Source organism: Botrytis deweyae (genome assembly GCF_014898535.1).
Source record: "Botrytis deweyae strain B1 chromosome Unknown BDEW_008, whole genome shotgun sequence".
NCBI lineage: Eukaryota > Fungi > Ascomycota > Leotiomycetes > Helotiales > Sclerotiniaceae > Botrytis > Botrytis deweyae.
Genome location: NW_024066215.1, coordinates 1,304,233 through 1,512,251, shown reverse-complemented (window position 1 = coordinate 1,512,251; position 208,019 = coordinate 1,304,233). Strand labels below are relative to the sequence as shown.

Here is a 208,019-nt window from a genome sequence, read left to right as displayed (position 1 = left end):
TTTTTAATGAAAATTTAGAGTAATTTCAAATAATTTATCTCACATCAAAGTGTTTATAAGTTATTACTACTGACTTTATAGCTATCAAATAATAAATTAGCATGTAGAATATTTCGAATAAATTTAAATAAACGCAATGTAATTTAATTTTTAAATACGTTTTTATTATTATTATTTATTATTATTGAAAATAGATAGTATATAAATGTAGATTTAAATTAAAAACTTATATAGTCTAATCTAAGTAAAAGCTAAGGCTAGTTCTTTAAATAGTTTTTATATAAAAGCTACTTCATTTATACTTATAGTAACCGTATACAGATAGTAGTTAAAACGCATAAATTATATTATTCTATATATATTTCTCTTAATATTAATAATTTAATTTATCAATGATATTATCAATATATGTTCTATTAAAATCAATTGATAATAATAATATTCCTCAAAAACATTTCAATTTAAATAATAGAAATAAAATATCAGAAATAGTCTTAGCAGATACTATTTCTATAAAGATTACAAACACTCTAGGAATTACTTATACAATAATATTATATACTACTAAAATAAATAAATTATATAATAATGAAAAAGATCTATCTAAAAAGTATAGGAGAAGGCTTTATATAAATAAAAAGGAATACAAAATAATATAATATATATGTTTATAATCTAAATTAATCTATTAAACGATAATTATAGTTTATAGATTTAAAATCAAAAGAGATATTATTAAAAGAATTTTTAAAATATATAGAATTATTAATTGGAAAATTAGAAAAAGGTTTGAATTTATAAAAGAATATATTATTAAAAGACTAACTTGATATTTAAATTATAAAGAATGAATAGTAAAGAAATAAGAACTAGTTTTCTAATTGAATAAATACTTTGTAGAATAGAGAAGAAAGATGAAATAGGAATAAATATTCTATTTCTTAAATTAGAAATAGAATTAGAATATAATTCAAACCTATAATATATATAAAAATATAAAGATCATAATATAAAAAGACTTTTATAATATTAAAAGAAGCAAGTTATATATTATAAATAGGGATTTCGAGAATAAAAAGTTTAAATATAATATTAATTCTTATTTTAAAAATTTTAATAGAGAAGTAATTCTTTTTTAAAAAGAATTAAATAAAAAATATCAATTTATATAGGATAATATTTTTATATATCAAGCTTGTAAAATACTAGCTTAGTTTTAGGAAAAAGATATTTTTTTAATTGATTTCTAGCCTTTTTATAATTCAGATTTTAATTTTATAAAGTATATATAATAATATTTAAAGACACATATTTTTGAAATATTTCCAAATATTACAATAAATAAAAATTGATCAGAACACATTAAATAAAAGTTAAAGAATATTTTATAAATGGTTTGAAATATATTAAATAACAATTTATTTATAAAATTGAAAATTAATATAAAAAGTAGAATAAAGATTTGTATCAAAATAGAAAATTAATATACTAAACATTAGAAAATATAATACAATTATAATTATAGAATTTTATATTATTAGAATATATATATATAAATCAAGAGATTATCAAAAAATAAATATAAAATATTGATTAATTAATTTAATAATAAGGATTAAATAAATTATAATTGAAATCAAATTCTGGGGAAATTCTTGGCAACAATTGTCTATACCCTAATACTATAGCTAGTTTATTAAATAAAATACATATTGATAATTAAAGTCTATATAATTTATTTATTTATATTCTTCTCATATTAATAGATAATAATTATAATACATAGTCTCTATGAAGAAGTCTATTTATAATTATATTATATAATGATATTAATTATTAAATAATAAGCTTCAATTATAGAATATATATTTGAATAAATAATAATTATTAATATTATAAGACTGTTTTTGTTTATTTTTATTAAGAGTTTACATCTATTACAAAAGCTATTTTTAGAATTATATAAGAATATTTAATAATCTCTTAAAACAATTTAAACTAAACTTCAAATAGGAATTCAAGTAATATTATAATTATAATAATAATCTAATAATTTTTTAAATATAAAGCTTAATATTATAATAAAAACCTATCATTTATATAAATCTTTATTTCTAAAATCAATCAATGAATTGATTAACTTAATAAATTTATTGATTTCCAATTGTATAATATTTATTCTATAATTTTGATAAATTTATTTTTTTATTTAATTTATATTTATTAATTAATTAATACTTACTGATTAATTTACTATTACTAGTTGTTTTATCTTTATTATAAAATAAATATTAATATAAGATAAATATTATTATTATAAAAGTCATTTTTAGAATCATATAAAAGTATTTAAAAATCTTTTAAAAAACTTTAAACTAAACTTCAAATAATAATTTAACATAAGTATAATTAATCATAATTATAATATAAAAGTAATAATTATTTTAAATAGTTTAATATTATAGTTAATTAATATAGTTTATATAGATTTATAGAAATAATAATTGATTTTTATATATATCATACATTTCAGTTATTTCGTCGAGTAATAATAATAATAATATTAATAATAATGATAATAGTAATGATAATAGTAATAATAGTAATAATAGTAATAATAGTAATAATAGTAATAATAGTAATAATAGTAATAATAGTAATAATAGTAATAATAGTAATAATAGTAATAATAGTAATAATAGTAATAATAGTAATAATAGTAATAATAGTAATAATAGTAATAATAGTAATAATAGTAATAATAGTAATAATAGTAATAATAGTAATAATAGTAATAATAGTAATAATAATAGTAATAATAATAGTAATAATTTACTTCTAATTATTAAGTAAGCTCGATGAAGAATATATTAAAGTATTTTAAGTCTATTTAAAAAAAAAATGGAAAACTACTTTCTATATTCTAACAATATAATAGTTTGATGATTTGATGGGATTTATTAAATTCATTAAAGATATAAGCTATTTAAGTTAGAGAAATAATATCGAGAAAGCCTCCCCCCGAATGTGCAAATATATTCAGGTAATAGAATAAAGCTTAAGACGAACTAAAATGTAAACCCTAAAAATAAAAAAAAACCCTCTACGACTAAAAATATCAACCTCTGAAATATCTGCACCAAGCTCATCAACCACTCAGATCTCTCTATCAGACATTTCAACCTCCGAAATATCTCCCTTAGGCTCATCAGCATCTGAAATGTCTTCATCAGACATTTCAACCTCCGAAATATCTCCCTTAGGCTCATCAGCATCTGAAATGTCTTCATCAGACATTTCAACCTCCGAAATATCTCCCTTAGGCTCATCAGCATCTGAAATGTCTCCCTCCTCCAAAGATTCTTCACTTGATGTGTCACCCGAGGCTCCAGAAGACTGACTTGGCTCAGGCTGGACCTTAGTGACCCCAGCACCACACTTGCAAGCTTTTCGAATGATCCGGATTTGAGATCTCAGATCCTTGACCTCGCGAACTTTTGCCTCCTCAAGCTGACGGATTCGACGCTTCAATGCTGAGATTTCGCGGTTAGCTTCGTTGATTTGGCTAGCACCTACACTGCGGAATTTTTCTTCAGCCTGGAGCATTCTGAGTTTATGATTCTCCGCTTCGACTTTTGCGACTAGAAGATCATCTACATGCTGTTTCAGCTGCTTCTTGCCAAACGACTCAGCGGTCACAGACTTAACATCGAATTTAGCTTCATTTGAAAGCCCGGAATTTACTAATATAGCGGATCTTGAAAGAGATGATAGTTCCTTGACAGTTCTCGGTCCTTTATGGGTGAATCGTCCGGTAGATAGGCTATGGGCATCGAGGAAACTCTTGGAGATGCTAAGCGCGATTTTGCCTTGTGCGTTGATGGAATCCGGATATTGAGTGTGAAGAATGTAACCAGGCTTCAAGGACCCAGCAGCTACTCGCTTGATATCCTCATCGCTTATGACCCGGACTCCTTTCTTATCTACCATCTTAGTGAAGGGCCAAAATTCACGGTATAACTGTCCCCGGTAGGAGTAAGCATAACAGGCTGCATAATGGCGACAGATCGCTGCGGTCTTTCCGTTACCCTCACCCCGGGAGATTTTAGCAATGGCGATAATATCTTTCATTGACTTCCATTCGACACACGGAATAGAAATTCTGGATTTCGCAGGCCATATTCCCTGCATTTCCGATGCTAATAAGGGCGGCAAGTGAGGATTCTTTAAATTTGAACCTCGTTTTGCCTGCTGTGCCACCCTTCTGCGTTTTCCAATAGTCTCCCGGTTGATGATATCTGGAACTGCCAAATCTTCATCCGAATGCACATGCTTTGCCGGTCCCTTGACAATAACCCACTTGCCATTTCGAGATCCTTTCTTCTCTCTCCATTCTGTATATATTTTTTCCCCATCTGAGTCTAGGCCTTCCCAGTACTTTCCCATATACAAATACTGTCCACTCTGACTCTCGTCATCGAACATTTCCTCGTCCTCGTCATCGGGTATTTCCTTATCCTTGTCCTTAATGTCGGGCATTTCCTCGTCCTTATTGGAATGTTCACCCTCGTCCGTTGAGAGGTTGCCGCTCTGATTGCGAATTTCATTTGATTCACCGGTTACATCGTCTTTTGGCTTTCTCGAAATCTTTCGAATCTCACGGTGTGACCAGCGAGCTCTTCCAAAGATCACATCAGCATCTGATGGATCATATGGGACCAAAATAGCATGAAGATTGTCCAATGCAGTATATATAACCCTCGCCAACATCAATATATTCAAACGCTTATCTCTTCTTTCGTTCTCTATTTCGTCATCAGACTCATAAAAAAGCCCAGCATCAGTATCTGTAGCGAGAAAACTTTTCCAATAAGTTTTCTTTTCCTCGAGACTTTGAATAATGTCCTCTTGGAACTTTTTGGACTTTTTGAAGAAGGTCAGATTGCCAACTAATCCAGTGTAATTGCTAAGCATTTCGTCAATCCAGCGAATGGTCGGTATCTTTTCACGAGGTTTTGTGAGATCTAAAGCTTCGATATCATTCGATTCCGCGGGTGGTTCAGGATCTCCTTGTTCTTCGGCATTTGGGGTTTCGTCTTTGGGGGTGCCCACCGTGACTGGAGCTGGGCTTCCTGCTGTACCCAAAAATTGTCAGTTTCCATCAGCTACTTTGAAAGAGTGATTGATTACCTATGGAAAAGTTTTGTAAATCTCCAGGAATATCATCTTTCTCTATCTCTGGTGCAAGTTCCTGCTTCAAAGCAACTTCTCTCGCGACGGAAGCAGCGGGAGAAACTGTACGAGATTGTACTGGTGTAACAAAGAGCGTGGAAGGCTCTCTAACAGCCTCATCTTCGATATCAGGTTTCTGCTCGGTGTTTCCAAGTTCTCTTCTCATTATAAAAGCTGTGCGGGGAGATAGAGAAGGCAAAAAGGGCGACTGAATCTCTCCAGTCGTTTCATCTTCAATATCAGGTTGCTCGATAGATGATAGAGCTTGTTCCATTGAAAATAATAATAGAAAGATGAAGGGTTGACAATGGATAAAACGAAAAGAAAAGTTATGATGGAATATAATAATAACTGATAATCAAAGGTAGCTAAGCAAGACAGTTGTTGAGGGTTTGAGGTGAACGTTGCTATAGATCGAAGAGTAAAAGGATAGTTGTAATGGAGAAGAGAAGTATGTTGTTAAAGGAAGAAAGAAAACCAGTAACTATTCCCAGATTTTAGCGTAATGGAACAACCATTGATCCGTTTCAAATTCACTCGAAGGTGAAGTTTTCTTGATACGAAGATTTGCTGGAGTACTTACCGTAGCTTTGATGTTTGATTTTCTCAAACGAGTCTGCTTCAAACTTCCATTATGATTCACTAAATCTCCGAATTGATTCATTACACTCTTAGCCAACTATGGTAAGTACTCCCAGATAGATATTTGGTTTAATATAATGATGATAGCATAAATGTGAGTATCAAAACACATATCATAACAGTATGAATACTAGACAATGTATTTGCCAGATCTTGATTGCTTTGCTATTTGTAAAATGACTCTGAGATCTGCTATATAAAAAGTGTTGATCCATCTAGGTCTTCGGCGGACTCATTCTGTTCCGAAATCTCCTGTTCTCTTTGACTAGTAACCAGGCCTTTATTTCTCTTGTTCTTTCTTCTAATCACAGGACCATCTTCTTCCTCTTCTTCCTCTTCTTCTTCTTCCTCTTCTTCTTCTTCGACCTCTTCTTCCTCTTCTTCCTCTATCCTTGCCCTCTTTTGGTTCTTCTTTCTAACCACCTTGCTTGAACTTCCAACCGCGGTTTCACTCTCCTTCATTTCCTTGGGCTTATAATAAAGCTTTCCGATTGACATATATGCTTCACTTATCTGCTTCTCGTCCCATGTACGTAGCATCTTGACAATATCCTTCTCGCTATCTCCATCTTCTTCGTTGTATTCGTCGTCTACATCTCCTCCTAGAATCCTCATCAAGTAATCTGCCCAACGCTTGCTCAATTCGATGAGATTCTTTCCGCGTACTTTCAAGAACATCCCACGTTCCTTTTCCAACCAACCAATTGAACGAGACAACAAAAACTCTGTTTTACCTTCTAACAAAGATAAATCTACACCAGCTTTCTTGTACTTCGGGAGTCCAGCTCGAGGTGTTGAGGACTGAGATTTCTTGGCACCAGGTGGTTTTCCCTCAAGTAAACTACACCATATTCATATTAGAACTTCACTCGTATTATATATTCTATAGAATAGGATCCACTCACTTTTCCAAAAGCTCTATACATCGATCCTGCTTTGCAGCCATCAACTCGAACGCTTCAGCCAATATTTCTTGTCTACTCTGTAGAGCATCTGCCATCGGACCAAACTGTCCGTAAGGTAAGGAATACCATCGAGGGCTGGACCGGATCTGCGTAGGATTGAGACTTGGCGTCGGAGGTTCAACCATAGCTTAAAATAATAGTCTATAATAATTGGCAAGGAACACAAATAAATCTAGAACCACAATATGTGATAGATATTAATTTGGTATATAACAAGTATAGAGAAGATATCTTCTGTTAACTATAACATTTACTGAAACATAAATGAGATGTATTTGAGAGAAAGAAAGAATGGTAAGGAATGGTTTTCAAGTATTTGGATAGTGCCCCATATTAATTTTTGTATAGAAAGCTTCAAGAAGGGAAGGAGCCTCTTTCCAATTTAGATACAAAGTCAAGTATATAAGATTCTATGAGGATAAGTTAGAGTGATTATCAAATGATACCCGGCTGACTATAGCCTCATTGTATTTTAGAATAACTCTTGTGATGCCACCTCATACTTACCAATTCGGATTCTTACTGCTTGTTGCATATCTCATAAATGAATCAGATCTCATTTCCTTATATTGGATACTTTGAAAGAAGCATAGTGGAAATTATAATTCGTTCGAGGAACCTCGACAAAACTCCACACAATTAGTACTAGGAAGTGTCGCTGAATCTCTGATATCCAGAAGTTAAGGCTACCCCCTTAGGATCTTGATTTTACTAATAAATCCTCGTTCTACGGTAAGCACCCCAGCTAAGAAATTTTCGTTTCCCAGAGATACATTAAGCATTCAAGGGTTCAAATGAATGATAACTAGGTAATAAACATGTGCTGCAACAAACGATTTTCCACGGATTGAGATTGTATTTTGGGGAAATTGTTATGGAATATCAATTGTAGAGTTTATGATGAACATTTGCAGGTACAACATCCAGATTCAGAGCTGGAACCCCACAATAATCCATCCCATACTACGTGTATAGCTCCTCCAGAGCTACCCCGGAATCCCCTCATTGGTACTAATATTACCCCGCACACATGCTTTTCCTCTCGATTACCCCCCCTTTTTGATATAGAGATGAAACCCAAGGTTTCAATAACTTTGATGGAACTCTTTATCATTACTTAATGATAATAAATAGTATTCTCCACCAAAGGTTCCTCAATGAATAATTTGTATTCTTAGGGAAAGCTCATATCTCCTTAGAAAAGGCTTGGATCGCTTATATTCGATGAGTAAATGGATGCGAATGAGATTCAATGAAAGACGATTAAAGTGAAACCCTGGTGACCAAAATTATCAGCCTGTAAAACTACAAGATCATGAAACAGGCTGGGGATCACAAGTAATAAGATAAGCTAGAGAGATAGGGAAATACATAATAGAGATCTACTCACGAATCTTTGGATGGGAAGTGAGTTGCAGTTTTGTTTATAACATGATGCGATCTGTATCGAGTACCTGCCGTAGCCCGAATGATTTAATAATTGAATAATCCATATAGATAGTTGATGGAAAATTATATGTATAGAATTTGGCTTGCACCATAATAGTATATCGCAACTATAAGCTATGGCTGGTATTCCAACACGATTTGCCAGCAAGTATTTGAATTATATTTCTTATTAACATCTAGATCTTTGCTATGCATCTACTTGGATATAGATAAGATGTTTATTTTCAAGATGATATTACATATCATCTACGGTAAGTACTCACAGTATTATAAAATTTATGGATCTCAAGACAAATGTCATTCAAATATACAGAATGCGAAAGTGTATTAAGGAAAATGTTAAGCATGAATAAGGAGTGGAATGAAATGTAGAAGTAGCATCCTATCTTTACTATTCAGTCACAACTGAATCGATTCAGAGTAAATCTAACTGCACTTTATCATACTGATGGATTACCTACCGAAATATATATAATATAGGTACATATCCACACTGATGGAAATCAATCACATGATTGACTTGGGTGATAACAGTTTTTATAATGCCAAATTCATACAATGTATGTTTAGGTTTTCACAAAGCCAGGGCACTTACCGTAGACCTCAGTCAAAGTATCCAATACTGGACTGGGTACTTCGTAGGAAACTTCTTAATCTTCCCCCTTTCCCCCTTTTCCTGTTCCAACCAAGTTGACCCAAACCCCATGCAAGCAGGGTCATGTAATTCGACAACAACTTATCATCGTTTGGAAAGAGAAAATGATTCCCGGAAAGATGTGAATTTATAAAAGCGATATATTGTATATGCAGCTTCTATTACTATAGAATACCTACCACAGACTAAGCAAGTTTTGTTTTTTAAAGGACAATTTATCTCAAATCAAGACTATACTTTTGATTAGTTGTTCATTGATATAAAAGCATAAAAAGCTGCAATGGAGTACTCACCGTGAAGTAGATATTGGATCAGGGTAAAGAAAAGATATCTTCAAAAATATTGGATGTTGGGATTCAAGCTCATCACAATTGATATGATATCTATCAATGAATTAGTATTCATATCATTCTGTGGTAAGTACTCTATAAGAGCTAGAAAGATGTAGTAGGATAATAACTGTTGAATTCAATCGAGATATGAATGTTGTGAGAATGAGAAATCAATTGTAAGATAAAGGGTTAAGGTGATGAGGATGTTTTATCTTTTAAGGAATCAAAGAAAATCATCTTAAATTTCGATGAAATTCAAAAAAGAAGAGAGATAGATGATTGAAGGATAAAGATAATAGGGATCATGAGAATACTCTTCGGTAAGAATTCCAAATAAATAAAGTATTCTAATCTTGTGATGTTTGAAAAAAAGTTATTTGGATTATTATGTAAAATGTAAAGATAATAGAAATCATGAGAATACTCTTCGGTAAGTATCCCAAATAAATAAAGTATTCTAATCTCGTGATGTTTAAAAAATAGTTATTTGGATTATTATGTAAAATATAAAGATAATAGAAATCATGAGAATACCCTTCGGTAAGTATTCCAAATAAATAAAGTATTCTAATCTCGTGATATTTAAAAAAAAGTTATTTAGATTATTATATAAAATGTAATGAATAATTAAAGAATAATAAAGATAATAGGATTATAAGAATACTTTTCGGTAAGTACTCCAAATAAATAAAATATTCTAATCTCGAGATATTTAAAAGAAAATTATAATATTTGAATTATTATATAAAATATAATAAATAATTAAAGAACAATAAAAATGATAAGATTATAAAAATACCTTTCAATAAATATTCCAAATAAATAAAATGTTCTAATCTTAAGATATCTAAAAGAAAAGTATAAGTCGGTTACCCTACTTTCGGGCCACCCCTGTTTTGGGCCACCCTTTCACACCAAAAATCACTTTTTAGGCCTATTAATATCTCTATCAATATTCAATATAATTTAATGAAAATTTATACATATATAATTTAAATCGATTTAAGCTTATTCTGAAATTTTTAGAGTTTTAGGATTTTTCTGTATTGAGAACTAGAACTTCAAAATATCGATTTTCAAATTTGTATGGGAATCACATATAAATTTAAAACTTTTATAAAATCTTTAATAACTTTTAAACAACAATTATTAAAAGAAAACCATATATGTTTTTGAGATATTTAAACTTGAATCTATTTAGAAATTCAAAAAAAAATTCGAAAAAATTAACAGATATAGAAATATAGTATACGGTGAATTTAGAGTAATATAAATAATCCCTGTCATTTTGAGGGTACCCCTATAAATATTTATTTATAAGGAATTTTCTATTTTTTCTGAATCTCTTATATTAAATATACTATAAATTTATAATAAAACTTTATAGTTTATTTTTAGCAATTTTTATTAAAAAGTTATTAATGATTTTATAAAAAAATTAAATTTGTGTGTGATTCCTATATAAATTTAAAAATCGATATTTTGAAGCTCTAGTTCTCAATACAGAAAAATCCTAAAAATCTAAAAATTTCAGAATAAGCTTAAATCGATTTAAATTATATATGTATAAATTTTCATTAAATTCTATCTATAAATAAGAAAGTTATAAATTCCATTTTTGGTGTATTTTTGGTATAAAAAGTGGCCCAAAAGGGGGGTGGCCCGAAAGTGGGGTACCCGACTTAATACTTAAATCATTATATAAAATATAATGAATAATTAAAGAATAATAAAGATAATAGGATTATAAGAATATTTTTTAATAAATATTCCAAATAAATAAAATATTCTAACTTTGAGATATTTAAAAGAAAAGTATAATATTTGAATTATTATATAAAATATAATAAATAATTAAAGAACAATAAAAATGATAAGATTATAAAAATACCTTTCAATAAATATTCCAAATAAATAAAATATTCTAACTTTGAGATATTTAAAAGAAAATTATAATATTTGAATTATTATATAAAATATAATAAATAATTAAAGAACAGGAGACCTCTTACACTTTAGATTGGACAACCCAAAGCAAGAATTCTACCACTGAACTATCAGGCCTGGTGATATATTGGAGAGGCGGTAGACATCTATATGTTCGATAGAACAAGTTGGAGCGCCCTATCAGAGATGGGATCCACCCTAGGGCCCTGTGGCAACATGTTCAAATGCTTGGGAACACTTCAGCGCACAGTATGCTTGAAACATATTGATCTAGCATTCCGCTAGCTGTTGATAAGGAGCTAATAACTACCCTTTTCCAGCTGAGCAATTTCTGGATTCGAATTAAACCCAGTCTCTTTCTTGTATGATGAAATTCAATCTTCTGGTTATACTACTACTCATATCTTACTGTCTGCTGTTATTCTTTACAATTGCTTCGAAACATGTCAAAAGTATAGGGAAAAGGTAAAAGATGTAAGATTAGAATTTAGAAACGAAATATTGTATGTGCTAGTCTGATGTTTAAAGAAGCTTCCGATCGTTGTAATCAGTCTGAGTATCTGTCTACATACACGATTTCATCTATACTGAGTTGTTTATTAAGATTGATTTGAATACAAAAGCGAGATCTCTGGTTCATTGAAATACGTATGGTGAGTCGTTCTAGAATTCCAAGGGGGTGGAAACACGCAGTATATATTTACATAAGCACCACACCCACATAAAAACAGGTGTTGTGGTTTAGTGGTATAATTCTTGCTTAGGGATCTATCAGTCCTCATCGATTGATTCTCCATGTAAGAGGTCCCCGGTTCAATCCCGGGCAACGCCCATTACTTTTTGATGGTGCCCATTACTTTTTCATGGTGACAAGCTCCATCTGCGATTGTAATGTTCTTTGGGATGCGAGGGATAGTTGGGGAAGTCGTGTTTCGTGACATGTGGTGCACCACCTGAACAGCGATCAGGATTACCTCGAGATTGTTAGCTCTCGGTGGAGGTAGACTTCACTGACATAATATTGCTGACACCTTGCCCCCTCAAACTCCATCCTCGCTGTATCAGCTCCTCGTATGTCATTGCTAACCCTCAAGCTCAAGCTCCTTTTGTTCTCGTATACAAAGGCTGCAGGAGCCGTGGTCCAAGTGCAAGAGCAAATGCTCCTCATCTTTAATGCTGTCCACTCTTCGATGGGAATCCAGCTTGAACAACGGTATGTCGCTCTTTCCCGCAAGAATACCCAACAACACTCACTTCTATTATAGAATACATATACCTAATAAACAAAGGGCGTGGAATAGCTTGTATCGAGATCGAACATGTAGAGATGTTCGCTCGAGCTTTCCCAGGCAGACGACCTGGGAGGACGCATGGAAAATCTGGGGATCGTGAGCGACTAGAATGTCCTGGCGAACCTGGAGTTAACTTTGACAGAGACTGTGGATGGGATACAAAGTATGGATGACAACAACGATGAACCAGACTTTTCGAGATACTACTTCCACAATCTACTGGGAGACCCGACCTCTTATGAATCTGGTTTATATAGATGGGATGTCAGCGGGGAAGACTACGATGGGAACTCTTGATATACAAGATTATGTTCTGTGTAATATGATGGACGGCGATGATGGCCAAAGACGTTTGTGATTTTGAAGCGAAATGGGAAATTGAGGGGTTTGTGAGAATGGAAATGGGGTTTGAAATCATTTTCTGTGAGTTTAGTGATGGGTTGGTTCTCGAAAGTGCCCATGAGAGACCAAGTAGCAAGAACCAAAGCTTCAAAGGATGCCCTAGCTCGAGGTGCTAAGGGAGAGTCGATGAGGTATCCAGGCATAAGTTCAGCTTGATGACAGGATCTTATAATACCTTCCTCGCATTTTTTGCTCTTACAAACCTTATCACACTCGCTTCCACGAACAACTTCACGGGACTGCCAAACTATGCTTCTAGCATGGTGTTCGAGCTTTTTTTCGAGTCCGACTCGAGTTCTAGAGCGTTCCCTGCCGCTGAGAATCTCAATGTCAGATTCTTATTCCGAAATGGCACCGATTCTAATAATGGACCACCGAGTTCAGGACAATGATGGAGGGGCGTGCTGTCATGAGTCCAAAGGCCTGGTGCTCTGCTTGTGGACAGACCAATGGATTCTGTTCTCAGAAGGAGTTTGCTCCTGGAGACGCGGAAGTAGTAACTGGAAGTTCCGGTAGCAGCGGTTCTGGCATGAGTCTCGCGGTAGCGGGTGTGATTGGAGCTTTTGTAGCCGAGGTGTTGTCGCTATTATTGGAGCCGTGCTATATCTTGTGATGAGAAGGAAGAAGTTGACCACGGCTGCACCAGTGATTGCTAGGAAGTCGAGCAAGGATGGAGCAAGTTCGACGGATACCCCTGTTTGATTTATGCAAAGTAGACTTTCGATAGTGATAGGACTTCCATCCAGAAGCACAAAGGGGTGGTTCGGGTAAAAGGTGGCTGATGTGTAGTTGAAGTTGCTCCTCCGTGGACCAATATATATACAGATTTTGCGCACTTTATTTAAGCATTCATTCTCTTTGGGCGACAATATTATGTGGACGATCCGGGCTTGGTTCCCTAGTATAGTTTTCACTTCCCCCATTCAAACATTAGAAGATTGAGGCTTTCAATCTCCCCACCCTGTATTAGCTACGGTCGAATAAGGCCAGCTACCCCCCATGTATCATTGTTAGAAGTCTACAAAGCTCCTAGCCGTCTTAGATAGTCATAGACTCAGTGTAGACGTTAATTTAATCAATCAAGGACGAAGCGATACCATTCTCCCGCATTTCATTCCCCAAATAGATGCCTAGACGTAAGAAAAATATGTTTGATTTGATGGAAGGCGAGAAAGGAAACACAAAAAAAACTAAAAAAAGAGTAAGTCGCATTGAAAGTATACAAGAGTAAGGAGGTAGGAGATTAAAGACACAGAATTGCCATTCACACTATATTTCTTGCTCGCCTAGACATATTGCTGTCAGTTTCCAAGTCATCCCGTTTTCGAGAACCTGGCCCGCTGGTATCTCCACTAATGTTTCTTTTCGACTTGCCAAATTCAGTCCATACCCGAACAACACAAACACTTCTCTGACGAATGTACTCGGCTTTGTCATTTCCAGGGTGCAGGGCGAAATTGCGAGCAACGCTACCTAACTTTACGAAATCGTTTATCAAGAGCGAGTTGATCTCGGCGCCATAGTGAAATGTGTTAGCCCATTTAATCAGCTTGGCAATATCTGAAATGAGCCATCGGTTTCTCTCCTCCCATAACCCGATAGTGTTGTCGGAATCGAACGGGTCATAGAGCAATATGGCAGAACACCAAGATCTAGTAGCATCAAATACTCGAGTACAGTGTAGGCAATAGTATTTCCCGTAATCCGTATACGGGTTAGTTTAATGGTGCGTATCAATTCTTTTCGAAATACATCCATATATAATATAGAATTCAATACTACTGAAAATATTCAATATCATTTATTTATTCAATATTGCTAGCAATATACTGAAATACTGGAATTCATTATAAAATATTCATTCCTATCTAAACTAGGCTAGAAAAAAGGGATTCCTATTCATATTAGGTAATAAAATTCCATTCCTTATTTCAAATTGAATGGGAATCCATTATTTCTAGCCTAATTAGGATAGGAATGTATATATTTTGTATTGGATTCCAGTATTTCAATATATTGCTAGTATTCTTTAGGCATATGAATATGTACGAGAGTAGTATAACCTCCTTTGTATACATACTAGCTGCAATATCAATATGCTAATACGCGCCACAGTTTCACTGTAGTATACTATTGCCTACACTGCTCGAGTATTGGATGTACGAACACAATCCCCAAGAATTGATAATTTAGTTATTAAGCGTTTATGGTCGTTAACCTCTGGGTTTATTATTATTGCTTCGGTTATCCAATCCACAAACTTCGATTCAAGCATCTTTGAAACTGCCTCATCTTTGAGTTGCTGACTTGGTTTTCGGGAATTCAAGTTGGCAAGAAGTGCTTCATCCGAGCCTACGTCAAGGGCCACGTCGATGCATCTCGAGTCCCCCTCGACATCCCTCAAGTCCACGCTCGACGGCTCTCCAGCGCCAGGAGAGATAATGCCATGCAATACCGGTGCAGGGTTTGAGTTAACTGGAGTTTGATTCGATGTCTCTGCAACTACTATTTCGACAGTGTTGTATGGTAACTTTTCCATTTCGAGTGTGATCGGTGGTGACCGAGGAACCTGCACTTTCGGTACTGGTCGAGCAGGATTATCGGTATATGGTGGCGGTTGTACGTCTTGTCGATCATGATATTTAACTTTATCCCATTCCGCCAATATAGACCCTTATTGAAGGTACATTTCCTTCATATCAGTTTTGTGTGTGGCGGCACCAGTGTTGCTTAAGCGCTTGCAAAGTTCTTTCAAACCCTCCCGCGCATAATCACTCGGTCTGATGCATACGTTGAAGATGGACGTGTTAGATAGAGATTCGAGGCTACGAATCAATTGGGTTGTGCTGCCGCTGCAGGGCCTAATAATCGGAGGAGTCTTATCCATAATGACGAATCCTTTCGTAGTGAGATTGAATGGTACGAGAATGACATGTCCTGATTCGCTTATGCCGGCTTCGTGAAGTACAAAGGCGTTAGGCAGAGGTAAGTCATCGGGGAGTGGTAGGTCGTTGGCGTTCAGTTTTGTAAGAGGTATGGGGGCGTTTGCGAAGTTGGCGTTTGGAGGAACAACCAACAACATCTCCAGTGGTTGTTTCTTGCCACCAAACTTTATAGTCACTGTAAGAAAAAAGTGAATATGAATATGTCCTTCCATATCATAGCCTGCTTCCATGATAAATTCAGGATTATTCTTGTTACGATGCGAGCAAGAACCTAGCGTTAAAGGTTCGCCTGCTGAATTCGCCCATGTTACAAACACTCTCTCGCGGAGCAGAGTTTGTAGTTGGAGTTTCTCAACTTGAAAAGGCATGATCTAATTCCTACAATCATAGTTAGCGATAAATTTGACAAGAGAAGAACAATGCTGGTCCTCACACAGTACGTAGGATTGCTAATGACCTAGACTATAAATAGCCTTGATGCTTATGATGAAACTAGATTGAGGAATGATCAATAAATGTTATTAGGTGAAGTGGTGGGCGAATCACATTAATATACATGTCAAAGAACGTAACCACATCACTATACAGATCGTGCCAGGACTATTCCAATAACATATGTATAATCGGCCAAGCATGCTCATATTAACTATTGATAAAAGTCACCCCATCCTTGAATAATGTGGCATCAGGACTTTCAAGGTTATAAATGTGTAGTATTATAGGTGAGTATAATCATAGATCCTCTTTACATGCCCGGCACGCCAGACATTGCAATGAGGATCAAGCGAAGCATAAGGCTAAGCTATCATCTCCCGCACAAGCTATAATAGCAAGCGCTTCTGTGTTACAGAAAAAAGTCCTGATAATGACAACAACAGCTAGTCCTATTAAGGATATAACCATCATCACATATCATACCGGTGTTGTTCTAAACCACTAACGCTGAATGACAACCGCTACATTGAATGTAAAAGGGGTTGTTCTAAACAACTAAAGCTGAATGACAACCGCTACACTGAATGTAAAAGGGGTTGTTCTAAACAACTAAAGCTGAATGACAACCGCTACACTGAATGTAAAGGGGGTTGTTCTAAACAGTAAATGGCGAAGTACAAAACCATTATTATCCAGATCGCATCAGAGTCGATTGCCGGAGCGACGACGTTACCACCACCACATATTGCGTTTTGGCAGCGAATGAAGAAGAATCTAGATGGCGATGGAAAATCGAAATGTTGATGGAAAATCGAATTGGCAATGGAAAATTAGAATGGCTATAGAAAGACTGCCTTCATATTGTTGTGATGGATAATGTTCGGTGGAGAAGGACTCGTGTAGGATATATATACATGATTCGCGAAACCCAATGCGGGGACCACTTAAGCCCAGCCCGTCTGAAATACACCACCAAGGTACTCGTACCTTTCCATCCTATTAAACCCTAGACTATTTCAAAAGCGGTAACCTAATTAGATTAGATCATCTATTTGTCTAGGTTCGGTTGGTAGGTAAACTGGTGACTAGGCAGAGTATTCCACAAATGATGATGTGTTATTACTCGTGCGGCCAGAAAGTATGCAACTCCGGCGCTATGAAAACCAGGTTAGTCCTCTTGTAGTTTACCATCTTGTGGTATGTGCATCTTGCGTTGGAGTTGCATACTTTCTGGCAGCACGAGTAGTGATATAAAGCTAGCCTTAATAATATGGCTATTTTCTTTCGTACATGAAACGCTAATTCAGAACAAATGAAAGCCTTTACTGATAGTTTTGATAAGACTACTTACTATTACTAATAAATGCTCTAGATTCATATTGGAACTTGCAACAATGCGAGACTCATTAGATGGACGTAACTAACGTCTCGACTTTGTTACTATAGTAAATTATTCATTCACCAGTTAAGAATTATCGTCTGATCAAAGAAGAAATATAGCAAACTACAAACACAGATTGAAAATTGGTGGGGTCGGGCTTCGGCTATTCAATTTCATTGGTCGCGTCCCACGTCGGCCAGAATCAAAAATTCAACAACTTCAAAAAAGCACCAAAAATCAACGCAACGAGATATCTAAAAGAAAGTTGCAAAAGATGAAGCTCCCTCGGGTGGGCTCGAACCACCAACCTCTCGATCACGTGACTTATTACAGATAACAGTCGAACGCGCTAGCCAATTGCGCCACGAGGGATGTTTGATGGTGGAGGTGCTCGAGATTCAAAAATATATACCCATTCAAAAGATTATCCCGCTCCGAAGAGTATGGTGGGGGACAATATACTGAGGCCGATAACGCGCATTTGGCATAAACCCCAAAAATAGATTTCTGCCTAATGAAAAAAGAAATTTTAGAATCTGTATGGTGTGTTTATAGAAATCTAATAAAGAAAGATAGAATTCAATCTTATTGAAGACTTTTTGTGAAACAAATTATATCATTGAATAGCCCTTAGGGTTAGCTTTATTAATCTGTTTTTAGAATTCATTTCGAAATTTTCTATAGGAAGTGTACTAATATTTAAAATCTATCTTCAAATAGTTTTCCTTATAATGCATAGACCACTTTAGGATAAGCGAAATAAGCGAACAAGCTTAGTAAGAATTCCTTATCTCAAGCTTAGTAAGAATTCCTTATCGAGCTTATCTCAGCTTATCTCGTCTCGAGCTCGTTTAATTTGTATGACTAATATAGCTTTAGTTAGGTTTTATAATATTAAATAAGAGAATTCAATTCAGTACACAACTTTAAAGAAATTAATAAAATAAAAGAAAAAGAGGCTTGATTATTAATTAGAATTAAAGGAATCGATTGGTGTATTTCTTTTTGAATTATCTCAAAAATTAAAATTTATATTCAATTCTAACTACTTTCATTATACTTAGGAATCTGTTTTATCTTGATACCTTAATTATTACGCTCAATGACTAATCAAACCTTGAATAATATTATCAATATTAAACAGAATATTTTAATTCAGTACACAACCCTAAAAGAATTGATAAAATGGAAAGGAAAGAGATGTTATTATTAATTAGAACTCAAGGAATTGATTGATGTAATTACTTTTAAATTATCTCAAAAAATGAAATTTGTATTCAATTTAATAATACTTAAAGAATAAAAGACCGAATATCAAAATTAGATCTTTTTCAATTTTATTAGGAATATTTTTATATTAAATTTAAATTTCAATTTTTGAGATAATTTAAAAGTAATTATATCAATCGATTCCTTGAATTCTAATTAATAATAATATCTCTTTCCTTTCCATTTTATCAATTCTTTTAGGGTTGTGTACTGAATTAAAACTTATTCTTAAATACACACCACTAAATTCTAAATTAGATTTTAGCTTAGGCAGAAATCTATTTTTGGGGTTTATGCCAAATGCGCGTTATCGGCCTCAGTAAATAAGAAACGTGATCAGACATTCGTTGATCCTTCCCCCACCACATGCATGAAAAATTGATGTGTGGAGCTAGACGACCCTCAACCCCATCCCGGCTCGGCTAACCCCTTCATTCACCCACTATCAATCCACCAGCCGTGGTACCTTGAAAAAAAAGAAGACTATTCAACTATTTGATTGAATGGATAAACTTCAATTGAATAAAATCCTCTATTCTAAATTTCTAATACTATGGTTTATCTCACCCAGGCACGGATAGTCACTATATCCAGCGAATTAGTTGATGAGAAGTAACCCAGCAAAAACAAATCTGACTAAATTATCTCCAAGACTCAGATCAGACCCAGAAGTCCCGCACGCTCTCCCCCCACCAAAAGCCAAAACGTTCCCACCTCTTCACAGTTCACACGCGCTCTGTGTTCTTCATCTCCTTCCCTTCAAGTCTCCAACTGTGAACTCTTGCGGTTTCCCTCAAGCCGACAAAAGCAAAAACGTCAGCGATCACAGGAGGTATTGAACCACACCCGATTTGAACGGATAACCTTTCGATCTGGAGTCGAACGCGCTACCGTTGCGCCAGCGGTCCTTAATCACATGATTGTATACCCATAGAGCTTGATTCTTTGCTCATAATCCCATCTTTTAACCCCTCATTCCATCTCCACCCATTTTCATTTCCATTTCAACATGAGTTTCGACGCTCCACTCCGCATCCCCACCCCGCCAAGTATGTTTAGTTCACCCTTTCGTGCTTGGTATATAATAATGAAAGAACTCATCTTGGAGCATCATAAGAATCGCTTCCTTAGCTCAGTGGTAGAGCGGACGATTGCAGTAGTACATCGCTATTATCGTCAGGTCAGTCGTTCGAACCGGCTAGGGAGCTTCAATTGCTCCGAGATTCTCGTTTTGCCCCTGCCAAAGTCATCATTCTTGAGATTTTGTCTCTTTTTGTATCTTTTGTAAGCATTTATTGAATATTTGTGAACATATAGGTAGATGGTCATTACGAACTTGGATAACACATCAATAATGTCATTGTGGGCATGTGTTGTGTTTTTGTTATGCTAGCATCAGATCGTCATATTACTAGCAGTAAAATGGATTCTCAGTTTACTCTTGTTCGAATGAACACCCCAAGTGTGTTCTAAACGGATATCGAAGACCATTCTCAATCTCAGTTGCACTTCAATTCTATTCGTCGAATGGGAGAATGTTCTCTTTCTATGCAGGCTAGGAAATCATAAACGCAGCCAGCTAGACAGATAGCTCCTCATCGATGACAAATTATACACATGTAGACACTTTCCTAGGTACACTTTCCTAGGTAAGAAGAGAGGTCTCACCTACCCTCTCAATATTTATACTCTTTGTCTCATAAAAGAGGATTTTATAAATGAATAGTCAGGAAGACATTACATGGATGCCTTCCAATATCCCACCATAAAACAGACATTCGAAGCTTACCTCAAGACAAACCATAATATGATTCAATAACTCCATTATTTTATTGAAACCCCTCCTCAAATCATGCTTAACACGCGATTCCCAATCGAACGATCAATACACACCTATTCACCCCTTTAATCAATAATACACGAACAAGAAGCAGTGATGATGCACATAATTCCATCCACCTATCTATCTAGAGCATTTCAGCAAACCACAAAAGAAATAGACATATTTCATGTCATCTATTCCAGTATCCATCCATCCATCCCAATCTATTCCCAACACCTTGCAAAAAAGACAACAACAAACTTCGAGCTACCTCAAACAAGTACTCTTCACCCAAAACGCCATGCAATGCTACCCACAAATTTGAATATCAATCCCCATCCAAATGAATCCCGCTATTATCTTACAATTACAGGCTCGTGAATACTACCAACTCTCCTACTGCAAATCTCTCAACTTTTTAGTTGCATAAGCAGCCCCAAGAGTACTGATTGCACCAATGAACAAACAAATACTAATAGCATTTGGACCGTCTGTCCCATGATGTTCCCCTTCCTTTGCATTTTGAGCCAACTCTGGACTTTTACCTGGCTCCAATATACTGAAAACAATCATACTGATAAAAGTTCCAATAAATTGTGGGATGGTAGTGTAGATGTTAAGGATACCGAAGTAGATTCCAGAAAGTTCACCAGTAGACGCAACGTCTTCCTTTTCTCCAACTGGGCCATGTTCGAGGCGTAGTAGGGAGGGTGATGGAGGACCAGTGGGTGACTCAAGCTCAATATCACGGTCGGCGGTGGAAAGGCGGCTATAAGATGGGAGACCGCTCATCTTGTTTACCTCGACACCAAGGAATGCATACGGTGCCCAAGATGCGACAGACCATGGCCTAGAAGGTGTTAGTTAATGGTAAGGTAATGAAATTATGTTTTTGAAAACTTACAATCCACAGAATGCAATCAGCGAAGTTGCAAATCGAAATGAAGATGCAAATGGTGCTAAAAACATAGCCGATGAAAACATCAAATGACCAACAAACCAAGCTCCAAGAAGATCTGGCTTGTATTTGTTGTATGCTTGAACAAATCGAGCAATACTTGCTGGAGGTCGCTGAGTGAATTTGTCCTCATCGGGTGACTTGATCAATAGAGGTAAAAGGAATGATCCAAAAGACGACACGAATGAGAACACAACGAGTGACATGCTTCCGATTCGTCCAATGTCTCCAAGTGCATCTTTAGACTCTTTGATCTCGTGCGGAGCATCATACCTGAAGTAGGTTTCTCCAACAAATGTAGTACCATAGAATAGGAATGGAAACCATCCAATCCAGCTCCAAAATTGACACCATAGAATGGCTTGAATCTTTGGAGGAACTGTCATTGTTGTTCTATATATTTGTCGTGTAATCTTGAGCAATCCAGATTGGGAGTCAGAGTCTTTGCTAGATATCAAAACACGTTCCGTTACGGCCCACGAAGTGACACACACACAAAATATGAGCGCAAACGCCGCAATTAGAATAAGCTTCTTGAACTGTGTGTCACCCATTGAGGGACCAAACCAAGCGACAAGATCAACGGTACCAATAGCATAACCGACCAAGTGCCCCATAGCGGCCATTCTGCTAGCTGGAAGATGTCAATGATTTTTCGATTAAGAGTGAGTGAAGCAAACTCACCCCATGCTGATCCTGATTGTTGCTTTTGTATAGGAAGAGTATCCACGATCAGACTTCGACAACTCCATTGAACTATATTTGTTAATATCCTCATCAAATACCCAGGCTGGAATTTCAAACTTACCAGCATTGATAGCGAAATCCACCGCATAAATTGCCAACACTGCCAAAAATATTGTACAGCTCTTATTAAAATCCCCTTCTTCCACAAAATGAGATACGATTTCCTTTGTCCATCCCAGTACTAACAAGCATAATGCGACAAGTATAGAAGCCCCCACCATATATGGCCTTCTTCTACCCCATTTTGAACGCGAACGATCTGCCATTGCCCCCACAAGCGGTGCCATAATCAACCCAGATAAAGGTCCCGCAATCCATACTAAAGAGGTTTTCGATTTCGTGAGACCGAGCGAAAGTAAATATGGTGTACAATCTATTCCGGCCAATCAGTCAGTATTTCCCATGAACTCGAGCGATGTTCAACTTACAGGTCATTTCAATACCCCAAGTAAACCTGCACACCAAATCAGTCAATGTGATCGATTGCGATCATTTTCTTTCAGATTAAACCTACTGCAATCCAACCAAAGAAAAAGTCAACAATGCCATTCGCATCTGCTCCGTACTCCCCTTTATAGCCGGTTGCCCACTCCATGAAGCCATATCTGCTTTACTTTCGAAGTATCCCTCAAAATCAAGATCCCCTCCTCTAAGAACCCCTTCACTACTCTCGCCCAGACCTTCTACCACACGACTACGAACCCTGTTTCTCGAGCGTCCTTGTCTTTCGTCGAATTCAAATTCTTCAGCTTGTTGTTGTCGCTCGTCAAAATTGATAGTCGTATCCCCTCTGTTGAAGTAATTGCGCTTCTGCCTCTCTCCTAATTCTCTCTTGTCGAAGGTCGAATTCGAATCTGCCGCGTCATCATCAATATTTATTGCCATAGTCATTTCGATTATATGCACATGCGCATGCGGATTTGAATGTGAAATAAGAAAGTCGTGTCGTATACCATTTGACAAAGTACAAACATGAGTACGTATTTCCTACGGATATGTATGTGGAATTGCTTTTGATGAGGAAAGGGATGAGGAATTTCAATGAACTTACTGAGCAATTTGGAATTGGAAAGGTCTCACATACTACTTCCCTATTTGCTTTCCTTCTGAGGTACTTCAATTGTAACACTCAATGAACATTGAACGAGTGAAAGTGTGTAAATGTAACAAAAAGGGAAAGTGCAAAGGGGGTAATGAGCTTAATATGACAGATAACGCCAAATTATATCTTACACATAAGGCTCCACGTACTCAGCCTTCTACAAAGACAATTTTCTAAATACGGTACAAAACAATAATAGCTTGGAATATCGTCCGTTACCTGCTGTATAAGGAGAACGAGTTTCATCGAGAGTGGATTTCAATGTTTCAATCTTCTCTATGGAGTACCTACCTATACGAGCTATACCAAGAAAGACGAGGCTAGATCCGGGGTATATGGAGGTGGGAATCGGTTCATACTTTTGATTGGGTATCTTAAACACCTAGCTTATGCTTAGGTTGACGGGAGCTATCAATTACAAGGCTGACACTTCTAACTATAATTTTGACATCTTATCTTCAAGATCTTTGACCCAGCCTTCTACAACTTTCATATTCCCTCCAATGACCGTTTCTCCTTGTTTGATTGCTTCCTCAACTTTCTCCAATCCTTCTTGCCATTTCTTGATATCATTTGACATTTCGACTTGTCTTTGCTCGACTCTATCCAAGTTCTCACTAGCTGTAGCAGCATCTCCGTGAATAGCTCGTAATGATCGTAGCCTGTCCAGTAAAGATGGCAAAAGAGGTGCGAGATTCTCGATAGTAGGCAAAGTTCCATAAAGTGCATTGATCTTTGAAATCTGTTCAGAGTCTTCTCCATCCTCAGGGACAGTCTCTCCTCCAGCTGATCTTAAAGCATCTTTTGCAGCTCTGGCCGATTTTCGAGACTCCTCTAGTTTTTCAGCTTCTTGTGTCAATGTTCGAACTCTTCGGCTTATACTGTCAAGGGATGATGGCGTAGACTCGGTAAGGATTGAGACTTGTCTTTCGAGAATATCAAGAGTCGGTAAAACGGCTGTTGAGCTACTACTAGAGTCCATTGTCGAATTAAGTCCAAGAACCTTTTCTAGAAGTGCCAATCGTCCATCGAAATCCGCTGCTTTCGCCAAAGCATGACTTTGTTGGTATGTAGGTGCATATGTAACAGTGTATGTAGCAGGCTCTCCGGTTCCTTGAGAAATTTGTGATGGCCCGTTTGCTTTGATTCCAGTTCCTAAATCCCTCGCCAATCTTGCTCCAGCACTTGTGACTTGATCTCCTTGACTGACAGATATCCCATCCAATAATTTACTCAAGGAGGCAACATCATCTCCATCGTTGGACTCTTCTTCTTCACCCATATCCTTCTTCTCTTGGTTTCTCTTTCCATATTCTTCTTTAACTTCCTCGATTTCACGTCGCAATCTTGCGAGTTTTCGTTCCAAGCTTTCCCCATCATCGTCATCACTGAAGTCGCCAAATTCTTCTGTGCCGTCTTGCCTCTTCCTATGTCGCCTGGAAGAAGCTTTGTATGATTTCCTTTTTGCCGTGACTCTATCGGAGAAGTCTACATCGCGTGCATCTACTTGTGCTGGAGAGAAATGTGAACGGGCCTCATCGGGCTGTAATCGCGCACGGGAAATACCTCCCACTTCGTCGTCGTCTTCATCGAAATCTTGATAAGAAGAAGATGTTGATTGGGAACGAGGTCTGCCAGTCTGAAGGGCGTTAGAAGGGTTGGAGGGAAGGATGATGTTGAGATAACCTACAGGCGCAGTTGAATTATCCTCTGTTAACTCAGGGGTTTCATAAATATCTGGTGCTGAATCCTAGAGGATGTTTGTCAAATGTTGAAGCTTTTATATATCCACTGAAGACATACCAAATCTGGCAATGCCGCATATTTTCTGTTGAGAGCGGCCATGATCGATATTCTGGAGCGAATGCCTCTGGTGAAGGACCAGGTACTGTTCAGAACATTTGGATGTGATATGATGATACCTGGTAGATATCGTGCCGTAGTACGTACACGGAATCGCGGGCCTTATTGGTGAATCCCGCATGAACAAGGATGGTGAAGCTTGGACCATTTATACATTGAAGCTCTCATCTCTCGTGATACCGTATCTCGAGCGTATCAATTCAGCTGTACATGTGAAGAAAGGTAAAGACTTGTCACCGTACAAACCTTCAAAGATTTCTTATAAATGTACAATTTATTATATATTCAGAGAGCAATGAAGTTACAATTCTTACTCTCTCATTTTGCATCTGGATAGGTAGTGAATGTTTCCACTCAATCCACGCGCCTATCTCATTTCACCACTCTTTCCTTGCCTTACTTTACTTATCATACCTACCGCGACGCGATCTTCAAGATGGATCAAACAAAATTAGATCTTAACGATAGAGGGAAAGCACAACCACGACGTGCTGGATTGACCAAGGATTATCCTCATAATCTCTTACAATCACTCAATCGACCAAAGAAGGAAGGACAACCTGCAATGCCCACAAAAGCCGCAACGACAACCCGTCCCAATGATGCAATTAAGGTTCGAAATTCTGGCGACGTTGGCGGCGCTCAAAATGCAGCATCATGCAAGCGAAGAAACAAGGGATCAAATAAGGAGAATGAACCAGGGGCATCGAAGTCCTCTATCATGAAGTCAATTGAAGTTGTGAATGAGGATGTTGATCGACCTCCAGATGATTCTGATGATGATGGAAAATATATCATCGACTCTTCTGAAGACGAATCGCCCTCCAGAATTAGCGCAGATATGACGAAGACCGTTTTTGGATCAAAAAATCAAAAGTCGAGTCAAACACCTACCACGTCTTCTTTTCCCATTCCAAAGGACTCAAGACAGCGGTCATCTGAACTAAAGTCAACTCATGGCAACAAAAGAAAGAATGAGAACGAGTCGGAACATGATCCAGTTGTGAACATTTTCGGAAACATGCAGACCAGTAATAAGAAGCTTAAATCATACACAAAAGAGCATCCGGATCAGACCAGAATTTCAAGACGTACGTTCAACAAGACATTGATTTGCATTCACTAATATATGAAATAGCTGGTGGCAATAAACTGTCGTTGTTCAAGGATACCAAACCAAAGAACAAATCAAATAAGCCCTCCATGTATGGGAAGAAGAAGAATCCAGCGCCCGTCAACCAGTTCAGGAACTACAAAAGTAGATCTTCAAGTCTGGTCAGCGACAAGGGAAAGCAAAAGCTTCAAGACTATACAGTCGATAGTCCAACGAAAAACAAAAGTCCAGTCAGAGGCTTTGTGCGCCCGGATTTCAGTGATGACGATTTTTCAGATTTAGATTTGTTCGGCAAATTGAAGAATTCGAAATCCGCGACGACATCAACGCAACCCAGACCATTTCAACGATACGATGATGATGATATATTGGATGGAGCGGAGGAACTGGCTAAGAAGCTAAATCCGGATGCTATTATCGGCATGGAAGATCACGAGAGGGAAGATAGTTCGGATATCGACGATTACACTGGATCTCGTTGTCCAATGTGTAACGAACCTGTAGCTGCTGAAGATTTGAAGGCTCTCGGAAAGATGAATACTAGGAAGCAGGAGAAATTTTGTTTATCTCATCAACGAAAAAGTGCTCGATCAAATTGGAAGTCTAAAGGATACCCTGATATCGATTGGGAAACTTTGGATTCCAGAATTTCCAATCATCATGCATTCATCAAGAAGATAATTGGAGGCGCAACTTGTCACTATCGAGAAGTGTTTGATGAAAAGGTCAAATCGGGAAAAGACCGAAATTTGATGAAGAGTTCTACGAATCTTATACCTGGCTATTATGGTTCTCGAGGTCTACGTTTGATTTCCGAAAACATCATGCACGAGTTTACGCCATTGCTAAAGTACAGAGCACCCCTCGACCGTCTCATCGCAGCAAGAAGCACAGCTGCATTTGTTGATTCAGTTGTCGTTCCTGAAGTTACAGTTTTGTTGATTAAGGAAGATATGAATGTCTCCGACGAGGAAGCCAGGACAATATTGACAGATAGCTCTGAGATGGGAGATTTGGTCAATGAGGAAATCAAGGATGTTGTAACGCTGAGACCGGAGGACAAGGAGGCCATCAGCAACAGTAATGATGAAGATGATGGTAATAATTTCAACTTTTAGCTGCTACAACGTAGCTCGGATTTTGGTTACAACTTCACTTGTAGAGCTTCCAGGATTGTATAAAATCTCAAGCTGAGTATGTATGTGTATCCCTGGTGTCTCATGATGGGTCAATCACATTGCTTTGGAGGGTTGGAGATAAATCGGGCTAGCAATTTGGCTATTGTGCATGGGTTGGAGTTATTGACGGGATGAGACAAGATGAATAGAGGAAGATGAAGAAAAGAGCATACTATAGCATTCAGCTTGCGTACACTGTACATTATAAAGATACATAGATACCCATTCAGCGTTTTTTCAAACCTCACATGTCTTCCATTTCCATGCATGTATGCAGTCTATCTTTCACCATCATTGATATCAAGAATATAAGAACCTTCTTCAATCCATACTTCTCTGATCATTTCTGAATACCTAGCCATTATAATTGCCGGTCAACTCGGCTCGGTCGGCTCAGCCCAATCAACCAAGTAACGTAACCTTGCATTCCACGCACGGCTCCACCAACTTATTAGCCTCTACGTATTGTACACCAACCAAGATCCTTCACTGAGTACCCACCAATCACTCACAACCTCAAGAACCCCACCACAAAAAAAACTCTTACCCGCTTAACCTTACCCCTCCTTCATTATCCACCACTCAAGCCTTGTATTTTCGGCTTTGAATATAAATCAATCTAACGTGCACTCCTTCAACAATAAAACAAAGCCTGCCCGGCTAGCTCAATCGGTAGAGCGTGTGACTCTTATGATTTCAAAGATCTTCTGGTCCATCACAAGGTTGCGGGTTCGACCCCCGCGTTGGGCTCAATTCCCTTCATTGACTTTTTGAATTTTTGAATTTTATAGCTCTTCTACGATAGGACTGTTTGACATCTTTTTGTTGAAGGGATTTATTTGAATGAGAGAGATAGATAGAAAGAACTAAAGATAAAGAAGGGTTTATTTTATTCTTTTATTATAGAAGATAAAGTATTTATTACTATGAATTAATATAATATTAGTTAGGTCTTATCTTTTAGTATCCTCTAGAGTACTAACCACGGCCGGGTTCGCTATAATGCCTTATCAGCTAATCAAAGTATTGTAATCTGAGAGTTCTTGAAATCGTAAATTGTATTTATTTCGATAATGAAATATAATAGAATTTAAAAACTCTACTAAATTTTTTTTTAAAATAAAATAAATAAATTAATAATTCAACTTCTAATTATTATTACATTAATAAATTTTATTCTTAAATTCTAATTGAATAGTTTTTATATTTGATATAATTTGTAAGGTTATTAATATTCTTACTTGTATACGGACTATAGAACCCGGCCGTAGTTAGTACTCTAGGGGATAAGACTAAGAGAAAAAAATTAATTTTTTTGATTTCACTATACGGAGGATAACGATATATGATTTCTCTTATATAAATCTTTCTATTTTGAGAAGATATAAATAAAGTCTTATTAATTTTTCTTCTCTCTCTCTCTCTCTCTCCCCCCCCCTCTCTCGATCCTCTACTATCTCCTCGTAAATCTATATAACCAACACTGACTCACTGACTCACTCACTCACTCACTCACTCACACCCTCCCCTCCCCTCCCCTCCCAAAAGTACAAACCCGCCCTTAAAAATCACAAAAGACAACCTCCATAACCACCCCCCCTTCCCCAAGTTCACAATCTTCTAGCTTTACCTAGATAGATACCTACCCATCACCAACACCAACACCAAATCCGAATCCACTCGATCGAAACAATGTGATACTCACCAGGATTCCCATTTCCATTGCCGTTTTCCGGAACAGTAATTTTACATTTCACTGTATATTACTCCTCGCCATCACGGCAAAGTAATCTCCACTACTACCCCCACCAACCCCCATTGACACCCACACTTCAGTAGTAACGACTCCCTCTCCCTCTCCCTCTCCCTCTCCTCTTCCCTCCCCCACAAACCGTCACCCCTTCCCCCTTCCCTCTTCCCCCTACCCCCAACCCTCTCAACCCCATGCATCACCCCATTCTAACCTTCACTCCGCAAACAAATTACCTAGTAGCTACTATTTCTTCTTCCAGATATATCAATGGACCCCAGTCGACAAGCAAAGAATCCAACACTCTTCGTACACTCCCTAGATCTCTCAGGAAAACACGCAAGATCTACTAAGATCCCGCAGCCAACAGGCGCCAATTGCAGTTATCCGAGTCCACCTTAGATAGCATACTATTGATTTTTCCCACTCCCCCCTCCAACATTAGATTAAATTATCACATCTCCAATCTCATGCCCAAAGAGAGAATCACTGCCAAAATCTGCACTGACAAGGAAGTCAACATGAGTGGCGCATTCCTAGAAAGAGATCTGAGAGATTTGAATGCCGAGCCCATCTGGTGTGTACATAATGGCTTCAAACAACTTCACTCACATCAAAACATGTACTCTCCATACAAAATTGGATTCACAATCGAAATTCCATTCGCCATCTGCATAAATAGGTAGAGGTAGCTAGGTACTCGTACTCAAGACAAAGTCCATCCGACTAACCCTACAATAATCCATCCATCCATGCCTTTCAACCAACCCAATCATCCCATATCAGGAATTTAAAAACCATTCGCGCACAAAGAAGAAGTAGAATCATCGATAACCTGTAGCCCATACCCGATATTCACAATGTTATCCATCAAAAGGTACTATTGATATTACCCCAGGCCAAGCTCGGAAGAATCCCCATACAACCCGGGCAACACAATTTTGTCGCCCATCTCATCCAACAATCGCCATGAGAAACGTAGATGCCAATAGAACTTAATTTATTGAGTTGACGACTTCTTCTTCGCCGCTTCAGTTGCCTGTCTCTCAATTTGAGCTGCCGCCTCTTCTGCCTTAACTTCTCTAACCTTCGCCAATACCACTTCCCTAAAAATGGCCCCCTTGGCTATTTTACTCAAACTCCTCTTTTCTCCAGGAGATGTAGATCCTGAAGCTGAAGATGAACCAGTATTTCTTCTCTCTGGGCTACCAGGAATAGCATCGCTAGCGGCGGCTGCAGCATTGCCGGGAACGTCTGATTCTTCGTTGTCGTCTTCTTGCATTTTGAGCATTTCGATGCGATTGGTGAGCTTGACCATTTCGATACCACGACGAAGACGGGCTTTGGCCATGTAAGCCTTGATTTCTGGAAGCAAATTGTGATCGGTGGCATTCTCTCCGCTCAACCATGGATGCGCGAGTGCTTCCTATGAAATTTTTAGTGACTCTAAATTTGACAAATCTTAGTTTCTGCAAAACATACCTTGCTTGTAGATCTATCATCTGCACGTGGTTGTAAAAGATGACCTATGAAATCCTTTGCATCATCACTAACATCCTTCCAGTATCTTTCATGGAAAATGACTCTAGCATTGCTGCACTCTTCGATAAGATCTTGAAGATTCTCGCTTCGGAAAGGAGAGTAACCACAGAGGAGTGTGTAGGTAATGACACCCATAGACCACATATCTACAGGCTTTCCATGGCCCTTCTTCAACATAACTTCAGGAGCGGCATAACCAAATGATCCAGCCATTGTTGTAAGAACTTCATCTTTGGTGTCGAGCATTTTGGCGATACCGAAATCTGCGAGTACGAGGTCGGAGTGAGGATCTTGAGTGAGATAGAGTAAGTTCTCGGGTTTGAGATCTGATTGTTGTTAGCTAGAAGTCAAAACTCATGTTGAAATTCCTACCTCTGTGAACAACGTTATTGTCATGAAGGTAGTCTACAGCCTCGAGAACTTGACGGATAGTTTGCGAAGCATCTTTTTCCGTAAATCTTCCTTGTTCGCAAATTCGATCAAACAACTCTCCACCAATAGCCAACTGTGTAACGATATAATATTTGTCCTGCGACGCATTAGTCGTTTCCCTCTAACCAGTAGCGATCTCTTGCTTACTCTAGACTCGAACCAATCCACAAACTTGACGATATGCTTATGCTTCATTTTTTGCAACATTTGAAGTTCATCATAGACCATTTGTTCATTTCCCTTGACGTTCTTCTTGAGGATGATCTTCACTGCGACCTTTCCTGTTGGGCCATCTGCCTCTCTGACGATTCCATAGGTACCAGCACCGAGGGTTCGACCGAACTTGTATTTGGCTCTAGGATTATAATGAGCAAGAGTGTTTTCGCAGATGCATATTCGTGGACTTACTTTTTATCATAACTTTCTGGCTGACCATGCAGCTTGTTGAGCATACCAGAGACTGGAGATTCCGAACGACGATAGTTAGTGCGTGTCATTTTTAACAACTGATAATAGGAGGATAGAGCGAAGAATAATGAGAAGATTTTAAGAGGGAGAATAGTATCAAGGAAGTTTTTGAGGTACATAGAAAATACTTATTTTCATCTGCTAATACAGATGTTCATTGTTGTTGGATATATTCCCCTCCTTATCAAGCTCGCAGGGAAAGTAAAGGGCAAATCAAACTCACAACTCATCGTGCCTGCTTTCTTGAGATAGCTATTGCGACCTCAATGATTTGAAGCTTCCTTGAATGGCGCCGTGAATGATTTTCGATATGTAATCACTGTATACGCAAAGCTTAAAAGATGACGACTTGGAGAGAAAGTTGGAGAGAAACTCTTCTCGAGTAAGAAGTTCAGATGTTCAGAAGTTCAGATGTTATTGCGGAGATGTCTTAGTGGGGTTCGAACAGGCTGGCAAGAGATGTAAAGGGTTCAAAGAAAAGATGAATGAGTTGAAACGGGGTTTAAATGGTAAATGGTAAATGGTAATTTATTGAATGGAATAGAATGTAATATGAATGTCTTACTTTATATCGTATGCGTGATTGATTGATATCAAGTACTAAGAAGTAAGAAATACTTCTATTTTACCTATGGAAAGGTAAAGGACGACAAAGATAATGATGAAAGGAAATATGGTATACATGAAATATCGTATATAAATACAGTTTCTCTTTTTTCCCTCTTTAACCAGGTACCTCTACTTTTCTTCAGCCGCAGTTCATCTATCCAATATCCATATTCAATATACGATTCATCCCATGGCTCCATGGCTATACCACACTCTACATACATCCTAGGGACATCCACCACTCATCTCGTCCATTACGCAGCACCAGAATAATGAACGGCGGGGCAGTGATCAGTGGCAGTGGCAGTGGTCAGCCCAAGGGTTCATTCCGAGTTTAGTCTTTCCAAGGTTGGGTTTAGTGAGGCTCAGATATATTCAGGATGGATGGACCCAATTCTTTTTCCATCTGTACTTTCTATTGTATCAGAGGGAGGTATCGTATTGCGTATTGGATTGCCAGGAATGAAAGTTCTGGTGGAAGGGTACAAAGGTAGGTAGGATGAGAGATCTAGAGGGGGAAATCATTCTCAGTTTATCGATATCAGATAGGTAATAGATTAGAGGTATGTATATATATATATATATACTAGGTATATATATGTAGTATATGAAGCATATATAAGAGTAGGGTGAGTAGGTAGGTGAGTAGGCAAGCGGGTAAAATAGAGTATGAATGAACTGACTTATTATGAGTTGCTTCGTATTTATATTTACTAGGTATAGATATAGATATTGATATTAAATATAGGTAGGTATATTCATATTCATATTCATTCTTCATTAAGATAATAAATATACTTCACCTTACTATATACCTATTACCTATCTAGGTATCTACCTACCTACCTATCTACATATATCTACATAACGAGTAGCTTACCATACCACACTCGCATAGGGATAATGTAATGGATAATAAATGGATAATCCATCATCCATCATCCACAGCCAACCAGTTTGTTTCTCATCAGCCCCTCCACCACTCCCAAGCTGGCTCGGCTGCTCACCTACCTCTACCTTTTAGCTGCCTTACCTACCTGCCTACCTACCTACCTTATCATATGCAGGTTCCCATTTTGAACATCATATCAAATCACATCACCACGAACCTTCTCAACCATTTTTTGACTCGAGTATACTCTACTCACGAGGTACTCTCGGTAGTCTACTCAGAGAGAGTAACAAGATCAACAATTCTCGACAAATCATTCACTCATTCCCTCATTCACTCATTCATTCACATTTCGTCCTCTATTTTTGAACCCCAGCGCCTGAGCTCTTCGCAAAGATACCCGTGGACCCTCTTGTTGACTAGGTCTTGCAAATACATTTCGATTCGATTTCGACTTTACACGGCGCACAAGAACGAGGCGTATACATACAAATATACATACATACCATCCATCGATAGCTATACCTACCTACCTAGGTATATAACTTCACAACATGACAACCACAGGAATAGCAAGTAAACGTCTGGGAAAAGAACTCAACAAGGTATATACAAACCCCTCCTTATGTCATATCTCAACATCTCAATATCTCAAATCCTAACTCTACCCAAAGATCCACCAAAGTCTCCCTCCAGGAATAACTTTGGTATCCGCCGAAGATTTCAAAGAATGGCTTGTCGACATCTGCGTTTTAGATTCGAATCCTCTTTACCAAGGAGAAACCTACCGAATAAAATTAGTTTTCACACCTAATTATCCTATCGGTATGTCTCTCTCTCCCCCTCCCCTCTCTCCATTCCTTCATCCCATCTCTCTCCCAAACCCTCAGCTAACCCCTCCCCAGAACCCCCCGAAGTAACCTTCCTCGCACTCTCCACCCCACCACGCCCCATCCCCATGCACCCACACATCTATTCCAACGGCATAATCTGTCTCGATCTGCTCGGCACCCAAGGCTGGTCGCCCGTCCAAAACGTCGAGTCCATCTGCATGTCCCTACAATCCATGCTGACCGGAAACACAAAGAATGAGCGTCCCGAGGGTGATTATGACTTTGTGAAGTACAATCGCAAGAGACCGAGGGATATCGATTTTTATTATCATGATGATGGGGTTTGAAAGGTTTCAAGGGGAGAGGAAGAAGCCGCGGAGCGCATGGGGGAATTGGAAAAAGGGGAGTGAGGCAGAAGGGAATGGGCCACGGAAGAGCGCTTCTCGAGTGCAAGGCAAGGCAAGGCAAGGGAAACAAATGCGTGGACGAATTTCTAGGACATGAAAAATGAAGCAATACATAAATGGATCAAGAGTGCATAACTGCAAAGGTTGGGAAAGGATTACTTTGGTCTCTGGCATTACAGCAAGGCGTTTGAGTGGATGGGATTTTTTTTTGGCACGCCATTCCGTATTTATTACAGGTTCATGAGTTTCATGAATAGAATTTCCGAAAGTGGTTATATTATCATGATTTTTCTTTCTTCTCATTACTCATACAATCATACGCCCATCCATCATGTGCATACGTATAGACGCCATGTTTCAACCCTCGAACCACGTTCATTAATCACTCTCCTCTGTGACACTATAACAATCCTACAAGATCTTTCTCCCCGTTCCTGCAGCCTGACTCATCAAGAACTTCTTCAGCGGTCCCATCGCATCCACAGCCCTCAAACCCAACGTCCTCCCCCAGACCACCGGTCCACTCTCCACACTATACAACTTGTGCAATTTATCCACCACCCCCAGTAACACATGATTCTGCATATACCTCTCGGAATTATACGATTCCAGACTCATGCGTACCCCGATATCCATCCCATGATCCACCGCATACCCGATCCCCTTGACCAAACTCTCGACATCTCCTTGTCCTTGATTGAGTCCCTGGCCCGCTAACGGATGAATAGTATGTGCCGCATCTCCGACCAATGCGATGCGTTCCCCAATATATGTATCCGCGTGGCGCATTTTGAGAGGAAAGGAAGCGATGCTGTTTTCCTGGACACCGGTGACGGGAGCAGGGACAGTGCCGGAAACAGGTGTGTGTTGGAGACGCCATGAAACTTCTTCAGCTTGGCCCGACGACTGAGTGTGCATGTATTTCAAATCCACCGTGCTTAATCTGAACGCTGCATTCACCATAGCGATGAAATCTTTCGCGCTCAATCCTTTCAGAACAGCTGCGTTTTCCGGAGTGGTGCTCCAAACTAACGTTGCGTGGTTTCCTGGGAGAGGCAACATGGCGACTGGTCCTGTAGGTAGGAATCTTTGATATGCAATCTTACCCACGTCATGCTGAGCTTCCAATTCCAAAGTCGCTACTACACCCACACGACCATAATCCCATCCTCGACTGTCTATGCCTGCGAATTTCCTCACGGGAGAGTTTTGTCCATCTGCGCCGACTAGTAATCTCGCCGCGAGACTTTTCTCCTGTCCTTCAACCTTCACAATTGGCCAGCCAGAGAAATCCCCCTCTTCTGTCTCCTGTCCCAACTCAATATCCGCAACTTTCCCCTCCAAGATATCTACCCCTCCTAACCCCTCTATCCTCCTCAATAACCCCCTCACCAAATTCGCATTCTCATTCATATACGCCACCACCTTTCCCTCTCCCTCCACGACCTCCTCCCCCCTCCCCCCTCCCTCAACATCAAACCCAATTCTCCCCCCACTAACCCCATCCCAAACCTGCATTCCCCCATACCCCTGTACCCTTCTCCCCTCCACCTCCTCCCACACCCCTATATCCTTGAGAAACCTCACACTCTTCGGCGTCAAACTACTACACCGATTCGAATACTCCCCATCCCTCGGTTTCCAATTGAGCGATTTAGATAAAGATTGCGGTTCGATGAGCGCGAGCCGCAGATTACGAGTGAGGGGGTTTGCGCCTGTAATTTCCCATTAATCCTCAACATCCCCGAAATCACATACTCACTCAGCCCCAGAAAATAAAACAGAAGAAACCAAACCTACGCAAAGCAGCAACCAGACTCAATCCCGCCGGTCCCCCTCCCACACACACAACATCATAAACATCCGGACGTGAATTCGGAATCGAAGTCGAAGTCGCACCCGGAGGAGAAGCCGTCGTGGCAAAACTTCTTATGCGCCTCGTGCACGCTTTGCACACGTAAGGATTGAGTCTTCTGAGCGAGAAATTCGAAGGCTTCATCCTGAATGCTCAGTATCGAGTTTTTAAGCAAAGGGAAGAAAAATCAGAATAATGTGAAATCAGAAGCTACCAGCTACCCTTGTACTCCTCCCTCTAGTATGTTATGTATTTCAGAGCTTAATCGAGAGTCACGTGTAGATATCAATTGATTGTGTCGGACAGTACAGTTCAATTTCTCTTCTTGTCTCGATCCAACAAGCTTAGAATAGAAATATATCATGTTATTCTCTCCTTTTGTTTTCTTGCGTCACTTTAACTACCTCGAATTAATTTCTCTAAATAAAAGCAACATTGTTATCAATAAGACAAATCAACAAGCTCGAAATCTCTCTCGAGTCAAACCTACATTCAAAAACGCTAAAGAATACACACTTCAGCGATGTCGCTCACCATGTAGCCCCCCCCCCCAACGAATTGTGAGTTATATCCAAAAAATTTCAATCGAGGGAGGCTGAAAGTTGAAACTCTTGTTATGCGAGGTGGTGGACACAGGAGCATTGAGTTGCAGGTTGTTTAGAGCTCTGTCTAGGTAACCCCTAATTGAAGTACTAATATTAGCGAAAGCAATTCACTCAAGTCACATTGCCTATCAACGATGCCAGAGTGTCAGAGTAAAATTTATAAAGATTTATTTTGCTTGTCCCGCTCTACGTTATCGCCGGGTATGTAAAACTATGTACAATTGCAGATGGCAGTGAGCCCAAATGTTTTTAACTGCGTGCGCTTTCGCTATTACGTGCCATGGCGGAAAGGCGTTGGCGTGGAACCCAGTGAATGCTGGATAAGCAGCAGCAGTTCAAACTGCGAGAGGAAACAAACCCTCTATGGTTGATTCTGGAAGATCCTATTCTTCTCATTCCCTAGGGTTTCCCACTTCCCCTAAGCCAGCCTATAGGTATGCAAGAAATTTCAACCATGCAATGCCACGATGTATAAATGCAATAATGAATAACTGTTCTATTGAAACACAAGCAATAAGAAGGTTCGAAATTCGAAATCGTCATGAAGAAACTGTATTAGAAGTTTGTACAACGTCCAGAGTTTAGAACTCCCAGTCGTCCTCATCCTTAATAGAATCAATGGCCCAGGCGAACTTCTCACGGAGAGTCTTGGAGAAGAACTTCTCGATCGGTACATCAAACTTCTGGGAGAAGACGACGGTGAGACGTGGGTCGATATAATTCTGAAATTTCGTTAGCCATACATTCCATACCAATTTATCAATTTGAACTCACAATTTTACTGGTACCGAGCGCAACCTCCTTGTTACCCTCTCGGTCTTCCCGCTTGAGAAGCATGTTGGCGATTCTTTCGTCTATCTTTGTAATATTGGCCTCGAACTTCTCGACGCTAGGTCCTTTGCCTTCAGCTTCGACCTTCTTCGACTTGTTCTCTTTCTTGAACTTCTTCTCTAGATCTGTAGCAGCTTGGAGACGTTCGTTGAGTTCTTTGGCCTTCATTTCTTTTTGACCCTCGGATACTAGCTTCTCGTTCTCCTTTGCAAACTTCTTTTCGATCTTGATACGCTCTTGAGCAACGAGGAAGGCTTGGTGCTCTTGAATCCAAGATTCGTCAAGCTCTTCATCCAAAGCGAACCAATCAGCACCCTTCTTCTTCTTTTGTTTTGGATCGATGTCGAGAATCATTTGCTTTAGGCGCCATTTCTGATATTTGAGACCCTTTACTGCATCGTCCATTTTCTCGATTGCAGCTTCATGACTAGCACCGACTGTCCGTTTGTGATTACAAAGAATGGCGACCTTACGATTGCAATCGTTATATAGCTTGATCTTCTCTTGCATAGAAATGTCACTGTTCTTGAGTTTCTTGAGGAGGTCCGACATGGTCCAAGAGGCGTTGTAAGTACGGAAGACCTTGGCACTCAGACCTGGCATATAGTTCGTCAAGTGCTTGTTCAATTGTGTAGTCTGCAGTGGTCAGTAGTAGTCCAAATGAAGCATGATATTGTACTTACATTGAGACGATCAAAAATATCATCGCCATTCTTCTTTGGGGCCTTCTTGAAAATCTTCAAATTTTTGAAGACTTGAGGGTCAACTGTTACCTCATCGTAAAAACGAATACTATCCTTTCCCAAGAAATCAAAAATGACGGTATTTGGGGGCTTCAAAGTGACGTGCTCATATTTCAAGGAACAACATCCAACAGTTTCGGCTTCATTCTCCGCATCCTTTTCATTACCAGCACGCAAGGCAAATTTATCAATGAGATAAACTGCAGTGGCTCGTTGTCGATCGGCCATGAGTTCAGCCTTGAGATCCTGGGTATAATCTTTTCGGATTCGATCAATATGCTCCTTCAATTCACGAGCCTTTTCAAACTTTTTAAAATCGCTCTGGCCCTTGATACTGCTCTTTGCTGCAAGCATAACATACTTGTAAGCACCGTTAATATTTTCCTGCCACATGGCAAGCCAGGTAGCCTTGTTGTCATGTTGGATAGCTTTCCACTTATGACCCTCAGGAGGAGAAGGAACAGTAGCGTCTTTGCCGATGTTGATAGTAATTTGCTCGGGAGTAACTCGGAGCTTGACTTTACCAGTCTTTGGATGCTCACCGCGACCACGGAATAGTCCAGGAGGTTCGACACGGAAATTTCCCACATCTTCCTTGCGTCCGTCCCAGATACAAGTCTTATATGGTGCTTCGGCCTCATCTTTAAGCGCTTTCTCGGCCTTCTTCTCGGCTGCAGATCGAGCCTTTCTTTCGGTACTCTTGCCATCATAATACTCGAAAATTGGTTTGAAATCGAGTTTACTAAAGTCCTTGATAGCAACTTTGTTTCCGTCCTTATCCTTGGCACCTCCAGTTTTCTTAACAGAATCGGTGAAATCCTTGAAAAAGTTCTTCTGGAAAGTTGGATTTTCAACGTTGTGGGTCGAATTCAACATAGCACCAAAGAAGCCTGCAATTTCTTCCGATTCTAGAGACAAAGTAAGTGGGATCCCATCATACCTCAATTTGACGTTCTTTGGGAGTGGCTCGTATTCTGGAGGGAAGACAACTCCATTGTGTTGCAATGTCTCCCATTTGATACTATCATCCTCCTTCTTGGGTGCATCCCACCAGCGATAAACCTCATCTGCCTCTTCGCTTTCCTCCTTCTTGGCCTTGTTCTTCTTTGTATCTGGTTCCGCCTTTACTTTGCCGTTTACTTTCTTCGGGGCAGCCTTCTTTGCAAGAGGCGCATCGGAATCAGATTCCTCTTTCTTTACGCCATTGGCCTTTTTCGTGGCCGCACCATTGGACTTCCGCCTTTTGGGTGCAACATCGTCGTCGCTATCGGATTCTTCCTTCTTGATGGCCTTTTTGGGTGCTGCCTTCTTTGCTCGCAAGGCTTTTGCTTCCTTCTCGGCGTGCTTTTCGATGGAAGCTTTCTCTTTAGAAAGTTTGACGGTAAGTGGCTCATCATCTGAAGATGACTCTCCAATGGCAGCGGCGGAAACTTTGGGAGGTAGTTTAGAATTGCGCCTGCCAGCCAAAGGCATATCATCATCTGAATCGGAATCCGCGACTTTCTTCTTGTTGGATGTTCTTTGTCGTTTCGCCTAATACATCAATCAGTATACCACCATTGCCAGAATTGTACATCATGAGGGATATCATATGCTTGAGTGTTTCAACTAAAAGTCGACATACCAATGGCACCTCTTCACTTTCACTGCCGCTACCATCCACCTTGTAGTTTACAGCTTTTCCGTTACCAATGCTTGATCGTGATTTCCGCTTTGAAGCGCCATTCGTAGCAGGCCCATCCACATCCATAGGATCGTCCATAACGGGTCCGTTGCGAATGGAGATTCCAACGGGGGCAGCCTTCGCATTTGCACTGGCCTTGTCCATGGCTCTATCGACACTTTTCGGTATATGGCCTTGCGAAACTGTGAACATGATTAGTATTTGCCCTGAAGTCGAGATGAAATTCAACAATGTTGCAAAGCTGAAGGGTTGAGAGGTTGAACAGGAAATGGCAGTTTAGGCTGTAGCGGAAGGAAAGAAAAGGTGTTTGTGTGCTTACCATTGCCATTGGTTCCGTTTGTTCTTGCCAAAGGCATATCATCATCGGAAGAAGACATTTTGAAAGGAAAAGAGTGTGGTCGAAAAGGATGTGAAGTTGAGGAAATTGCGATTCGAGAGTAAGAGCTGAATATCGTCAATAAGCTGCGCTTTTAAGCGTATTGGCGATCCAAAACCGCGATTGAAAGTGTATCGAATTTAAGATTCAGCCAAAGAAAAGTACCTCTGAGCGCGTAGTGATGTCCGATCGGCTATGTGTATTGTTTTGACGAATGGAAAATCTATTATCCTAAAGATAGGTTGAAGAATGAGGCGCTTTGCGATCATGAAAGTAAGTGAAATATAAAGTACCTGGTTCGAAAAGAAGGCGCTCGGAATTTTTGAGATTCTTTTGGAAGGACTTGGGGAAGGAAGGTGCATACAAAATGGAGAAATCACGTGTTTTCCGATGTTTCTTTCGATGGCACTCGAGGCACTCCGGCTGTTTTTATTTAGTGTTGTTATACTAGGCAGGTATGATACAAGGTAGGTAGGAGGGTAGCAAAAGGAAAGAGCCGATTATCGAGGTAAATTCACTTTGCAGGAGAGTTTGGAGCGCTTATTGGTCGCCACTGTCCCAACTTTTCCAACAGAGAGAAGCAAGGGTCAGAAAGGTACATGAGCTTTTTGCATACGAGGTGGGAGTCACGTGGCACTGCAGTTCGTCGCAACAAGACCGTACAGTAATGAAATAGAAAACACAATGAAATATAAAACTCATTACTAATAATACGGTACAGTACAGTACAGTTAATATAAAACTTAGCTATCCATTGGCAGGAGTGTACTTGGACCTCAATTAACAAATACTTTTATATACAATCCAAACTCTATGTATTCGAGTAGATGGTACCCAGGCGAGCCAGGCACCTGAATATCGGTCGATTGATCCATCGCGCCATTAAAACAATGGCTGGCTCGAGGCTGGCTGGTCATAACCCGATCAGCCGGTCCGCATGGGCCATTGTTGTCTCCAGTCAAGGTTTCCCAAAGCTTCATTCACTGGGAACTATTTACTTCTTCTTGACGATATATTATATATTGTACTGGGCGGGTATTATTTAAAGGCTTGCTGCAGAGAACTGGTTCCCAATTTTGACACCTGTTTCAAGAGGCTTCAATAATCATAAACTAGATACCTATCATTCAAAGGAACTTGTACGATATCCAGAGTTTGAACATGTGAACGATTCTATTAAGCACTCTTCTAAAAAGTTGCAAGAAGGTTTGACGCGGCATCAACATCTGGTATTTCCACTCCATCTTAACATGCTCATATTGGTATCCTCACAGTATTGTGCTCCAAGTCACAAAGTAACAGCACGCCAGAATCGTCTCACCACGTCTTAATGATTGAAGAGTCGATGCAGGTCCAATATCAACAGGGTGAGGATCTATAGGGCTACATCAAGTCTCTAGCTGATAGTACCTCAAACAACATAGATCAGTCTTGGTATCGTGAAGTCTTCGTTTTTGAAGCAATGTCAGTATTTCCTCCACAATAACTTGGACCCGAGTACCGGCCATGCTAATAAGTCCTTTCCTTCGCCCTACAACTGATCGATCATTCAAACATAGTATCGCAAGATGCATCGGCGATGCAGCTCTTTCGGTTGTTCAGTACTGGATGAATAACTCGAATTATTCCACTCTGAAAGTCGACCAAAAACACCAATCGGATCACTTGCATGATGAGGCTGGCTATTGGAGGTTGAACACCACTCCGGGTATCCGAACACTCTTTGTGGTCCACTCTATGGCTTCGTATATGCTCTATTGAATAGTTGAGGATTGTCGAAGGGAAAACACCTGGAGAAGGACAAAAATAATGAGCTGTATTTCTGTCATTCCTGTCGTAGTATTACACCATGCGCGTCCTTACCACCACAAATTACCATTGACAGCCAGCTCTGTGCAATAATCCGAGGATGACAGGACAAAAGAATCAATGCCAGAGTTGTGATCTTGATCCCGCACTCATTTCTCGTGAAGACAGCATTTGTGGTGTCAACATCAGCATTTGTGGACTTGCAACAGGACCAGCTAGACTTCTGCCGCCTTCTTATGCTCTGATTCAATCGTTCTCTAAATTTTCCAAATCACCTATGCAATATTCAATTTGCAATGGCTTCATGTTGTCGATATATAAAATTGAACAAAATAAATTCCGACTTTGCCCGAGCAAAATAACACAATCACACTGCCCACTTACAGACACGTGACTGACTAGCGCATTCTGAAGCTTTTCCCGTTGAACGACGAAATCCAGCCGAAATACCGATTTCGAATTGCAACAGTCAATTGATTCCTAACTTAATCGTGGTCAATTAAGCCTCGATATTGAATTAGTTGGTACCGTTCTTTTAGTTTTCAAGATGCTTTCGAGAACTGCCAGACCCGCTCTGCGAGCAGCCGTCGCGGCTTCCGCCAGGTAAGACTTCTTCCTGATGAAGTGATAGAGATGGGACTACTATAGCGGGGTCTGGGATATGAGGAAAATAGTGCAGGATATGGAGGCTGATGATATTGGGCCTCTAGACCAGTTGCCCCTCAAGCTGCCGGATATGCGACCCTCCGTGAAATCGAGGACAGATTAAAGTCCATTCGCAATATCGAGAAAATTACAAACACCATGAAGATCGTTGCATCCACCAAGCTCACCCGAGCACAAAAGGCTATGCGAGAGTCCCGATCCTACGGAGAGAGCTCCAACAGCGTTTTCGAGCACGCCGAGACCAAGGCCTTGGAGAGTGACAAGAAGAGATTGATTGTTGTCGCCAGTTCAGACAAGGGTCTTTGCGGTGGTATCCATTCCGGTTTGTCCAAGCAAGTCCGCAGAATGTTGGCCGCAGACTCAAATGCCGATATTGTTGTTTTGGGTGAGAAGTGCAAGGCTCAACTCAGTCGTTCCAGCGGAAAGAACATTGTCATGAGTTTTGCGGGTGTTGGAAAGGATGTCCCTACATTCGCAGATGCTCAAGCTATTGCGGATCAAATCGTTCTCTTGCCAACCGACTACTCCTCCGTTCAAATCGTTTACAACAAGTTCATTAACGCTACAAGTTACGAGGCCACCCCAATCGAGGCTTTCTCCGAAGAGGCTATTGCCAACTCCCGTAAGTTTTACTTATATTTGGACTAATATGTGGGATAGTGCTGACATATTCAAATAGCCAACTTCTCTGCTTTCGAGATCGAAGATGAGACCCTTGGTAACCTCCGTGAATATGCTCTCGCCAACTCCCTCTTCTGGGCTCTTGCTGAGGGACATGCCTGTGAACAATCTGCCCGTCGTAACGCTATGGACGTAAGTTTCTCCAACTCCACATAGTCATAAAAATTGCTAAACAATATCAGAATGCTTCCAAGAACGCCGGTGACATGATCACCAAGTACCAAATTCTCTTCAACAGAACCCGTCAAGCCGTCATTACTGGTGAATTGGTTGAAATTATTACTGGTGCTGCTGCTTCAGAAGAATAGAGGGTTTGTGAATATGTAGACTAGTCGAACGACTCGAGACTCTTTTGGGAGCCGAGTTAAATGAGATTCCCTTTTGTGCCAATGCATTAATACCAATGCATTAAAAGTTGGAAATTGGATTCTTGATGTCTCGTGCGTTTGAATGTTGTGCTTGGGGATGTAACTATGGGATGTTGATGTTATAACTGTGTTGCTGTTCTTTTCAGCCTGCTTCCATGCTATCCTCGGCTGTCTTCCTAGAAGTTACCCTAAGAAGTCTAATGAACTCGATCGTCCTTCGAGTGGAGGAGCTCGGCTATTCGTGCGTTATTTGCATGCAATCTCGCCTCGCCTCTCCTTTCGCCAGAAAACAATGTATAGAGACTATCTCGCCCCCTTGTGGGTACCATAGATTAATTACTGTTGGTTCCTACATCTTCTCGCACTAGGAACTTTACAAACTCTGGTTCTCCTTGGGCTTCTTCAAGAGAAGAAACATAAAGCTCATGGGTAGACGTAGAGACTCGGCTGTAAATTGGCTGAAATTTAAGAGGTGTATGACGATGACAATATGTGTGTAAAATCGTTGTGTAGATGATAGTGATAGGAGAAGAACATTGGCAAATATAGATATAGTATCGCCATCACTGTCACTACGAATAATGATCCCTATATATATATTTTCTGCTCTTCTCCGCATCGTTATTCCAGCTGTCGACTTTCATCTTCCCAGGCATGCCATCTCCACGGAAGAACCTATGGGGGTTCAATATAGCCACACGGATCTTCAGATCAAGTTTAGCTGCTCATGGCTGATAGCTCCGTGTGATACTTGTAATTGTTGGGCAATACATACTGCAGCGGAGTTGTGTGTGTTTGTTTTACAGTTTACATGAATATAAAATGAGTGAGTGTTGGACGATTTGTGGATCAATAACTTCTCTGCCATATTGGAATGGGGACAAGGGATTTGGTAATAGCTCCAAAAATGTCACTGTGGCTTTCAGAATTGGTAGATCTTATTATCAGATTTATTGCAATGCTGTGAGGCAACGAATACATCGAACTCCCCCTCACCACGACGCGGGAAAGACGTAACTTAGATGCTGCTATTATGCAGTTCTTTGCATCGCCGTTTAGTTGTTGATCCTAGCGATTGAAGTCGCAGCGTAACTGGATCTTGGAAATATGATGTCACAGACTGGGGTATTATGGCCACTGATCTAACATAATACTTTCTTGATTATCTATCTGATTCATTGACATGTTGTTCTTTAAGTTTGAATCAAAAAGCTTGATATGGGCACTAGGCAAGTATGGCTGACGTTTTTTAAGCGTGCACTTGTTCCAAAGAAGATACTTCCTGGATTGAATCAGGTCGATCGTCATTAATGGGCCTTCCCCTAACATCATCATCATTATCATCATCACCCCCCTTCTGGTCTCAAGACACTCTCTGATCACAACTTGGTGAGAAAGCACAAATTGATACCAGGGTAGGCTCTGAACTGTTGAGCATTTTCGAAACCAGGCTAAGGCAAAATTTATGAGGCTTCTTTCTGGACAAGAAGCATCCTTCATACATGTATAGATCAAGATCCTAGGTGTAACGTGATATGTTTCTATATCAGTGGGCTGCAATGTTGGAATACTGGCATGAGCCTCGCAGTAGTTTGTGATAGTGACGACGATGGTGGATCTACGACAAAAAGACAACGTGAAATTGACAGTGGAAATGTGATGATAGCAACGAGCCACCGCATATCGCTTTTCCGTCACTCTGTAGTACTCACTTGACGGTATTTCCCACACTCGAAAAGACAAAGTAGATTTTGAGTGGTTGATGTACTCGAATTCGCCAGCCTGATCGGCAGCTATCATCTACTTTGCTTTCCACAAATAGAGACTCAAAGCCGAAGATTTGCTTTATTTTATAGTTAATTTAATCTGTTTTCACTTCCAGATAGACTGTTGGTACTGTGCCTCATGAAAAAACCTGCATGTCTTTTTCAAACTAGAAACCTGTTTCTCTCTCAGAGCTGGACAAATCCAACAACTTCTACTGCACTATATGAATAATTAACCCCCATAGCTTTCAAACCCACAAATGTTATGTAGTCTATTACGATGACATGAAATATGGGGCTCGAAACCTTGGAGCTGATTGAAAGGTAGAACGATTTGTCTTGAAGACATGGAAGATTGCCATAGGCTTTTCGAGGTTAGATCTTGCTTTGGATGGTGCTGTGTAGATCGATGTTAATAAGATACAGTGATGCTCTATGAGAAGTAATAACTGTGACTGAGAGAATTGAATGACAATCAATAGAAACCCTTGGCACCGACCTTTTTTTCTCATCTTATAATTCACAATCATCTGTTACCTATTATTCTAACCTCATATTGCAAGTGCAAAGAAGTAGAGAACATAACCTTTAGGGCAATAGGAGATTCGGGGAATGAAAGATCAGAATTAGCAGCCATATCATGTTTCTCGCACGGTCTATTCAGCAAAAACACGTTGTCGAGAATAGAGTTCATTCTTATTTATAAGCGCCTCTTCTTTATTTTTTCTGTATCCTACCGCGATTCACTTTCTTCCTTCCCGCCACAGACGCAGACAAGCTATACACGAGCCTATAAAATACCACTCCTGTAGTTTAGCCACCTCTCAAGCACGCATGCAAAGATGAGTTAAGAAAAAGACTAGGCCTGGTATCTGGTCTGGCTTTAAGCGCCCGGTGGTCAGTGGGTTGTATAGTAGACAATACAATTGTGGCATTCTGCGTGGGATTATCATCGAGAGAGGTGGCCGAGATACAAGAAGTGAAGATTTGTATATGTGTAACTTTGGTAGCGAGTAAAACGACTTGGATGTTGGTAGTGAAAATTATATCGATGCTCAGGTATTAACACTAGTATGTTAAAAATTCTATGAACACGAGAATAAGAATGAACCACAACAAAGTCCTTCCTTCGTCGTCTTAAGTTTACCATCATTTCCCCTGGAATACGGAAATGCGAAATCACAACCAAGAGCATTTCAGCCCTGGAACTGACAAGGTTGAATTGTATCCATATGAGACTATCGATGCAGTCGTCGATTACATAAATACAGAGAAAAGAAGAGGAGAGGAGGAGAGGAGGGTTTTATAACTGGAGATTTCTTTTGGCATTATGTGCTCAGTGTAGGAAGGATGTCGTTTTAGTCTTGTTGTTTACTCCTCGATAATGTTTTATGGAAAACAAATCTCTTATGAGGGAGTATATACGAGGGCGTGTCTTTGATGATTGCTGGGCCTGTGTACAACCTAAAACCATGTGGTATCGAGAATATGTTTTTAGCTTTTAAATCTTTTAAATTTAATTAAAATTTAATTATTTTATATAAATTATTAAATTATATTTTATAAAGATTAACAAAGTAAAGGGGTATATCTGTAAATATTCAAAACTAATCAAAAAGAGGTGTTTGATAGAGTTAGATAGGTAATTGTATGTATAATTAGAATTATTATTATTTAAGAGGAAGTAGTATATTAGGATTACAAATATTCGGAAAGAATTATAAAATATATATAATAATATATGTAAGATTGAGATAAATTAAATAATATATATAGCAAAGCTAGATATTTTTTATTGATTAATATATTGAATATTGAAAATATATGTATTTAAGGATAGCGATTTCTTTTAGGATTATATAAATAATAATTATTAGTTTTTATAGTTAAAGTAATTCGAAATAATAGAATGCTATTTGTAGATCAATATATTTCGAATTAAAATAAAATATATAAGAAAAAGATTTATATTTCAACTTTTTGAAGGATTATATATACAAATTGTTTTTTTATATTATATTTATAAAAAAGCTATAATTGAATATAGAATATTGGAAAAAAAGGATTATAGGAGTTATAGATTTACAAAAAATATTAAGGAAAATCTTTGAAAAAAATATATTTATTGATATAGCTATAATATAAAGCTTTGAGGAAGATATTTATTGAATATAATGTATTCCAAAAGAATATAAATATAAAAATATCAAACAGATCTTTATTTTGAATCAACAATATAGATATAGATAATTCTTTAGAGAAATATATTTAAAGGAATATTCTGAATTATATATTAAATATTCAATTAAATCTCTAAAGGAGAAAAAAAAGGTTATTAAGGATTTAAAATATTTAAATGAAAGATATAATTGATTTTATAATTTAGCTTTTAAAAATTCTAAACAATATAAAGAGAGAGTTTATAATTTAAAGAGTTCTAAAAAGCCTAATCCTATTTCTAATAAAAAGATTTATAAATAAAATGTTATATATAAGAGAGGGAATCGAAATAAAGGGAGAATAGATTAATATCACTTTTTTAAAGGTTTTTTTAGAATCTTTACTTGAATTATAATTACAAAAACTTAAAAAGAATAATCAATCTAATATTTACTTAATATTAAATAATACATCAACATATAAGACTTTCTATATTAAAAAATTCCTAAAAAAAAAAAAAAGATTAGATATACAAATTAATTATTCCAATCTCTCGATATAAATATTATAAAACATATATAGAAATATATAAGATAGAAAATTAGAAAAAGAAAAATTTTAAGTACTTATTCATCAACTATAAAAGAAATATATATAGCTTGAAAAAAGAAATAATTTAAAATCCCTCAAAAGATTATTGATAATGCTATTACTCATATTATAAAAATATATAATCTTATTATAAAAAACAATAAAAATAACAACTTTTACAATTAATTAATAATCTAAAAATAATATTATTATTTATATTATAAAATTTTAATAATAAATATACTTTAATAAATAATATATTACTATATGAATTTATATAAAAAGTTGTTATTAAATAAAGATGGTGTATAGGTCCGGTAATTATCAAAGATATGCTCTCGTAGAGGGAAGTCTGGGTCTTCTTTCAGTTCATGGGCTTGATAACTGACGCCGAGAAAGCTTTCATATGTCTTCAAACCCACACCGTGATACGACCGTAGATCCCACCTTTCCATTGGGAAATTGTTTCACGTGGGTGAGTGGGATGTAGTTTAGTTTAAAAATCTTTCATTGTAGAAATTTTGTTGCACTGACAGTGAAAGCGGACGAGGTGAAATTGGCAACGATATAATAATGGATAGGAAGCTGCTAGCGAGACTGACAAAGCGACGAAAAGTGAAAAGCGCTATTCCAGTAATCACTTATGAGCATTCTCACAGATGCTGAGCACAAGTTCCGTGCTATGGAACCCTATCGATTCAGTCTCAAGACAAGGTCAACCTACATACAGGATAGGAAGGAAAGCCAATGTATATCTTTTATAGCTGGAGATATATTCGGTCAGCACAGTATACATTCTGCTCCCTCCCGTTATCTTATCCTCACCACTCAAACTAGTAATTGCTCGTATGTTTTTGCACATGGTATATCCAAACTTTGAAAGGCCTTATAAAAACCGTCTAGCCCCCTTCCGTCCAATCCTCACGCTTTTAACACTCCGTCAGAATTTGTAGACAAGCGCCTACTTCATATATCAAGAATGGTAAATAGGTAAAATCCTCAATGCATTAGATTGGACTATACCAAAACGAACTCTGAAATCCCCGTTTGTTTTGAAGTAAAAATCTCTAATTTGACAAAAATAGAAAAACAACCTATTTGATAACAAGCATAGATTATGATGATAGTAGAAAGGTATCTCGATAAGAGTCTAGAGCCGTTGCAGCCCCAATACTCCTCTAAATGAAGAGGAAGCAAAACTTATACGACCCCAATAGCAACGCAAACGAGTACACACTTGACAATGATCAAAACTTTATACGGGTAGGAGATATGGCGGTTAGGAGAGTCATACTGAACTTAAAGTAGTGACAATAATGAAAACGCATGTTTGTCAACAATCGATAAAAATTGTACGTCCCTTTGGCAAGCGAGTCGTGAGTTTGATTGTTCAGAACATCTCGGAGAACAGGTCATTTTCCCACACCACTTTTTCCATTTTGACGAGCTAAGAAAGCGTTGCATAGCAAGTAATAGAGGTAGAAGAGGACAGACAGAATTGATTCTTTTATACTGGCTCCAGAACATAACATTCCTTAATCCAAGTAGAAGGCGTTCTCATTATGAACTACCAGCTGGAAGAAATCACAGAAACCATATGTACCATGCGTTTCCATTCCAGAAGATCCCTCGATCTTATTCCTATAAGTACAATGATGTAGATTCCAAACCACATCACGCCAATTTTCACTCCGCCGTCATCCCCACCCCTTCACCATCTTCCTTCTCACTCTCCCTAAGCCTCTCCTTTTCCCTCTGCTCCTCCTGCTCCTCCTTCCAATTCTTTTCATCTCCTATTCTCCTCAGAATTCTAATCCTCCCTTCCATCCTGGGACCTATCCACCACCCACCAGTTACTAATCTCCCTGCATCCCTGAGCAAATTATATGTCCCAAATTTGTTCATTTCTTCAAACATCAATTTCGTCTTGAGATCAAGAAACCCGTTCCCTTCTCTGCCTCCTTTAACATTTTGCGTCCCATCTTGCTCTATACTCTTAACATCCTCAGCACTAGGGGCTTCTCCTTCTTTCCTAACAGTGATATTATTCGCCCTATAAACCCCTTCTAGCCTCTCCGAGAAACTACTTCCATCCCCTGGCCTTAGAATCTCAATACCTGCATACGCAAACACCGTATCCAGAACGTCCCATTTGCCGATCGCCAAACCAGGTTCTTCCATCAACGCATAATCAAACTTCATCCAGAAAGCTGCTTCTCCCAATTCCGGAGAATCTTCTGTTTTATCGTAGTTCAGTGTGATGTTTTGATTTTGTGGAAAACGTAGAGGAAGAGATGGGTATTGTTGGAAACGGGTAATTCCTGTCATGCAAGACAGAACATCCATGTGGATTGAAATATTTCGCTCTTGCGTGCGTTGTGTACGAGGAGATCTTGAGAGATCCTTGAGGATATGGGTATGAAGCTGGGAAAGGGCGTCTCCGCCTGGATAATTGAGGGAAGATATCATGAGGATAGCCGAGGAAGCCACAAAACTCAATGCAACGGATCCAAGCAAAGCCAAAGACCCAAAGGTATAAAGCCAGCTTTTCGAACGACGAGTCCAGATATATGAAGCCGAGAGAGAAGCTGCAGCAGTAAGAGGTGGAACAACATAGATGATGAACCTGGACTCTTTATGAGGTTGTAGACTATAGATTGCAACGAATAAAAGCGAAGGAACAATTAAATCTTTCGAGGTGTGCTTCGTGGCTGGAAGAGTCAAAGCCAGAGGATGTAATAGCAATATAATCAAAGGATTCATCAGCAAACGCGGCAACAACGAGGTAAAATAATGTACAAAGGGAGAAGTACCCCACTCAGAAGACTTCCCCTGAATAGCGTTGAAATAAAATCCGGCTAATTCTGGCCACAATGGCTTTTGCCAAAAGTATGAATCGATGGGTACTGATACAGCAAGAGCTAAAATAGCACTCTGTATGCCAGCCGGAATGATTGTCTTTAACGATATCCTCGATAACACAAGTAGATACGCCAATTGCGTGAAGAGTAACAGAGCAATTTCAGACCTGAATACTACACCCGCAAAGACGAAGAGCAATATTCCAACTCTGGGTCTACTTCCTCCTGTCGCTGGAAGAAACTCCGTGAATGCCAAAGTTGCTATGTATAAATCAGTATTTTAAAAGATCCATCGTCAAGACCCGAAAGATGCAGAACTCACTAAGACCAAAAGCAAACATATTCGGCAAAGTCCTCGACGCATAATAAAGCACATGGAACTGTGTAACTTGCAGTGCCATATACCATCTCCCAACATCCACTCCGAAAGCCCCGGTCAACCCATTTCGATATCTAATCAAACATGCCGCATTGAATAACCCCAACACACCTCTAACAATAACCTGTGCATACTTTCCTTGCGTAAGCAGTATGACGGGTTTAGAGATTGCAGCCAGAGAAAGTGCTCCGAAGAAGGTCCTCGGTACAGCCCCAGAAAAGGTGGTATGGTCGTAGGTATCTAGAGTAGAAGAAATATTTGAGATAGGAAGGCCATAGTTTAGAATATCGTGAGTGGCTTGGATGTTGAAAGATTCTTCGACTTTGGTGTAGGGAGCTACGAGGAGGTGGACGAGGATTAGGGTAGGGAGGGAGAGGGTTAGAAGGATATCTAATGGAAGTTGGTTAGTAAATTAGATTTAGAACAGAAAGAGAAGCACGATGAGCGTACCTATTCCCTTCATTTCAAATATCTTTCAAAGAATATGTGCAAGTGAAGAACGAGGCTGTAACTTAAGTGCTACGAGAGCTCCAAAAGAGGAGCAAGCTTCACCCACTCAACTTTCTTCTACAAGATATATCTTTTGAGAACTTGTCCAGCGAAAGTCAATATTTACAAATTCAGGAAACCCATAATAGTAAGATACCTCAACTCTTAATGAATCATGTCAATTCGAAAATCACCAGAAAGAAACAAGATATCAACAAATAATCCCCCAACATCACAAAAACTACAATTCAAGAGCCACGCAGCCTCAGCCTCGCCTGGCCTGTGCACGATTCCGAGCTTGTGTGGACAACTTCACCTCTTCATTTGCACAGCCTTGTCTGCATCTAACCACCTCCTCGACTTATAACAGCTCAAACAACACAATCGCACCTCAGCACAAATCACAAAATCCCTCACAATGTTTTTCATATTCGGAAATCTGATCTATAGTATGTGTTCCGATTGCCCCCCATCAATCCCCGACGCGCGCGCATATACATATATACAGAGCCGTACTCTTTGTCTAGACACATGCGCATGCGATGCGTAATATACTTCGAAGCATTGCGTATTATACACAATCACATACTGATGTATTTTCCTCCTCTTTAGTCATTGTTCTTCTCACCAATGCCGTCGCAATCTTATCCGAAGATCGTTTCCTCGCACGCAGTTAGTTTTCCCCTTCCCTCCACCTTATTCCCAAATCCAATCCCATCATTCTGAAACTTCCATCTCATCTACCCTAAGACCCTCGGCCACTGTTCCCTCCACTAACTAAATAAATAGTCGGATGGTCCAACTCCGTTGCCGAACCAGCCTTTGGCGGAAACAGCGCAGACACGAGTATCAAATCAAAACTTGTGAATTTGATGACGAGTGTTAGGACGCTCATGAGGAGTATGTTTTATTTTTCTTTCCCTCTCAATCTCGTTGTTGTGACACTGCGCTCTTGTGAATTCGGGGAGGGCCAGAGTGTGGCAGGATTTGGAGGGGGCGCAGAGGGAAGGGCAGGAAGTTGCGTGGAGAGTACGCGGAGGAGAGAGATCGATACAAGGGGGGTAGGACTTGAAGGGCCAAGACAACGAAGAAAAGAGAAGAGAGACACACAAATCACCAAGTAAACAAAACTAACATACCCACACAGTCCCCCTAATAGGCATCAATTCCGTAATCATCATCTACGAATTAGCCCTAGGATGATTCAATTCGAGTTCGAATTCACAAATCCAGAATTCTATTCTAGACAAGCCGCCACAACCCAATGCGCGTGCTAAAGACATGGATATGAAGGACGGACATCAAGGGAAACACAGTGCAATAAAAAGTAAATGATTGCGCATCGAGGATGGAGTACTGGACATCAAGTGTAATAATAAAAGGTACTTCTTGAGAATCTCAGACGAAAAAGTGATCCCTTTACCGACCAAGATAGGGGCAGTCAAAGAAAAAAGAGAGAAAGGATTCAAAAGCGCGTATACCACAGAACAGCACTGAACAGAATATGATTGGCGTTTTATGTAATTATGAATTTAGTCAGGCTAGAGGAGAAACGGGGGAGTTCGAGGATCAGAAGGAAAGGGATATTTTAAGAGATATCACAGTTTCATCAAGCACCCTCTATAATTTCCATTTCATGATATTCAATATCTCATTTTAAATCCTCGACCACCTGCTATTGACAAACCGTACATGGACTAGCCACATATCCAACCCACGCCTCTCCAAAAACTTTATAGTATATGTATAACAGATAGGTATGGTATATGAGGTATATGAGGATCAAAAGAATATACAAGTATCATAGGCAACAAATCCACACATTCTTTTTCCCACCCATTCCATTTCCTATTTCACCCAAAACCCCCTTTCCCATGCTCGCCATCCTATCCATAGCATGCGTGCACAAATACGTGCAGACACGCAAGCAAGCATATAAAAGTGTAAATAAGACAAAGTTCAATATCAACCATGCGTCCATGCGAATATGTTCCCGCACTTAATATCCATACCAATTCCCAATCGCAATTCTCACATGGGACTCAAATATTTCTTTCTCGACATTTCTCAATCGACATCAAGAAAAGCAACCTAGCCCCGACCCCGACCCCTTGCGCCTCTCCCTCATCTCCTTGATCTCTCTCTTCTCATCATCCCCTGCAAAAATGTCAGATAGATACATCCTAATTATCCACAGTCGGACTCCACATATTACTCTTCTTCCGTCCCAATCCAAACGAAAATCGTGCATTTTTAACCTTCTCATGTCTCTCCGGTGTTTGCGGGCCCGCCGTTCCTTCAACCGCCGTATTGTTGCTCGATTCGGGTATACTGTTACTTTCTTCACTCTTTTCCCCATTCTTCTCCTTTTCCTTCTCTCCATTCTTACTTAAAAACCCAAAACTCTTTCTACTCATACTCTTACTTCCCTTATGACTTCTATTCAGATTTAAACTACCAAATCCCTTAACATCACTCTTCTCGCTGCCATTCCCATTATTTTCCTTTTGGATGCCAGCTTCCGATTGTCGTCTTTTTATTTCCTGAATTTCCGTTTGTTTGCTGAGAGCAATAGCCTTTTTCGTTTCCGCTTCTTGTGCTACTTTATTGGCTTTCTCGGCTTCTTTGGTTGCCTTTTCAGCTTCCTTTCTCTCTTTAGCAGCAGCCTTTTCAGCGGCTTTTTCAGCAGCCTTTCGAGACTTTTCCGCTTTCTCAGCTTCTTTCTCAGCCTTCTTTTCTCGCCCCTTTTCTTCTTTAGATTTTGACTTGAAGGTATCGAGAGGTGAAGAAGGAACTCGAGTTGGAACCGGATTGCCCGAAATAGGGGAAGTTACCAGAGGCGCCGTTAATGCATGGTCGAGGGATCCAAACCCATTAGTGTCGCCATCGATTGGCGTGCTAGGTGTTGCTAAAACCTGTTTCGAGTTGGAAGATAGAGAAGTGCCGTTTTGTTGAACCTGCCCCGATGAGATATCTGCCACTTCAGAAGCGGTAGCAATTAGATCGAGACCTTCAGCTTCTTGATCTCTTCGCATTGCCTCCACTGTAGTTTCTCGGTAAAATAACACATAGGCGCAGGCTTGTCCTGGTTTATCCCCAAAGAATTGTCGCACAAAACTTTTATCTACCGGTTCTACCATCTCGTCGTCAAAAAGTAACCAACCTCTATCCTCAGTCTTGATTACCGCGACATAATGTCCGTGAAAGGCGTTTGTGCCAATATGTACAACCACGGCGTAAAGTTCATACAGTCGATCAGGATCCTCCGCATCATCAGTTGTGTTGAACATGCGTAAATGATATGGATAGTTGACAGTGTAGAATAACTTTTGTAATCGGGTCAAATCATCAGTCCACTTGAATCTCTTCAGGTGAAGCACTAAAACTTTTGGTAAAGTTTTGATCTTCATACGTTTTTCCGCTTCCTGTAAACCACCGCAGGTATCGCAATGGAATTTATTCTTCTCGCATAGCATTTCCTCCGCCGAAAACTTTTGCAAACAAGATGTAACAGAAGAATTCTTCTCCAAATCAATTGAAAGGTCCAGGAATGTCTCATCGCGCTGTGATGTAGTTTCGCATGTCAAGCACTTCGTTTCCGAGACCATCTTTCCCTCAAATATATCATGAACCCATTTCGTTCCTGGAGATTGCGCTCCACTTGCCAAGCCCATGGAATCCGCAACTGATCGTACAGCAGCTGTCATTGAATCATTAAGTCCTCCCTTTTCTTGAAGTAGCGATTCCTTCAGGCGTCGAGCATTGTCTTCGACGTTATTGATAACTGCGTTAAGCATCAATCCATAAAATTCGTGAGCATCTTGGTGCATCGATGTCCGAAACATCTCATTATCTCTTCTGAAAACTTCCAAGAATCTTTGGGGGCTTACAACACCTGTCCGAGAAGGATGTGATATCATAGCCGTAAATATATCCTTCAAGGCTGTAAAAGTCGTTTCCTCCATGCCATATGAACTCGCATGTTCCGTGGTAATTTCTAATATCGGGCCTGCCATCATCGCATGCTTCTTCTTGTATTCAGGCGAATCTGGCTTGTCTTCTGGTCGAGTACCCGGTGCGCCAGGTCCGGGCTGGCCAGAGTTCACAACTTGTCTTCTTTTGAGGGCTTCGGCAGCCGACATGCCTTTTGGTTTGGCCGTCGACAATGGCACTCCATTTGGTGGCGGAGCTCTCGTTGGAACGATTAATTTTGGTAAATGTCCATTGGGGGTATCAGAAGGGGAATGCGGTGGGTATTTAACAACATTTTCTCTAAACGGGACTGAATAGTATAGCGCCTGTAAAATCGAATTGGCATAACTGAGATGCGTTAGTATGATTGGGATAGGATCAATTTCAAAAAACGAACCATGTATTTCCGAACTGATTTTAAGAAGTTAGTATGAAGCAATTGGGAATAGATTTGAGGAAGAGCATACATTTTCTAAACCAAAGAATTTATCACTTCCGTCCGGCCGTATGGGACCTGCATTCTGTAACATCTTCACCAGTGGAGTAATTTCGGGCTCCGGCTCTACATCTTGACCCTTTCGACCTGTATTTCCATTTCTGTCCGTCTATACAAAAAGCCAATTGTCAGTAAATGATACCATTCAGAAACTCCTCGACCCTGACTGCGCCGGAACTTCTCCGTAATGATCTCAGACCCGCATCATTCCGCCACACCGTCAGGACGAAAGGAAAGAATTGACTAACAGCAGGCGAAAGCATTCGAATTATAGACGTCATGTTTCTGGTATTCCGACCTCGTCGGTGATTCTCGAGCTTGTCCTTTACCGTTCACGGTTCGCGCGGCGCGACAGAGAAACCCACAAGTATGAAGTGGTTATTTTGAGTTGTACTCATGCGCAAATGGTTTATTCGAATTCGAATAATTTGTGGCAGAATTGATCTTCATCTGCAGAAAGCAAAGCAAGCTTAAAAAGGAGGGTGATGAGATGGTTCGCTGATTCTAGTGAGTATTTGCACCAATGCTGCACATCAGAGGCGTAAAACGTGGGGTGGAAGCCTTGTCTCTTCAGGAGGTCAGATTTGTGGTAATTGATTGGAATAATTTACCAATAATGGATATTATATGTGAATGTGATCAAAAGATCCCAAGATCAAAGGATAGAAAAGAGTATATGTGAATTGAGATGTGTGTATTGTAGATCTTCTGAACCTGAACCTGAATCTGAATCCGAAGAAAGATTGACAAATAAATCTAGTGGAGACAATGTAATACCTAAGTTGAATGGGGTAAAGAGAAAGGCGTACCTGTCGGATGGACGTATGGATGGATGTATGGACGGAGTATGAAGAAGTTCCTAGGTCTGGTTTGATCGAGCCTTGGTCATGGCTTGGACTTGGATGCTTCGATGCTTGAAGGATGGGGAGGGAGGGAGGGCGCGCGCGCGAGAGAGAGAGAGACCATTGAATGACCTAAGCTTCTTTGGCTTCTACTCTACTCATCCGAGTCATCTTCCAAGTGAATTATAGATTATAAATTGATTCTGCTAATAATTAATATTGTAGGAAGAAATGAAAGGAGAGGCTAATAAGAGAGGAGATATATTGGGAATTATCAGATTGATCATCTACCATAGGTAGTAGGTAATTGTTCACAATCCAGTAGAATATCTAACTACGGAGTACCAAGGTAATCTTACAATGTCAATACATCAGCTAAAACTACTTACTCACTAGCATCGTAAAACCCCAAACTCTAACTCAAAGGTGGTAACGCTTACTGGTCGTTATAATAAGGGCTATTCTGATAGAATCTCTTCTTTAATACTGGCTTGATACGTGGGTGAAGACTACTAGGAAGATGCTATTTACATCGTGGTTGAGTAGACGCTTCTACCGAGTATTTGGTATACATACATAGGTATCGATCGTTTAGCAATTTAGATTGTGATTACAATGAATCCGATATCTTTCTTGATACATTCTAACCCGTCACACTCCTCTCAATTGACCGTTTCTTTTCCATGCTATTGTACCTGCACATTTAAATTAAAAGGGGAGGATGCTGAGGTGTCAATTTACCTTCCTCTAAGCTGTACCACAAGCCAAGCTTCCTTTGACGAGGAAGGAGTGAGAACGAAGGTCGAAGGAAGCTGCAACTTTGCAACACTCCCCGATGCAAGTCAAAAGCCACAGTCTACAATGAGCATCCGTCTACGGGTTCGTCCCACCAGAGAATATTATGAATATGCATCTCATCCCTTCAACACCCAATCAATTATATTCCTTCTGCATCTCTTGCTTCTGCAGGATCCAAACCGATACGATACGCCTTCGCATGCTCGCATAAAGGTACCTAGCACCTACAGTATTTACACTGACCTACTTGGCTTCCTTCTCAAAGCTTCTTTTCTCGTTTTCCCCCAATGGCCCAGATATCTATCTTCCGCAAGCAAGCCATCCAGCAAATTCCAAATCCCCATCTTTCCTCGTTTAAAACTCATCAATTCTCTCTCAACGGAGTACACTCCGCACCACATCTACACTGTATACTCCGTCCATAACTTGCCTCCAAACCAGACCTCGTGAAGAGTCAAGGATCAGGGTCATGCACCCGCTCACATCCCCTCCCACCACGTTATTTCGAGGTTCTGGTGGTTCCATTTGGGATCAGACTGTGGGGTCAATGACTAGCCATTCGAGCCAGTGAAAGACTTGGAGGGAAAATCTGGAGTCCAAAATTTCTCATTGGCTGCATCTTGAGCGTAGACTTGCACCAAGAAAGTTTTATGTATGAGAAGATGTGTGTGCACTCGGGAAAAAACCAATGTTACTCAATGGTTTGGAAGCCGGGGTTTCATTTAGATGGGGGTTATTTTTATACATTTGGGTATGTTGAAGTTTCGAATAATGGTGAGAATCAGCGATACAACTGAGAAGGTATTCACAATTCTCCAAGACACACTTGCGTACTTATTCAATGAAACATTGAATTATTCCTAGCAAGCAAGTATCCGCAATGACGAAGCCTCCCATGCAAGAACGGAGCTCGACAAAAACAACATCCAATCGCCTTTACCCCATCTAATTCTCCACGGCCCGGATATTTACAGTGGCATATGATCAAGAATTAGGATTGGGATAGAAACGACGATAATCCAACTGTTGGAGGACTTTCTCGAGCTGATTTTGATGCAGTACAATTTGATTTCTTACTTGTCGCATTCTTTGACTACCTACTTTTGATATTGCACATTCAAAGTATGGAATAGACGATCATCTTTCTCTGCTCGGCAAAAGGTTCCTTCAATAGAAATTCGGGAAACTCGCTAGAAGATTTCTAGAAAAGTGTTATGCAGCGACTATCAGCTATCAAACGGTTCCCTACCGCTGCATATCAAATCGACCGTCACATTCATCATACATATCTATCTAACTCCATACATCCAAGATCAGCAACGTCAAGTCAAATTTCGAAAACCTTTCATCATTCATTCCGACATTGTTCTTCTTCCGTCTTGAAAATAATCCGACTATCAACAAGTTCTAAAGTCGGACGCTACCCGCTTCCCCATTAACAACCCCCTAGTTCCTCGGGTATTCTACTCGTACTCCTTCATGTAAAACATTCCATCTTCTCACCGATTTTGTTCAACAAATCACACGAGTACATACAGAGTATGACTCGAAGTACTTATCCACAATTCTCCTCGCACCACTCACTACATTGCACAACCAAATACTCTTCAAGAAACCACAATTGCTTGGCACAAAACACCATCATACAACACCCACTCACACCCCAAGAAACAAGCATGAAAAACACCCAACAAAGCAGCTCGATTCAATCATTATTCACTCACTCACCCTCGCTCACTCACTCACTCACACATACATCAGTATCCTCGGTACCAAAAAACCCACCCCCTTCCCCCCTTCCACTCACTCATCCACCCATCCACTCACTCATCCACCCATCCATTTACCCATCCAAACCCTCCAAACCAACCACCGCAATACCACACCCATCGGCTCTCCTTCCTATTCCCACCTAGCCCCCACCACCACACATGCACCCACCTCAAAATTCACACTTCCACCCATCCAATCCAATATCCAATATCCATTTATCCCGCCAAAACAACAAGCAGTCATTCATTCGTAAACAAATAGTCTGCGATTGACAGTCCCGATACTTTGGTTCCTAGGTTGTTATACGAAGTACAACACACGCACATGTATAAAGTTTATGTAGGTAGGTAGTTAGTAGGCAGGTAGATGTGTGAGTACTGTAGTTCTGAAGAAATGCTATCTTGCTCCATAGCCGATAGATAGTGGATGGATGATGGTTATCTGTTTCTGAGAAGGGAAGGAAGGAATGTTGTGCACTAGATATCTAGATATCTAGGAATCTAGGTAGATAGGTATGAGGTACTTACTCATTTACTTTTCCATCATAACAAACATCAATTTTTGTAGCCTCACATTGTATTCTGTTCTGTATTGAGCCACAAACACACCATGGAAATCGAAATCGAAATCGAAATGGAATCCCCAGAAAAATATATCATAAGATAGTGAGGTGGGTAGGTAGTATTAATATATACATATTAATACATATCTACCTACTATCTACCAATATCCCAGATCTTTTATCCTCGTACATCTAGGTAGGTACATACAACTTTATACCCATATATCTATCTATCGAGGTATTTTGTAATCACCTCAGCTAGATCACAACAGGTATTTAAATAATACTCGACGTTTATATACAATATCCTGCCTAACCATATTCGAAATCTTCATCCCCTACAAGCAGCTGCAATAATCGAACAATCAAAAGAAAGGGGTTTATCTAAATTAACCATTTTCTTCTCGACTTGAGTTTTCAGAGGGCGAATTGATATTTTAACCAGTATAATACACACATACCTACAACCTCTCTTTTTGCGTTCACAATCTACGCCATTACAAGATAACAATATCAAACCAACGTTAATATTAACGTTATCTGACTGCCCACTACTGCTAGTGAAGTCTTGCATACATACATACAAGCATGAATGCATCATCTATTTCACATTCATACCTGTCCTATCCCCCTCCCCCCTTCTCATATTCTCCCAAAAAACATCGCTTAAGCCTCCCTTTCCCTATCATTTCCATCCATTCACCTATCGTATTTATCATGTTTCTCTCTCCGCCTCCCCATTTTATATCCCCATCCTGTACACACAAACCACTCTCTCCCATTTTGTTTTCCATCCCAAACCCGCTTCTTCATCCACCCTCTTCACCTCCGCCCCTATAGTAAAGACAAGTGCATGAACCAACGAAGAAGAGCAAAAGGCTCGCATTAAAACCACTAATCCCCATCCAATGCACCGCCATCCCGCTCCGAGAGAAAATCTGGAAAGATCCTCGGAAAAGCAAAAAAAAAAGTCGGCCCCCGACTAAACGCCATGCCACCCAGCTTCATCAATAAAGTTTTCTTTTTACAGCTTGCGTTGCCCTCCGCGCTCCAACTTCTCCGCTTCTTATCCGCCTCCGCCCCCAAATTATAAAAGGAAAGAGGGGAGGTCTAACGCCATGCAAAGTGAATGTCGCCTCCAGCCTGCCACCACCCCTCATATAATGTTGTATTGTAACAAGATGAAAAAGAAATATAAAAAAGGCATATTCGTATCTTCCCATAACGTAATTATCTCTCATTCGAGTTCGTGCGCCTATGCATGCATGCTTGAAAACCATTTATATCATTGCCCCATCTCATTTGTCCTAAGCAAAATTTACTAATCGATTTCTACCACTTCTCTTTTAACCGCCCTAGGGTTCATGGCTTGACCGGAAGATTTTCTCTTCAACATGTTCTGATTCATATTTAGATTCATGTTCATATTAGGAGTTGGCATCCGTTGTTGTCCTTGGCTACTTCCTTGACTTTGTGGATGATTCTGAGAGTTTGCTGGCGTGGGCAATTGTAATTGTCTTTGCTGCTGGAGGTGCGAAGGTGGTTGTCCTTGTGGCCCTACAGCTTGTAATTGCGTGTTCGTTTGCGACTGTTGCGATGGTTGAACTGCAAGGTCTTCTGGAGAGAGATCTCGCATCACTGCATCAATTTTTTCGAGACAGGTTTCAATGCCACGATTACGGCCAACTGCGCTAGTACGCATGCCCTTCCAGTCATCATCTCCTCGGGAATCCCACACTGACTTCAAACGGAGATCAATTTCATCATCCGGAACTGCGTCCCCTCTTACCCCCTTATCAGTCTTTTCTGTACGACGGACAAGCCACCATGGTTTTTGCTTGCGATGGCACATTTTGATTTCAAATGAGACTGTTCGTGGAGGCATATCGGGAGCGCTTGGCTTGAGAACATAACGTAGTCTGAACCACTCAAAAGCCCTGACGAACACGAATACTTCGCCTTTGTCATGAAGAGGGCCCCAGGCATTTTCTATTGTTTCAAAAGCCCGCAAAGAATATAGAGTTTGTGGAAGAAGAGTCGCAACAGCATCGAATCCACTCTTTGCAATATTCAAGACTTTGTCCAAAGAATCCAAAACACGTATGTGAGGGTTACCCATCTCCAACGTAAGTTTCATTTTGCCTTCAACTAATCCTAAGCTGACCACTGCTTTATATGAAAGAGGCGTTGTCCTGTCTGCGCTAGTGACCAATTCTGTTTGAGCTACTGGTGGCATCCCATACGAAAATGCAATTTCTTGTAGTGAAATCCTATCGCATTTAATAACATTTTCATGCTTACGAAGCACAGCAGTACAAGAGATAAGACGTTCAATCTGGAATAACCGCTCTGTCAGGGCGGGAATTATCGACTCGCCAACTTGAGACCGCAATCTAAAAGCAATCTCTCCTGTTTTAGGTTGAAAGGCAATATCTTTATCTATCTTTTCGTTCAAGACCGCAAGAGCTGGAATAGGTACTGCCATGCGTACAACCGTGACCAGTACTGTCTTCTGCTCAGGCTTAGGGACAATAGCCTGCGAATCATCAATCGGTGACTGAGATGGAAGATTTGAAATTGGCTCCAGCCCCTGAAAATTAAGCTTGAGGAAATCTGTAGCCCACGTTTTATGCGCTGTTGGTTTTGCCCTGGCTTGGAATAGTCCAGGAATATGTATCCAAATTGAAGGAAGTTTGACGGGTGAAGGTAGACCAGACTGTCGGACAGTATGACGAATGCGCCTATCATGCAGAGCTTTGAGATTAGTATATTGTGATATGAGACCTCCTGCAAAAATGTGTAGCGTAGACATAAATACGTAAGAGGGCGTTGGTGAGACGGCTTTAATGGGTATGTGGATAGAGGTTAAGACTTTAACGCCCGTCGATTGTTTGGATCTATCCTTATTAGTATGAAAATTATAGGCCCTTGAAGATACATACATTTGAAACAACCACCAACTTTCTCCACTCATACCCAGCGTAACAGCAACAAGCCAATCCTCTTGCCATCCAGGTCTCCTAAACCAGGTGATTTGCTTTGTGTCTTTCGGAATTTTGCGTTTCAGGTCTTCTCTAGATATCCCGGGATTTTCAGCCCTTCTCCATCCAACACTAGTGCCAAGGATAGTGAGCTCTTCCGAAATGGCTAAACATCGAAGATTCTCGATGTTGAAATGCGCGTCCATTGCAGGATCGCGATCCAGGCTGTTGAGCTTATTCTGTGACGAGGTTATTATTCGAGAGGCTGGACTGAAGATAAAGATTCCCGTGACCGGTTCTATAGTGATTGATACATGCTGTTTCTCCGTCAATTGCACACCGAGTACAGACTCCTTTGGCTCAGTCTTAGATGTGTGTAGTGACAAGGATGCCTCGCGATTCGCAAAGATAGGTTCGGCGGCCAATTTGCTGTGTGTTGAACCCAAGATGTGATTGACGTGCATTGCAATAACAGTCTTCAAGAGTTGTTCAGCCGAGATGTTGACCGTGTCGAATGGAATGTCCACATCTTTGACTTCTTTTGAATCTCGAAACCATCTTATAGAGAGTCGGCTTGTCGTTTTAGGATCATGGTACCCATCCTTCCTCCGTCCACTGTGAACTCCCAGAATAATCCAACTTCGTGGTCCATTTTTCTTGTATCTATCCAACCAATATTGGATGCATAAGGCGCGATGAAGTGGCTCAACTTTAACCCCATCAACCCAAGTACTTCTAGAAAGTTCAATTGCTTGTCTCCTAAATTCGCTGATCTTATGAGTTAACACCATTTCATGTAGATAACTATAACAGCCAGACAAGCCATCTTTTTCTAGTGCTGCATTGACTTTACTCTCTATGTGATATTGATGCCGGGGTGGTAATTCGCTAAGAGAGGGGGAAAATAAAAATCGAAAGTCAATGAACCAGAACTGCAACTCCTGGTTCTCATCTGCAACTGTCAAGTCGATTTCAAACTCGCCGGCTACTTTGAAGGTCACGCGACCAGACTTTATCGTATAGTTCTTAAATTGTAAGGGGATTTTGTCGTACTCGTGCAGATTCAAACGGATGGATAGTAAAGTATTGAGCTTTTCCAGGGATTTGAGTATCTCTTTGGGAGTCATTGGAGGTGGCGCAATGTATCCAAGCTAGTAAATGTTAGGAACAATCCCAAAACCTGAGCAAGAGACTTACGTCTGGCATCCAATTGGCTTTCCCAGTTGACAAAACTTCTACTGCAGTTTTTAAATCGGGCCTAGGTGAATCAACGTCGCATAGCTTCCTTTTGACTTCACTCATATGGTGTAGGATATACTGGTATAATCCTCGTTTCTGGCATAAATGGATGTTCAAGTCGATGATTTTGCTCACTTCTTCGGCGTTTCGACTCCAATTTAGTAGAACCAGTTGCTTGACCCAACGACTATGTTGAGTTTGGGCAAAATTGAGCAAGCTTACCTTCTTGTTCACATTATCGTTGGAGGTATCATCTTCTTTGGTGATATGGGGCGAGCTCGTATTGATCGCTGACTGGGGTATTGGCATATTCGCCAACTTCATGATCTCCTGCCTCAAGTCGTTATGCGTAGATTGTGCTAATCGATTCAGCAGTTCTGTTAGAGGTAAGAAGTTCGATGTGATATGTTCGACTTCAGGTGGAAGGTCGTGTATACGATCGAGAATGTCCTTTGGAATTGGTTCCCCTCCGGAGTTCTGTTGGTGCGCTGGGCCATCCGTAGAGTTGCCATTTATCCCATTACGAACCGCTGGACTGATCGGCGTCATACTCTGTTGAGGCTCAGATCGTGCCTGACTTTTATCTCGTCCCTTCTCGGAAGCCTTTGCTTCACCATTGGAACCGTTGAACTGTCGATCTCTGTCGTGGTTGGTATGCGACCCGTTCCTACTCGCACTGTCCATGATGACGCCGGGCATATTATCTCGCCCTTGCTGACCTACCAGACCTCCTCCTCCTTGCGGTACGCCGACAGCAGCCCCCTCTTCGACCTTTATACGATTTATCGGCTCTATCTTGGCTGTCGACACAGGATTTGAATATTCGGGACTTTGGAGAGGGGCCGTAGGAGCAAAGTCGCATGCGCTACCTCGGGGAATCTAGGAACATGTGCGCAATAAGCCTTACGAGCTCTTCCTAGCCGTCGAAGCTCGAATTCAGTATCTTAGATGTGGTGACAATTATCGATAGCTCTTTGTAGGGTTGGAAACGCACAGCGCGACCTTGCATGAAAGGATGGCTGGGTCTCTTTTATGGGTACGACTCGAGTTTTGTTGGAATCTTAGTAATTTGGAAGGGTCGAATGGATGATGTTTTGATATGCGACTGATTTTGAAGAAGGATTCTGAGGAGGATTATTTGTGGTTGAATAAGAAGTCTTTAATTTTCTTTAAAATCAATCGTCCCCTTCAATCCACTGTATGAAATCAAAGAAACAATCAAACAATCCGGCTGGCTTGCCTGGAATTGCGGACGGGATCGACTAGACCAAGTTGGGCACTCGTGAATTAAACTGGAAAGCCGATATCCAAGTCATGTGATCATCGATTAGGTACTGTTCTGATCGGTAGATTACCGGTGTTCTGGGTGAGAGGGAAGGGAAGGGCAATGATTGGTCGAGAGGAGGGAAGGGAAGGGAAGAAAGAAAAGCTTTGAGGGAAGGGAAGGGGAGGGAAGGGCAGAGAGGGCGAGAAAAGATAAACGATAAGAAAGCCTTGGAAGCTGGAGGTGGAAGTCTTTCTGGTGCAGTGGGTGTGGTGTCAGGAGAGAGTCCTGGGTACCGTACCTGGTCGTAATTACGGATGTGCTGCTTTGCTTCTCTTCGGTTTGCTGTTGCTGTTGCTGTTGCTGTTGCTGTTGCTGTTGCTGTTGCTGTTACTTTTACTCCATATAAATATATAAATATATACAAATCCAAAAAATCATTCGTTGTCTTGAACCTTCTTTACCCTTCTTGTCTTGTTTGCATGTCACAAATGACAACAGCTATTCATGATGAATGAGAAGACAATCTTTAAGATACGGTTGTGTATTCAACTGGTCAAGCAAATATGGTAGGTACCTAGGTATCCCAGAGGTCTTTAGATAGATGGGTGGGCAGTCGTCATTCCTTATTCTTATACTCTTATACTCTCATATTCTCATATTCTCATATTCTCATATTCTCATACTCTCATACTCTCATACTCTCTCTCTCTATTTTCCTTCCATCCTCCTCTCTTTTTCCTCTTCCTCTTCCTCTCCCTTTTCTCTCCCTCTTCTCTCCCTCTCCCACCTACAACTTTACACCTCTCTTTCCTTTCCTTGTCCTCCCCTCCCTCTTCTCCTTCGCCGCTCCATTCATATGAGCTCACTTGATTCAAAAGATGTTGAAAAGTGGTGCTCTGCTCAAATGCCGAATGCCCCTGTTTTATTTCCACCCAGGTTAAAGCGTCTATCTCGTCACTTGTGCTGGTCTCGAGAGATGTGCGGTACGGGTATCATCTTATTATGAATAGCTAACCTTTTCCTTTATTTTACCTTCACCTCCATTTTCATTAATGCATCATATATGTATGTATATATGTGTATGTATGTATGTAAGTAGGTAAGAAGATTCTTGGAATAAAAATCTTTCTTCTGTTCTTCTCATGCTTTTTTTCTCTCTCTCTCTCTCTCTCTCTCTTGTTCATACATTACATTATTTGCTAACTTTTATTCATTTCATCATTTCCAGTACCTAGTTTTCCTTTAAACAAAGGAAGATGTTCAAAATCATCTCAAACATTTCAGATATTAGTCCGGTTAGCATGATGTTCTAAACGCCTATCGCTATTAACTGGTCCCCCAAATTACCTTATCCAGCGCGCAATGGTCCCTCGCATCAGCGAACCCCAGCTTCGCCCCGAACCAGAACGCGCTCCTTCAAATAGTACAAAAATATCCTACAGATCTTATTCTTCATCTTTTGAAGCAGATGACGAGAGATCGAGTTCCGCTGATCACGATAGTATGGGCCCCGATATTGGTTCTGCACATAGAGATGTTCCTGCCCAGTATGCGGGTGAGGATACACGATTGACGAGTCGGAAAGAGTTGTCGGGATGGTACGCCTACGGATTTGCTGCAGAGGTTTTCGTCATTTGTGGTATTGGTACGTCTGAGGTATTTTCTTTGATCTTGCACCTGGGTTTTTGAAGCAAAATGGCCAAGTTGTTTGCAATTCGATGAGACCTATCCATCGAGGTTAAGGGGGCAGCATTGTCAGCCTTGCCTTTTGAACTCATCAATGACGGCATTGTACCTTCAAATATTCGAATTTCATTACAAAAGTTTAGGTTTTAAGCTTATTATAAACCGGATTTCCCGAGGCTAACAGATATGTTTCAGGATCCTTCATCCCGATTACTTTGGAACAATTGGCAAGAGAGAATGGAGTCCTACTTTCAGATCCAACACAACCATGCGGTTCGAGCTCTACACATCTACCACCCGGTTTACATCCAGGAAATGCAAAAGATTCACAATGTGTGATTTATCTTGGCGGACTACAGATAAATACTGCTAGTTTTGCTATGTATAGCTTCTCTCTCAGTGTTCTCTTCCAGGCGATATTGGTAGTTTCGATTAGCTGTGCTGCAGATCATGGGAATTATCGTAAACGACTGCTGTTATTGTTTGCATTCGCCGGATCTATAACGACTATGTTGTTTCTAACAGTTGTCCCGAAAGTTTACTTGTTAGGGGCTCTCTGGGCAATTATATCAAATACCTGCTTTGGGGCAAGTTTTGTGCTGTTAAATTCATTCCTCCCCCTACTTGTTCGACATCATCCGAAGACTCAATATGGCACGCCGGACTTTTCACCAGAGTTGCATCCTAGTTTTGTCGATGAATATCCTCCAGAACACTCCCTGAGTGAGCCTGAGCCTGAGGTATATGATGAAAGAAGTGCACTCCTATCACACAATAGGGCCCCTTCGGAAGCTCCTGACGTAACGGAACCTTTACCGCCATCTACGAATTACACTTCGATTGAGCTTCAATTGTCTACCCAAATTTCTTCGACTGGTATAGGAATCGGCTATAGTGCCGGTCTCTTTCTCCAATGCGTATCCATTATCATTATATGGTTGCTCAAAGGTACAACTTTCTCCCTGCGACTCGTATTATTTTTCATAGGATTATGGTGGTTCCTGTTCACGATTCCTGCCGCATTATGGCTTCGACCTAGACCAGGACCACCATTGCCACCCACGGGTAATGGGAATTCAAAGGGTTCAAGAAGTTGGTGGGCTTATACTATCTACGCTTGGTCATCTCTCTTCCGCACCGTAAAACTCGCCCGACGATTGAAAGATATAACACTTTTCTTGGCAGCGTGGTTCCTCCTCTCCGATGCCATTGCAACTGTTTCAGGGACAGCAGTTCTCTATGCTAAAACCCAACTTCGCATGGCACCCGAAGCACTTGGTCTCATTAATGTCATCGCGACTACAGCAGGCGTCCTAGGTGCATTCTCCTGGGCGGCTATTTCCCGCGCTCTCAAACTGAAACCCCATCAAACGATCCTCGCATGCATATGCATATTCGAGTTGATCCCCTTGTACGGTCTCTTGGGGTTTCTCCCCATTGTCAAACGATGGAACGTCATCGGTCTCCAACAACCTTGGGAAATGTATCCTCTCGGATTCATTTACGGGTTTGTCCTCGGTGGCTTGAGTAGTTATTGTCGCTCCCTCTTTGGTGAACTCATTCCCCCGGGATCCGAAGCAGCATTCTATGCTCTGTACGCTATTACAGATAAAGGATCTAGTGTGTTTGGTCCCGCAATTGTTGGAGCAATTGTCGATGGAACGGGGGAAATTAGACCTGCCTTTTGGTTTTTAGCGGTTCTAGTTGGATTGCCCGCTCCATTGATCTATTTTGTTAATGTAGAAAGGGGCAAGGAAGAAGGTGCAAGGCTGGCGGAAATTATTGAGGGCTTTAGAATTAAGGATGCCGAGATTGCGAGTGGAGAGCATAGTTCATCAGAGAGTATCGGTGAAGATGAGAGAGGAAGGGACAATAGAGAAATTAGTCCTTATGATGAGGAGAGAGAAGGAAGACGGAGAAATGATACATGACATGATTTTAGCGATGGCTTAGCGATTCAAGTTTGAGTTTTTGGGTAGCGGGAGAAATTTCTAGGTATATTGCGAGGGATTTTAAGGGTGATATGCGTGTCGTTAACACCGTTAACACCATCTTTCCTATTTGTAGGTTGTTGGATGGGATGCGTAATTTTAAATTTGGATTTGGATTTGGATTTGGATTTGAATTTGGATTTGGATTAAGAAGATGGAGATGGAAGATGAAGATATGGCATGATACAAGTGGCGTTTTTAACAGAATGAATGAACGAATGAATGAATGAGAATTTGACTAGAAATCTGATTGGACTGGTAGTGATTTATAGTCGAGTGCAGTGATTTATAGTCGAGTGCCTGACCATTTTGAAGGGAAATGAAATGAAACGATGATGCATTTTAATGAGTTTAGTTTGATACTGTGCATATGCACGGTGAGATGAAGTCGTAGGTATTCGAGAGCTTGAAGACGCATAGGTATTAAAACGAAAGAATAAGAGTGCAAAGTGTGGATTCAAGTGGAACTTTCAGGAGCGAGGAACTAGAAGGGGGAGGAGAAGGGATAAGTAAACCTTTGAATGACTGACGGATACCATAAATAGAGAAAGGAAGTCGTATACCAAGGAGACAGCCGACGCCGCATTGGCAATCTGCATGTTTATCTAATTGCGTGTATTTATTTCTCGTATGATGTTTTTTGATGCTCGAAGAGTATGTATGCAGGTAGGAGGTATGTCATGCATATCTCTCCTTGTCTTTTCTCTCCTCGTCTCTTCCTATCTCATCCCATCCTCTTATTCTTCTCCACGATATATCCATCCGATTTACTTTTTCGTCTATTAAGTTAAACCCTACACTTCCAATTAATACACAATCCCCTTATATTCTCCTTTCATTCCCATCGCTCATCTTCGGATGCTTTTGCGCCCGTGGACTTTATTGGGGCTATGATATTTGATACTTTAACCCAACGTTACAAAACGAGAGAGAGATAGAGATGGAGATAAGATAAAGATAGCAGACAGGATTTAGAAAGACAGACAACCAGTCAAGAAGGAAATGTGCAAGAAATCAGTGAATGAATTTGCGCATTCACTTCCTTTGGACTTCCTGCATTACATCAGCGCGAATCGAATCGGAAAACGTGAGTGAGTGAATGAATTGTGATGAATTGTAATGTACTGTGTATGATGTGTTCGGTCATGCGAAGAGACGAGTATCAGAAGAGAAGCGAAGGGGGAAAAATAAGTAGGCCGAGGAAAAACAAACAAGTTCATGCAAAGAGTAGATAGGATACCTCCTTCATATTCGCTAAGAAGGGTTTTGATAGTCGAATGCACAAGATTCTGTGCTAAAAGAGCTGTCTGTAAAATATTTTGGTATACATATACATGAATGAATAATAAGTACGTACAGATACAGGTGATCTTTCTCCTCTGTCCTACTTTCTAGAATTGAATAGATTTGAAAAAATCAAGTAAATGAATCGAGATGAAAGAAAAAATGAAATGAATCAAAGTGAAGCTAAGAAGAAAGACAACGCAAGGAAAATGCAAAGATGGTATCAATGTCGAATAACCTTTTTCCATTCGCCATCAAATGAAGGCAAAGGGAGACAACAAGGCAGGCGGGCGCAGGAAACAAGAGAGCAGGAATACATAGAACAATGGGTATGAAGCAATCTGTTAACTTTGACTTTTCGTGGGTATGTTTTCGCATGCGTCCGTTGCTCGTTTATCGTTACTTCGTTTCAAGGATTTGGGTGATAGAGGAGTGCTGTTTAAGTAGCAGAGGTGTTCCGGGATAGGGTTCGTATTTGACAATGATGTGGGTGTTGTATGTCTAACCCTTTTTCTTTCCCCTGTCTTATTTTCCTGTGAAAAATGGAATGGGAAGGATGAAAAGATGGAAAAATGAGGGCGAGGAGAAGGAGAAGGTAGAGTGTCTATTTTGCAACAGGCCACCAGCCTATTCGGATATAACTATCGATCATACCCTGCAACAATTCCTTTGTAATTTTTGGGTGTTCATACTTGAACCCGACTACCTTCTCAATCCTGCTCCCGTCCATGCTCAAATCGGTATCCTTCAACAATTCCTTCTCCATGAATGGTGTAAGAGGGCCCGGTCGTGTGATGCCCGCTTCCTCGAGAAGATCAGCCCAGGGACCAAGTACCTCTTCGTTGATATCATCCACAACACTATCCAAATTCATCTTTGCGAAAGTGCTAACGAGTTGTCCTTGGAACCCAGTTTTGATGCCAAAAATCTGACCAATAAGTTCGGCCATGGTTTTTTGTGATGTTTCCCCCTTGTCCACAACATTAAAAGTAGGAATGTTGCCCATAGATTTGACGTCCCAGTTTGGCTTTTCAGAGACGGCATACCATTCTGCGACCGCCCAAAGCGCTCTGCAAGTATCATTTATGTTTACTGTATTCACGCGCAAATCCTTCGTCCACAGAAATTTCATTTCTTCGTCAAGATGTTGATAGATGCGTGCCATTGTGAGGGCAGTAGAAACGAATTGTGAAGCATAGTCGCCGTATACGTGTGCCAAACGAACAATAATGAGGTTTAATCTAAATGAAGATGGTCGTTTAGTTATGAAAGGAAGCAAGGAGAATATAAGGCCTCTCTGGGCACCCCTCATGTGTCCCTTTCAGCCATGCAGAGTCGCAGATAAGAAATTTAAACTTACCCCTCAATCTTAGCCAGTGCCTCTTCGGCCTGCAGTTTAAAAGTCGCGATCTTACTCCAAGGCTTCAATTTGTCGCCTTCTTTACTTGGTGTCGAATCTGATTTATATACCATTCCTGTACTCAGTTCTACGAAAGCTTTGACGCCCCTCTTCGCAGCTTCTTTTCCAACCGCAATACTCAGCGCCAGCGAGCGAACCTTGTAGACCTCATCTTCTTGTGAATATCTTGTCTCTCCTCCACAGTTGAAGACGTAATCCCATTGTTTCCCATCCGCGCGATCGAAGATTCTCGGTAGCGATTCTAGAGAGGACGTGAAATGTTAGACCAATGGACAGACGGGATAGAAGGATTACAGAAGTATGAACATACGCTCTTTACTGGCATCCGCTTGCATGAATTTATCATTCGAACAAGCATCCGCAAACTCTGGTGCCAGCCATGCTAGCTGCGGGAGCACTTTATCCACAATCCGAACTTCAGATGCTAGATTGTTTTTATGAATGTGTAATGCGAGGAATCGTCCTATGTATCCGAGACCTCCGATGATGAGAACCGCTGGCTTCTCCGCCATGTTTGTGTATATCTCGCCTGGTGTTGGTGTTTGACTTTTGACGGTTTTCGGGAGAGGATCTTGGGACAACGAAAAAAGGGTTGTTGCGCAGAAAGGATGAGGTGTGGATTTGTGGATGAAGGTTTGAAGATATTATTGAAGAACGAGGTATTATGGTCTTCTTGTGGTCTGTGGTTATCCTTCAGAAGTATTTAATATGGAGATGTGATAGAATGATGGACACCAAGAGGATGGATTTCCCGTGTTCTTAAATTAAAGAAATATCAAAGTTTGTCTTGTCTGTAGATGGAGCATTCCAAGAAGATTTCAAGAAATATAATTTATTTAGAAAGTCGGTATGCGGTAGGGCTTTGGGTAAGGTCAATCTAATCTGTATGTGTGCGGCGAGGGGGGGGGGAGTGGAGGGAATCTTTCCCTTGTCTCGTTTTGATGGTGTGTGTGGTCTAGGTGGTCCTCGTTTTGTGTACGGAGTATATACCATATCCTACGTATGTACTATGTATATGCAGAAAACTGGAGATGAGAATTAGATACTACCTACGTACATAGTACGAAGAGATGCATTCTTTTTCTTTACACGTTAGGGACAAGTATCTTTATCAAAAGTAGGTCCTCGTTCTCGTTAATAGTATACGGAGTAGTATACCCATCTAGTCGTGAGGTCAACATCTGAGGTCCCTTGGACCCTTTTTTTGTCTTTTTGGTGAAGAAATACGCGGGTGTCTAATTACAATATGTCTATGATAGGGGGTTGCTCTACTCTCTCAACTTCTCTCATCACGCTCATTCCTCTTACTCCTCTCATTTCGTCCATATCCTCCCTTTTGCTTCTCCGTCTCTTCCTAGATAGCTATCTAGACACCTTGATATTACCCATGCATACTTTAGATCAATAACATAGTAGTGAATAAAGGAATAAGGTAATAAAATTCTAGGGCACCTTGGATTATGAACCACAACACACGAAGCCGGAGTATTTCTATCTCATTTTCTGAAGGATCGTCAGCTACGAAATGGATATGTATGCAGGCAGAGCGGCAGAGCAGAAACCAAGTGAAAATCTACGAATCAGGAAGGAGGAATTCATGAGTAGTGTAAAACCGTACATACTACCTAGTAATATAATCTAAGACAACATGTACGCCACAAGAAAAGGAAGTTATAGAAAATAGATGAATCAAGTATTGCGATCTGAAGATATACACGACATATTGAGATGCAGAACAGATTACCACAGATCTGGCAAGTTTAAGAGCGTTCTTTTGGGGCTGGGGAAGGGAGTCTATCCCTTCTTGTCAACGATCAAGTGGCATATATTGATCGATTTGCATCTGTAGTAGAATATAAGGTAAAACCAATGTGGGTAGTATGTACTTACTATGAGATGCAAGAAGCCTTGATCTCGGAAGTTCATGAAAACGTATATGGAAGTCAGTGTGTAAGTATATGTGTGTGTGTGTGTGTGTGTTTCGATGCAATGGCTAAAGGATGGGTAGTCCCGCAATTGGGATTTAACTTGGGCACTCTAATACACCCTGGGTCTCCAAGGTCTCCTTCTGCAGGAGCTACTCGATGTGATGTGATGAAATGATGAATTTTTTTTGAATGATGGGATGGAATGGATCATAGATGGAAGAGATGGCGAATAACCGAACGTTTACGTGCTTGCATGTTAGAAGATGGAGATGGAGTTAGATACGAGTACTCTTTACAGGAACATACCTCTATGATCTTCCTTATTTGTGGAACATGTCAAAATTATTAAAAGCTTAAAGGTGGATTTCTTCAAAGATTAATTGGCTACAACTGGATGATCCTCATTTGTATCCCCGTATATGTACTTTATATCAGGCAAGAGAGTTCTCGGAAGATGGCTTGAGGATGGTTAGAACTTAGAAGAGAGTCAAAAGGACTGAACTCATTTTGATTGTTATATCTTGATACTTCAGGGTTTCTTCACTCACAACGCGCCACGCATTGCGTATCATATGTTTCTGGTTCAGCTACCTAGGTAGTTTGATGTTTCTGAATCTTGGAATCTTTGATACTCTACTCTACTCTACTTGACTCTACTTGACTCTTATTAGTTCACACATATGCAAGTAGACTGCAATTAGACGATGTGATTACATATCTGTATACACTGCACTGCACAACGGTCTAGGATCTCAGCTCGACATGCCTCCAGAGTTCCATTGCAGGTTCTTCTAGAAGATTTAGACGATTGGAAGATTAGAGGATTTCCTATTAGAGATCATGTAGGTTAATGGGGTCCCAAAATTCCTGTCTAATCTTCCTTGTTAGTGAGCACACTATACGGATTTCAGAGTAGTTCAACTGTTTTACCCTTTCCAGCCCTTGCTCTTGTTCTTGTGCCTGTCAATTTCAATTTTTAGTTGCCGCTTCCTGCGGATGTTACCACTTTTAGTCTACCAAACTATTAAGACCCTGCTTGACCGACACCGACACCGACCCCTACTCTATACTCTTTACTGCACCCAAAAATCACTCCATTGATTTGATTTCAACCACCTGACTGATTAGATGGGTGGATCTCATTAGGAACAGTTGTCTTCCGAAAATATCATCAATTTGTTTGTTGCCACTTTTAAAATGGTAAAACACGATGGCAAGATGCTTGGAGAGAGATGCATCGAGAGGAAAGAAGATCGAGGGCGAACGTACCAATCTCCCCTCGACCGCCTCGATACAGTTATGGTTACATTGAGCTGCCGAGTAAAAGATAAAAACAGCAATAACAAGATTTCATCATGTCGAACCAACTTCGGTACTTTGCCAGTTTTCCTATAATCTATCCTTGCATCCTCGGGGCTCTTATTCCTACCCTCCAGTTCCGATGAAAAGCCTACAGTATGGGTAGAAGGGTTTTCGCTTTAATCTCCTATGCCGAGTAGGTCAGCAGTGGCCAGGGTTCGAGTACAGATAGGGGGGCCGAGGGGGGCATCCTCCGCGGCAAACATCATGGTGAAAGCCAAATCCGTACACAATCTAATTAGCACAGGCCTCATTCCCCCATACAACATGGCCACCTATCACGCACGCACAGGCAATGAGGTCCCAATTGTGAGATTCGATAGATCGAGAGGGGCAGTTCCTATAGTACTTTTCTTGTTCAGATCCACGATTCAAGATGGGCAATACAATAGAGTTCATATCCGCAATGCCGAACGCAACTCCGGGGTACTTGGCAAAGCGATCAGAAAAAAACACTTCAAGCGCCGACAATAACCTTTTTGTTATTCAAGCACCGCATCGAGCCTCTATAACTTGGCAAGATTCATAAGGCAAGAGGTTCAGATATTGTTATCATGTTCATTGGATATAGTTCCACCCGGTGGCCGGGCTCATGCAGGAACAATCGAGAAGAGAAAAGTTCTCGAAACTCATTCACCTGCATACATACAAGTAGTATGCAAGTCATCTTCAGTTCATTTAAACCACCTGGCACCTTCCTCAACCTTCCATCTCCTGCATAGAAATATCTGAAACGGAAATTGCAAAGGGGTTCGTCATCTCATCTCTCGTTGTGTTTGATTATTCCGACCACCTGCATATCACTGTTCCATCAAATCAAATGCGAATTTCTTCTTACAATTACATTTTTGAGTGCAACTACTTTTGCTCAGCGTCACATGCATATTAAAGTCGTGGCGCCTAAGTACCGACTTTTCTAGAAGGATTCGAGAATTTCCGAAAAAATATTTTGAATGCAGAAGATATGCACGGTAAATGAGGGCATGAACTGGGATGAATTTCTTCTTTGGAATACAAACACCAACACCTCATTTACGATGAGATTATATTTGAGACTCATGCATGAACAAATTTGCAACACGAGGTTTGATATCGTTTTTGGGGGCGGTGGTGACATTTGGAATTCCAAATCGTAGCACAAGCAGGGTTTCCCAATAGTTCGGATTGCAGTCCGGCAATGAAAAGCTTTAGGATTCGGCATCCAATCGGAACATTCGAATGTCTTGATGTGTTGATTCCATTTCGAATGTTGAATTGCGTTTGCGTTTAAATACTGAAAGCTTCCATCTAGTCTGCCAACCCGGACTAACGGATACCTTGACCACAAGTGGTGTGAATGTTTGACTAGACTCCCGAGTCTCATAGGGTATCATTGGCATCTTTTGATTTTTAATTGCTTTCACATTTGTCCTTGCATGAAGATAGGGGAGGAATCGTCGATTGAAATTCTTTCGCGAGCTATTTCTTTAATAGCATAGATTGAAAACGACATTGGCACTCTGCGGATGAAGATTCCGGACCTCAGTATCATTGTGCTTGACTTCAAAGAACAAGTTTGTTCGCTGTAACGTCAAAGAGTTGCCTAATCCAATATGTTACCATTCCGTCCCTTCCGTCTCATTCTAAACCTTGAGGTAAAGCCCTCTCTCCCAGCTACTTCGGTATAACCGTCCCATCAATTCACACATGTAGTCTCCTCGCCATGGTTTTCCCCAATTCTTTAACACTATGATATATCTATCTTGTGTATCCCACAAACACAAATAGCCATTCTCCTTAACCTCATCCTCCCCAATACCACGGCCCCGTATTCCTCAGCAGATACATATTATACGTGTATCCCATATTCGAATACAATGGATAAGAATACGCACTTGCAAATCCATACCCATCATATGATTACCAATATGGAGAATGAGTATTCCCATCCGGACATGAAGCTCCGGGTGAAAAATAATGAGAGGGGTAAAATCTTGCTTGGGGCTGAAATCGGCATTGAGTTTGAGCCTGAGCGTGAACTTACGATTGTGTACAATATCTTAAATCACATCTCTGCGGATCCATTATGTGAGCCCGTGAAATCTGAGCAACTTGTGCTACCTGCCTGGTCCACAGGGTATCCAATATTCCGAACTGCCGTCCAACAACATAGGGGTTTGAATGTCTGAAAGTCATTAGAAGTTTGAAAAGAGTTCAATAATTCAACATCTCAGATGATTTGAATGTTCTAATTGGTTTGGGAAATTATTAACTTTTTTGTTGGACTGCAGTCCGGACTGTTGGACACCCTGCTTGTGCCCTGCGCAGTATGTACCGGTAGATATACAATAAGAGCCCAGATATCCATATTCATATACACTAGTGTTGGTGGTAAATCTACCTATACTGATAAAATGCATACAGATATACTAAATCCAGATTTGAGATACCGATTCGATTGCGATTATCTCGGAGGGTAGGATTTGGAGGATATAGAATTTGTTTGGACGCGTGGGCTATGCGTTGGTAGGGAGGAAGGGGTAGGGATGGCGAGGGAGGAAGGTAAAGAGATGAGTAAGAGGATGGGAGGAAATTTTTGCTGAGAGGTGCGTGTAAGAGGTGCGTGTATGTATGGAGGTATTTGTTTAGATTTGATGTGATCTGTATGATGTGATCTAATTGCTTGAGAAGCCCTGTGTATATCTTTTTGAATCTGGGGGTTGAAAAAAGTAGATGCCCAAATGCTTCTGGATATTCTGTATCGTATTTTGTATGGTGAATATCATGAAACGACTTGAAGCCAGAAACTTGAAGGCATTTGATTTCAGTGTGACTGACGTTGAACTACGAATGTGAGGCTAAATTAACTTCCATACCGGCTATCCCTCCCCCCTCTCTTGATGATGATTCAGTGTCGGCTATAGATCGTCTCTGAATGTACCAGTTTGACTGGTGGATTGTAAAATCATATGGTATATCGTAGAAGGCGTTAAATAGTGAAAACAAATATTCACTTTTACTTTTCGACGATTATTCACAGATCATGCTCAAAGTTGACATATTCACCAACAGATGATATGACCTTCAATAGAACGAAAAAATTAGGACGTCGAAAATATGCACTCTTTCCAATATGCGAAATCAAATAAGACAATTAATATCGCGAATTCAAAATTTAAGGAGTATTCATTTTTGGCAAAAATCAAGTTAATGCAGGTAGGTATCATGATATAATATCCTCAAAGTATTATTCTAGTTAAGTGTAGGTATTGGATTTTCCGTACTCATAGAGATAACCGGATCAGCCTCGAATACAATTTAACCGATGTACAGAGTATCCATGGATCTCCACGACATCAATTCTGTCATTCAACTAATTTTGCACATTCACTGACTACTTACATACTGCTCTAAAATGAACTACGACTTTAGAGAGAATCTAATATAAGTGAGAGTCTAAAGGTCTCCTTGATCCTGTCAATAGACACGTCAAAAAGCTTCCATACTTTTCTTTCCTACAAGACCTGGTGTTGACCTTCTAAAACCTTTTCCATTGAATAGACTCACAATATCTATTCACCAAATCCTTCCGATGATTCTATACAAAAAGTCTGCAGCTAGAACAATACCGCTATCTCATTCCCTTCTGCTGAAACGAGATACCCAAAAGACAGCTAATCGGTAACATGCTTCCTTTCTCCCCACACGGTAAACACCACCACTATTTAATTCCATCAATTCATTTTCGAATCTTCATTGAGTCCTCCTTAGATTCTCCAGGCTTGAAATATTTGACCCCCAGGATATATGAACATGAATAGCATACTCCCTCTCAACCTCCCTTCGCTAGAAAGGCAGAAGTGCAAACGATGATTTCCTTTCCTTTTCCTCTCCAATCATCACTATTCCATATCAAAAGCATTCCATTCACAAGTCTAATCCATTCCACAACTCCACTTTAAACCCGCGATCCCGTTCCACCCACCCCCATCCTTCTCATCACCAAAAACTTCAAACTCCCACAACTTCCTCAAATCTCAACTAATTTACACATTTTCAACTGCAAAACGTTCCTCCTAGACCTCCAGACTCGCAAAAACAGAATGAGCTCCGCAGGGATCGAACCTGCAATCTTTTGATGGAGAGGACTGTTATTTCTAACAGAAGTCGAAGTCAAACGCGTTGCCATTGCGCCAGAAGCCCGAGCCGATTTGATTGGTAGGGGCGCTTATTTTTTGTGTATATTGTGTGCAATGAGAAAAACGGAAAGACGAAGATCAAATAGGTATAGTGGCATTTAGTGTAAGTGGAGATACGAGGTTGAGGTGTCGGAGTGGGAGAGGACAATACTGTTTTAGCACCGGCAAGAAAATAAGCGTGCCGAAGTTTTCTGTATATGAGGCACTTTCATGCTGTAAGAGATTGTAATAGATTAGATTGTACGATATAGTTGTATCCTAATGAATGGTCTTGTATGTCAAATTCGGGTTGTATAAAGATTTTGAAGTTCTTTAACATTGTGGAAGGGGATTTGGACAGAGGGGGTTAGCAGCTCACCCCCTTCCCTTAGCGATGTAAAGAAAATAGTGAGAGAAGGTGAAAAGATGATTAAAATTCTGGGGTAGATTTTCAAAACTATGTATGCCATGCATACAAGAAGTTTGGAAATCGAAAAGAGACATTTTGATATCGATGTAATGGGGATGTGTTTGGGGTTGACCCTTCGAATTCACGGGATGAACGAGCTGCACACCAAACAAAGCTTATGGACAATGGATGTTCTAAATGCTTTCAATGTTCCAATTCGAACATAACAATCGAATACTTATTGTTTACATTCGGGTTAGATAGTCAAATGCATTCAATGTTTCATGGCAGCACAATCATTCAAATATATATTCGAAAATTGTTTTTACGTGATTTATTTTGTTCATAGATCTCCCCCCCAGATGAATGTGTTTGTGAGAGCTCAAGTATTGTAACCAGCAGATAGACCTCGAGTAGAAATAATAGTATACAGAATAGGTGATTTAACGGAACTCAATTATACGGCTTTCAATAGCAAAGAATAAAATGCTCCTGTATTTTCATATCTCATGCAAACATAACACATGTCCCACTCCATTCATCTAAGCTTGCCCCATTCCAAAACGCTCTATATACCACACTTATCTACCTATCTGCCCCTTGTCTATCTATCTACCTCTTCATAGCATCCAACATTTCACCCCTAACCTTTCTTTCTTTGGCCCCCTCACTCAAGCTTCCCAAACTTCTCAAATCACCAACTACATCCTTTGCCTTTCCAAAATAAACCTCTTGTAACAGGTTTCTCATCTTCAACTCCATATCCTCGACAAGTCTTCCAATATTAGCTATATGTTCCGCATCATCTTGAATTGGTAAATCTGCTTCAATTTGTCGTGTCATGTTTCCGCTAAGATCCATTTCGCCGAGCTCATTGCCATTGGTAGAGAGGGAAAGAATTACGGTAGATGTGAGCTTGTAATGGGCGGTACGAGCACGGTCAACAGCTTCGAATACGTGAATGCTGTCCCAAGAACCGGCGGAGTTGGACGATGAAGGTGCAACTATGAATATCGAATTAGCTTCCATAATAAATGACCACCTCTCAATATACCAGATATGACGACTCAAAAAGTATCAAAAGAAATAATTCTCACCTTTCTTCAATAAAACCACACCCGCAAATCCATCATCCAAGTTCCAGAAATAAACACTACTAACACCACCCTCATAATATAACTCCCTGTAAACATCAAAAGCCTCATTTGCTCTAATCTCCATTTTTCTGACCCGTTCACTAGGAACAGCACCTTCTCCAGCTCCATCATTGTTTCCCTGATCATCAATACCACCAGGTGTTGTACCACCTACAGGTGTCTCGAATTCACCACTCCATGGGGAACGATAGCTATCGCCATCACGGTTATAATCGCAGAGAAGGTAATCGCGACCAGTTTTGCGACAGCGAGAAATAGTAAGAGGTTGATCGACAGAGCTCAGGAGATCTTCTGTCAAGGAGGGAACGAGGTCAATAAGAGAGTTTAAATGGGTGGTGGTATGTTTTGGGTTGAGACGGCGGAGGAGATCCCTGTAGAGGTTGATCAGTTGGTACGTTCCGTAAATGAGTTTTCATTCGCAGATTTCGAATCTTGGGCTAAGAAAAAGGAAGCAACAACTTACAGCGCGCTATCAAATTGATCGACTTCTGCCATTTTGAAGGTGGTTGTATGAAGTATGGAGCTTGCGTTGTCAATGTTGAAGATGGAGGGGTTGACGTTAGAGGTACGTTTTAGCGAAAGCAAGGGTCTGATTAACGATAACGACTATTTGATGTTCGCAGATTCTGAGGAAACTTTAGGTATGGATATTCATTAAAAAATGGTAAGTCGGGATATTTGCAAGCAACATTATTTATTGCATTGAGAAATTATGTATATGCTATTTTAGGCGTACATACATACAACATTGAGTCAAAAAGACCCAAGCAAGAAAAATCAGCTATATGCAACCCATCCATTCACCGTCCTCCTGTTTGGACCAAGTTCCCTCCATCAGAGTTTCACCCATACGCCAGAGTTTAACCACCACCCCTTTGAAAGTTTCCCGGACCAATGTAATAACTCCATTGTAATGAATCATGACCCATACTTATCGTACAATGCGAATGCAATGCAAACCCAGGAATCCATTTTACAAATCCAGTTCCGATTCAGAATCTTCAGCATAACCACTCGTTCTCTTAGCTCTTCTATCGCGTCTCCAAGGACTACCAATATCTTCGTCTGGACCCGGCAAGCTTGGGTGATCCTTTTCATATTGTACTCGAAAATCCCAAGCATCTTTATCCCATTTCGCCGACTTTACATTATATTCCGTAACAGCATCTTGATAAATCTGCTTTCGTTCGAGAGCCTTGTCAACATAAGGTTTCTTTACATCCTCTGGAGCTTCATTCCACATTTTCGTGATCATTTTCTTAACTTCGTTGGTGATCGGTTTACCTTTCCCTGGTCGTCGTCCTTCCTCGCATTTCCTTTTGGCTTCCTCCCATGTATCTTTACTATACATCTGATAGGAATTAGAGTGGTTCTTTGAAGGTTTCCAAGGTCGATCACCAAGCTTGGCATATATCGCATTCCATATTTCGATTTCATACGCTTCGAGACGAGCTTGCTTCGGATCCTTGGGCACTTCAATGGCCTCGGCCTTTCTCTTTGACGCCGACTCTTTGGGTGGAACAAGACGTTCTGGTATTTCTATTGGTCCAATGATAGACTCTAATACCTCAGAGGCTGCCCTGAGACCCGATATGTAAGCTCCATGAACAGTGGCTGGATGTGTACCACAAGTATGCTCTCCACCAAAGAAGAGATTGCCAACAGGCTTTGCCATAACCCCATAATCATCACTTTGAAAATTTGGTCCTGTGTAAGAGTAACTGCCGCGAGAGAATTGGTCTTGACCCCAACGAGTAACAATTGACTCTACAGGCATAGGAATATGATCACCGAAAACTCCTCGTAGAACGGTTGTAGCCTCAGTTACCAATTCTTCGTTTGAGGTCTTCTCTGTGTAAAATGCTGCATCGCCAGCCATGAGAGCTAACAGAGTTGGCACGCCGGAAGTGTTGGTGCAATTGAACCACTGAAAAAATCTTCCTCTGTGTGTGAAGTATTCTCCTTGTTCCAAACTGGACTTGTTGGGTGGATTACGAAGGGTCCCAAAGATATCTCGGCTTTGATCCCAGAAAGGCTCTTTGAAGACCAATATGACTTTATTGAGGATTCCATATCCAATTCGCTGAATTGCTCCGGTTTTCCATGAAGGTAATTTGGGTTCGAATTCGATCTTATTCTGCTTCAAAACACCCAGTGGGATAGTGGACACGATATAATTCGCCTCGATTGATTCGCCATTTTCACAGTCAATCCTACTTGAGGAAATAGTACCATGAGGATTATAACAAATGCGTTTTACTGCACTCTTCTTCTTCACATCCAGTAACCGGGGAAAATTCAATAGGCCTCGGGGGACTTGTTGGTAGCCCCCTGTGACCATTGTATGCTTGCCTTCCCATTCATTACCAGCATCTAGATCCCAGCCCCCCAGACTTAATTTATTGCAAGTAATCGCATTGCTATATTCAAGATTTGCAACATGCCAATTGATAAGTCTGAGATCGAGGGGTGTGAAATCAATCATTCTCATATATTGTCGAATCGCGTCATCGAATACCGACCCAAGTGTAGCATTCTCCTTACTCGTCGAGCGTTCAAGGTCGAGGTCAGATTCAATACCGATGCCATCCCTAAGCTGCCATCCAATCTCGCGAGCTTTGTAAGCAGCAGTATGCACGGCTGGAATTCCTGGCTCCAAATGAGCTCTGCCAGTGAGCCTATCCGATGCCACAGGCACCATTTCTTCGGCAGCAGATGACTTTTCACTTGCTGCAGACTGCGGGGTAATACTGGCTCTGTTCTCAACCTCGCTGATGGTTCTCGACCCATCCCCATTACCATCGCGTCCTGCTTCTAAATGGTCTCTATCACCATCTATAAGAGGCGGTAGTGGGATCTTAAATTTATACTCGCCAACACGATCGAGAATGTAATTGAAAAGCTTCTCGGCTTGTTGGTCGCGTTGGAGGTCAACTGGGTGGCCATCATCATATATCGTGGTATCCGGCTTCAACGGATGATAAGGTAGCGCCAGTTGTCCTCTTACGATGATATTCAAAGGATTGCCACGATCAAATCCAGTAATAATCATGCCACCCATTTCTGCGGTGTATCGACTACCAGGAAACAGAGTTGGATATTCTGGTCGTGATTCGAATTGACGGGAGTAAACTCTTCCACCAACTCGGTCTCTGCCTTCAACTATGACTACACGAGGTAATGCCTCACCCATTTCATGGAAACGATGTTCGAATTGGGCAAAGAGACTTTCTAATTGCCTAGCGCAACCTAAGCCAGACATACCAGCTCCAATGACAGCGACGGTGCGCCTAGGTCCAGTTCCTTGCATCTCGCTTTTATCTATCTTGGACTCTGGATTCTCGAGACAACCGTAGTTGATGTAACCACGCCTAGATAACCATTCGTGACAAACCCGAGCAGTTTCAAACCAACGGGCGTCTCTTGCACACCCAATAGCTTCATCTCTCATTACATGTATCGAGGGATTACGTGTCCAGAGCCGGAGTATTCCATTTCTGATATTGAGATACGTCGTGACCTGTTGATGGCTTATATGCCCACGTAACATATGATACTCCTCTGGATGTAGAGTGTATGGACTGAGTCGTGACGATTCTGCTGCAGCAATACATTGTCTGGCATATTCTGCTGGATGAACATCCGTAGGTATCGATTCTTTCGGACGTACATTATATGTCGGTCTATTTCCACTCAAGGATGACGCCTTTGTAACAACCCCGGAATTTTTATCGACTGTTGGAGAATTAGGATGGCTTGACAATGAGGACAGTGAAGAGGAACCATCATCATGATCTGTAGTCATTGAAGAGGCTAAAGAGTCTTGAGCGCTTTCGGGCTGTAGGTGTATGTTGCCATCCGACGCGTGTTTTAATTGGCGCGCAGCTCTACTAATAAAAGCCAATTAACATTGACAGCTCAATTGAGAACTTCAAAAGACAAGAGGAGATGATTCATCAATACATACTTCTTATCGCCGTTAGTACTAGGTTTAGGATCTTTGTTGACCCTTGCACGGGATTTGATATCAGACTGGAAATGATCAGTCGAGGTATCAACGATAATGGTATGCTCAAAGTTCTCAAAAGTAGGTTGCGTTTCAATGGTGTCGATTGTTGCATCGAAGCCAGGAGTAGATATAGTACCCGGGGTAGATGAATCTCTTCGGTTCTCCGTAGACTCAAATATGGCAAGATGGGAATCTAATTCTTGAAATCCCATCAATGTATCGTGACCCAAGTCATCTTGTTGACTTATCTGGGCATCCATCGTGGTTGCCATGCTGGGAGGTCCAAACCCGGTGACTTCTTCCTTGGAATGCTTTGATATAAAAGTATGTTCGGAGGCTCAGAGTTGCGAGACGACGAATTGCCCATGAACAGCCTCAAGCCACGAGCCGAAATAACCCCTTATTATTGTCCAATTCGATATAATGTACTCTCAAATATCTGTTCTGGTGGTGTTAGAACCTTCATATAACTAATATATAGAGATGTACGTCTTACACGTGGATTGGCCTCACCTCTATCATTCAACATATTGCGATGTATGTCGTACACCGCACCGAGTCTCATGTGTGTAATTCTCCCTATGTCATCAGGAGTCGCAGGCGAAAGTTATGAAAGTTTTTTTAGGACTCGAGGAGATTTGTTGATCGTTGTGTCGTACGATATGAATATATCATGTCTTATGAGATCTCGGGCGGGCAAAAGATGCGGATAGCGATCACGTGTGGTGTTTATTTAGTTTGGAACGAAGTTGACAAGGAACCCTAAAATTGCAAGAACTCCGATCTTATTGTAGCATTGCATTCCAGACCCCTAGAAGAGGAAGGTCAAGAGGATATGTTGCACATAGTTTCATTGTTGGCAAATATTTTGATTTAAGATTACTATTATTGAAGTAAGTTGGGACTTCTGCCCCTTTTTATCTTTTGTTCATGATATTTCTCATTGTTCATCATAATGTTACGTCGGGCAAACTACTCCTGCCCAACGAGTCCTTCTCTATAGCTACATCCATCATCCGATTCCCATTTATGATCGAGGTTGTGCATATAATGATTTGCTTCCGTGCTGTATGTCTCTTAGTAAATGATGTTGAAGTGTTTAGAGAATGATAACGGAATGCATACCTTCTTCTTGCTTCGCGATAAATCTCAAAGCTGCAATCTCTGTAAATGTTATTCCCCCTAGGAAAACAACAAAAACAGTCTTTTTCTCACCACTGCCCGTGAGAAGGGCTCTCGCTTTGACAGCTTTATCTTCCCCTTTTTGTACTTCGTCGAAGGTCTGGCCTCGCACATGCTTCAATGGTTCATCAAATCCTCGCCAGCCTTGAGAAGAGCCGCCAGTAGCCACACTCGCAGTATTATTCGCATTTCCTCCTCTGGTCATCGAAGTGATATATTGTTTTTGTAATATGCATTGAACAAGGCGTATCGAAAGTGGCGCGTAACCACTGTAGACATAAGCGATGTCATTTGGATCGTGCTCGTTAACTTCATCAACAATTAGGCGAAGTTGTTTTCGCAGATAAGTATAATTGGTATTGGCACCAGCTTGAACTCCAGCTCCGGTCAAAGGGATCATTGATGCCATTGGAGATGTCCTTGAGAGTAGTAATTGCAATTTCTCCAGAGCATCCAAGGTGAGCATGTGCTGGTACCCATACGCTTGTAGGATCATTTTCTTGAACATATCCAATTCGCGAGGTTTGATACCGCCAGAGATGCATGATTCCAGGCACAAGAGTCTTAAGACTTCAGGGAGGGGGGCATCTCGAGAAATGAGCTCTTCGATGGCGTCGTGCTGCGAAGAAGGATCGGCACCGGCGACCAGATTTTGTTGAACTTCTAGCAATTTGCTGAATTGTTCTGTACGAGTGTGTTTCATTATCTCTTCTGCTAAACCAGTATGTATTTTCAAGCTTTGCTGCTCGGCTTGATAACCTGGAAGCTTGTTCACAAAGTCCCTCAATTCTGCAGTACTCTTTGTTCCATGTCTACTTTCATAATCATCTTTCAGGCGTCGTGCGACCTTGTTAAGGAGCGGTCCAACAATAGCAAAATTGGTATCTCTCAGTTGAGAGTAAAGTTTATCGGACGAGTCCAGTATTATTTTCCGCTTTTTGGCTTGTACAGGTGCTGCTCCGACTGTTTTCGAGGACCCTTGAGGGGCTTGAGGAGCGGACCCCACAATAGATGAATCCACATCGGCTTGATTGTGTTGAATACCTACCGCTTCGTCAATCAACCCCTCGTATGTCAATTGCGTCAGTAAAGGGGTCGCGTAATCAATTTCGCGATCGATAATAATGAGGCTTTCGACCGTGTTACTTGGGGAGAGTCCAAGTTTATTGCTTTCATTGGAATCTTCGCCGGCGATCAATTCTTGTCGCATTCGTAAAAGGAGATCGGCAAGTCTTTTCGCATTATCACCCTGCCCAGTCATTCTAGGGAATAGGCCATGTTTTTGTTGTATGAGCATCAAAGCACGTGCGAGGAGAAATGTCGGCGTTGGGTCTTTTCGTAGATATAAATCTTCGAATGATTCGTCCAATTCCAAAGACAAGAGGTCCTTTTCCAGCGGAAGAAAATAGAGAGGAAATTCGGCAATACTGGTATCACCCAGTACGCCAGCTTCTTCAAGAATCTTTTCTGATACTAATGTTCTTCGTGGGACCCAAAATATGGAAAATTCATGTCCTGTCTGGCTCTCTCGCTGCATGCGCTTGATATGATCTGAGACTGTCAGCACGTTCTGATAGCATTAAACACAAATTGAAATCGGAGATATGCTTATGATCGTGTTGTTCAAATATATGAGAATTATTCATGTAGGGATCAAGACTGACCGAATAGAGTTGGAGAAATACAGCTATAAGGTCTACTTTTGAGATCCCATCAAAGGTACAAGAAAAGAAGAAGCATGAAGAGTGACAGGAAAGACCAAGTACTTACCAGCTATTGATTGAGCATGTTTCGCACTCTCTCCCCTAGCAATGAACACGACATTCTGCTGGCTAACATCTGCATTGCCATTCTCTAAGAAGAAGACCTTATCGACACCGTAATCTTGAAGAGTCGAGAACTTGACAATTACGCCAAGTGGACCAGCCAAACTCTGTTCAAGTACGAGATTCTTCTTTCCGCGAACCTGCGAGGGTTAATATGTCAGCTGCAACCTCGAGCAGCATGGGAGACGGTGAGGCCTTACTTACACCCTCTAATAAGTATAATAAATCCTTCCTCGCTTTATCTTTAATCTGATCTGTATCAAACCCAGCATGAGGAGCCATGATTAGCTCTACATGCGGGCTGAATGATCACGTATATGATGCAAATGACGAGGAAAGGAAAGTGCAGGATAAGCAAGCTGTAGCTGTATCGGTTTCCCAAGGTTCCCGTACGTACAGACCGTACTTGAAAGCTTCCAAGGTTCCATCATTTATTAGCTCCAAGCTTCATCGGAGCTTTTTGCCAGATTTCACCGATCGAATGAGGCAACGCAACTCCCCGCACCAGCAAACTGCAAGCGAATTCTATGCCACTACAGTTACCGTACTCAGCCTCGCCATGGTGCATAAAACAAAAAATTCGAGGCACCCCAGATGACTCAGAATCAAAGAAATTGACCCTCTCAACCTTATCAAAACTCCATATAGATATGAGAAAGTGAATGAAGGTCTTTCAAACTCAATTACTTAGATCTGCGAGATCGTCACGACTTTCACGACTTCCACAACTTCCTCAACTTTTAAGAATTCCCAATTCGCGTTCGGCTTGGGCCCCAGCAACCCCCGCTCTCTCAAAAGCAGAAAGAAAACAATACTACGAAGAATTAAACATGGCGAAAGGACCAAAGTTTGAGTTAAAGACTCCCAAGGGGACGAAGGATTGTAGGTAACCCCATATATCTCCGTCACATTGCTATACACAATTGCGTCCCTATCTCTAATCATCACCGACATGTGACATGATACTTATTTCAATAGGGCAAGGGAAGGATATGGTCATTAGGGACAAAATCTTTTCGACCATCACAGAAGCCTTCAAGCGCCATGGAGCGGTCACCATCGATACCCCGGTTTTCGAGTTAAAGGATATTCTCGCAGGAAAATATGGCGAAGACAGCAAACTCATCTACGACTTGGCTGACCAAGGTGGTGAGATCTGCTCACTCAGATATGATCTGACAGTACCATTCGCAAGATGGTTGGCCATGAATGGAAGCGTTCAAAGTATCAAGAGATATCACATTGCAAAAGTCTACAGACGAGATCAGCCAGCAATGACTAAAGGCCGTATGAGAGAATTCTACCAATGCGATTTTGATATCGCTGGTGTCTATGATCCTATGTTGCCTGATGCTGAGATCATCAGGGTTGCAACTGAAGTATTTGAGGGTCTTGGCTGGAAGGGACGATATACCATCAAACTCAACCACAGAAAAATATTAGACGGAATTTTCGAAGTTTGTGGAGTTCCAGAGGACAAGATTCGCACAATCTCCTCAGCAGTTGATAAGCTCGATAAACTACCTTGGGAAGATGTGCGCAAGGAGATGACAGAAGAAAAGGGTTTGGCAGAAGATGTTGCAGACAGAATTGGAGAGTATGTCGTACAGAAAGGCCAGAAAGACCTCCTCAGCAAATTACAAGCTGATGAGAAGTTGATGGCCAATGCTTCTATGAAGGCTGGCTTGGAAGATATGGATCTCCTGTTCGGTTATCTCGAGGCATTCAAATGTTTAGAGAATGTTTCATTTGATTTGAGTTTAGCAAGAGGACTTGATTATTACACAGGAATCATTTATGAGGTTGTTACAGAAGGGTCTGCTCCTCTTGTGAGCACGTCTGCTGCCACTGCTGCCCCGGCAAAATCTTCCAAGAAACCTAAGAAAGTGGCCGATGCTGATGAGGATCGCTCATCAGATCCTAGCGTCGGTGTTGGAAGTGTCGCAGCTGGTGGACGTTACGACAACCTTGTTGGTATGTTTGCTGGAAAAGGAAAGCAGATTCCTTGCGTCGGTATTTCGTTCGGTGTAGATAGAATTTTCTCTATAACTAAAGCTAGAATGGAGGAAGAGAAAACAGCAGAGCAAGTGCGTAACAACGACGTAGACTGCTTTGTCATGGCATTTGGAGGAAAGGGTTTCACAGGGCTACTGAAAGAACGAATGTCAATTTGCTCCACTCTTTGGGAGGCTGGTATCAAGGTAAGTCAAAACTTCTTTTAAGTTCCTGAGGAGCCTTGTGTGTACTAACAAGTTCCCTAGGCGGAGTTCTTATACAAAGTCAAACCAAAGTTGCCAAATCAGTTTAAGGCTGCCGAAGTTAATGGTGTACCTTTCAGCGTCATCCTCGGCGAGGATGAAATTGCTCAAGGCAAAGTTAAGATTAAGGAGAACGGTCTCAGGGATGGCCATCCAGAGAAGGACGGTGTTATGGTCAATCTTGATGCACTAGTTTCCGAAGTCAAGCAACGATTGAAGAGAAAGGCTGACATCGATAACATGACACGAAAAGCTGATGGTCTGAGGGTTGTTGGAGGCATTAAAGATGATAAAGCTAAGATTGAGGCAATCCCTGCAGAAGCGTCTACCTCTGAGGCATCGGCAAAGAATCCTACAGAGCCTGCACCATCAGCAGAGAGTGTCGAGCCTGCCTCAGAGACTGAGAAGCCTGCAGAAGAAAGTCCGTTATCTCAAGAAGCTATAAGTGCTGTTCCTGCTTCTTAAAGAAAAAAATCAAAATTCCTTGAAACAATTTACATGTACATATTTGCAGCGCAAAAGCATAGGGTGTGTGAGACACAATGCACTAATGACTTATTCATGAGATCATGATTTCATCTAATATATCCATTCTTTAATATCCACTGGGATGATTCAAGCATCGATGACCATGATCTCTCAAGATCCGTAGGATTCAACGGCAGTTTTCTAGTGACATGAGATATTAGATGGTTGTTCGGATATTTTGCGAAACGACGTCGGTGTTTGAAATTCCAGGAGCGGAGGGTCTAGAGGTGAATAGAATGGCTAGTAGATTGAGATCGGGCTAGAACAAAAAGTATTAGATGAAAGTATATCAGATCGCACCTTTCTATGATTTACGACCAGCCTTGTAATCAAAAGTAAAGGAAAATGGCGCAGCCTAGTCTGATGACTTTTCGTAAGTAGAGTCTGTGCTATTCAGGGGTGAAGCACAAGGGCCACAACATCTTGTAAATATATCAGTGCGTTTGGTTTCGAAACGAATTTTTGACCACACCTCACTCACTCACAGACGTCCAATGTGGTGGATCACTCCTAAAATATTTTTGGACGAACCTATCATTCCTCTAAATCATCTTATCACGCGTGGGGACAGCCTCTCAGATCTACACTAGAGTATGATGATACTTGATGGTCGAACAAGTGAAGGCTGTGAGTAGTGATGGTGATAGTGAGTAGTGAGTAGTGAGTACTGGTGTACTTAGTAGTAAGTAGTCGGTAGTGAGGTGAAGAAATAGTTACCCGCAAGGTCTTGGGTACAAAGGTTACTTACTTCTATCCTCTAATGTCATATTAATAAGACTAGAGACTACCTAGGTATCTAAAGTTCTATTTCATTCTTTGCTTCCTTCGCATCTCATTTGTCCTATGATACCATTTTGTTCTGTGTTGTGTTGATGTCTCGCGTCTAATGTATTAATTTTCATCCAATATTTCTGATATAAACAAACCACGCCGAATACCTGGGTGTCAATAAATTACCCAGGATAGAAACCACATCAATTTAGAATCTTCTAAATACTCTGTCTGCTCATATCATTGCCCACCCAAATATCTGGGTTGATACTGAGCGTACCGATCTGCAATATCCCAGTGACTACCGACGTTCTGGGTTATGATACGGGAGCTTGCATGACGGGTACCAAGTGTTTACCGTCCGAAATCAATATCGTCTCTGCAAACGGAGGCAAGACATTGGAAAGATATATTGTTGTAGTAACAACTACGGCATAGGCATCTCCACTCAAGTATTTCTGAAAAGCATGGGAGAGATGATCCATCTCAAATTACAGCCAGTGGAAGGGAATTCCACAACCTCAACTCGTTCCATAACATCAACATCTTCATCAATAAAATCTACAACCAAGAAGCAAAGGCCGAAATCGATAAGATCAATTTGGAGCAGACTGGTGTTCCCTTATACCTTGGATGATTGGAAGGTCATTATGGATGAAGTCAAGAAGCTATACTTGACAAGACAATACGAACAGTGTGCTGCGCAATGTACAAAGGTTCTCAATAGCATCACAGACCCAGTATGTCAAGCCATTAATGCGCCATGTAATCGTGATGCTAACATAGATTCACAGTATCGTGTTCATCCTCTTCATTCACTCTTCTTATCCTTTTATTGTGCCACCTGTTTGGAAATAACAGCATCAGAGCTTACCAACAACTCTCCCGAAAAGCTTCTACTTCTCCGAGATTCTTTGTCGTACTTCCAGAAAGCAGAAGAATACATCACATACGCAGATATTCCTATCCAAAACAATGACTTGTCGCCAAGCAATCGGTCATCTTCGACATCATCCACATCCAGTGCTCGTTCTTCTGTGGACTCCGTATTTTCTTCAACATCATTCCCTTCTACCATAGACAGACTCTCACCTGCTTTCTCGTCTTACTCTTTTGAGAGTTGTGACGATGACAAGACTCCCAGACACAGCCGTACATTTTCCGAATCATCGATGGCATCGACACAATCTACGCAATCAACAGACACTACTACTACTCCAAATAGGCCCGCACCACTTCGCATAAAAAAGAAAGTTTCTTTCTCTCCAGCATTGCCCACACTTATATCTGACCAAAGCCTTGACAACGACTCAAGCACTTTCGAAACTATCCCCCGTCCCATTCCATCTCCAATCACTCCCTCTCGACCTATAATCTCCTCCAAATACCAATCGCCATCCCCGGACTACCCCTCTCACAACACACATCTCACAAGCTATAATCTCAACCTCTCATCAATAACGACACAACTTACCTATCACATAACACACATCAGCAATCTCATCGATAATATACAAAACATACGCAAATCTCGACGCAGTAATCAACCCTCATTTGCCCCTTCATTATTCAATTCTCCAGATGGTCTTAGTAATGAGGATAGAGCGGAAATGGAACGACAAGACATCCGAGCAAGAATCGAGAAAATGAGGAGTGGAGGTTGGGAAAAAAAGAGGTGGGATGGAAGTAGATATGCGGCTTTGAGGCAGGAAGTCGATAATGAATTGAATGGTTGGATATGATATTATGTTTTTATTCTTTGGCTTGGTTTGGCTTCTCTATAATGTGTTATTTGACTTGATGATGTGAGTGGTATTTAAAATGATATGGCTGGTGCTATATTGTTACACTATACCATACCCTCTGTATGTGATGATTTTGGGATCTTTTGGGGCCTTTTTGCTTGAGAAGGCCGGGATATTGGTGATGGGTTATGTATGTATTTATAGTAAATGTTAATACCCAATGAAACTTTTATCTTCTAGCCAGTATGATTTCATCGTTCAAATCAAATCTGCTATGCATCATGGATGGTTCCTTCACCTAATGGCTTCTAGTGATGTGGAGGCTGGGGGCTTCAAGTCTGCAGAACGATATGTTTGGTGTGCCAATGAATCATCAAGTCATTGACTACCTAGGTATGTTTTGGAATCCACGTTGCAACGGCATATGATTTATATCATTGCTATTAGTGAATTATTAGATAGGAGTTCTCTGTGTAGGTACTTAGAGGTTTGAACTCATTCGCCGAAGCATCTGGTTGTGGTCTAGGATCGGATCATGCACTGGAAGATTAATGGACGGCAGTATGTATCAATGCGAATAATATATGCACCCCTTAACCTGCCTTCTTTCCTTTTGATTGTAGATCTCTTCATTCCCGGCTCGCTCACTGCTCATCGCGTTACTGTGAAGATGCTGCTCTCTTTCCCTCTTTTTAGACAATTGTCTAGCATATGGCAAAATGTACTAGGTCATCACCCCCTCGGTTGGCTCAAGTGATCCGCAGAGTTGGGGAAGCATCTCATATGATCAATACACAGTCTGCAGCCCTTGGTAGACATTCAATTCTTCTGTGCAAGGTATTATATCCTGATGTGCCCGAGAAATAGACGTTTTTCTATTCTCCTCCCAGGAACAGGATTTCTTAGCCTGATTTCCCCACAGCTGTGAATGATGATACGCAATTAGTAGTTATAATAACTCCGTATCTGCATATTCTCTGGCTGAAACTCTCCTTAGAATCCCGTTTCACGAGAAATTTGGTATATACAACTCCTCCTGAAAGAGTCTGTAACCTCCTGAGCTCGCGCCAACAGGAGTTAGAGTATTATCTTCCAGGCAGCGTTGAGCTTCTACTCACCCTCCAAGACGATATTCCATCTAGTCACACATTTATACTCCGTTCTCATAGAAGTGTTCCTTATTCCTGCAGGCCAATTCTAGTTTTGAAGAGTCCAGTAAACCTTACCATATCCCACATGCTTTCATTATCCTTTCACCTCCTGCTTCGTCATTGCCAACCAACTCCTAGTCAAATAACACACATGTCTCGCCGCCAGTGCCCTAGCATCATCATTACTTCAGAAAATCGTAACTCTGAAGCCTTCATGATGCAATACTCAAAGTCTTGTACGAGTGATAGGGATTCTGCATAGGATTCAGACTATAAAAAGCCATCTCAAATAATCACCCTAATGTTTTGGAAATGATCGACGTTTGTCATGGAATCTCTATACGCGACCTACTTTCTTCCGGAGCCCGATGTAGAGGGGCAAGGTCAATTCGGCAATCTGATGATACTTCACACCTCATCGCGCGCGCGGTGCGACGACTCTCCCTATTGGTGATAGCAGGAATATAGTGGATAGCATCATGTCGAATTGTAGAGTGGCGTAACCTCATTGGAGAATTGTTGTTACGATTCACAGACAGAGCCTCGAGAGCTTGGAGTTGGGGTCTCTTCTGGACCTGCCCATTTAGCCACCATGTGGTGACGATCAATTGCAGACAACAAATCCTTCGATGCATGCAGTAGTCCTCACAACATAAGCTTACTTCATCACAGCCTTACCATTCTGACAAATCTAGTGGGTCATGTTTTTGAAATCTGAGTGCGGCGCGGCAAGTCTAAAATCTTACATAAACAACACAGGACAGGCCAATTGATCGCGGTGTGGTAGCGATGGAGTTGTGATAGAAGCTTTGGCCAGGCCGTTCATATCAAGCAAAATCCAACGACGATTCAACGGTACTGTTGGCCAAAGGGCTTGGCGACAATGAGAATCACCGCCACTTTCATTCGCTGCACCTGTATCTGTGCACGTTTCATGACCCAAGAAGGACGTAGATTGTTGACTCTCACAATAAGAATCTTATCAAGCCGAGCAAGCCTAGTCGAGGACCCGGAAGTCCCCCACAGCTTATGCATGTGAGTTACTAGCCATGATGGTTGTTGTTGAGAATGAATACATTCAATAATCTGACCGTTGGGATAAGCGGCTCTTGCATGAGGCGCCATGGATTGGAACCTGCAATCTGCATGATATAACGTCAATCACACGGTGATGTTGAGCAACGTGCATTCGTTGTCATACGAGCTTGTTGTAAACCAAGACCGAGCCGCTCCTATATAGCTCGGAAGGTCCTCAGTGGGAATCGTACTATTGCCAGTCACACCTTTGTTCACTTTCTCTTTTTTTGCTTTTACACGACGTCAACGTACTGAAAATACCGTTTCTCAATCTACATTTCCTCTTCTCCTAAATATGGCTGAAACAATCAAGCCACTCTTGCTGGTATGCAGCAATCCCGTGTCTGGACATTTCGCACCATGCAAGATCATAGCCAAAGTTCTCATAGACAGAGGTTACGAAGTAACCATTCTAACCGGTTCAAAATTCGGTCCAGGGATTGAAGCAATCGGCGCCACATTTGTTCCTCTTGAAGGCTATTCAAATTTCGACGATTCTCCCAGCGGGATAGCGGAGAAATGGCCGATTCGAGAAACACTTCAGGGACCAGCACAAATGCTTTTCGATATGGAACATTTTTTTCTTAATGCCATGCCCTCACAATTCCAATCCGTCCAAAAAGCTCTGAAGCTCATGACGGATAAAGATCCAGGAAGACCAATTTTTATCATCCAGGACATTATCTTCACCGGTGTCTTCCCACTATTAATGGGAGCCCCAGGTATTAAGCCCACAGCAGTCATCTCCTTGGGAATCGCACCCATAGTACTATCAAGTCCAGATGTACCACCCATAGGATCGGGGCTTTCCCAAGATAGTTCGCCCGAAGGACGCGAGCGTAATCAAGCCATGCATGAGCATATGCAAAACGGACCATTCCTCCACATCACCCAGCTTTTCCACCACCAGTTCGAGGTTTGCGGCGCCAAAAATCCAGGTTTATTTTTCCTGGATGCGCCATATCTTCTTCCTGATAGAGTCATTCAACTCTGTACGCGTAGTGTAGAATACCCTCGGACTGATCTGCCCAAGACGTTGGTTTTCTCTGGTGGTTTACCAAAAGGCCATAGAGATGTGGTTAATACCACGCATACTAGCTGGTGGGATGAAGTCACTACGAATGCATCTAAAAAACGAATTGTGTTCGTTAGTCAAGGAACCGTGGCACTCAATTACGGAGATCTGGTTATACCCACCATCAAAGCATTTGCAGATCACGACAACACTATCGTTATTGCCGCACTAGGTGTCAAAGGAGCTTCATTACCAGACTCGGTAACAATACCCAAAAATGCTTATATAGAGGATTTCATTCCCTTCGATGATATTCTTCCCTACTGTGATGTATTTATTACGAATGGAGGATATGGAGGGTTCCAACATGGTTTGAGTAATGGAGTTCCGATGGTGATGGGTGGTGATACGGAGGATAAACCGGAAAATTGCGCGAGATGTGAATGGATTGGTGTTGGTGTGAATTTGAAGACTGCGAGACCCGATGCAGATTTTTTGAGAGGGGAGGTGGAGAAAGTGCTTGCGGATGAAAATTACAAGAAGAAAGTTGAAGAAATTAAGAAGGAGATGGAGAGTATGGATCCAATTGGCATCATTGAGACGCAAATTAAGGAATTGGTTAAAGAGAAGAGTGCGTAGATAATTTGAATTAATGGGGTATTTTTATGGGATAGAATGGATAGATACGCCGTTGCCCAACTCTCGATAGATAGCCAGGTATCAATATAAAGCACGAAGAAGAAATAATACATTACCCAATTAATCATAATAACTCCTTTCATCTGTGATCCTTACTCTCTCTTTCAAATCATCTCATCTCACCACCTTCACTTCATATCATCCTCTCCATATTCACTCTTCCAGACTACATCTTCCCCATGAATCTACCAACCGAAGTAGCAGTAGCGAATGCCCCACACCTCAACCATTTTGTTGCACATCTGTATAAGTATACATGCACCATTTATCTACACCATGTAAAAATTTTTACATGGTGTATACACGGCCTTTACACCATGTAAATTTTTTACATGGTGTAAATACGTTTACATGGTGTATACATTATTTACACATCATATATCGGTTACGCATATCACCACTAAGGCATCTGAAAAATACATAGCTACCACTATATCACTAGCAGCTTACTAGCGCCAAGTCATATCAAACACCACTAGGACTTCCTAAATAATCACTAGCAGACATTCCCACACTATCAACAACTGACTCGCATCAGATAGGTATGCAACAAAATTTTCCAAAACCTCGAGCGAATCACTACTCCGTGCTACACTATCTACCGAGAAACTTTTATTGGACGAGGAAGTGAATATCCGACATCTTGATCTTTTTGTTGCATATCTGAAGAAAAAATAGACGGCGGTATGTTGCTAGCTCATTGCTAGCTCACTGTCAGTTTGCACATGATTGCTAGCTCGGATCTCGAACAAAGCATAACATTATATCTACATCTACACCAAACCTTTTGAAAATCCGAGTGAATCCTTATTTACCTGATAATCAAAAGTACCGATAAAACATCATCAGACCAAAGCGGTGAATAATCAATCCCCAATACTTTTGTTGCACATCTGAAGAAAAAATAGACGGTGGTATGTTGCTAGCTCATTGCTAGCTGGCTATCAATATATGTTATGATTTACAAGCTTGAATTCCTAGCAAGAGCAAGAAAGCAGAATATCAGATATGCAATAATTCCCTCTCTCGAGAATCCGAGTGAATTGCTATTCAGCTAGTGATCCAAAGTATTGACAGAACATCTATTGGACGAAGGAGTGAATATCCAGCCCCAAATACTTTTGTTGCATATCTGTAGAATATATAGATACTAATTTATTGCTAGCTTTCTGCTAGCTTCCTACTAGCTTCCACACAACACACCTATCAACCACCCATCTTGCTAGCCTCAACCCTCTAGCGAAAGCAATACGCGTCAGACATGCAACAGAACTGTGTATACACTGATACGATAAATACGCGTGATATGATGCACAGTGAGATATCATCTGAACCTCTTAAGATAGGATGGAATGTATCATATTGGATCGATAGATCCCTGGGTAGTATACTTTTAGACTTCTAGACTGCTGGATAGAAATTCATACATATCGCAGCGCAGCGAACCGCATAGGATAAAATAGAATATGCAATCGAATCGACGGGATCTAGAGAAACCACAAGTGAAGTAATTTCTAATGCGAAGAAAGATAGGTAGGTATCTCACAAGTAAGTAATCACGCATATGTAGATTCTATGAGGTTGTAAGATTGAAGGCATAGAATAACAGAAAGCACACAACACACAGAAAACGACATGTTCACGAGGCGAACAGAAAGACAGATAGTAACGAATTGTGAAAGTGGATATCTAGATAGTTTCCCCAAGTTATGCTCCCAAATCCCTACACCATCCTATAAGAATTCTTTTACTCCTCCCTCTTCTCCCAATAGAAATCAAAATCAAATATCAACAATGAAAATACCCCCTACCCCCCAAACCCAAGCCCAAGCAGAAGTAGAAGCAGTAGAAGTAGCATCAAGCTCTGTCCATCTTCTCCACGCCCTAAAACTCCATCCTCATAATCCCCATTCCAAAACTCCATTCCTATTCCCACCTCTAAAAAAAAGACCCATCAAACCCCGTTCCCCTTTCCATCTCCCCACCCCTCCCTACCCATCCCTCCCCCACACCCCTAAAAACAACAACAACAACAATTCAAACACTCATAAACACACAACCCCGCACAAATCCCCACACACAAATCACAAATCGTCCCTCCGCCTCTCATACGCAGATTTTTATTCCCCTCGTTCTCCTCCTCCTCCTCCCCATCCTCCTCCTCTTCCATCGGACCATTCAAGAACCCTTTCTCTCCCCCCTTCCTATCCTCTCTCTTCCCACTCATAATAAGATCCACACGCGATTGCAACGACAACTGCGTGATTGGAGGCGATGCCGGTGCAGGATATTGCATAGCCATACCCGAAGAGAGTGGACGCTGTATATCTTATTAGTTCTTCCTTCCCTCTCAAAGCTACACGAAGATAAAATATAAAATAAAACTAACAGGTTGTTCCCACACGCTCTCCTCAAATCTCGGAGTCGCTTTAATGACCCTCCCAGGTGTGTAACACTGCCCTGGTAACTGAGGAAAGAGATTCGAATCCATATCTGCCTCTTTATATCTCTCACTTAAATCTTAATGCTTAAAGATATCCTCGTAGAACAAATCTCCCAAAAATTCTTCCCTCTGTTTTCCCGTTCCACAAAACAACAATAAAGTAGCCAAAAGCGAATGAGCACAAACAAAAAACCTAACTTCCTCCAAAAAAGTTCCAAACCCCTCCTTCATATATAGATTTATACACCACACACCCCCATATAAATATAGATATAAATCCAGGCCCTCCACATTAACGCCAGGAAGTCGACCCTGGCCCCTAACCGCCCGACCAACTTCTCAGCCACTCCCGCAAAGTTGGGGTAAGTGCTGTCTACCTACCTGAAGATGTCAAAACTTGCAGAATCCAGAATTATCTCTCCACGATGAATATTAATAGTATCAAACTTGCAATGAAGAGCGTTTGTAGATCCTGTCGAAAAAAGTGGTCGTGTATTAGTAACCACCCAAATGTTAGGGAGGCCTCGTTTAATTTTTGATTTCCCTCGACTTAATTAATGGTAAGATCTTATACCGATTTTTTTTTCTCGAGTGTATTGAAACATGATATCTCAATCTTTATATAAATTTCCCATCAAATGTAAAGTCGTTCATTTCTTTATTCAAAGTCAAAATTTCGAGAAGTGGCGGGTATCCAACCTGCTGTTTGCAGATCCAAAATGTTTGCGTACATACCAACTCTGGAACGCCTTCATGTACTCGTAGAAATGACAATTGCCAGCAAAGTAAATTTCTCAATGCGTATCACCAGCACTTGCTAGAACATATATACATCACATCACATCAAAAGTAATCAGATTCATAGCCATTTTATACAAAAGGAAGATATTGCAATTACAAATATTGAAACCCTTTAAATAGTGGAAAAATTGTTTTTATTCACAGCCCTATGCTGGACTAAACCTAGCCAAATTCACAAATCGATTGTATGTCATGCCGTGAAGACGCCAATTCATCCATACCAAAAACCTTCCGACCAATATGATGTGTGTCTATGTGTGACCGACGACAGAAATCCCATGTGCTAAACTCCACAAACACCTTGCATAATGTACTCTGCTCAAGTATGTACTCAAAAGTCATATACCAATCCCTCGTATGAACAGTTGCATCCATTTCCTCAACCCAAAATGGCGGGGTAACTTATTTCTTCGTAGTGCTATCACTATCATCCCCTGGTCTCGAACTTGTGCTTCCTACTACCGTTGGACTACTCTCGCCATCGTATAGAGGATCATAGTCTTTGTTTCCCGACCGCAAACCTGCACGTTTATTTCTTGGTGTTTCTGGTCTAGTGTTTTTATGAGCTTTTGCCAAAACCTCATCATCTTCCTCCCCTTCAGACTGAATTCCATCACTGCTTCCGCTCGGATCAGCATAACGACCGTCTCTTCCCTCAAGATCACTATCGTTGTCCTCATCTGGTATAAGCTCATGATCAGGCTTTTGATTCTTGATAAATGAGTCGATGATGTAATACTGAGTTGCATTCATGATGACTGGGAAGATCAACATGACGAATATCACTTGTAATGCTTCATCACCCTCTGTCCATCTCAGTGCCCAGTCTCCAATTCGTGAAATCCAAGGAAGGACAAGGAAGATGATGAGCACGCATATTTTCATACCCATCAAACCGATGAAATAGATTATAGATTGTTTGAACCACCAGAATGCTTTTGGTGGGTGGCCATAATTGCCTGATTCGATCGACTCGGGAGGATTACCAAATGGTGTCATAACAAAAAGCGAGGTAAGTATTCGAAGGAGAAATATGAGGATCGGAATGCCGATGGTTGTCTATAGTCAAATATTAGCATATATTGACGTATCGTATCATAGACGAATATACTTACATCAATAGCCAAGTTCAGTAAATAGAAGCTGCAAGGATTTGGCTTATACTGCCCCGAATCATCCACCATTCTTTTCGCGACATTGCTGGCATCCAATTTGATACTGAATTGTCCACTCGATAACATGCTCATCAACAAATTTGCGATATGAACCAACACACTCCCAACCACTTGTTTCGAAACATCAAAGAACCAAATTTTCATAGGTCTTTGGGGTCTCTCTCTCCATCTTTTGTATACTAATGCCATCACAGCCAATAGACCTAGCGAACCCTGAACCAATATGGCAAAATTCCCAAGAAGTTGGCATTCTCCATTGTCTGAATCTGGGGAATCTTCATCTTTTGCGGTGGCGAGCATTGTCGCTGTTGTAGATGTGGGATTTACGAGATCGAGTAACAACGCCGAAGAAGTTGCTATCGCAGAGGAAATAATGGAAGTGGGAGAGACATCGTTGAGGAGAGTTGAAGTTGATGTGGGCTCCAAGCCCGGTGGCGGTAGCATTAGCTGTCTTGTACGACGACAGTCGATATTCTTGAACGAGGATGGGATATGAACGGTTTGCGGTGATATGTAAAATTAACAAGTGATCGTCTGCGGAACCCTGGTCGTATTCTCGAATTGAAAATGGAATCAATATCGACAGTTGAATGTCGTGATGTTTGTAATGCCCGCAAACAGGGACTCTCTTAAGGTTATCTTTAGAGATGTTAATAAGTGCGCAATGACCTCACTAGGCGAAGTGGATTATATGGGAATGGCAATTTATTATTGATTGATGAATAATAGAAACAATCAACAATAACATACAACAAAGACTGATGCGATATATGTGAAAAGTATAAGACAATATGAAAGCCAAAATGTATGCAACAACACAAGACAAGACCACACAACTCGACACAACACAACACAATAATAAAGATCTGAAATCAAGGTTCTTCTTTTCCAGCTGATGATCAAGTGGCGGCTATGTTGAAGAGGATGTGAGGCGATGTGAGGCTTGGATATTCTAGGCTAGTACGAGTAGAGCATTCCAGATTTTCATCCTGTGACTCTGACTCTGAGCACAATTTATTCTGCTTATCCCGGTTGGATATCAAATCAAGCCTTTTGCTACGCTCGTAACCATAAAATTAGAGTTTCATATGTCTCAAATATAGTATTTCTTCTCCACACGAATGGCTAAACTTTGCACTTTATTCAATACTTTATTATCGCTTGTTGTAACTTGTCTGTGGTCTATGTCTATGAGATGAGATGATGAGAGGGGAAATGGCATTGGATTTCCAAATTTCAAAATACCCCTTTTACCTCGATGTTCCTACATTGGATCCAACCATGGAGTACAATGGATGAGGAGCCGGCTTATATTGAAATGATGTGAAACATAAGATGCATGGTTCCTTGTCTCAAATACCAGGAGGTTCTTCTCAGCAAGGAGTCAAACGGTCGAATAGCCGCATTGGTGAAACTGTTTGATCCGATTTTGAAAGGTTGTCGGTTAAACGGAAACAAAACTTGTGACTTGGGAGATGTCAGATTGGAGATGGGGTTCTCATATCACCAACGAATGAATAGAGTTACGAGAATGGATTTGGCATTTGAAGATGGGATTGCCATATCAGCAATGAATGAATGAATGGAAAGCGAGATATCCAATCTGCACAACATCTACTACATACCGTATACAGAACACAACAAAATCTCAATAGTATTGAACTTCACACATCACAGAGCACAAGGAGCTGTCACTCACAACACACAAGTTCCCATTTCAATAAAGTACGAACCTCTCATAACCCATCCCTCACCCATCAAATCATCAAAGCATCATCAAATCTCCATTCTAGACCGACCATCCATTGGTCCCTCCCTCCGTACACCTCCATACACCATACAACCATGACGAGCAGGTCTCCCATTGCCCATCGCGAAAACCCATTGCATGCATATCCAAACGCTCAAACAACCCATCCCATCACCGTCCTAAAGAGACCCATCCCGCGAACTCATCATCCACATCGCGATATACCGAACCCTCCTATCGCTCCTCCCCATATACAAATCGATTTACTTAGCACTTGGGCATTTCTGAGATACAAAGATTGATTAGCCTTCTATTCACATTCATCCATCCATCCATCTCCTCTCCCCTCCCCCTCCCCCTCCTCAATTCCTTACCTTTCCACAGCTGCAAACATAAGTATCCTTATCCGCGCCCTCTGGATACGCAACACCGCAGCTACACGCCAAACCGCCCTGGTTAACGAAGATTTGAAGACCTTGCATATTGTTCTTGACTTTCGACTTTGTGTGTGTGTGTGTGTGTGTGTGTGTTTCTTAAAAGGCAGGCAGGTAGATATTCGTAGAGTACAAAAGTTTTCGATATCAAGACCAGATGTGCAGCGCAGAAGAAAGACAGATAGATAGATATATAGATTTCTTCACAACAGAAGGATATGGTACGTAATACACAAATAAACACACTTCTCCGCGAAGAAGAAAACGCAACCACCAATAGCAACAAGAACAAGAAAGAGGGGCAAGCAATCATGCATCCAACCCTCCCTCCCCCTCCTAAACACATTCACCGAATCTCTCTCATCCAATCTCACCCCCCTCCCTCCCTCGAGCATCCCCACGTAACATAAACATAAATAACACATCCCTTTCTCCCCCATCTATACCCTATCTATCTACCCAGCAGACATCCCTCAGCCAATCACCACACCCCTCTTACCAAACCTCAGATTCTCAACTATGCCCCGCAAACCAACGGCAAGGAAGTCACCGTCTCCGTCGGGAGGCATATCATAATCTTGTGATAAGAATCTCAGATACGCACTACGAGGCCAACCAATCCCAACATCACACATTTTCCCTCATTTCATCCATCCACGCAATTTATGCTTATTCGTGCCTCGTGACCAAAGTTTTTAATGAATGCTCTTTATGCAAGTCAATCACTCATCCGACCGCCCGATATCCGATAGAAGCACGCACGAGCCGTTTAGCATTTGGTCTAGGCGGAATTTATTGCAACACAAAGCAATGTTGCATGAAAATGAGATTTCCACAGAGGAGTCTACGGAGCTCAGAGAGAGCCTTACTAGGCATTATTTCCCACATCTGTGTTGTAATCGAACTGAATGTTGTACAAACAAGGTAGAAGGACTAGGCAGACACCGTTGCAAGGCTATATGGAATGATTTTGAGGCAGTGAGTGTGTAAAATACGAATCAATAAGGCCCTAATGTAGCAATTTGGTATTCGAAGCAGATGGTAACATGTGCAACAATCATCCAAGAAAAAGGAGAATCAGCCTCGCGAGTTAAATGCCGCCCTGAATAGAAGAAAATTCACAATCTCAGCAGCAGAAGCTCTCCCGTCCTCATTGCATATCGAAATAGTTGCTCTCTTTCCACAGAAGTGTAGGAGAGGAGAATAGTAAGTTAAGCTGTAAAGGGAAAAAATCCATGTAAAAAGCGAGGGTTTTCCTGTCCCTTCAATAAATCAACAACACCCTCTAACGCCTGAAAACCAATCCCCGCACAAGAGCGAGGAAAGAGGTATTACGCCTTCCACCTGCCATCGCTGCACCCTTGATTCCACGATGATGTTCCAAATGTTCATAATTTCCCCCCTTTCCATGCATAGCAGTTGTAGTAGGAGATTTCTTCGTTGTAATTGGTGCAGATTGTGTTCGTCGTGTTTTCTTATTCCTAACATCCTTCGATGGCGAAACATTTCCAACCCTGGATGACGGGCCCATATACGCTGTAGACTCCATATTAGATACAGTGTTTGGGCGAGTTAGGGGCCCGTCAGATTGTTATTCGATGTTGTTCGCGGTTTTGAGCTGTTCTAAACTCGCTTTGCGAGCAGCGTATGAATCCGATTGATTTGAGTTGGCACGCATCTTTTCCATTTTCTCGGGTTGATGGTATAGAACTGTTTACCCAAGTGTTAGTACAGGAAGATTCGATTGGAATAGAGACGCGGAGGGCAGACGTACCGACTAGGTATCGATTTTGGAAATTGAACCCATTCAATTTATCGCAAGCAGTCTTGGAATCCGTTACGTCTTCGTAGACAACAAATGCCGTACCTTTCGTGTTGGTAGCAATGCCTTGACGAATTTGTCTGGCGCATTGTCAGTAAGTTCTCAATGATCGGGCAGGTTCATCTCAATAGAGATTCTTGATGTGAGTCTCGCCTGAGATTGCTGCCTCTCTTCCAATATACATACCGGATCGCACCGAATTTGCCAAACAGATCAAAAAGTTCTTCTGGCGTTACGTTGTAGCTATCATTCCAAATATCATCAGCCCTATGCACCTCAATCTGATTTCCATGTACACCAAATCCACAACCCCATCTCCAAGTCTCCACATCTGCTCTTTCTTGCATCAATCCACATACCTTAGATTCTTGACGAACAAAGCTCTACAATCAGCACATATGTTAGCTATGGATTCTCGATTCTAGCATTGAAGAGCCGGCTCACGCGACCAAATACAGGTACAATGAACAATAATCCTAGAGAGACATACCGATTAACTTCAGGAGCAAGTTTACCACCTCGATTCATAGCTTGGCTACAAATTCTCTTCTCTCAAACGTTACTTCCGCTTGTCAATATCTAGTATTATCTTGATTATTGGAGTTAGGTTGATGCGAAAAAAAAGGTCGTAGTATGGTGTATGTAACCGGAGGGGCGCACAGGTGGAAGCAAGCCTTCTTTTGTTCGTTGAAGGCTCAGGATTCGCGCTAGATTATATCGAGACTAGCGGCACTACTGCCTTAGAAATTTTTGGAGTCGGTGAGATCTTGATAAGATTAGATCTTGTTAATACCTGCTCGGTAGGTTGGTAGGTACGATTTAGAAATTGATAAGGATTAAAAGCTTTGAACTTCACAAAGCTGGAATTGTTCTACGTATTTATTGAAGAAATGAAAGAGAAGGATCAGATCAGTTCCTCTTTTCGTTGGCTATCTCTATGGCCTTCGAATAACCTTTCGTATAGCTATTGGTTAGGCCATCCGCCACATTGCTTGACTTGCTCTGAAAGGGTATTGACTTTGCACCGACATCATTCACATTCACAGCCTTGAAGTTAGGTAGTAACAATTTATTTGTTTGCATCTACTTAGGTAGTACTGACGATCCTCATGTTCTATGTGTTACACCTGCAACACATATCTTCATCTCTGCGTGTATGTTGCCGATAGACTTCGAATATACAGTGAAGTGTTATCAATGTCGCCTCTCTCGACAATCGAGTATAAGTTTGCCCCTTAAGTTGTCGCCCCTTACCAAGGATAGCCCTTTTATTCACATGGTCTGTGACGGCATCAATTGCCTTCAGATGTGGAGATTTCACTCAGCCTGAGCTTTATACTCAAATTCTCATATCGTGAATACAAGGAACGTAGCACCGCATGTACCCACGCAAAGAACCTGCCCGGTGTGCCATGGGCCATTTCAAGCCAATATTTGATGTCACAAAACACGTTATGGTATGATCTAGAAGAAGATCAATTTTGGTACTACCTATGTATGCATTTACCATGTTATATATATTTCCTTGAAATCACCCTTCCCTTCTAAAGATCCATTCTTTTGATATCCACTTATGTGCAGTGATTTACCTTTATCAACTGTAACTTTAGTTCCCGTGATAGTGAATCGTCTCTCTCCAGGAACCCATCCATTCTCATCAGCCCATTCTTCTTCTACATCTCTCGTAAACGCAGTTACTCGTGAACAGGCATCTGAATCCCAAATGCCTTCTCGGTAACCCTTAGCTTCCCTGAGAGTATCAATCGCTTGACCTCTTAACTCTCTATTTCGGCAATGTGTTCCAACCATAAACATTGGAAGTATAACGCCAAAGTCAAAGTGATACTTCCCTCCTTGAATGATACGCGGCCGAAGTTTGGCTACATATTCCATTATTATACCAAACTCTTGAAAATATGCGTCCCATTCAATTGCGTTGACAATGAACACACTTGCTACTTGTATCATCATCATAGCCGCCTGTATTTTAGCAAGGCATGCAGCTAGAAATTCTCGAGAATCTTCGCTAGCACAAAGTCCTTTGTTTACTAATGGTGCTGCGATACTTTCCCATCGCAGAATTTCATCAAGATAGGTGGTACAATCCCGTCTAAGAGTCGGGTTAGTACTAGGTATGACCGCAACAGAGGTCCATGAACAGTTCTCATCTTTGAGATCTAGCCCTTCATCGTCGGCTGCATACACGATGGGTTCTTCGTCATTCTTCGGTCGTTCTTCGAGGATAGTTTTTCTCGCTGTCGCTATCCAATGAAAGTTTCTCCGCATTATAATCTGCCACCAGTCATGGCATTCTTTGATACTTGAGAATGAAGAAGGCATTGATAGCAACAAATGATTCAAATAACGAGTTCGTCGCTCGTGAAGCTTTGAAGATCGACGATCAATTACGCATAGTGCTTGAAGATCAAGATCTGAGAAGGCTCTGCATAGATCATCGTCAATTGTAGAATCTTGCTGACAGCTGAAGGGCGGTAGGCTTTTGGATTTCTTGTCGAGCATAATCTCATGGAGAAGATTTTCTCCACTGGCAGCATGAGAAGCCGCTGTTGCAAGATGTCCCTGTATACTTTCGATTGAATACACGAGTAGGCAAGCAATGAGTGCTTTGCGGGCATTGTAAGAGCCTGGGTTCAGAGCTTGTCTCATTCCGACGAGAGCTTTACCATACTGGTCGAGGCCATATTGACGGTGTAGAAATGCCTCTATACCACTCGCCGTGCGACCTTTACTTAACGCCCCGAGGGCAACCAGGGCTTGGCTAACGAAAGGTTCCGATTCGCTTGCCTGGGGAATCAGCCGCTCCCAGACTGATCGATTAAACAATCGCGCGATATCACCAGCCGATGTTTCACGGAAATATTGAAAATATTGAGAATCTTGTTCGTTTTCTAGGATAGGACCGATGTGTATATTGACAATGGGTGATCGTAATCGTGGGGGAGAGTCTACCATGAACATTCGATTCGTATGCTCCCGCGATGATCGTTTGACAGCATGTGATGGATACCCCTCGCATTGAATTCCAGTCTTCTTACATCTTTTGCAAGAAGGTTTCGTTTCCTGTTATTCGTTAACACGTATCTTGTGATAGAGTTGTGGAATTGCCCCTATACTTCCTGGGCAATCAATCGACAAAGTATTACATACATCGCATTTGACTCGGCGCACTCTAGAAATTGGGTATCAGCTCATGCTAGTATGGCATATAATTGTTTAATCTTGTAACATTGAGATAAGACTTGCATACTTGCATGTATAGCATCCCGTCTTGACCTTTTGGTGCTTCACCCGGGACCTCCTCGAAGCCTCACTTTCATAAGGAGCATTGTCTGCCTCCACGGTCGTAAGAAGTTTTGTATCATCCAATGGTGGAATTGTCATAAACTTTGAAAGTCGAAAAGGTTTCATGATTGCTGTTCTTGCATTGCAACATCATCATCATCATCATGGGCAACATATATCATTGTGTCCAGTGTAAGATCTCATACGAAGTATTTTAAGTGGTGTGCTTGTCGTTAAACAGCCTGAAATTCCTGGTGGGTCTTTTCTCAAATGGTGCTACTCGAACGGGCAGGTCAACAGGGTGGTAAGGACGAGTACGGGATCAATCGTTGTTTGTATCAATTGATGTATAAACAAGCAAGTCAATAAATCAATACAATGTGTTGAACTTGACTCGATTCATGGGATTCATGGAGAGTACTGGTACAATGCCGGAGAATGGAAGTGGAATGTGTCGTCTCTTGCCAAGGCCATTAAAATGCCTTGGTGTTTTCTAACGAACGCCGCCAAGATTTAGTAACTAGTACATACCAGGAGGTGCTCTTCATTCTATCATACTACAACATCAAACTCGTTGGCTAATTATAAGGATTTCCTCTCGCCATAGGATCAGCATCACATACAGTCTTGAGAACATGGTCCTCAGGTTCAAACTCTCTAGTTGTCTTCTCTTCATCAGTACCAATTCAGCGTTCTGATGATTTTCAGTCACAAAAACACCCTCAATTCGAGACTGTATGCTTCGCCAATAACATCTATCACTGCTGTTATGAGTGAGGTACAGAGTACAACCACAAGTCAGTGGAGTAATGTGCTTACAATCTCCTCATGTACCTAGTAAAGTAAGCAAAATCTGCTTCTTTTCTGTGATTAGTCACGAAACAAGATAGCACATTCCACAAATCTTGCTACTCAAATCACAACGGCTATCTGTGTCGAGGAAGAGATGGCCATATACAATTACACTTGTGACGTTGTATCTCTCACTCTTTTTGCATCTCTTTGGTTTCTTGAGAATCCAAAAAGACAAGAAACATGTGAAAGGGAGGCATACCGAGAGATCAATCTCCGAATTGCTTGCAGGAAGTTCCTTTGGCCCCTTTTCCCCAACATCACCCCTTTGGACAGATGGATAGACCTACTCTGTCTATATCACGACTACACCTGGAATATGAACCATGGTGTCTTTTTTAGCTACCGATTGCTTCACTTGAAAAATGAGATTCCTTGTGTGTTCGCTTTTGAGGTAGGTACAGAATTCATTTTTATATACCAACGAGTTACCTATAGTAAGTAGATAACAATGAATTGGATCTTTCAATAACTTGATGCCTACCATTACCATCAAGCTACTCCTCAAATTACATCTCATTGAAAATGGAGTTCCTCTCAGAGGGTGGCAATCCATTTCTTTCCTTGACCTCTCGTTATTGTTTTTGGACGGTTCCTTCTTATCAACCATTTGCCAATAAGATAACTATCGAATCAACCACCGAAGAAAAACTTGTTTATCGCGGAATGGAAAATACCGGCTGTCGCACTCACAACAATCTGGACAACAACAACACGATATCAAGGGTATTACGGACAATCAAACGTTGGATTTTTTCTAGAGAGAATATTGTACCTGCTCATGTGCGCAGATTGAAAGGTGTGCAAGAAGCCTGGCTCGAAACCACCGAAGTTTCTTTCGCACGATTTTCAGACATACCACCTGAGTTGCGGATTCTTGTATGGACGCTCTGCTGTTACATGCATGGACGAATTATCTTTTGTGAGAGGGGAATTAGTATTCGTAGTGTTTTATCTCAAAAATGCTCGCCCGAATCCTGGTATCATTACTGCTTGTGTGAAGTCAAGAGCCGCTATCTTGGAGTGCTACTACGCTTGGAAGCGGAACAAACCACCGTATATTTCAATCCAAGAGGCAATGACATTATGTACGAGCAAGTGAGATTTTGTCAGACCTCTATTGACACGTCTAGCGATAAACTGTCACAGTATTCCCATTTACAAAGGTTCCCGGAACAGTATAACTCGGGTCAGTAAGGAAAGTTATCGAAAGCTTTTCCAATCCCGTGGTGCCACATATCCGAGAGAAATACTCGTAGTCATTGAGCCGTCTCCTTGGAAGTCGCTAAATTTGGTAGGATTTAAAGGCACAAAAGATTCATACTTGGAAGGGTCATGTGGCCATGGCATTATAGATTATTGCAAGTTTTTCCGATCCATCAGTTTCAATTCTATGTATGAAGCGACTGATAATGTTCGACGGTCTACGAGAGCGCACGAGAACGGTTGCCTACATTGTCTACATTGCATGAAGCCAGATGATTACTATTTTCCTCCCTACGACTTCCACGAATTCGAAGGATGCCGCAAACGCTACATAAAAGCAGATCGCGACTTCGAACAACAAGAAAGCTTCCCAAACGTACGATTTGTCCAAGAAATTTTTACTCCGGGCCTTCTGGTCTTCAGAAATAGTGAATTCAATCAATATCTGGTATGTTTACACTATTCTTCATTGTTTTCTCTTGCCTCCATCATTTAACTTATATATATATTAGTATCTGAATCCCAATCCTACCCAAGTAACTCATCTATTACACCAGAAGTAGCCTGGCAACATCACGTTTACGCAATTGGGCAGGCGTAACGAATCACGCACAAATACATTCCTAAGGATTCAAGCAAACGAGCTTGTTTGGCAATAGTCGTATGAAGTGGGAGCTGGAGGGGAATCTGGTCGTGAATAGGGTGCAACTTTCAGTTTCATCCCAAGGGCCTTAATTTGCTTCTAATTTTGCACAAACTGATGAGAAACTGCGAAAATCGACTCGGCGATATCTCTTGAAGTACTAGGTATTGTTCTAAGCACTTTGAGATTTGATGCAATGATTCATTACAGATTGAACGGTGAAAACCAGGGTCCTGATAACAAACAATAGAAGAATGGATTAGTTATAGATTCTGAATGTTAAACAGGTTCCCATCATTCCATGTATTCACCAGTGCATCATCTATTCACACCATCGCCAGTTAAACGTACTGCTTTCCACAGCTTCATGCATCATATCTAAATCCAGATACTACACTTCTCTTCCTTGTATCATGAGAAACTCTGCTATTCGATCTTGAAACTTGAGTAATCAGTACATCGTCTATTCGCTTCTGGAAGTCTCGTAGCGACATCAACGTGAAATGCAAAATCTATTTCTATCTCATCACTATTCTTTCTACAACCCACATCTCCATTTCCAGAACTCTCAAACCATCATCCTATATCATTAATCATCAATCATTACACAATAAACAAACTCCACAACCTCCCTCACAATCCCCCGCCCCAAACAAAAATTAACATCTCTCCAACCCCAACCCCGACCAACCCAGACCGTGAGAAATCTCTTCAACAACCAACTTCACCGGCCTATATCCCGACCTCAGGTGGCGATTCAACATTCAGGATATATGGATGTAGACTCATATCTCTATTCCCATTCTTCATCCCCTTTTTACTAATTTTTTCGCCCCCAAAACGAAACGTTTGAAGATTAAGAAGAATGCCGCGTAGTATCGCATCTAGCCTTTCGTCGTCATCTTCAACGTCGTCGCGGAGTAGGAGAGGTAAAGCTGCGAGCTCAGTGGGTTCGAGTAGGAGACAGAGAGGGTATAGAGGGGGCCATCAAAGTAGAGTACGTTTCAATTTTGTTTGTGTTGCATTGTGGATATTGTGTTAATGATGTTGTTAGAGCGCGAGACCAGCCCCTGTGGAAGAAAGTGAAGAGAATGTATATGAGGAGGATAGCGAAGATGAAGATGTGAATGAAGGGGGAGAGAATGAGGAAGATGAAGAAGGAGAAGAGAGTGAGGACGAGGAAGAAGAAGAAACGAAACCTTCCCCGGAAAAACATCCTGTAAGTATTTCTACCTCCTTTAAAATTGGGTCTTATTACTGGAATGTAAATCCTAATGATAAATGAAAGCCCCAACGTGCTAGTCCAAGAAGAAGAAGGAAAGGTACTTCCAGTGGCTCATCTGGACATTCAGCAGAATCCTCTCGAGGATCCCACGGCTCGTCGAGAAAGCACAAGAAGGGAAAGAGAAGGAAGCAAAGTAAGAAGAATGAAAACAGAAGCAAAAATAAAAGTAAAAATAGAGAAGGATCGGGGTTTTTGGGAAAGCTGAGGAGTGCATGGGCGAGAGTGACAGGGTCGCCTCGTAGAAAACGAACTGTTTGATGCATTGGAGATGATTGGAGGAATGAATGGAGGGTTGAAATTTGTCTTGTAAAATATTAGGTTAACAACTATACGACAGGGAGTTTGTGTGATGAGAGGGGATTAAGCGTTTGTATCTCAACATCCGGATATCCTCTATATCCGGTGACTTTATAAAATCCTCACTGCTACAAAAGAACAAACACCCACAGCCATGTCTATAAAGTATCCATCCTTCTTTGTCATGACCCGAGCTAAACAACCATTTGTCCATTCATCTGAGAGCAATCATGTCATCTCCAAAACACCTTCGCATTGGCGTATTCATTCCAGCTGGATGCCAGCTTCTTGATATGTCAGGTATCGACATTTTTTCCATGCTTTCACCAGAATACCTTTCAGCATGTGGGTTACCAGCCCCATTGGTCGCACTTGGGATTAGTTGTACGATATGCTATATATCTCTTCCGTCCACTGGGCCCGAAGTTGAATTGACAGCTAACGCTTTCCTTCGAATATCGAAAACTACAACTGACAATGAAGTGCAGCCAGGTATGTTGGATATCATGATGGTTCCGGGACCAGATCCTAGAATAGTATCGGATCAAGACACACGAACATTTTTGAAATCACACGCCGAGTGGAGGGGAGAGAATGGAGAGAAGGTTGATATCTTAAGCATCTGTACGGGAATTTTCTTAGTGGCACAGTGTGGAATTTTGAAAGGATTGAGTGCTAGTGGACCAAGAGCTCTTATTCCGCGATTGAAGAAGGAGTTTTCGGACACAAAATGGGTTGATGACAGGAGGTGGGTTGTGGATGGTAATATTTGGAGTAGTGGTAAGTTTATGATCGCACAGTATGTACGCGCAACTAACACGCAGATAGGTGGCATTACCAATGGGCTAGAGATGATTGCTGCATACATAAGGCAAAAGTTTCCTAGTCCAGCAGCAGAGGCAGTAATAGCAATGGCAGATGTTGGAGAGAAAGGTGTCTTTTATACAAATGGAAATACGAACGAAACGCTTTGGTGGTTATGGCAGATCTTGAAAGCAGTTGGTCTTGGTATTGGAAAGGGCAAAAAATCTCGATAGGGAAGACAGGAGTAGCATCATATTGTTTGTTGCTTGAGTGAAGCGTGTGACAAAACTCGAAGAGTTCCATGGTGTTGTACTATTTTGTCGAAACGACTTATCTGCAGCCAGATTCTCAGGTTGTCAGATTGTGTAAGAAGCATATAAAGATTGATTTTCCAGAGAATGTAACGGAGGAAGCCTTTTCTTCTTGTGGTTGATGTGGTTGATGTGCTTGATATGATTTTAACATACTCGTGACATATATAGAGTAGATGCAATATAGTATATACTCGAGTATCGAGGAGTGTCGAGGAGTATCGAGACTTCTCGAGACTTCTGTATTGGACCTTTAAAAATCTTACAGTGGAGAGCTATGAGAAAATAAACCTGGTGAACGTCAATTAACCGATCATCAACCAATCAAATTAAATCGACACACCAAGAGCTAACCCTCAAGGGGTAGTAGTTGTCACACAGTGGATCTCAAATCTCACTAGCGTAGACGGATAAGCTATCTTAGTGTGTTAGTGTGCCGCAGAATGAGAAAAAAAAAGTTGTCGGGTATCTTTTCTTCAAGAACTACCTTTTATCAAGACACCGCTCACCAATCTCTTCTTCTAAAATCTCTTCAACTCATCTCAAGATTCTTATTTACTGTTTGCTTTTTGAAACAGTTCTTTTTCATTCATATTAACATCAATTGAATCATCAATTCATAATTCCTTACAAGATGCCTCTCCTTCCAGGTAAGTCAACAGAAATCATCTCGTCTGCCTTGTTTTGGTCTTGCGAAAATATTCATCTAACTTTGCGCTACAGTCGCCATGTACGGCCTTGAGGTCCCAGCAGGAGATATTCTCATTCCTGCTGTTCCAGATTTCCCAGCTACCGTAAGTGTCACACTGTTTTCTACTACATTGATGTTGCTGTTGCTGTTGCTATTTCGGTCACACCTAGCAGGCTCCAATGGAAATTACAAACGTTAACAATTTCAATCTCTAGTTCCGCATTACCATGGCAGCAATCGACCCAACTGAACCTGCCGATGATGCTGAAGGTGTCAAGCCTAGATCAACCTTGAAGGTCATTCGTCAATCGAGTGCTGAGGATGAAGAAGATGACAGTGAAGATGATGATGAAGGTTCGGATGATTTATTACGTGCTTTGTTGGCAGATAATGACTCTGGATCAGATGAGGACAGCGACGACGACGAAGAAGCCAATGGAGGACCAAGCGACCCCTCCAAGTCCAAGAAGGCCCAAAAGCAAGCTGCTCTCAAGGAACTTCTTGCTTCCATCAGTAAAGACGATTCCGACGAAGAAATGGAGGACGCTTCCGACAAGAAGGTCGCCAAGAAAGGAAAGGCCAAGGCCACCGCCGAGGTCGAGGAGGAGAGCGAGGATGAGAGCGAGGATGGTGAAGGTATTGAGGTTGAGGAATATGTTCTCTGCACTCTTGACCCAGAAAATGTATGTGTCAAAGACCCCGCTTGTAATGAAATCACGCTGACCGTAATGTAGCACTATCAACAACCTCTCGACATCACCATTGGCGAGGACGAGACCGTTTTCTTCAAGGTCACTGGTACCCACACAATCTTCCTTACTGGTAACTACGTGATCCCAGATGACAACGGACACAACCATCACCACGAGGTTTATGACTCTGATGAGGAAGATGATGAGGACTATGACCTCTCTCCAGATGAGGATGAACTCGAACTCGAGATGGACTCGGATGAGAGCGATGAACTCGATGGTGCCCGCATTACCGAGGTCGAGTCCGAAGACGAGGAGGCCCCAAAACTTGTCAAGGCCGACAAGAAGGGCAAGAACAAGCGCTCTGCTGATGAAATCGAGGAGGCCGCATCCCTCGATGCCATTATCGCCAAGGCTGCTGACTCTGAGGAGCCAAAGCTTAGCAAGAAGCAACAAAAAAAGTTGAAGAAGAACAACGGCGAGGCTGTCCCAGCCAAGGCAGAGGAGGTCAAGAAGGATGCCGCTAAGGACGAGAAGAAGGTTCAATTCGCTAAGAATCTCGAGCAAGGACCAACTGGATCTGCCGCAGCTAAGGTAGACCCCAAGAAACCTGCATTGGGCGTCAAGACTGTCGACGGAGTAAAGATCGATGACAAGAAGCTTGGTTCCGGACCAGTCGCCAAGAAGGGTAACAGAGTTGGCATGCGCTACATCGGAAAGTTCACTGATGGCAAAGTCTTTGATTGTAAGTTGATACCCTTCAAATTTTCTTAGAACTCTCTAATATTTGAAATTTAGCAAACAAGAAGGGCAAGCCTTTCTCCTTCAAGCTCGGTGCCGGCGAGGTCATTAAGGGCTGGGACATCGGTGTCGCTGGTATGTCAGTCGGTGGAGAGCGAAGATTGACAATTCCAGCACACCTTGCATACGGCAGCAAGGGTGTCCCTGGTATCCCAGGTAACTCCACCTTGACTTTCGACGTCAAGCTCCTTGAGATCAAGTAAACGCCATCGTCATTTGTGTAAGGAAGTCTCAGTCGTTTCAGAAGTGTGTTTTTCAATGATTCGAGGCTGATGGTCAATTTCATATCTATTGTACAATTTTCTCTTTACTTTCATGTATCTCCTTGCTGTCTGCGATTTCATGATATTTTCATGATATGTCAATCAGCAATGTAAAGTTTTTGCATAAGTCTCCGACCTGAGCAGTTCTCTGTTTAGACAGGAAGCAGACTACGCAAAATGGGATGATGAGGTTTGCATAGCACTACAGGCGTATTTTCAAAAAGTTCGAATAGGTTTCAAACACAGGGGATTGTGCTTTAATCGGTTATCTCATAATAAACAAAAACTACTATACCAATGCAATATCGCCCTTTCCCAATGATATCTGATGGTGGTGCCTTCCCTTGTTGAGCAAAGAATCTACCCATGGGTAGGAGCCCTCAAAGCAAATGATAGATAAAAGTATTACTTCTCGTTCTTCTCATTCTTGTAACCTTCATCAGTATCAACATTCTTTGTCAATCATTTGTATGCTGTTTAGCAGTTCCATTCTTACATTTTAGCATCGATAATCATTATCTAACCCTTGAGAGGATCCTCGACAATGAAAAGAACTCGTACCGGTCCTGCACTCGATCTCAATGTAGTAGACCAAACTTGCCCGCCTCCTCAATTGGAGAAGCCTCTTTTTCTCGAATCCGTTACTCAATTGGACTCAGTATCTCCGCCAAATTCTCCCACGCATCATATTCATAGACCTTCGAAGTTTCGACGTCAAGGATCAAAGATTCTCTCGGTTTTACGTTCGTTGACTAACAACAGTAAGTGATTTCTTCTCTGTTTATCTTCCGTTTCTACCTTACCTATTCTAACCGTTGGTTGTGCAATGTCAGGCTCAAGTATAGCTCTAGAAGATGATTATGCACCGTTGTCACCTCCTCCCGAATCTGTCGCTCTAGGCAAGAAAATCTCCATGGCTTTACTTAAAGCTCCACCCACAATCGTTCATCGTACACAGTTCAAAAGCAGACCCAGTTTGATCTCTCTCGATAAAGGTGTTTTGGAATTCATGCCTGATGCTCCTACTCCTCCATCGAGTGCAGAATCTGCAAGCAATAGTGGAAAATCATCTGGCCCTGATGCTAAACAATCGACTCAAAAAACTTCTCTCGAATCAAAGTTCTCGCAAAAATCTGTGGGTGTTTCGCATCACTCTTCAGAGAACAAAAAGGTCATGTCGAAGAATATGAATCAAGCAGAGGTTAGTTCTGCTGAGGGAGTTCTGGCATCGATCACTGAAGGTGATAATGTTGAATGTCCACAGCCAGTTCCAAGTATGTTTCCCCTCTTGCTCTATAATATAGTTACGACTGACAATTCACAGCTGTGATCACCGTCGAAAAGGCAGCTTCTGCAAAAGTTTTCTTCGAAACTTATTACAATGAGGTTACTGCCAAAGCAATAACACCTCGATCTCTCCGTCGCTTGAATCTAGAGAATGAGCTACTCAACGATATGATCTCTACCCCAACAGATAAAGCCGAGAGACTCCAAGCATTAGCTACAGCAGAGACGAATCATCTCAGACAGACGAGAAATATGAAGGTGCGAAGTACCAATGCTTTGCAGGGTAGAGATCATAAACCTTCAAACTATGAGGTAATTAAGGTTCTTGGAAAGGGTAGTTTTGGTGTTGTAAGATTAGTAAGAGAGAAATGGGCACCAGGTGCTAGCGAGTAAGTTTCATTGTTTTGGTTTATTGTTTGATGGAGCTGATTGACTGATAATGGGTAGATCGGAACCAAGTAAGCGTATCTACGCCATGAAAGTGATCAAAAAATCGGATATGCTCCGAAACAGTCAAGAAGGTCATTTGAGAGCTGAGCGTGACTTTCTCGTTGCTGCTGAGGGATCTAGATGGTGAGTTAAGGTAATGATATCTCTATTGAAGATACTAACCAACGTGAATAGGGTCGTTCCTTTGATTGCCAGTTTCCAAGATCTTAACAACTTGTATCTCGTCATGGATTACATGCCGGGAGGAGACTTCCTCGGCCTCCTCATCCGTGACAATGTTCTCTCTGAATCCGTCACAAAATGGTATATTGCCGAAATGATCCTCTGCATCGAAGAAGCCCATGCTCTTCGCTGGATTCATCGTGATGTCAAACCAGATAACTTCTTAATATCTGCATCTGGTCATCTAAAGATCTCTGACTTCGGATTAGCATTCGATGGACATTGGTCTCATGATCAAGCTTACTTTCATAATCACAGATATTCGCTTCTGAATAAACTTGGAATCACTGTTGAGGGAGATTCTCTTGATAAAAAGGAAGGAAGAAGTGTCGCTGCAGCTATGAAAATGGCTCATGTGATGATGGGTGGAAAAGAACGTCATGAGAAGAATTCGGATAATGCGTCGGAGTCAGAGAGTATTCTTAATTGGCGTAATCGTTTTGGTAATAGGACCCTTGCTAGATCAGTGGTAGGTACGAGCCAGTATATGGCGCCGGAAGTAGTGAGGGGCGAGTTATATGATGCTAGATGTGATTGGTGGAGTGTTGCTGTTATTCTTTATGAGGTGAGCTACTAGTCCCTATACCTTATACGAACAAAGTGATGCTGATATGATCACAGTGTCTTTACGGTCATACACCTTTCCTTGCAGAGGAAGGCGGGAGACAACAAACCAAGATGAACATCTTGAATCACAAAACCACATTCCAATTTCCCTCGCGTCCATCCGTCAGCAGAAGATGCCAAGATCTCATCCGTAGCATCATCCAAGAAAAAGACCATCGCCTCTGCAGTCGCCGCTACAAATCTCGAGACACAGCACCCGGCTCCGTCTCTTCTCGTCGAAACCTCGATTACGCCGGTCGTTACGTCTACCCCAACGATGGCGAAGATATCAAAGCGCATAAATGGTTCCGCGATATTCAATGGGATCGTATTCATTTAATGCCTCCCCCTTTTATTCCCAATATCAAGTCGATGGATGATACGCATTATTTTGATGAGGAAGAACCGATTTCTGATTTCTCGGAAAGTGTGGCGAGTGTGCAACCGACGGTTCAACAGATTACTGATGCGCTTAAACCGTTCAATCGCGAGATTCAAATCCTTGCGACGGGGTTTATAGAGAGACCGCATGATACGGTTAGGTTGAAGAGGGTGGAGAAGGAAATCGATCAGTTTGCGATGAGGGATGAGGAGAAGGAATATTTGAAGAGGTTTGTGAGAACATTTGGGAAGAAGGAGAGGAAGCGACCGAGAGATAGGTTGTTGAGGGATAAGGAAATTGCGCCGAAGATTCTGGAGTTGAGGAAAAAAGGGGCGTTCTTGGGGTATACGTATAGGAGGATTGATATGGGGATGGGAGCGAGAGGGGGTGGAGATGGGAGTGGGAGTGGAAGGGGAGTGGTAGCAGCGGGAAGCTGGAGGCCGAATGTTTGGCATCGGGCTAGATTGAGTGTTCATTGATTAGATTGTTTTGAATTGCGTGGAGATTATGAGGTGGGTGGTTAGGCTCGATGAGAAAATATGGGAATATGTGAGGACTGGGTTAATGATGCGGAAATGGATGAATGTTTGACTGGTGGCTGGCTTAGCCTGGCTGGGCTGGGCCGGATTGAGCTGTAACCGAAAGGATTGACTTTTGAATTGGTTTTATAGATACTGTACACATTCGTTTATTGAATTTTTCTTTTACTACTAATTCGACTTGATTCTCTCTTTTCTGTATGACTTGAATTTGCTCTTGATTGTGTTACTAAGACGTTTGCATTCCTACACGATGGAGGAAAATGAGGCGAGTGAAGCACAAAGAAGCTACCTAGGTAGTGAAGGAATAACCGAGGGGCTTGAAAATAGGAGGTGTAAGTAATGTATCAATGGCCTTTGTCCCTTTTGTTTGCTTGTAATCTCAAATTAAGTAGTATAAAAGATAAGTATACTTGAATATATGCCCCGCTTACACAGAAGAGACGTGATATATATATATATGTAAATGAATAGGAAAGGGTTGGACGAGCCGAGTTTTATTTTTGTAGACGAATAAAGTGGGTGAGCAAGGGGATGACATATCGGATTGCTTGTCTTTAGAATAGAGAAGGGAGAGGGGTATAAAAAGTGTTTGTGGGAAGAAAGTACAATTTGATTAGATTTAAAGATAGTATGGGGTATATAGTATATAATATGAGGAAACATCGCACATTCCGTCGTCATTAAGCCGAACTCCAAAGGCAATGTTTAGGGGGAAAAAAGATATTTCAAAGAAATTAAAATATGGTGGTACTCAAAGGCGATCCTCAATTTCGTGAACAGATATCTTCATGTCTTTATTGTTATCGTCATCGATGGGATAAAAGTCAGTGATGTCGACGGGTTTTTCACTGGGGTTATGGGGGTATGGAGAGCTAGAACGATTCGAGTTTTCAGAGAGCTCGCAGACGTAGTGGTTTAGGAGGAGACGATGTTTGAGGAGAGATTGGAAGTCTGCTCCGCGAGCGGCGTTGGCGATGTTATGCGCTTGAATGAGGATTAGAAGGAGAAATCCTTCGATGATCTAGGAGTTGTGTCAGTATGGAGGTTATGATGAGTGCATTATGCTGGTCAAGGCGGACTATGGAACGGGAAAGGTTAGACGTACCATAGTTGGGGTATTGCACAGAAGTTGACCGGTTTCGGACCATTTCATTATAGACGCTGTGGCAAGTAATGCAAATACAACACCGACAGATGCGACGCACACACCCGATAATGCGCAAAACTCTCCTGCTGCGGCAGATGCTCTTGTGCTAAAGTTTCTTGGCTTGGTAGGGGTTTGGTACGGGGATGGGATATTAAGTAAATCTAATAATCGATCATCACTTTCGGCAATTTTCTCGAATTGTACCTCCGTAACTTTCTCGTCTCGATAATAAACATTCCGAAGTACAAAACCGTCGATAAAACCCACGAGGCCGGTAAAAGTACCAATGATTAACCACCAGTTATCGTTAAACTCGAGAATAGGACCGACAGCTATCCAGACAATCGTTACGATCAAAGTGATCAATAGCCCAACGCCCGAGCCCATAACATCAGCAAAGATATCGATAGATCTATCAATCCGGCTGATGGTTGGGGCAGGTATCTCAAATATTGGGTTAGGTTGGTAATCGTTTGTAATTTCCCTCAATCGCCACTCAATCTCGGAATCGACTCTTAAAGCATACTCAAGACACTGCTCAAGATTATCCTCTTGCTGCTGTTGTATATTTTGCAAGAAGATGGAAGTAAATGTCAAGGCAACTGCAGTAGCTGTATTAACATATAATTGCCAAGTGTCGCTGAATTGAAATAGAGGACCAATGCCAACCCAAAAGAATATACCAATCCAGTAGAGGATATATGCCCAGATGGAACCAAGGCCTTTAGCAATGATTTTGCAAGTGCTGTTCCAAATATAGCGTGCTTTTGATATATCTCCACCACCACTTGTGAGTAGGATATCATCGGCGTTGGATTCAACAGGTTTATCATCTTTGAGCAATTTCTGAGCAGGGTTCTTGTGGGTTTCCATCCACTGGCAGCTAGGTAATTGTCGGAGAAGGCGCTCAGAAGTTTGATTGCGGGACTGGAGTTCGGCGAGAGTGGTTAGAAGAGAGTTTGAGGCGTTGGAAGCTTGTCTGAGGAGCAGAATGTCTGTTAAGTAGACTTGAATTGAAGAGGCATTTTGCATGACGATTTGCCAGGTATCAGTCGTGCCATTAATGAAACCAAATATGACCCAAACAAGCATGATAGCCATCATTGCTACAAATACCCAATTTGAACCAGCAGCTTTCGTGACAATGTCCAAAATATTCCTTTTCGGTTTAGAAGTGACATCTTTAGTTGTGATTAAGATTGGCTCTCTCTTGCCATTCGATGAAGGTTGTCCAGGGGCCTTTTTTGGTGTAGGATGGGAAGTTTGAGAAATAGCTGCGGCTCGAATTGGTTGCTTCGTCGGTGAAATGAAGTCCTTGAACTTATGCCAAGTTGACGGAAAAGTCATTTCCACTATAGTATATCTTCTAGAGCAACAACAAGTTTCATAAAATATACTATAATTAACAAGTAAGGTGACAAAAAAAGAGGTTGAAGCCAGCTTGGAAAAGGACAAGAAATCATAATCGGCCAAGATTCACAAGACTTATATCAGATATTGTGCACCAGGATAGGGCATACTTGATGTCTGGAGTCACTAAGCTCCATCTAATACTACCTGCATCTCCTCCACAAATCAGGGGATAGCGATGAAAAGAGTCGGTGTACTGCCCAAACCCCTTGCAATACATGTCAGTTTTGCTTCTGATATTCGACATTCAAAACACTAGTGTTGTGAGAATCATTTGCAGAATCAATTGCTAGTTGCATATGATGCGATGAGGGGGTCTGAATGGTGTCAAAATTTGACAGCAAAAGGAACAGAAACGCCAGTATTTCGAATGCCCAGATTTGAAGCAGCTTATGAGTCGGGGTTGAGTGATGAAACAAAATGAAAAGATGGGCCCCACTTCAGAGAGGAAAAACATGTGGCCATGACTTGGGGGGAAACAAGCAAATGCGGCAACAAAACGCCAAGAATTAGCTTGAATGATCCCGTCTCAGACCTAAAGTCCAATCAACAGCCATGAATATTACACAGGGCTGAAGTTGTATGAACTACATTGTAAGCGCCACTGCTGCGGGTGGCTTGGCATTCCCGGCCTTTCAACGTCTGCGCATCGACTGCCGCATAAATGTTGTATGGATGGATATATTCGGGTTACTGCGCTGTTGAAAATGATCCACAATAGTTTTATATTGCATTATTAGAACCAGCGAGTCTAAGGAAACTGAATGCATAATCAATTACTAACTTCGAAGGAAGATCTATTTCGCAAGAATATAGGATCGACACGCACTGTAAATGATCATCCAGAATACAATAACCCGCCTGTTCAGGGACATGGGCTTTTGAATGCTTGAACTATTCTGGGGATGTCAACAAAGTGCCATTGCAGTGATACATTAACATGACAGCAGCAGCTTCAGTTACTAAAAAGATCTGTCAATATAAAACAGTATTCAATGAGAACACTTGTTGCGACTCCAAATTTCTAAACTGTGGCCTTTTCGCAAAAGATGGGTACATCTGGTGTCAAGGTTAAGGGGCTAACTCAATTGCAATGCCACACTTGCCACACTTGCCGCACATATTGAACGTGCAGCCATGACTTTGTGCATCTCACAAGTTGTGTTAAAGTAGTTAATTGATTTTTGTATGTTGATTCACGGATCGACATTGAAAGAAAACATGCTCAAAGCAAATGATGTGATAGCATGGCAAACGCCATCTTGGACCTTGAGTACCCAGCAATCTTCGTCACTAGCTTTGCGACACAAACATTCAAAAAAATCGTTCGAATGCCGTGAGAAAACAAATGATTGCCGATACTGGTTGTATATATGCGATGCCAGTATGTTCCAAGAAGCAAAAACCACGGATCATGAGATGAGTCTGCCAATATATTGAGGGTGACAGTGCAAGCTGAATACGATTATTAGATGAGCAATTCGACAATTCACTTAAATCTTAGAGATTCCATCATCTCTAGAGCAGAGCCTCGAGTCAAATATGTAGCCAAGGACATTCTGGTTATGCTTTGAACCTCACTCGAAACAAAGGTATGCTGTTGGATGCCGCGGGACCTGTTGCGGAGCGGCACTTGCTAAACACAAACATCGGTAGAGACAGCATTGGGTTTTGTCAAGTTTAGTCACGCTCCACCAAGATTTCTCCGGTGTCCTGCAGTCCTACCGGCATTTTTGTACGCTCAGACCTGGGCATCGCATCAGTTGGGTTTAGCATGACGATGGTAGTATTTCGAAACACGAACTAACAATGATGATATAGAAGATCGGATGGAGACACAAAGTATCTAGCTGTATGCCGCAAACATTTCCGGAATGAGAACAGTATTGGTGCAACTCTTGCCGAACGCATTTGGGAAGAAACCTTGTCTTGATGAGAAAGCACTTGAAGTCGGATTTGTACAGCCGTGCTTACATAAGTACAGTGCTAGCCTTCTATGGTATGGTACGATGCGAGCAAATAATCCGCTCATAAGCAAAATCCAATGCCGAATGAAAACCTAAGAGCAGCATCGACATGCAGGATTTCCAAGTACTGGAGTCTTGCCGTTGTACAGCAATCATTTTCCTGATTCTCAACGTCTTCAATCACGGTATCACAATGTTTTCGGATATTGAGATTCTTAGGGGTTTCAAGAGATTTCCCGATAGATATTCATCCTCCTGCCGATGTATCGGGGAAACGAGTTCCTTGGGTCATCCAGCATAATAGACATTTCGATACATGAGGCTCCGAGATCAAGGTAGACAAATTTCAATACTTCACTTGATATCACGACTTTCGATTGGTGGTAAATTGATTTTACCCATTCCTGGCGAATTAGCATCTCTCGTGCGTCTTCTTCCCTACAAACAAGTGTCTGTAGGTCGCACAAACCTTGATATTTGCTCACCTTACATGCATGCAGTCTTATGGCTTACAAGACCGCATCGCAATCTCAGCTTCTGATCTCTTTCCTGAATTGTCTCATACATTGAGCCAAAAGGTGATTAAAGAAGATTTTCTCATCTACAATATCCCGAATCATGAGGGAAATTATTGTCCATCCCAGTCCTGAAATCTTGACTGAGATCACTGAAGTAGAAATTCCACAGCCTGGGCCCGACGATGTAGTGATCAAAGTTATCGTTGCGGGGAGTAATTTCAAAGGTAAGCACACTTTTTCAACGTGCGCTCGAAAAGTAGTAGCTCAGACAGATATCTACTTTCTAGATTGGCTCCATCTCAAGGCATTGGAGAAATCACTCAACAGTGGAGATGAAATCGCTGGCGTTCTTCATTCCATTGGTACGAATGTGCAAACAAAGAACGACCATTATCTCGGAGACCGTGTTGCTGCCTTTCATCCGATGATGGAACCACATGGAGCTTACGCCGAATATGCTGTTGCGCCGATTTATACTGTAATGAAACTTCCAGACGCAATAACCTTTGAAGGTCGGTACCGAGTCGGCGACTGATGTCAGTTTCTGATTGTTTCTTAGAAGCTGCGACCATTCCGCTAGTTGCTACCACGGCGGCACTTTCTCTATTTCGCCGTCAGCATCTGCCGCCTCCATGGTCACCAAGGGCTGATAGTGTGCCTCTTCAGCTCATCATCTATGGTGCATCTTCTTCTCTTGGTACATTTGCAATCAAATTAGCTCGTGCCTCAAACATCCACCCAATTATTGCTATCGCAGGAAGCAGCTCTTGGCATTTGCATTCCCTTCTTGATCCATCTTCTGGTGACAAGCTAATCGATTATCGCTTGGGCACTGAACAAATGATCAAAGCCACTAAAGTGGCCTTAGGAAGTGTGGAGTATCACCATGCTCTTGATGCCATCAGCTCAAATGGCACATGGATCCCGATCTCCCATATGTTAACTCCGTCATTTTCCTCGCAGTCGCCATCTTACTTATCAGTCGTCACAGGCTCTAATAAGTACGATGAAGAATCGATTCAGTCGGGAATTGAAGTAGTATACACCATGGTAGGCACAGCACATACGGGCGTCTATAAACCAGACATGGTTAAACAACCATCCGATAAAGAATTTGTGAAGGGTGATCCAGAGTAGGTGGCTGTGTTCTTTAAATACATGACTCAGATGTTGGCAGATGGTAGATTTACTGGAATCCCCTTTGATGTTATTGGTGGAGGTTTGACAGGAGCTGGAGAGGGCCTGGGACGTTTCGGAGAGGATAGGCTAAGGGAGTCAAATATGTCTACAAGATCGGAGAATTTGAGTGGGAACATTTTGGGGTACCATTCTGACTGGTCAGGGACCGATTGTGCTCACGATCCAGCAGAAACAATTTAGTTACTATCTTATCAGAACGCATACTTGGTTTTGAATTGGAAATCTGAAAGGCCTAAGTCTTGAGAAACAGGTATAAATTTCAGAGGATGCAAGGTATATTTTTCACTCTAACTATCAGTCTAGACCCGTTACTTACCGAGTTTGCAGCTTTTAATTCGGCATTTAAAAACTTGTATCAATCTCTGATGCTGATCGATCAATTATCGCCATCTGAGAATCAACCCACTTCATTATCGACAAATTCATCATTTGCATTTTTCCATTCTTTACTCATTTGATTTGCTAGCCTATCAGCCAATTGTACTCAAACAAATTCCGATCAAACCCCATCGTTTTCGGACATACCGGTAGGTCTCGGCATTGTCTCCATTTAAATTTCTTTATTTGGTTCATTATCATATCAAAGTCATGACGTCGCAAAAATTCCCACCCTATGGCTCCTCCAGTTCTATTTGTGATGTAACCAAGTGACATTCATCCTAGTATTTTGATTACAATGCATAGTTCGTGCATAATCTTCTGGTTGCACATTGGCCTGGGCGAAGAGGGGTAAATACTTTATTATCCGTACTTTCTTATCACCTCCCTCCCTAAATTCTTGTCCACGTTTTCAAAGTAAAATATTGAGTGCAAGATATTCAATTGATTTTTGAGAACGTTTGAACGCAATGACAGAATCTGAATCGAACATCCATCATGCAAATAGCATGAATGGTCCAACCGGTAGAAGTGATGCTAGACATCCAAGTATACTGCACCCAGATCTCGAGATACGTTCCAGTGATGAATTGCCAGATCCAAGTGAATTGGAATTGGAGGAAGAGTTAGATGGTTGGCACGGATATATCGAATGGGAAAAATATCCTGAGCGAAAGCAGAAAGTAAAAGAATTCATGAAGAAATATAAGTTTCCCTCGGTATGGAAGCAGTCCAAGTTTTAAACGAGACTCAAATGCTGATCGATTTGTGGTTCAGGCACCCGAATTTCAATTAGTTCCCTTACCCAAAACTAATCCAGTACTAGAAGGTGTGAGATGGAAACAGTATCATTATGCATTGGGCAAAAAAACGAAAGATATGCCAGCAGAGAGCTGGCTGTTTGTTGAGAAGGAAAAGTCTCCAGACATGATTCATGTCTTACAATTCCCATACAACGGAGAACCCCCTCGAGTATTTCCATCCACTTCTTTGAGTCTGGGATAGCAAGAATAACAAATTCGAACAGAATCGACTCGTTGAATCGGCCATAACTTCTAATGAGGATCATTTTGTTCGAAATCATGGTGGAATTCCTGAGATCGACGAAGACTCTTACTTCTTCGATGTTGCTGGTTTGGTCAACAATCCGAAACGTATTACTTTGAAGGATTTGAAGGATGAAACCATCTTCCCAAGACAGAGTAACGTGGTCACAATTCAATGTTCAGGGACCAGGAGAATTGAGCAAATTAATCAGTACCCTGGTGACGGAGATGAACTCATCAATGCACCCGTACGTAACAACGCTCTCTCTTGTATAACGGCAAACTGACATAAGTAAAGTGGGGAGAAGGAGCTATTGGAACCGCACGATGGACCGGTGTATCCCTCAAGAAAGTTATCAAATACTGCGGTGGCCTCAAAGACCCATCAGGAACTTATCATCTTGAATTTCTCGGCGCAGACACCTACTTCAAAAAGGGAGAAGTATACAACTACGCTGTATCCGTTCCCTGGCGCAAGGTGAAAATTAATGAGGTACTGCTGGCCTGGGAAATGAATGGGGAGCCACTCCCTAAGATCCATGGCTTTCCATTACGTGCTGTGGTATTTGGCTATATCGGCGCTCGCTCATGTAAATGGCTTACCAGGATTAACGTTCTACCCCATGAATCTCTTGGTCCGGTGCAGAAGAAAGAATACTTGTATTACAATTCTCAAGTTGGAAAACATAATGCAGCTTACAGTTCTGGATTTAGTATTCAAGATATGCCAGTAAGTTCAGCGATCATGAGCCCAGTGGATATGGATCAGATAATACATGAGGGGACAATAAAAATGAGGGGATGGGCATACAGTGGGGGAGGACATTGGCCGGTGAGAGTAGAGGTTAGTGGGGATGGAGGGAATATTTGGTACGAGGTACCTTATGAGAACTTGAGCGAAAAGTATTATCATGCTTGGAGATTATGGGAGATCGATCTTCCAGTCGATGCGGAAGGATGGTTAGAGTTGGTGGTTAGGTGTTGGGATAATTCAATGAATACGCAACCTACATTTGTGAGATCTACTTGGTAAGCTTCCTCTCTTTCTCCCACTTGTCAAATTAGCTAATATCTGTCAGGAATTGGGATCTCCATGTCACTTCTTCCTGTCACCGAATCAAAGTCTTTAGTATCAACAAGACGAGACCAAAGACAGCAGCAAGACTGCAAATGTATGAGAAAATGGGAGTACCGTTCCTGCCAATCACTCAGCCTGGACCTTTTGAATTGGAGGAAGATGACACGTATGATGCAGAGATGGAAGCTAGAGGTGGTCGGGATCCTTTAGAGTAACGGAGAAGAAATCTCATGTGGAGTTCAGTTGGTTATTATTTTCAGTGGTGCTACGGAGTTGAGTTGAGCGTTGTTGTAAGCAATATGTGGTTACTTGATAGTTGTCTTTAATAGCTTAATCTGAAATTCTATTGATGTCTAGTATACCCCCAGGTACTTCTGGCCCATTCATTCCCGGTGAGTCGACGGTATAATTTCACATATTTTCATGAGCTTAGCTAAAGGCCTATCAGGTAGGCTCTGAAGCCTATAAATTATAGGGCTACACTTTCAGCCCCACCACTGTCCATCCAACGACGTCATAGCACATACAGACTACCCCACACATTTATATCCTGCTTAAACTCTATCATCAAGTTGACTTTCGTCACTTATTTTACTTTCAAATAACACTAAAACAATACTATCTAAGGGCCGGTCCGCTTTTTATAACTTACTATATAGTCCAACAAGACTAACGTACACTTGGAAAAAAAGATATGTTTCAAGCACTCAAATCCAGCATGACGGACAAAGTACAATCTCCTCCTAAAGATGCTGATGGGAATCCCAGCACTCAAGAGAAAGTTCTTTCCCAAATCAACGAAAAGATAAAGGCAGCTCAAGAAGCCACCGAAAAAGCATCTGCAAATCGCGAAGAAGCATCCTCGCTTCCTGATTCCGAAGATGCCCAAGAAGCAAAGGCAAAACTTCTAGAAGAAGCTCAGAAATTGGAGAAGAGAGCGAATTCGGAGTTGAAGATTGCTCAGAGGTTGCAGAGTGGAGTGTGGCAGGGAGGGGCTGGAGGTGCGGGGATAGGGGCGGGTGTGGGAATGGGGTTGGGGACGGTGGTGGGATCGGTGGTGGGAGGTGTGGTGAGTGTGCCGACTACGGGGTTGGGATTGTTGGCGGGTGTTGGGGCAGGGGCGGCTCATGGACCTTGGTTTAAGTTACCGAAGATTGGGGGAGAGGAAGGAGAAGCAGGGGAAGCAGATGAGAAAGCGGCGGAGGGAGATGTGAAGAAGGAAGAGGGAGAGATGAAGAAAGTGGAGGCGGAGATGGAAGAGGAGAAATAGTCGTCGTGAGATGTGGATGATTGCTTTCGATACGAATCTACGAATTTCACGGCCGATATGCGAATTTCGAATCCAGAAGCGATGTTTTATATTATACCAATTGTTTGAAGATGGGACGAGATTGAGTCTTTGTGGAAGAACGCTGGAGCAACACCATCAAACACGAAGGTGTTGATATATGTATTTTATATGGGCACATTTGGAGTTGGAATCTCGAACACATTTTTTGTTATTTTGATCTTATATGATGGTTTGATACTTTTATCATGCTATTTTTGTATGTTCTTTGTTTGTATACTATCTCACCTTCATGGAACGAAAATCGGGACAATTTAAACATTGTGTTCTCGTGAAGGCTAGACGACCACAAATAATGCTTGAACCAAATAATTTGAACTGTAAATACTCTCATCGAGACCATCTCAGACCACAGATTACAATATTTGATTTTTGCCCACAAGTTTGGCTCATTGTCATCTCATTGCCAGATTAATGCAATTTATTTGATCCGCAAATCAAATGCACAGTATTTGAATCATCTTTACCATGCCATTCTTCAATCTGCATAAGCTTATCATCTTATTTACTTCTACTACCCTCTACAAAAACAATATCTCCAGCGCTACATACAAAGATCCAAATCCTATCCACTCTCTTCCCAGCTTGCAACTCATCACACACCATCTCGATCATCGCTTTCCTGTAAGACCGAGCGAGAATGTCAATCCCCCGATTTAGATTCAGTCATCGTAGATGGTAATGATCATATTCTCTCTCTTACTCACAGGAAAAAACTCGTTCACTGAAGAAGTCAAACAGCGAGATATGGACCCATTGCAGGTGAATTTTCATTTCTTCAATTTCTATCTAAATGCCCAAGCTAAGATCGGATACAAACTGACACTGTAAATTCCTCATTTCACCACCATAAGTTTTCCTAGACCCCAATTCCATATTTCCTAAGCAGTGTGTGAAAATCTCGGAAGAACCTAACTACATTACCATTCCAGCGTTCCAAAAAAAAAAATCAACCCGAAAAATATCTCATCTCATCCCATCCCATCCCATTCTATACTAACCAACCCCTTCCCAATTCCCTTGCTCTCTCCAAAAATTCCCTTAACTCCTCCGAGAGGAAACTCCCACCAACCCTACAAAACCAACAATCCCACCACCCCCAATCCCCCAATCAACCCACCAATTCCCACCTCCCTCGCGCTCCTCCCCGCCGCCCCCAAAAACTGCACCGGTCCACTCCCATCCCCCGTCTCATCCCCAATTTCACTCGGGGTCGCTCCAAACGTCGATTCCACTGCGTTATTCAAAGATGTCGATGATTCATCAATTGTAGCTGGATTAGTCGCGGCGGGAATAACAGAGGGGAGAACAGAAGCAGCGAGGATATCGGCAGTGCCGACTGGGGGGAGAGATTGAGGGAGAATGGATGCGGGGAGGGAAGAGAGGGGATAGAGGGGGAGAATACCTGCAGCGGGGGGAGGAGAGGGGGTTGTGAGAGCGGCGAGGGAGGCGGAAGTAGGGGAGATGGTTGCGAGGGGCGATTGGGGGAGAATGGCGGGTGTGAGGGCTATTCCGGGGAGAGCACGCGTTTGTGTGCAGGGACTGTGTGGGAGGGTAGAAATGTTAGTTTTGGTTTTGGTTGTGATTCGTGCTTTGTGTTTTATGGGTCTGGCTCGTTCGCTCGCTACGCGAAAAGGGGAAAGAAAGATGGAAAGCAAAGAAATGAAATAAAAAGGAAGAAGAGAAAGAAAAGATGAACAAACCAATCTGTAATAGTAAGTGTCGAAGCCTCAGTAATCGTATACATAATCCCATTCTGCTCAAACTTCGTCGCCTTAGGACAATAAGTCGTCAGCGCCGTGACAATTTCCGTCGTGTAAACTATCCCATCTTTTTTCTCATCATCGTCGTCGTCATTCACATCAATATTGTAATTATCATTATCGTTATAGTTGATGTTGTAATTGTTGTTGATATTGGTGTTGGAATTGTAATTCTCGTTTTCGTTGGTGTTGTAATTCTGGTTTTGGTTTTGGTTGGCGTTGCCGTTGGGATTGAGATTTCCGTTGGACGTTCCACTGGAGGTTTCACTACCACTGCCACTACCACTGCCGGTTTGAGAGTCGGTATCGAGACCGGTGATGAGTGTGGAAAAGGGGAGAAGAAGGACAACGAGCGTGACGAGGGTGGGTTGATGCATTTTGGGTTTGGAGTAAAGAAGTATGTTAATAAAAATCTACTTTTTTGACTTGAAGTCTGGGAGTTTGATGACCAGAAGAGATCGAAGGACTGGAAGCTTAGAACAACCGGGTAGAATAGACTGCCTTAAATCAATATCGAAAGGAGAGCTGGTTGAACGAACAACAGGAAAATAGCTAAGGAAGTCTTGGGAAATCCTCTCTTCTTATGTGTTGACGGGTCAACTCACAGCTTCTCAGCTCTTCGCATGTATTAAATCATAGAAAATTACTCCCGACTATCCAATCTCCTATCATGATTCTCTTCATTCTACGCCATGAAGCTTGTTTACCGATATTTATAGCCTTGGAATGTAAAAGCACAGTCTTAGATTCGTCTTGGATCGCGGCGTTTGAGGACAGGAATGTGTAGCATACGAGATACGCATTCCAGTCTACCTTGATCTCTTGGTATGTGGTTTCATGTTCGTCGATCTCGCGACGACAAGTATGCACGCCACTTTCTTAAAGTAATTTTTTGCAGTTGGCTGGCTCGTTTTCTCGGGACCGAAGCAATGGTCGTACGTAGCATATTGAAATGAGGTGACGAGTCATATGAAAGAGACAATATTGAGTTCACTTCTGATATTTTCAAAAATGTACATTAGACTCTTTGTATGAGTATCTTTTTGCAGCTGAGCGCTTGAACGACCACTAAGTTGACTCCTTGACTTGTCATTTAGATACGCACAAGCTTACGAGGATACGGATAGCTTGTGGTCAACATCAGCAAAAGATACATGCCGACTTCATCGTTATGAGTTTCTCAGAATAGACTTCTATGTGTTGTACATTCCCACACCACAATGATAGATTATTGTTCCCTCGTTACTTTGAATCTTAGGCCTAGATCTAAGAGATCACACAACCTATGATATACGCCCACATATTCGCGCTTCAGCTATCCCCGGATACTTGATATCGGCAGCGGTAGATCAAGTAGGGTAACGAGATCAATTTCAACTCTCAACACTCAAGCTGTCAAACTTTCAAACTCTCTTTGCTAACCTTCTGATAGAATATCAAATTTATTACACACCGCGTTCTATTTCACATCCCAATAACAACTCAACTCCTCCATCCATCCGGTCTAATTCCGTCCACTCACCATCATGAGACCCTTAAACAACACCCCATGACTTTCTTGCATATATTATAATAGAGATGGATAGACAACCATCCATCATCACCCTACAGCATTAATTTGAATCTTGCTGTAAAAACAGAATCATGTGAAACTTGAGGTAAATATCATCCAATCAACTAAATCACATATCGACAGCAAACACTCAAGGAATCTATATTTAATAGTTCATCTCAATCCATATCTATGAGACAGAAATCCACCATCAAACACCCCCAAAAACCATCTTAATCCCTCATCAAGGAAGCTCCAACACAAAGCTCAACTCAAATCCATCACACAAGCGCAAAAACCTCAAATTCAAATATATACACGTAAGAAAAATACTACATGCATATACGAAAACCCCATCCCAACAGATCAACCAAGAGAAAATGAAATAAAACAAAAAACTCTCATCCATACCTATTACAAATCTCTTCTCATCCCATCTCATCACTCATCACGAAACGAAGTCGTGATGACTTAAGATTTCCACAAATCATCTTGATATTTTCTCCTTTGTATTAGTGGCCTGTGTCACGAGTGGTAATGTATTCACCGAGTGCTCATATCCTATTACCTATTACCTATTACCTATGTCCTATGTCCTATGTCCTATATCCTACCTCCTACCTCCTACCTCCTCCGTACTATCTCCGCGAACCTTTGCAAATACTGGGTAAGATTACAGTATTAGTCCATTCGGCATGTCGTGCATATGCATATGCACAGAATACCTAGGTACACATAAGCTCATCATCATCATCATATAGATTCTAATATCCTCCCCTTGTGGTATCATTAATCCTCGAGGATCATGTTCACATAATATAGAACATCACACAACATCACATCAGCATCTCCCTCCCCTTCACCCACTCACCTCCACATCAATCCGTCCTTCCAATCCCACCTCCACCTCCCACCCGCCACTCAGCGGACTCTCAAGAAGGAAAAAAAAAGCAAAAGAATAGAACGCTCCTGCAAGAAAACCTCAATCTGACTATCAAATACACAAATACACACATGCGCATGCATATATACATATCTCGGCAAGCCACACCGAAGATTGCGCGTTTGTTTCGGAATCAAATATCATCCATCTCATCCATGTATGTATTCATCTCACACCTATCAATCTCTCAGACTCACATAACCAGATCCCACAATCTTACCCCATCTTACCTATACCACACCACATCACACCACACTACACTCACTACACCACACTCACTACACCACACTCACTACACTACAACTCCCGAAACCGCTACTTATGAACTGATTTGATCATGAAATCCGAGCACCCATCCGTATACAATCTACACTTCCCACTTCCCAGCAGCCTCCAATCCCTAAGTCTTCAATCCTTGAATCTCCAAATCCCAATATCGGAATGCAAAAATCAGAGATCCAAAATCCACAGATCCAAAATCAAAGAATACACCACCCCTCCAAACAAAATTCCAATAACCAATCATAAGTAAATACATCAATAGATAGGTAGATAAGCAAGCATACGCCTTCAAAATAATAAGCTTAAATGTAATGATTCTGCATCTCGGGCTTCCGGCTCGGAGATGATGAGATGAGATGAGATAAGATGGGATGGGAAGTTGGGGGTTTGGTTTGCTGATGGGATTGGATTGTAATGGAATGGAATGGATTGGGATGGGATGGGATGGGATGGGATATGAGAGTGAGGGGTAGGTAAGTAAGTTAATTAGTAAGTAAGTTAGTTAGTAAGTAGATAAGTTAGTAGATGGATGATGAATGATGGATGGGTTACTCAGTAGGTACTTATCTACTCAAATACTTATATACATACATACATACATACATACCTATTTACTTGAACTGCAAAGTCGCTAGTAGTATGAGATATGACTAAGTGACTAAGTGACTAAGTAACTGAGTGACCATCATACAATCTTTCATTCGCCACGCCACTATACTACGCGACGGGTATGCAGTTGGCTTACTCTATCTATGTGATTGATTACCTAGTAATTGATTATCTAGTAATTGATTATTTGGTCGCGATGAAATGAAATGAAATGTGAAGATACCTACCTATCTTCACATACCTATCTTCACATAGATATAGAGATATATATATTGAGTACCTACCTACCTAGAGATAAATTAACCACGATCCAGATATTCGAAAAGATCAATGATAAATGAGATTGAAACCCATCCCGACTGTCTGAATGCATCCGCATCTGCACTAATCACATCTCTAATCACATCTCTAGAGTTAGACATTAGGTACCTGTCTACCTGTCTACCTATCTATAATACCAAGCTCTATGCGCCAGAAAAGAACACAATACTAGTGCGTGGATGTGAGATGGATGTTCACTGAGAAGCGTTGATATAATGAATGAATATAATGAATATAATGTAATCAGAAGTCGATCTCCCATCTGCTGTCAGTATCAATCTCATCAGCATGTATCTAGTAGGTAAACAAGCATTGATCTCTTGTTCGTATTTTTGATGTGTGATTCTTGTGCTGGACCTAGGTGTATATATATCACTGATGTCGCATTGTGTTGCGTTGCGTTGCGTTTCGTTTCAATACGGTGGGTTGTAGTGTTATGCATATATATATATACACATACATACATACTAAGTAGATAGGTATACATAGCTACATATATAGATACATTTCAATACCTCACAACCTCCAGCAGACAGAACGAGAAAAAATGACATATCGAAGATGTACACTCATTTCAACAATCGACAACAAATCAAATCAAATCAAATCATACCGCACAACCAATATTCAGAAATGCAAAATGAAAAAAAAAGACAAAATTACAAAGCTTCGATTCCAACATCCCATCTATATTATTCCCACCAAGGAAACAGAATGATGAATGAAATCGCTACCAAGAATCAAAAGACCACTACTTGTAATCAATCCATGATCCTATTCGAGCGATTCGATTTTGCATCCCGAGTTCTCTATCTCCGAACTTCACCTACCTACTAGGTAATAATAATACATCTGATATGCCGAATACCTTCCGCATGTGTTTCTGGTGTGTAATGTGTGCTATACATGGATATCACAAGTATTCTGCCTGATACTCGGATAAAAAGCCACGAGGGAGGCGCGTACAACGAAATGCCATGTAGATAGATACGATACAAGCGTATCCACGATATGGAAAGGGTGGCGAAAAAGATGGATGCATGGTACTTACAATTTGCCATGCGAATACCACGATCCGGGATCATGTTCTAGGAAGTAGAGTGAGGGTGGTGTAGGGTTGTTGATTTTGGAGAGATTTGGATGCATATGAATGTTCGTAGTCCTATGGATATCGCATCTTGTTAATGCAACGATATGGTAAAGGGAGGAAGGAGGATTGGACATCCAGAATGGATGGATAACTCAAAGAATCTTCCTCTCCTCACCCAGGAGCCCCGAGTTTGACTCGATTTAGAAAGGGGAAATGAGACGAGTTTCCTTTTTCTGCGAACGGTACTACTGCATGAGGAATCCAGACACGAAGAAGTGTCCCTACCTCAACATCGCTTGTGTGAGATGACCGTGTGAGGACTCAACACATCCATATTTGAGTTGAGACTAAGTCGTGGTCTGTACACATTGCATCGCCTGATGTTCGGGTATTACCGTCGGTATAGACTGACACCTAGAACGAGAAATCCCAAACATCTGCCGATGGTGTTGTCGCCTTGCTAGGATTTTGAACGGTGACGAAACGGAAAAGTATTTTTGGTGCATTTTGGGTGCATTTTGGGGGACGAAGCTTCAGCCAGCCTGACAACATTTTTCCTTTTGAACCAAATTTTTGACTCAGATGAAACCGCATCCTAGGCAGAGATAGATCATGGAAGACACGTAGAATATTGAATGCCTGTCCAAAGAAGTTTAGGATTAATGAGTTAATGAGATACTTACTAGGGAGGAGGATTATGATTATTCTCCGACGATTTCTAAAATTTGATGGGGGGTGGATGATCACAAAAACAAGAAAATGGGAGCCTGGAGCCTGGTAAGCAAGGATTCCAAAGAAAAGTTCCATGCTTCTAGAAACCTTCGAGAAGCTTTCTAGAAGCTTTCTAGAAAATCTTACGACTGTGAAACCTATCTTGTGATTTAAAATTGGAATCCTTTCAAAGAAGAAATACTGCTAACTGTACGGAAGACAAGGTGAGAACTTAGAAGAGAGAGAAAAAAGGAAACCAGACATTTCGTACCCGCATCGGAAATTATTGAGGACAGGGTGGTGTTGTCGACTTCTGGCAAAAATGTGGTGATTGTGATGCAATCTACTCCGTATGTCTCGTGTATACCGATTATCAGGTAATATAAAACTTCAGAGGAGATTGGATTGACAAGGCTACAGATTCTGGCGTTCTATCAAAAGTTCCACAATCCACCGTCCACAGCCCACTCCATCGGTTACTATCGCATGTATGATGTATCGTATATCATATATGATGAATTTTGGATGGTTGATGGTTGATGGTTGATGGTTGATGGTTGATGCTTGATGCTTGATGGTTGATGGTTGATCACTTGATCTATCATCTATCAAAGACACCCACCACCCCTTACCACCCTTATGGACATTCGCAAGCATCTTCCTACCGATACATGTATGATGAATACGCTGCCAGCGCAAAAAAGGAAAAAGGGGTGTCATAACTTGGCGATCTGTTCATGCGGCGTAATCTCTAATCTCCATAGATATGGTGGTTAAAAATCCTTGACCAATATAGTTTGATAATTGGTCGGGAGAAATTCCCATTTTCGTACACATTGTTTGCTGTTTTCTAGAAGCCGGATGGAAGAATCTGGATCCTGGGATTCTTGTCCATTTTGGGGTAAAACTTTGAAGGAAAATGGAAGGTAATGCTGGGGAAAAGCACTGGGGTACCTACCTGTCGACCAAAAGCGTACACCTGGTTCTAGACAGACTCACAGAGTACCAATTTCCAATCATTGGGTACCGACATCCTACACTTTTGTTGAAACTTCATTGAGGTAGTGCACCGAAAGGTGACCGGATAGAAGCGTAGTACGAGGTGAGAATTCGGTTGAAGGTTACAATGCGAGTAATCGATGCGCAGAGATTTGCTCCAGTGGGAACAAACTCATCATACCATACATACAGTTCCTGATTTACCATCACATATCAATCATCAAGATTTGAATGGACAATAGGATCATACCACATAGATTGAAGTGACACTGTGGAGAGTAGTCAGTCATCTTAGGTAACTTTCCCAGCTGCTTTCACAAATCCCTCACCAACGATACCCCCCCTCACCCCCTTTGGACACTTGTATAGCGTACGAGAGTGCACACAGAGTAAAGAAACCGAGCTCGCCAAGGGAACCTGCAACCTCTCACCCCCCAAAACGATGACTTCACCCACCCCGATTCATCACCGGCTCATCAAAAAAGATCCTCGGTATCTTCGGCTTCGAAAGGTTTCATCCCTCGGTAACACGACAGACAAACGGCTAAATCACTCAACTTTCCCTTTCATGTTACGTGAACCAATTGCATGTCTGACTGCGTGCGTAATATGCAGAGAGTACAGAATCAAGTACAGAGATGCACGTTTCTTTATGCATAACATGCCATACTGTTGTGCAAGTAAGTTGGTTGTGCACAGGGTGCAGAAATTGATATTAGATACTTGGGGGCCGATTGTGCAAATATCCGTGGGTAGATAGATATGTATGTATGTATGTATGTATTGTCAAGTATGTATGGTACGCTGTGCGTGAATGGTTCGCTACATCCATTCTGTATGCGAATTTCACGAAATTGATACCGAATGTGGTGTGTATGGAAGTTGAAGACACGAGCTGCTCTGATAGATGATGATGGAAAAGTTGAGTGAGACATGATTGGAAGAGTGTTACCTATAACATTCAAACTCATCCACTCCGTATGTTTCGTCTAATACATAATACATTAGCTGATTAGAGTTTAATATATTTGTATCACAATAAAAAGCAATATCGAAATGAGAGGTCGGTTTAAAATCCGATGAATATGTGCCTGTGTCTTTCTCTTACCATAAAAAGAAAGCACAAGGCTGAGTGAGACATTTCCTCGTGGTTTGGAGATTTGATCAGATTCGGCCAGGACGATTGATTTCACACCGGACGAAGGAATGAACTACTTTTCATCCAGTACATGACGATTTCAAATTTTCAAAACTCCAATTGATCATGGTATTTAACTATCAAAAACTGTCAACGACTGATCATCATTCATTCATTTACTCGTTCATTCCCCATCAGAGAGACCAGACCCTTTACTCGAGAATCAAGAATCAAGATACACGCAAAACAGACTGACTAACTAGCGTGCTCTTAAATTACCTATGGTTCCTCTCAACAATATTCCCTTTCTTACAAATAGGAATGTGACTGTATTTTCTCCATGCACTCGCCACATCCGCCGATATAATCGATTTGTGCACTTGATCAAGGATATTTATACTTTGGTGGATTCCTTTTCAGGAAGTATCCAACCATCGGTGGATAAGGTTCTTCGACAACCCCTTCAAGCGGCACCACACGAATGATTGGCTCCACGGGCTACATGATATCACAAACACACTAAACATCGGGACATCCTGGAAAAAACGTGGCAAGAAAACGTGGGAGTCCACTATTGATGCCCGTTCAAGGCGTTTTCCTCTCGATATTTCACAAATCCATATCAGCCAATAATTGTTTCCAATTCCTATTCGCTACAATCCTCGAACCCAAATTCTTTCTTCTTCTTGTGTCACTATCTCATGAATCGACTCAACTGGACCCTACCAAGAGGGTGGATATTCCCCTCTTTCCGTTCCCCTTACTAGTTTGAAAACGAACCCACGAACCCACGAACACAGCAATAAGATAAACTATGCGCATCAAAATGCTGCTACAGGATATGCGAGAAGGCAGGAAGAGTTAGGACGGGCGGGCGGGCTGTGATGGTAAACGGAGTCTGTGCAACATTCCTTTATGCGTATTGGATGTTAGCCCGCGCGACGGAGTGCCTCCTCCATAGTACGAGATCGGAGAAGGATAAAAGGAGAGATTATTTCGTACAGTGGTAGGAACCAGGGGATCTCTCAATGCCGTTGACAGACTGGGTACCTTTAGTCTTGCATACCCAAAGCCCTTCCTCTTCCCATGGGATTTCCGCAGGCCAGGAAGGATTCACTGACAAGCAACATGACAACCCAATGCGACCAGGAGTACGAAAACAATACGTCTCCATCCCATTTTCTTTTTTTTCCCTCCCTGGTTTAACTCCACAAGCACATGTTGCCAAGCTAATTTCGGCCTACCTTCTAGACTGTGAATTTTGTCTTCAATTTGGCGGTGATGTGGTGCATATCATCTGTTCAAAATTCCCAACTATTGATACTAAAACACGATAAAATCACTTGACAAGTTGATATCCATATTAATATCCATATCTAACCTTACCGCCCACCCACGCATCTTTCTTAATTGCGAGCAAAAGGCCGATGACTAGATGATCGTCGCACTTTGCCGCTTTCTCAATAGCCCAAATCTTTCTTATACTTCACCGCCTCTCGAAACGCTGGTCGTTGAAGGACAGGGATAATCAGACATCAGAATATTTCCACATGGCTCCAAAATCCTTCCCGGTTCATCGGGCGGTGACAAATGGAAATGAAGCGCCAAACACATTCATGCCGTATTGATTCCATAATTTCCATTGCCCTACCCGGGGTTTCTAGAACCATGATGGAAATTGAGGGGCCTGTCTGTGTGGAGTACAGAGCATTCAACAGTTTCAACAAACCCTTTTTCTTATTATTAATATACCGAAGAGCGAAGGCCGTCTCGCGACAAGCATTCATTTCACACCTTTTGTTTATAAATGGGCCGACCTAGGTAGAACACTATACTGTAGACAATAATGATACTATGATGATGGTGATTTGCGGTTGAGTGCGAAGGCGCATCTACCACCGTATGAACCCGCGCGCCTTGCTGACATGTTCAGCCATGCAGACCGTTGACAGAGCTTGCATTACTCCCGTCCTATTAGCGCAAGCGTATCGCATTTCATTTGGGATAGGTACATGTAGGTACCTACATAGCATACATTATTGTCTTTACGCATCCCCATCTCGGGATGAGGGAGGGAGATTTGGTGGCGGTCTGAGTAAGTTTCGTGCAAGCGACCGCGACCTGCAAAGCGCCTCGAATGAAAGAAGAAAATTTACATGACCTTCGTTTTCGATCCAACCAACGTGTGTACGGCAAGGCACGTTGTGGGATTCCATGTACGCTGGAGAAGCGTGGCTTGCGGATATTCGCATCATCGTGCTTGGTACTGGGAGCACAATCTTACACACGCAGACACGTTCACCGAAGTGCAATGTAGGCTTATTACTGATAACGGTTCTCTGCTACTGCTCCAGTTACACGGTGGTCATTTTGCAAGGGTGGACTCGATCATGCTATCTAGCCGTCAATGGATGGTGCCAAGCCCACGAGATTGGGCTTGTAAATTAAAGGTACACACAGGACCAAGTATAGATGCACAACACCATTCTGAAAAGTGAAAATAGGTAAGATAGGAGATGCGCGTCTCGAGGGTTATTACCGATGGTGGTTCCTGTAGAGTAGCATTGTTTGCGTGGTTTCAGAACAACTGCCGGAAGGTCGAGTGATTTGCTGGTGCGATTTTCGCATATGTTTGGCATGTTGCCAATCCTCGTTTCGCACGCAGGCTGAACCCGGATCGTCCAAGAGAGACATATTTCATCATCACGCAAGGCTCAAGCTTGTCAACTGCTGAAAGGGTTCTCACACCGAAACTTAGCATGGAGAGTTTATTTCGTATTCCCTGGATTGAACGGAAGAAGCCAGTGGTGGAGGGAGAGAGAGAGACATATCGCTTACTCGAGAGAGAAAGTCAAGAAGAACCCAAGAAGCAGAAAGAAGAAGATTAAAATTGGATAGATCAACAGAGCTGGAAGATCTTCTTATCTCAGGGTTGTACCGTTCTTAACCATGTGTCCTGGCTCCGGGGGGGGGGAGGAGGGAAGGGTATTTTGTTTGATGGGTGGAGAGCTGCTGACTGGAGAGCTGCTGACTGGTATGGATGGGCAATTGAAAAATTGAAACCCTAAGAATTATGGATTGCTTCAAGCTTGTCCCATACCTAGGTATTCCCTAGCAAAAATGGAGTATCGTAAGGTGTAAGGTACCAACCAGTACGCAGTATCAGTGTTGAGCATATCATCGCTCATGGTTCTAGATGAACATTTACTCGAGTACACTGGAGACTGGCTTTAATTATGTTGGAGATGATGGATCATTTAGGAATAGACGGGTCTACTTATTGTAATTTGTGACCGGTAGTAATAATGGCATTATCTAAGAGCCCACAGCGACTACATCAACGCAGCCGAATGATTGGCCACACGAAATCCATCCAGGGTTCCGCCCATCCATGATCCATCCTATGAATGAAAGACAATCTCGATCCCTGCCTGCCACGAGTAAAAAACGAGAAAATAAGAGAGATTCACCTGGCATTAACTTAAAAGACGATTAGTGTGCTTACGGCCCACGAGTTGTGACAACCTTTATGAAAGCATATTTTGCCGCCATGCGATTCATTGGTTCGTTTCACGGATGTCTGATGAAATGGGATATTTGTGTGTGTGTACGATATGTGTGTGTGTATGTGTGTGTGAATGTTGATTTTTTTTTTTCTTATTAGAGTACACATCGCTGCTAGTATCACTAGTATCACTACGACATACAAGGCATAATCGTCTTACTGCGTACAGTAGAGTACAGGTGAAGGAAAAGACCCAAGCCATTATGTTACCTTTCTGTCATGGTAAGATCGGCTCGGGGATAGGTGATATCGGGTGTTGGTAATAGTGCGGTTCGGATTTAGATGCGTGAGCGTGAGATGAGGGTGGGCGTGAGAACGAGAGTCGGAATTTATATCTACAAAGTATCTGTGGGATGGTAGATGAGACTATCCTTCTTTTGAGTGCGAGTATGATTATGAGTACGACTATGACTATGGATTCCCTGTTCTTACTAGATCTAGATACAATGTGCTCTGCATGCAATACTCAAGCCCCTCCGTCCTCTTCAATCTATTGATGATTGATGATTGATGATTGATTACACGTACAGATTCGTAGTACAGATGCAAAAAGAAGCAGAAAGTCGACCCCCATCGAAAAGTTGAAGGAACAGTTCCACTCTTGATGTCAAAAGTTCGCTCCACTCAGATGATTTCATACTCGATGTAGATTAGTTCCCCGTCCCATTTGGCTTCCATGCGTTTCCTCGCTCGCTCACCCACTCACTCACTCAACCAATTAATTATGTTTCATTAAAAAAAAAAGGTGTGTACACAACATGTTTAGGCGTAGAACAAATCAATCAATCCCCCTGCTTCCTTTACACTACCGAGAAAAACACGCCGGACGCACGCTACTTGTGGGTCCCAGCAACCCTCGTGCTTAGAACGAGGTTTCCCGCTTTTCGTTTTTCCTTTTGATTTCGTTGCTGCCATGGCTGCATTTGCTGCATAAATAATGCTGGTGGATGTGACCATGCCATCCAATCCCTCCAGGGTGTGAGAGCGAGAGAGCGTGAGAGCGTGAGAGGTCGAGCAAGTCCCTAGGATGGATGAGATGTGCCAGCTAGGGTTCCCACAATCCAGAACTGATCGATTCATTTTACTCATCACGGTCGTAATGCTTAGCAAATCAATTAAGAAGTGATACTCACTCATCGGTGCTCTTCAGAGTTAGCCAGCTAGCCGTTCCCATGTGCCTAGCTGGATTCTGTCACTCTGGAGTCTTGACTTGTCTCCTTGAGTCCTTCCTTCATGGCAGGCACGCACGCACGCACGCATACATTACATGCACGCACGTACAAAATCATCTTATATATGCAAAATTCCCTTCATCTGCGGACCGACCCTCTCTTTCCATCTAGTACCTATCTAGTATCTAGTATCTAGTATCTAGTATCTAGTATCTACCTCTTCCGAAATGCTCGAATCGCCTGTCCCTCTTTTAACCTTTTTTTAAACCCTCAGATATCTTGCTTGCTTTCTTATTCAAGTAATTAAATCTTCAAATCCAATCTTAACCCCTTCCCTCTAATCTCCATTCAACCTAGTCCCGAGATTCTCTTACCTGCTTGGTTCACATTGATGCAATTGTTCACCGAATACCTGCCTCGACGTATCCTCTTGGATTGCCCTGCTGGTCCCAATCTCCAGCTCTCGCTCTCCCTCCAGCTCTCCGGCTCTTTTTTTAGACCCTCACCATTCGCTAGCTCTAATCATTTTGGGACCGTCACCTTATTCCGCAGCTGGTACCTGTCTGTCTGTCTGTCTGCCTGTTTGTCTGAATCCGTACCTAAACTCTTGATCTATCGGCACCCAGCACCCAGCATCTAGCATCTAGCATCTAGCATCTAGTACCTGGCACCCATCGCCCACATCGAGTGCCCAGCATCATCACCCATCACCTACCTAGCACCTAGCACCTAGCATCTAGCACTAGCACCTAACACCTAACACCTAGCAAAAACCCACACAAACAAAACACAACCTAAACCTTTCTTCCTCTACCGATTCCTCCTCCACTTCAATCCCTTGAGCGGAGTAAAAAAAAGTAAAGAGAGAGAGAGAGAGAGAGCGACAGAGAGCGACAGAGAGTGACAGAGAGAAAGAGAGGAGAGAAACGAGACCAGGCCAGGCCAAAATAAATAAAATAAACAAACAAACAGTACAAGCGTGGATAATCGCAAATTCAAGACAGATGTGTCAAGGTTCCTCCCTTATCCTAGCAAGTACTCCATTAATTCTCTTCTCATGCCTTCCTTGCTCCCTCCCTCCGTCCTTGGAAAACATTACAGACTTGCTGTTATAGATTTTCTGAATGGGACACTTTATTTTATTTTATTTTGTTTTATTGTTATTTTTACTTTTTACTTTTTTTATTAATAAATTATTTATATTAGTTGCGGATTTAGAGAGAGAAAAAAAAACCTTAGATGGCTCTCTCGCCTTCTATTTCACCCCACACCACTACGACCACCACCACTACCACGAGAAATACCACTTCCACTTCCACCTCCACCATCTCTAAAACTCCCAATTCCTCTTTCCAATCCGGACATCATTCAAACTCAAACTCCCATTCGGTTTCGGTTTCGAATTTGATTGACACAAGTAACATTCAAGATCGTATTGTCCCGTCCTCTCTTACCCATAAATCCCATCCTACACATATCTCAACCACATCTACATCTACATCTACATCTACACCCACACCCACACCCACTCCCACTCCCACCACTTCCACTTCCACATCCACTTCCACCACAACCACCACCGCCGCATCATCATCTACCTCAGCCTCAAGTTCACCACCACCACTTTCGGATAGATCCATTCGAGAAGGCGAAACTAGTCAAACTTTTACGAGAGATTCCTCCAATTTCTTATCTTCAGTAAAATTGTCGGTTCGACCTCTAACTTTTGATTCAAAATCTTCGTTGATACCTCGCGAATCGAGTGCAAAGGAACTGATACCTCGCACGTCTAATAATACTCCCTCTCATAAGCAAAATCGTCAATCGACTAGCTCATTAAGACAAAACCGAAGTGGCTTGTTCACCTTGGCTGTATTGGCAAGAGACAAAACTAGCAACGCAATTGCAAGTTTGGCTGAACCCGCGTTACGTTCACGTCCGTCATCAGGCAATATTTTAGATTCACATCCAGATCAAAACACTCCTTTGAATAGTATTAAAAACAGGTCCAAGTCGGCAGAAGTTTTAGGAAGCAACGTAGATCACACTGATTTATCCTCTTCGCCCGGCGAAAACTCAACATCAACTGCCTCCCACACAATTTCAGAGGATACACCTCCCTCCCATTCCCTGGGTCGTCGTCAGTCGTTACTTGGTACCAACCCTCCCTCGCAGGCGTACTCGAATACTGCTGCAGATACCCCACCGTTGATCCACTCAAATCACAGGACGACAAATTCAAGCAAGATGCATCAAACATCGTCGCGCTTGTTGCGCATGACGAGCGATGACAGGCCATTCACGAGAGTATGTATTGGAAAATGATGTGTTAATTTTTTTTCGAGAGGCCAAGATTGATGCTGACTTTTGGACAAGGATTTCAAAGATTTATTCGCAACGTTGGTAGTCAGTTTACCACTGGCAACGCACCGCATACGATTAACTAGAGTGGAACATTCGTTTCTTTCAGAAGAGGCTATCAACAACTTGGGTTCTTTAAAATTCTCACAATCGAATCGTATGCCAGATCCAAAAGACCCCTCACGTATTGTCACCACCACCACGACAACCACATTTTCCATGGCGCGGGAAATGGCTCGATCAGTATGTCAACGTTTCCTCGATGCACGATTTATCGAATCTGCGGACGGAAAGCAAGCAAAGGACTTCACAATGAAGGGATCCATATGGCAGTTGACACCAAAAGGTATTCATGTTTTGGAAAGATTTTGCTCGAAGAATGGAATCCAACAAAGACATGTCGCAGAACTTGTCGCATCCCCAAGGAACACAATGCAATTGGTTATTCTAGAAAGAGATTCTGCTACGGACAAACTTTCCTCGGATCGAAGCACAATTGAGGTTATTTTCCGCAGGTTTGTTGGTCAAAATGGACCGAATATCAAGACCAGCACCACATCAGCTGATTCGGATTCTTTGAGCGAGTACAAGGATGGAATTGCTGGTGTGAGAATGGCAGGAGAGCGTAAAGTTGGATCGCCACCCAGAACTGTTTATCAAACATTTACTGGAAAGGCTGCTTGTGACTGGCTGATGGATTGTTGTACGACGGTGGATAGACGGGAAACCACAGAAGTTGCGTCGCTATTTTTGGAGCAGGAACTAATCTGGTGCGTTCAGCCCGATAGGCAATACCAGCAACAACTCCCTCCTTCAGATGACAAGAAGGATTTCCGATTCCAGCCTACAAAGTATGCCTACTACCAATTATCACAGAAAGGCAAGGATGTGATCAATATGACTTCGAGAGATCGTACTTCAGAGAGCGAAGGAAGTTCAGCAGCTGTCAGAGCTGGTGTATCCCGAGATTCGAATACACAAAAGTTGGACAAAATTCTTAATGATGCCGCACTTCGTTTACTTTTCCGCGAAAACCTTCGAGATACCCATTGTGAGGAGAACTTGTCTTTCTATCTAGATGTCGAGGAATTCTTGAAGTCATGCAAAGCAGCCGTGAGAAATGTAGACCCAACCAGGGGTAAATCAGGAGGAAGTCTCGATTCCGTCAAGGAAACTATGGCCTCAGCCTATGGTATTTACAATGCATTCTTAGCTCCCGGCTCACCTTGCGAACTTAACATCGATCATCTGCTCAGGAATCAATTGGCTACTAGAATGACCAAGGCTGTTGGACAAGATGCTGCTATGGTTGAGAGTTTGAAGGAAGTCACAAAGTTATTTGAAGAGGCTCAATTATCGGTCTTCAAGTTGATGGCTAGTGTAAGTACTGTGTATGTGCAATTATCGATCATCTTCTAACCATCAATCATAGGATTCCGTACCAAAATTCATGAAGAGCTCAAAATATGAACAAACTCTTAAGAACTACGATTTCGATTCAATATCTCCAAATGGACAACGGTACAACTTACCTGAACGATCTGCTAGCAAATCTAACAGGTAGCATCTAGATAATTGCCAATTGGCTCAACGACGAACCCCCTTTAAAATACCTCTCGCCACTTCATCGATCTTGGGCACCAGTTGTATTATTACTTCGAGAGCAGTTACTTCGAGAGCAGGTATTCAGGCCTTGGCAGAGGCTTTGAAACGATCAGTTGTCTTTTAGCGATTGCATAGATTCCCCTCAATATTACTTTTGGACCTGAATATACCCCAGCAGAAGGATCAATTGGAGATGACGAAAATGAGATTTCCTTTTCGAAATCAGGAGGATGCAGTATCACATACTGTACGAATGAACATCGACTTGAGAAGTCTTATCCGGAAATGAATGCATTTGATGGAGCATCGAGAAGCTTTTTGGGGGACTGGCCATCATTTTTAATGTTATGGCCTTTATCTTTTCATTTTACTTTTTTTTTTTTGCGCAGTTTTTTTACTTTATTTTTTCGTCTTTCGATGAGCGGCTTTCCAGCACTGCATTGCAAAGCATAATCGACGAATGAGATACATGTACATAGCATTTCTGGCGTTGGGGTTATAGTTTGTCCTCTTTTATTGTGGGAGGGACGAATAAATTCATTGGGTGGGGTGTTGCTATACAAATATAGATGGGGTGGGCGGGAGAGAAATGGATGGATGGATGGAAGGAAAGACTATTCGTCTTTATTTTTCTTTTCTGTTTATGGTAAAAGGGGAGGTGGGATAAATATGGAGAGGGACGGTGGTTAGTGTGAAAGGATAGGGGGAGTGGGAGATAAAGACGGAAAATGGAGAATGGAGAAAGAAATAGGGGAAGGGGGATAGGCCAAGGAAAAAATCTTGGGAGATAAGAGAAGAAAGGATAAAGTTTCTTGAGTGGTGCTTTATGCTATACCATGAATATGAACATGACCATGATATGATATTGTTTTTATGAGATTCTTTTTTGATGTTTGTTTGTGTTTGTGTGTATGTGTGTGTATATATGTGTGTGTGTGTGTGTGTGTGTGTGTGTGTGTGTGTGTGTGTGTATGTATATATATATATATATGTGTGTGTGTGTATATGTGTGTATGTGTGTGTGGCGGCTGGACTTGATTTATTGTAAATGATGATGATGATGATGAATGAATGAATGAATGAAGAATGATGTATAAGAATAGGATAGAAAAAAGAAGAAGAAGGGAAGGAGGGCCAGTGTAAGTAGGTAGGTAGGTAGGTAGGTAGCAATTAGTGGGCTAAACGGGTTGATTGACTGACTGCCTAGTTGACTATTAATATAAGCTGTTAATGTAAGCTGTTAATGTAAGCTGTTAATGTAAGCTGTTAATGTAAGCTGTTAATGTAAGCTGTTAATGTAAGCTGTTAATGTGAGTGAGGATGCGGAGGTTTTTTACTATGTATATGATATGTATATGATAGCTATGTATATGATATGATACCAATGTATTATGATACCAATATATATGATACCAATGTGTCATGTATGAGATTTGGAATGGTGTAATGAGATGAGGATTGTGTATGAATAATATTTGGGTTGATTGGTGGGTATGTGTATATGTATATAATAGTGAGATAGATGGATGGATCTCGAATTATGTTTAAAGTTTGTGGTTTATGTATGTATGTATGGATTTGTAATGGTCTTGATCTTGATATTGATCTTGATATTGATACTGATCTTGATACTCCCATCTCCCACCTAACACCCCTTCTCCTCCACGACACAATTCAAAAAACTCTCGAGTAGTACATCTTCCATATCTGTTATATTCCTTCCGATTAACACGATTTTCCCCTCGCTGTTACGATCGGATTGCATTTCGTTTTGGGGGGGTGGAGGGGCAATTGCGGTTGTGGATTGGGGGGAGGGAGAGGTTGTGGATTGGGCGGGAGAGGGAGATACGTCGTCGAGGATCTCGAATACTTCGCGTACTGCTTGGATGATTTTGGTGGTGTGGTTTGTGAGGGGGAGACGGGCTTTTAGGCGGTGGATTTCGGGGGAGGGGGAGGGGGAAGGGGTGGATGGGGATGGGGATGGGGATGGAGAGGGAATGCGAGAGTCCCAGAGGAGAGAGCGTAGCCAGGCGTCGAGGTGGGGGAGGCTGGTGGGCGAGAGGGGTGGGGTGGTGAGGGTTAGGGTGGTGATTGTCTGGGTGGGGGTGGGGGTGTTAGTTTTAGGTTTAGGTTTTGGTTTTGAGGGGGAGAGGGGAGAAGTTGAGTTGGGGGAAAGTTTGATTTGGAGTGTTTGGACAGATGGGTAAAGATAGATGAGGTAGGGAAGAAAAAGGGCAAAAGAAGAAAGTGAAAATCGAAACCCACGGGATCTAAATGACTATGTCCTTTTGCTTTTACTTCCTCCAGATTGAAATCGACTCTATCGTATGCATGTAAATCCAACAAGACGCCTTCTAATTGGGGAGTCGCGCCGAACTCGGTAATGTGTAATTTTGCCAAACCATTTATCGCTGTGATTCTCTCCTTGACGATTTCCAGTTCTTCCGGAGTGACCAGATCCGATTTGTTGAGGATGAGAACATCGGCGTGAGAGATTTGAAGATGGGCGGTTGTGAGATGAGGACCGGAATGGTCGTGTTTGTCGTTGGAATCAGAATTGGAATCCGCGCTGGCGTGGGATTTGTTCTGATTGGGTGTTTCCGAGGGGATTTCAGAGGGGATGGGTTCGTTGAGTGATTTGAGAATGTTTTTAGCGTCCACGAGGGTGACGATTCCGTCGAGGTAGATGGTGCTGCCGAGTCCTTCGTCGACCCAGAAGAGAGGGGCGAGATTGCCGGGGTCGGCGAGCCCGGTCGTTTCGAGAAGGATGTAGTCGAAGGCGCCGCGGCGATCCATGAGGGTTTCGATGGCGTTGACGCCGGAGTCTCTGGGGGTGTGTTGGTGAGGGTTTGGTGGCATTGGGATTGAAATTGGGGTAGGGATGAGAGAAGAGAGAGGAAGAATATGGAGATTTACTTTACGGAACAACAAATACAGCCATTACCAACATCGAGCCATTCTTCTACTTGCTCACTACCAGTGTTGACAGTAAGAGATTTCTCAATATCAGCGGCTGGATAGTGGAAATGTTAGTTAGAATATCATAAGCCAGTGGAATAATCTCCGAGTCATGATACATTCGTATCTTGACTTGTAAACTGGGAAGATCACTTGATCTATAGTTTTCCAACTTACAATCACCGAATTCTGCAAAAACAGTTAGTCAAGTGTCACATTGTATGGTACAAGATCTGAAGAGTATGTATAATGTGAAGAATAAATACCATTTAGTATCACCGCGATTTTCTTCCCATGTTGTTCGTTCAAGATATAATTCATCAACGTTGTCTTTCCAGCACCGAGATATCCTTGAAGCTCATGGTTAGTTATATTGTTTCATCTAAGTACCTAGGTGTATATATAGAACTTGCCTGTGACAATTGTGATTGGTACTTTGATGGATTTTGCTTCTTTTTCTTCTGCATTAACTTCTTTGCCTTCCACATCGACTAGCATGGGGATATCATCATCGACGTCCATGATGGATATGTAAATGTATATCAAAGGAGAAAAATAATATGAATTATTCTTGAATATCCCTCTCTTTCTCTGTCTCCCTCTCTCTACTTGGTGAAGATCTCAAATTTGATAATAATTGTTTTTCCCACAAAATATAAAAAACCCTTTTATTCCTCACATGTTCTACAGCCTTGTGAAAGTTCAGCGTCCTTGCACCCAATTTAGAGTTCCCGACACTATTTAAAGAACCATAAGATTTGATTGGTTAACGCGGATCTGAAGAAATTGGCGCGTTACTACCGGTATTACTGTGATACTGCAATATTAATCCACACCCATCAACTCTCAATTTATCGTTCGTTAAAAAGTAAACAAACTCAACTCTTCCAAGTCGCAACCTCGAGCGCATCGTTTTTTTGGCACATGTAAAAGATTTCCAAAGTCAATTTGAGGGGTTGATCATGATGTCTAGTCTCCCACCAAGCTCTCCACGGCTTCCCAGCCCACCTCCTCCTACAGAAATCCAGATTGGTCCGAAATCACCATCCCTTGGAACGGCTTCCTCAAACCAAGAACAAATGATTGAGCAGAGTATTATAGAAACAAATGCTAGTCGAAGGATACATCCTGGAACAAAAGCTGCCGATATGGCTGCTGGTCCACCTCTCATACCTTTGAGTGAGGTTGGTACCTCCTGATTTCCTAATTTTAAGCTCAAAGGCGACGTCGCATCTATATTTTGATGACATTGCTAACTTATTTTGAATATCATACAGCTCGACTCAGCATTTCAACTACAAGAACATTTAAAAGCGCTCCATTACTATCATACTAAACCTCCCTCCCAAGACCATAGCATCCCTATAACCCGCGAAACCGCCGTCGAAATAGCTACACCACCAAATGGGCTCGATCAAGCTCTTTGGCTTTACGAACTCTGTCGTTTCTTAATCAACAAATGTAATGATCTAATAATTGGATTCCTCTTCGATGATCCTCCTTGTTCCGCACATACATGTCCAGAAATGCGCGCTTCCGAATGGCAATTTCTTTGCGCCGTACACGAATCACCCAAAAGTTGTTGCGCGATCGATTACTGCTGTCATACATTGGACTGGGCTACAAATATTGTAACTAGTCAAAAGATTTTTCCAAGTCGTTTGAGTATGGCCGCTGGTGATGCGATGGATGACAGAGGGGCTGGTGTTAAACATTTAATTAATATTTTCAGGCGCTTACATCGAATATTTGCGCATGCGTGGTTTCAACATCGGGGAGTATTTTGGCAGGTTGAGGGTCAGACAGGTCTTTATGTTTTGTTCAAGACGGTTTGTGATATGCATGAGCTATTGCCGCCAGAAAATTATAAGCTACCACCAGAAGCAGAGGGATTGGAATATGTTGAGGATAAACCCCCGGCGGTTAAATCGATTTTGAAGACACCAGTAGGGGTTGAGGAAGACTTCTTAGGGCTTGGAAGACAAAATACAACTAGAAGACATGTTAGACAATCACCTTCAGTGGGATCGGCAATCACGACAGTTCAGGAGATTGATGAGGAAGAAGGGGACATAACTCAAAGATTAAGGGCTGCACGTAATTCACGAATTGCAGAGGAAGAGGGAGAGGATGGAGAGACGGAAAATCATACTAAAACAGAGATAGAGATACCCGTTATTGTGGAGACCATTAAGGAGGTGGATCCAGATGATGATATGGAACCCGAGGAGACGAATAATGGGGTAGTAGAGGAAGAACACTCAAGTTCGCAAACGATCCAAGATCTGGAATCTGAGCTGGAAGATTCTGAGACTGTCATCCATGATGATAATGATTCGAAAGCAGATTCAACAGGGTCGTGGGATAGTATGTCTGGTGATTCGGTGGGAGACAAGACAGAGGTGGAACAAGAAAATGGTAATGCTAGCGAAGAGAAGTCAGAGACAGTCATCGAAGATCCAATTCCAGAATTAGAACCAGAACCTACTTCAGAGCCATCTAGTACCGAAAGTAGCGGAGAAACAGAAGAGGAGCGAGAAGTACAAGAGCAGAAGGATAACTCCAGCGAGGATGAACATGCATCTCCACCCAAAGAAGTATCTACCACTAAAGAAACCCCTCCCAAAAAGTCCAAGAAATCCAAGAAGAAAGCCAAAAAATCCGCTGCAGCAAAAGAAGCTTCAAAAATATCAACAGCAACCAATCACATAAACGACGATACGAACACTACGGATAAGGAAAAGGCATCGGATCAAGATGGAGAGATAGGGGAACAAAAGACTTGATCTTCCTTTCTTTCTTTTTGTAAAAGGTACAGGGCATTGGTATGATGGATGGATATGGATTCTATGAGCTTATGTTTCTTTCTATGGGGTTTTAGGGATTAACTTTACCTAGGTACCTACTTTATCTACATTACTTGCTTACATTACTTCTCGCTTGTATTATAATACTCTTCTTCACTTTTTTTACCCATTTTATAATAAAGATTCAGATTCTGAGCTCGTGAAAGAAAGAGCGTTTTTATGTTATGGCTTGTTTCTTCATCTTCATCTTCATCTCATTGTCTCTTTTCCTCTTTTGAAAGAAAACGCAGCAGAAAGATGGATGGATAGGAGAGGGATGATGGTGATGATGGTTTGTTGGTTGGTATGCTGGTTGGTATGCATGAATGAAACTTGTACTTGTACTTGTAGGATATGATAAGATACCTAGATTAGGAAGGGGGAAGAGAGGGGAGATATCGATAATGCGTAGTTTGAGGATGGGGATGGGGATGGGGATGAGGATTAGGATGAAGTTTGTTGGGAAAAGAATAGGAAGTGAAGGGAGAGGAAGGGAGAGGAAAGGAAAGGAGATGAGGAGAGGAGATGAGGAGAGGAAGGGAGAGGAGATGAGGAGAGGAGAACGGTACATGAAAAGTTACAATGAAAATGAGAATGAAAATGAAAATGAGAATGAAAATGAAAATGAGAATGAAAATGACAATGAGATTGAGATTGAGATTGAGATTGAGATTGAGATTGAGATTGAAATTGAGATTGAGATTGAGATTGAGATTGAGATTGAGATTGAGATTGAGATTGAGATTGAGATTGAGAAGTCCTGTGTTTTTATGGATACGGGTTTGTAGGTAGGTACCTATGTATGTATGTAGGTAGGTACCTATGTATGTATGTATGTATGTATGTATGTATACTTCGTAGTATATGATATGTGATATGTGATACATAACCAGAAGCGATAAAATGAAATAAAACCGATAGAGTCAGATGAATACTAGGTATCTAAATATTGTATAGATAAAGTAGGTAGACAGAGATACAAATCGTCTACAAAAGCAAACTTCCATCAGATCAGAATCATCAGATCAAATTGAATCAAATCAAATCAAATTGATTAAACGGATTACCCATCCAAGGAAGTAAGGAGAGTAAGGAAAGTAAGGAAAGTAAGGAAAGTAAGGAAAGTAAGTAAAGTAAGTAATTCTGTATGATCAACCACCTACTGTATGTAGTACCTATCTACTCAATTACTCAATTCAGAAAAGGAGATCACAATGGAAATGGTTAAAAGTAGCGATCTGCATCCTTTGTTTCTTCAGCTCGCCAATCGTTTGGTTTGATATTTCGAGCGCTGCGAGCTCTGTTCTGTTATATCTATCGCATACTGTTTGCTTCGCTTTCGCGGAAAGCGAATCGTTTCTATTGTCTTGGTTCTGCTCGAAGTAAGTATAGATAGTCATGTCTACATGAATCGCCTCATCATATCATCGTATCTCGTCACCCTTAATCCCCCCCCCTACCCATACAACCTCCCCTCCACCACCTCCGCAATCGCCAAACTGCTCGTCAACCCAGGACTCTCAATCCCCAGCAAATTCACCCACCCGCTCCACCCCTCCCCCCTCATATCCCGGACCACAAAATCCTGAAACCCCTTGCCACTCCCCACCGCCCCGCCCCTCGCCAACTTCGGCCGTATGCCCGCGTAATCCGGCTGAATCCCCTCAATCTGCACCCCCGGCAAAAACCGCCGTATCTGCTCGATCGCCTGCGGCAACCGCGCACTATTGACCGCCAAATCCGCCGCGCTATCAACCCACTCCACATCCGGCCCAAAGCGAATCCGCCCCGCGATATCCAGCGTGAGATGCGTGCCCAGGCCGCCGAGCCCCGGTTGCGGCGCCGGATAGATGAGATGTTTCGTCGAGGGCGTGCGGGGGGAATAGGAGAAATAATTCCCCTTGGCGTAATACTGCGTGCGATGCTGCTCCGGCGGCACAATCATATTATTCACATCGCACGCCCCCAGTCCCGCGGAATTCACAATGCTCTCCGCGGTAAAGGTATGTTCTTCCCCGCTCGCTCGGTCCCGCACGAGGATTTCCCAGCCCATGCTGCCCTTATCCCCCAACGGAGTAATCGCAACCACATTACTATTCAACGCCGTGTCTCCCCCGCGTTCCTCAAAATCCCCATGCAGAAACTGCATATACGCATGCGAATCTACGATTCCCGTCGACGGACTCGCGAGAATCCCCGTTTGCGCGCGCACGTATGGTTCTTCGATGGCTGCCTGTTTCAACGATACGAAATGCGTCGGGACATTCTCGAGCGTTTTGCTGAACGCGTGGACTTTGACGAGTTCTTCGTATTGTTGGTCAGTTTGGGCGACGATCCATTTGCCCATGTTCTTGTGAGGGATGTTGTATTGGGCGCAGAGGGCATAGAGCATCTGACGACCACGAATGCATACTTTGGTTTTGAGGGAATCGGCACCGTAATAAAGACCCGCGTGGATGACCTGATGGATAGCTCATCAGCTGAGTGAAAATGCTGATGTGAATATCCCGACAGGTATATTGGCGCAGTGACAATATAGAAGAGATATCAAAGGAGAGATACTGACTTCAGAATTCCTCGAACTGGTTTCCATTCCCACGGCACTATTTCGCTCGAGAAGTAATGTGCTTGTCCCATCTCTACCTGCTAATTGCCTCGCAATTGCAAGGCCTACTGCACCTCCACCGATAACCTTGCCATGTTAGCATTCTATTGCAAGAACATATCGTTGGTACTATGGAAGGGGAAATACAGCATGTGTAAAATCAGCCTGTCGTGAGATAGTACTTGTGAAACATCGCCGCTGCATTAATTTTGAGGTCAGTGGACCTCGAATGGAGCTGCGAAACATATTTACAAGTTTGGGTTTTCATCAAAAAGCTCTAATTTCAAGCTGCTAGACCATCAGGATTCAATGGCTTGTCGTTGCATAAGATTGTAATGATGCAATAGCACGAGTGCGGGGAGCTTGCGTGCAAGTGCAGGGGTTCACAAGGCTCAAAGACAAGGCTATCACTATCTTCATCTTTGAATTGAATCTCAAAGTTCCGAAATAAAATGATTCATTACGGTTTGAGTTGTTGATAAGTCTTGATTCTAGGAATAAGAAATGTTCTCATACGCGCTTTTAGACTCATAGGTAGCTTCGTTACTGCCCAACAATAAACGTACTAATAAACACACCAACGCCAAAGTTTCGTAAAGTTTACAATTTGGATACACTTGATCCGTGGAATCACTTAGTACGCCTCTAGTCCGCAGTATTTCCCATACATAAAGAAAGCCTCCGAGTGTTTGTATCGTGTCAGTCTTGTTTTGGCTCCTCTGCTGGTGCAACAATTGATGTTGGTTCTTCAGAAAACGAGGTGGAGGATGCTAGATGGGAGCTCAAGGCAGGTTCGTGTGTTATGGAGGAATTTGCATGTTGTTCACTAACCTGCCGCTCTAATTATTATTAGTTAGCATGAAGAGATATTGAAGAGATGTGATAAAGTTTAACTTACCCAATTCCCGAATTCTCTGACGCAACATTTGATTCTCTCGAATCATTGTTTGGGTTTCAGCTTGGTAATATGCACTTTCATCACGACCACCTAGATTCCATGCATCTCCCCCTTCATTGCTTATAGATGTAGACCTCAGCCTAGGAGACGCAGTTCGACTAGGTGTTCTAGATCGCCGGTTTAAATTTTCTCGTGCAACATCGAAGGAAGTTCGAGGATGAATTGCAGTAACGGGTGATCGGGGAGCCTGGACTGCTGAGGTAACATTTGGAGGGATATTCTGTGTCGAAAATGATAGGGATCGCTCAGATGTTGGAGTAGATTCATCTATGGCAACAGAACCTGACGCTTGACCACTAGCAGCTTGTAATTGCTGGAGTTGTTGTTGTTGAGTTCGAATCATATGCAAAAGTCGATTCTGAATAAAAGAGAAATCAGCTGGTGAGCTGAGAAATTCGGTGTATCTTCTGATAGAACAGTAACTTACCACTTGAGCCTCTTGTTCTTGTTCCAATTCCTGATGAATTTCGCCAAGACTAGGTGCGCGATAATGTCGATGATCACCACTTGCAGTGATAGGTGACCCTGTGAGTGACATGGGGCTGGCTGTACGATTTTGGCTGTCACTAACGATTTCCCCTTGTGGTGGTAAAGTTGGATCGTTCATTTGTAAAGCATTCAGGACTGTCGATCGTCTTCTGCCTGAGTGTGAAGCTGTCGAAGCTTGTCGATGCCGGCTTGTCGAACCACCTACATATAAAATTAGCAGTCGTTTTATGTTGATGGAGTATTTGTACTAAGTTAGAGGAGTAAATAAAGAAACCCAACATACGTCTTGTATTTTCTTCTTGTTGAAGGCCCGCGTTAACTGCAGCAGCAGCTTGGAGCGATGTGGATGCAGAACGTGGTGATGGAGAAGGACTTTGAGCTCGTACATTCATGTGTGCGGGGCTATCGCCTGGATTTGAAGCTGTGCGGGACATGTTGGGTGAAGTATTTGATGAACGTGAAGGAGGGAGTGAGTTTAGGTCGGGAGCCATTGATATATGTTTAGATTTATAGCTTAGGAAAATCAAAGAGGAATTGGCGGAGGGCAGGTAAGGATTGGATTGATGGAATGTTGTGGGGTAAAGGCTAAGAGAGGACTAGGTAGGTACTAGCTAGGGCTGGTTGGTTAGGTTGCCTGTCCTAGTAGCTGTACCTAGTAGTTCTCGACAATGGATGGATGGATGGCATGGGCAGGGAAATCGTATGATGAATAGCTAGGTAGATATCAGATATGGAATATCATGATTTATCCATACGTAGCTGATCTGTGGTGATGGATTGTGTTGCACTTTCGAATGGCTCATAGTCACTATTGATGCGATGCTCGTATCCTCTTTCCTTTTTCCAATGATTGGCGGTTTTCCATCATACCATTGACTACCTACCTAGTCCCTAGTAGTACCATCGACTATCAATGCACAGGTACGCATTCTATTCTAGGTAGCTCGAGAAGGTACCGCAGGGCAGAGCAGGGCAGGGCAGGGCAGGTCAAAGCTTAAGCTTCCTTCCATATCATATTAGCCCTCCCGGTGACGTTAGCAACGATTAGTACCCGCATCTTAGCTTTTCTCCAAAATGCAAGGGTTCGTTTTTAGATGGTCCAAACATCCATCATCGACAACGTGAACCGGTAATTTATACCTCATCATACTCACATCACAGAGGCAAACATAAAAACAATACCTACCCATCTCATGATGATTGACTAATTGAATATCATGTTATTTTCATCTCATGTTGTTGCGACGGGAAACGGTGAAACATTCTTATTACCTACCTACCTACCTACCTAAGTCAGTCCTACCAGTAATATCGCATGGCATGATACGATATTGTATGTGGATCGCTATCGAGTGATAAAACGATGGGTTGACAAAGTCACCAGTCTTCTAGTCCGATAACAGGATACTTCAATTGTATCTGAAGCAAACCATTCGCATGTGTTTCCAAACAATAGGAAGATGGAATCATGGAACATGCAAATTGTCCAAAATGCCACCACCTCATACTGCAAATTGAGTTCGCTCATTCCTCGATAGGCCGTGTCAGTCAGATTTGATCATATGTGATTATCTGCGATGCGGGAACAACTGTTGCTAGATGGCCAAACGGATTTTATACGGAGCCTTTTCCCCACCACTGCAGTGGTACTTTTACAAGGTTGCGAATGATATACAAGCTTCGTTGTCGCACATCTGCAGGGGCTTGCATTTTCAAAACCCACTGTATGAACCCTTGGTCTTACCATAACCCAAGGGTTCCATGTAATGAAATCTGCTGTGTAATCGTGAAGTTCTTGAAAAAAGAAGATTAGGTAGTGATGAAGAAGAATAAGCCCAACTTAAATTTTGTTTCGAGTCATCTGCACATGCACATATTCACAATTCCACGTAGCAATTGCCGGTGGCATTGTCGAGGTTAACGGTATCAACATTCTACGGAACTGCAGAGCAAGACAAGATCCATCCTTTTTTTGTGGCGGCCCTTTTACGAGTAGGAGGACAGTTGGGCAACGCCGATTTGGCACTGGAAAATACTAGACGTTGAGATGTGTGTTGAAGAGGATTTCGGTGTGGTGATACGACTCTTTGCATCTTGGGGCGGTAAGAACACCACGAAGTGAACGGATAAAATATCTAAATTGGAGCGTAAAGAAGCTTTGATGCACATCTCTCGTCATGCGGTACCAAGAATTAGTACAGACTCTGCACACTGAGTCCAATCACTGCTTCTGCGTGAACATGAAAACTTCCTCGTCGGTCTTGGTAGTGTAGGCAAGTAGCCATTGTTCTGGGTATCCCTAATCAATGTAACCGTTTACCTTATGGCTGGGTTTTTTTGCTGGCGTTCACCTGACACAAGACTGCAGAATCCTAGTAATTGTATGAACACCGGGTAGGCAAATTGGATCGCTTTCCTCATCTCAAAATAAAAAGTTCTTCCAAGATATGTACATGGCAAGAAATGGCGTGATTGTTTGAAAGGCAAACAAACATTCTCACGCATGCCAGCGCAAAAATAATTCAGAACCACGCATGCTGCGCGCATTATGCACACCGAGATTTGGAATCCTTCAGCGCCCTGTCTGAGCAATACCGCTGCAAAAGCGCCCAAGATGAAAACATGAGGAGGCTGCAGCCATCCGTCGTCTGAAACCGCTCCCGCAATGGGGAGCGAAAGAAATTTCTCCATATTGACTCAACCGAAATCTCACTGTTATTCTCCACGAGAGTCTTAGCTGTATTACAATGGCATTGCCCGAGTGATGTCTCAGAAATCTCATGGAAAGGGTGCGTTGGGTAGCCATTCGCACGAAGAAGAGATGGAAAGTAAGGGTGGTCAATTCCTGGAGTGGTGTCGGAAGCCTACATGATAATATCATGAGCTAGCAGCATAGGCATCGACAGCGAACGGATTCCTTGGTTATCTAGACTACAATATATGCAGCTTGGAAAAAAAATAAGGCGTTCTAGAAGATTGCAATTATGCGGCACTGGAGTTTCGCTGGGATAAAGATGGTCTCTACTGGATCAGAAGCTTCCAACATCGAATCTATCGGATGCAATACTGCGTCATTAATCCAGCAGATACCACTTTTAGCCACCAAAAATCAATAATTGTGTGATTGTTCTCGAATTGCAGATGCCGCTCACGGTATAGGGACTAATCGTTTAACACAACCTTTGTCCTGTAGGGTTAAACTCTAGAGTCTGCATCGACATGGGAACTGGACCAGTGTCAGGCCTAATAGCTATCGAGTATATTGCACTATCAATAATGACCGAATTGCCATTGCAGGATCTCTGCACCTCGAAGATAGGTTGTGTCATAGAATCGTTGCTACCCACCGGTTCCCAACTAACAATTTCCAGAGAGCTTCGTTCTTGGCAATTCGAAGCATATCTTAAAAAGATGACACTGTCCCACTCTGTGTTAACGAGTTAGTGTTATAGAAAGATAATCAACAGTTACTCCATCAAGGACAAAAATGACGAAGAAGTCGTGAGCTTTCCATCCCTGCACATATTCACAACTATATTGCTTGGTACTAATTGACATCCGACAGAAAGAAGGTCATTGTGCACAAGAAAAGTCATGTTGCCAAAAAGCACAACACAGGCACAGTCTCAAGTACAGCCGATGAGCCCATTGGCATCGGCGGGAAGGCGCATGGCAAAGTTCGCAGCCAAGCAAACTCCTTGGCCTCTCATGAGAAGTCGTCCAATGCCGAACTTGCGGAAGAGAACAAAGGATTTTCTGATTTACATTCTGATCAGAATTCCCAAATTCCTACTTGCGATTTCTGTACCAGAGAATCGGGTATCTGTGGGGACTGTTCAGGAGGTGGCCATGACTACGACACCGAGTCCGATAATACCGGTGGACACGGATACACTACCGATATGAATAAGCCTGGGGACAGGATACAATTGCAGCTCTGGTCGTACGAGACTTCTCAAATAACCGTCGCTGAAAAATTAGAACAGAGAAAGTGGTGTGGTCCATGTCAGAAACTTTGAAAGACTAAATAAGCCGGCAACAAAGTTTTCACTTTGGGTAAGAGTTCCCGTGCCTTCATATTCTCAATGCATAGGCTGATATGAATATCTTGAAAAGGATTGGCATGAGTGTTGGAACTTTGATTGGAATATAAAAGTGGCGCGTTTGCTTGAGCAGGCAGTGAGGTGGCGAGGAATCTTGTGTGAGACGTGACATGAGAGATGTCTGATGAAACTAGGAGTTTGATCTTGAAAGAATTCTCCTGATTGTCTCTCGTATTGAAGTAAAAGTGTGGTGGTTTGTTCTGATCTTTTAAACTGTTGTTAATGAGAAGGTTGGGAAAGTAAACATTGGACAATCGAGAGAATCAAAAAGCATCCAAGAGGTGGACATTTATTGCAGCTCTTATCTATCCAATCAAATACTCTGTTGGCAAAAGTGGCTTAAAATGGTAAGGCTTAGGTAGGTGGCTTTGTGGCTTTGTGGCTTAATAGCAGCCGGAGTGCAACGGTACCTACCTAACGGTAAACTTGCTGCTAGCCCGCTGGAGCTGCTAGCTGCTAGCTAACCAAACACAAACTTTGTTCCATCCAACGAAAAGTATCCTCAAGTATGCTTTGTACTTCCTCCATGCATCACAATTAAACATGACAACAAAATCGATCGTATTGCACGATTGTCATAGCAATTCTTCACCTGTAGTACAAATGTTATGTACTTTGTTTCTGATACTGCATAATTCACCTGCTTTGACCGCCTTAGTCTCTGAGCTCTCATCAGCAAGCAGGTAGTCCTCTGCTTAGCAAAGAGTACGGTGAAAATCATTCAGGTACAGAACCAATCAAGCTTGGATTGCATGGCGAAATGAAGCTTTTACCAGGTTTCTCTCCAATGAATGCTGTTATCCATGTTTATCGAGATTCGTGATAAGTAATGGCAGTATGCAGCACCATCACACTTTACCCGAAGAAGAAGGTCGGAAGATGGACAATTCCCACTGGAGTATAGAACCTGCCAACATGGCATTAGGAGATCTTGGCCAATTTGATGGCAATCAAGATATATCAATATATATGTCAACGACAATGCTCTGATTCACTTTCTAATTCACCTTCGTTCCCTTGTTTCTCTCTCTTGTCTTCCCCATTACCTTTTCCGAGGTGGTTTCGGGCTTGCCATTTTTTGATCTTCAATCAAAATGCCTTCCTCAAATATGGCTTTCTTTTTTGCCGTTCTGGCTGGAATGCCATGCAGTATGGCAGGCAAAACATACGGATACGGACACGGCTACAATTCAACAATTAGTGGTACAGCTACCGGTACTGGCATAGCTACTGGAACTGGTACACCTACACTCGCAGCTTGCGGAATCGTTAGTAGTCTAGCATCTGTTGCTAGAGTCGCCACCCCATCCGGTATGTGGAAATACATGAAAATTTGAATCTCAAGAGTGAAGATATGTACCGAGTGGTCAGACTACATATACAGAGTTTGCATCCCAAAACAAACTCAAGGTCTAAGGTTACTTCTAAAGCTCCTGTATGAATTGAGCATAATATACGACAGAGCGATGTCAAACTAAATTTCGTTGATCTTGAGACTGACTGTTTTGTCCTTTAGCTACACCCACAGTTGATGCTAAATTAGCCCACGACTGTCTTAATTCAGTACCATTGAATGTCACTGCAGCCATTGAATATGTTACAGGATTAGAGCCGTATATTGAATGGCAGTCAGGTATGTGTCATCTGTCACTCTTTGTGTTTTTAAAGATTCACCTTGACTGGAGGGGCCTCTAGCATTATGCCCAATTAGACTCTCCTTAATGGAAGCTCTTAAAGTAGACTCTTTGACTGACTTTGGCAGATCTCGTGGATCTCAAGGACCCACCAGCAGATTACTTTTATCCTCCATATGATCCATTGGCCAAACTTGCTTCTGTGAAATCAAATCTTGAGAAGGGTGGCGTGTACGCAAATGAGTATGAATTTCAACAAGATTTGTATCAAGTCTTTACCCCGGCACACGATGGACACTTTGTAGTCTATCCAGATCTTCTCACGGCTGCTTTTGAGTGGCGCCGTCAGAGATCTTTAGTGTCTATCAGCAGTGATGGAGTCGAAGTTCCCAAAATCTACCTATATGGTGAGTTTGAGGACAATATCTGATGTCAAAACAACAGCGCTAATAAATTATTTAGAGGATATCATTTCTGCGCCATCGGAAGCATCTGAGGTCACAGAAATAAACGGCGTTGATGCGGTAAAGTATGTAGAAGACTGGATATTCCAAGCCTCTTTCAATCAAGATGCAGATTCTGCATACAATACCATGTTCTACGAGAAAGCATTTGTTGCAGGAGGTAAACATAGCCCTTCCCATACACTATTTCACTTTTGTTTTGTGTGGACTATGCTAATTCTACTCACCAGGCGTTTCTAAGGGATACTTCGCATCCGGTGGTCGAATCAGATACATATATCCAGGCTCAAATACTACCTTTGGCTTCGAAAATGGCACAACTTTGGTTACAGAGAACTATGCCGGCGTGAAAGGAGACTTCACTGGTGTCACTGATGGAAAGTCGTTTTACCAAAAGTTTTGCGTGCCATCCACAACTGAATCTGCTGAAACTACTGCATCAGCGCCTGCAGCCGCTACTGTGACAGCTACTGGATATCCGACGCCTGTCGTTATCACTAATGACACTATCGTCGGTGGATACTATCTAAGCGAACCTGGCTTCGAGGATGTTGCAGTCTTGAGTCTTTTGGCATTCGAATCTGAATCGGCTCCGGAATTTCAAGCCGTCACCCAAGCCTTCCTTGCTGACGCAGTACGAGATGGAAAGACAAAATTGATCGTCGACTTACAAGCAAATGGGGGTGGTTACATTTTCCAAGGCTATGATGAATTCCGACAACTCTTTCCTCACATTGTTCAAGATGGAAATAGTAAAATAAGAGAGCATGAAACTTTCCTTACGATATCCAAGATATTCTCCGAAGACATTCCGGCAAATTGTAAGTGAAAACCCATTAATCTTTGATAATTCCACATTCAAAGCTAACTTCATGCAAGATGACCCAAACACAGCTTCGTCAGACTTGATCATCAAGTACGAAACATGGTTCAACTACCAATACGATTACAACTTGACTAATCAACCATTCTTGACCTTCGAGGATAAGTTCGCTCCTCATGTTTACAAGAGTGATAACTATACGAACCTCATGCGCTGGAACCTTAATGATCCTCTGACGACTGTGAACTCCACATATGGTTTGGGTATTGAGATCTCCGGATATGGATCGTTAAGTAACTTGACCCAACCATTTGCCGCCGAAAATATCGTCATGATCTACGACGGCTATTGTGCCTCAACCTGTACTATTTTTAGCGAATTCATGCGAATTCATGCAGGTGTCAAATCCATCGCTTTTGGCGGTCGACCTTCGAGCGGCGCCATTCAAGGTGTAGGTGGTATCAAAGGAGCACAAGTATCATCCTTCGATAGTATATACTATTATGCACAACTTGCTGCTTCATCTCCAAACGCAACACCCGAAGATATCGCCATCTTAAACCGTCTCACAACCTTCCCAATTGAAAGAAGTACCGCTACATCAATCAATCTGAGAGATGCCATCCTCCCCGATAATGTCAACGATGGACTTCCAGCTCAGTACGTAGTTGAAGAAGCAGACTGTAGATTGTACTGGACGGCACCCATGATCACAGACGTAGAGAAGGTCTGGGAGGCTGCTGCTACAGCGGCTTGGGGAGGCGGCGCTTGCGTTGCAGGTGCTGGCTTGCCATATGGAAAGAGAGATGTATTGAGTAAGAACTCGATGACTAAGGAGAAGAAGCCAGCGATTAACAGAAAGAGGGAGAGGAATACCCTGAAGATGAAGAAGAGGGATGAGAATATTGAGAAAGATCCATTGTGGAATGCTAGACATGGAAAGAAGATCATTGCGTAAGGTAGAAAACGAATTAACACTTATTTGGATGGGATAAGGTATCAGGATATTACAACCTTTTAGGGTATCTAAAGTAATCTCAATTCAGTATCGGGGATACCCGATAATACTGTGTTTCTTGGTGATATGTATTATTTTGTCGAAATAATTGTGAGATTTGTTAAATGTCTTTCTGGTGCTGATCTCTCGTTTAATCTGAGGGGGGATGATTTGAATGTTTAGGCTTGATTGAAACATTCAGACGTCCACCCTTTGAATGTCAGCCGATATCTTCCGAAGTCTTTCGGTCTATGCTTTTTTTTTCTTTGAGAATAACCTTCACTGCAGGTGGTTCTATCAATTGGAAGAACTTGCCCTATTTCATAAGACGAAGTCTAACACCAGTTATCTCCGGCAGAATATTCGCTGGAGGCAAGCCCCTCCGATGAACCTTGCCACCCTGAGAAATCAGCACCGTTATTACTTGTGTCCAAATCACCTATCTCACTTCCATTGACTGTAGTACTGTTGTTAATCACATAGCTATAATAAAAGGATCATTCACTAGAGTCTCAAACTTGCTCAAGTAGGTAGTTCATATATATGCATTTCCAGAATCCGAATAGTCCAAACACAGTTTATTTGAAGTATTCTTCCTCAAGACACTGAAGATGAGTCCAAATCCACAAAGAAGCAACCCCATGATCCACATGAATATTTCCAAAAAATTCCAACGGTACCTTTCAACGTTATCCTATCTCGAAATTTAGCACAAAGCCTCGGAACCATAAAAATGAGAAGATGGTCTCAATCTGAAGAGCTAGTGAGAATCAAGCTAACCTTTCGCAAAATAACAGTCTGTCTGGCCCTCTTAGACTCTACTATCTCGTCTAAATGACCATCTTCATCCATCACATATGTCCTCATCTCCGCTGGCTTGAATCTTCGCCACACTGGATGGATCGTGTGAGAACCTGTATCAACGAGATTAGTTACGGGTACCCCAATCAACGAGAAACGTATCACAACTCACGCGGTAGCAAATACTCCATGAAAGACCCGTGAGAAACCACCACAATATGCACATCCTGTTTCATCCGCATTCGTGGCCCAGTATTCTGTCCAGTACCCTGTATATAAATCCCCTTCCAAAGCCCCCCTCCTTTTTTGATGAGCTTTGAAATGACCAAGATTTGCTTGCGCACAATTTCAGCACGCTGTTTCGTGCGAATAACACTTTTCATTGGCGGAACAACAGGTGATAGAGCAGTAAAATCTACCCCTTTGTGGTCATAACTGTTGGCTAAATCAAGAGTTGCTTGGCGAACGTTGCAAAAGTATGCACCACTCTCCCTTAAGTCATCATAGGCGACGATTTGAGGTTGTGGATAGATACTGACATTATTGGCGAAAGGGAAAATGTGGAGTGTAGTCTCGAGAGTGCGAATTAAAGGGGATGTGAGGACGAGATTGGGGACGGGACAACGTCTTGTCATCTGCTCTCTAGTAGATTGAGCTTGTTCAATCCCCTTACAGGTAAGATAGGGATCTTGGATGTCGTAAGATTTGGGATTGATTTTTCCATTGGAATGTCCGAGATTGTGGTATGCCTCTCCGTGTCGCACAAGATGGATGAAAGTTCTGGGTTCGATGTCGGTTTTCCTATGGCCAAAGTACTGCTTTAGAGGAAAACACAGTACCATTCTAAAGTATAGTTCGCGGCTCAGTTTGCTGACTTGAATTATATCAAAAATGGCTGGAATCTCAAAAGATTCAAGTGGAAACTATGTATCAAAGATTAGCGGCCTGTAGTCGTTGAGAATTTGCATACAGCTGTCAAGATCTTGGCAGCCACTCTGTATCATTTTCATAGGTTGAGGACATGCAGTCGAATAGATGGCAAATGATAAGTAGAGTTTACATGATCGGTAACTTACTGATGAGAAATAGGTAGTAGCATATGTAGCCAGCCCCTTTTCGTTGATGGCTGAAGGCTCAAATCAGTGATGGATAAGATCTCGGTTGTGAAAAGACCCTGGATTCAAAAACTTGATGGTATGGGAGTTTTTTAGTGATTTTTTTGTACTGCTAGAGGCTCGGAAAATGCTGATGTAGTCAGGAAGTTGAGTGAATTGAGGTTGCAGAAGGGCCAGACGGATAGAGCTCAGGGGAGAAAGAAAGCTCGGTGAGCTAGAGATGGTGGTAGAAGTCTAATTTGAATTTATCCAAGTTGCTATGATTCAAATGAGTATGATCTAGAAGGGGAGAAAATGTTCCCTTGAAATATATGAGAAGAATAAAAGCAGTGATAACGTGATTTGATCTGAAACGGAATATTTGAGGTACCGAAAGAGACTAATAAAGCGATCAAGAACTATTGAGAGGTAGCTAGAAAAGTGAAGACTGGAAAAGGAGTGACGTAGAGCTTTTCAGTAATAGTAATGCTTTTTGAGTCGGCAGTGCTGGCAAATACAATCGTTCAAAAGTCAATTCTGGGGAAAGTTTTTTATTTAAATGCTTGGTGATGGAAGGTGAATCATCACAGTAATTCACTTATTTAAGAACAAGTGAATAAGGACAACAATTCAGTAGGTGACAATGTTTCATCTTCTACATAAAATGGTGAATTGACCCCCTCTACCAAGGTGGATTATGATCATACCAATTAGCAAGTACATACATAAGTTTTGATACACTAATATCAATAGCTACCAAATACATATATGGCACGCTGGAAGCTACAAAGGCAGCATATCACGCGATAAAAGAGAGAGAGAGAGAGAGAGAGAGATGGAACATACGAGATCTGTACATACGGATGAAAAATCTAGCACCGGTGCGTTGAAGAACTAAGATTCCAAATAGCTTCCCAGTCCATGTCGTCTGCTTTTACCGAGACTATACAACTCAGCCCTACGTTCACTTTCCTTTCATATCTCTGCTACTTCAACTAAGGTGACTAAAGCTCAAGGAATCTATAACCATGCCGTTTTCACTGTTCATTTGAAATCAGAAACTGTCCATGTCCGCATCTCAGATGGGTTTGACTTTCCGCTTTCTCGCTGGAAGCGACACACTCTTAATGACGCAAGAAATCTTATGAGCATCAATAACCGAGCAAATACGTTGAAATGATCTTTGAATCACCAGAAGACCAGCTACTGTATAATAATTACGCCAAAAAGTGCATTTTTCAGACGCCATGGCAAAGTTTATGAATATTTTATGTTCGAGCAATTGTAGGATTTTCCATGTCCTCCGCTACCTCAATTTTTGAAAGTATATCAGAGTAGTCTAAGGCGTAGTTGGAAATATTGATGTACCATCAGCGGGTGCATAGATTGACGGGACACTCCTCAATTTCCAATTTTTTAAACAAATTTATTCTTCAATTGTGTGATATGAAGTTTTCTGTTTGGGTTGTTCTATTTTTAGTGGATAGTTGTGACAATTCCTAAAACATATAAATTAATATATCAAAAGCTATCCACGAGTCAATTTCTTATAGTGTACCGTTAGTCCGTACACCCTCTGGTGTACCAACGTAAAACTTATAAGATAGATCGACTGAATTTCAATCACCCCGATACCTGATGCAGTTACAAGTACGGACTGACTCACAACCACTACCATACTTATTCATGCGTTCCATTGAAGGAGCACCAAATGCTCGACAGAGCGTCTAAGTGAGCGAGGTCGAAAAGAAGCGCTTGTGTAACGGCGTGCGCAGCTGATGCTCTCTTGGAATACAATGCAATAACAGGGCGTGACATAAAAAGATAACACAATAAGATTACAAAGATTAGACCGAGTCGAGAGATATTCAAGACACTAATGTGAACTTCTACCCGGTGTTAACAACGAATGCCGGGCAAGGCGAACAATTCTACCAAAATAAGTTAGAACTACAATCCAAATGTCGAATCATTGATATCGATGCTAATCCACAGAAACGAACCGATTCTTGAGATATATTTTTATGATAGCCCGGCATTCATTTGCATGTACAACATCACAAAGTAGCATACTGCATCTTGTATTGCATGATATGCACAAATTCAGCTCAAGAACGCCATCAAGGGTTTGTGCCCAGGTGTTCTCGGCTAGTACTAACCACGGTTATCTCACCTTCCATACACTAACATTGTTGTGGCTGCTAATCCGGTCAAGAATTAATTTAAGAAGATAGTATCAAGTGACATCATGTATTGCAAACTATGTCCAATACGAAAAGAAGACATCGAGACATGCCAAACATGTAACCTAAGCGCGACCGGATAGCACATTGCTGCAATGACGTTTCTAAAGAGATAAGTTTGAACACATGCAAAACATTCAGCTATGAACAAGAGTTCACTAAAGAGGGTGTTCAAGCAGCGATCAATCCAATTTCGGTCTCTCTTCAAAATAGGGAGCTTCTGAAACAAGATATTTATGATTCGTAGTGCAACTTTGTGTTTCATCGAACTAGCTGGATAGAGCCAAATCATGAAGATCCAGCTTTCCAATCAGCCAAAGAAAGAACTTTTGGCCTTGGATGCTGTAGTGTATACTTCTAGTTAGGAATTTGATATCTAAAATAGAATTTGATCAGATCTCAGGGCTCTGATTGGCCAAGATGAGGTAGTTCAGGGTGGGATTAGTGTATTAGCATTCCACTGAAAGGTTGTGATTTCTGAATGTGCAAAATGTCTTCGCTGTGTAATAAGGACACAGTGATGGTGAATACCTCGTATTGGTCACTCATATTTGCCACGTATCGAACCAGTCTGTATAATTTTGTGTATAAGTGTCAAAATATCACCAAACGTTCATAGCTTCGAACTCCAATACGATAGTCCTTTTATGTATTTCCTCAACGAAAATGGCTACTGCACGACAATACCGTAACTTACCGATTGAGTTCCAACGCTCAATTCCCCATCCTGTTGAAGCTTTCGAGATTGACCCTGATTTCCCAAACACCTTTCACCCAAGACTTCACGAGGCGAATCAAGAAATCGAAAATACGAGCTGGGAGTGCCGTGAGGATCTCAAGAAAGCTGACTGGAAAGGATCGCTTGCCGTCGGCTGCGTCAATGAGATAAGCGGAAGCTTTTTAGCGACGATGTTCCCCGAAGGAAAGCTAGATCGAGTTATTCCCATGACTTATCTATGTGAATATGGATTCATTCATGATGGTAAGTGATTTTTAATGGTGACGAATTCCTAATGCAAGGAGTTGGAGTTAACATTGGATTGAAATTTATTAAGATATGGTGGATGAGAAGGAGACCCCTGAGGAGGTAAGAATTGAAACATGCCGTGGTAGAATTCAATTTTGAACACATTTATAGTTCGAAAAAGCTCATCAAACGATGCATTCATTTATCGGCAAAGATCACCACGACAAAAGTAATAGTATGATAAAAAATATACAAGCCCGAATGGCACTCCAGATTTACCGAGCGGATCATGATGGAGCATCCCGATTCCTTGAAGTTTATCGGCCATTTCTAGAAATCAAGTCTCCGCAAAGAGATCTGAAATCCTATAAAACACTCGATGAATATTTAGTATGGCGATTTTTCGATGTTGGGGGGTGGTATGTTATCATTGCCATTCAACCATTCTATATGAAATATTGACGATTGCAGGGTCTTAAGGGAGATGCTTATATACACTGCGGACGTGAATTTGAACGATGATGAAAGGTCATCTTTGAATCCCGTGATTCTCCCTCTATTGAAAGCCATGGTACTGACAAATGATTATTACTCATGGGAAAAGGAATATGACCTATATAATCGTACAAATGGTAGTGTGGCAATGGTTAATGCCGTATGGCTATTGAAACATCTTCGTGATGTGGAAGATTCCAAAGCACGGGAACTTTTGAGGGATAGAATACTGGAATATGAAATGCAATATTGCAGGCTTAGGGACGAGTATATTCGAACGGAGAGTCCTAGCTCAGATATGAAACGATTTCTGGGCCTTATCGAGCTCGCGGCGGCGGGCAACCGATTTTGGCATGCTACTTCTAAACGATATAACGCATGGGTGCCAACCCCAACTTCCAAGACAAAGATAAAGACAAAGCGCCCCGCATCTCAAATCGAAGATATCAAATCTGATGGACAGCGTGATAGTAAAAGGTCTAAGATTGAATTAGACCAGGTACTCTCAACTCTACCTACACGTCTCTAAAAAGATTCTAATAGTTTGTTAGCACCCAAGCGAGAATGATATATCGTTTGCTAAAACGCCTGAAAGCTTGGAGGTCAAAACTCCGAACACAAACGGAAACTTTGATTCCTCTAGTTTCAGTCAAAATGGTGAAGATAAGGTAATTCTCAAGCTTCATAATTCCTTCTAAACACATTACTGAAGCTTTTAGATTGTTCTGGAACCTTACAAATATATCTCATCTTTACCAGCATCAAACTCAAGAAATGCATTGCTTGACGCGCTCAACTGTTGGTATTTTGTTCCACGCGAGTCCTTAGAGATCATTCGGCATGTCATTGGTACCATCCATAACACATCACTAATGTAAGACAAACGAGTAACTTGCCAATTATCAAGGCTTTCCTTCAGTTCCAGCAATAACAGTATTTAGATTAGATGATATTGAAGACAACTCTCCCACACGACGCGGATCTCCCTCAGCACATGAGGTGTTCGGGATCAGCCAAGCAATCAATTCGGCAACATATCAACATGTGAAATGTGTCGAGTTTGCCATGGCCTTGAGCAAGGAATCTATCAATTGCTTTACGCGTTAGTCATCCCATCCATATCCATGATTATCTCGAGGAATCACTGATTCTAAACTTGCGTAGATACTTTGTCGCAATTACATATTGGCCAAAGTCAAGACTTACATTGGATATTTCATTGCAAATGTCCCAGTCTGGAGGAATATTTCAAACAGACCGAAGACAGGGCGTAGATTGTCTATATACGTTGTTAGATCGGAACTGACATTACACTTTTAGAAACTGGAGGGCTTTTTCGCATGGCAGCAGGTATGATTCCTGCAGAAGCGACTAAGAATCGTGATGTAGACGCGGATATATTGATGAGAAAGCTGGGAAAGTACTACCAGCTTCGAGACGATTATAATGATCTTATTCCCAGTACAAAGGTATGTTTAACTAACTTTCTTTGGCTGAGATCCGAACTTTGACACCTATGCCTAACTTCCAACTGGTAATCCTCTAGGGAGATAATCAGAATCTGGATACCGTCTACAATGATCTTGATCAAGGATCTTTCACCCTCCCAATCATTCATGCTCTTGGGAAAGAAGCTGAGAACGGCGATGCGAAACTTCTCAACATCCTAAGATCGCGAAAATGGAACGAGAGGAAAATGTCTTCAGAAATGAAGAAATTGGCAATCACAGAGATGGAAAACATGGGAAGCTTTACTTACGCAAAAACATTACTGAATGACTTGCATGCGCAGATTGAGCATGAACTCGGAATACTTGAGACAAAGACTGGGTCAGGGGAGAACTGGATTCTAAGGCTGATGTTGTATCGTCTGAAAGTCACATAATGTTTTTGGCAGTTTTGAATCGATTTGATATGCAAATTGCGCTTGAAAGATATTGGCTTTTCTTCTAAACTTTAAACTTATGCAATATCTTGTGCTAGAACTTTCATTTCAAGACAAAAAGTGTCTATACGAGAAACTTGAAACCAACCCCAGAAAACAATATAGACAAGCCAGATGTTATTCTTTCTGGCTCATACTATCGGCTCTTGAGGCCAAATCCTCAGAATATGATTGTCATAAGTATTCTTTGAGGGGAACAAATGATTATACCCTTGCTACTGATCATGCACCTGCGCATACTATTCGCGGGGTATCTAGGGAGCATTTCTCTGTGATATAGAAGAGCAAATATTCAACCAAAAGCTTTACTTCGACTTGGTTTCTTGATTTTGGGAATTGCAACACCCAATCCAACTTACTTTCGCGCTCTTGCGAGATCAACTTGAACAAAGAACACATTCAATAGCTGCTCAGACATGTGACAAAACTTCTGATTTGGGTGTATCACTATAACTAGCTCACAGCTTCGAGCATACACGTAATAAAGTATCACATGCATACTTCTCAATTCGAAGTCCAAGCTCGAGTTTTGAAGAAGTGCATCCTCCTCTCATCATCAAATCCTCCTACTTCTTAGCCTTCATCTTCGCCATCTCCAATGCACTCTCTAGCAATCCCTCCTGCGCCGCCAACTTTGTCAGAATTGGTCTAATCACACTGCCCTCACAATCTCCTCCAAGGGTTTCCACCACATCGCCAATTCTTCTCTCTAATCGCTCGCTTCCCTCGCTTCTCTTCCTGAAGCTAATACCAGGCTTGATAGTCGCACAATTATATTGGCTCTCCGCCGCTTTCAGCTGACAGATTTCCTCTGTTGCACAATCACCCGTGCAAGTTTCTACATTATATCCTCTTGTTTTGCGCGCAATATATTGATTGAAAACAGTAGGGTTATTTGCAAATACGGTGGTGAGATTGTGCCAGAAGGCGGGAGTTAGTTCTGCGGTTGCGGAAGTGAGAGGCGGGGTTACTAGAGAGCCATAGGCAGCCTTAGCAGAGTAGTATGGTTTCCATGTTGGAGCCGATTGCGTGGAAGAAGTGAGAGAGAAGTCCGCGATGTATGTTGTGAAGTCAAGAATACCGTATGTTACCGGATCTACGGAGTAGACGCGGAAAGCGGGATAACCGGAGGTAGGAGTCATAGAGGGGATGATGTAGGATACCTCAAGGGCGTTGGCTGCAGTTTGGGCGCTGTAGTTACTGTACGTGATTTGGAATTGGTCACGGTGAGTGTGGCCTAATTTTATTAGTGGGCAAAAGAAAGAAATTTAGAAAGAGCTTACCGAAGAATAAAGCAGCAATAGTAGCGGAATATCTTTGAGTGATTTGGTTGAAGTAGTTCGAGCCATCGTGGAGTGCATCGTTAGACCCCATAGGCATATGTCCAATAATATAAACTCTTTGGCCAGCAGTTTCAGCAGCCTGAAGTTCAGTGACCAACCATGCTAGTTGCCCAGAAGGATCAGTCTCCATGGTCGCTTCGTAGAGCCAATAGTTAGATCTGTAGTAGAGATTAGTGTTAATAGAGATGATCCTCAGGTTCCCTCCTGGCAGGAGCGTCGAGTATGCACCAAAACTATCAGCTGAGGAAGCAGCAGTAGAACCAATAAATGGTATCCAATTTGTGGATAGGGTATCATAGACCCATTGATTAGTCGTGACGCCGACTGCTTTAGGGGGGAAAGAATTGACTGGTGCCGATTCATGATTTCCGGTAGTTGCAAAGAGATTTTTTAAACCAGACATTCGACTATAAGCATCATTTATATCCGCAATGTTGCCGGTCGAATTCACAAGCCAGACGGCACCTTCAACTATATCACCTGTGAAGAGTGTTGCTGTAGCATCTGGAGCGACCTCCTTTATAGCCGCGTACATGCTCTCTTCCAAGCTTACAGGAGCATCGCAGTTGTAGTTGCCATATTCGCCAGCTGGATAGGAGTTGTTACCAGGCGCATCGGCGGATGTATATGGCCTACAGCAGATAGGCTTTGTGCAATTGGTATTCGCTCCAACTTCATACTCGTGATCCACGTGAATGTCGCTGAAATGTACAATTTTCAGGGGTGCTTTGCCACTGACAGCTGGGCGCTGGGTAGCAGGCTTGGGACTTGGAAATGGAACTGTATATGGAGTAACAGCAGGGAAATCACACAATCCAAAGAATGTGATGCAGAACAATTGTGAAGTGTGTGACCCTAAAGTCATTTTTCTCAAGTCTTGTGCAATAATTGGCCCCTCCAGGCCAATTGCACCTGCGCAAACATCTGAATCCTCGACCTTAAAGCAAATCAGCAAAAATATTTAACAAGAATAACAACAACAATAGGGGAACTAACGCCAGCCAGTTTACATATTTCGGTCAAAGTGTCAACAAAGACGGTATCTCCAAAAGCCGCGACGCCTTTGAGTAGCAATAGTATCGCCTGTTTTCACTCACGTTAGTCGTTAATCAGTAATTGGAGAATGGTCCCCCATAAATTTCGAGCAGAGGCTCCTTCAAACCCGTCACCAAGATCGGCAAAGAGATAGATATCTCATCAAATGTGTTCTATACTTACGTTGCATCCCGCACAAGTAGTAGCTGACTCAATAGCTTCCCATATATCTCCAATTGTGTCATCTTTGACCAGCTCTGCAGCATTAGAGACTGAAAAGATCGCTGCAAAACACAGATATATGATCGACAGAAACTTCATCTTGAGCAATTAGTAGAGACGAAGAAAAGCATAGCCATCCATTTCTCAAGCACTTGGCAGTACGTTTTATACTTAAATGGTCGATAGAAGGAAGGTGCTACAGATGGTGGGTATCACCCAAATACCTCTGGGTGGTAGAACTAAGAAACGAGAAGACAAAAGTGTATTCTTTGGACCGAAGCGTGTAATACACGAGATGATCTCTTGTTAATCATTGGTTCATACTGACATTGTTATTAGGATTGACAGGGGTAGTGAAGGGATTCTAAGAATAAGTTGATAACCATATTACCATGTTACCTTATATATTTGCTGGAGTGCCAATGAGCTGCGTAAAGAACCAATTTTAACATGGTTTTATCAAGTACCTTCCAATAATCTACAATCTCTACATCGGGGCTGATCGCCTGTTTGAGGTTCTACAACATGTCATAGGACCCATATACCCCACGATTGATACATGCCCCTTGTGCGTGTTGTGGATGCCTTGCATATAACCTATAATCTGCCGCTAGTATACCGGTGCTTGGTATCACGGTGTCAAATGAGTGGACGAAACAAAAAGCAACATTGACAACTTAAATCGAGGGAGCTTCCTATTTAAGGCGACTGAATCCACTAATAATAATACATTAAGACTTTAGCCTACTAGTTAAAGAAAGGGAACTTGCCCGGCTCAGGCCGGAATGCCAGAATAACCTTATCGGCCTGATCTAGAGTAACTCCAATGCACAGGCCCAAGAGAGGAAATGATAATCAATGAATTCAGTAGCAGCCACCATACTGGTATACAAGTACTACTAGCACATGCAAATTAACTTCGTCCGGTGGGTCGAGCCTAGGTTGATTTTGTGTCAATTCGTGGAAATTTCGGATGTTGATTTATTTTTCTCGCTAAAGTTGTCTCTTGATTCGTGTCATTGACTATCGTAGAGATAAAAATTGTGGAAGTCTGTGAAGCGTTCATGATCTGGTTGCATGATGTAAATCTGTTGCATACATCAACGGCGACTAGGTCGTGCAAGCCCTATTGTGGACAGTCACGGAGTCTAAGAATGAGTAGAACTTTGCAGAATGGTCCACGAAACTGTAATTCCTCGATCTTGTTGAATAGCAAAGCACAGCACAGCAATGTTGACTATGGCTACCTCATAGCTCAACTGAACATTCATATCTGCGAGAGAGTTGTAATTTGTCAGTCAACCGTCCAGGAAACGAAAACTGGCCCATTCTGTGTTGAATTAGAGCATAATTAGATAGGCAGTCAAAGTATTGATACATACTATTGTGATGGGATGTCATGATGTTTGTGCAGTAGGAGGTTTGGTGTTAATGGAGATTCAGATCAACGAAGAAGTGAATGACTTTAGGGAAGTGAATTCTCTGTAAGTGACAAGAGCATTCTAGTTGACTTAGCACCTTTTAGATGCATTATCATCCTTTTGTTTTTGATGCTGAATTTGTGAAAGGAGTGGTCTTCAAAGAGTACCTACCTAGGTAGTATGAACAGGTTTGAAAGGTGGCTGAATGTGGGCCACAACAGTATTGAGCAGTTCGGGTTACCGTATCTAGTTCCAACCCCCACTCGGAACAACAGTTAACCCACTCCGACTCCCCTTACACCGCCAACACCTTTTACTTGTCGGTGAGTGATTAAACTGGCATTACTCGAATCCTCAACTCTTCAACTCTTGTTGATTATTCTTGAAATAAGTCAATCAAGTATCCAAACAAAAGAATCAACGTGATTTATACGGCAAGATGGGTCGCAAACCTAACCGTAAGTGCATCCCGTTGGAATTTTCTCGATAGCTTCAATTTGAAGCCCTCAAAAACTCGAGTCATCCCCCACCGATCTTTCATCTTTTAAACAAGAATGTTTACTGACCACAAATATCAACAGCGTTGATTCTTCAGTACTTCGAAAGAGGTGCAAAGTTAAATGATTCAAGCAATCGCTACCATCATACTTGCAGAGCTTGCTCAGAGAAATTCCCTAAAGGAAGACTCGACACTTTGACAAGTCACATCTGCAGGAAGTGCCCCGCGTTGGATCGTGCCACAAAGCAGCGGCTTGTTCTTGAGTTTAACAATCTCCCCGAGATTGCGGATAGAACGAATAATCAGCATATGAATATTCAGACTGCAAATAATCAACAGACAACTGCCATCCGTGGAAGACCCTTTCAAGGAATGACTCCGCTTGAAACTTTGGCCGAAGTCTCCAGGGACATGGCTGAGTCGGAGCACCGCAATCATCGGCCTGGTAATGGAAGTCCTCTGGGTGAGAATCAAGCAACGATATCTCGTGGAGATAACCTTGAGTTACAAGAACAATATACTCTTGACAATCCACCTATGAGTTACGAATCTCGCGCCCAGCGCGACAAAAAGGGTCAGTGCAAGCAATTTTTCCATTGCCTGACTGATACTAACTTCTTCCAGGTATTAATCAAAAAGGACACGCCAATGAACATGGTCTTGGTCGCTCTCAATCTGCATCCCCAAATTCAATGGCTGCCACAGCAGCAGCAGCAACTAGATTCATCCCATCCATGGTGGATCCTCAGTTGTTGAGTGAAGATGCAGTCGCCCAAGACAAATTGTCAGAAGACAAGTTGACTCGACAACTTGTCGAAGCAAATGCCATGAGTGATAGTTTATTCAATGGAAGCTCTGACAACCAACAGCATTCTTGGGGTATGATGGACGTTCCCATGCCAGCAAGTCAAGTCGCAGCACTGCAGGTTCAAGATCAAATGGCTCATATGAGTCAAATGACATATCCAGAACACAACCCCACCGAGAATACATTCGAAAATGGTCAGCCACAAGCCCAAAGCCCAAAAGCCCACACTCGAATTGCTATGAATCCAATGACCACCGAATTTAGCGCCGAATATGGCAATGGCCAAAAGGCGACCAAACCCAAAGTTCGGGGGAAGTTCAATGAAGGCCGCAGAAAGGAGGTTTCGGATATCAGAAAGATTGGTTCTTGTCTTCGTTGCAGAATGTTGAAGAAACCATGCACTGCAGGAGACCCATGTGATACTTGTAAGGGCGTCGAGAGTGCTCGTTTGTGGAAGACACCATGCATCCGAACACGAGTTGCACATGAGCTTTGCTTGTATTCCGCGAAACTTCACGCAGTGCTTGCTCACCACCAAGTACTTGCTGCAAAAGGTTCTGCGACTTTTCAAAGCTCGCTCTATCAAATTGAAGTTTCTCACTACCCAGGAACCACCATTTACGCGTCGTTTCCGTGCCTAGAAGCACAAGACGAGGAAACTGGACTAACGTCTTTTATCCTTGACACGGATAACGACGACCTTTCCACCAAGCTTGAAGCATATGCTAAGCGCATGATGCCAATATTCATTGAAAATGAACCTTCTCAATTCATTCGGACAACTCTTCAAACGGCTCTAAATGTTTCAATCCAAAAGCAAGACAACTTCCTTAGCCGTGCTTTAGAGTTTTGGGCAATTGTACACATTTTCGTCGATTCGGAAATTAGATGGGAAATGTGTGCGAAAACTCCAGGCTTGCCTGATGAAGAAGCTGGTCCGACCAAACCTATTCTTTCAACTGAAAGATCATTTGCCATTATTCACACTCAACTGAATGCTGCAGCCGAGAAAAAAGCATCTCAGATGTGCAAGGGCATGTTAAATGAGCTCGAGAGACGTTTACTTAATAAGTCCTCGAAGTATTCTTTCGAGCTGTTCTTAGTTACAGTCATCATTCTTAACTGTGTTGAAAAGTCCACCTGGCTTTTCAAATGCTGGGAGGGTGAAGATTTTCATGGACAGTGGCCACTTGACAGCCCTCCTCAATCTTATGCTAACCAAGGTGACGACCTCATTAACGTTCTTCAAATGCTCTTAAGAATGAGAGACATTCCACCAAAAACATTTGTTAGGCCAGATAATGGTCTTCTTGCTGTTGATGATACGTCTGATCAAGTCATTCGGGATTTCTTTGATCAGGTTCAGCTTAGTTGTAAGTTTTCTTGCTTCCGGACATACGCTAGCATCATTACTAACCAAATACAAACAGTCACCGATGTTCATGATAAACAAGTCCGTCACTTCTTCGACCCAGCAGACTCTAGATCATATGAGCTTCGCTACATCTCTCGTCTCCTCCTTCCTCAAGTCCCCAATTAACGAATACTCCGTCTCCGTTCTCGCGAATTTTCTTTCCTTTCCGTTTCTGCATCTGGTGGCTCCATATCTGCAACATTTCCGGCGTTCCATGACTTCGATACAGAAAGGTGCATCACATAAAGGTTTCACATTTGTGCATATGGGTAGATAACTTTCTCTGTTCAGGAGTTGGTTAGGGATTGTCATCAGCTGGGAGTTTGTGGTGCAAATTTGTTCAATTATTGTCTTCGATATATCCCATTTTTCATTTTAAAAGTTCGACGCCTATCATAGTAGGCTGTTTGACCAGTCCTTTGAAACAGACATTGGACTCACATCAATGTACCCTTGCTGCTTTTTCCCTTTTCCTTATTTTTGCTTCTCCTTGAGATGCGATACGATACGTACGATGCGTTCTCAGCGTTACAATACCATGTTCTCGGCACCCATTTATACTTTTCAGACCGAGCAGGGAATCAATGTTACCGGTTCGAGCTGTAAGTAACATTTAAGCAATGGTTGGCAATGCCCGAACGGAAATGTATGTTAAAATGACTTCATTGAAATGAAATAGATAATGAACTTACAAAAACGAAACGTAATTATAATGTGAGATTTATCTACATATACACTAAGAATACGAGTCTTTGATATTCAATCTGTAAGTCAGTGTATATCTCGAAATTCCGGATTATTCTCCTGTGTATTAATCATTTTGCGGGCAAGCAAGCAAGCGAACCCAGTTCTCACAAATATACACTCCAAGCTGAAGATGGAAGATTGATACCTAGGTATCTCTCGTACTCAAATTCACTATATAGTGCTTTAGTACCTGGTACCTGGCACTTAGTACCCAGTACTCATCAACCTCCAGATGATTCGGAAGCTCAAAGTTATTGCTCATCTCGCCTCACCTCCCATATCCTCACTTTCCCCATATCCATATCCATAACCATGTATCCAATTCTCACTCCTCCTAACCAACAGATCTCCTCTCCACTAACTCGATCTATATCCTATATTTCCCAAATATCTATAATGCATATCCACATCAGAAGATTGAGTCTGAGGAATTTTCTAATGTGTTTTCGTACCCGAGCCTGAGCTCGAAGCCTGATATACGAAATAGCTTATGAGATACAGGTTGTGGTCTTACCATATATAGCATATGGGTAATCTATAAACACTTGTTAGAATCTCTATCAATATACTCTTCTCATTATCACATTTTGTGGTACGCTCACAAGGTATCCTCCTCTTCTCCTTACTATGTATTTCACACCATCCATTCTACGTCAAGTCCTTTCATCATATCACACCTAGAGGAACTTTCACTTTCCCATGTTCTGTGTTTCATCTCGCATCCACAACTAGGGCGACTAGAAATATTATATATTATACTGCTTAGATGTACTGCACCTACGAATCCCAATATTCAACCTTCCACACCGGGTCCTTGTAAACAAGCACATTTCATCGAGTAAAATTAACCCATCAAACACAGGTGAACATGAAAACCACATATCATTTTTTCCACAAGATATCATAAATTTCCTCACTTCTAATTCCAGCCCAAATCCATCTTGCGCTTTTCCATTCCAGGCCACCTCTCCGTCATTTCTCCATGCTATCACATATCACAGCATACAATCATCTACATTCCACAACCCCAGCGAAAAGAAGGCCACGCAACATGCTTCTTAAATTGTCCCATTCCTTCACCTGTCCATATGACCACATAAAATGCTCCCAAAATATACTCACCAATATTAACCCAACTCCGGTCCGAATCTGACCACCCGGGTTTTTCCTCCCGAATATTTTCACCACGCTATGACTACTTTCTGCCAAGAAGAGTAAAAATCCCCACCAGCCTCCAAACCTAATCGCTATGCCATTGCTACGATTGAAAATAGAGAGTTGAATACGAAAATTCTCCCTGTGTGTATAAACCCATGAATAAGAAGAGCTCTAACCACTATATTGAAACCTGGTAGCCTCAAGTCGGCCCAACCCATCCCTGGGAGCAACATAACGTCTTCGATAGGTATTTGTAAAGTCTTGCAATAAGCTGCGAACCTTTCGAACACCATCAGGGCCGATACTCAGCTTTTCTCGAATGCTGTTCATTAATCGGTCAATTTCTGCTTCCCTGACGGTTCCAGCTGGCAACATGCGTAGAATTCCATCAACCCAGCTGGCAGTTTCTTGTGGAAGTATCTCAAATAAGCCAAGAAGAACGCCACTGCCATCGGTAAAGCAGTCTCCTGGGAAACTAATCATCATGCCTTTCATGATTCCTTTCACTAATTCATTGCCGTTAGCGAGAATAAGCTGCCTAACCACTTGTTGAATCTCGGGTGGATTGATGTTGGAGGCTGAACTTGAAGGATTGTCACCACCGTAGCTGATGACATCTCGAACATAGTGTAGAACCGCAGATAGAGGCTCGCGTTGCTCGAGATCCAGAGCAGCGATGGCAGCCCTGAATATTGGCGTAAATAGATGCGATCGAATCATCTTGTGAGGGTAGTAGAGCAAAGCATCAAGTAGAAGACGGTAGAAATCCTCGATGACATCAGGGAGATCTTGAGGTGGGAGATCAGCCATGGCTTTCAACATCGCTGTCGACTGGGCTTCAAAGAAGGTGTAGATTGACTCTGTGGTTTGTTCATCGACGTGCTCTCGGTCCTCGGAAAACTCACGCAAGATAGCACTAGTAACCCAAAGGAAACAGCCCTGTCTTGACGCTGCAAAACCTTCTGCAAGTTTGTTGGCCATTTGGGGAAGGAGAGGAGCCATTGATGTTCGATACGATATAATCATGTATCTCCATGTACGACAAACCCGTTCACAAATTGGAGTAAAAGTCATGAATGAATCTAGAATAGTCGACAGAATTGGGAAGATCTCTTGGCAGTATTTTACAGCCGGATGATCATGATTTGACTCAATCCAAGGAGTAACAATCTGTATGAATAAGGTAATCAATTGCATATGATCTAAACATTTGTCAGTGATTGTCCGGTAAGTGCGACAGAAGAAAGTAATTACCAGCTACTTTAAGCTTTGATTCTTCATCGTTAGCTTGATTTGCCAAGGCCATTAGTCTGGACATCAATGGATCACAATATAATTTCATGAGTTGATATGTTTGTGATGGTGGTTGAACAGCAACAACAGATGCAACACCTTCTGTTAACTCTTCTTGACTAACTCCAGGTAATTTGTCGAGAGTCTGATCGTAAAATTGTTGCAGTTGTACTACTTGCCCACCAAGTAAATGTTTGCAATCGCTGCAAATGAATTTCATAGCCATGGCAGCTGCTCGAACAATCTCCTTGGAGTCTGTTGTAAACGACGATACAATGTATTGGAATTGGGACTCGAGGAATTCGGGGTGGTTCGAAGTCCACTCCGTATAACGACCTAATACCATGATAGTTGCAAATCGAAGTTTTTCGTGATGGGGAATCTGAACAAGGAGAGGTATGATTTGAGGGAGTATAATGTCTTCATCCCTATCAACTAATCGCCCCATCGCACGCATGCCAAAGAGAGGTGCTTCGAGCTGTTGCCAATGTGGCACAGAGGCTGCTGTTGCCTGACTAGCATAAGAGCCCATCCACGCCTTGATAGCGTCGTAAACTTTCGTGAGGCATGGTGTAACGCCCATAATCTCACAACAGTCTTTGAGAACGTCTCCCATATGGTGACGGAACTCCCGAAACTTTTCCTCTGCATCCCTATCGCCATCAAACAAGTCCGTTTCATCTGCGCCATCGGCTGTAGGGAATTCCAGATGCTTCATCATGATGTCAACGAGACTAGAGTATACATCCACATATTGCATACGAGCTTCGATGTACATCTCAAGGATGAGATAGAGTTTGAGTTCATACCAGAAGATGAAAGTAAGAGATATGGCATCCTTATCAAAATCTCTATGAGTACACTCTAAAATTGCCTCAACCAAAGGTCGGAAGACCTTAGGCTCTCGAGCAATCAAGACAACCCATGCTTCACCAGCTTCGGCGAAAATGCGAGTAAAGCCTTTGAACGAATCAGAATCTTCTTCTTGGGCAGCTTGCGCAATGCGAGGCTGAAGTGCTAATACACGAGGTAAAAGTATTTCGATGGTAGGCATGTACTCATCAACCTCACGAGTCTCCTTAAATACAGCACAAAGACAATCTGTTGCTGCTTCGAAGGAACGGTCGTTGTTCAAGGCATTAAATATTACCGGTAAAAGAGGCGAGTTAACTATGTCGGCGACAGGTACTTCGCGGAGCCAAGATGTGATGACTTCAAGTAATTGTGGATTTGTCGCAGCAGATTCTGTATGGTGTTTATTAGCCTCCTGCAACTGTATCCAAAAGCAATTATTACGTACCAGACGATTGTGCATATGCAATCAGCAGTTGTACCACTTGGGCGGTGTTATCTCCCAATAATTCCTGAGTTCTCTGTTGAAGCTCATCTTCCTAATTGACGCATTAGACTCTGATATTCCCAATAACTTCTCGACCTTTCCACATCGTTTCACATGCTCCGGGAATGGTGTATTTCGGCCCACATACTGTCAAAGTGATCTTTCGTCCTTCGGTGACTTCTTCTGGAAGAACTTTCAAGAAATCTAGAACGCAGGCGAGACTTTCTGCGGAGTTCCCTAATGTTGATACTACCATCGGCACTACATCCTTCCAAGTTGTCATCTGTATAGCTAAAATGGCCAAGCAAACGCATAGTTGGATTCGGATCGGTCGTGGCCCTGTCGCAAACACTTTCAACAGCTCTAAAAGCTGGTTTCTTAGAGCTGGTAAGGAATCGCTTGGTATTTGTTGAACGTCATATGTAATCTATAAGATTAGATTTCAATCTGAATAGGTGGGGTTTGTGATCATATATACCTTTCCTCTCAAAGTGGTAGCCGCAAAGAGCTTCGCATCTGGCTCAGCATTTGATGATAGGATGCCAATCGTGATCTGCCATGCTTCCGCCTACAGAAAAAGTGAGCCTGTGTCAACAACTAGATTGGCGCAATAGTATTGAGACTAGAAAACGCAACCTACCGACTTCTGGAAACTCTCTAAGAAACTATGCGCCGCCTCTTTCTGTCCTCGCTGACCATCGCGCATAGTATTTAAAGCCGCAATAACGGGAGTGAAGGCATCCTGCGGCCCACTCCCGTTCGTGGCAACAGCGACCATTTTGATGGAGGGGTAGGTCTTGGGAGACAATGACAAATTAACGGGGAGATGTATTCATGTACAGTTCGTAAATGTATCGGCAAAGAAATTACCGAATATAGAGAAATCTAGAAAAGAGGAATTAAGTGTATCAAGAATCTGTGATGAAATTTTTGTGGTTGTAGTATTTTGTAGGATTTCTTGGAAAGAATCAGAATGTTCTTTGGTTGTAGAAGTGATGTAGGGTTGACTTGTTCTGCCCGTTAAAGTTGTTGGTTACCGCAGCGAAATAAAGTTTTAGTGCCGTTTTGGCAGCCTTGTGGAAAGACAAGCTCAAGGTGCCCGTTGACCAACCGCGTCGAGAATTTTAAATATTTGATCAGGAGTTTAACGGATTCAAACCCAACTCTCTCACCACTCAAGCTATCTTTTGAATAACAGTCATAGTCTTTACAGACTGTGTCCTTACGAGTAACCACTTCAACAAAAATCAACAAAACTCATCATGAATCGAGGCGGTGGAGGTGGCCGAAAGGTCCTTCTTCCCCCAATCAACTTCATCTTCAAGCTGCTCCAACAGCATACGCCTGTGTCTATTTGGTTATACGAGCAATTGGGAATCAGAATTGAAGGAAAGATCAGAGTGCGCGCACAAATCCCCCCTCTTGCGATGATGCTTTTCTAATTGATGCGCTATTAGGGTTTCGACGAGTTCATGAACTTGGTGCTCGATGATGCAGTGGAGGTCAGGCAAGCTACAAAGGATAAAGAAGAGAGTCGCAGGGCACTGGGTGAGTTATCAGATTATGTGAATTTTGACGCACAGTGTACTAATACGATATAGGACAAATTCTCTTGAAGGGTGATAATGTTTCGTTAATCCAGAGCGCAAGTGGATAAGAGGTTATGGGAAGGCGTACATTCAGAAAGGGTTGTTATGAGAGCAAAAAGTACTGTAAGACCTGGACCATGAGTTTTAGGGGAGTTCTTCGGTCATCTGGCTTTCTATCTAGTTGTTTACATCGAGGTGGATCTATTCTCTGGACACAAGACCATCTTTAATCTCACCATCTCCCAACAATAGTCCGTGGAGAAGACTATCGTGCTCTCCTACTGGTACTGAGATTTCTGTTCCAGAATTCAAGAATTGCTCCTCAAGAGCCAAACCATAGAGCAATACATTTGTTCCTGGATTCGCTGGATCTGTCATTTGTGACCCTGACTGCTGCCTGTATCGATGCAAGAAGTAGTCATAGAAACCTTTGCCATGACCAAGGCGTCTTATGAAGTTGCTTTTAGGATCAATGTCAAAGGCCACCCCAGGCAACAGTATCATATCTAGACCACCTTTGCTCGAAACAGTCTTCAATATACTTTCTCGTTCATCCACAGTCTCTGCAGGGATCGTGGGAATTCCCCAACTATCTCTTTTCAAGGCTTCAAAATCTGCAAGGCTACGAAGGTCCACCATATCCATCACGGAACGGGGTGTATCAGGTGACTGAGAAGTAGATTTATGAAGGTAAGGTACGAAGACCTGTTTGCCAGATTCCAAAGCGTGCCTTACAATTGCATCAGTTTGTAATTCCCCAGTCGGCATAGCAAGATATATCCCTATTCGTTTGGCCTGTTGATATGGTTTGAAATTGATGAGTCTGTGAAGAACAGCCGCACCTAATCAAATTAATGAGCTGGCAGTATATAAATGTGAAACTCATTTTCCAATATGAACCAGAATACTTACTTTGAGTATGTACGGACTCATTTGTAACTGTAGACAGAACCTTTTTAATCGAGAGACGGAGCTCCTTTTTGCCTGATTTCAATGCTGCTGATGAAGCCATTGTTGATGTCAAGTAGGTAGGTATGAAAACTGCTTTTTGGGCCAACCACCAATGGCTGAACAAATACAACCTTGAAAGTTTGGAATATAATATCAGAAAAGGGCACTAGACTTATCAAAGCTTATCAATTAGCCTGATGATGATGAGAAAAAAAGACTTGAGCAATCACGTAGCTAGAATCCATATTTAAAATGTTGCTATTTTTAAGTATTTGCGGTGGAGGCTGCTTGCGGTGGCGCTAGATGTGGCTGAATGTTTATTAGCGATGTTACGAAGTCCATCCCTAAGTGGAAGTTCATGCTCGTAATTCAAAAACTTATTCATCGACAACTACCATCCAGCAATATGGCACCACTCGTTCTGCCTTCAGTATTAATCGCGAGCGCATATTTACTGTCAACTGTGTCTGCGGAGCCAAATGTAGCTGAGCTCGTTGGAACATGGTCTACGAAGTCCGCCGCAGTGTTGACTGGTCCAGTACGTTTTATTCTTAAATCAGGATGGCTGAATCATGAAAATTGCGATTGGCACGCGCTGACATCAAGAACTAGGGCTTTTACAATCCAGTCAATGATACACTACTCGAACCTACTCATACTGGAATCTCATATTCTTTCACCGCAGATGGCTACTATGAAGAGGCATATTATCGAGCGATCTCAAATCGTATGTATTCCTTCACAACACTGGAGCGAAGACGATTATTGCACGAAGAAATATAACTGATAATACCGTAGCTGCGAAACCGAGCTGTGTGTCATCGATAATGCAATGGCAACACGGCAAATTCGTCTTAAACTCGGATGGATCTCTTAGTCTGAGTCCCTTTAGTGTGGATGGTCGTCAATTGGAATCTGCTCCATGTACTGCCAGTACTGCAACATACACACGATACAACCAGAGCGAGACACTCCAGGTTCGTGATTGCGCCCGTCTATTATATTGGTTATCGATATATTGGAATATAAACAAGGTCGTGTTGCTAACACTTTAACTTGTAGAAATACCAAGTCTACACGGATCCTTATACGAAATTAACTCGACTTGATCTTTACCAATTCGATGGAACACCTGTGAACCCGATGTTTTTAGCCTATAGTCCCGCTCTGATGCTTCCTACTGAAACCCTCAACCCTACAACTTCAGCAACGTCAACTTCGAGCTCTAAAATGAAGCGGTGGCTGGGATACGGGGACGAACCTGAAGAGCCCACAACTTCGGAAGGCTACCTTCTTCCTCTTAACAAGAACGCCAAGCATATCAGTCGCGGTATCGAGCAACCTTCGCTTATCAATCGCATCGATCTTGACCTCGTTTGGTGGGCTGGAGTCGGATTAACCATCTTTGGAGGCGCAGCATATCTGCTATGATCATTTTGAGGCTGCACGATAGACTGTATTGTTGGATGTTTGTAAATTTGAAGGATTGGGGTTAGGAGATGAGGCATATATACCAATGGTGTCTGCAAACCAAGCACGGTGGAGTTTTTTGAGGGGTACCTATTTCTGGGATATAAGAACTTTTGGGTGGGAGTGATCCCCACTCAAGCAAGGCGTTGGAATTTTTCTATTGCGCGGGTTGTAATCTTTAGAAGTTTCTTTCCTCCCGATATTCATGCTAGAAATGTCAACTGAAGTTAAAAGAACCCCCCGAGTCTTGCATTATATATTTCTAGATCTTGATCGAGTTGACACAGGTTTTGGCAGATTTCTAATCATTTGAAGACTATATTAACTAACTTTCTTTTTGAACTTCGAAGAACGCTACCGAAACAACCTGCCATTACTATCTTTGGCACAAATTTATCTTGCGCTCTACTTTTTATAATTTCATAATATAAGACCATCAGCTCAGGAAGTGAAACAGCTTCCCCAGTCACCACCTGCAGTAGCAAAGCTCAAACTGTCCACAAACTTTGACAATCCGCATCTGCCCAATTCATCACCACCACAAGTTTCCAATGGCAGCACGCGATCGTTGACAATTACTCTGACTAGTTCCTCGCTCTCTCCTGCACAGGTCATCTTCTCAACATACATCCTCGCTGCAAATGGTACCGACCAACTCGCCGAATAGCCGTTCGTTTGCAACGCATCTTCTCTTGTAGTGTTTGATAATGCGCTTGTGGAATTATATAGACCCAGGGCGGAGAAAATCCCAGTCATGTCGTTGTCGTGACTGAAATCTGCATATAATTTGATGGACTTGTCAACGGGAAATGTGGCCGGATCGTCGTCTAAAGTATGGTTTGTGGATGTATGGTCTTGGAGGGGGGAATTTGTAAGGCGGGCAATCAGCTCGTTGGTGAACCCTACACCTTGTGTTGGGCCCAATGGGTTGCCCCAAGAGTATCCGTAGTATTTACCAAGGGATTGGTAGTAGTCGTAGGCTTTCCAGTCGGCAGCCGTGAAGATCTTGCAAAATGGAGAAATGGTTCCTGTAGGCGAGGCGACAGTATTGAAAGGGCAGAGATCCATGAAGTATATGGTATCAGCCATAGTAAGGTTGGCGCCGGGGAGGTTTGTATTAAGACGCGAAGTGATGTTTGGGGTGAAGATTGATGCCCACTTGGCTTGAGCAGAGTCTCCGATCGTGGAATCAGGTCCATCCTCGAAAGCAGTACAGAGACCATGGTCGAGAGTGTTGTTGCTTCCTTTATTTTCACTGATGATAACAATCTTGAATGGGTAGCTAGTATTCGCTGTGGATGACGAATCTGCTAAACGAGCCGAATTAAACCCTTGCGTCCAGTTTTGAGCAGACTCAACAACACGGTCTTGACCCGAAGAACGAATAAAGGGAGTGATGGATGAAGCTAGAGATTTGTACCGATTGTAGTACTTGATCCCAGAGTTGATGAGTTCCTGTTGTCCAAAAACGCTAAGCTGATCGGCTCCTAGGGTATATTTATAGTCCTTAATGAACTTATAATCTGCTCCATAGGAAGTAGTAGTATTTTGAATTCTCTCAACAAGAGCCATGTATGTTGCTGTCTTGCCAGCTGTAGGATCTCGCGCTCCATGACGAGACAAGATTTGAGCAAATGATATTTCACATTGATCAGGGACTGCGGCACTGATCTCTGAGGGAACTGAAAAATATGGAGAATATTGACCCCAAAAATGTGAGATCTCTGGTTGACAATAGTATCCGGCATTGATAGTATCACATGACGAGTTAGTAGGTAGTCCAAAACCTCTATATCGATGATTAGCAAGAAGATGAATAACAAGGGAAAACTTATAGATGAACTTACACTGCTGCCCAATAGACAAACCCTAAGACCATAACTGCTGCAATACCCATGTTGAGGACTTTTCTCCTTGATCCCTTCTTGAATCTTCTCAGATGCTGCTCAAGACTCTCGAGAATATCATCAGACTCTGTGCTAGTAACTGGATCTGATTCTTCTTCTCCCGACGAGGGCAAAGGCTCATATTTATACCTTTCTTGTGCCGCCATAGCACGTCGTATTGCAGTGCGCTTTAATGAGCGCTTCATCTTTGCGGCTCTGTTCACCCGTCTGTTCTCCCGTCTGTTTTCCCGCCTGGGCAAAATAATAAATCTAGAAGCTCGAATTGGAAGGTTTCATTGGCTAGAATGTCAATTGACGAGAAGGTCCAATGTTAGCATTCGCGGCCTCTCACCTGTACCTTGCAATTTATGAACTTTCAGCGCAAGTACGGAGGTTTTGTTTCTTCAGAGCTTCCTAATCCAAGATTAAAACCGAATCCGACTGGCAAGTATCATTGATGCGTTTCACCACGTGTGGTGATCCCCAAGGATGTCGTTGTTGACCTGCGAGCCTGCATTACCGAACAAGAACCGAACGGGTTCGAGCAATTATGCGACCACGTGATTCACCAAAAATGGGTGGACGTCTGGAGCTGGGGTCAAAGTTGCACAGAAACTGGAGAAATGGGGTTTTAAATTGAGTGCACTCAGATGTTGCAGAACGGGTTGTCATATCAATAGGCACCCAATTGATAAATTTCGAAATAATTCATAGGCAATCACCGGTTAAAAGCAAAAATTCCCCGAGTGATCTTGTGAGATTTAGTATTTTATGAGCAGTCCGGGAATTTTATGCACTTGATGGTACAGTCTATACTCCCCTAAACCGGGTATCTAATGTATCTACAAACGGCTGATAATCGCTCCAGCATACTCATGAGTCTTAGACTTTCCGCCCAAATCACCAGTCAAGGTCTTACCTTCTGCCAAAACATCGAAAATGGCAGTCTCTATTCTCTTTGCGTGGTCATTCAAACCCATGTGTCTCAACATCATGATGGAACTGAGGAGAAGAGCGGTAGGGTTGGCAAGAGCCTTGCCAGCAATATCTGGAGCAGATCCGTGGACAGCCTCGAAGATAGAGCATTCATCTCCAATGTTTCCGGAAGGAGTAAGACCAAGACCACCAATAAGACCAGCGCACATATCTGAGAGAATATCTCCGTAAAGGTTAGGCATAACCAAAACTTTGTCGTTGTATGGAGTTGGGTCGGTAACAATCTTCAGGCAAGTATTGTCAAGTAATTCAGAGTCAAACTCGACGGCTGGGAAATCCTTGGAAACTCTGTTTGCGGTGCTCAAGAAAAGACCATCACTCATCTTCATGATGGTGGCCTTGTGAACAGCTCGAACCTTCAACTTGTTGATATCTTCGGCGTATTGGAATGCGAATCGTAGAACACGCTCACTAGCTTCCCTTGTAATAAGCTTGATGCTTTGTACGACTCCGTCTACCACAACGTGCTCAATACCAGAGTATTCTCCCTCAGTGTTCTCACGGATGAGAACGGTGTCAACATTATCGTAAGGTGTCTTGTATCCTGCGATTGAGCGACATGGTCGAACGTTGGCGAAAAGGTTGAAAGTTCGGCGAAGAGTAAGGTTCAAAGATACATGACCTTTGCCGATAGGGGTCTAATGTAGATTAGTACCAGGCGCGGGTGAAAGACTACTAGCTGGGATAGACATACTGCCAAAGGACCCTTCAAAGCGACCTTGTTTCTGTTGATACTCTCGATAGTCTCTGCGGGGATAGTGGTCTTTCCGTCCCTGAGTTGCGGGGTAACGTCAACTGGTTCCCACTTGATCGGTGCCTATACTCCGTGTCAGAATTGACTCGAGATCCTTCAAATTTTCTCCTTACCTTGGCGGCTGTGAAGATATCCTTCACGGATTGGGAAATCTCTGGACCGATACCATCACCCTCAATCAAACTAACTGTGTAAAGTCCCTTATGAAATGTCAGTGTCCATATCCCGAGAAATTTCCATAGTATACAATTGTATCCCTTCCATTCCATTACAAAGTGGGCAGTATTGGAACCATTCTCTTCTGGTTGGGGAAATGCCTTACATCGGATCCCTTTTGGCCGTGGAATTGGGCAATCTTGGGTTTCTCGGTAGCATATGTGCGGCTGGCCTACAATCATACATGGTAAGCATGTGGTTCGAATCTTGAATACGCAATAGCTGCATAGGAGCTAGAACTAAACATATTCTTACCTGGACAGCGGTTGGTTTCCAAGCACGTGAAGATACTTGGATGCACTGTCTTCGCGCAGGAGCGCCAAAAGATCTAATTGCTAACATACTGTCTGCCAAATGAATTCTCGCCAAAAAATGCAAGAATGTATTGGAAGAGGGGGGGAAAAGAGAGTGAACAAGTCCAAATGAGTATAGGGAAAGAAGATTTGAAGTCGCGGCTAACTTGCGGAAAGTTGCTTTTTTCCTCAAGTAATGGGTTGCTGCTTGGATTCCGCCGTTCCCACTTTCAGCCGTTTTGGCCCGGAACCATTATCGGCAATTCCCGATTTACGATTCTGTACCTAATGAGTATTGATGCTCAAATTATTAATGATTGAATGATACACCTTCAAACAAACATTGGATTGAACGCCGTGAAGTAGAACCTCGACGAATTATAATATATTCCATAAATTCAAGTTCAATTCAATTCAAATTTGGAATCACAAAGTGGAATATGTAGCGTTGGAATTTAATTTATGAATCGATACCTTTAAATATCTGTTGCGACAATCTCGAATTAAACACGATTCAATATGACGGACATGGAGCGGACCATTTTGGACCACTACCAGCTTTCATCTCCATATCCTATAGAATGGCCGGCGGATAAAGACACAAGTGATGCTTCAGATGAGGAGGACGATGATCCCAAGTCGAACCAAAATGGTGCAATGGCTGCAGCTGTCGCGCGCAGAAAGTCCAAATACTTCGCCCTGGAAAGAGCCAGTGATCGCAAGAGTCTCATTCCTAATGCACAGAAGTCGGGCGATGGGGTCGAGAATTTGGTTCAAAGAGATGAGCAAGATCCTCTAGGAAGCACCGATAGTGTTGTTAGAGTTCTACGGCAGCAGGGTCTACCAGTACAAGACGACATAGCACTGCGTTTGTCTATCCTCCATTTCTTTTCTACTTTCGCTGACGGTACTAGGTAACAGGTTCCTCTTGTCGTCTACAACATTCTCGCCCGCCTTATTCCTCTCCCAAGTTCATTCTACCGCCTCTACCCAAGATCTATTACGAGGTTTAGATCTACTCTCTAGATCGATTGACCAAAAGTCCGCCTCCCTTAAGGTCCTCGTCGAATCGAACTTCGAACGTTTCGTGCGTGCGAAAGCCACAATTGACAATGTATACACTGAAATGAAATATCGGGGGGCAGAACCACCCACAGCTTCTCGAGCTAGACCTCATTCCCGCCATGCCAGCAGAAGTAGCTTTCGAGCGAGTAGTGGTAATCAGATTGGGATGACGACTCCGGCACCTGTGGATGTCAGAAAAAAGAACGCTTTGATGAAAGAAAGCGAATATGGTGTCCTTGGAATAAAGACTCCTCTCTTAGACGTCTCCGCAAAGGCAGAAGAGGTGTGGGGACCTGCATTAGGGGGAAGAGAGAAGGAAGATAGCCTGAAAGTAATGGCTGCAACCGTTGATCGATACAAAGAATATTACGAGGTTAATGCTGCTATTACCGATAGTATCAAGCGTAAAGACTATGAAAGTATTGTCGAAGAATATACAAAAGCAAGACGGTTCGCGGATGACGCAAAGAAACTCACCGAAACGTTAGGAAATACACCACCGACTGATCCTCAGATACACCAAATTCTTCTGGCTGCTCGCGTATGGCATGACGTCGAACAGCAGATTGAGGATTTTAAACGTGATGTATGGAAGAAGTTATCATTGGCACAAGGTTCAGCTAGAACAGACGGTATTTTTGGCGCTCAACAGGATCAACACATGGAACTTATTGGAATATTACTCGAATTAGGAGTAACAGATAATCCTATCTGGGTTTGGTTACTGAGTCGTTTTGATCACCTTAAGGTCAAAATACAGACAACTTCAGACCGTTCCAAGGTCGAGATTGAAATTCTGCGGCGGCGACTAGCTAGTGCTGAAAAGCCTGCACCTCAAGTTATTGCTACTCATTTACGGTCGCTTGGACGTCAAATAGTAGACAACAAACAAGTCTCAGTCGATTCTCCAGACATCATTGAGCTATGGGAAAAATTGAACTCGTTTCTCCATAGTATGTTTTCTGCGCAAGGAATTCTTGGCGAAGTGACAGAATTCTGGCAAACTGTTCAGAGTTTTATTGATGGCAGAGCACAGAAAGCTTTGCCAGTAGGTATAAATGGAAGGTCTCGAGAGCATCATCGACTCTCTGACAAGAACATTATTGAGTTGCAACAAGGAACAGTTGAGTTAGTAGATATGCTTCGGGAAAGCATATACGAGTTGTTTGTTGATCCTCCAATTGAGGATATCTCAGCATTGTTTTCGCCTTTACCACCCACCCCACGCACACCAAGAACGGCTGATTCGTTGACCCCGTCTGCCCTTCGAGGTTCTCGATTCACATTCGATCCAAACAATCTACCACCCCCATCCCCTCGACGAGGTGAAGCATGGGAAAAATTTGCCTTCTGGCCACCATGGTCAAATTCAGCCAGTGGAGTCCATTATTTGGCCAAATTCCTTGCGCTTGTAGGTTCCGGTGCAAGTGAAATGGCAGGAGTTTCACCTGTCATCAATGGAGATGGTTCAGCTCTGGAAAGATTAAAAGCTCTTGTTGGAGGTGCCCGTGAGAGATGCGTGACTGCAATACTTGCAGCATGGAATAAAGATGCCGAAAACATCAAAGTTTTGGAAGATTGGAGGCGTTCTCCAGATAAACGAGACTTAACCAGAATGCCAGCTAATTTCAGTGCTTTTGAAAGCGCGATTCTATCAGGCATGCAAAAAATTCTTTACATTTCCGATGCATCAATTAAGCAAGGCTCGGCTGAAATTGTTCTACCTCCGCCAGCCAAACTCTTGCAAATGGTTCGCAGTCAGTTCGTGACAACCCTCTATAAAGCATTGAGTGGGATGGTCGAGAACGCAGAAAGATCCGTCAAGAAAACCGAAGATGATTGGACCGCCGATACCGATGGTTTGGCGACTCCTGTGGCGATGATCGTTGCTACAAGTATGGGTGCTGGAACTGTCGATGCTAGCGATCGCGTAAGTCAAATAATTTATATCCTTTTCTGGAAAATGAATTAACTCTTGTAGAATGTTCGAATGCTTTTAACTTTAAGCAATCTCCAGGCACTGCGTGTTGATGTCGTTCCAAATCTTACAACGCAGTTCGAGAATGCTTTCTCGGTCAAACTTACAGAGGAAGCTAAGACAATAAGAGACGTCCTAGGGCAAATTGACGCTCGTCTTTTCCAATCGTATACAAAACCTACTGTTGAGACTCTCCGCGGTATTGTGCGTCGTGGAGTTCTGGCACCAGATTGGGCACCAACCGAACAACCAAAAGAAGTTCGTCCTTATGTATACGAGGCTCTGCTTTGTCTCGTTATCGTCCATACCCAAGTATCTACTACTGCCTCTTCCCTCACCGGTCAAGTTCTCTCTTATCTCTTAGAGCAAGTATCCCTGGAGTTCTTAGAGGCTTTCAAACAACGTCAGCGATTTCCTCTCAATTCTCTTATGCAGGCTACTCTTGATATTGAATTTGTCGCACAGACTATGAATCAATATACAACAGAGCGAGCAACAGAAACATCAAGCCAGATCTATCAGGAATTGGATAAAGGAACAGATGGTGAAGCGAGAGCCAGGTTGCAAAAAATACTGCCGGGCATGAGAGTAGATTTGAAGAGGCTGAGGGAGGCGAGTAAGAGTGAGTTTGCTTGCTTCAAGAAGCCTAGGAGCGGGAATAAAGCGGATAGAACTGCCAGTTCTAGTGCGCAAAGTACTATTTAGACAGGAAGATCAATTAGAAAATAGCCTCTTCCAAGATCGCTCCATCGTGATAGCAACACATGGACCTCAATCGAAAACTTTGATTAGTTGCGAAGAAAATCCGCAGTTGATTTAAAATCCAAATTTCACAAAAATTAGTGGATCATTGTTATATTTGCGAAGTTTCTGGATCTCAAAAGCATTGCAGAATCAATACGGCTGCCCTTTTTTCCTGATGATTCAGAAATTTGTAATATTTTGATTGTTTGGATACATCACAGAGTTTCTGTACCCATTTGCCAGTACGCATTTATGTATGTTAAATATCATAATAGACGTTGGATTGATTGACTAGGCCGTAAATTCATACCCCTTAAAACAAATTGCATACCTTGCCCCGGCTCAATTAGAAATAATTAAAACCACCCCTCCTAAATCTGTTCCTTAGATTAGGAACTCTCACTCACTCTGTCCGTTGACTTTTCGACATCCCCCGTATTCGGTGTCCAAAGATCCAAAAGCTTCTTAACCACATCATCGCCCCTTTTCAAGATAACCGGAATTTTAATGACATCTTCTTCTTCATCGCTATCATCCGAGATTTCACTATCGGAATAACGCCGGCCCATACGTCTATCATTGCGACGTGTTCTTCTCACTCGTCGGATTCTACTATCATAGGTAGTATCACTATCACTCCCTGAGCTACCTGAATCATCACGATCACTCATACTCATATCTCTAGCTCTAGCTCTCCTATTGCCTCTCGGTCGTGGTCTGAAGCGATCAATAAAGACTGAAGGTCCCCGGCCTGGTACAGGCTGTGGCTGTGGAGGCGGTGGAGGAGGTCCAGGCATTGGTATTCCGACTGGTGGGCCTGGGCGTGGAGGAAGACCGTTGTTAAAGCCTGGGCGTGGTGGTCCTCGCACAAGCAAATTGTAAACCTCAGATGGTTTATACTCTCTCTTCAGAGATCTTCGAGCGATCAAATGCATCATTGTTGCCGTTTGGGCTGCTTGACCGCGCATAGCGAGATCCACTTCTCCTACACTATTGTGAAGACTTAGTTCCACCCAGCACCATTCAAACCTGAAATCTCGTTCTTTTACTTGAAGATCTTCCAAGATCTGGGTCATGTGAATTGCTTGTTGATCTGTGAGACGGAGTTGAGAATTGATTACGGAGCTTCCACGTTTATTGAAGGAATCCACGCGAGCGACTATATCGGGAAGTGAGTTATATTCGTGGGTTATGATTACCTTGAACCATGAGCGAAGCAGACTGGACTCGTCAGGCTCGGCTTGTCGAAGCGTGTACTCAGCGTATGTTGTGAGAGCAACCAATAATTCAGCATCGCTGTAGATGTGGGCTTGGCTTGAATTAAACTGTGGTCTAGGAGCCGGAGGCGGGGGTGGAGGTGGAGGTGGAGGAATACTAAGGCCCCTGGGTGCTGTCATTGGAGGATGCCTTATCGTTGGGAGCATAGCAGGAGGCGGAGGCGGATGCGAATATGGAATACCTCTAGGAGGAGGAGGGGGAGGACCCGATAGCACTCCAGGAGGTGGTGGACCTGGTTGAGAAAACCCTGGAGGCGTAGGAGGCACAGGAAAGCGCTGTAAAGAAGGTTCCACAGTTCCATGAGGTATTGGACTTATATGTTTGCCATCATCCAGGTGCTCTCGAACAATGGCTAATATGATTCGGCCGTTTGAATGCTGTGGTAAGATAGGAGTGACAGACTTATTGGCAATGAGACGCATCCACAAATTGTTTTTATTCTCTTGTAGAACCTTAAGCACCACTACCTCTCGACGCGATTTTGTCTGCCCACAAGGACATAGAGCGATACCAAGTGTGCTATGTTCAACTCTTGTCAAGTTGCTGAAAGTCTCAAGCCAGCTATTGTCATTCAATTGGCTCAGAATCGTACGCATGTGCGTAGTTTCCAGGCTGTGAAATGCTGAGTGGGGGATTGGCCTAACATCATAACCTTGAATGAGAAAAGCGTCGAGTACGCTTGAAGTACTTTCCAAGACTTTCTTCATCTCAGCAGCAAGAGACTCCTTGCTTCGAAAGAGGCTTCTGATCTTGAAGCTAAGGCGGTTGTGGGGAGAATTGAAGAGTTGGCCTTCTGGTGCTCGGGGCCTGTCATCATCAGTACTAGGAAATTTGCAGTCCTCAATTCTACGTAGAACTTACTCCGTGTTGTTGTTCACTACTTCCTCCTCCTCCTTCTTTGTTACTGAATGTGCCTTGTTTTCCTCGCCTTTCTCATCCGATAGTATTCGTGGAGATGTTGGGGGATGTGTTAATGGCAATGCTTGCTTCAATGGCGGCGTAGTGGAACCTCTGTGGCTCTCGTATGAGGGGGGGTTGGTCTTAATCATATCAGTACACGTGCAAAGGTATCCCGTAGGGGCTCATATACTGTGGGCTTTGGAGAAAGGGTTGAGTGTTGTGGAAAAAGATAGAAGAAGTGTCTAGAAACCCGGATGTGTCTCGGGGAATTTACTCACATTTAGATTAATAAATCTTGGGGAAGACGTAGAATTTGGGGTCGGCGGTCTTGGCATGAATGCCATGCCAGGGGGTGGGGTAGCTCTTACAACCCTCAATGCGGGCTGAGGAAGACATCTGTCAACAGGTGGAAAGGGCGGAGGGGGCGGAGGGCAGTGTGTAGCGAAATTCGGGCGTGAGTTTCGTCCTATCCTAGAAATCATCGAGCTAACATCGATATCAGTATCCGAACCACTCAGTGTATACGCAGAGCTACTGCTGGAACAAAAGTTTCGACGCCGACCTGGTGAAGATCTACAAACTAGATCGAAGGTGCGGTTGATACGTTCGTGATAGAGCACGATCTTTTCGATATCGACTTTTCCAGAAGATCTGTATTTGGTAAGTATTTGCTTCTCGATGGAATGTTTTAAACTCACAGATCTCCTAGAAGCGAGCCAACAGTAACAACTTGGTATACCAAGAGAAGATGCAATTGGATCTTTTTGAACCGCTCTAGGTAGGCATAGGTATCGTTGTCTACACGATACCACACTGCAGTCTCGAGGTCATTTAAGAACTTCTCCTCGTCGAGCTTCAATTGCGTTGGCACCACAGGCGCAATGATATTCTCTTTGGCTTTCTTCGCTATTTTTCCGTTCTTCTTTCGCTCCACCTTCTGAGCAGCTTTTGTGGCCGTAGGAGCAATCTTGCCCAAGACCTTTGCGCACTCTCCTACCAGCAAATTCACAAATTGAAGGCCATTATCGCTAAAGACGTGATTCAGGGATTTACCCGCGTCTTCTCGTTTCAGAAGGCCAAGCACTTCGTTGAGCGTACCAATGGTGGAACTGAGAAGGCTAATATGTTCTTCAACAACACTAGGTATAAGGTGCTCATTCTCTGTAGAGAGCAGTCGATATTTATGAAAAACGAAAGAAAGCCGTCCAGCATAAGCTAAGATGCCGTCTAGGCCCACTACATCTTTCGCTGCAATATTTTCCATTCCTGCTGTATCTTTCCGCGCAGGAAATTAATGGTCTAGGTGAAATGAAGGGATTGAATGAGATCTTCGAATGGTAAAGGTCGAGTTGAAAGGGAATTAAAACACCCAAGCAATCAGAATAGATAAATACTGCCTTGTTTCCCCGCTACAAACTTATCGAAGTGAGGCTGACCGGCCGCAAATGCTTCATTGGAGGAAATGGAAAAACATGTTATGTCAAGCCACAATTCGACTCAAATGTGGTCATGCAGAGAATCTGCATCCTTTTTGATTGTAGGTAGAGTGTTTTGCGTTGCACGATTATCAATTCAAAACTCACCGACTGGACTCTGCGTAAACGGTAATGGTCATCTAAGAAGCCATCTGCGGATTAAGAGAATAATCGTCTTGTCTGTAACATTTTTCGAACCATCTTATGGAAGTACAAACACAATACATCAATATTGTTCTTTCTAGGATTGACCTCTTTCTGACCCGAGCATTTGGGGTCTAAATGTAAATTCTGGAAGAAAGGCTGGATGTTGGCTCTCACAGACGTCTAAATGGAGACTAATGACCATGGAAATATGCCGGCATCCGCAGACCGATCAGCTTACCAAAGTTTCCTTCACAAATGGGGCGATTCGTGTTACATTTCACCACATGGCGAAAAAAATCGACCAATACCGACATTGCAAACATGGCGTCATGGATGGATGGGTTGACACCGAGTTCATATTTCTCTACACCACTTAAGCATGACCCCAGTCAAACCCTCGATACTACCAGGAATTTCCTCCAATGCAATATCTACTTTCCACATACGACCTGCAATTCCACCCACTTGTGCCGCACCGATAGCTGCAGATATTAGTAAATCATAATCTACCAATCTTTCCCAAGCCCCCAAAGCGACATCCCTCCCCCATACTTTAGCACTACCTCCTAAAGCTGTAACTCCCGTGCTCGATGTCTGTATCTTGTACCTTGATGTCAAGGAGCTATACTCGTCGTAAGCTATTGCGAAATTGCAAGTATCTGTGTCTAGAATAATGTCAAGTCGTGCGGCAGCTATCAGCATAGCGAGTTCCAACTCGGATAAGCCCTGAAGGATGTGGAGTTTAGAGTCCGGGGCTGACAGTGCCATGTTAGCCATGTTAAATGATTGGCCACGCAATGGGAAGTTCTGCATTGAAAGACTTGATATAGGAAGAATCGAGGAGGTAAAAAATGCCGACACCGATTTAGAGCGGTAAAAATTTGATTGAATATGATGCTTGAAACTTTTGTCGTTATTGTATAGTTTCTGGCCGCAGTATTAGTTATGTGAGTGTGATAGGGAACATAGGACCTTACCTCGATCATGTTCTGCCAAAATGATAGGAACTCTTTTTGTCCAGGTGTCGAGATATCAAATCCCTCGTCATCGTAATCATCGCTGTCAACAATGAGGCCCTGTTTACATACTTCCCAAAATGCTGGAAGACTTCTGGGTAATGATAAATGAACATATCGGTGACTAAAACGACTTTTGACTCTCTTTTCTAGACTCTCGACTACATCCACACGGGTGGTTAGACCAAGTACAGCAATAGGCGCTTTCCTGGCCTGTGCTATGTCGAATAAATTATAGAGTAAAGTTTGTCGAGAATGTGTCGTGAATAGGTCAAATTCGTCTAGTACAAAGATAACAGATTTAGCAGCATGGTCTGTCTCGATTTCTGATATCTCCGATGGATGGGAGAGTAAAGCCAGAAGAGACGCCAAGGTATCGGCATAATTATTAATCTGTTTGAAATGTTAACGCAGGCATAATTCTGACCACAAAGATATTTACCTTGCCATTAGAGTCATCTTCGACTTCCATTTCCCTGCCCAACTGTCTCCATATCTCGCGCAACGCTAGCCGATCGTCAGTATGGATGAATCCATTAAGTCTAACCACATGGAATTTTTGTCTATGGTCTCTTCCAAGATCTGAAATTACGGTTTCAACCAGCTGCACATGAATTAGCTTAATGTCTAAGAATATCGGTATGGATCTTACGGTAGTCTTTCCAGAACCCCTTGCACCAATAATCAACATAGAGTTACCCTCGCCCGCCAAAACAGTTTGTTCGACGAGTTGATGTACCTTATGCATGTCGTCTTCATGGCCTTGGATTTTTAGACGTTTCTCTCCGGTAAGGCGATTCAGTAATGCTCTTTGCATTGTTTTCAGATGGGTTTCGAACCCCTCGATGCCGGGAATTTCATTTGATATTGGAACCAAATCTGTTTTCCCATCGAGTAAATCATGATCTACATCAGAAATGCAAGTTTTACAAAGCCATTCGCCCCGAGGTTTCTTGGGAATATTGCCGCAAGATTGGTGAACGGCATAATCACAATTCTCACATAGAATAATCTCGTTCGGTATCTCTGAATCCAATCCTTCACAAACAGCACATGATACTTCGTCATCAGAGTCGCTCACACCATCATTCTCAGCAGCCCTCGCTGCCTCTGCTGCTACTCTAGCCTTTTGACACTTCTTACAAAACCAATCTCCTTCAGGTATTTTTGGCACACTGTAACATTTCTGATGCACAATGAGCGGGCATCCATCGCAGAATATAATTTTGTTCGGAGCTACCGAATCAGGTTTTGTGCAGATCTCGCAAACAGCACCTTCATAATCGTCATCATAATAACCATCATCAATCGAATGCGACGTGGATGGTATAGTCTTGCCCTGTAGATTCTTGAGGTGTGCCTCAGACTATTTTCTGATTAGTACACATGATGTTCATATCTGCAACATCGCCCGACGATAAGCAGTCTGCTTTACAAATGATTTTACCTACCGGAATATCTTTAAACCCCTCTAAATTATCCTTACCAGATTCATCAAATGCAACACTCTTCCTTATTGTTGAATTTCTAGACTTGCTAGGAGTCAGGATACCTTTTGGGATCGCGGCCGTTGAATCTGCCAAACCATCTATTATCCGCTTTGGTCGGCCACGTTTCGGTGTGCTGGATCCAGGCATTTCAGTGGTCTCCCCTCGAGCCTTTGAAACTACGTCTTTTGAATTAGAGAATCGCGTCGATTGACTCCTGGATGATGTTGTAGACTTCTCCGCAGGCTCTATATCTTCATTACTAGCTTCGATGTCCTTATTCTGCTGGTTCCTCGTAGATTCATTCTGAATAGCTTGTCGTGATAATGCTTTCGCCTTCTGAAGATATTCTTTATTCTTAGGCGGTCGCCCACGACCACGTTTCACAGGGGGCACCACTTCCTTCGCTGTAGACTTTGCCGCCTTGGTGCTTCTCGCTACCGGTTTGGTATTCGCTTTCCCTGATGCATTTGTATTCTCTTCCTCGTCATCCGTAACCTTAAAGTCGTAGATATCCTCGCCCAATTCGTCTGCACTATCTTCAGCCTCCTTCTTAACGCTCAATCCAAGCAGTTTCTTGAACCGACCCGAGATACCACCAAGCCTGGAGGTAGGTACATCTACCTTTTGACGTTTCGCTGCAGATGTTTGCGATTTTGCAGGTAGAGGGGATAATTCGTCAGCTTCATCTGATATACGAGATCTAAGGCGTTTCCGTGTACTTGATGGTTCTGGTGGTGGCATAATCAAAAAAGGGCGACTTTAGACTTTCTTCGTGTCTAGGAAATCATTCATGTCTTTGGCAGATTTGATGGAAACCAAATGGAGCGGTCGACAATTATAAATGTTGCTTGGGAGACGCGTCGTGAATTAAAATAGCGCTAGCGGCCGCTGTACTACAGGGGCTTTCAAAGGTCGAATGTGTATTGAATATATCAAGCATCATTCAAATCATCTGTTGTCCTCAAAACATTGAATCATTCAAGGCTTCTTACACTCAATGTCTACTTGTTGCTCCTATATGTTTCTAACATACTCTCTGATTTCTACGGTGCAAGTGCACCTATATCATTCTATGCAAAACCTTGAATGGGTCATCAAGTTGTGCGATTCTAAATTTCCACTTCACTGAGAGGATAGCATATAGCCAAGAGCAGGGTATCCAGTAGTTTGGATTGACATATTGGGTGTGACTTTCAATATTCGAGATGAGTTCAAAGTCAAGATCATCTGAATGTTACAATTAAATTCAGGAGTTGAAAGGCTCAAGTTGTCGGACAGCAGTCCTTGACGTTGGAAACCCTGACTCAGATTGTAGCGCAACACTGTCTCAGGGTTGCATCATGGATTGGCAATTACTACCTTTGTTTAGAAATACGAAAAAGCATCTATATAGTATGGCCAATGATTTCCCGCTGTCTTGATGTCCTTATGCAATTAACTGGTCATGGGCAGTGAGGCTGTGATCGAAGAAAATTACTGGTCGATAATCACTATCTAAAATACTGTCCATTCTATTATCTCTTTTCCTCTCGGTTGTTCCGATCAGAGACAACGTGAATAGAGAAAGATCTCCCAATCATTGCAACATTATTTATTCTTCCACTCAAATTCCATGACAACGTTCTACATAGTGGCTACCTAGTACGCAAGGCTCAATGATAATCCCGCACTATACTGGTACTATGTTGTAACTGTTGAACAATTTCATGCACTTAGATCACATGATTTGGATCTTTGCAGCGATAGTCCCAAATATATCTGCGGAAAATTATAAGATGATTTGCTGATAATTTCTTGTTTATCTACACATACAGTCCCTCGAACGAGAAAGGCGCGGGGTTGAATAGCTATAATGTTCCCAAGGCTGTGGTGTTGAAGGTTCTATTAGTTAGGATGAAAATTATTAGATTAACTTCGTTATGAACGGCTGAAAGCCATCAAAAGATTCCCCAACCAGGCATACCAGATGTCCATTCTATCTTATCGTTATGGTCATCTCTCATATCCTTGTGCCATAAGACACTTCACTTCGCCTTCGACTGCCTCTATAAAGTAAATAATTGCGCCGGAACAGTAGCCCTAGAATATTACCTAGGACGAGTAAGTGGGCAAGTCTTTCTCGTCTTCATTCACTTCCCTGACTGTAACATTGAACATGTCCTTCATTTTCGCCCCGAACTTGGTCCAAGTACACTTCCCAGGAATGCAATGACACACACATCCACAATCCATCACATCGTCTTCTCTTGTTTTGTCGCCCGCGTGGAACCCCAATGTCTTGTTCTCTTGATAAAGAAGCAGCTCAAGAATCGATAAATAGATGAAAGTGTCCAATTCCCCTTCAGCATTTTCAGAGGGTTCTTCTGACGTGACAACATTGCACTTGTCATACATGTGAAATTTGCCAGAAACCCCGTTGAAACAATTCGGATCGAAAGCCATCATAGCGTACACTCGCAGCTCGCCTTTTTTCGTTAAGATGTATTGCATTGTCGTTTTCTGGTATTTCCATATGTATTTTCCCGAAAGTTCCCGACCTTCGAGGTATTTTTCAGAAGCAGTATAATTGAAAGATAATCTCTGATGAGTTGAAAAACAAAAGTTTCTGCGCTTCAATCGGATTTGTTTTCCAGAAGCAAGACACATCAGGTATCCTCTGCCCCTCTTATTGACAGTAAGCCAGGAAGATTCAGAGGAAGGCGGTGGTAAAGGGGAGTCATCCCGTGTAGATGCAAGGTGAAGTCCAGAGGCAGGGGCTGCAAGATGCCAGCGTGCTTGTGACTGGGGATTGATGAAGCATTCTACCTTGAGGGCGCCGTGGTAATACGTCGACATCTCTATGATAAGGTGCTTGGAATTATGCTTAGGAAGTGCGAAGAGATGTTTGGGAATGTTGAAGTGTGATAGACCAGGAGCCGGGGGAAGAGCGTATCTTTGTTCACTGCGTACCACGCTAACTAAGCACTAGTCGTCAAATATGACATCTATCACATACGTACTAACCAAGTGTGTCTGCATTGATCTCTTTAACTCTAAGAGGTTACGGCTTCTAACTCTGAACACAACTACAGAAGAAAGTATAATTCAGGTCGATTTTCTCCGACCAGATCGATTGCAAGGCTACTCTGATTTTTCGCAATCATTTCCTTGTTGTTAGAGACACAAATGATTTATTCGGTTACACTCTTTCATGGTAGGGTTCTATTGCATTGCCGGATTTCCTTTGCAATGCCGGTAGAGTAGAAGCCTGCTTCCCTTTTTTCCTCTTCGGACGATCAATCCCTGAAAAAAGGCCATTCTCCTACGTCCAAGTCCGATATTCACTGCACTTTCGAGGCCGACTCCCGGTGAACAAGTTCATAGGATACTGGAATTTGCGCTAAATCTACCTACCGAATCGAACCGTTCATACTCAACGGGTTCAGTGGGTCCGACACTAAACTCTAGCTACTTAAGTAAACGGATCGATATCCGAAAGCTAGACTCAACATATTATCTCAACAACGCCAAAAGTAAAGCTGGATTCAACAACAGGTTTATACCACTTATCAGAAACACCCTATCAAAACGGCAACTCCTTATCTCCAGACAAGTTTGTTTGGGTTCAGATGAAACTTGAATGATGAGGGGTAAGCTTGGGAAAGCTAGATTTATATCTATTTCGACGATGCAAGCATTGGGTTCAGATCTTTGGCT

At 42.0% G+C, this 208,019-nt stretch overlaps 65 protein-coding genes across 65 annotated transcripts; 32 read left to right on the top strand and 33 right to left on the bottom strand.

Moving 5' to 3' along the window:
* Nucleotides 1-3,156: 3,156 nt before the first annotated feature.
* On the bottom strand, nucleotides 3,157-5,506 carry EAE98_004634 (uncharacterized protein; the record flags this gene model as incomplete). The annotated part of the gene is made up of 2 exons (XM_038952254.1): nucleotides 3,157-5,135; nucleotides 5,191-5,506. The coding sequence occupies 2 exons, from the start codon at nucleotides 5,504-5,506 to the stop codon at nucleotides 3,157-3,159; spliced, it is 2,295 nt and encodes a 764-aa protein (XP_038811790.1).
* A 560-nt stretch (nucleotides 5,507-6,066) lies between these two features.
* EAE98_004633 (uncharacterized protein) lies at nucleotides 6,067-6,964 on the bottom strand (the record flags this gene model as incomplete). The annotated part of the gene is made up of 2 exons (XM_038952253.1): nucleotides 6,067-6,715; nucleotides 6,780-6,964. 2 exons carry the CDS (start codon nucleotides 6,962-6,964, stop codon nucleotides 6,067-6,069), a joined length of 834 nt encoding a protein of 277 aa, XP_038811789.1.
* A 5,431-nt stretch (nucleotides 6,965-12,395) lies between these two features.
* EAE98_004632 (uncharacterized protein) lies at nucleotides 12,396-12,687 on the top strand (the record flags this gene model as incomplete). The annotated part of the gene is made up of 2 exons (XM_038952252.1): nucleotides 12,396-12,435; nucleotides 12,512-12,687. 2 exons carry the CDS (start codon nucleotides 12,396-12,398, stop codon nucleotides 12,685-12,687), a joined length of 216 nt encoding a protein of 71 aa, XP_038811788.1.
* Nucleotides 12,688-13,071: 384 nt separating this feature from the next.
* EAE98_004631 (uncharacterized protein) lies at nucleotides 13,072-13,308 on the top strand (the record flags this gene model as incomplete). Its single annotated transcript, XM_038952251.1, has 1 exon — nucleotides 13,072-13,308. The coding sequence occupies one exon, from the start codon at nucleotides 13,072-13,074 to the stop codon at nucleotides 13,306-13,308; it is 237 nt and encodes a 78-aa protein (XP_038811787.1).
* On the top strand, nucleotides 13,305-13,529 carry EAE98_004630 (uncharacterized protein; the record flags this gene model as incomplete). The annotated part of the gene is made up of 1 exon (XM_038952250.1): nucleotides 13,305-13,529. The coding sequence occupies one exon, from the start codon at nucleotides 13,305-13,307 to the stop codon at nucleotides 13,527-13,529; it is 225 nt and encodes a 74-aa protein (XP_038811786.1).
* Nucleotides 13,530-14,180: 651 nt separating this feature from the next.
* On the bottom strand, nucleotides 14,181-16,229 carry EAE98_004629 (uncharacterized protein; the record flags this gene model as incomplete). The annotated part of the gene is made up of 3 exons (XM_038952249.1): nucleotides 14,181-14,568; nucleotides 15,178-15,589; nucleotides 15,638-16,229. The coding sequence occupies 3 exons, from the start codon at nucleotides 16,227-16,229 to the stop codon at nucleotides 14,181-14,183; spliced, it is 1,392 nt and encodes a 463-aa protein (XP_038811785.1).
* A 4,590-nt stretch (nucleotides 16,230-20,819) lies between these two features.
* EAE98_004628 (uncharacterized protein) lies at nucleotides 20,820-23,364 on the bottom strand (the record flags this gene model as incomplete). Its single annotated transcript, XM_038952248.1, has 6 exons — nucleotides 20,820-21,618; nucleotides 21,673-22,360; nucleotides 22,411-22,482; nucleotides 22,535-22,846; nucleotides 22,902-22,927; nucleotides 22,988-23,364. 6 exons carry the CDS (start codon nucleotides 23,362-23,364, stop codon nucleotides 21,165-21,167), a joined length of 1,929 nt encoding a protein of 642 aa, XP_038811784.1. The 3' UTR covers nucleotides 20,820-21,164.
* A 537-nt stretch (nucleotides 23,365-23,901) lies between these two features.
* On the bottom strand, nucleotides 23,902-25,420 carry EAE98_004627 (uncharacterized protein; the record flags this gene model as incomplete). Its single annotated transcript, XM_038952247.1, has 3 exons — nucleotides 23,902-25,214; nucleotides 25,266-25,325; nucleotides 25,379-25,420. 3 exons carry the CDS (start codon nucleotides 25,418-25,420, stop codon nucleotides 24,012-24,014), a joined length of 1,305 nt encoding a protein of 434 aa, XP_038811783.1. The 3' UTR covers nucleotides 23,902-24,011.
* Nucleotides 25,421-25,874: 454 nt separating this feature from the next.
* On the top strand, nucleotides 25,875-27,670 carry EAE98_004626 (uncharacterized protein; the record flags this gene model as incomplete). The annotated part of the gene is made up of 2 exons (XM_038952246.1): nucleotides 25,875-26,529; nucleotides 26,577-27,670. The coding sequence occupies 2 exons, from the start codon at nucleotides 25,875-25,877 to the stop codon at nucleotides 27,668-27,670; spliced, it is 1,749 nt and encodes a 582-aa protein (XP_038811782.1).
* Nucleotides 27,671-30,480: 2,810 nt separating this feature from the next.
* EAE98_004625 (uncharacterized protein) lies at nucleotides 30,481-32,152 on the bottom strand (the record flags this gene model as incomplete). Its single annotated transcript, XM_038952245.1, has 6 exons — nucleotides 30,481-30,906; nucleotides 30,963-31,348; nucleotides 31,395-31,551; nucleotides 31,602-31,809; nucleotides 31,863-31,914; nucleotides 32,146-32,152. 6 exons carry the CDS (start codon nucleotides 32,150-32,152, stop codon nucleotides 30,481-30,483), a joined length of 1,236 nt encoding a protein of 411 aa, XP_038811781.1.
* Nucleotides 32,153-33,977: 1,825 nt separating this feature from the next.
* On the top strand, nucleotides 33,978-34,603 carry EAE98_004624 (uncharacterized protein; the record flags this gene model as incomplete). Its single annotated transcript, XM_038952244.1, has 3 exons — nucleotides 33,978-34,028; nucleotides 34,098-34,248; nucleotides 34,329-34,603. 3 exons carry the CDS (start codon nucleotides 33,978-33,980, stop codon nucleotides 34,601-34,603), a joined length of 477 nt encoding a protein of 158 aa, XP_038811780.1.
* Nucleotides 34,604-35,074: 471 nt separating this feature from the next.
* Nucleotides 35,075-36,739, bottom strand: EAE98_004623 (uncharacterized protein; the record flags this gene model as incomplete). Its single annotated transcript, XM_038952243.1, has 2 exons — nucleotides 36,464-36,739; nucleotides 35,075-36,378 (listed from the first exon to the last, which is right to left on the bottom strand). Exons 1-2 carry the CDS (start codon nucleotides 36,660-36,662, stop codon nucleotides 35,075-35,077), a joined length of 1,503 nt encoding a protein of 500 aa, XP_038811779.1. The 5' UTR covers nucleotides 36,663-36,739.
* A 965-nt stretch (nucleotides 36,740-37,704) lies between these two features.
* EAE98_004622 (uncharacterized protein) lies at nucleotides 37,705-40,758 on the bottom strand (the record flags this gene model as incomplete). Its single annotated transcript, XM_038952242.1, has 5 exons — nucleotides 37,705-37,845; nucleotides 37,898-38,590; nucleotides 38,638-40,230; nucleotides 40,322-40,563; nucleotides 40,701-40,758. 5 exons carry the CDS (start codon nucleotides 40,756-40,758, stop codon nucleotides 37,705-37,707), a joined length of 2,727 nt encoding a protein of 908 aa, XP_038811778.1.
* A 2,355-nt stretch (nucleotides 40,759-43,113) lies between these two features.
* EAE98_004621 (uncharacterized protein) lies at nucleotides 43,114-44,221 on the top strand (the record flags this gene model as incomplete). Its single annotated transcript, XM_038952241.1, has 4 exons — nucleotides 43,114-43,169; nucleotides 43,277-43,854; nucleotides 43,912-44,045; nucleotides 44,096-44,221. The coding sequence occupies 4 exons, from the start codon at nucleotides 43,114-43,116 to the stop codon at nucleotides 44,219-44,221; spliced, it is 894 nt and encodes a 297-aa protein (XP_038811777.1).
* Nucleotides 44,222-50,287: 6,066 nt separating this feature from the next.
* Nucleotides 50,288-52,685, bottom strand: EAE98_004620 (uncharacterized protein). Its single transcript, XM_038952240.1, has 3 exons — nucleotides 52,489-52,685; nucleotides 51,982-52,428; nucleotides 50,288-51,920 (listed from the first exon to the last, which is right to left on the bottom strand). Exons 1-3 carry the CDS (start codon nucleotides 52,499-52,501, stop codon nucleotides 50,485-50,487), a joined length of 1,896 nt encoding a protein of 631 aa, XP_038811776.1. The 5' UTR covers nucleotides 52,502-52,685; the 3' UTR covers nucleotides 50,288-50,484.
* A 196-nt stretch (nucleotides 52,686-52,881) lies between these two features.
* On the top strand, nucleotides 52,882-54,145 carry EAE98_004619 (uncharacterized protein). The gene is made up of 4 exons (XM_038952239.1): nucleotides 52,882-52,976; nucleotides 53,140-53,199; nucleotides 53,317-53,427; nucleotides 53,675-54,145. The coding sequence occupies exons 1-4, from the start codon at nucleotides 52,946-52,948 to the stop codon at nucleotides 53,728-53,730; spliced, it is 258 nt and encodes an 85-aa protein (XP_038811775.1). The 5' UTR covers nucleotides 52,882-52,945; the 3' UTR covers nucleotides 53,731-54,145.
* Nucleotides 54,146-54,645: 500 nt separating this feature from the next.
* Nucleotides 54,646-58,183, bottom strand: EAE98_004618 (uncharacterized protein). The gene is made up of 5 exons (XM_038952238.1): nucleotides 57,607-58,183; nucleotides 57,244-57,493; nucleotides 56,967-57,104; nucleotides 56,897-56,910; nucleotides 54,646-56,847 (listed from the first exon to the last, which is right to left on the bottom strand). The coding sequence occupies exons 2-5, from the start codon at nucleotides 57,274-57,276 to the stop codon at nucleotides 54,711-54,713; spliced, it is 2,322 nt and encodes a 773-aa protein (XP_038811774.1). The 5' UTR covers nucleotides 57,277-57,493; nucleotides 57,607-58,183; the 3' UTR covers nucleotides 54,646-54,710.
* A 3,200-nt stretch (nucleotides 58,184-61,383) lies between these two features.
* Nucleotides 61,384-66,392, bottom strand: EAE98_004617 (uncharacterized protein). The gene is made up of 3 exons (XM_038952237.1): nucleotides 65,149-66,392; nucleotides 63,913-65,102; nucleotides 61,384-63,867 (listed from the first exon to the last, which is right to left on the bottom strand). The coding sequence occupies exons 1-3, from the start codon at nucleotides 65,887-65,889 to the stop codon at nucleotides 62,292-62,294; spliced, it is 3,507 nt and encodes a 1,168-aa protein (XP_038811773.1). The 5' UTR covers nucleotides 65,890-66,392; the 3' UTR covers nucleotides 61,384-62,291.
* Nucleotides 66,393-67,006: 614 nt separating this feature from the next.
* EAE98_004616 (uncharacterized protein) lies at nucleotides 67,007-70,468 on the top strand. Its single transcript, XM_038952236.1, has 3 exons — nucleotides 67,007-67,556; nucleotides 67,686-68,102; nucleotides 68,339-70,468. Exons 2-3 carry the CDS (start codon nucleotides 67,820-67,822, stop codon nucleotides 70,072-70,074), a joined length of 2,019 nt encoding a protein of 672 aa, XP_038811772.1. The 5' UTR covers nucleotides 67,007-67,556; nucleotides 67,686-67,819; the 3' UTR covers nucleotides 70,075-70,468.
* A 1,554-nt stretch (nucleotides 70,469-72,022) lies between these two features.
* Nucleotides 72,023-73,350, bottom strand: EAE98_004615 (uncharacterized protein; the record flags this gene model as incomplete). The annotated part of the gene is made up of 3 exons (XM_038952235.1): nucleotides 72,023-72,659; nucleotides 72,779-73,079; nucleotides 73,149-73,350. 3 exons carry the CDS (start codon nucleotides 73,348-73,350, stop codon nucleotides 72,023-72,025), a joined length of 1,140 nt encoding a protein of 379 aa, XP_038811771.1.
* Nucleotides 73,351-76,392: 3,042 nt separating this feature from the next.
* EAE98_004614 (uncharacterized protein) lies at nucleotides 76,393-76,599 on the top strand (the record flags this gene model as incomplete). The annotated part of the gene is made up of 1 exon (XM_038952234.1): nucleotides 76,393-76,599. The coding sequence occupies one exon, from the start codon at nucleotides 76,393-76,395 to the stop codon at nucleotides 76,597-76,599; it is 207 nt and encodes a 68-aa protein (XP_038811770.1).
* Nucleotides 76,600-81,078: 4,479 nt separating this feature from the next.
* Nucleotides 81,079-82,343, bottom strand: EAE98_004613 (uncharacterized protein; the record flags this gene model as incomplete). Its single annotated transcript, XM_038952233.1, has 3 exons — nucleotides 81,079-81,695; nucleotides 81,789-82,219; nucleotides 82,312-82,343. The coding sequence occupies 3 exons, from the start codon at nucleotides 82,341-82,343 to the stop codon at nucleotides 81,304-81,306; spliced, it is 855 nt and encodes a 284-aa protein (XP_038811769.1). The 3' UTR covers nucleotides 81,079-81,303.
* Nucleotides 82,344-82,821: 478 nt separating this feature from the next.
* On the bottom strand, nucleotides 82,822-86,129 carry EAE98_004612 (uncharacterized protein; the record flags this gene model as incomplete). Its single annotated transcript, XM_038952232.1, has 2 exons — nucleotides 82,822-85,738; nucleotides 85,816-86,129. The coding sequence occupies 2 exons, from the start codon at nucleotides 86,127-86,129 to the stop codon at nucleotides 82,822-82,824; spliced, it is 3,231 nt and encodes a 1,076-aa protein (XP_038811768.1).
* A 678-nt stretch (nucleotides 86,130-86,807) lies between these two features.
* Nucleotides 86,808-89,147, bottom strand: EAE98_004611 (uncharacterized protein; the record flags this gene model as incomplete). Its single annotated transcript, XM_038952231.1, has 4 exons — nucleotides 86,808-86,923; nucleotides 86,983-88,590; nucleotides 88,810-89,005; nucleotides 89,070-89,147. The coding sequence occupies 4 exons, from the start codon at nucleotides 89,145-89,147 to the stop codon at nucleotides 86,808-86,810; spliced, it is 1,998 nt and encodes a 665-aa protein (XP_038811767.1).
* A 275-nt stretch (nucleotides 89,148-89,422) lies between these two features.
* EAE98_004610 (uncharacterized protein) lies at nucleotides 89,423-91,963 on the top strand. The gene is made up of 3 exons (XM_038952230.1): nucleotides 89,423-89,747; nucleotides 89,844-91,066; nucleotides 91,127-91,963. The coding sequence occupies exons 1-3, from the start codon at nucleotides 89,528-89,530 to the stop codon at nucleotides 91,586-91,588; spliced, it is 1,905 nt and encodes a 634-aa protein (XP_038811766.1). The 5' UTR covers nucleotides 89,423-89,527; the 3' UTR covers nucleotides 91,589-91,963.
* Nucleotides 91,964-92,889: 926 nt separating this feature from the next.
* EAE98_004609 (uncharacterized protein) lies at nucleotides 92,890-94,164 on the top strand (the record flags this gene model as incomplete). The annotated part of the gene is made up of 2 exons (XM_038952229.1): nucleotides 92,890-93,162; nucleotides 93,217-94,164. The coding sequence occupies 2 exons, from the start codon at nucleotides 92,890-92,892 to the stop codon at nucleotides 94,162-94,164; spliced, it is 1,221 nt and encodes a 406-aa protein (XP_038811765.1).
* Nucleotides 94,165-96,690: 2,526 nt separating this feature from the next.
* Nucleotides 96,691-98,049, top strand: EAE98_004608 (uncharacterized protein; the record flags this gene model as incomplete). Its single annotated transcript, XM_038952228.1, has 1 exon — nucleotides 96,691-98,049. The coding sequence occupies one exon, from the start codon at nucleotides 96,691-96,693 to the stop codon at nucleotides 98,047-98,049; it is 1,359 nt and encodes a 452-aa protein (XP_038811764.1).
* Nucleotides 98,050-101,755: 3,706 nt separating this feature from the next.
* Nucleotides 101,756-102,972, bottom strand: EAE98_004607 (uncharacterized protein; the record flags this gene model as incomplete). Its single annotated transcript, XM_038952227.1, has 2 exons — nucleotides 101,756-102,412; nucleotides 102,469-102,972. The coding sequence occupies 2 exons, from the start codon at nucleotides 102,970-102,972 to the stop codon at nucleotides 101,756-101,758; spliced, it is 1,161 nt and encodes a 386-aa protein (XP_038811763.1).
* Nucleotides 102,973-104,373: 1,401 nt separating this feature from the next.
* Nucleotides 104,374-104,580, top strand: EAE98_004606 (uncharacterized protein; the record flags this gene model as incomplete). Its single annotated transcript, XM_038952226.1, has 1 exon — nucleotides 104,374-104,580. One exon carries the CDS (start codon nucleotides 104,374-104,376, stop codon nucleotides 104,578-104,580), a length of 207 nt encoding a protein of 68 aa, XP_038811762.1.
* Nucleotides 104,581-105,997: 1,417 nt separating this feature from the next.
* EAE98_004605 (uncharacterized protein) lies at nucleotides 105,998-106,261 on the bottom strand (the record flags this gene model as incomplete). Its single annotated transcript, XM_038952225.1, has 1 exon — nucleotides 105,998-106,261. The coding sequence occupies one exon, from the start codon at nucleotides 106,259-106,261 to the stop codon at nucleotides 105,998-106,000; it is 264 nt and encodes an 87-aa protein (XP_038811761.1).
* A 42-nt stretch (nucleotides 106,262-106,303) lies between these two features.
* EAE98_004604 (uncharacterized protein) lies at nucleotides 106,304-107,062 on the bottom strand (the record flags this gene model as incomplete). The annotated part of the gene is made up of 4 exons (XM_038952224.1): nucleotides 106,304-106,422; nucleotides 106,487-106,614; nucleotides 106,721-106,917; nucleotides 106,979-107,062. 4 exons carry the CDS (start codon nucleotides 107,060-107,062, stop codon nucleotides 106,304-106,306), a joined length of 528 nt encoding a protein of 175 aa, XP_038811760.1.
* A 975-nt stretch (nucleotides 107,063-108,037) lies between these two features.
* Nucleotides 108,038-109,963, bottom strand: EAE98_004603 (uncharacterized protein; the record flags this gene model as incomplete). Its single annotated transcript, XM_038952223.1, has 3 exons — nucleotides 108,038-109,615; nucleotides 109,703-109,724; nucleotides 109,803-109,963. The coding sequence occupies 3 exons, from the start codon at nucleotides 109,961-109,963 to the stop codon at nucleotides 108,038-108,040; spliced, it is 1,761 nt and encodes a 586-aa protein (XP_038811759.1).
* Nucleotides 109,964-112,082: 2,119 nt separating this feature from the next.
* EAE98_004602 (uncharacterized protein) lies at nucleotides 112,083-112,496 on the top strand (the record flags this gene model as incomplete). Its single annotated transcript, XM_038952222.1, has 2 exons — nucleotides 112,083-112,323; nucleotides 112,408-112,496. 2 exons carry the CDS (start codon nucleotides 112,083-112,085, stop codon nucleotides 112,494-112,496), a joined length of 330 nt encoding a protein of 109 aa, XP_038811758.1.
* A 907-nt stretch (nucleotides 112,497-113,403) lies between these two features.
* On the top strand, nucleotides 113,404-114,081 carry EAE98_004601 (uncharacterized protein; the record flags this gene model as incomplete). Its single annotated transcript, XM_038952221.1, has 3 exons — nucleotides 113,404-113,535; nucleotides 113,593-113,757; nucleotides 113,827-114,081. 3 exons carry the CDS (start codon nucleotides 113,404-113,406, stop codon nucleotides 114,079-114,081), a joined length of 552 nt encoding a protein of 183 aa, XP_038811757.1.
* A 269-nt stretch (nucleotides 114,082-114,350) lies between these two features.
* On the top strand, nucleotides 114,351-115,157 carry EAE98_004600 (uncharacterized protein; the record flags this gene model as incomplete). The annotated part of the gene is made up of 2 exons (XM_038952220.1): nucleotides 114,351-114,900; nucleotides 114,949-115,157. The coding sequence occupies 2 exons, from the start codon at nucleotides 114,351-114,353 to the stop codon at nucleotides 115,155-115,157; spliced, it is 759 nt and encodes a 252-aa protein (XP_038811756.1).
* A 568-nt stretch (nucleotides 115,158-115,725) lies between these two features.
* EAE98_004599 (uncharacterized protein) lies at nucleotides 115,726-118,022 on the top strand. Its single transcript, XM_038952219.1, has 5 exons — nucleotides 115,726-115,885; nucleotides 115,959-116,029; nucleotides 116,142-116,609; nucleotides 116,661-117,363; nucleotides 117,417-118,022. The coding sequence occupies exons 1-5, from the start codon at nucleotides 115,870-115,872 to the stop codon at nucleotides 117,620-117,622; spliced, it is 1,464 nt and encodes a 487-aa protein (XP_038811755.1). The 5' UTR covers nucleotides 115,726-115,869; the 3' UTR covers nucleotides 117,623-118,022.
* Nucleotides 118,023-118,226: 204 nt separating this feature from the next.
* On the top strand, nucleotides 118,227-121,108 carry EAE98_004598 (uncharacterized protein; the record flags this gene model as incomplete). Its single annotated transcript, XM_038952218.1, has 6 exons — nucleotides 118,227-118,443; nucleotides 118,516-118,956; nucleotides 119,007-119,358; nucleotides 119,417-119,542; nucleotides 119,594-120,206; nucleotides 120,263-121,108. The coding sequence occupies 6 exons, from the start codon at nucleotides 118,227-118,229 to the stop codon at nucleotides 121,106-121,108; spliced, it is 2,595 nt and encodes an 864-aa protein (XP_038811754.1).
* An 814-nt stretch (nucleotides 121,109-121,922) lies between these two features.
* EAE98_004597 (uncharacterized protein) lies at nucleotides 121,923-123,665 on the bottom strand (the record flags this gene model as incomplete). Its single annotated transcript, XM_038952217.1, has 2 exons — nucleotides 121,923-122,192; nucleotides 122,277-123,665. The coding sequence occupies 2 exons, from the start codon at nucleotides 123,663-123,665 to the stop codon at nucleotides 121,923-121,925; spliced, it is 1,659 nt and encodes a 552-aa protein (XP_038811753.1).
* A 1,989-nt stretch (nucleotides 123,666-125,654) lies between these two features.
* On the top strand, nucleotides 125,655-127,350 carry EAE98_004596 (uncharacterized protein; the record flags this gene model as incomplete). The annotated part of the gene is made up of 3 exons (XM_038952216.1): nucleotides 125,655-126,437; nucleotides 126,501-126,725; nucleotides 126,773-127,350. The coding sequence occupies exons 1-3, from the start codon at nucleotides 126,314-126,316 to the stop codon at nucleotides 127,348-127,350; spliced, it is 927 nt and encodes a 308-aa protein (XP_038811752.1). The 5' UTR covers nucleotides 125,655-126,313.
* A 21-nt stretch (nucleotides 127,351-127,371) lies between these two features.
* On the top strand, nucleotides 127,372-127,593 carry EAE98_004595 (uncharacterized protein; the record flags this gene model as incomplete). The annotated part of the gene is made up of 1 exon (XM_038952215.1): nucleotides 127,372-127,593. One exon carries the CDS (start codon nucleotides 127,372-127,374, stop codon nucleotides 127,591-127,593), a length of 222 nt encoding a protein of 73 aa, XP_038811751.1.
* Nucleotides 127,594-128,261: 668 nt separating this feature from the next.
* Nucleotides 128,262-130,130, top strand: EAE98_004594 (uncharacterized protein; the record flags this gene model as incomplete). The annotated part of the gene is made up of 5 exons (XM_038952214.1): nucleotides 128,262-128,510; nucleotides 128,569-128,763; nucleotides 128,819-129,085; nucleotides 129,136-129,866; nucleotides 129,917-130,130. 5 exons carry the CDS (start codon nucleotides 128,262-128,264, stop codon nucleotides 130,128-130,130), a joined length of 1,656 nt encoding a protein of 551 aa, XP_038811750.1.
* A 503-nt stretch (nucleotides 130,131-130,633) lies between these two features.
* Nucleotides 130,634-131,185, top strand: EAE98_004593 (uncharacterized protein; the record flags this gene model as incomplete). The annotated part of the gene is made up of 1 exon (XM_038952213.1): nucleotides 130,634-131,185. The coding sequence occupies one exon, from the start codon at nucleotides 130,634-130,636 to the stop codon at nucleotides 131,183-131,185; it is 552 nt and encodes a 183-aa protein (XP_038811749.1).
* Nucleotides 131,186-132,336: 1,151 nt separating this feature from the next.
* EAE98_004592 (uncharacterized protein) lies at nucleotides 132,337-133,403 on the bottom strand (the record flags this gene model as incomplete). Its single annotated transcript, XM_038952212.1, has 2 exons — nucleotides 132,337-132,805; nucleotides 132,967-133,403. The coding sequence occupies 2 exons, from the start codon at nucleotides 133,401-133,403 to the stop codon at nucleotides 132,337-132,339; spliced, it is 906 nt and encodes a 301-aa protein (XP_038811748.1).
* A 13,244-nt stretch (nucleotides 133,404-146,647) lies between these two features.
* On the top strand, nucleotides 146,648-149,344 carry EAE98_004591 (uncharacterized protein; the record flags this gene model as incomplete). Its single annotated transcript, XM_038952211.1, has 4 exons — nucleotides 146,648-147,715; nucleotides 147,785-149,149; nucleotides 149,202-149,290; nucleotides 149,341-149,344. 4 exons carry the CDS (start codon nucleotides 146,648-146,650, stop codon nucleotides 149,342-149,344), a joined length of 2,526 nt encoding a protein of 841 aa, XP_038811747.1.
* A 1,675-nt stretch (nucleotides 149,345-151,019) lies between these two features.
* EAE98_004590 (uncharacterized protein) lies at nucleotides 151,020-152,854 on the bottom strand (the record flags this gene model as incomplete). The annotated part of the gene is made up of 6 exons (XM_038952210.1): nucleotides 151,020-151,469; nucleotides 151,640-152,201; nucleotides 152,291-152,387; nucleotides 152,510-152,521; nucleotides 152,599-152,682; nucleotides 152,746-152,854. The coding sequence occupies 6 exons, from the start codon at nucleotides 152,852-152,854 to the stop codon at nucleotides 151,020-151,022; spliced, it is 1,314 nt and encodes a 437-aa protein (XP_038811746.1).
* Nucleotides 152,855-153,178: 324 nt separating this feature from the next.
* On the top strand, nucleotides 153,179-155,592 carry EAE98_004589 (uncharacterized protein). The gene is made up of 2 exons (XM_038952209.1): nucleotides 153,179-153,516; nucleotides 153,610-155,592. Exons 1-2 carry the CDS (start codon nucleotides 153,295-153,297, stop codon nucleotides 155,116-155,118), a joined length of 1,731 nt encoding a protein of 576 aa, XP_038811745.1. The 5' UTR covers nucleotides 153,179-153,294; the 3' UTR covers nucleotides 155,119-155,592.
* A 5-nt stretch (nucleotides 155,593-155,597) lies between these two features.
* Nucleotides 155,598-155,966, top strand: EAE98_004588 (uncharacterized protein; the record flags this gene model as incomplete). Its single annotated transcript, XM_038952208.1, has 1 exon — nucleotides 155,598-155,966. The coding sequence occupies one exon, from the start codon at nucleotides 155,598-155,600 to the stop codon at nucleotides 155,964-155,966; it is 369 nt and encodes a 122-aa protein (XP_038811744.1).
* Nucleotides 155,967-156,634: 668 nt separating this feature from the next.
* EAE98_004587 (uncharacterized protein) lies at nucleotides 156,635-158,029 on the bottom strand (the record flags this gene model as incomplete). Its single annotated transcript, XM_038952207.1, has 3 exons — nucleotides 156,635-157,639; nucleotides 157,745-157,870; nucleotides 157,931-158,029. The coding sequence occupies 3 exons, from the start codon at nucleotides 158,027-158,029 to the stop codon at nucleotides 156,635-156,637; spliced, it is 1,230 nt and encodes a 409-aa protein (XP_038811743.1).
* Nucleotides 158,030-158,482: 453 nt separating this feature from the next.
* Nucleotides 158,483-159,664, bottom strand: EAE98_004586 (uncharacterized protein; the record flags this gene model as incomplete). Its single annotated transcript, XM_038952206.1, has 4 exons — nucleotides 158,483-158,622; nucleotides 158,682-159,099; nucleotides 159,169-159,431; nucleotides 159,514-159,664. 4 exons carry the CDS (start codon nucleotides 159,662-159,664, stop codon nucleotides 158,483-158,485), a joined length of 972 nt encoding a protein of 323 aa, XP_038811742.1.
* Nucleotides 159,665-161,627: 1,963 nt separating this feature from the next.
* EAE98_004585 (uncharacterized protein) lies at nucleotides 161,628-164,017 on the top strand. The gene is made up of 3 exons (XM_038952205.1): nucleotides 161,628-162,731; nucleotides 162,796-163,286; nucleotides 163,347-164,017. Exons 1-2 carry the CDS (start codon nucleotides 162,718-162,720, stop codon nucleotides 163,247-163,249), a joined length of 468 nt encoding a protein of 155 aa, XP_038811741.1. The 5' UTR covers nucleotides 161,628-162,717; the 3' UTR covers nucleotides 163,250-163,286; nucleotides 163,347-164,017.
* Nucleotides 164,018-164,309: 292 nt separating this feature from the next.
* Nucleotides 164,310-167,334, top strand: EAE98_004584 (uncharacterized protein). The gene is made up of 6 exons (XM_038952204.1): nucleotides 164,310-164,644; nucleotides 164,850-164,966; nucleotides 165,096-165,374; nucleotides 165,430-165,591; nucleotides 165,662-166,252; nucleotides 166,311-167,334. Exons 1-6 carry the CDS (start codon nucleotides 164,428-164,430, stop codon nucleotides 167,210-167,212), a joined length of 2,268 nt encoding a protein of 755 aa, XP_038811740.1. The 5' UTR covers nucleotides 164,310-164,427; the 3' UTR covers nucleotides 167,213-167,334.
* Nucleotides 167,335-167,998: 664 nt separating this feature from the next.
* Nucleotides 167,999-168,894, bottom strand: EAE98_004583 (uncharacterized protein; the record flags this gene model as incomplete). Its single annotated transcript, XM_038952203.1, has 2 exons — nucleotides 167,999-168,165; nucleotides 168,225-168,894. 2 exons carry the CDS (start codon nucleotides 168,892-168,894, stop codon nucleotides 167,999-168,001), a joined length of 837 nt encoding a protein of 278 aa, XP_038811739.1.
* Nucleotides 168,895-172,055: 3,161 nt separating this feature from the next.
* Nucleotides 172,056-174,736, top strand: EAE98_004582 (uncharacterized protein; the record flags this gene model as incomplete). Its single annotated transcript, XM_038952202.1, has 9 exons — nucleotides 172,056-172,371; nucleotides 172,445-172,476; nucleotides 172,528-172,775; nucleotides 172,828-173,350; nucleotides 173,403-173,519; nucleotides 173,571-173,725; nucleotides 173,793-173,953; nucleotides 174,172-174,320; nucleotides 174,398-174,736. The coding sequence occupies 9 exons, from the start codon at nucleotides 172,056-172,058 to the stop codon at nucleotides 174,734-174,736; spliced, it is 2,040 nt and encodes a 679-aa protein (XP_038811738.1).
* A 626-nt stretch (nucleotides 174,737-175,362) lies between these two features.
* EAE98_004581 (uncharacterized protein) lies at nucleotides 175,363-177,495 on the bottom strand (the record flags this gene model as incomplete). The annotated part of the gene is made up of 4 exons (XM_038952201.1): nucleotides 175,363-176,033; nucleotides 176,080-177,076; nucleotides 177,136-177,222; nucleotides 177,358-177,495. The coding sequence occupies 4 exons, from the start codon at nucleotides 177,493-177,495 to the stop codon at nucleotides 175,363-175,365; spliced, it is 1,893 nt and encodes a 630-aa protein (XP_038811737.1).
* A 1,761-nt stretch (nucleotides 177,496-179,256) lies between these two features.
* EAE98_004580 (uncharacterized protein) lies at nucleotides 179,257-182,238 on the top strand (the record flags this gene model as incomplete). Its single annotated transcript, XM_038952200.1, has 4 exons — nucleotides 179,257-179,275; nucleotides 179,399-179,890; nucleotides 179,941-181,497; nucleotides 181,555-182,238. The coding sequence occupies 4 exons, from the start codon at nucleotides 179,257-179,259 to the stop codon at nucleotides 181,662-181,664; spliced, it is 2,178 nt and encodes a 725-aa protein (XP_038811736.1). The 3' UTR covers nucleotides 181,665-182,238.
* A 779-nt stretch (nucleotides 182,239-183,017) lies between these two features.
* EAE98_004579 (uncharacterized protein) lies at nucleotides 183,018-187,067 on the bottom strand. The gene is made up of 6 exons (XM_038952199.1): nucleotides 186,716-187,067; nucleotides 186,554-186,643; nucleotides 186,224-186,502; nucleotides 186,037-186,127; nucleotides 184,698-185,981; nucleotides 183,018-184,645 (listed from the first exon to the last, which is right to left on the bottom strand). The coding sequence occupies exons 1-6, from the start codon at nucleotides 186,851-186,853 to the stop codon at nucleotides 183,615-183,617; spliced, it is 2,913 nt and encodes a 970-aa protein (XP_038811735.1). The 5' UTR covers nucleotides 186,854-187,067; the 3' UTR covers nucleotides 183,018-183,614.
* Nucleotides 187,068-187,337: 270 nt separating this feature from the next.
* Nucleotides 187,338-187,732, top strand: EAE98_004578 (uncharacterized protein; the record flags this gene model as incomplete). Its single annotated transcript, XM_038952198.1, has 3 exons — nucleotides 187,338-187,475; nucleotides 187,533-187,623; nucleotides 187,677-187,732. The coding sequence occupies 3 exons, from the start codon at nucleotides 187,338-187,340 to the stop codon at nucleotides 187,730-187,732; spliced, it is 285 nt and encodes a 94-aa protein (XP_038811734.1).
* Nucleotides 187,733-187,865: 133 nt separating this feature from the next.
* EAE98_004577 (uncharacterized protein) lies at nucleotides 187,866-188,676 on the bottom strand (the record flags this gene model as incomplete). Its single annotated transcript, XM_038952197.1, has 2 exons — nucleotides 187,866-188,506; nucleotides 188,577-188,676. 2 exons carry the CDS (start codon nucleotides 188,674-188,676, stop codon nucleotides 187,866-187,868), a joined length of 741 nt encoding a protein of 246 aa, XP_038811733.1.
* Nucleotides 188,677-188,928: 252 nt separating this feature from the next.
* Nucleotides 188,929-190,305, top strand: EAE98_004576 (uncharacterized protein; the record flags this gene model as incomplete). The annotated part of the gene is made up of 4 exons (XM_038952196.1): nucleotides 188,929-189,153; nucleotides 189,228-189,342; nucleotides 189,414-189,592; nucleotides 189,678-190,305. The coding sequence occupies 4 exons, from the start codon at nucleotides 188,929-188,931 to the stop codon at nucleotides 190,044-190,046; spliced, it is 888 nt and encodes a 295-aa protein (XP_038811732.1). The 3' UTR covers nucleotides 190,047-190,305.
* A 221-nt stretch (nucleotides 190,306-190,526) lies between these two features.
* Nucleotides 190,527-192,177, bottom strand: EAE98_004575 (uncharacterized protein; the record flags this gene model as incomplete). Its single annotated transcript, XM_038952195.1, has 2 exons — nucleotides 190,527-191,874; nucleotides 191,933-192,177. 2 exons carry the CDS (start codon nucleotides 192,175-192,177, stop codon nucleotides 190,527-190,529), a joined length of 1,593 nt encoding a protein of 530 aa, XP_038811731.1.
* Nucleotides 192,178-192,813: 636 nt separating this feature from the next.
* Nucleotides 192,814-194,279, bottom strand: EAE98_004574 (uncharacterized protein; the record flags this gene model as incomplete). The annotated part of the gene is made up of 5 exons (XM_038952194.1): nucleotides 192,814-193,605; nucleotides 193,662-193,784; nucleotides 193,835-193,921; nucleotides 194,044-194,109; nucleotides 194,193-194,279. 5 exons carry the CDS (start codon nucleotides 194,277-194,279, stop codon nucleotides 192,814-192,816), a joined length of 1,155 nt encoding a protein of 384 aa, XP_038811730.1.
* Nucleotides 194,280-194,749: 470 nt separating this feature from the next.
* On the top strand, nucleotides 194,750-197,978 carry EAE98_004573 (uncharacterized protein; the record flags this gene model as incomplete). The annotated part of the gene is made up of 3 exons (XM_038952193.1): nucleotides 194,750-195,098; nucleotides 195,145-197,225; nucleotides 197,277-197,978. 3 exons carry the CDS (start codon nucleotides 194,750-194,752, stop codon nucleotides 197,976-197,978), a joined length of 3,132 nt encoding a protein of 1,043 aa, XP_038811729.1.
* Nucleotides 197,979-198,406: 428 nt separating this feature from the next.
* EAE98_004572 (uncharacterized protein) lies at nucleotides 198,407-201,459 on the bottom strand (the record flags this gene model as incomplete). Its single annotated transcript, XM_038952192.1, has 4 exons — nucleotides 198,407-200,102; nucleotides 200,157-200,335; nucleotides 200,474-200,846; nucleotides 200,894-201,459. 4 exons carry the CDS (start codon nucleotides 201,457-201,459, stop codon nucleotides 198,407-198,409), a joined length of 2,814 nt encoding a protein of 937 aa, XP_038811728.1.
* A 712-nt stretch (nucleotides 201,460-202,171) lies between these two features.
* Nucleotides 202,172-205,064, bottom strand: EAE98_004571 (uncharacterized protein; the record flags this gene model as incomplete). The annotated part of the gene is made up of 5 exons (XM_038952191.1): nucleotides 202,172-202,744; nucleotides 202,795-203,226; nucleotides 203,276-203,437; nucleotides 203,486-204,199; nucleotides 204,285-205,064. 5 exons carry the CDS (start codon nucleotides 205,062-205,064, stop codon nucleotides 202,172-202,174), a joined length of 2,661 nt encoding a protein of 886 aa, XP_038811727.1.
* A 1,350-nt stretch (nucleotides 205,065-206,414) lies between these two features.
* On the bottom strand, nucleotides 206,415-207,158 carry EAE98_004570 (uncharacterized protein; the record flags this gene model as incomplete). Its single annotated transcript, XM_038952190.1, has 1 exon — nucleotides 206,415-207,158. One exon carries the CDS (start codon nucleotides 207,156-207,158, stop codon nucleotides 206,415-206,417), a length of 744 nt encoding a protein of 247 aa, XP_038811726.1.
* Between the last annotated feature and the right edge of the window lie 861 nt (nucleotides 207,159-208,019).

What these genes read in the sequence shown, in the direction of transcription:
- EAE98_004618 (XM_038952238.1), bottom strand. Translation starts at nt 57,276, where the DNA reads ATGACGTCTATAATTCGAATGCTTTCGCCTGCT. An exon ending in TTCGAATGCTTTCGCCTGCT is followed by an intron (nt 57,105 to 57,243) that starts GTTAGTCAATTC and finishes CTTTTTGTATAG; the next exon opens with ACGGACAGAAATGGAAATAC.
- EAE98_004617 (XM_038952237.1), bottom strand. Translation starts at nt 65,889, where the DNA reads ATGCCCGGCGTCATCATGGACAGTGCGAGTAGGAACGGGTCGCATACC. An exon ending in AAGCCAATTGGATGCCAGAC is followed by an intron (nt 65,103 to 65,148) that starts GTAAGTCTCTTG and finishes AACATTTACTAG; the next exon opens with CTTGGATACATTGCGCCACC. An exon ending in AGTTGGTGGTTGTTTCAAAT is followed by an intron (nt 63,868 to 63,912) that starts GTATGTATCTTC and finishes TAATAAGGATAG; the next exon opens with ATCCAAACAATCGACGGGCG.
- EAE98_004619 (XM_038952239.1), top strand. Translation starts at nt 52,946, where the DNA reads ATGTTTTTCATATTCGGAAATCTGATCTATA. An exon ending in AGATCGTTTCCTCGCACGCA is followed by an intron (nt 53,200 to 53,316) that starts GTTAGTTTTCCC and finishes CTAAATAAATAG; the next exon opens with TCGGATGGTCCAACTCCGTT. An exon ending in TGTTAGGACGCTCATGAGGA is followed by an intron (nt 53,428 to 53,674) that starts GTATGTTTTATT and finishes ATACCCACACAG; the next exon opens with TCCCCCTAATAGGCATCAAT.
- EAE98_004584 (XM_038952204.1), top strand. Translation starts at nt 164,428, where the DNA reads ATGCCTTCCTCAAATATGGCTTTCTTTTTTGCCGTTCTGGCTGGAATG. An exon ending in TAGAGTCGCCACCCCATCCG is followed by an intron (nt 164,645 to 164,849) that starts GTATGTGGAAAT and finishes TTTGTCCTTTAG; the next exon opens with CTACACCCACAGTTGATGCT. An exon ending in CGAAGACATTCCGGCAAATT is followed by an intron (nt 166,253 to 166,310) that starts GTAAGTGAAAAC and finishes ACTTCATGCAAG; the next exon opens with ATGACCCAAACACAGCTTCG.
- EAE98_004599 (XM_038952219.1), top strand. An exon ending in GCACTCTTGACCCAGAAAAT is followed by an intron (nt 116,610 to 116,660) that starts GTATGTGTCAAA and finishes ACCGTAATGTAG; the next exon opens with CACTATCAACAACCTCTCGA. An exon ending in TGATGGCAAAGTCTTTGATT is followed by an intron (nt 117,364 to 117,416) that starts GTAAGTTGATAC and finishes TTTGAAATTTAG; the next exon opens with CAAACAAGAAGGGCAAGCCT.
- EAE98_004620 (XM_038952240.1), bottom strand. An exon ending in TATGTTTGCTTTTGGTCTTA is followed by an intron (nt 51,921 to 51,981) that starts GTGAGTTCTGCA and finishes ATTTATACATAG; the next exon opens with CAACTTTGGCATTCACGGAG.
- EAE98_004616 (XM_038952236.1), top strand. Translation starts at nt 67,820, where the DNA reads ATGGTCCCTCGCATCAGCGAACCCCAGCTTCGCCCCGAACCAGAACGC. An exon ending in TTTCGTCATTTGTGGTATTG is followed by an intron (nt 68,103 to 68,338) that starts GTACGTCTGAGG and finishes GATATGTTTCAG; the next exon opens with GATCCTTCATCCCGATTACT.
- EAE98_004589 (XM_038952209.1), top strand. Translation starts at nt 153,295, where the DNA reads ATGATGTCTAGTCTCCCACCAAGCTCTCCACGGCTTCCCAGCCCACCT. An exon ending in CTCTCATACCTTTGAGTGAG is followed by an intron (nt 153,517 to 153,609) that starts GTTGGTACCTCC and finishes AATATCATACAG; the next exon opens with CTCGACTCAGCATTTCAACT.
- EAE98_004579 (XM_038952199.1), bottom strand. Translation starts at nt 186,853, where the DNA reads ATGGTCGCTGTTGCCACGAACGGGAGTGGGCCGCAGGATGCCTTCACT. An exon ending in TAGAGAGTTTCCAGAAGTCG is followed by an intron (nt 186,644 to 186,715) that starts GTAGGTTGCGTT and finishes CTTTTTCTGTAG; the next exon opens with GCGGAAGCATGGCAGATCAC. An exon ending in ATCAAAGCTTAAAGTAGCTG is followed by an intron (nt 184,646 to 184,697) that starts GTAATTACTTTC and finishes ACAAATGTTTAG; the next exon opens with ATCATATGCAATTGATTACC.
- EAE98_004610 (XM_038952230.1), top strand. Translation starts at nt 89,528, where the DNA reads ATGAAGGTCTTTCAAACTCAATTACTTAGATCTGCGAGATCGTCACGA. An exon ending in TCCCAAGGGGACGAAGGATT is followed by an intron (nt 89,748 to 89,843) that starts GTAGGTAACCCC and finishes TTATTTCAATAG; the next exon opens with GGCAAGGGAAGGATATGGTC. An exon ending in TTTGGGAGGCTGGTATCAAG is followed by an intron (nt 91,067 to 91,126) that starts GTAAGTCAAAAC and finishes CAAGTTCCCTAG; the next exon opens with GCGGAGTTCTTATACAAAGT.